This window comes from Oreochromis aureus, linkage group 22, assembly GCF_013358895.1.
Source record: "Oreochromis aureus strain Israel breed Guangdong linkage group 22, ZZ_aureus, whole genome shotgun sequence".
In the NCBI taxonomy this organism is placed as follows: domain Eukaryota; kingdom Metazoa; phylum Chordata; class Actinopteri; order Cichliformes; family Cichlidae; genus Oreochromis; species Oreochromis aureus.
This window is the reverse complement of record NC_052962.1, coordinates 18476454-18729308: the sequence shown is the minus strand read 5'-3', so window position 1 is coordinate 18729308 and position 252855 is coordinate 18476454. Positions and strand designations below refer to the sequence as shown.

The following is a 252855-nucleotide window of genomic DNA, read 5'->3' as shown; positions in this document are numbered from 1 at the left end:
GGTTTGGTAAGGTTTGGGTGTTGTCACTGTCACCCACTAAAAAATAAATGACTTCAGAAAAAGTGCCTCAGCTGTAAAACTGGCACCTGATATTGGACGAGACCATAGATCGTTAACAGTCCTCAATTTAGCTGACTTTTCTCACAAATGTTTCGTTCTTTGTGAATTCTAAGCGGGATTATTTCAACATTACCTGCATGAGGACATGTAGCAATCAAGTTTAATCACAAACAAAATAAATTACACTTATTTTGAGAGAGTGTAGCTGATGCCATTTTAGTGTTGGGGTGGAACTGAGTGAGTGTGTGTAAGCCTTACAGACCTGTGGTGACTCATTGGTGTTTACTTAAAAGGTGTATTATTCTTGCTAAAAGAAAGCAAATGTTACAGCTGTTGCCTCACAGCAGGGGAAATACTGAGTGGTGTTTGTGTGCGTGTGTACTTTTTAGTGAGTCTGACTGCATTAAAGAGCAAAAGAAAAAGAGAGAGGAACATATAAAGTCAGACGGATAGACAGCCAGAGGGACTCCGCGGGTTTTAGCTCAGCTTGCTTTAATGGACGAATCCATCACACAGTCTTTTCATGCAGCTCCTCACTACCCGCATGTCAGCTGCCTGGAGAGAAACTTATTATCACAGGTAGAGGAAAAGGGATAGGAGGAAGTGATTAAAATAAAAATAGAGTGAGTGCTGTGGCTGACTGTGAAATTAGGGTATAATAAAGATAATAAAAAGCAAGACGAGACATCAACACACACGAATAGGTTGCCTTTTTTAGTATAACAGTAGCCAGTAGGAGTCTGTCAACCTTTTGTGACGTAATACGGTTATTAAGAGATCATAAACTCATCTCTGTCCACTCAGATCTCTAGCTCCTACATCCGTGTCCAGACATCTTGACTGGCCAATGAAACCATCATCTGCCTCTCTACCAGATGAAAAGTATTAACTCTAATCTGAGAGCTCGCCTCTACCGGGGCCAAAAATACACAGTCCCATTTTTTAATATGGAAAATGTGCTTATGGTGCCATAATCACAATTTATGGTAATGAAATCATAACATAGGTTGTGTAATCAAAGCCTAAAATTAAACTTTGTAGAGGTTTAGTAGAGGTTGTTTTATAGGCCTCAGACTGATCCGATACCGGTGGATGAATGAGTAGGTGGCTTCTTTCTTTCTTTCTTTCTTTCTTTCTTTCTTTCTTTCTTTCTTTCTTTCTTTCTTTCTTTCTTTCTTTCTTTCTTTCTTTCTTTCTTTCTTTCAACAATGCAGAAGGATTCCAGCAGTTTTCCTTCTATGGATGCAAAACCAGCTGCCTGCTGCACTACTAACAAACATAACTGCAGCAGCACTCCTTCACACTCACATCCCATTGAACACAGACGACAGCAGCACCGGGCCCCAGACACACAATCAGCTCTCAGTGGGTTGCACCTTGGCCATTATGCCTTACAGCCTGCTCTTGAACACCCTGCCGAGACATTAACTTCACAGCCAACATCCGCTCCCTTTACTGATCTGCTGCTCCATGCCATACTGCTGCACTGCCTCCACAGGACCAGAAAGCCTTGCAGGGACCTAACATATCCTGTCTGGGGCTGCAACAGCCACAGATGCATCTTAAGCAAGAGGCCAAATTGAAAGCTTTGTCTGAACTTTTAATTTGTGCTCACTAGATTGTCGTGGAGGTATGCTGACCCAGACAGATGGTGCTTATGCTGCAGCTCCCTCTCAGCCCGCTCACCTTTTGTCTGCCCACTCGAGCTGGAGAGACATTGCTCCCACAGGGCAGCTTGCACAGGTCTTGTGGTGTAGGAGTGCCAGCCTTTAGATGTGCAATACTTTGACTGGATTTAAAGCCCACAGATTACTGTTAACCACCTGGTCAAATACCATGAGGTCTCTGAACAGGCCTGTCGTAATTCTTTTTTTTATAATAGGTGAAAAAAAGAAAATTCAGATCCCTGAAAATGCATGGCATGTTCAAGTGGGCCAGTCATATCTGTACTGTTACAGGGTCAGTCTTTTAAATAATGTGATCAGTGTGTGTGTGTAAGTATTCCCTGCAACACCCCTAAATCTCTTGTTTTACTCTTGGCACTCCATGATGTCATAGAGAAGGGCAGCTAACAAACCCTCTGAGTGGAGAGGCCACACTCACCTGCTGTTTAAATCTTCTGACTGAGAGGGGCAGCCAATCAGATGAAAACTGTGGCCTTAAAGTGAGAAGAACTTAAAAAGTTTTGTTTCACATAGCAGGTGAATGAGGTGTGTGCATCGAGAGCTTTTACAACACAAATTAGGATGTTTGTTTTTTTTGATCAAAGTTTCTCTGGTTGAATGCAAGAATAGAAATACAGTGCTGGAAACGAGCGCAACAGGTCCACTTTCATGTAGACCAGGGGTGTCGAACTCCAGGCCTCGAGGGCCGGTGTCCTGCAGGTTTTAGATATCACCCTAGGTCAACACACCTGAATCAAGTGATCAGTTCATTACCAGGCTTCTGGAGAACTTCAAGACACATTGAGGAGGTAATTTAGCCATTTAAATCAGCTGTGTTGGATCAAGGAAACATCTAAAACCTGCAGGCCTGGAGTTCGACACCTGTGATGTAGACTATGCGGTTGGTTTTGTTACACAAATAAATCCTTGTGTCTCTAAACCTCACTAATTAGCACATTTGTTGGTCTCAGTTGTTTAATGAGTTGCAAAAACTCAAGCGTCAAAACTGCACTTTGTTTAATAGGTGTTGTGTGCAAGGTGTTTTTTTGTTGCCAAGTGAGAAATTTCCCTCCACAGAGTCCTGATAAACATCCACAATAACCCCATAAAATGGTGAATTGTGTGATGGAGTCACAATAAAACTGCTGGTAGGGAGTTTTTTTGTTACATTTCTTGTACAGAGCTATACTGGCACCTCCATACAGAGATGAGAGTCTTCTTCTATGATTCAAAGGCTATGAAGCAAATCAGTGAATTTACCAAGGTATGCTTCTCTTCTTTCAACAAACTCTGATCTAATACAATAATAAGAAAAACATAAGTATTTTAAGCTTGAATGGTGATTCCTGTCGCTCATACTCATTGTATACACAACCTCCTTTGTTCTTACTTATTTGAACTGAGTTGAAATGTGTCAAAAGGTTGCGTTCACACGCCAAGAGCTTATTATAGCCTTTTTATGAACGTGAACAGCAAGCAGCCCTCACATGGCATGCATAGCTCTGCATTGTACTTTTGTAGTCGTTCCAGGTAGCACAGAATAAAAAATTCCGTGGATGCCAAGTCAGGCTTTTGTATTGTTGACATATGTTTATGTGTGCACGTGCACCTGCCAGAAAGCTGGTGGAGAAAGTAGACGTGAACATGTGAGATAACCAAAGAAAGATGACAAAAGGTGAAGGAGAAAAGGCAGTGAAGGCTGGCCAGGGAGTGAGCCAGGCAGTTAGGGGGCCAGTGGAGGTCTGAATTCCAATAGCGTGTGGAGAATTGAGCATCCCCCACACAGATGTTCACAGTCATCACCCAGGCAATTTATAATAATATTAACTGCCTTGACAATGGGAAGAATCAGGAAGCAGTGACATATTGGATGATAACTCTCCGAACTGGCCGGTAAGGTTATTTGCTTTGGAGCGACTTCAGGAGACAGAAGTAAAACATCTAACAATTTAATCGAGTTTGGTGTCTGATGAAAGAAAAAACAAGAAAATATGATGAGGGGTCAGGAAAAGTTGACAAAGCAGCAGCACACACGAACGATCTTTTTTAAGAAGCAAGTATAGACGGCCATCACTCACCTAACATCAGTGTGGAATGTCACCAGCAATCACACACATATTGTACTCTTGCAGCACACACACACACACACACACACTGTATCCATACTAAGTGCACCAAACTGACCACATTGCTTGCAGCTGCAGTGTAGTAAACCTTATCAGAAAGACAGACAATAACAACAGACAGAACATTCCTGCACTGATTTATCTCGGAGATTGAAGCTGGAGGATATGTGGAGGGGCCTTCGGAGACATCCTGCCATGGATGTGTCCTTTTTACCTGAAACAAAAAAAGAGAACCTAGGAAAAATGTTCTGTGTGCTGCTAAGTATCAAAGGAGATTAACTGAGCTTAAGTCGTAGTCAGATACTGAGATTTATGATCTGGAGAGGAGGCGACGCCTGGCTGCGTCAACAATTCCGGCACATACACGTAGACACGTACACAAGGAGTTGAAATGAGAAAGTCAAATGTTTATTTCTTGGGTACGCTCTCATCTTTTTGATGCTTAAATTTCCATCCGACAAAGACATGAGCACAGCATGAACTTGAATCATTATTGCACTTATTTATTTGACAAATTGCACATTTTTGGAGCATTTTCAACAATAACCTCGTGAGGATGCATTAACCCTCAGACAGAAAGAAAAGTAGGAACATTGTGCAATCGATGTGAAAGTCCCCAGCAATTTTTTTAAAATTGGAAAATAATAGTTAAGCATGCTCTGAATAGCATTCATGTGCACATACAAACACACACAGCTATATTCATCATGGAAGTTTGCTATTCTGCATCTTTTGTTATATATATATATATATATATATATATATATATATATATATATATATATATACATATATATATATATATATATATACATATATATATATATATATATATATATATATATATATATATATATATCTCGAGAGAGAGGAATTTCTTTAATGCGTCACAGATTATTAGCAAAAGTGCTACAAAATAGAGCAAAAACTTGCACTTCTGTGATGAATACGTGTGTCCACGCACCCGGTAGCATTCACACACTCTCTCACATTTCAAAATACTCTGTCTTCGCCCATCTGCTACCTCAATCTGACCCACTCTTGTGGTTTTAACCGCAGCAAATGTCTGGTCCGTGACACCCGTGGTGTCTGTTGGCATGTGAAGTACAAAGGGCACTGGCTTATATCACATCTTGTTCGGGCCTCATGTCTGCTTTTAGCTGTAGTTCAGAAGCGATAGAGACATCGGCCAGGTCAGTAGGGGGAAAACAGAACAGACGTGTGTGTTGAGCAGATGGGTCCGGGTGCCGGATGAAGCAGGGCCTGGGGGAGGGATTGACTGTGAAACAGGGCGGGGTTCGAGTTTGATGCAGGCGGGAGAGGGAACGGGGGCAAAGACGCCATGGCAGCAGCAGCGGCGGCAGCAACAGAGAGCTGACGCTGGAGGACACAAGACGCCAGAGGCTTGGTCAGATCTTGGTTCTTTCGTAAAGTCAGCCTTATCTGAGGATGAAACACAGGGAGACAAAGTAGTATCAAGGTGAGTGTTTTCCTGGGAAATTAAAGTAGGAAACTAGAAAACTAGAGGTACAAGCTGTTCCATTTATCACCAGGCATTCTTATTAATAATCCACTCTCTGTTCCAGTGAAATCCTGCCCTTTTGTCCAACTCATTATGTCAAGAGGTTAGAATTCAGAAAATTTATTATTCTTGAGCTATCGCTGACTATTTGTTTCACTGGCAGTAGGGAGTGGAGCTTCCTGGAAGAAGCCCACGAGGATCAACTCATGTACACAAACACAATGATGAGGGGGTGAAAGTAAGTCAAGCAATAGCGTGGTACTCACTGCCTGGAAACTCTGGTGACGTTGGGTGGGAGTGTAGGGGCTGAATTTAGGCTTGGCTGGTTTACCTGCCGCTCTGTCCTTGTGTCTCCTGCTGCTGATGTGCTGGAGTCGAGGAAAGAGACACGTAGATAAGCACACAGCAAAAGAGACCCACACAGACACAGGCTGCAGCAAAAAGATGGTATGGGCGAAAAAAGAAGGTGATGCTTGGTAATCTGAATAATGTGAAAAGGAAATTAAAGGCAAGCAGCAATCAAAGCTCCTATTTTTGGCAATTCAGGCAGACTGTTTGTATTTTGTTGACTCTGACTTTGAGACTCCAAATATTTATAAGGGGCGGGTTAGGAAATCTTTTAAAATTTGACTGACAAGCACAAACAGATGGCTGTGGCCAGCGCGCCACACAATCAGCAGCAAGCTGCTAAATATTCATGAGCACCTGGCCAAAGTTAACTTTTAAACAGTCAGACCAATGCTATGCATTCACATCACGAACAGAGATGCTAACATCATATTCAAATGCTCAGTGAAATAGCAAAGGCTTAGTAGCTTTGTGCTCATTATCTTGAGGGATCTGTGATTTTAACTCACCTGCAGCGACAGGTGTGAGCCGTTCACACTGTGATTGGGAATAAAATTTGCATGGTCCTGAGTTTCCCGTCTTTAATGCATGATGGATAAAGTGATGATGAATCGCGGTGGCTTTGTACTTCCTGAACTCTTTGAATAGCAAATCTGTGTGACAGCTGACCTTTTAATAACTTTACATGCACAAGAGGAAGTAACCAGTAAGTTAGTGCAAGAGTCAGTTTTCTTATGTTGCCTTCCATTGGTCACTCCATGAGGGCAGGAACAACACAACTACTGGCAATCAGTGTGCAATAAAATAAGGTCACTGCATGGTGTGACTGCAGAAAGCAAGGGATCACTTCTTGGATGAATCTAATTAAATAAATTTGCTTTCTTCCTCAAACCATAAAATTGAAGTTTTGCTGTACATTATATCCTGTGATTCCTGTAATGACCACCAGACACTTGTGCATCCCAATGTGCAAAGATAAATATCTAATCAGCCAATCACATGGCAGCAACTGAGTGCATTTAGGTATGCGGGAGCAGAATGCCCGGAACACACAATCTCACAAAGCTCAAATTATCTCAAACTGGTTTCTCGAACATGACAATGAGTTCAGTGTACTCAAACGACCTCCACAGTCACCAGATCGAAATCTAAAAGCACACTTTTGGGATGTGGTAGAAAGAAAAATTAGCATCATGGGTGTGCAGCTGAAAAATCTGCAGCAACTGTGCACCCAACCAAAATGCTTCCTGCAGCTTTATGAATCTATGCCATGAAGATTCAATTCAGGTCCAAGCACAAAGCGAGTCTAATCTGGTACTAGCAAGGTGTACCTAGCAAAGTGCATGTATATTTCCCACCATGTGAGTAATTTTTCATGAAGCATCTCTGGTTTTTGGGGGGTAAAAGCAGATGTAGCGGAATATTAACACGTATATACAAAGGTTTTTGTATTAATAATGTTGTAATTGTAATTAATTGATGTTTGTATTAAAAATCTATAAACCACTTTTCATGGTAAATACATTTTAAGATGCTATATAATGTCAAACATCTTATTATCTAAGATTTCGAGGTTTGGATGCCGTATCATATTATATCCAAAACTATTAAAAAGTGATGAACTCCTAGAAGTTAAAACATATTAAAACACATCTACAATTGTCAGAGTTCATTTTTGAGCTTATCATACTGCAGGGATCACCTGTTTGAGCTGAGTCTCAGAGTTGACGTGCACGTCGCAGATCTCACAGTGGAAAGTTTTATTCTGGAGTCCTGTCGATGACTCAGACGGTGCAGCCATCTTGCCTTTGACCCCCATCCTGGGGAAGGATTTGATGGCTCCATCGCCACTTCTGGCCTCGAGCATGGTCTTGTGCTTAGTGCCTGAGCAGATATAAAGTCAGATCAACAAATTATAGAAACACGCTTCATCTGAGCAAAGTCTGGCCGTGGCAGCGACTGCCTCTCACCACTGTTGTGGGCCTGAAGCTGGGAGGCTGAGTTGACAGCCACCTTGCAGAGAGAGCAGTACAGAAGACGTATAGCTTTTGCTTCTTCGGTCTCCTCTCCTGGAGCCTCCACCTCTCCATCTTTTGGTGCCTCTTTCTCTGTTGTCCTTGAAATGGGTGACAAGGAAGGGTCAGAAGGTGCTTTCACAGTTTCAGTGGAGCCACTGGTTGATGGTGCCATTTCTGAGGTAGAGTTCAGCGATGAAGGCTCTAAAACAAAGGGGGGGAAAAGTAAGGTTATACTTTAATATTTGACTGTTTGGATATTCATCGTCTGGGTATATATTCAGTTCTTAATTGTGATATTTAAATGTGCTTGCTTGAATGTGTATTTTTTTCTGTAGACTGGAGAAATAAATGCAGTCTCAACTTGGATTCGTGGTGATTTAGTTTAATTTCAAGACACTGTAGCCAGCTTAGCAACATAATTTCTAGATTTAGTACACATTTATCAACTTTTATGGCCAGTGAAGAATCTCACTCTACGAGGTCTTGCTCTCCACGGCTCTCTCTCCCTCTCTCTCTGCTCTGTTCACAGAGCGGCACAGCGCAGCACCACTTTAAAGCTTTTAAACTTATGCATGTGGTGATTTTGTCAGACAGCATTGGAGTATTAAATTCAGATGGGAAGCTTTGAATTTTTTCTGTTGATTACTGCTGAAGCTTCAGAGCCCCCCAAAAAATGCATTAGGGAAAGTCCTGTTGGCAAGAACGAGCACTAAGGAAGACAAACGTGAACATTTTTCCACTTCTATGAAATTTCTGAATTCTTTATGATAAGAGAAAGATAAAAGCTCAGCAGGCTACACATGATTATGAGCTCCATCAACCTCACTAATCACACTAATAATCAATGATTTCTCCTGGGTTTCTGCCTTGCGGCACTTAAACGGACACTTTTGTATAGAGATGATTTGACTCTGTTATCTTTTGTGGGGCCGACTTTTCCCCCGGAGGAGCGCGTGCAGATTTAAGGATTCATTCTCTGTTAATAACAATGATTAGCTCTGCCTCACTGAGTGGGTGTCTGTTTGTTACCACTGATTCCCCGCTCTCTCACTAAAGTAATCTTCAGAGAGCGCTCCTGCTTCTCATCCACTTCCCCAAAACTCTTGAAATGATCATTCACCCTCTCACTCTCTCAAAAACAAACTCTCCTGTCGGCGTTGTCAAGAATATTTCTTCAACCTCTTTCTTCTTTAACTGTGGCGAAATGCATTATTTTCAATCCTTAAACGCCCACGAGTGTGCAAAAGTAGCACATCAGCACTGGCACAAATATAAACACACACTGGAAAGCAGTCAGTGCTTTGACACACCGCCACACTTGCATGCCTGCAGACGCACATGTGCCTGAGGCCCTTGAGCAAGCGCACACTCATACATAGTGGAGGAGAGCTACCCACAGATCATATTCAAAGCATTTTCAATGCTCTTTTGATCTCAGGAGACCTGAATGAGGTCAGAAAATGTAGACACGAAAAAGAAGCAGAGGATAATGCCCAACCTTTAATCACTTCACCGTGCAACCCAAAGCAGCAGGAGGTTTATCACATCAAAGAGTTAAGGTCGTGACTAGGAAAAGAAGGTCTGAGCTGCGCGTTCATATGTCTAACGGTGTCATGTGCGTGATGTCCGTGCACACGTGTGCATGCATGGTTGCAGAAATGCACTCACCTCCTGATGTTGTGTCAGAGCTGGAGGGCCGTGAGCACGACGACAACAGGACTGCAGTTTCCTTGGAGACCGGTTCGCAGGTCCTGATCTTTGAATCTGGGGCGTCCAGAGCTAACAGCTTTTTCGCATGCTTCGTGCCGCTATAATGGGAGGAAGCCTGAGCCTTGATGTCCAACAGGAAAAGAAAAAAAAAAGATTTTGCTTCATGCAGTAAAGTGGCTATCTTTACTTTACACAACAATGCATGACTTGAATATGAATGGAAAAACTGCAGAAAGCTATCGTTCTCTGACTTGCTTACAGTTGCCAGTGTAGTAAGTAATCAAGTGGTAAGTCGTTAAAGTAAATAAGTAAAGCACTATGTGCACTTTTTCCACATTTTTACAAAAATATCCGTACAATATGTGACAGTACTTTGCAGTTGTTGAGTTGCTTTCTTATGAGTCGTGCTATGGCACAAATATTACAAAATGAATTTTCTACCAAGATCAAATATCAGGTGAGTTCACATTTGACCCAGTAATTAAGTAAGAAAGCTTTAAACCTTCAAAACCAGTAAGACAGCCATGTGTAAGGGCAGGTCTTCTCTGTGGTTCAACTGTCATGTAAGGGCGTGTGTGAGAAAAACAAGCGCACCTTGAAAGACAAAAAACAACTGACAAAGCATGTGTTTCCCACACAGCATCGCCCACCTCAGAGTTGAATCTAAGACGACAGACACCGCAGGAACTGGGCTTTCTTATTAAGGGTGAGGTTAGCCCAAAGCCTGGGCCAGTCAGAGCTTTATGTATATGATCCATCTGCAACAAGGAAAAGGGAAATGTTAATGTCTGAACTGGTTGTGGATTATGCTCTAACAGACCAGACTGAGTTAGGTAGTGAAAGTGATCTCCTCTTTAAATTGCATGCTATCAGCAGATAATTTTAGCTTTTCAGGACCTACTAAGGTGGGCTGGTGCCCATAAACAATATTGATGTTCACACATCTGTCAGTGAAATCAACAAAACAGCAAACCACGTGCTCTCTGCTGCCTCAGCCTGCCCGAGACAAATACCAACATATCATCTTGACTGACATGATGTAACGTGACTTAGAAAAGCTTTCACAGTGCAGTCTGTTTGGTCATTTCAGCTTGGATTAATTACACTGACACTGAACTGTTTTCATGGTATAGAACAGGATTCAAAATGTTTATATGAAACCTGTCACACCACTCTGCAGCATAACCCACTTCTCTGCTGGCCACCGGTTTTCTCCATATGTTCCAAATGCTCACGTGTGGTAAAGCTTTTTGCCCTTGTGGCCATAAGCACTCTGAAGAGCAAAGCCAATTCTGAAAAATTCAGTGCGCTGTGTTTAAAGTATTTTATTCACAGCACAACATAGAAAACATATCAAATGAGACATTTGGTATTTCATGAAAAATATAGCAACAGATCTCCAAAAAGTTGGCACAGGGGCAAGAAAAGGCTGGAAAAGTAGGTGGTGCTAAAATGAAACAGCTGGAGGAACTTTTTGCTAGTAATTGGGTTAACTGGCAATAAGCCAGTAACATGAGATATCTTAGTGATGCAAAGTTTCTAATCTCTAAAACTGGGCTTCGGTGCACCAGCCTGCTGAAAGATGTGTCTACAAATTGAGGAGTAATTTCAGAACAATGTTACTCAACATAAAATTGTGAAGGCTTTGAATACCAGATTATCTACATTGCACAATATCATCAAAAGATTCAGAGAATCTGAAGAAATCTCTGTACAATGTCTGAAGTGGAGGGAGGGAGGATGGATGGATGGATGGATGGATGGATGGATGGATGGATGGATGGATGGATGGATGGATGGATGGATGGATGGATGGATGGATGGAAAACACTGAGGACTGTTGAACAGCAGCTACTCTCCTCAGTTCCCAGACGTTTACAGACTGTTAAAATAAAAGGGGATGCTGCACAGTGGTAAAATGGCCCTGCCCTTCTTTCTGCGCATCACTGTTGGAGTCCACTCAGACCACCTTGAAGCCATGCTGACCACAACCTTTGCTATCCATAACAGAGAAAACACAAAACTTTTTACAGGCACCTTTAAAACCTGCAGGGGTGAGAGTTTTACTCACACAGCCCTGTTCCAGGAAGACTTCATAACACCAAACGTGCAAATGGTCTTTCCAACCAAACAGCGAGAAACTATTACCATATTAAGAAAACTAAGTAAAATAGCTTGAAATTGCGTGCAGCATAATCATGTTTGTGTTGCCTCGTATTGCGGATCAGCTAATGAAGTTTCAGACCCCCCCCCAGAGTACTTTTATTTATGCGTGTAAGAAAGAGGCAGTAAACCTGTCCATGCCTTTGCATATACGCGTGTACACAATACCATTATCTGACCACACAACACTGTGCACCGCTGGACATTACTGGAAATTGTAATGAGCACAACTACTCAGTGTAATAAAACCCAACTGGCCTTTGTGGAGCAAAACAAGACTATTACCTGAGATGAAATGTAGGAGGCCATATAAGCAGCCAAGGCGGGCGGGGAGTGGGGAGTGAGGAGTGGGGGTTTTATGGAAATCTGGTTAGTGGTAAAAAAAAAAATTTATGCATTCTTATGGGTCAGCCAGCTAGTCCTCTAACCCCAGAGAACCCTCGGTATAGCACTGCAGTGGAGATGTACCTTGTTTCTTTAGTGCCAAACCTGAACACGCTCTTCAAAAGTGAAAAACTCAACAGTGGGTGTGCGTGTCTGTGTGTGTGTGTTCTCACTACTCTTCTTTGATCATCACTCTGGGCTGCTACACTGGAATGTATCTGTGCAGTCGCAGGTCTCTTATCTCCCTGTTTCCCTGCAGCTGTTTGTGTATAGAAAACTCCAGCAACCTTCCATAAAAACAAACACATCATGTGTATCGTGTGAAATGCAAAACGTCGTAGAAATTTAAGAAACAAAGCAAAGGACTAAATCTGTCACGTAACGTGTGACAAACATCTTTATGTGAGAGTATTTATGAGACCTTTTTTATGCTTCTGTGAATGAGATTGAACAGTTTAACATCAGCTAACAGCCCGCTCGCTCCCTCCTCGCTCCTCAGCCCCAAGGCTCCTGTATCTCCACCTGACCTTCCATCACACATTCCTCACTTCACCCCTCCATCTGCTTACCTCTGAACCCTTTCCCTTCGCCTGCGTCTGATCAAAGTCACCTTCCCGGCTCCCCGTGGAGTCACTCTTACCCTCCACTCCCACTCGGCACTACGATGGACTAGCACCTGCAGCAAAGTCAGTTTGCCCTTCTTACTCATTGCCTCTTCGGTTTTGTTTTGCACACACACACTCGCACAAATATATATATCACATGCAGAAACAAATCTGCCACTGTGAGCTCATGAAGAGAAATGAAAGCAGTACATTCAGTGGATTGTACACTAAATAAAGGCATCACATCCACCACACAGCATCAATTATATCCAGCATATTCCCTCCAGAAACCTCCTCGCACACAGGGTGTCAGCATGTCAGACATGCTCTGCTCCAGGGAGTCAGTTATGGCTGAAACATATGGCAAAGTGAAGTAAAGCAGACTTCTACCTGGATCACAGTCAAAAACTTTATAATGATGAATACTCCTGGATTTACACTGTGTACCAGCATGACAGCTATGTGTGAATGTCTGACGTCAAACACCTAAAAGGAGTGAGTTATGATGAATGAGCTGCTGCTTTTGGGCTCTTTGTCATTTCAATTATTTTATTCTTGGAAACAATATCACTTTTTTTTGTTTCTAAAAAGAAAAAGAAAAAGAATACGAGCCAACCGAGCTTCTGAAGTCCAAGTTTTAAAAGCGGGGGTCCCTGAATCACGACAAGCATCCACACACATGCCTGCAACCCTGTAGTCATGACAACGCACATGTGGGCACCAAACAAACTCCTGTGCAGAGTTTTATGGAGGCCAAAGCACACAAGCGAATGCACTGCTTTACCACAAATACACACACACGAAGAACCCACACATAAAGAGACACATTTCAGAAGAAAACACAGGCCGTCAGAGTTCAGCTGCGTGCCCACTTACTTCACACCCACAGGTTCGATTCAGAGGAGCAAGACGATTCTCTGACAAAATACGTTCTAGACAATATTTTATTTTCGTTCAGCTCTTTCCAAACACTCAAAAGCAACTGAAGGATATGGGGACCTCAGAGGTGGAATTTATTTAATAAAGACAGCAAAACTGGAAGAGTTCAGCGATTCACAAATGAGTGTATGTCTGCATAACCCAAAGGGAATACAGCAGGATGAGGTCAACTAAAATGACAAAAGAGAAATTAAAATGATCTGAATTTTTTTTTAAGTGCATCTGAACAGATTTGAGAAAAAAAACTAAAAGTAACACATAAGTATTAGAAAAAGACATCCAAACTTAATTTATAAATTATGTTGGTTTGTTTCTGCCACTGAAGAAAATTTCTATTTGTTCTCCAAAGTCAAAATTTAAGGTTTGTACCTTCAAATTTCAACTTAATATCTCAATTTTTTTGTTACATTTTGAGATAGTGAGCAAGTTGAAATTTTGAGATAACCTGAAATTTCAAATTATCTCTGTATGTCAATTATTTTTTCCCCAGTGGCAGAAACAAGCTTCCATAATAAATGATAATAGATTGTAGAGGTAGCTAAAATTAAAGCTAAAATTTTCCAATCCAAACTTGCCGTGTAGCGTACACACACAATTCAGCCTCAAAAAACACGGAGTGAAAAAAATGAACTGACCATCAAGCAATGATGAGTTTCTAAACAAGGAAAGTAAGAAACTGAGATTCTGGGTTCATCTAATTCTCACGAAAAGACAGCAGCAGGGAGAATTTCATGGATTGATCCAGGAGTTGAAGCTTTATCACGACCGCTTTTGTACATATTTCAGGATGTCAGTGGGGCAGTTTGAGCTCTTGTTGGCAGAGTTGGAGCAGAGTTTGAGGAGGCAGAGAAATAATTTCAGAGAATCGATTGACCCGGAGAAGCATCTAGCAGTGTGTCTGTGGTGTAATAGAATATTTTACTATTTCCATCTCGCATACATTCAGTACTGGTATTGATTTGAGTTACAAGCGCACATATTGCCAAATGCAGTGATTGGTCAGATTTGGAAAAATAAATGCTCCAAAACATCCAGTGAAATTACATGGTCGGTGTGAACAGTTAAGAATAAGTGAGTCTGAAAAATATTTCTAACGAACAAAACATTTGCACAAATTTTAGTGTTTAAAGGACCTAACTCTGGAAACTGTTAGCGCAAAATATGGATAAACTATTGAAGCTACTAACTACAGTCCCTCAACTTCTACTCACTTTTAATGTTTCTAGTAACTTAACAGTACAGATAAAAATTGCATAACATAATAAACTGTTAGTGGAATAAACAAGATGGAAAGTTAAATAGTCAAGGAGCTAGCTAACATTATGAATTGAAAGTTATCAATTATAAGCTAAAAAATGGCAAAACTGTTGAAATTATTAGTGAAACAGGGAAGAAGAAACAAGCAAGAGTTTTATCAAAACATCACTAAGCACTATTAATATCTGTTAAATAGATTAGCTATTAAAAACATTGGCTGAAAGGTTAAAGTAATTGGCTGAAAGGTTATGACTGAACAGTTGACACAATGGCAAGCTAATTAGCTAATGTAAATGCTAAAATGTAATGGTAAGCTAATATTTTAACCACATATCAAATTCCCTTATCATCAGTGAGGGCATTCACTGCTTTCCTTGTCATTTCTGACAGTAAAATTAGTATATGTGGGTTTTTGACACTGTCACTATTTTCTAAAACTTTACAGAGATAATGATTAGCAATTAACTGAGATAATAGCCTGTAGCTAATTGCAGATTTCAAGTCTATAGAGGTGGCAAAGAGGGCTTTTAGTGTGGAGATATGCTGGATTTTAAGTTTTTAGCCGATACTCTTTCTCTAACCTTGCTGTCCAAAAAAGGAGTTAAGTCTACAACATTACTCATTCAGCATTAGCAGTAGTGAACATTGTAGCGCTCAGTCACTTTTTACAGGTGTTACACTATTTCTGTGGCTGCCGACTGGGAGATGTGTTGAACATGGAGTAAAATCAAAGAAATGACAGAAAGAGACAAACAGGGAAAAGACAGCAGGGAGAGTGCGAGTGAGATATTTAAAAACATTTTTCTGTCCGTGCTATATTAAGCTCACCCAGCAACAGCAACAAATATCGTAATATTAAGTTTCTTATTATGTGCAGTACATTTAGAAGTGAACAGAGGAGTTCAAAGGAAGGTGAAGAGGATCTGAAAGCTCCAAAAGGGAGAAAAAGCGCACAAGAGGATGAGGGAGAGGAAAGATGACAGCAGGGGACAAAGTGGAAAATACATATGAAGAGAGAGCTGAAGTGAAGAGGGCGTTGGAGCACAAGCAACACAGAAAGTGGAAGGGGTGGATGAAAGCGAGGTGAAATGGAAGGCAAGAGGGCCGAGACCTAGAGCAGTGTCTCCCTGTGTGGCAGATGGGCTTTTTGACAAAGAGACGGACCTGACACACAATCCCTCACACACGCACACATGCAAAATAACTGCTACACTGTGAGAGGCCACAAAAGGCAGACAAATACACTCAGTACTCTTTCTGAACCCTCACGTGTCTCTTCGGAGACATCTTCTAAACATCTGACAGCATGTCATGGGAAAGAAGAGTAAAGAGGACGGAGGAACAAAAGCACAATTGTCAGTTCTGCTTCCGAGCAGTTATTTGGTCAGACTCAATGGCGTTATGAGCATACTCTGACACAGCCAAGGCATTTAACACCTTGGATTATACGAAGAGATATCACACGATTTCCGTGTAAACCATACATCAACCCTCAGCCTGACACATCTACAGTCCTCTGGGCTTAGACTTGGCCAGCCTTAGTTCTCTCCACCTTCACCTTTCACAAACACCGGGGCAGACAGCTCTAAGAAAAGCTCTGCAGGAGGAATACCAAGGATTCAGCTCCACCCCCCCCCCCCCACCCCCCAGGTTGTGTGGAAATGTCACAGCTCTCTGCATTAGGCATGATATATTTGGAAAGGTGTAGGCAGCGTGCTCATACATCTGTGCATTGAATTTTTACTTCATGCAGGCAGACTATTCCACGAAATTAACTCCTCCGCTTGAGGCAAAAAATTGGTATGGTAAAATGAACAATTTTGCTTTTGATAATAATAATAATAAAAGGCATGAGAGTGCAGGTGGTGAGAGCTTTGTTGCCATGACAGCTACGATGATTGACAGTACTCACGTCAGTGAATCCAGGCAGCAGGTGGAGGGGGAGGAGGGCTTTCGGGTCAGGGGAGGGCTGGGTCCTGCCCAGCGTGGGACGAGCCAGCGGCGGCAGAGTGCTGTGGCACACATTACCTGAGAGACATCACAGGAGGAAGGAGACAGGCAGATAGATAAACATATGGAGCAATGACTCGATGGAGATGAGGTGGTTCCTTTGAGATGATGATGATGATGATGATGATAAAAGCTAATAGACCAGAGCGAACCAGATGAACACATTCTGTGCTCAAAAACTTCAGTGTTTTGATACATTTTTGATGCTTTCTTACATCTTTGTCTTGTCTTATTTTAATTTAAACTTTATTATGTAAAATGCTCTTCATCATTTGTGTTACTGTTTTCAATTCAAATAAGATGTTGAGCCAGTTTGAGTGCATTTGGGATGAGTCCTGCTATATTGTACCCCAAAACATGAAATTTGCTTTCATGGGCTTTCTAACAGGAAAAAATATACCAATATTTAATCCTAGTGGTCTTCTCTCACTCAAAGATCCTGGAAATTACTTTAATAGGCACAAACCCACTTTGCTGTAAACTGTGATCAAGTACAACTTCCTAAGAACTTAGAGTGGCTCAGTGGTCAGTATCTCCATTCTGGTAACAGCAGATGGCCGCCCCTCCCTGAGCCTGGTTCTGCCGGAGGTTTCTTCCTGTTAAAAGGGAGTTTTTCCTTCCCACTGTTACCAAGTGCTTGCTCACAGAGGGTCGTCTGATTACTGAGGTTTTCTCTGTATTACTGTAGGGTCCTGACAATAAAATGTGCTTTGAGGCAACTGTTGTTGTGATTTAGTGCTAGATTGAATTGAAATGGATGTCAAAGTGTCCTTGTGTAAAATACTGAACCCTGAATTGCCTCCATTACAGTGAATGTGTTAATATTGGGTTAAAACTGCTTCTGCATTATAAAAGTGCTTGTACATGGTTTGTTTTTGTCATCCATAAGTGAAAAATTTAGCTCATTTAGCTCAAATTTTCAAGAACTAAGTTAACCGTCTGAAGAAAATAACTCAAAACTGAGAAACCTTATCTAACTTATTCAAAATTCTGAGATACTAGCCTTAAATTTGGTTTGCAAAAATAAATTTAAAAAAAGAGAGAGAAAAAACTGAAGAATTTGAGTCAAACTGTACTTTTCATACTTTTGTTCTTTGACTAAATAAAGGCTCTGCAGGATTCTGCTACCTCCGAGGGGGGGAAATGCATTTTATGCTGTAATTATGCTGGGTACAAATGCGGCCTATTATTTCCTTGACAACCTTCCCAGTTTCATTTTTCTTTGTCATTTTTTTGCTTTTAAAATTATTTACTCAAATAAATCATTTTAGAGGTTTTTTTTGTTTTTTGTTTTTTTACACACACAACCAAGCAATCAGACCCTTCACAAAACACTTTTTGGTGAGGGGGGGTTCTAATCAAAAACAAACTCAAATATGCCAAGCACGTACATAAGTGCACATGCAACCTGAAAAACAGTGCACGAGTACGTTGAGGCCATGGCTGATAAGGGTCTTGTTTGTTGTGCTGATTATAGAGCCTTATTTTCTATAGTTTGCATGTTCTCTCAGCTTGATTACAGTTTGATTTAGGACCGTGTGTAATCATCGCACTCACAATCATAACACACCCATCCGCTCTGCCATTACTCTGATTGCCGTTAACTGACTAAAGTCTTGTAGGGTGCACGTGTGGGTGCGCGCACGTAACGTTGCGTGATTGATCTGATTTGCTTTTGGGATGGATTACTTTAAAGAAGTTATTATGCCTTTGAGAAACACGTGACAGACTGCAGTCGGTTAAGAGCAGCGGAGTGACAATCAACTTGCAGGCAACGATCAAAAGCAATAAAACAGCCCAATCGTGAAACCCGTTTAAAATGTAAGGTATGAAATAATCTAAGAAACGCAGTAAAGTAGCTTTTGTGTTCTCTCAGCATGCTGTTACTATATTTTTGCATCTCTTTTATGCATAGACTAATATTTTCAATACTTATTTTTGCGTAAACAGACTTTAAAGTCAAAAATACCGTGATATAACCTGTGCGCTGAGTCCCTCTGTCTATACCGCTGTGCAGGTGACTGACTTCACGAAGCTCACGTCCAATCCAACATAGCAACAAGTGACTCCGCTGCGTTATTACCAGCCTATTAAAAAACTAATGTAAGAGCAACAATATTAATAAAAAAGCTTCGTTTACATACCAAAATACATTGCGGCACCAAGTGAGATCCGATTGTTCAGTGTGTGATAAAAGTGTCTTTCATCTCCGAGCAGAGATGAGGCTTCGTGTCTTCTCCTCCAGTCTCTCTCCCTCTCTCTCCTTCTTTCCTGCGGCGCCGATGCTGCTCCTTCCCATCTGGATTCCCTCCTCCTCCTCCTCCTCCTCCTCAACTACTCACCCCTCCTCCTCATCTTTACACAATCCGTGTAGAAATCTGCCCGTGTATCTACATCTCCCAGAAGTCTGGTTTTAATTTGGCAAATACCCGGAAATTACCTTAATTGGTACACACTACCACCCAGGATTTGTGTAGCCCCCACACACACCACTGCACCCTCAGTGCCAGCATCCACAAGCCAACAGGCACATTTCTAACTCGTTGGAACAACAGAAATTATTTAGGTTTAATTTGAACTTCTAGTTGACACATCCACAATAAAAGTGCATGGGAAAGGTGCTGCACGGGAAAGGAAAGGAGAGAACTGTGTTCCAATTATTGCTTTGGTAAGTGCTTTCCCATCCTCCTTTTCCTCTTGGGCCCATGGTATTTTTAGATGCATCCTTTCGCTCCATAGAGAGGAAACTGCACACGGACACATACAGTAGGTGAAAACATCACAGTCTGCCACACATACGTGCAAGCACACTTTAATGTGAGCTTGCAAATTCTATAATCACTCAGCCTTAAAAAGAACATGGCTCGCTCCTGTCTGTCTTTCTGACTTGCACGCACCCGCAAATGCTTGGAGAGCTCAGATGTACTGTATCTTTTGGCAGACTGACTTTCTTGTCCTCGAGCCCAAACATGTTTTCTCCCTGTGCCAATAAAGTGGACAACAACATGTGTTTTCCCACAATCCAAAAACTCTAGGGAGACTTATCTCAGGAAGGCTGTCAGTTCAACAAGTGCTGTCCTGAAACTACACACACACACAGAGAGAGAGAGAGCTTTTGTGTGCTCACAGGCTATTTTAATTGGTAATAAACAGACACGCATGCACAAATGTGTGATTAACAAGTGAAGCAAGAAGAAGCCACACAAACCAGGCATTCAGTGAACATAAATAATACAAAAGCGTGGCACGCAACAGGCCTCATTCGGAGTCATTCAGTAGTGTTTATTCAGTGGAACAAAATAGTATGTGATGTGCTTGTTCGCAAATAAATGCGGTGTCTTCACACTCAGGGCATATCTCCAGCCTGAGCCATTTCATGTGGACTGCGCCTCCATTCATGAGCCACATGGAACAAAAGCTGAGGAGGAGGAAAATACAGACATGGAAACATCTACTCATAAACTCAATTTCACGCCCCTTTTGTCACTCGCCGCGCTGCCAGGCGTTTTGTGTTCCCCTGAGCAAGAGGGGAGGGCTTTTAGGGGGCTGTGTGCATTAGCTGTTATTGCCTGTCCCACTCTTTTGCTGGAGATGGCTGAAAAGTTTTGCTTCGTCTCAGTGTCACACATTGGGAAGCCCGTGGTTTCATATTCTAGTTTTAGCCACGTGGCTTCTTCTCCTCCAGTGTAGGAGTGGTGCCAGGGTGAGAAATCACCTCTGAAATATTGGCGCCAAACTTTTGTCAGGCCACCTTGAAGAAAATGGATCAGTGGAGCTGTGGTCAGAGCAGCAAAACTAGGCAAAAGTCAGGTGTTATAACCGAGGATAGAAGACTTTATTGTGCTAATGTGCCAGAAAAACCTTGCCTAAAACACCAGCCTGCTTCCCACTCTCCAGATGTGATCACTTAAAGCAAAAACTCAAACTTGAGAGCAGGCAGAAAGCTCACCTGTGACAGCAGAGCTAATGTGTTAATGGCACTCTTACTTTACTGTGTTTCTGGACTCAGCTCGAAGCAGCCCACAAATAGCAGATCGATAAATAATTAATAATAGAAATAATAGCTTTACACCTGCAGCCGTTTAGCATCACTGACTCACAGACAAACACTGAGGCTGTCATGGCAACTGAGGTATGTAATATTATGTTAAGTGGACCGATGCTGAGGCTTTCAGCCTCGTTTGTGGCTGTCAACCTGTTTAATTGCATGCTGGAAAGGAATCTTGTGACCCCAGCTGGGCCTTGAGCACAGACAGCCAAGCACAACGGGCACCGTTATGAAATTAGAGGCTTTTAAAGGAGTTAATTGACTCGAGTATATGGGGAGGCGATACAGCCAAGCACGAGGGGGCAGACAAATGTGCAAACACTAATCTAGAGAACTGAATTATAGGACGTTTTAATTCCACGATAAGCCGAGCCGAGACTAAAACACCTCCGGTCTTCAAGAGAGATCGATGAAAGCACTCTTTAACAGTTTGCTCGCGATGAACTCGAGGCAGTAACCCACCTCTCTGCCCATTTTCAGCTTTCTTTTTCTCCACTGCGCCTTTTTATTTTTTTGGGAACACACACAGGCACCCATCAGCTCACCTCTCTTTTTGATTGGTCGCCATAACAACATCACCATGGCAATCAGCGTGCATTGACTTGGATTCTATTTATGCGATGATGTCAGCTGATGTGGACATATCAATGTGTGCTCTTTGCTGACAGATGCGGGATGATGCAGGAATGTAGGCCGTCACACACTCACGCCCAGACGTTGTTTTCACTTCGTGCACGTTTGTAGCTGTGAAACCACACAGTAAGGTGCGGGAAAAAAAACTCACAAATTGTCAGCAACAGGTGCAAGTTATGTATTTAATACGTTTCTAAGCATGCCCACATGATGCTGCTATCCAATGAAAAGCAGGTAAGTGGGAGACATGCATTCAAACCACTTTACCTCTTCTCATTTGCTCATTCAGGTTCAGTCTTGCTGAATTGCACTTGGACATGTGGAGGCACTAAAGGGCTAAACCTCTGATTAGTGCATGACCTTGCCTGCCACCTGCACAACAGCAAACTAGCATGGATATCTGAATTTGGATCTTTTCCCCCCAAAGATAACTAAAAGTCTTCCTTAATGAGTCTAAACATCCTGCTGAATAAACATTAAAAATAAAAACTGCTGTCACTCTACAGCAAGCATTGCTGCTTTTCTTGATTCAAAAGCTGACAATTTATTTTTCAAGTCATGTGCATGTGTGTGTGTGTGTTTGGCAGTGTTGGTCAAGTTACTTGAAAAAAGTAATCAGTTACTAATTACTGATTACTTCCCCCAAAAAGTAATCCCGTTACTTTACTGATTACTTATTTTCAAAAGTAATCAATTACTTAGTTACTTAGTTACTTAGTTACTTTTTAAAAACACGATTTACAACCTGAATAGGTAATAAAGCGATAGATCTTTCAGCCCAATTCTACTTTTTCTGCATAATTCATCATACAAAATGTAATCAAATGGAAAAGTCTCTTTTTAAAACTTGTTTTATTAGTTTTAATCTTGTAACTTTATGCATCAAGCAAAAATTAAATTATATGCAACATTCTCTGACTGGAAGAAATTTGTTTAACATTTAAACCTATTTTCTGCACATTCCAGCACATAAAATAAAATATTTTTTGTGTTTACACTCACTCTTTCAAATAGATGCAAGTAAAACACAGCAGAAAATAAATAAAATCAAAGACTAGCGGTCCTGTTGCTCTATTTTCACCTGTAAAGCAGGACTGGGGTAGGCGGAGGAGGTTTACCCTGGTGCAGGTGTGCCGCAGCGGTCAGTGGAAGAATCATGAGTTTCTCTGTGAATTTCACATTACGTCGTAGTACACTCGGTGCTTGCTTGGAAGTTTAGGGTTTTTTCGCTGTAAAAAGAAGTTTTCTTCCCACGCACAACGGACACTAATGTTTTTGTCACTTTTATGGAATCAAACTCAAAATAAGGTCAGTACTTCCACGCTTTAAACGCTGCATGCTACACTCTGTCCCGCACTCGATATATTATGATCTGCAGACAGCTGTTGTCACGAACGTCGCACTTGCTTACGTCACTGTCATGAGACGTTCTCGCAAAAAATCACGGTTTTAGTAACGCAGTAACGCAGCGTTCCTACGTGAAAGTAACGGTAATCTAATTACCGTTTTTGCAATAGTAATCCCTTACATTACTCGTTACTTGAAAAAAGTAATCAGATTACAGTAACGCGTTACAAGTAACGCGTTACTGCCCATCTCTGGTGTTTGGAGTACTTTAGATGTAAGGAAGTGAAAAAAATCCATTTTTAAAAATGGCTACAGAGGACAGCTGGGATTTTTGTTCTGTTTTGTTTTCTCTTTAGATGAAATGTAAATATGAGCGGAATTGTGTTATGATTGTAGGACTTATATCACTGCTGATCATTCATATAAACAAACAAATACAGGAAGCGGATATAAACAAGTGAAAATGAGCTCTGGACAGGCAGAAACCAAGTGAGAGACACAATTTGCGAAAGCGGGATTTGGAGAGCAGAAGAGAAACTGCGATGCAACAGAAATGAGAGTCAAAGGTCATAAGAAAAACATAGTTTACAACCCAAACTGTACAGATTTGATGCTCTTAAAACTCCAAGAAGATAAGATTTCCCAGCGAGACAAAGTGCTGCAGGGATGGGGAGGGGGGCATCGTAAATTGGAGATAAACAGATCCATGTTGGGGTCAGAGGTGCCATTGCACTTATCACTTTAGCATATATACGAGTCCTGGTTTCAGACACACTTTTTACAACTTACACATGTCTAGTAGCATGCGAGTAATAGCCACCACATGTTTGTGCTAAATCCATTTCTTTCCAACCACGATGAGAGCCTTACTTTCAAGGTTGGGTCAGAAACACACTGACACACTAGGAAAAAATTGGAACAATCAGCAGAAGGAAATGCTGCTTCACTGTTCAGCCCTCTTCATCTCAGAATAAATAAAGGAGCCTGTATTTTTTTGATTTATTTCTTTTTTAAGAGAGATTTAGTAAGTATAAGCCTTCCTTATAGGCATGGGATGAAGCAAAATTTACAGGTTTGGTGACCAGGCTTTCAACCTGTGCAGCTTGCTCAGCCTGTGTGGATTATTACACCAGATGTCTTTCCTCAGCCTATAAAATATCCCTATTCACAAGGTATAATTAAACATTTACTGCCTGGTGCAGAGCCTTCCTATCATATTTTCGTGAGAGAAGCTTAATAAAAGCATTTGTGGTCATTTCACTGTAGCAAAATCATCTCCGGCAGAGAAGTCTTGCTTGGGGACACAGCATGCACGCAGCACACACGCACGCTCATTCCACAGCAAAGGCTCCTCATGCACATCTGTGAACCAGAGATAGAGCACTATCTGTCCAGAATGTCATTAACTACCACCGCTGTAGATTTATATTCACTCAGTTGTGCCATATGAGCTTGTACAATTACATCCATAGTCTGGAGATCTTCTGCGAGTGGACACGTTGACATAAAATTACCAAGTCTGGGGAAAATGTAAATTAATATCCCACATCATAGGCAGCAAAGGTTGCTAACTTAATATTATGAACGTAAATGTGATGCATAGTAAGAGATGAGACAGGAGTATGAGACATGTAGGCGTTACTAAATGAATGAGAGGGGGAACAAATGTATTTCACTATAGTACCCTGGGGCTGTGGTTTCAACTTGTAACATCGGCAGTGCCATCTACAGGTTGAGAGGAGACATAGCACCTTCAAAGACCATCTCAGGACTCTATCATTGGGCAAGATCTGAAAACCAATCATGCTGGTGTGATGCCATTGCTCTGCCACTTGGGGAAAAACTACTACTTGACCTATACCTCAAACCTGGAGTTTTGTATATTCATCTTAATCTCGCCAAGCACTCCAGGTTCCTCCCACAGTCCAAAGACATCCATGGGTTTAGGTTAACTGGGGGTCCTAAATTAACCGTAGAACGTGAGTGTGAATGTTTATCTATATCTCTGTGTTACCCTGGGACAGGCTGGCAGATTGTCCAAGGTGTACCCTGCCTCTTGCCTCGTGACAACTAATAAAATCTAGAGCACCTCACAACCCTGAAATGATAAGAAAATCAATGGACATAATCCATACTGGTCTATTACCGAAAAAGCTGATCTACTGGATTTTTAAACACAACCATTTCCAGGATTCACAGAAAATGGAATTACAATGAGAAAATATCCAGTGAGCAGCAGGTCTCTGGGTGCATGCCTTGTTGATGGCAGAGTAGAATGGCCAGACTGCTTCAAGCTGATAGGATGTAATAGTAACTCAAATAACCACTCATTACAACCAAGCAGAAATGCATAAAACATTGAAGCAGACTTGCCTGGTCTGACAAGTCTTGATTTCTGCTGCGTCAGTCAGATGGTAGGATCAAATTTCGCATGGCTCCATCCTGCAATGGTGTGGTGCAAGGTTATTAACGTTAACTAAAAATGGGCTAAAAACTCAAACTAGATGTAAAAAATAATTTTAGTCCACTAAAATAAAAAACTGAAACAATTTGTGACCTTGGAAAACTAACTAACTAAAATAACACATATATAAAGAGAAAGGAAATGTTCTTACCTTTGGTATCTGTTAATTAAGCAAAAATGTATTATTAACCTGCCTGATGACACATGATAAATGTGTTTATTGAGACTTGTGAGATGTTTACAAGACTGTTAGTCAACCGCTTTCAAAGCATTTTGTTTTTGGAATACCAATATCTTGCCTGTGACATATTACCTCCACACAATAATAATTAAAAAGACTAAAACTAACACTGAAACTAATGAAAACTAAACTAAAACTAAACCTTTTCCAACAATAAAAACTAAACTGAAACAAGAAAATACACTCTGTAACCTAGCTGAAACTAACATAAACAACAAAAGAATGAAATAAAACTACTTAGAAAAAAAAACTATAACTCTGGTCTTGGCACACTTTAAGAAATCCTTATCAGCAACTGAGCATTGTTTAAACACCACAGCCTGCAGGAGTACTGTTGCTGACCATGCCCATCCCTTTATGACCACAGCTTACCCATCATCTGACTGCTTCCTCCAGCAGGATACTGCACCATGTCACAAAACTCTAATCATCTCCCACCAGTTTCTTGAACAAATCAACAGCGACTTTTGGTTTCAAGTAGGACAACCTGCTCCTTACATTGATTTTGATGCTCTTTTTATTACTTTACTTCTACTTCAGTGTTTGTCAGAAAGCCGTAAAGACAAACTTACCCCACTTCAGTCCCCCAAAAGTCACAAATCTGACAACACAACAATGTGATTGGTTCTAAAATAGCATTAACTATGATGAAGTAGGAATACCATCGGTCTCACTGATCCCTCATTTAACTCCACCAATACAAATTTTTAAAGATTAACTTCTCTAAGAGCGTATGAATTGATTAAAACTGGACCAGTCTCTTTCAGCTAGTGTGTTAACACAATTTATTTATTTATTTAACCTCCTTCTATCTCCTATTTGCACATAGTTTGAGTCTCATGGAGATGTTTCATGACTTTTTGTTGCAAGTACAAGCAAATAGAAGAAGCATAAATAACTTATTCCAAGACGTTCCCTCTGGATTCCTTTATAAAAGCAATAAAACATTACAAAGTATTTCTAGAAACATAAAGAAAAAAATGTCATCTAATGCAGAAATTGCCCATCAGCCATCAAAAGAAATATGTATAAAATGTGAAAGTGAATTACCATTTGCAACACTTATTCAGTAAATTATATACTGTACAGATGGTATACTGAAAGAGGCCTGAACACTGAGAGCTCAGTGTCAAGCAGAAGCCTCACTCCTACAATAATGTATGAGCTCATGCTTGAGCTTGAATGACAGTCAAGCATGGTGATGCTTCAGTATGTACACAGCAGATCTTTCTGGGGGGGTGTCGCAGTCTGTTATTAGCTCCTGCAGCAGCCTTTGCGCTCCTCCTGTGCCTCGCTGCTTGGCCCAATGGGGCTGGAGAGGGTCACAGCACTGATGGAGCCACGGGTCACCTCTCTGCTGGCCACCTTCGTATGGATCGCTGGAGAAAACGGAGACAAAGAAGATTGGCAATCAACACGGACACAAGTCAAAGTGAGGGTGTGAATGCTCTTTCTGGGCACCTTTACCTGTGAGAACTTCACTGAAAGCTGCTTCAACATTGGTGGAGCCCAACGCTGATGTCTCCATGAACATCAGACCTTTCTTTTCTGAATCAGACCGGGGTTTGAAAAACAAAAACACATTAATACAGAGCAAAATTTATTTAGCAGTGAAAACACCATTTATGAGAATTTTTGCAAGACATAGAAATAAAATTTGTCTCATATATTAGAAATATTCCAAAACAACATTAGAGAAATAACTATACAATACTACTTAACTTACCTGCAAAGTCTCTGGCCTCATCTGTGGGTACGGTCCTAAGATTCTCCAGATCGCTTTTGTTTCCCACCAGCATGACCACGATGTGAGGGTCTGCGTGGTCGTACAGCTCCTTCAGCCATCTCTCTGCGCTCTCATAGGTTAAGTGCTTGCTAATGTCATAGACCAGCAGCGCTCCAACTGCTCCCCTGTAATACCTGAGGAGGAACACACATGGGCTGGGTGTTACGTTCAAACAGGAAACAATGCCTTTAAGTAGGTGTTGTGCATGAAAGAGGTGTGACCGTTAACTAAACACAGTGCAATCAGTGTTACTTAAACTGGCAAACATGTGTGAGCCAACACTGATAATCTCATAATTCCCACCTAAATTGTGTCTGTTACTCATTCGTAAATGGTGTGTGTGTTATGTGTGTGTACCCACGCTGAGGTGATAGCTCTGTAGCGCTCCAGGCCCGCCGTGTCCCAGATTTGAGCTTTGATGGTGAGGTTATCAATCCGCACGGTCCGTGTGCTGAACTCGACACCGATGGTGGTACGGCTGTCATGGGCGAACTCATTCTTGGTGAAGCGAGACAGAAGGTTGCTCTTTCCTACGCCAGACTCTCCGATCAAAACCACTAAACAAACACACACAACAGGTATTGAAATGGCTCTTAATCCTTTATTTGATTAAAAAAACTAGATACAAATAACACTGAGTATTAAAACAAATCAAGGATAAACCTATCTCATGGTAACTTCCTGAAACATATTCTTTTATATCCAGACTTTGTGTCACCCTCAAAAGATACTAGACACTATGACATCACACAGACGTGGCACATCTCCCCAGGGGCTGATTTCACTTTGGAATGAATGGAAGTTTATTTTAATAAGGAATATGCACATGCTCATGAGGCTCTTTGTAAAGTATGACGTGTAGATTATATGTTACTATAATAGGTCAAAGGTTAAATGGTTTACAGCCGAATGGATACAGAGCGATCACTTCCTCCTTTCCCTGCTCTGTTCACTTCCTTGGAAATAGCAGCAGGCAGCTACAGCCGGAGTTGTACCTGACAGCTTCAGTGTCTACAAATACGCAATAATACACAGAGAAAAAGACATTCATGTCTTCCTACACAATCACAGCTTAAGCAAACATGACTCACCTTTAAAGACAAAATTGTACGAATCATCAGACCCCATGCTGCACTCAGAGGCGAAGGGTTCCTGCTTCGCTAAGTAAATATCCTGAAGGCACTTTAAATATTAGCTCCCAAAGTAGAGTTTAAAAAAGAAAGAAAAACAGAAAGAAAGAAAAAAAATCCAGCCTCAGTCCTCAGTCTCTCTCTCCGATGTGGAGAGAGAGCAAAGGTGAAGAATGGAAAGAAAAAAGGGAACTGGTTGAGCCGCTTGGTTCTTTATCTACGCATAGTGGGTAGCTTCAGATTGAGGGCAGGCAGTCCTGAGCTCTCATCAGCTGACACCCAAAGGAGGGCTGGAGGGAGGAGAGCAGGTGGAACAGGTAGAACCACTGGCAGGTAGTCATGAAGAGTCTCCACCCTCTGCTGCTCTATTCACGCACTGATTCTGATCATTTGTGGTGTGACCTCACCTAAAAGGTGGTTTCTGTGTGCAAACACACGTCATCATTCACCACCTTTCTGATCGTTAAACTTGGAGTTAAGAGTGCTTTATTGCCCCCAGTGTACTAACTATTATGTAATGCACTGCTCAAAACAATTTAATAAGCATATAGCAACAAGTCAGTTAAACTTCTGGGATATTTAACTGATTAGTTAAGTTGCAGAGGGGGTTGTTATTCAGTTTCAGCTGCTTTAGTGTTGATGAGATTAACAAGAGGTGCATTAGACAGGCAACAGTGACAGTTGTCCCTCATCTAGTTTTGCATTTGACAAGGGTCAGCTGTGGAGCCCAGCTGGCATTTACCGTAAAATACCAGAATTGGCAGGTCCACCACTTGTGAATTGTGCTTATCACAGATCAGAGCAGGTTCACCCTGACAGACCAGCTGGAGAAGCTGTGGCAACCTGTTTCCTGTAACAATGTTCAGCATGACCAGTTTGGTGGTGGGTCAGTGATGGTCTGGGGAGGCATATCCATGGAGGGACAAAGGCAACGACACCCTGACTGCCATTAGGTATCAGGAGGAAACCCTTGGACCTGCCATCTGACCCTACAGTGATGCAGTGGGTCCTGGACTTCTCCTGGCGCACAACACTTGGCCTCTTGTGGCGAGAGTATGCAGGCAGGTCCTCTAGGATGTATGAACTGGTATCAGTGACCCCACCCACATTTTCTTGACCCACATCCAATAAAACACCTCTGGGACATTAGGTTTCAGTCTATCTGACGCCATTAGGTTGCACCTCATTCTCCAGGAAATCATCAATGCCCAGATCCAGATCTGAAAGATCTCCCAGGAGACCATCCATAATCTCATTAGGAGCCTACCCTGACATTATCAGGTATGCATACTGCAAACGCAAACTGAAGTTTTGGTCAAATGGACTAGTCTGCCACATCTTTTTTTTTTTTCACGTTTGTCTTTAAATTTAGCCCCCTCTAGGCTAATAATTGCCATTTCCTTTAAAATATCTGGCATCCTTTCATTCCTAACCAATTACCCAGTCTATATCAATGTGAATATCAAGCATGATTTTTTTATTTTTTCTTTAGATCTGATGTGCTCAAAATGTTCCTGTTTTTAAACTGTGTATTTTAATTATTGTGATTAGCAGAACACAGCTACAATCGAGCCAATATGAATACAAACCAGCAAACTCACAGTTCAGGCTCATACAGTAACTCATAACTCAGATAGTGCGTCATTGTTATAGTGACATGTTTGTCTTACAGACTATTTGTGACTGGATAAAATCAGAATTATGTTATTTTTGTAAGAAATACAATATTTGAATCAATAGAAAAGATGAAAACAATATTCAGTAAGTTCATTTTTGACGAGACATTTCCTTACAAATAGTCAAAGTATTGATTTTAATTGACTAAATTAATATCAGAGATGAAAACACTTCCTGGAACTTTTAAGCATCATTAATTTTCACTTTCAGCTTCCAAGGCATTTAAAATTCAAATATTTAAAATATCATCCCGTTAGTGGTACCAAACTAAAACTAACACACCTTGAAGGATGGCCAACTGTGTTTAAAAGCAAAAAATTAAAAATTAAAAATTCCAAAAGTAGATTTAATCTTACAGATTTCAACATTTCACATTTAACAAAAAACAGAAACAAAGTTAAATGACTTCATACAAATCAACTTTCATAATCAACTGACACATGCGTGGGCTGTTTTTAAATCATGTTTTATTTTTTTAGTACAGTACTGTTAAAAGTTAGTTCCAACATGTTCAATTCGGAGATGGATTTTCATTTTTTTTTTTTTTTTTTCTTTCAGCTGAGGTCAACAGACAAAGCAAAGCTATAGCAGCAGTTGCCAAGGTTACCACAACTACATTGCTGAGAATTTCAAAAGGAAAAAAAAAAAAAAATAATAAAATAAAACAACCTAGGCTTGATTTGAGAAATTTATGATGCCACTGTACCAGAGTTGTTTGTAAAGCCGTTCCATCGTTCATTTTTCGTTACTCATTTGATTTCCATTTTATTTTGATGAGACAAATCACCTCTAGGTACTAACTGCACCTCAAAAGAGAAATTAAAATGAAGAATAAGATGAAAACGAAAGGAAAACTTGTTTCATTCTTATTCATTCTAACTGCGCCCTCTGCTTCAGAGACGCTGCAATGTGATATCTGATTATGGCTAAAGTTCTGGATGGTGCGTGAAATTTGCTTAGTTGGGGCAGGGTCCTCAATAACCCGCTGAGTGAGGCAATTCACTGATGACAGGGCAGTGGAAGACAGCAGGCACAGCAACGGTGCCTCAGAGGGAAAAAGCCACTGCACCTGTGAGTGGGCACTTTTATCTCGAATGACGTATTACGTCATGTTATTAAGAGCTTGCAATAAATAGTGAAAGCTGTTGGGAAACTACAGCCATTTAAGTAGAATCTTTAGAACAAGGAAAGGAGGAGGAAATAAGGTGGATCATCTGCGTGGACAATATACCTTCCTGCTAACACTCAGGTTTGCCGCCTTTAATCAGAAAATCTTCATTTATCAATTTGCTAGTTGAATACCAGCAAACCTCACAGTAGCCATGGAGGAAAAAGAGCCAGATGCCAATCACATCACGTGGGTTCAATTTGTATCATGAAAATGTTAACCTGTAGCACTCTACTCCAGTTTTACATGAAGAAAATAATATGTGGCGAAAATGGTAGGGAATCCCTTTCCAGGAGAGATTTTCACTCCTATTCTCTGCACCAGAATAGCCTTTACGGTAAGAGTGGTTCAGTCCAACTCTACGGCAGCACTCTTGACAGAGATCTGGTTGGATGGTGGCAAAGAGTGAAAGTATGGGAAATGGGGGATGATCTGAGAACAGATGTAGAGTGAAGGTCTTACAGATCCTGCCCACGTTCGTTCCGTTAAGTTGGGGACAATACACTGAAATTTATTTTGGTTCTCTGTAGATGCTGGGTGTTTTTGTGAGTTAGGTATGTATGCGCATGTCTGTGAATCACTAGGTACTGTATGTCTTTACGAGGGCTGTGAGCCCAGAAGTCTCTCGATTGCGGCGTTGATGTCTCCTCCAGTAGCTATGAGCGCCTGCAGGTTGGCCTCGCGGTTGATGAAGCCCATAGCATTAAGCTGGTCCAGCTGGGACTGGAACCGAACCTCTGGGGTCTGGGTCTACAACAACAAAGTGAGATGTGAGACGAATTATACTAGTACCATACTGTGACCATGTCCAATTTTTTTCCCCTTTTTCTGTAAAGCAGTCACTTCATCTGAGAGCACACATGTTCACAAATTGTACAGTACTGTGCAAAAGTCTTGAGCCACCCCTGACTCCTTTATATTTTGCTTAGCCAGACTTTTCTGTCCTTAAGTGGCCTTAAGAAGGCTTTCTGGAGGCCTTTCAACGTTTTTCTTTGGCTGATTTTCCACTCATTTCAGTCCAGTCCTTTTACCTGACGATTTTCACAAGAATGTTATTTGACCACTTAAAACAGGCCTATAAATCATCCACCTAAAAATAACAACCTAACTCAATTAAGTGTTCCACCTAATTATGTTTATGTATGTGACTAGAGAGCTAGAGAAATGAATGAAACAGCAGCACTTGATGACGGAAAAGTTCAGGATATCCTCAACAACTCACCTGACTATTGCTGTTATTCGACAGAAGTAAGCTTCAGCGACTCATCAACTCGCTGTGGACTTCTTTTACAAAGTTTATTCCTCATTCATTGCTAAGTGTTGACATTATTCAAATATTTTAAAGTGTAGTGTGTACTCCAGTGGTCACTGTAGCTATGATTACACAGTTGAATTAAGAGGGGTAAGAAAAGTTGAATTCAGTTACCTGCAATTTGCAATCTACTGACATCTAGTGGTGAGATTTTACAGACTTTACCTTTAAGAAAAAGGAAAAACTCCAGCAAAGACCCAACACAGGACCAGAGAGGTACATCTGGTCCTTCAGTGGATCGCTCACTGAAGTCTCATCAGATATGGTCTAAATGGACTAAATGGAAGGCGGCTGTTAAGAAGCCATTTCATAAGGAGGACAAACAGTGAGAAAAGGCTGAGGCATGTCAAAATCCACTGTGAGATCATCTTGACAGAATGGAACAAAAGGCAGCAAACATCCATAGAAGAGCTTTAAATGTCCTTCAAGAAGCCTAGAGATCTATTCCCGAAGACATGACAAGAAAGCTGCCTAAGAGAGTTCAGGCTATGTTGAAGAATAAAGATAGTTGAACCAAATATTGACTTTAAACCTTGGTAACAGTGGGTAACAGTGGGGAAACCCCCCCCGAAATTTTTATACTTTTTTTCCATGTTTCAATAAAACACTGGAACTATGTCCTATTTTAGAACCAAAATATAAAAAGAAATGTGGCTCAAGACACAGTGCTGTAATTCCTATGCATGTGTACCGTTGCGCTTCCTCCTCCGCCGCCTCCTCCTCCAGCAAACATCTGGAGCATCTGTTGCATCAGCTGCTGCTGGGCAGTGTTTGTTCCAGCACTGCTGGGTGAGGATGCAGGGTTCTCTGTGGGCATGGCCCCTCCTGTGGGTATTCCAGGAATTCCGCCTGACATCAAACTAGGATGAAGGAAAAATTAACAGCTGAAAGTATATCCACCTCAAAAATTAACTATGTTTATATGTGTGTTAGCATACCTGGGCATGAGGCCTGGTGCTTCTGTCTGCAGTGTCTGTAGGCCCTGCTGGATCTGCATCAGAGCTTGCATGGCCCGTGGATTGGTCATCACGGACAGGGCTTCTGGGTTCTGCATCTGCAACCCAACAGAAACACGATCAATGAATTTATCAATCAAAGGATTAGCAGTCTATGTTGTGAGTGTTACAGCTGTTTTCACACATGCACTGCAGGTTTGTTCAGCTGACAGAGGTGCATTAGAGAACCTAAATGTCAGACGCAATTACATCAGACATTTTCCAGCTACCTAGTACAGAGTCCATGCTATGTCAAATGGTGCTGCTGTGTGAGCACCGCAGGTAATATTCTGCTACATTTACTGTTAGCAAATATTTCCTGCATGCTAGGTCCAGTAGTTCCCTCAAGTGAACCATGTGGAGTATTTCCAGTAGTTTGAAAGCGACACTTTGCTGCAAATTTGTGACATGTTGTGTGGTACATGTGAGAAAGAAGAACAGTAGAAAATGTATTGATGCAATTATCCAAAAACTGACCAAAACTCAAGCGGGAAAGCAACTCAACCGACATATAACAAATATTCAGGAGATTCTTCTAATATTCAGATTTTAGCTTTATTTAAAGAACCTGGGACATTTGCCAGCACTGCTCTGAGTGAGCGCAGCAGCACCTGTGAGGGAGCCGTTTGTGTGTTGTTGTCTTGTGGTTTGGTTGCCCAGATGGAGTCTGTTAACTATGAAACCGACAGACACTTCCACCCTTCTGGGTGATCATTTGATATACAACTGCCAAATTCACTTCTAATTAAAAAAGAAACACTTCATTTCCTCATCTTTCAATATGTTTAATGTATTTTAACTTCTAAATCAGGTATTAAATACATATTATTTAATGATATAATTCATCACGTACCCTTAGCAGATACATACTGACTGAGGCTCATTATGTCACACTGCAGATCTAATCGCCTCCATTCTTTGTTACAGTCTTTTATAGAAAACATGCAAATCTAGAACAGCGGTACTAAACTAAACAAATTTGCTGTACCTGCTGCAGAAAGATAGGCAGCTGAGCTCTGAACTGTTCCTGCAGTTGTTGGTTTCCAGCAAACAAGGGGTTATTCATCAAAACCTGGAAGAGAAAAAGAGAAATACAGTCAAGTAAAATTATCATTCCACATCAGGCTATGCTGCTTAGACACTAAAATTAACATTTAAGTAAATTCGTTTTAGCACCTCACCAGAACTTTTAAACTGATGCTGTACCCGAATCAATATGTCTTAACTATCACTCAGCAGCACTTTATCATGAAGCTGTTCTGGTCTGGCACACAATCTTTTTTATTCAAAGTAAAACACTCAAACCTTGTTGTTTACTCAATACTACCTTCTGTAAATGTGAGCTTAAAAGACAATCTCTTTATTGTCTTAATGCCATTAGCTAACAAGATATTGACAGTACATTTAAACTAGTGGTTCATTATGATCCACTTGTCTATGTATAAACATGTGCACCTGTCTGATGCACATTCTGAACAGGAAAAGATTTTAATCTAATTGTTTTCTGCATGGCTGTGCATTACATGCATGTTTAAATGTGTGTATGTATCCATCTTTAAGCTTACCTGGGAGGCCAACTCTGGGTTTTGAGCCAGTGACTGCATCATGCTGCGCATGTAGGGAGCAGACAGCATGTTCTGCATCAGCTGAGGGTTTTCAGAGATCTGCTGCAGTAGACTCTGCATGCCTGGGCTGTTAAACATGCCTACAATACAAAGAAAACAATAGACAATATATGACAAGAAAGTAATGCATATATAATTCACTATATCAAAATATTACATTACAATATAACATTAGATTAGATAGTTACATAATATTAAATTTAAGGAATTCAGGCTCGCTCTGGCTTACCATTTCCCAAGCTGCCAGGATTGATGCCCAGAGGGTTCGACACACTTGGGGTGGTGCCTGCGGTGGTACTACTGCTCCCCGTGCTGCCCCCTCCGCTCTCAGAAGGGTTAGAAGAAGCTGGTGGCCCCCATGGATTTGGTAGGGGCTCTCGGTTCTCTGTCCGTGATGGCTGGGCACCAGACTCGGAGCTCCCTCCCAGAGCTGAGAACGGGTTGCTACCAAACTACAAGGAGGCACATTTGGAAACACAACTGTCAGAATACTGCTGGCTATGCAATACTGACAACAAAGAGAGAACAAATATTACAGAATGAGTGAGAAGTTCAACGAGTACCAACAGTGCACAAAAACAAAGCATTCATCAGCAAGCATTCCTCACAGATACCTGTTCTCTGGCAGCGCTAAACATGGGCTCCTGGATGTCTGTGTACATCCTCCGCAAAGCATTGTAACCTCCTGGGATGCTCTCCAAGTTGCTCAAAGCCCGGTCCTGGTTGCGCATCATTTCTTGCATCATGGCTGGGTTCCTGGCCAGCTCCATGGTCTGTGAGGTGTTATAAGAACAGGAAAGGAAGCAACTGAATCAAGTTTTACTTTTAAACAGAGCTAGTAAAAATCCTTAAAAAAAGGGGAAGAAAATAGAGTGGGAATTTAATGTTGTGCCACCTGAATGACACATTCAGCCCTTCTTAGTTCTGTTTACCTGTCTCATAAGCTCAGGGTTGTTGAGCATGTGGGAGATCTCAGGGTTGCGTTCCATCAACTGTTGCATCTGAGGATTAGCCATAATCATCTGTCTCATCAAGTCTGGGTTTGACATCATGTTCTGCACCAGCGGGTTCTCCATAATTTGAGAAAGCATCTCTGGGTTGGACATGAGCTGCCTCTGCATCTGCTGCTGCAGCTCCATAAAGTTAGCCGAGCCCATGCCCAGTCCAGCTAGACCAGCCAGGTCACCGAAGCCAGCTGAAGGAGGAAAGATTGGGGAGTGCTGGTTAAACACACCGCATTGCTCAAACAGTAAAAGGTTTTTGCCCGTATACAATGACACATAGTTGCACTTACTCAGTATGTTGGGCGTCTGTGTGGGTGGTGGGGCTGAACCAGTAGAGCCTGTTGTGGTTGAGGGGCTGGTGCCTGGATTTGAAGTGGAGGTACTGCCTGCTTGAGTGGATGTTGAGCTAGAGGCTGATGTGCTACCACCATCTGCCGCCCTAAAGAGATGATTTTTGGGGGGTAAAAGATAAACTTAGTAATGCTGTGAGTGCATTGTGCTTTGAAGAGAAACATGAATCCAAATGCACAAAAAACACTGAACTGTAAAGCTAATGAATCCTTTTTGAAGACAGAAATGAAGCATTTGGTTGAATCAGCATGGTATGTTGACTTACTTGTGTGCTGTTTTTATGACCAAGTGGACTGTCAGGCCATCTTTGATGCCATGTTGGCTGAGGCTGTCGCCATCTTTTAAGATTTTCCCTGCAAAAATCAGAACCAGCTGGTCCTGTTTGGCTTTGAACCGCCTCGAGATCTCTTCTTTAAACTAAAAGACAAGAAAAAAAGTAACAAACATGAGAAGTGAAGCAGAAAATGTCTTACAAAAAGAGAAGAGATGGAGACAGAAACTGGAAATGAAAATTACAATATAAAGGAAGAGCTGATTAAACTCACGTGACTGGTTCTGTTTTGATGGAAACCTCTGGCATTACAGATGCCATTTCTAAATATCCTACTATCTGGGACCATGCACTTTAAATCTATTAGATAACCACTAGTGTTTCAACACTTCGTGAAAATTACTTAAAAAGAAAACAGTTTTTCCCTCTGGCACAAACTGGCGGCCTGTAATGGGTGTACTCCTCTCGCCCTTATTTCCTAACATTAGCATATGGTTTGTTCTACCATTCGTATCCCATTGATAAAGCACACCTTTGATGAGTATTTTAAAGACAAAGGAAAAAGAAATCACTAGCACCCTATAATTGGCCTTCCTGACTGCAATCAGCCCATTAGAAAATCAGAGCACCTGTGGGTAGTGGTCAGTGTTTACCTGTTACTTTTCATTAACTTTACTCTGTTTGATAAAACATGAAAAGCTTTAAGACTGCTTTCTGTAAAAGAAGGATTTAAAAAAAAAAAAAAAAGGTATCAAGTATCAGTATTATGGTTTAATAATGACCCAGAATTGTTGAGTACTATCGTTGTGGGCCTAGCAACCTCTGTGTAAAAGCTGCACAGAATCTACACAAGTAAATACGCATGATTATACAATGCAACTTAAACAATTTAATACTTATACATGTAACCTGGTCACCGCACTAAATGTTATGTACATCAAACAAACACAGGTCCATGTGCATGAACAGATTAAAGAACATGGCTAACATGTATGAACAGTGAAACCACAAACATTCAGTGGCAACGCAGCCATAACAAACACAGCTGAAGAGATTATCCTTTTATTGTGATTAAAAAGACTGCGTTATGCTTTCACTGTCCCACGTCGCCAAGCCAACAGTAACACTGAGAAACTGTATATTCCCAAGAAAGCCCAATGACTCAGGGGCAGCACTGAGAATGTTCTAGAGGGAAAGCAAAGTTTAGCTTTCGCTAAAGCCGTCGGACTGAAACAGAAAATTAAAGTATGTTGTAAATCCGAAACCCCTGTCGTGGTTACATCAGCTATCGGTTATATCGGTTCTTACTTGTGGCAGTGGCATAACTAAAGCGTCAGCTGACACTTGTTTGGCTACATAGTTAGCTAATGGCTCTGCTAGCAAGTTGGGTATGCTAACTTGCTAATTGCTAACAGTTAGCAGGCTAACCGGTTCGCAATTTCATCTATTGATGTGTGGTCATATTCCTCGATTTCGTGTCACCAACGTTAATATCACCGAACATTTGTTACCCTAAGCGGCAACACTTCCGCTACACACAGCCCCTTTAATTTCACAAAGCCTCTGGTTGCCGGTAAGAGTGACGACAAATGCTAACAGGGCTAACTCGTTAGCTTCCTAGCTGAACTTGTGGGCAGAGGCATGACGTTAGAGGCGCAGCAGCTAGCTCCCCACCAGCGAAACCCAACCAACCTGAGTAACAGAGGCATCTTCTGCGATGGCGATTTCTTCTTTGTCTTTAGGGGTTTTCACTGTGACCTTTATAATAGTTCCCTCGGAGGCTTCAGGTTTATTATTGTTGTTATTACCAGGATCTGCGGCGCCTTGGTCAGCCATCTTTACTCCGCCGATGGAACAGCTCGGGTCTTGGCGTCGGCTTCCGGATCATGAGAGGTCAAACCTCTTTCCAGAACGAATTTCACAAGCTCCCGTATGTACGCTGTCTCTGCCTGGTCATCATTGGTCATCACATGTATCACCAGAGGAAACGGATGTTCTAAAACATCACATATTACGTGTGATTAACACCCCCAACCCCCCAAAAAACAAACTCGGAAATGACTTTCTAAAACATGTCTGCACTATAATTAGGCTTTTGGCAGCAAATCGGGTATCCTACATACATTCTTTATTTTAGACCGGCTTATTCTTATTTATTTATTTAGGTATTAGGTGAGAGATAAGCCACCCAAGCTTTCATACATTTATCGATTTTCTCTATTCAAACTTTACAAAACCAACAAACTAAGTTTATTTAAACTTAAAGCATGTAAAAACGTTCTGTTTTAAAAGTACAGTGCTGAGCCATATTCTCCCATGGAAATACAATATATACGGAAAAAAAACAACTTTGTGAATAGGAAATGTAATAGTAAATAGATTAAGTGAAGGTCCAGATGCATCTCTCGGGTTCTGTATCAGGGCTTTACTGGATTTTTTCCTGTTCCTTAAGGACGTGACTTTCATCCATCATCTGCTGTGTTTTCAGCAGTTTAGCTCTTTGGTAATCATCTTTTTATTGCAAAACTGCTGTCTTATGCCGATCAAATTGTGTCATCTTTGGCCTTTTTCACAGATTCAGCTACAGAAATGTAAAACAATGATGTGTTTTTGTGATTAGTCTGTGCCTAAAAATAACATGTAAATTGGTTCTTTGCTAAGGTATCTATTAAGCGTAGACAAAACAGCGATTACTCTCGTGAGTTTAGGTGCCTCTTTAAGCTTGAATGATTAATAGGTCAGTGTTAGGTGGCTTGAAAAAGATGGTCAGGCACTATGACTGGACTGAAAATGAGAGAAAAAGAAGTCAATGTTCAAAGAATAAGTTAGAAGGGCCTCCAGAAAGCCTGCAGAACTATTGGTCAAGACCACTTGTAAATTTACAGGAAAGACACGATGGAAAGACACGATAGGGTGATCAATACTTTTGCACAGTACTATAGGCTTTTGTTAATTAATTAACCCTTGTGATGAACCTTTATGCAGTGTTTTTTATTTATTTATTTTATTTATTTTAGTTAAAGTCTTTTAACATTTCCTTTTATCTGTTGGTTTAGTGTTTTGTCTATTAAGGATATGAACTCTGTCAGCAGTATTGTTAACACCTGCTTCAAAGTCACAGGGGCCAAGCAGAGACATCTGTGCTCACTCTTTGGAAAATCAGGTAATGAAGCAGGTAATAAACATTATTAACCATCCTGAACATGTTTTTTCATCTGATTTCAGGAAGTTGCTCCTAGGTCACCATTTCTGTGTACCCCAGAGTGGATCAAATGTATACTTTAAATCCTTCATTCCCTCGGCTATTAGATTACTCAACACTGACAGGGTTCATTTAGATTAATTTTTCTATGATTGTTCATTTTTAGACACTTGTCCTGTTTATTTATTTTATGTTTAATGTATTTATTTTAATTCTTTTCCCATGACCTCATTCTTTGTTGATCTCTGCCTTGACATGCAACAGTGTTTGTGTTTAAGGACTAGGTTGTGTGAGAAGGTTGTGTCAGTAAGATGCAAACAAATCGTCCTTTTTTGGCATTAATAAAGTGATCTGAATCTTAATCGACTAAATATAGATAATTTTCATGTATATACCCCTTTTCCAAGACACATGTAATTGTATCTTGGATACAAGATACAGTTACATGTGTCTTGGAAAAAGTGGACAGATTTGCTAAAAAGCATCATAGGTTCATCATAGGTAGGTTTAGGATAAGGGTGTGATAAGGTTTATAGTCAGGGTACAGAAATTCCCCACGTCAGTGAGTATTCTCACAGTGACCAAACATCCGAGTGTGAGGTGTGTTTTTTCCTATTTCACTTTGTGAATCATATAAGTTGTTTTTAAAATGTTTCATACTAGTTAAAAATCTCCTTTATAACGTAGTCTGCAGGGTAGAGCTCGTGATTTTAACATATACTGTATCAGGTTTAAATTGTGGCGTTCCTATTGTAGACAGAGATACGGCTTGTATAGAGCGCTGCCTCTATATGTGTCTGTATATGCTGCCACAGGGGGACAGAGCTGAAAGAAAAGTGTTTGCTTCAGCATGTTGCATTGACACTGACAGTCCTGCATACCTATGCACATCCCCAGTTCCAGAGCAAGCCATTTACAAACAAACAAAAAACCCCAAAAGGAACAACCCTTCTCTAAGGGCACACAAATGCCAGAGACTGCACACACACACACACACACACACACACACACACACACACACACACACACACACACACACACACACACACACACACACACACTTGTGTCATTTGCACCGTGGCCCCTGTGGTGTCTCATTCAAGTGTATCTCACTGAGCGAGACTCATGGCAGCAAAAGATTTTGCTTTCCTCAACAAAAAATCAGAGGGGACAACTTTACAGTTGTAGTATTGTCTCTGACTCTCTCGCTCTCTTTCCAGCCTGCTCTCTCTTCTCCCCTTCTGCCTGTTCATATTTACTCTATCTACCTCTGGAAGGCGGGCAGTAGAGAAAGGTGCATTTCCAGAAACGAGGTAAGGGATCAGATTTCACTGCTGTTTTTGAGTGTTTATCCTCCAGTGTCACGTTTGCGTTCATGGTCACTTACTGCTGAAGAAGAACCGGCGTGACATGAGAATTTGGAGTGAGAGCTATAACAAACTGCGGCATCACACAGAGTAGCTGTTACACAGATTTTGCTTGTTCAAGTCACAGTAATGTTTCCTCTAAAGAACAGGTAAATATGTTTGGGCAATGTTAACTGCTAATCAAATGTTGGATTTCTGTAAAAGACAGCTAAAAATGTGATTGTTCTAAGATTGTATATAGAGTAATATTTTCAATCTGCTTCATGTTCTTCCAGTGTACTTGTTGTGGATTGGTTGGCTTTATGTGCTATTTTCAAACAGGGCTAAAAATCCATATTTAGCTCCCTTTCCCCTTTTTTTCCTTTGCCTTTGTGTAGTTTTGGGATAATTTGAATGATCACGAACATTTAAATTTATGTTTAACGTATTTTGGGTTCTACTATTACATATGCAGAGAAAAGGCAGAAACACACTGCAGGTGTTTGTGTCAGCTGTGACATATTTAACCTTTTCTTTGCAGGTTTTGATCAAACAGGGGCTTTTACAGTGTTAGAAATATGTCTAACGTCTTCTGTTTTTACAGGTGCTCTACAGCGGCCCCATTATCTCTGCTCAAAATGTACAGCTTCATGGGAGGGGGCCTGTTCTGTGCCATAGTGGGTAATATCCTGTTAGTGGTCTCCACTGCCACGGACTACTGGATGCAGTATCGACTCTCTGGAAATTATGCCCACCAGGGTCTCTGGAGGTACTGCATGTCCAACAAGTGCTACATGCAGACCGACAGCATAGGTAAGAGATCCAGGGTGTCTTCAGCCCATTGGACCGCCACAGTATTCGTAACAAATCAAAGGAGTCTGTACATTTATGTGTTTCTTTTTCATTTTTGGATATTGACATGGCTGTGAAATAAAATCAATGAATTCATTTAATTTCTTTGGACCAACAATCAAAACAATCCTTCATACATCTCTTATTTGTTCATTTCTGTCTGTTTTCACCCAGCTTACTGGAATGCCACCAGGGCCTTCATGATCCTTTCAGGGATGTCATGCTTTGCAGGCATCATTGCTGGCATCATGTCCTTTGCGCACTTTTCTTCTTTTGAAAGGTTCAACCGCTCCTTTGCTGCAGGAATCATGTTTTTTGTCTCAAGTGAGTTGTCTTTCTTTTGACTCGACAAAAGCACACCAACAGAAACAGTAATGATGACACTAGAATCACTGACATCACTGACACGTGCGTCCCAATCTCCCTCTCAGCTTTCTTTGTTCTCCTGGCGATGGCCATCTACACTGGGGTGACAATCAACTTCCTGGGAAAGCGGTTCGGTGACTGGCGCTTCTCTTGGTCGTACATACTCGGCTGGGTGGCGATGCTCATGACCTTCTTTGCAGGTGCAAAAGTCAATAACTGCTTAAGTTACCATTAAATACCTAAAATCCGACCATTCGAATATTTGATGATCAAAGCCTCATCTCGGCCTGTTGCAGGTATTTTCTACATATGTGCCTACAGAATGTGTGAATGCAGGAGAGGAACCGGACCACGCTAGAGCGAGACAGGCAGCATGTATAAGAAAATAAAGACACGCTGCCTCTTCGAATACACGAAAGGCAGAACCCATCAAAGTAGCCTTGACTGATCTACTGAAGAGATGACGTCTTATACCGATGCTGGAGGTCTTTGATGGTCTGTTTAGCATGTTTTTAAAAAGTCACTGCAGTACAGTTCTTTTTTTTAGTCACAGTAACAATATAGAGGACAAACAAAACTAATAAAGCTATAACATGACTGATACTGTTTTTACTAGTGTAATTTGTTACTAGCTTAAGTTTTTGTGGAAATCTCACCAGGAGATGGCAGCACTAAAACACCACAGAAGTCCTAAGGTAGTCAGATTTGATGAGGAATGTAGGGCCACTGTATTAAATATCAAATCGGGGATTAAATACCTGGTAAGGTTGTAGTTTTTGTAGATCAGATTTTTATACAGTCACTCCTTTAACTTTCAGCACCACAAACTAATGGAGCCACATTTCCCATCTGGAAATACTTTTTATTAATAGGCAAACTCTACTCCAGGAATGTATGTAATGCAAAAATATTAGTCCACAAAGCAAAGAACAGCACATCAAACCTCTGTGGTAAATATTCTTGTCTCAGGGTTCCCCCTAAAGCTATCTGATTCAATACATCTGACAAAGATTTCCCCAAAGTAATAGAAAAATATGTTCTTTATTGGGCTGTTGTTTAAAGGCAGAGCTTAGCCTTTGATTTTTGACATCCCCTTAAGGCTTGACAGCTCATGGAAAACTAGAGGGAGATTGTTTGTGTTTGTGTGTGCAACAGGCTACAAACAGCAGAATAGATTTAGAGAAGAACGCCAAGCTCCCGGACCGGGGCACACACCAGGGCAGGGTCCACAGCCAGCGATTGTTTTACTGCCTTTGTCTTTACTAACTGCTTCCGTCTTTTTCTTGGTACTCATCCACTTCTCGAATCAGCTGAAAGGAAGAGAGCAGGAGCTGTTCAGGTAATGAATGCTTGGCTACTCAATGACGCAGAAACAATGAGAGCAATGTAAACAGTCGGTGGACAGATCCCTTGGTCCAAGTTTCCATACTTGGTCACCCGTGGCTGCTGTAGAGAGAGAAGCTTTGTAATATTGTATGCTTTTCTCCAGATTCTTTCATAACCCTCTGTGAAGCTTTCACCCGAGTCAGGGTTTACAGTCTGTGGTATGACTTGGAAATTTTTTTTTGTTTTTATTTTAAGGACTTGCAATGTTTATTTAATACAGTCCTGCAATGAGACTTTTTTATAGCAGCAGAGTGAAACAAAGTAAGAGAGTAAAGGGTACTGACATATTTTTATTCATCTATCTGTACACACATTTAAGATTTAAGGTTAACATTTGTAACCAGAATCAAGAGAGGTTTATTATCAAATGAAAAGGTTATTAAACTGGTAACTACACATGGTGGAAACACAAAAATGCAGGGGAGGTCGCCCCTCTAAGGTGTCTGCTCGTAAAATGTTTGCTGCTGTCACTGAGAGCACCTGGAAGGTTTTAGGTTTCACTGACACAACCTGATGATTTATGTGACAACATCTCTAGTAAATCTGACTTTGCAGACGTGTTATTTCTCTCACATCAAACACACCATCCTTTTGCTCTCAGTCTGTTGGGGGATTTTGAAGATGTTTTTTTTTTTGTTTTTGGCACAAAGAGGCATCAAAAACAAGGCAAGGGGGTCCAACAGGTAATCAGAATATTTGATAAAAAAAAATAATAAAAGCAGTGCAGAAAAGTGGCATGCAAAACACTGAGTACATTTTAGATTAATGTCTATCCACATTACATGAAAAGTGACACTACACAAGAGCCTGAAACGTCTATCTGCACTGAATCATCATTTTTTAAGTGGTGAAAGAAGCATTCAGACCCTCTACTTAAGTAAAAGTCATAATACTATCAAAAGAAAAATAGCATGAAGGTCGAGATCAAAATGTACTTTACATGTACCCAAAATGTATGTAGGTTTCATGCAAAATCTTATACGTTAGATTATTGGATCAGAAATATTGATTCATTAATGTTCATGTCTCTTTAATGATGGCGATTGTCTAACTAACAGTCCAACTTTATATTAACATGTGAAACAAATATAGTATAAACAGACATTCTGGTTTGAAATTATTGGGCCATTTTACAAAAAAGCTTTTTAGATAACAAAAAAATTAAAATACACATTCATATATTATTCTGAATATCTTTTTATAAATGTTCTGTGGATTTTGGCTTCAAATTAAACAAGATGGAGCACATGAGCAAGAGCCAAACCTCTCTTTGACCGGATCGTCCACCGACTGATAGTTATTGCCCTCAGAGATGGAAGAGTACGCTGACACAGCGCGACCTTATAAAAACTGTCCTCGTCCCACCCCGCCACATCGTGCGGAGATTCATCCTAAACACCCTGTGCCAGGTTCCTGCTATTGCTGCTCACTCATTACTCTCACCGTCAGCTTACAGTCATGCGTGCACAGTAAGTATGAAACGAGATGCGTTTTTGATCGCTTCTCGGTCCCTGAATGCATCTATTTTTGTTACACTGTCATATTTCAGGGGCAAGTTACATGGACGTGGTTTTAGAAAGACTTTATTATGCAAGTGAACACTAATGCGGCATTTCACTTAGCAGACAACACGAGACAAAGAAATAATGAAACATTTCACAGGCAAATAAAGAAGAAAAAACTATATAATTTAAACAACTTGTATAAATAAAAGTCTACACAGCAGTGAATATGAAATGGTTGATTTTACACTAAATACACATTTTCTGAGTGAAAGCCTGCTGCTCGTGTAATCGGAGAAAGCATTTTGGTTAAAGGTAAGATCAATTTCTGTGGCACATATTTGGAGTTTGCAGTGAACCTTCTGCAACTGTAATTGGTCCCATATGAACCTTGATAATATATCAATAAAATCACAACGTTAACTTTTTGAACATCTCCATGTGATAAGAGAGTTTTTAATATTTTATGTTTTCTATATATTCAGTGTCATCTATTGCATTTTGGTTAAAGCTAACAACTAATCCAAAGAACCACTAAGTGAACGTAATGCAGGAAAACGAGCATGATGATAGGAGGTTTCTGGTCAACAGAAAAATAAAAATAAATCCAGCTTTGGTCAAATCCCACTGCTCTCTCTGCTTTTTATGTTCGTTTGTTTTTTTGTTTAAATCAAGCCACTGATATGCACCTTTTCACACAGACCTGTTACTGACAGGTAGCCAGGACTGCAACACACCTATATATAACAATTTAGCAGCTAGCGGCTTTTATTAAATCAATCCTTCCTTCCGTGTAAAGGATTTGTCCACAAGCAAAAATGTAGACTTGATTGATCCTTCTTTGTGTTAATGACATAATCATTTCCACTCCAGGACAAGAAGTCCAGTTCCATACTGTTTTTGGTGTATTTTTATTTACTGTCAACCTTCTGTGCACCTCATGTCTCTTGATCCTTTCTGCAAAGCAACGATTCTTTCTTTTTTTTGTTTTTTACAATGAATGACGAACATGCAATCGACTGCTAATCTCTACCCTCTCCACCACATTGCACATTGCTTGAGCATCCAGACATTTCTCTTTGCTTTTATATTCATCCGCCAGTTCACGCCTGAAGGAATCAATGGAAAGGCCTTAAAGATCACAAGACGTGACGATGTAAAAATGAAAAATCCTTTTGAAATTGTTACTGAAGCAAACCAGGGTGTAATTTCAGGCATGCGGTAATAACACGCTGTGCTTTGCTTTTCAAGTGAGCCTATGATAACAATGAAACTGAAAAGAAAAGCATATATTTCAAATGGAGCTATCTCAGTTTGATCTTACAGTTCCAGCAGAAAACGATAAAAAAAAAAAAAAAAAGTCACAAAAAATAATGAGAACATAAAGTCATACAGCTCATCTGTTGAATCTGTGTTACAGTGTTACTCTGAAGTGGCTTTATATGTTTATTACCTATCAGATGCATGAAGCTAAACACAAACAGCGCAGCTCAGACCGGCCTTTAGCAGCATTATCGCACGTCGCTCAAGCTCCTCGCCGTGTTCAGTTTCAAGAATGCAGAAGAAGAAAAGCAACAGAGTCATGAGTGGGTTAAGAGAATTTCTACATACAGTACATTGTAAAACAAGTAGTTAAAGAAAAAATGTAAATGTAACTGCAGCAAAAGAAGAAAAACATCTTTAGCTCAAATTGTAACAGTGTACACAGAACAGAGTACATTAAGAACATTATACATACTTCCTATTTTCTTCTGCAGCGATCAACTCAGAATTTTTGTGTCTGTTTTTTTTAAGGTAATACAATCTTTAAACTCAGCAGACATCAGTTTTTAATTTAGTAAAATATTAGGACTGGGGAAAGCAGCATGGCTTTTTAAATCTTAATAACTGTCACAGAGACTTAACCTAATTTTATCTCTGCCACAAAAAAACCCCCCAAAAAACAAATTATCCACAAAGTTTGACTTAGTAGCTCAAAAACTTGGAATTTTGGTCACGCTTTTTAATAATGTCACACTATTAAGGATTAGGAAGGTATTAGAAAGTGCTTGATTCACCATTTATATAGTAGATATAATAGATATATTATGATATGATCATGAGTATGATTATGATTATTATTAGCAGTGATATCTGTGCATGGTGTTAACACATCTGTATTTATAAATGACATAATAAGGAGGAGTAAGAATATATAAATGATGAATTAAGCACTTGATAGTAGCGTACTAAAGGGCCAGGATTGTGCCTGTTTCATTGATATTTCTTTAAAATATCTCATAGTTTTAGGAGTAACTGTGACTTTCCTTGTAATCTTACACTTTTAAGTCACCTTGTGTTTCCAGTGTCAGATTCTACCTTTTTACTGGAATGTGTGAGAAACCCTATAGCCTCCAGCTACTAACTCTTTACAAGTGCCCTCTCTGAAAACAAGAGAACGGGTCAAGCTACGCCTCTGTTTAGCTGACAGGTAAATGTCAGGAAGGTCATCAGTGATATATTATTGAGTTACATGGTTTAGAAGGGTGTGTCTTTCTAAAGGTGTCTGACGTCTGATATTTTAGCTCTCAGATTCCCTCTTTTCCAAGCCTGTCTGGTTATTACAGGTTTTGAGTTATAAAAAACTGAAGAAAAACAAGATCACATCCTTCGTCACCCATCTATAACATGATAATGCTTCACCAGATATTATACTGAGGATTCTGGGATGTGTGGTCTTTGGAGCAGTAGGTACCTGAGTTGCCTGATTGCAAGGCAAAGTAAAAGAACTTTAGCTTAGTTTGTCTTAGTTTTTGGTGCCATGAATCTTGAGATACACAGTCGTTCTATTAAAAGGCTACAGAGGGTGGAGAACAAGGTTCTGTATCGATCCCCAGAGTAAACTAAGGTGTAAAAAAAAAAAAAGAGGACTCTAAGGCTCACTTTATGGCCAGTAAAGGGGATGCGATGGCCCGCGACGCAGCTGCATAGAAAGACCAACTGTAGTTCGGACAATAATACAGGTTTTAATAGGGTTTTAAGATCTGCAGTGTCTTTAAATGTGCCTGCGGTGATGGTGGTGATGGTGGTTGTGCATGTCTTCCATTGAGATTCTGCCCCACACGCCGATCACGAATGTTTCAATCTCACACTCGTTTTCCCCACGAGCAATCCGGAAGTAGCCGTTTTCACCCCAGTTCTTTCCCCAGGAGTTGGCGGCAATCTGGGGGAAATAAGATCACACTAACTGTAAAATACAATAAAACTTTTAAAGATGACAAAAGGTTTTATTTACTAATCCCTACACCTCACCAATGAGGGGAAAAAACAGCTTTTTACAACAGACTTTTTAATTTAATATCGAATAACCACTTATAGTAATTAAGATACTGTTTGTAAACTTTAATCATATTAAAAAGAAGTTTTAACTGTTTAATCATTAAAACATATTGCCTGTGCTACAGCAGAAGGGTTTTTCAGTCAATCTTTTTAAAAGGGACCTATTACACTTTTCCTTATTTCCTGCTGCTCAGTTTGAAACTCATTTTCTACTCTTGTGTCGAGCTGACATCAGCCTGAAACAGACATCCTTATAGGATCATTTCAAGCTGGGATGAGGACTTGCAAACACTATAAAAACTCAATTTGTGGAAGCCAGGAGAGGAGCAGCCAATCAGAAAACAGTGGCCTTTTAGAGTGGGAGGATAGAGAGTAGATTTAAAAGTACTCATTTTTATTTTAAGTCTAAAAAACAAAAGTAAGGAGCTGGAAATGAGCACTATAGGCTACCTTGAACTACTGGTAAAGAAGGTGTAAAGTGAAAACTTACCCAATATTTTCTTGATGTTCCATCAACATTTCTGTCTTCTCCCCACCTAGTGCACAGATCAGAGATGATAGTGAATTAAAGCGCATTAAAATGAAAGTATAGCTACGTCTTATTAGAGCTGTAAAAAATAATTTAAGATTTAAGACGAGTCATGCTTTACTTTGCCTCAGATATGCTCAGTGAAAAGCAGATATGCAGGGTTCAAAAGTTGGAAAAAATAAACTTTCCCCTTGTTAACAACATCCTGAGTATTTATAGCTGGACATCATTTTGTTGCACTTCTACATCATTCCAATACAAAGAAACACGGAGTTCCCCTCTTCCTCGGGCATAGGTCACAGGGAAGAGGAACAGCACCTCAGCTTCGTCAGAGCACCGACACAGCAAAACACGAGCAGCCCACAGGCACACTGAACTTTATCTTTACCTTCTCCGGTGGCTGTGGCTTTGTTCTCAGGAAACCCTGGCAAAGGTCCATAAATTCCCATCATGCCATACACTTTGGTCTTAGCATAGCTGCTGCCAACCCCTGCCGTTTCTGCTTGTCATGATCAAAACAGTCCTAAAGTCGATTCCCATCCTGTTTTTCCACACCCGGCCTTTCATTTCCCAATAGACTCCCGGACCCCAATCGGTTGTTATCTTTTATAAAGTAAAGGAATGCTGGGAAATACACTGGACGGCCTCAGGCCCTGCCAACTCAGTAGCCTGCCACCAAAACACTGGCAAACTGTGCGAGGCTTCATTCAGCGAGTGACTTTATTAGGCCACTACTCTCCCAAGTGGATTATAACGTCACATTGACCAGGAGCAGACACATTAAAATCAGCTGTGTAAATACAACGTGCCAGCCAGCGTCTAAAATAGACCCTGGCTGGTGTTTGTGAGCATTGTTCACACCTGTATACAAGTGTGTGACCCCGTATGTTTACTTGTGTGCATACTTATTGGTATAGAGAGAGGCAGACAGAATCAGACCACTGCTGATCTCTTATCGGTCTTCCAATCAACTCACTTGCTCACTTGGGGACAATGATGGGCATACCGCTGTGCCCATGTACCCCCGCCCTTGCCCAGCGCCCCTCATCCCAGCCCTGACCTCTCCTCTCGGGCACTGATCCCCCTCTCTCTGTCCAGTGCAGTCAGGATCAGCACCCCAGACAATGCTCTTTCCGCCACAGTGGACCTCAATGCTATCTCCACAAACTTTCCCAGGCCCTGGGCTTAAATGAATACACAGCTATGGGATTTAGCCTATGTAAACATACTGAAGCTGGCAGGTTTGGAGCTCAAAACACTGTGCCTTCCACAGCCTCCATCCATCCCTAAACCTGCGCCGCAGCTACAGCCACATCCAGCCAAACCACATCCAAAGCAGTCAGAAATCACAGCAGTTGTAGAAGGAGGCTGAATCCTCATCCTCACCATCATCTCACACTGTGCATACCTCCACAGTTTACTGACAATGAAGCTGCAGAGATGTAATTACACTCCAGAGGGTGTGGTTCTAACACGAGCGTGATAAGAAAACGCGAATGCACTTGAAGGCTTGAAGAAAACTGAGAAAACTGTATAGGATTTAAATAAGCTAAGTACAGGTTGGAGGATGACAGAATTTGTTTTTTTTTTTTTTTTTTTGGGGGGTATCCTACATGTGCTTATGCTTATGCATGAAAGAAAAACTACAGACAGTGAAAGCTTTGAGTAAATAGTTTTGTTTTATCCTTATCAGAGAAGTTGCTTCTGTCATAATGCAGAACTTGCATGTTTGCTGTTTTTTTGACACTCAGGTAAATGTTTACCTACAGTATGATACACACCCACACATCATTGGATGAATTAGCCGGTAATTGGGGTTTTATTATCTCACATAGAAACTGGATTAGCCGGGGATCGATCTGACAACGTTCCAATTACTGCCCATCTCTGACAGTCAAATGTTAACAAACACCAATTACTCAGAACCACTGTCACAGTTTAAAAATGTAAACTGAGCCTTGAGAGTGCCAAATATATCAGTGACATATGTCAAAGGCAGCTGGATAAACTACAGCCTGTAAAATATTCAAAAGCAAAGAGCAGTTTATTCATCTTAAAGGTCAGAATATTTAATAAAACAAACCATAAAATAGTATCAGTCTGTCTGGAGTCTAAACTGATAAGAGGAATATTTTTGGCTTAAGTGTTAAGAGGAGTAAAAGAAAGGAAGTGGGACAGTCTGATGGCCAGATGAAGAGTGATGATGGAGACATCACAGAGCCAGAGAAATGCACGGCAGTGGGTGTGGGCAGGCAATCCAGGTGCGTCAGCCGTCTACCTGCCTGCATATTTGCGGTTGTTAAAGTGACTAGATGGGGGGGCAGGGGGGACTGTCTGGGGCAGATGAAGGAGTGGAGCCAAGGTGTGTCTCCGAGAGCAATAGTCTGGAAGGGAGGGAACGCTTATTCACAAGCAGACAGCTGGCTGTGTGCAAACACACGTGCAAGTGGAGCTTTGAATCAAACCCAGTACCAACAAGGACTCAATTAAAACCCTGATTCATCCTTATTAAACAACTTCTGAAGAGATAGGGCCACTGCTAAGCATGTAGCAACAGTTAAACCAGACACACTCTGGTTAAAGATGTAGAAAAGGTGAAAGCTTTTGTCTAGACAGGAGTCAGGTAAAGAAAAAAAAATAGATAATTAAAATTAAAACCTGGTGAGTTTATTTTAAGCCCAATCAGGTCTGTATAAGCATGTCTCAGAGCCACATTGTGACAAAGCATGATGGTTCACTAAACGGGGGCAAAAATATGAAATGTTTTGGATTGTCTCGGTATTCTGGCAACTTACCCGGTGATCCTGACTGAGTGTGTGCCATGTTTGCGGTATTGCGGTGGTTTAGTGAAACTGACATCTGTGTGTTTGTAGATCCCAGTCTTATAGACAAAGAAGTCCTCGTGGACCTCCATAATAGCTGCAAGAACAAACAAGCACGGAGAATTAGAAGGCGGAAATAACCTGCATGAGTGCACACACACATTTTGATTAGCCATTTCCCAAAACTATTAAGCAATTTCGCCAAACAAATTCTGATTTCCCCCCTGAGTCACACACCCAAACATCAGAGCTGGTTTGTGTGCGTGTGTCAGTGTAAGCTGCACATGGAAGCTATGTGTGACTTTCTTATTCCAGCAGCTGTTTATGGATAAAAGAAGAAAGTTTTTAAAGCTTTATCGGCACTAGATGCAGTGTCCCCTGGTTGAGAATATAATGTAGACTTTCACTCTTTTCAGCAGACACACACAAAGGACCAAACACACTCATGCAGCTCTTCACGACTTTCTCAAAACTCTTCCTGCCTGGACTGTTGAACAATAAGCTGGCACATGCTCCCATACACACATGCACACATCCTACGACACGTGACTCCTTTATTCAAGTGTACTTGACAGAGGTCCAGATGGGCTCCAGGCAGCTAGCCGCGCTAATATAGCAAAGTCAGATCAACCCTAGCAAGCCGCGGAGGCCGCTCGTTTCTGACGGGGTGACTGGGGTCAGAGTTAAAACTCTGGTCAAAATTAAGATGAAAGGGTTAAATATGACATCAGCCTAGGTCAGATACTTCAAGCTGTGTGTGTTTTAATTTGTGAAAAGTCACACCCACGTGGGAGCAATGTTGACAGTAAAATACAAGCATATTTGAGGAAGACGTACACACACAGAAAGGCATCGCGTTACCTTGCACGGGGCCATTATCCATAATCTCCTTCATAATCTCCTTTTCCTAAGTGAGACGATAGAGAGAACGATTTATAGGCAAAGGAGAGTGAGACAGACACAATGATCATTACATGTCAGTGAAACGGAGAGGATAAAAACAACCCCCTGGAAGTTAAAAGTCAGATAACAAGATTGAGTTCAGCAGGGCCCCTTGGTCTTAATGCTTGGCTTATTGACTTCACAGGCTATCAAGAGACAGGAACAACAGGCTGTAATGATTTTGAGAAGCATTAGCCGTCACTTAGCCCTGACGGATAGCTTCTGGTGGAAACCACATGTTGGCTGCTGCTCAGCGGTTGTCTGAATTGGAGAAGATCCATGCAGCAGCGTGGAGACACTGCTTCGGGAGGCAGTTTGTGCAAATGTTACATGATACTAGTGCATGGGATGCAGAGAGGGCAGGGATAATGTCTCCATGAAGTGATTTAGATTCATCCACCCATATTAGCAACCAAAATAGAGATATTTTACTGTTTTTATTATTCGACTGAAGGATGGGGGCTTATGTAACTCACTTCTGTCTCTGAGCATAAACAGATGACAAGTAGAAACACTAATATGAAGAGGAAATCTCATTTCGGATTAACCTGCTGGTCCTGAAATGATAGCAGATAATGAGTGTTGTCTTTAAATTGGTGTAATTCACTCACTGCGGTGTTTCTCAAGGACAGCCTTTCTAAGTCATCGTACTAGAATAGTTTATAATTTAGTTTTATACACAAAGCTAACTCTTCAGTCCTGAATCCTACCTCCTGAAATATGGAAAACAAGCAGGTACAAAAAAAAAAAAAAAAAAAAAAGCACACCCCACTGCCCTTCTACAATCTCAGACTCATTCCCAGGTGAGCCAGGCACACCATGGCTGATCAGTGTAGTTTTGTGAATGAGAGTGGATGTTTTTGTGTACACTTTCTTTCGCTTACATTGGATGAGAGCCTGTAGGGTGGCGTGGACTGGTAGATGTCGTTGTGGTAGTTTTGCGTGTTGGGGCATCGCTGCGTGGCTTGCCTCTTCCCTCGTCCAACTGAGCGGCTCTGCATCATGCAGCGACCCACCTCTGCCGGCGTTTGGTGGGGAGGTTGATATGGGTAACAGTCTTCTGTCACAACTCTGAGGGAGGGATGGGAAGATGCAAGTCACTCATCATTCATTCACGAGCAGTAATAACTTTGTCTGGGATGAAGGAGGGCTTACCCCCTACGCCGAAGATACCACCAGGCTCCATCTATGCGTCCTCCGGCACAGCCTCCCTGGTTGCGTGTGTCACAGGAAATAAGATTTTGGGGAGATAGCCGAGGAGTCATGTGGCCCATGGACTGGATGGAGATTCTGTCTGATGCCACAGCTGGTGGCAACAGAAGCAAACGCATAAACATGAAAATAAAATTATACAGTTTCATGGTGGAAACTTCACTTCACAAGAAGAAACTTGAGAACTAAAGAACTTCTATTTCCTAGTTTTCATGCACGCTTGCATGTGACACATTTTAAGGATATTTCTCTACAGTTCCCCCATTAACCCTACAGATGTCATTTTCCCTAAGACAGCACCTGCTGTTGAGAAGGCCCAGGAAGCAGCGCAGTTGCCCTGATCGAGCGGTTCGTGAATCTTCCCCGGCCACTTCTCTGCTGAATTGAAGTAGGGCGGCAGATTGTCGGTCTGAGGATCCATGTTCATCTGCGAGAAAGAAAGAAGTTTGTTCGTTCTTGCTTCAGCTCCATTTTTTTTGCATCAAGTTTAATGACTGTTACTCTTTCACAGGAGAGCAACCCACAAAGAAAACATTTATATTTCTCAGTAAAAGCAGTCATTATTACCAACTGACAGTCCAAGATGTCTGACATGAAGTTATAGGGAAAAGAAAGGAAACGGTATTTAAAAACAGCCTAACATTTACGTGCAGCAGCACGGGTTGTTTGAATGTGGTGTCAGGTAGTGTAGTGTAACTGGCCACAGCAGAACACAAACTGAAGGCTGCAATTAAAATACTTGTGGGCAGCTTTGTAATACAAGCTTGGATCATGGGCAGATTACATAAGTCTGCTAATCAAACGCCACATAAAAAGATTTCTTTACAACCATTTGAACCAGAATCCATTTCTGACGTTGCAGAATAGACAGGACCCTCTGAAGCCAATCCTCTTTGCGAAACAACGAGTCTCTTTGGTTATATTAGGGTTTCATCATGATGATAAACTTCTGTTATAGAGTGTAACTGTCTCCCTGATAGAGCGCTTTCACTCAAAGATGCTCCATCATTTAATCGCCACCTATTGTCGGATGCTCTCTTCATATCTCCTGGTATTATGTGATGAACATACACTACAGCTAGCTTCATCTCTTTCTCTCTGACAAAGACTCTGGCTGCCCGTGGTGCATTCCACTGCTTAATGGTGAAGTATTCAGAGCACAGACGGCCACCTGATACATCACTAAGGAATGTGCTGCTGCTCAGAGATTTGGAGCTCTGGCAGGTCAAAGTGCAAAAAGCACCTGATCCGAAGCCATCAAAATGCTGCATTGCGTGCGTTTGACACCAGTACGCAGAAACAACAGGAAAGGGGAGAGAGTGAGAGTTTTGTGAATGGGCTGTGATCTGACACGCTGACAGCGGAAGGAGTAGGGGGTGTTACAAAATTTCAAGGAGGGATGGATGCACGCAGGGCAAAGTAGGGAGGCGCAGACCCAAGAGGAAGTCTTGGGTCTGCGCCTCCCCACTTTGCCCTGCGCCTCCCCATGCAGGGCAAAGTGGGGAGGCGCAGACCCAAGAGGAAGTCTTGTCTTTATTCTCGAGGCAGCCACCATCCTTTCCATCTTCTCTATGTGATGTTTTGGTTGCGTCTTATGTAATCTTTCTGGGTAAAATGTAAACAAAGACAGAGCAGGCTGAGGTCTCCAAACAGAGAGGCCGTTACATACCAGCAGGCCACCACAGTTAAGTGAAGCAGGTTTTGATCAGTGCTCACTTGTTTGTAATAAGTTTCAAGCGTGCAAGAGCTTGTAAAAAAAAGAAGAAAAAAAGAAAAGTAAAGATATGAGTAACTTTTTCTTTTTATTCTCACCTGTCTGTAAAACTTCCTGCTTCCACCCACATCCCAGCTCTTTATGTCATACACTCACACAAGTGGGAAACGGAGTTTGTGACTAATTCAGCATATGTTCCTATCATGACTACAGAATAGAAACGATAGTTCTTTAAATTCAGCGTTGATCAAATTTCATACACTCTGATTTTAAAAACTATTTCTATGTAATATTTCAAATGTCTGTGTTTAAATACAAAAATTAGCAAACAATGTATAAAATACCAATCTTTTCTGTTGCCAAATATTAGGAATATTCTTTCCCATGAACGTAAATCTCTATTTTACTTTTTTCCTGGTATTCATGAGTGAATAAAGACATGGAATATATGGTCCAGCCAACCGGTAATCCAACGATTCACTGCTCAGGGAACCTGAGTATGCACGCTAACCACTTGGTTATCAAATCACTCCACCGTACAATTCTGAAAATATCTAAAGACATCATTTTGGTTTTCTCTCCATAGTTATAGTGTTAGTGGAATCAGGAGATTAATGATATGTTATCCGTATGTTATGCCTTTTGTCGTTTTTAAGTGGAAAGTCAGAGTTTAAGAAGTTACAGTTATATTCTTAAAATTCCTGTAGGGATATATCAAGGACACCTAAGTGAATTTAATTTAATTTTATGTAAAACTCAGCCAACAGCTCAATGTGTTTTATATTGCAAAGTAAAGATCCTACAATATTAGAAAGAAATCCCAGCAATCACACAACCTTCTATGAGCAAGCATCTGGTGAAAGTGGGAAGGAAAAACTCCCTTTTAACAGGAAGAAACCTCTGGCAGAACCAGGCTCAGGGAGGGGCGGAAATCTGCTGCAACTAATTGGAGGAGAGAGGAAAAAGAAGAAAGGGCAGAGAGAGGCAGGACAAGAGCCAGACTACAGGTGAGAGATTTAAATAAGGAGTCCAATCAGTGAAGTTTTGTATCTGAGCCTTTAGAAAGTTCACCCATATATTTATTTTTCTAACGATGATTTGATGATTTAATGATTTAATGAACGAAGAGTCCTGTACCTGAATCTCATTCATGTTCATGACTGTTCTTGATGGTCTTTGTGTGCCCAGTCGGTAGCGGATGCCTTCGTTCAAAGTCATGCCATACAACTCACTGTAGTTAGCTGCCTTCCACCTGAAAACAATATGAAAGAGGCAGAAATCACATGTGTTTTTAACTACAAACAACGTGTCCATATTTATTTGTTTCTTACCCATAGTTTCCTCTGTTGACGGCTTGGATAATGTCCGGCTCAATCAGACAGGCGTTCTGCTCACACTCCCAACGTCCAGAAGTCCCACATGTACTACAGGAGACAAAAACAGTTAGTAGGGGACATTCAAAGAAACTACAAGTGCCTGTAAAAATGTGTATTTTTATGCTACAGTCACTAAAGTCTATTAAACAAAGGCAAGTGAGCAGAGGCTGGGTCGATTTCCCAAATAAGACATAAATTGAAAGAAGAATGTTAGCAGCCGGAAAAGGCTGGAGAAATTATGGAGTGGGATGGTTAAAAATGAAAAGCTTAGATTATTCGACCTTTTAAGGCTGCAGAATGCAGATCCATTTTTATTCGGCAAAATGGAAAATAAGTGAGCAGGATATTAAAGATGACACACAGATGTTTACTTTGGAGATGCTCAGAAACAGAGGATTTACTTTCTGATGACTCACTGCCGAGAAGTGTGCCTTTGTGTGTTTGTGTGTGGTAATACAACATCAGAATGGAAAGGCTTTAAAAAAAAAAAAAAAAACCCAAACATATACAAGCAGTTCCCATCGCTATCACGCGTATTATAGTTGACAATTTCCAATGCACAGGTAGCCCTCCTGTATGTGTGCTCCCCTCCACCCCAATCATACCTCAGTCAGCAGTATCCGTCACTGGGTTATCGCTTCAATCACTTGCCTCAAAGCTGAGATAATGCAGAGTGGATCTGTTCAGTGTTATCTTTTTACTTGTACATCCAGTATGCACCAGTGGATGTTTTAGCTATTTCTAATATATTTTCATGCACATGACATGTTTCAGATTATTATTTTAAACAGAACCCCCCCCCCACACACACACAAATCCTGCATAAATGAAATGGAAAAAACAACTTCATATTTCCCTATGAAACATAGAAAAGCACGAAAAAGAAATGCATTCTCAAATGTATAGCAGATTTTCACTGATAAATGTATTATTGCAAATTATTAATATTAAACACACTTTACATGTCTTTAAACCATTGCCTGCTTTGTGCAAACCTTGTTTTTAAACATGCTATAAATAGCTGTGTATCATACGACACATTGAGCTTGCTTGTATTTTTGTTCTTGTGACAAACTCAGTTTTAAAAATACATCAAATGTGCTAAAACTATAAACTGTCTGCGCAATTTTAAACAGACGGATCCACATGAGTAGACGGTAAAATCTAGACACTTAATTTAAACCTAGGTGACATATACATAAAAACAAAACCAGGAACATAAAGATAAAGCAGCTAAAGTTCAACTGCTGAGAGCTCAAATACAGTCTGGCAGGGAACAGCGGAAGCGTATGAGACAGACAGGTAATTAGGTGATAAGACACGGTGAAACAAGACAGAGGGCTGTAAGTAAAGTCAACAGAAGTGAAACATTGTGATCTTAAAGTCAAATTGAAACAGAAAGAAGAATGAGTGTGTGTGTAAAGTGACTATATTTTTGTCTTTAACAGTCACATGATCAGCAGCAGTGTTGAGGATGTGAGCCAAACAATAACAGGGGTGTTTCTCAGATAATTATGTAGCTAGCATGAATTGTGCATGAAATGTTTTACTACCCAGGACCATTACTAAACAAATGCGATGTGTGTGACTGAAGAGGAATTTGACCTCTTCAGTCACACAGAAACCTGCAGACGGTATTCCCCTCTCAAATGGCTCACTTTCCTGCTGGGACACATGTGCCACGTTCATGTTACATTAAAAGGTTACGCCAGTGTGTTTCTGCTCAGCATCCTACAGGGACCATCTGATGGCTTTTGATTGGTTCAAAGCAACTGCGACCTTTCACCTCTTCCACCCTCCAGCAGGAATAGAGGCATGCAGCAGCACAGTGCCAGTAGGTCTGCGATAAACACACAGGGATAGGCTTGATTTATGGAGATTGAGGGACAGAGTGGGACTGAATATAAAATATGAGGAATCTGAGGACATATTTAACATTCCCCGTCACACTCCCCATTTAAGATCTACTCGCCTGAGAGAGCATGGATAACAGCTAGACAACACAACGTGTAGTATCTCACCATATCTGGCCATTGATGCTTCCAGATCAGTCGGAGCAGAGCCATGTTTGTGTGTGTGTGTCTGCAGATACGATGCATCTACGCCATCTGAGCAAATAAATAAACTTAGAAAGTCTATGCTGGCATTGGCTGTTGTCCCATCTGACATAATGAGCCAACAGACGAAAGCAGCTGCCAAATCAAATTAGAGATCAACTGCTCCTTCAGGCTGCTACCCCAGAGACCATCTTTGAAAGGAGAGGTCGCCGAGGTTCAGATCTTTCGGGACAGATAACAAGTTATCGGGATGCCAGCAGATCTGTAAATAACCAGATTAGCTAGAAATCCCATAGAAAAGCTGACACATACTGTATTATACGTTAACACTCACAACAGTAAATATAAGCGCAGGCTGAATACACGACACTTTTTAAAAAGCAATCTGCGGATGATTAATTTTGTGCTGCACAGACAGATGATGTTTATACTGATTGTGGTGCTGATGTCAAAGCAAAAGTGCATTACGTGCAGCTGTTAAACCAGTTAGTAATTAGAACAGTTTCCCTTTTCTGTTCAAATCAGCAAAGAAACACAGGCGGTACAGATAAGAGAATGCAGGGGCGCTGCTAATGAGAGCCTCGGGAGGGGGAAAAGGGCGAGAGCCGTTTTCTGAAAGAGCTGGAAGGACACGCATTTTAATAAGTGGAGGGAGTGGGAGTAGGAGAAGCATGTCCGCGCGTATCCGTCCCAGCCAAAGTTGTGGCGTAAATTTTCAAACTCTTGTGTGTATTGGTTTGATAAGCACGTGTGAGAGCACATGATACCGAGACTCGCTTGTTTTCACAGTGAACGGGGGAGTTAGCACATTAATGCTGGTTTTTGGGAACTGGAACACCAGAGGCTATTTTTAAACAACCGTGCAATGTGGGTTTGCTCAACCTCCACAAGTCTTTCCTCAAGATAAAAATGGGACCCCCGCCCTTTATCAACTTCCATCAACTGTATTCCTTCCTAATTGCTGCCGTGATAAGATTGATACACAAGCACACACACACACACACACACACACACACACACACACACACACACACACACACACACACACACAGACTTTAAAGAGCAACAACTGACACAGACGTGAGAAACCGGCGTGGAGGACAGGTGCGGAATTCAATTTCCGCTGCTCCTGCCTTCACTCACTTAACCTCCCTCCACACTCTTGGGAACTACTACACAGCTCCTTGACTGCAGCTTCTATCATGCAGAAAAATGGCAGCCGTCACACACAGACTCTGTTCCCCTCAGGGTGCTGAAGATCACTCAGACAGAGATACTTTGCTGTCACTTAGAGTTAATCCACAATGCTCTTTGTAGAAGCTCCTGACTTCATGTCAGGGTAGTAAAGTGAATTAGAAACACAGTGAATTGGAAAAATAATACAGGACTGTCAAGGAGATTTACTCAAGGAGTCAATTACAGAGAGCTGTATTACAGTGTACAGAGTTTATTATAATGTATTAAAGCAGAGTGGTTTTCTATCTCTATTAAAGTAGACTCAAAAACTTAACTGGAAAACTGTTTCAGTCTATCAGGTCACTTAGAAAGGCAAATGCAAACTTCTCTTCTTCCCAAGGGAGAAAAATAATTTGCATAAGGGCTGTCTAAGCTTACCACTAGGCTATCCTATAATTTATAATAACAGAAAAGCCTTTGGAGGACAGGCAGTAGTAAGTTTGAAAACAAGGATCTACTCCTCAAAAAATCTTTGTCCTCATAGACATGAAGCAATGATTTTGAGTAAAATGCAACTCAAATATATAAAATCAAAGGTTTATTTATTCAAATAATTAATCATTAAGGGAAAAAATGCTTGGTATACACTCAGCTATAGCAATCAAGCTAATTATCTTCTGTGCATCATGTAACAAAGTTACATGGGAAATTTACACGTTATCAAATTATTTAAAGTCAGCATTTTGGGCATAAGTAATTTTTGAGTGTGTAACGGAGTGCTTAGCAGGTGTGGTTTGTAGACTGTATACAAAAGATGAACACCATGACATCCTTTAGTTTGATTGAGAGGTGTCAATAGACCAAGTAGCCTAAAAATACCCTGCTTTTTCTTCTATTTTCCTCCAGAGGGGACTAAAATTTACAAAATAAACTGCATTTGGTATCAAGTAACACTTTAAGCGAGGGATTGAGAGTAAAATCTGAAGTTAAACAACAAGACAGACATCTCTACAACTGGGGTTCTATTTGCAGCCAGAGCAGTCACCCCCTGCTGGCCATTAGACAGAATGCAGCGTTAAAACACGGATTCACATTTCAGCCGCAGAGGCTACATCCATCTTTTATATACAGTTTATGATGGAGGTGTGATGGAGAATCACCAGAAGTTATTACAAGGAATCCTAAGGTGGAAATGATCTCTAAACAAAAAATCATAATGAGCTGAGATATTTCATTTTTTAGGCCTAAAGTCATTTCTCTTATTTGGACCAGAGCCCTAAAACTAACACGGCTTACCTTTCATCTTATCTTATCTATACCGGCGCATTTCATACGGGCATTTAAAAAAACTCAACAAAATGATGCACACAGAGCTGGGCAGGAGGAGGCAGACAGAGTTTCAGGTGCAGGTGACTAAAGCTCATATGTGAGTAAGGATCATGTGATCAGCGAAAGATTTTCACTCAAAACAAGGATATAAAAATGAATAATGAACATTACTCCACAAAGCCACCAGCATAGTTAGAAACACATGCTGTGCAAAGGCACATTTTGCAACCTACAGCTTCATTTTAAACTGTGCAAATCCCCACAGCTTTTAGGAATACCAAGCGCTGCACGTCAGAGAGGGACTCAGAGAAACTTGATGGTAAAGACAGATTTTGCAGCTTTTGTAAAGCCAAATCCATAAAAAAAAAAAAAAAAATTCCCCTCCAAATGATAAAAAAAATATTACATGCATATTTTATATAATGTGTAGTGTTTACACAGGTTAAAAAAAACTGGGAACCTGAAAATGTTCAAACTTAAAGATACTTTAGGGGGCAATTAAAGGGAAAACCCTTGATTTAAAAGGCAGAAAGAATGCATGGAAAAGGCGGGGTGTACATACCATAAATTGCAATTTTCTTTGTATGTTTGCCCCGTCAAGAACGTGTTTCCATTTCTTTCACAGGTGCCTGAGAAAAGACAAAGAGTGGCAATTTAATATACGCAGGTTTGATGTGGCTAAACAATAAAGATCCTACCGCTAATCTCAACAAAACTACGCACAGTCTCAATCACAGAGACACAAATGAGACACATACTGTACATGGAGGCTTAAAAGCACACATACACACTTGATATTAATAACACAGTAACCACATTCCTTCACTTGCAACCGCAGTAAAAGTTAACAGCAACTAGTCTTAGCAGTAACACACAGAATATGTGAGGTCTAAGGAGCTCTAAGCCAGTAATCCAGTGTAGGAATGTGGCGTTAGCTTCTTTCCTGCCTTCCCAGGCTTCCCGGGCTCTCGTCATGCTTTAACCAGCTTACGCGCCACTGCACCAACTCTTCTGAGATAGCGTGGAAACCCCCCACTTCCATCTATAATTAAACATCAAAAATTTTACGAAATTTGGGAGTTGCATACCCTGCGCTGTCACAACCCCAAAAGTGGCCCATCTTACTCGACTGTTAGAACGTTGGTGTTTTGGTGACAAGCTTACCTAAAGTGGAAGATGCTGTCAGTGGGGACTCCATGTGGAATTTAAGGCATAATCTGGCTGAGAATTTACAGTGTGAGCAAGTTTTCCCGGCCTCTGGTGCGAGGCCCCGAGCCGACAGTGTGATCTATGACTGATGCTCTCACAGCTGTCTCACCCGGTCTATCGTAATTCAAATTACTGCAGAGCTTCAGCAAATGGCAAGTTACACATTAATACAGAAGGAATGTGTGCAGACTGAACATATGTAATGGTTACCGTGACATTTTTCGTATAGCATTCCTTCAGCGCAGACCGAGTGAAAAACACAGTAGCAGTTAAGAGGAAAGACCGATCGTAACAGTGTGTCTTTCAGTGGCTTCCCTCCACGCTGACTGTGTGATCAAACATGCTTGCGTGCACATGCTTGTACGTCGGACCTCCTGAGTGCCAAACCTTATCGAGCACGGCCCACATACCTGCATCGACCTCTCTAACTTTGTAGTCCTGTACCCATTGTGTGGCCGCATACCCCACATTCTTTCTCCTGACCTCCATTCATCCCTCTACACACCCCTCCTCCCACCGTCGTGGTTAATAAGAAGCCTACTGTTCCCTACGCTGCTCTCAGGTAGCCCTTTGCCTTTGCTGGCACATTTCACACTTCGGCAGAGAGGATGGTGCTAGAACTGTGAGGGGAGTCCAAATGTAGTCAGCCAACCAGTAACACAGGTGAATGAACAGGAGTTTAATCTGCAATACAATTAGATGCTATGTGTAGATGATTTAAGGGACAGGGAACGTACAGATAATTATTATGTTTGATGAAATATAATTTGACTTTCCTCTATTATCATTATTATTATTATTATTATTATTATCATTATTATCATCATCATTATTATTGTTACATCTGTTATATTAATACTGTTGTTTACCCTCCCACTCTGTGATTAATCACACAGAGAAGAGACATTAGAAAGATCAAAAGTTTCTTAAGAAACATTGGTATGATCACTTCATACAAATGCAGTAACAAGCTGAAGCTTTTAAAAGAAGGTTAACATGAAAGCAGGTATGCAATTCTAATCCATTTTCAGCATATTAGGGGTGTCACGCTGCTTTCCATTGTGGCCCAGCGTGGTGCTTGTCAGAGGGGTTTCCTGCAGCTCTCTGACAGAGTTTAACTAACAAAGACATGCCCACACACTCACACACATGGCTGCAACACTTTCTGATGCCCCCATAAACGCATTTGCACCTTCACATACCAATGAAAGGTGGCTGCACGCCAAGACAGTGACCCCAGAAGTCGGGGCAGCAGTCGGACACAGTGCGGTTGCAGAACAGGTCACAGTAGCAGATTGTGTCCAGGTACGGCACGGTGCACAGATCGTCTCTGCCAGGACAGCAGCCTCCTCTTCTCTGGCAGTAGGAGCCAAACGGGTCTCTGATGCCGCCAACATGGAGTGGACTGGCAAGGTCCCTCTTGGTCCTTCTGGAAAGGATTCTGTCTGCAGTGCCTTCTCCCACCACCAGGAGTAGCACAGTCACAGTAGTCACAGTCAAGAGGATGAGCTTCATGATAAACCTGCAACAGGGAGTGGGCAGAAATTTAAAATTTAAGAGTTGTGGATAAAGGCAGTGTTATCCAAGGCATACCTCTGCATGATGCTCGTTATAACAGACAATCACAGGCCTGTGATAGCCACTTTTCTCAAGAAGACACACTTCAAATGCTCCACTCTGCAGGGGGAAGAGCAGCAGAGTGCAGCAGAGTAATTGGGCATTACTGCTGCCAACTTCTGAGCAGTTCATATAAACAATGATGCACACACACATGCACGCACACACACACACACACACACACACAGACACACGCACAGGAGAAAAGTTTAAATGGACTTGGCAGCACATGGTTTAAATAGAAACCCATGAGATCCTTGGAGATTGTCTATTTATTTCCTCAACTTTCCTTTTAAACCGCCAAGACAAACAGCAGCTAAATATGAAAATACACACAGCGTGATGGAAAACATCATCTCAGTGGCAAAGATTATGTTATCAAATATGTTGAACGGTGCATGATGGGCAGGTTCTCTGACATGTGTATATGCACATGTAATACCTTCAATGCCCACGTTTAGTCTGTTTGTCCCTGCTCAAGGTCTCGGGATTATTAAAGGTCAAACAATCCCGTGCATTGTTTTTTGTTTGTGTTGGTCTCAGGTCACTGGATAGGGGAGTCTCTGCAGGGTCGAACCAAGAGGAGGGCTTGCCCCCGCTGCTTACATAAACAGCATCATTAATTATCCAATCAGATCTCTGGGCACAATGGACCCTGTGCACATAAAGCACAGCTCTGGAAAAGGCCTTTGCTCTGCTGTTTTCTGCATGACTGTGCCTTTACTTGGTGCATACACACACACACACACACACCACACCCACATATACACAGTAACATATGGCAGCGTGGGATGGGCAGGTCTTGTCCTTTACACAAGTGTTTTGTTGTGGTAGACTTTGAGCAGCAATGCAATAAAACACCAGCCAGTCTGCTCGTCATGCTGGTGACATCTTTAGGTCAAGCTAAAGCTAAAAAACTTCTGCAGAGAGCATAATGCAGCTGCCTTCAGAAGCTCTTCTTTATTATCTGTAGCTTCTTTACACAAATTAGATTAGATTGTTAAGCTATAAGAAAATATTTTGCTCAATTGCTTACTTAAATGAGACAGTATTTATAGATTTAGTCCATATTACTGTGTAAAATATCCTGTTAACGCCCAATATTTCAATCATACGATCCTGAGAAAAAGATCTTAAAGCTTTCAGTAATGTCACAGATGGCATATGGTCCATCAGGGCTCCAGACAGCTGTAGCCAAGCTACTGATCCTCCACTTCAGCTACAGGACAGATGAACCCTCAGTAAGGGTTACCCGCTCACTTTCTAACACACACACACTATAGTGCATGGACACATAACACAGTGGCAGATGAGACATGCAGGTCAGTGTCAGCAGCTTCAGGACCACATTCGAGTTCATAAATCTGAGCACTAATTTCATTCCACAGCAGCACTTTTTTTTTTCTTTTTTTTTATGCAAACAATATAAACCATAAATACATTAATGCATCAACATATTTTTCATTTTTATGCTTCACTGCTAATGAACAAGAAATTAAAACCTATCATCCAGTGATTTGTGGTGGAAGTAACTCATACAAACTTTTCAGCAACGAAGCAAAAGAACCTCCAAGGCTAGGGATATTTTAAAACAACAACAACAACAACAACAACAAACATAAAAACAAGGGCCAAATCTTGAACTGTAATTAAGGTGAAACAAACTTTCAGCTGCCTACACACGTGACTCGATCACTTCTTTCCCAAGGTTGAACTTTGACATATTGCTGCAACACCCAGCAGATAATTCATTCTTCAGTGTGTCGCTATAAAAGCCCTCTCAGCACCATTTTTCCTGTGTTACACAGTCCTCGACTATTCTCTGCTCAACTGTTTGAAAAAACTAAAAACTGAAAAACACCAAGCTCGATTTTTAAGGGGGAGTGGGTTGGATCGTGTATAACACCTTACAGGTGTCCAGTGAGGACTGCACCTCAACAGGTGAGTGAAGAGATTACTGGTGTCTGGAGCGGCCACTCCACCTGAACCCAACAACCCTCCATTAAAAAAAAAAAAGAGAGACAAAACAGCCTTCCGTTGATATTAATGTAGCTCTAATGTGCCCAACACACCCTGAAGATAAATATGTCGTAACAGCAAAGGCTTGACTTACCAATGCTCTGCAATAAATCTAAGTAATTATACACAGAAAGACTAAGAACATGGAAAGTGATGACAATCCTCTGAAAGAGAGCTTAAAAGTTTCCTCTTCTTCTGTTTAAAGTAACTTGATAATAGTGTAAGCCAGACTGTGACGCTCAGGCTGCACCTGCCTGGGGTCTAACAGAGAGCTGCTGCTGAAAAATGCAGAGAAACAGAAACTGCTGTTACCTTGAGTTTAGAGAGAAATCCTGGTTTTTTTAATCCAGTAAGAAACAGCTTTTTTACTGCTGGTGTGCTGCTCAGGAAGTCCCTCACAGGTAGAGAGAGTTTAGGTAAAGGTCAGCCTCCTTTTCTCTGTTCCTCACTCTCTCACAGGATCTGCTCTGACAGTCTCGGTCTTCTCTATATACAGGCAACAAGCAAGCGTAACCACTCCCCCCTCCAGCCTCTGGCTTGTCCCCTGCTTCACTGCCTCTCCCTCAGCAGCTCACACGCACTTTTGCCTTTCCCTTTGACTCCCACAGGTTGACTATCTCTGCATGCTTTTCCTCTTCTTATCAGACTGGAGCCTGCACAGTGAACTGGCTTGCACTCGGGCACATCTCTGTTCACGTCACTGCTTCTCTCAAATTTTCTTCCCACTGTCGCTATCAGTAGCCATGACTTCCCCCTTCTTTATCTGCGACTTTTCCCCACACAGGGCCAAATCCACTTGAGGTGGACGCCATTGCACGTCCCCTAGCGGCCGCAGGTTGAGTAGCTCCACCTATCAGCCACGAAATTATGGAGCCAGAGGGAAACCTCCCTCCTTCTAGAAAGTTACAGATGAGTCTCCGGAGGTCAGGTTTTGGTACGCATTGTCGGAATGTGAGAAATATTGCGGATGTTTTTTTGTTTAGTTTTTTTGTAAGATGATGAATCTGTTTGCATCATCAGCCTCTTGTTTTGTAACATCTCCCTCTTTCCAAACAAAATAATTTCAGTGAAGGAATTTGATTTATTAAACAAATGAAGTTCATGTCTATAAAAAAACAAGTTTGACTTTATTTTCTTAAATCTCAATATTGTGTGGTTTCCTGAGCAGTGAACACAAACAGGACACATTACACAGCTACAGTGAGTGAATGACAGAGAATATCAGCTGGAACCAAATGTTTAACCCTCTTCTAAATTTGGTAACCAATGTGCTGAAAGTCAGCTTTCCTTAAGTTTATGAAAGTACATAAATGACATAAATGCTTCTGCAGAAGAAAGCTGAATAAGGTTTTACTGAAGTGTGGCGGTGGCCCAGAAAGACCCAGCTGACCAGTTTTGGGCTGATCAATAAGCTAAAAGCTGAATCAATAACTGACACCACATGGTGTTGGACAGGGTGGGTGAGGCTGCCTCAGAAAATGAAAGAAAACACTGAACACACAAAGGCACTGCTTTGCTTTTCATTCATCAACTTGTAGAATATTTAGAAAAACAAATGAAAAAAAATGCTTTATTACTGAAAAATATCCATAAAACAAACAATTGTTTCCCATTTAATAAGTAAAAGAAAAGAAAAATCAAAGAACCTTCTATTACTACAATAACAACTCCTACTAATAATAATGATGATGATAATAATGATTACCTGTTAGCTACAGAGTCGCTGCTTGCTGCCAGATTTGGCAGGTAACTACTTAGGGCTCCGGGCCATTTTTGAAGGGTTTGGGGCTGATATAATTAAAACTACAGCAGTGGCATGTGCAAAGTTTTCTGTGATAATAGGAGAGCCCTGACCTCCCTAAGGAGGTCAGTACATCTGCAAGTGGCATGTGTGATTCTGTTTACACAAACCCAATGACAAAAACAAAAGATATTCAGTGAAAATGAAGAGGAGTTATCCATCTGGGAGTTAGAAAGAAAGAGGATCAACAGAGGAAGAGGAGAAAAAAAGCAAGACAGAGGTGAGCAAAGGAGACAATAATGATTAAATGTAAGGCTGGATAACTAAATGCTGCTAGTTTAGCCTTTACTGTGGAGGAGAGACGCTCGTGTGTACGGAGGAGTGTTGGAATGAATGTGAGGCCGTATGTGTGTCTGCAGGCTGCAACATGTTAAATCTGTGGTCTTATTCAAACTGTGAAACACAGTGACTATATGATTTTTAATAGTGCCATACAAATGAAGTTATTATCATTATTATTACCAAAATAAAGAATAAACGGTCTCTGCGATTTATAGTGTACTTTTTACATGTTTTTTCATAAGACTTGTTGTTGGTAATGTTTGCGTCAGGTTACTTACTAAATAAATGTGGTGAATGCTGGTCCGAGGGGCCCCCTATAAACTTTTGCCTAGGGCCCAAAAAGGCTCTAGACTCGCCACTGGTTAGCTGTTGAGCTGCAACAGTTAACTTAGTCAAATAATCAGTCCAAAGGGAAACTTCAGCATAATTAAATAACTGTTTCATAAGAAAAATAAGCTAATCCTCTCACAATATAAATATTTACTGGTGTACTAAAACAAATTATTATTATTATTATTATTATCATTATTATTATTACATTAGACTGCAGAGAAAAGTGAATTACTGTCTAATTTTGTAATATCTTGGATGGAGCCAACAATTTAATTGAAAAAAATGATTCGGGGAAGCCTCAGCAGAAAGCCCACTGGGATGTTTTCTTTATTAGATAATATGCTGTAGGATTAACTCACTTGGCAAATTAATATTTATAGTCATAAGAAAAATTAAGAATTTAGAAAGCAATAAAACACAAAATTGATCACCACTAAAACAAAGCACTTTATATTTGCATTTTGAAAAATAGCTTGGGGCATCTTTGAATGTAAGTAAGTAAGTAAGTAAAGTTTATTTATACAGCACCTTTCACAGACATGTGTCACAAATTGCTTTACAAGGTAAAAACACAATACAGTCATAAATACATCATAAAAAATGTGAATGCGAGCCAAACGTGGCGTTTACAGCTTCTCGTGCAAGTCCTCTCTCTGAAAAACATTTTTCACTGACTTCAGAGATTTTTGTCAGCCTTTACTTCCTGATTGGAGCGTGTCTATGCACACGCCTTAGTCTTTTGTCCAGCCTGTGCCAGTCATCCCCAAGATTCAAAGCAGCGTCTCTAAATTACACATCATATCTGAAAAGCTTTCAGACGGCTTCTGTCACTGATGTGAGCAAAGACGAGGCCGTTCTGCTTCTGCTTTTCATACAACTCGGTAATTATAGCTATAACATCTCTTACACAACCTCATACCTTCTGGAGAAAGGTGCTCGAAGCGATGTATACCTCTCAGTCATCGCCTTCTTAGTCATTATCATACCTCTTTACTGTACATGCTGTTTACCTTTTAGTGATGATTGACTCATTGGCGCTAACATGCAAGGAATGCTGTTTTGCACACATATTGGTAGCTGCAGAGTAGCGTAGCTCTGACGCTTCACTGACCATAAACATACAAAAGCTTGACTGTAGCAATCTGCAAGAGAAGACGTGTGTGTGTGTGTGTGTGTGTGTGTGTGTGTGTGTGTGTGTGTGTGTGTGTGTGTGTGTGTGTGTGTGTGTGTGTGGACCTCCCTGAAAATAAGACCCCTGAGTCAGACGTCACCAGACGAGGAAGCTTGTGTGTGATTCATCAGTGAAGGCGAGGATACTAAATCATCTTGGATGGTTGTTGGAAATGTATTTCACAAGATCTGTAGGTGGTGTGTTGCAAGCCTCGTGTACATTTAACACAAAGCTCTGACCCACACTGTAGTGACTCAGGCCTTAAGAAGCCCTCTACATGTTTAACCGTGACACATAATCTGTCAGAGGAAGAAGCAGAAAAAAGCAACCCTAAACCGATCAGCAGTGCTTCTGTTTGTGAGGTCATTTCCCGAAAATAGACTGAACTGTGGAGGCTGAGGCCACACGTGTTAACAATAGAGGCCATACATACGGAGCTGTCAGAGCGCGCAATCAAGGGAAAAGCAGCACGTTTGCACACTGGCTGACACACACAATCAAACACGCACACACAAAAAGGAGTTGTGTGTGCATTTTGAGCGATTTGCTCTGTATGTTCCTGATAAGAACCTTCAGGAAGAATCAATGATGCTGGAGCTGACAGGCGCATGACAGCAGCCAGTCAGACAAGCATGCAACATGCTCATCCTGAGGAACAATCCCCCTCTTGAGTTTTGCCTCATAATCCTCCCATGACACTACGCAGCAAGGCCAGATATACCAGCTGCACTGTGTCGGGGTGGAGGTCTGCACTTCTGACCCTGCGAAGGAGTGGACATGTATCCATCTCCATTTCTCTGGAGCATTTCCTGTTCCAGGAACAAGCAGGACATGTGGTTGATAGTAAACAAGAATGGGCGTGCTGGCAGCACACATCAGCATCAAGTACAGAGTGTGTCAGCAGTGTCTCTGGGTGTTTTTGAGGCAGTTAGTCGTAGGTGTATGGAAAAATCGTCCACATGTCATGTTGATGAGAAGCACAGACGTTTGGGAGAATTTCACTGTACTGTTTGTTCTTCTCTGCAGCTGCACAGGGAGCAGTGGACGTATCTTTGTTTGGTGGATACGTATCTGACAGAGCTTGAAGATTATGATTTTCTCTATCATCTACTGGTTCAGGTCACTTTCAGGCTCAGATTCCTACTCGTGTAAAATAGATCTGGGGGGATCTATATCTCCATTTGCACTAAAACACTGGCTCACAGTCGGCTGGTGTTGGAGCAACAAGGGTGGAAAAGGAAGACATTTACTGGCATTTATTGACATTTAAGTTTTTAACTGTGGAAACTGTGGAAAGAGGATGTGAAAATGATTGACTTTAAATAAACAGCAACTATCGTCTATGTTCCCATTACTGGATTGATTTGCATGACTCAAATAAGCCCTGTAAAAAAAACCTCGTATAAAGAGTTACCTGAGGAGCTCTTTCCAGAGATTTTTAAAATTAGAATAATTTCTCCACAAATGGAGGTAAATATAAGTTTTACAATCAGCTCAAAAATTTCTCCTGAGGGAAATGAGAGACTTCCCAATAAAATTTGTTCACTGTGCTAAATTTCTTGGTAATATATCTGATAGCTACCAAGAAATATCTCCAAATTTGGAGAACTACAGATATCTGGAAAAAACAAATCATATCAAATCAAACAGCTGTTCAGACTCACAGTCAGGAAAAATGGAGCGACCCCCCGCTGGCACGACAGAAGGATGTAAAGTTCAGCCTGTCTGTCACCCTCACGTGTCTGTCACCTCTGATTCATATTGATTGTGAAAACGCCGACTTCCATATTGATTGTTGCTGACTGAGATCGAGAGATTCTGAATCATTCAGTTATACTAAAAACTAAACTGCTGAAAATCTAGAAGCTCTTTTAATGTCAGCAGAGTAACTTCTGCTTAATACGATTCAGCAGTGACTGTATATGTCTTTATGTCCTGGAATAAGCAAGTCTAGCAGAATTTCAGCAGTGATAATCACTTTTCTATAGAACAAAGTGCAAGAAAATGTGTGGATCATGCATAGTCATGAAACTGTTTACATGCAAACAAAAAAGATTATTGAGTCAAACATTTCCTGCTTAAATATGGGACAGATCTGGACCTGCAGTCACTTTAAATGCATTCAGGGCCAACAGTTAGTTACATATTATGGAACAAAGTCGTAGCCTCAAGGCGTTTCTGTATAATCAAATAAAAATCTCCTTCATTTTTCCTGCCACATGAAAAGGTGGAGGTGACTGCATGTTGCATGCAGGGGCTTGTCGTTTTATTTCCTTTTTATTCGTCCTGATGCATGAGAAGTGTTTTCATGGAGCTTTTCAGATATCATGGATTAATTGGTTACATTGTGTCGCAAGCCCTACATTTTATGTAATAAAAATTGATTTATTTTTTTTGCCTATCAAAGTAAGGAAAGAAACAGGGGCTAGTGAAGGAGGAGCTGGATAGATCTGTGTCCACTGTGAGTAGAGAGGAAACGCACCCTCGAATACACACCCTTTTGCCTTGTTGATGATGTCATCTTTGGTCTTTAAAAAGAAAAAGGGAGGCCTCAGGTGGACCTTTATACACCCTTCTCCTCCAAACCCTCCCCCAGCCATATTCCATCCATGCATCTCCACAGGGACTGACCCTCGCTCAATACCTGTCACCCATCCCTGTGTTCATCCATCTGAAGGCAATCATCTCTACTAATGGAGAATACATGCTAGGGCTGCTCTTTGGACCTCCTTGAAAATTCCAGCTTTTAAACAATATTCCTTTTGAATTACTTCAGTCTGTAGCTTCACTCACCGGCCCAAAGTAAATTTTTACTTTGACACTTAGATTCACACTATCACAAACCAAACTGAAAGCACACAAAGAAGAAGTGTTTAGAGGTACTTAAGCCTACCTACAGCGGCAGCTGTCACTGAAAAGCACTTTAAAACTCACCCCACCCCATTTAATGCTGCCTGTTATTTACCCAAGAGCCTCTACAGCACCAGTGTCAAACATAAGGCCTGTAAAGAAAGTCATCTGTATTACTTAATCATATAAAGATGAGTGATTTTAATATTTATATCAAAGGAAAAGGGCACTCATACAAAACTTTGTGGTTTTTTTGTTTTTGTTTTTTTGCTTATTTGGCTATAGGTTTTCCTTGTGGGCAGTCTTCCAGCTGGTACTGTTTAATGTCTGCCTAGGAAAGAAAATTTCCATTAGTACGAAAAGTTTGGTTAAGTTGGTAGAAGCCAACACTTTAACACTTACCTTTTAAATAAGATTATCTTACCTGTGTTTGCTCTTAATGGTGAGGAAGGGATTGAATAGCTACGTTAGTTTATTGTAGATTGTACAATAAACTAACTACTAAACTAAGATTGTAGATTGTTGTTGTTAGGCCAAGTGGGAAATATTTAATGAATATAATCATGGTTGTCTGGAGTATTGATTCGATGTTAATATAGTTTATTAGATAAGCAATATGTGTGTAGTTTAGTTTAGTATATAACCCCAGATAGTGGTATGGCTTGAGGGCCAGTTAGCAGCAGTCTATAAAGGGCTGCTAGTTAACATCAGAGGCTGTTGCTGGAAACAAGTCCCACCACTGGGCTACATTGTTTTATTTTGTGTTATGTTTCTGAAATTTTAATGTTGGTGATTAAACAGGTGGCTGGTCAGCACCTCATCACCTCACCTCTGCCTCAAGCCTCCTGTTTGTGTCACAATACGGCTGTGTGCAGGCAAGAGTAGGACCCAAACGCAAACTCGCAGAGACAAAAAGTAAACTCAAAAAACACAGCTTTATTGCTGGCGTGGAGTGGGACACAAAAAACAATACAAAACTAAACTAAACTGGTAAAACTAAAGCACAAGGAGCCACAGGGGAAAATCACACAGCTATGAGGGTAATTACACAGGACGAGACAAGGTAAGCAAAACTAGAAACATTAACATAGGACATAGACTGTGAAAGTAAAACAGGAAACACACAGACTGACTCAAGACATGTAAACTTAACAGACTGGGGAGACAGAACATAGGGACCTGAAACATGGGACAGAAAGGCACAGTAGACACAACATGAACATAACAACGTCACAGGGGAAGAGTAAACAAAATGCAGGAACACAGGACCTCTTTCAAAATAAAATGGGAAGTATAATGAAACGCAAACATGACAACATAAGAAACACAGACATGAAACACATGAAGGACAAGGGAGACTTAACAGGGGTTGGATACACAAGGGGAATCTAATAAACAAATGAACTTAGATAACCTAATGAACAAAATAAACTCAAACTTAAAACACTGGGTCAAAAGACCCAGGATCATGACAGTTTCAACCCAGCTGCTACAGGCTATCCTAACAGGCCCAGGGCCACAATGGGCCCACCAAAGACTCTAATCCGCCCCACTGGAAAATGTGAGATTTTGGACTTGTAACTGTATTTCATAGGTTCACAGCTTTTCCTGCTTATAAAGACCTCCCCCATAGCCACTCATAGTGCAGTAAAGTAACTAACACTAGATTAAAAAATAGAAAAAAACATTTTTTTTACTTTAGAGATTTCTGTTTTTAGTGGATCCACAGTAAAAAAAAATTCTGTGAATTAACCAAAACTTTGCTACCAGCATTGGTTCTGTGTGTTTACACTTCCTCTAATTTTAAGATTACCCTTTAAAACTTTTGTTTTTGATAAAGCCAATAGTTAGAGCTATATCAGGTGACCCTGACAGCTGCGGGATTTCCTCTGATTCACTGCGATGCATCGAGCATCTCGTCCCCACTCACCTCTTGTCACTCCCCACATGTTTATATACCAATGTAGCAATCATTAACTTTTCCTCTTCTTCCCTTAGTCAGTGTGTTGTCTGTCCTTTTCTATGCTCTTCTTTTCTTGTCTTGTGTTTCTTCTTTTCTCCCTCCCCTCACCCCCAACTGGTTGCGGCACATGGCTGTCCATCCCTGAGCTTGGTTCTGCCGGAGGTTTCCTCCTGTTAAAAGAGAGTTTTTCCTTCCCACCGTCACAAAGTACCTGCTCATACATGGTTGCTTGATTCTTGGGGTTTTCTCTCAAATACTATAGGGTACAAAACAAAGTCCTTTGGAATGACCGTTGCTGTGATTTGTTGCTTTGTTAATGACAGTCTTGGAAACAAAGTAACAGTCTATGAAAATAAACCCTGGAAGGAGCAGGAAGCACAAGTTTGTGAGTAGTGCTAAGAGGATGTTTCTTGATTACTAAATGTAGCCCTACAAATTGTCAAAAAGTCAGAAATGACCTTTTACAAGGACAAAAATTTTAGTGAAAAGCTTTCGAATAGCAAGACTCCTCACAGAATGACACGTATGCAGCACAAATATTTGTTCCATCGAGAGCGGGTAGGTTGGTCCAAAGGAAGATTTTTATTGTGTTTGGAGCAGAGAAGAGTTCAAGGGGCCAACAATGCGGGCAGCAGCATCAGCAGTGCTCCTCAGCTCTCTTATGTTTGTTATCTGTTCAGCTGATCTTGTTCCCGTAAGTGTAACACAAGCCTTTCACAGGTCTCAACAGGGATTTGAGACTGAGGAAAGAGTTCATGGTTCAGGATAATTTGGTGTCTTTGTCAGTATTATTTTAGACCATTATTAGACATTCTCTGGTAATTTTATCTCTGCACATGTCTCCCACTCCTTTCTGAGAGTTTAGCAAGTTTTTCATATTTCGTATCAAAGAACAACAGGAGGGCATGGAGCTTCACGTCCAGGAAGTGAGCATGTTGGCATTTAAAATAATCACACAACATCAACATATGCCAGGCAGGCAGCAGTACAGTACGAGCTTGTCATTAGTTGTCAGTGTCACAGAAGCAAGATTGTCTCCGTCAGAGGCTACAACAAGCTGGCAAAGACTCGAGGTTACATTCCTGGAACATTCAGCTTCATGTTCTGTGTCAGGCGACTGCACATGGGGCATAAACACGGAGATGCGGGTGCAAACAGGCCAAACAGTGGAGAACTGGGATAAGGAGGGAGTCTCACAAATGTCAAGAGAGAGGAGGAACAAGTTCAGTCATCAGCTTGAAACTCAAATGATGTAAATGGAAAATGATATCAGCTTGGTATTCAAATGTTTGCCATCAAGGGTTATAATATTGACCTGAAGTACAGTAAAAAAAAAATAAAAATAAAAAAAAAGACAGGAGGTTGAGCTGAAGATTAAGATTTTCATTGTGAGGTACAAGATTAGAAATTAATATATCAGAGGAACACCTCTGGTTGTGCGGTTTCAAGACAAAGTCAGAGAGATGAGGCTGAGATGGTTTGGGCATGTGCAGAGGAGGGATGGGGGATATATTTGGACAAAGGGTGTTGAAGGAGGAGAAGAGGAAGACCACAAAGGAGGTTCATGGAACCTAGGGAAGGAGGACATGCAGAGAGTTGGTGTGACAGAAGAGGATGCTAGGGATCAGGTGAGATAAAAGCTGGAAGAAGAAGAAGTCACTAAGGGTATCACATACTGGAGATTTCCTGAAATTAAGAGGAATTTCAGCAGTGAAAGTGGCCAAACACAGAAGAAAGCTGATGTGAGGTGGATGGCAGAGAGAAACAGAGTAAACTCCTGAGCCAGAGTAACAAGTGAAGACCAGACACTTCTAGGAGGACTGTGCCGAAACCAGCAGAGGTGTATTAGCAGATTATTACCTTTGTGATACTGAGGTGAAAGCAAATTATACTTTCAGAACCTCAGAATGGGAATCACTGATAATTATCTCTGCAGGTTCACAGAGCTGCATGGTTCACTTATGCTACATCTAATAATTGTGACTTCTGACCCTTGCACAGCTGAAACCTCATTGTCTGCCAAACCAACACGTTAATCCTGTAAAGAGACCATAGCCACTGCTCCCCAGGGACCATCCCTATCTGATGACTCCACCTGTTATCCATCAGTAGGTTTTGAGTTGCTGACAGCACTGAGTTAAAGCGAGTGTGGTGAGGAGCCTCAGAACAGACAGTCCACAGATATGATCAGACACACGTTAAAGGGCAGGCACACTGGTGAAGGTCTTATCTTAGCAGGATTTTTATGTCTGTAGCCCCCCACCCCTCCTCCATCCCTCTTGTGTCTTCTCTGATTTAGTCCTCCACCTCGGCATGCCCCTACAAGGCTCCTTTAGGAATCCCAGAATCTCTTAAATGCACAATCACTCAGTGAAGAAGGAAAGTAAAAGAAGAGAGTGTTCTCCCAGGAAGATGGTCGGAAGTAGTTCAGGTTTCTGGTTTTGTCCGATGAGGCAAGAGCAATAAAAATAAAAGTTCTGCTCGCATGTTTCTTTCCATAATTGCACAGAGCTGTGTAAAAACCAGGTGGTAAATAGATTCATAGTGGTGAGAAAACAAGTCTATGGGGTCATGATGTGATTACATTATGTTGATGTGTTTTCTTTCTAAGTCAGGCATTTCTCTTTTTTTATTTATTTTCCTTCGTCTTTCTAAAACTTTAATTGAAATGACTTAAAATTAATTTTAGGAGAACAAACTTTTGCCACTAAAGAATGAGCCAGACACAAATGTTAAATCTATGACGACTGAACTAACAGTGATAAATCACGGCGTTTGGGTATAGTTCCTGTATATAATGTTGACATGTGTGATGCTGCTCCACAGCATCACAGTATGCCATGCACACACACAGCAGCTGGGTGCTGAGTGACTGAGAATAACTAAGATCCCTTTGGGACTCCCAACTTGTGCTGACTGACCCTGAACAGAATCAAAAGAGCTCAGTTACGCCATGACATCATCAGGAAAAGCTTCAGATAGTGATTCATTCATTATCAAAATACTCCAGCAGCATTTTTCCATTGTTCTCCAAGTCTGGGCACAGCCCTTTCTTTCGATTCCTTTGTTTCAACAGCGCCGTTTCGTCAATACGAGTGTTCTGTAACTAAAGCAAATGTTCATGCCTTTCTTTGTGAGCTGGAGTTTTTTTTCCATTTGAAGTATGTTTCGGGAATAGGAAACATGGCCATCACTGAGTCAGCAGCACGAACCAACATACGGTCACGACGTGGAGACTGAGCACGCTGCTGCCACAGAGGCTTCACACAACGCTGGCTTTCAAAATGTTTTTAGCATTTCAAGCACTTGATCTTGAACTTTTTGTATCTGTCTTCGTTTGCTTCGTGTCACTGTTCAAAACTGCTCCTACTCCACAACACTTTCATATTCCCAGGCACAGTGAGCATGGAGCATGGTGAATAACTATGTGTTACAGTAGCCTCTTGCTCAGTTGTGAAGGCACAGGTAAGAAAGAGTCCCTCGATGCTTTTCAGGGATTCTTCTATTACTGTTATGCTTTTGATGTGGAAACAGATTAAATTGGACCTATTGTGATTTTTTACTGCCTTGTGTATGCAGCATCATGCAAAGGTTTTAGCCACTCCTATGCTTATGTAACACTTTATTACTGTTACATAAGCATGCATATGCTTTTACTGCATCGGCAGTGTGTTTTGACAAGCTCTCCCCTGATGAAAATGCAGTGCCCAGACCATGATAGAGCCTCCACCATGTTTCACACATGGCTGTAAACTTATTATTATCATTTTGTTCTGGTAGATTTAAAAAAAAAAAATTACATTTGGATTGATCACTCCATAAATCCAGTTCTTGTATAATTTGACATACCAAACTGAGAGGATGCGTCTCTCAGGTCTTGTGTCCGATCTTTGCTGGATTTTTATTTTCAGGTCATGACTTTCAGATACTGTTTATCCGCTGTAAATAGTTTTCTTTTCTCCTCTACTTGTCCAGTTTCCTCTTTTGTTTTTATTTTTTCAGGTTAAGACCATTAAGTTTTGGGATAATGGCTCCTTGAGAATAACTTCACTGGTGGAAAAATAAAATGTTATGCTTGTCAAACTTTGTTTTCTGGAGCATTTTTTGTACATTCAACTAAAGGGAACAAATTATGTGTTGTTTTTTCCCAACAGGCTGTGACTAACAAAGTGCCTAAAGATCCACTTTAAAATTGAATGGGCACTTTGCTAATTTGTGTGTTATATGTGGATTCAACACTGATTCATCTCTTGAGTGAATGATTCATAGGTCAATGTTAAAGGGCTTGATTTTGAGTCAAAGACAGGGCTTATCTGAAGGACACAGGACTGCCTGTGAGCACATGAACCCCACATAACTAGTTTTTAAACCTGACTGCAAGAGACAACCAATCAGAAGAGAGAAGAATGGGTGATCTGATCTAAAGGGAAACACTGTGCTGAGATATAAAATCACAATAAGCTGCACAGGGATTTAGTGTTACTGATGAGATTTTCTCCAGTATAAACTACTTCCTCCTTAAGCAACTTATCAGGGAAACCAAAAGTCAAAAGAAAATGTATAAAATATATAGATAATTGTATTTTTCTTATGATTTATTCACTAACGGTAGGTATCAACATGCAAAATGCATGCTACAATTTAATACTATTATATAATGCTCAGTATATTGAAAGCAGATTGTCTTCATTATATCCTGACATGGGTGTAAGTGAAGAAGAAGAAAAGGCAAAAAGCAGGAAATACGTATTCGTTTATTCATTCACTGTGCTGTGGTGTCACTATGTATGTACATATTAATATGATTATTGATTTTTAATGAAGCTTCAGTTTATTTAATGAGCTCACTTTCCATTGTTTAGCCACTGTATGGCCACAAAAGCAGTGAAAATAGTATATGAAAAATAATTTCTTACACAATTACATAAACATTTTAGAGTATCTGTCATGGATAAAGAGAAAGATCAAGGTATAATAGATGCAAATGATGATTTTAGTGGGTAAAATCATCATTGAATATTAACAACAGTGTTAAAAACTGACTTCAGAGTATCAGCCTTGTCCTTACTGAGAGGAACTACAGTGAGCGATCTCCTCATATCCTTCATATCTGCCCCTGAATCTGCTTGGAAAGACTGAACTCGCCTCCCAACATTTCTCAGCTCTTACATCGTCTCACCTGCCTGGGCCTCCTGTTTGCCAGGCTGCAGTGTTTTGATCCTGATAGATCTAATGAGCAGGAATCAGGCATAATTACTACAAAGCAATCAGCTGAAAATGAGAATAATTCTTTTATTTTAGTAACCTGAATCAGTTATGTTATGTTATTCCCTGGCTGTACGGTGTCAAAACAGCAATTTGGCATAATTTTCTGTCTCCTCCAATCCATTCATTGGGATGTAATTTGGCCCCATTTTGGTCCCATCCTGCATCCTGTGCTCTGAGCTTGTCACTGTCTAGACACACCGAATTATCCCCCGGCTGTGTGTTTTCATTATGACAACATGATATTTAACTATGGCTCAGTTTAATGCTCCATTTATCATCATTATTTTTAAGGATGGTCTAATGCTAAACCTGTATGGCTAATGAGGTTTCATAGAGTGGTCAGGCTCACAGGACTAGTTTTTAACCACTGTGTCACCAAATGAAACTAATTAAAAAATACCATAATTTTTTAAAAATATTAACCCTTAGGATATGTTGAAGTGTTTTCTTTAAAATGGTCTGATATTATTCATTTCCTTCCTCATTTATCAGCCGGTTCCCTGTATGCTTCGTGAGACCGAGGCAAATAAAAAATAAAGACACAACATTATATTATCCTGTCTCCAGGAAGGGTGTCCCCATATCCTCTCTTAGAGGGATACGGTGTCCTGCACTGGAATGTGGACCAAAAGGATCGCACATCCTGGAATGTTGGGAATGTTAGGAACGAAATAAGTATTGGTGCCAGAAAGAAGTTTGTAGGGTTCTTAGTAAGACCTTCCTGGGATTCTTTTCCTTTTTTTTCCTAGAAGATTCTTTGAATGTGACGTCCAAAAGTGGCATGTAGGGTAAATGTTAAATGGCGCCTCGCCTTTGTGGTGCCCCAGGTGTTCCTGCCAGATTGTGAAATTTACAGGGAACATTTTGAAAGGTTGTTTTTTGGAATTAACCGAGTATGAAGAAAGAAAAAAAGAAAAGTTGAGGTTCAGTACAAAGAAAAATGACAGAATGAGGAATTAGTTAACAAAACCAGGAAAGAGGAATTTACATTTTGTGTTGACAGATGTCATGAAAATAAAGTCTGCTTTCTCTTTGGACGGCATCACATCGTCCTCATCAGCAAATCCCATTAAACAGCCGACAGCAGGAGTTCATCCTCATACTGATAGATTCATTTCAGTGTCACTGGTGTTTATTATCATTTGAAACCCATTACAAAAGTACCAGACTTTAAATTTAAATTCTGTTATCAACAGCGGTTTCCACACTCAGTAATAAACTGTTAGATCTGGACTGTGATCTCATTGCAGTGTAACAGGAGTTTATTACCCTGAAAAACTAACAGTTCCATGTTTGCCTTGTAGATAAAGAAGGAGGAAACCAGAAGCATAAATAAGACAGTCGTGGAGATGGTAACACACGATCACTGAAGTTGGAACACGATTGAAGCACAACAAAGCAGTAGGCTATCCATCGAGCTGTGGAGCGTGTTTCTGAATCCGGATAATGTCGCCCTCTTGTGGCTGACAGCAGAGGGTCGCCTGCCGAGTGAGTTGATAAACAAAATATGACAAAAATATGGTTTACGACATTTTTTTTTTTTTACACAATTATGTGTGGGATTTATAATATATTTTATATACATACGTTTTTATTCTTTAAAAGTTTAATTTTAAATTTAGAAATTTAAAAGTACAAATAACTATTTCGATTATTAGCGTGAACTGTTACGCATTTGATGTGGAACATGATCATCTTTTCCAATACCCCAACATAATGACCACATTTTTGCTGTGCTCTTTTTTATTAACTGCGTGAATTTTACCCTCTACGCTAAAAATAAAAAATAAAAGAAAGAAAGAAAGAAAATAAATATGAATCAGTAATTTTGAGTAAATACAAACACACACACACACACACACACACACACACATATATATATATATATATATATATATATATATACACACACACACACATATAATTTAAATTGAATGTATACATATCACGTTACATTTCTTTTAACCAGATTCTATAAAATTTAATACTGTAATTTTAGATTGATCTTGTGTTTCAAAATTAGATGGAAAATTTACAAGTAATTAAATTACTTAGAGTCGGAATTTGGGACATATTTTTTATTTTACTTGAGATTATTTTATTGTGTTTTATTGGGCCTTTTTGAGTGTGTTTCAAAAACTAGCATATAACACAAATGTTTTTTTTAATGTAATTTTATTAACTTATTTTTAATTATTTATTGCCAATAATGCACAGTATTTGGCTTTTCGGCATTTGAAAAAGAAGCTTCCAGTCCAATTTGGGACGTCACCGGAGTCCGTTGCCAAAGCAACAAGTAAACGAAACAAACCTTGTAGTGGCTGGTCGTGAGGACACCTGTAGCTGATTGACCTGTGAACCGCCTGCACTCGCTTATGGGCAAGAAGCGAGTCCTCATGTTTCCCTTAACGATCAATTAGAGGAGAAAACATGGACGAAGAAAAATACGCGTTTGAGCAGACTTTTTCTTTTAACGCTCTTCACACTAAGACGTTTTCTTTCCTACAGGACAAAGACACCTTGGCATGGTTGATGAAATGGTGACGTAAGAAGTTAAGCCTAAAAAACAAAAGAAAAATCATCTTCCTTCGTTTATCTGCGGTGTTGCTACCTGTTGGATGCGCTCTGATGGTTGTTTGTTACATTCAGGTCCATGCTGGGGAGGATTTCCGCTCAGTCGTTCAGTTTTGACCACAGTTTCTCCCCTTACAGTAGTGAAAGGTTTGCTCTGGTACGTCTCTACGATTAAAATATAAATGTAACGCTGCTTTGTCAAACCCAATGTGACTGATTAAAACGACGAAAAGGCGTCTTGGTGTGTTTGGTCACTTTTGAACCCCCCTCCATGTGTGCTCAGTGTTTCTTCAGAGACCCTGAGGTGCTGTCTAGCCTGAGAAAGATGGAGGCTGGAGTCTGGATGCCTCTTGGTATGTCACGTACCTTCATCACTGATATCAGGAAATTGCTCTCATCTGCTCCTGTTTTTGCAGTCCGATCTCTGTGGATGTTTAGTGGATGTGTGTGTGTGTTGCAGACAAGCCGGTGGTGTCTGTCAGTGTGGAGCCCACGCCTTGCACTAAGGTCTCCATGGAGCTGTTTGATCCAATTTATTCTTGCGGCATCTTGAGGCCCACAGGGCATGTAGTTAAATGCTTTCATGATGTCTACCCTGACTATGATGAACTCCGACAGGTGATTCTCTCATCGCTTGTCTGGCAGGCTTTTTTTTTTTTCTTTTTTACTTTATTTTATTTTGTTGTTTTTATTAACTTGGAGTCAGTTCATGACCTCTTCGGTTGTTCCAGATGTTGCAGGACGAGGAGTCTGAGCACTACTATATGGTTGGGAGGAAGGAGAGGGGAGAGTTTCTGTTTAGCCTCTTCAAGCACCTGTGTCTTGGGGGTGAGCTCTGTCAGTATGAAGACACCATTGATCCTTACATCAACACCACAAAGCAAATATACAAAGATCTGATCAGGTGAGAAGCATCTAGCTCCATGTTTATTTATATGCATAAATGAGTCATGACCTAATAGTGAGATTTTGATAAATTTGTTTCGCAGTGTGCAGAAGGACCCAGAGACGAAAAAGATCAGCGTTGTCTCCAAAGTGATCAAAGTTTGTGCCTTTGTAAGTCCCTGGTTCAACCTGTTCCCCTGTGAAATATAGAGAAAATGTTGTGCTGCTCATAAATCTAGTCTAGATAAGAAGCTAGAGTCATTTTAGAAAAGCGAGTGTCAGGGGGAGGATTAACATACAATGTAAACGTGCATGTACTGACAGTACATAGACTTATCACTTACAGCTATATTTTATGATGTAATTTAATATTTAGCTCATTTGAAATTTATCAAAAATGTATCATGTCAGTATTGCTTTGAAGATACTCTGTTTAATGACCCTATCTAACCTCAAAAGATTTACACACACAGGCCACTTTATTAAGTACACCTTTTTAGGCATATCTGAAACATTCCTCTGAGATTTTTGTCTGTATTGACCTGATAGCACATCCCAAAGGTGCTCTACTGGATTGAGATCTGGTGATATTTGAGTACGGTGAACATTAACAGATAGACATGCTTGGTAACAATACTCAGGTAGGCTGTGGCATTTATAAACGATGCTCAGTTGGTACTGGGGGGCCGCAAAGTAAGAAAAGAAAATATCCCCCTCACCATTACCCCACCAACAGCATGAAGTGTTGATACAAGGCTGGACGGATCCATGCTCTCATGTTGTTAATGCCAGATTCTGACCTGACCATTTGAGTGTAGCAGCAGAAATCCAGAGCAGTCTGGCCACGCTATGCTACGTTCAAAGTCTCTTAATTCACCTTTCTTCTCCATTCTGATGCTCAGTTTGAACTTCAGTACATATAGTTCATTTCTACATGTCTAATTGTATTTTCTGCCATGTGATTGGCTGATTACACTTATCCGCTAACGAGCGGATGAACAGGCATGCCTAATAAAGTGGCCAGTGAGTGTATTCTTGAGACAGATTGAGACAAATCAGAGACATATGTGTTGTTTCCACATGTGTTAACCACATCATAATTTTATCGTCTGTAGGACGAGTCTGGCCGATGTTTCCCTGGGACGCAAGAGGAGGAGCAGACATTTGCCTATTTGATTGTCGACCCTTATAAACGTCACGTGACTTTGTTCTGTCACTTCTACGGTGTGGGCAACTTCACAGTGTGACAGCAAAGAACTGGAAATAGAAAACCTGCTGATTTCCTGCTGCTCACCATGTATGCATAATAGACTGTATATAAAAGATGGGCATCTCCTATGGGTCTGGAAAGTAAAGCAAATGTTAAAGTGCCTTGACCCTGCATTCTCGGCCAGGAGGGGGCAATTGTATAGAAGCCAGTGACCAAGCAAATACTACTGTTGCATTCATTTATGACCTCACGAAAATCTTCCATGGTGACTTTATAGTAACAATTTCTACTTTTAAGCTTTATTGAATACAGCATGATTTCCATTTTGTAAATTAAGGTCCTATTTAAAAAAAAAAAAAAAAAAGACTATATATTTTTAGGTAAAGTCTCCAACAGCAAGATGGTGACAGTCAAAATGCTCAAAACAGGAGTCCACAAATCAGTGGATGACATCACTGGAGGCTACAGCCATCTTTTATATACAGGCTATCATACATTTTCAGTTTTCTTCCTATGAGGAAAGCAGCTGAAGACCAGTTCCCTGTTTTGAGTGTAAACTGTGCAATAAAATGTTTTAATCCTGTCACATATAAATTACTAAAAGCGTGTCATTGACTGCAGCTGAATGTTTGGAGATAAACATTTAAATAAAGATGTCAATATTTTAAATAAATTCTGCATTTTTGGTCAAATATTCACCTTTAAACAATCTTGTTTCACAAAGTCTTGAATAAATTGACTTATTTCTTGTATTTATTATTCTTTATTAGTTCTATTTCATTTCTACCTAAGGTATGATATGTTGCGGTTGTCATGCGCCACCTACTGGAAGGCTGAATTAATTAGAAGTTTGAGTGTGGATGATGTACATCGGAGCCGTCAGGGAGTTGAGTAGCAGCTCTTTTTCCACGTTCGTCGGCAGACCTTGAGTATCATTTTATCTTGAAACAGAATTTTTAAGTATTTTTATAGTTCCTTTTTAAATGTTATATTATTACCAGATAAAAGACACCCAACAGCAAACAGTCCAAAGAGCTTTAATAAATTAATAATTAGTCAAGTGATCCAATTTCTTCTCCAGCAGATACACTTTTTTGTTGTTGTTGCATCTCCTATAGGATCAAATGGAGGTGCTCATTAGATTAGAAAATAAATGAGTGCCATGTTTCATTCAACCAGTAGCCACATCAATTAGAGTTGGAAGACTTTGTTCAGTTTTCTTATTGCTTGATCAGTTTGAGTTTCACTTTAACGACAGTTCAGACAAATAAGAGAGACGCTACAGAGCGATGAGCTGGAATGTCGGATGGCAGCAAGTCAGTGAAAGATGGGCGTCATGAAGAAGACATGAAAAAAGAACGTGCAGATTGAGTCATGCATAGCATTCAGTCAGACGGTTAAAGTTTCTCATACTCGGGTTTCTAGACTAGCGCCCCCTAGTGGCCTCAGAGGTAGTTGTGTGGAAGCCATTCTGAGCTACGTGACATGCTTATGACGAGACATGACAGCAGAGATTCCTGCGACGACACAAATGTCCATGCCTCCAGCCTCCACATCTAATACAGAAAGGGTGTCGATGCAATAAGGACCTGGTAGGTACAATGATATCCCGAACATACAGCAAAATTCTCCATATACCAATATACCAAAGTTTACAGCAGTCAAAACAAATCTTTAGAACAATCTTGTGACCATCCTCACGTGATTTCAGTTAAACACGTCTCTTCGAAGCGGGCTTACGATAAACGAGGGAGTAGAAGGCACAGGTAATTTCCTTTCCTGTCTTAACTCTAGGTTTTACATCCTTAAAGTTGGTCTTCTAATACTGGGGCTACCACGAAACAAACAACATGCAATACAGAGATCTCGCATACATTTTCATAATGCTCGACATTCCAGGTGACAATAAAGTGACGGCGGGACTGTTCAGTTTAATAATGCCTCTAACAAATAGGCACCTCTTCTATAATCTAGGCCACGTAATAAAGCTACCGAGCGCCTCTCCGTGAAGTAAATGAGAGCAAAACTGTAAGCTCATAGTGCCATTTTATTCCTCATGGCAGCGAGAGCAACAGACCATAAACAGATCTAAAAGGACCGTGCGAGGAAGTACATTCACTGTTTAAAAGTCTAAAGTGGAGCACCTGAGTCAACGGGCGTGACTGGACCAAATGAATGAATGATTTACAGGGACAGAAGACGTGTTTTTACTGGCCAAATACAGCAAGATGGATGTTTTCTCAGTCAATTATTCGAAGACATTTTTAAAAAAAATGTATATATATATATATAATACATATGAGCTCTGCAATTCGTGTGTGTGAACCATGATTTAACTTGAAAATAAAATGCTACATTAATTGAACAATCATATCTAGCTTAATTAAATATATTAACTTAAATCCTGCATTCACAACCAAAATCGCTAAAAAAACATCCTCTCCTCTAGGTTACATGAAATCGAGTGCATGAACACAATTACAGTAAAGAAATCAAAACAAAAGATTCATCAAGTGCCAGAGTATTTAAGTAAAAAGGACTCGCTTTCATTGTTAATATATATATATGTGTGTGTGTGTATGTGTGTGCATTTGTGCACTCTCCAGTTTTTTCCATCAGCAGAGAGCATTTAGAGCGCAAAAGGGCAACGAGAAAGAAACTGGAAAAGACAAAAAGAGAGCAAAGTGCGCCGGCTGCACGCTGAGGCTGTAAGGCTGCAACCGTTTCCCAGTGCACGAGCATTCATCTGGGTAATGAAATTCATGCATTTGACCTGGATGCCTTTCAGGATATTCAATGTTTAACAAAACTGCGCCAAACTGGGGCAAAACGTCCCAGTGAGAGTAAGAGCGGGCGCTGCAGACTGCCTGAACCGGCTGACCTGAGGGTAAGGGTGAGTGACGAGAAGCTCCGGAGAAAGTGACGCGTTTGTGTCCATAAAATTCTCATTTTTTTCCTATCTGGTCTGAGGAGCATGCGTGCCGGGAACGTGGGCTGCAAGACAGCGAGTTTTAAAGGGCGGGTTTAAATTTAAATACAGGTTACTGAGATAAGTGGCATTTGAAAGCCTGTTAAAGAACATTTTGGCTCTATTAAATCCTAAACAAGTACGAGCATTCCTTATTTCAGTCAAACAGGGATGTGTGTGGGTTGTTTTCTTTCTTTCTTTGTTGTGTTTTTTTGCACGTGGGCTTTTGGAGACCAAACTTCTAAGCAAAAATGTACTGTATGCACACCAGTCCGACACATTCTCCTAACTCTGTTTCATGTGTGTAGTTTGGGCAATTAAAGCAGGATTTACACGTTTAACCCCTTCCTTTTGTTCAGATGATACCACTGAAGTCTGGTGGCTGTCAGCCGAGCCTGAGAGATCCTTCCCCTTTCCACGGGAGCACCTTGTCTCAGCTCCTTTGGTGCTACTCAAGAGCTGTGATGCCATCCTAAATTATCAAAGTACTCACAGACAAATCAGTGTCTGATGAAAACTGATGGTGTGGACAAAAGATTTCTCTAAAACTTTAAAAAACTTCAGTGAACCGCACCGATTATCTACAGCTGGAGCTTTAAAGTAGGCATCGATGTATATATAGCATGAAGTGAGCGGCTGAGAGTGGTTCAGTAGTCAAGTATTAGTCGTTCACGTGTCCTTTCTTCATCTCCATCCTCCTGTACAGTAGTGGGTTCAGAGGTGTGTGCGGTGAGCAGCTTTGGCTGTGGCTCCCTGTCAGGTGGAGCCATCTGGTGGCCTCGGGCTGGAAACGTTCACTCGAGGGGGAAAGTAAAGGAGGGACGCGGAGTGAAGACTGAAATGAAAGGAAGTGATGAGAAGTCATTTAGGCTGAGTGAGGACACAGCCTTAGGAAGACATACTGTAAAGGGTTCGTGTCTTTGTTCGAACAGTCAGCTCATTGTCATTCCAAGTTGCCGCTCTCAGACTGAGAGATGTTGAGTGTGTTAGCAGAGGGGAAGAGGTCTCTTTGGTCCGTGGGGCTGTGGTAGTCAGAAGTCAGGTCGGGGTCGAGGAGGGAGGACAGGGTAAAGTTGGACGAGCCTTTCTTCAGGCACTGGGAGTAAAAGTTGAGCAGGAGGTCCAGCTTGTTTTCTATGGACTGAACCTGAACAAACACACACAGACATGAATGGCACTCAAAAGCCAAGCTACATCTCATCACTTCCTAACCGCACATGAGAGCTACAGAACACTGGAACAGCTCCATTGTTCAGAAATCAAACTCTACTCCATTACCTGTTTCTCCACCTTGACTACACGGCCCATCATGCTTAGCTCATCCAGTGAGTCCAGTTCTGGCGGTGTCTTCTCTCCCTTTTCAGGACGTGCCTTCTTATCTGGCTGAACAGCTCCTCGTCCAATTATCTGGTCCACCCTTTTACACAAAAAACCCCATAAAAAGAGTAAGTACCCGAAAACTGCGAGATTGTTTTTTTGGCTCAGCATGATTGTTGGGAGGGAAATGGAAGAAGTGAATAGTTTCACAACTGAGTTCAGGTACTTTTATTTAACAAGCTCAGTTCAGCTGCACAAACAAGCAGTCGTTGCTGCTCATCAATCTGGGAATGGTTACAGGGCCATCCAAACAATCTGAAGTCCATGTTTCAACAGCGAGGAAGATTATTCAGAAGTAGAAAACATCCAAGACAAGAAATCTCCCCAGGAATGGACATCCCAGCATATGCACACAAAAAAAGAGCTATGACTCTACAGGCCTCAGTTAGCATGCTAAAGGTTAAAGTTCATGACAGTACATGTTTGGCGAAAACCAAATAGCTTATCAGGCAACAGATTCTGTGAAGTGCTGCCTCTGACGTTCACAGATAGGACATCTTTATGGTCTGATACCAAACCATTTTGGTCAGGATCAGAGTCATATTTTGGGTTTTTGTGTTCAGAGTATCTTTGGCTTCATGCAGTTAAACCATCTTTGCAGAGAGCAAAAGAGTAATGCAACTTTTTATTTTTATTAGCTTTTTTTGGCCTAAGTTCATCTGCATTCACAGTCAGACTGAAAACACTCAAAAAAAATGTTTTCCATAATCCAGACCTGACTGAAGTCCCTAAACACTGATTATTACCCTAAAAGGATAAAACACGACACAAAAAGCCAGTGAGTTTCTAGACTGTCCTCATAGAGCCACAAGTCACTTCTTCTACTGATTTTTCTTTTTTTTTGTTAAATAAACAAGAGATAACATGTTGTTTGTTGAGCTTTAAAGAGTGCTTCAGAGCAGATTCACAAAAATATCTTCCTATGAAAGACACAATTAAGAAAGGCTACCTGGTCTGCAGGCTCTTGATGCGGCCCAGCATGTCCAAGTGTCCAGCAGAATACTGCTCTATGACATCCTTCACATCATACGGGCGTAGCGTCTCCTTAAACTTCCTCTTGGCCACAAGGAACTTCAAGATCCTACACACAGACAACACACAAAAAACTCACTGTTAATGCTCGTCCGTCCACCTTTAAATGGCTTCAAAGCGCACACTCACACAAACGGGGGTTGAGTGAACTTTTGGAAGAACGCAGGGGCGGGAGGCTATCACATGATGCACCTTGACAATAACAAGATTAATTAAAGTCAGCGTCACCTTATCGTTCACAAACAGCCGCATAAAGGGAGCAGTCACAAACCTGCTAAACCATGTGGATATATTGTGACGATGAGAGCATCTCCCAGAGACATTTCCTTATCAGTATTTGCTGTTTCAGCTTTTCTTCGGACAGAAACGGGTAACTCACGCACACATGCCTCTAGCCCCCCCCTCCCCCTTCCTCTTTTGTCAGTGTGACAGCCACACTGGAGCCACTGGTGGACCACAGCTGCTCCGGCTCCCAGTGGATGCAGCTCATCATCACCATCCACATCCCAGTGTGGGGGGAGTCACAAACCGAGGATTGTCGAGCCAGCACTACTGTACCCAGCAAACACATCACTGACAACATCCGCTGCCAGAGCTGTTCTGGTCGGACGTTTCGCTGGAAGGAGCAGAGCGAGTGCAAGAGATAACGGGAAGAGAGTAGAGGAAAGTTTGAGGATGGGTGCGAGTGCGCGCCAGGCTTTCTGTGCTGGATGGGTCATTCAATTTCCTTTTTATCACTTAGTCAGCTTAGATATGCTGGACACAGATACACATTCAAGCTTTCTCCACACCCTGTGATAGATTGTCCTTCACATCATGTCAAGAGAGTTTGGGGAGAATGAGGGAAGGAAAGGCAAGGAAGCAGAAGGACGGAAGATGGGATTTTTTTTTAAAAATGAGACAATCCTATCTCTCTAACCCCAGACGACTGAGTCCGCTGTAATAAGCTGGAAATCAGAAATGCTCAGCCGTTTTGGGAAATAAAAACCACACATGCATAGGTAACTGTGTGCACAAACACAATAATGTAATGGCACAAATGCATACATGAATGTACCTGCTGCTCGCTGATGTACACACCAACACAAGTGCACATGTGGGCGATGCACGAGCAGTGAAATCTCAACTCGCGAGGGGGGTCATTTTCTGTAATAACCACTGTAACCTTTGTTGAGGTCTGCAGCTCTTGCATTTCCAGTGACCGCGTGTTGTATAGTGAGCGTCCTGCAAAGAAAGGGAGAAGGTGCAAGCGAAGGAGAAGAGGAGCGCGAGGAGGAGGAGGAGGAGTGGAGGTCTGCAGCTGGTGCCGAAGCAGCCGTCAGCACACTCCTCCTCCTCCTCCTCTCGCAGCACTCTATTTCTTGATGACTTCTGCGTTTGGGGGTATTTTTGCAGGCGATCTTTTCTTATTTTGCAGGTAGGTGCAGATTTTTTGCCAGGGTGGGTCTCAGGTGTGGGTAAAAGAAAAGGTTGAGACAGGACGGGAGGGGGGGCGGGCTTAGATTTGGATCCTCCAAGGATTTCTCCAAAATGCTGACTCTCCTTCCTGGCCACTGATATGGTTTTCATAATACACAGTCAGGTAAGAGCAGGGCTCCCCTCTCCCTCCAGTTAACTTCCTGTCAGTCGCAGTTCTACACTACAGCTGGCACTGCTCACAGGAAGATACCATCACCACCACCCCTCCCCCCCCGACTTCTCGGAAGCTGAGACGTAAAAACACAGTAATGACTGAAGAGATAGAAGTGTCAATTGTGCCCTAAAATGCTTGCTTAGCCAATGCAAATATTTGCAAGTCAGCAAAGTTGGATCTCTGATAGTCTCAAATGGCAAGGTTTTATCTGGGAATTAAAAACGACTGTTGTGCTGACACAAATTCTACGTGGGCCATGTAGGGTGAGCCCCTGGAGGTCTGATCCTTCACTAGATTATTAGTCTGCCTGCCAAATGAATGAACCCTATAAGCTACAGTATGTGGCTAGGTATGCTTATGGACAATTTGAAGTGTAAATCTGATAAGTTTAAAAATATTCCGCTGAAACCCTACAAAATCTGATGATTCAAGATTAAACACTATAAATAGTGGCCGTGCCCAAGCTATTTTTGTCACTTCATCAGAGCCCATCGTTTCTTTTTGTTTTGCTTCCCACGAGTCAGACTTCAAAGTGGGCTTGAGCAATAGTTCTCCAGGCTTCCTGAAGTTCTTTATGAGGAGAGTTATTTGTTGGACATTGGCTGCTTTTTCACTCATTTTCAGTTCAATCCTTGTACCTGATCATTTTCAGAGGAATATTTGTTTTGTTTGTTTGTTAAGCCACTTAACGCAGACCTATGAATCATTCAAATTACAAGAAAGCTTTCCTAAGAGAGTTCAGGCTGCGTTAAAGAATAAAGGCCATAACAAAAATTCACTTTGACGCTTAGATTTGTACAAACTCAGTTTTTGCCTCATATACTGTATTTCCACGTATGTTTGTGCACATTTCAATAACTCTCTGCACCTATTTCCCATTTTTCTAGCAAAATATAAACACATCAGCAGTGGCTCAAGACATTTGCACAGTACTGTAGATTATTGGATTTGTTTTGAGGAGACTTACAATAGAGGAAATACAGAAAAACACCAGACCTAATTTCCCCACACCCTCCTCCTTTCTCCCTCTACCAATCCCTTCACACATACGCAAACAGAATGGGCATTTACGCATTTATCCAGTCAGCCGGGCACTGATTAATAACGTGCACCGAAAGTGAAAGATCAGCACTAAGACCTGCTGCAAAATGTGGTGTTTTCACTTGCATCAATCAAATACCTTTCTGAGAAGCTGCATGCATGTGTGTGTTAACACAGTGATGCACCTGCTGTTTACACACCTGCACTATATATAGGAAGCTCCTCACTTCTATTGTCTGCAGCACTGAGCAGCTGAGGTCAGAGCTATCTGCTGAGTCAAGTGAAAACCAGAGGAGAGATCATATAATGGCCTATCAGTGGCATTACACTATCAAACCATTATACATCATCCCTGCAATGGTAAACATCCATCTGCTGTGCACCCAATGAGGAGAAAGCATCACTCTATGTGTTAACAAGCACTGTGTTCAGACAGCTCATTAGTAAGTGGACAAGAGTAAAGTCTGATCGGTTTAAACAGCATCAAACTTAGAAAACCTGAGAGACGGGACAGAGATGTCCTGTTGACCTTGTGGGTCAGGAGATAAATGTGCTGCATTTCATAACTGCCTGTCTTTATAACGGATGCAGCTTTTTCCATTTCTGATATGATACTGATACCAATATGATACCAGTGATAAATTAACAAGCTGTATCCACAGATACAGACACCTAAAAAACACCATGCGACAAATCCAAGACTGGTGTTTTTATTAGTGAAATAATAAATGCGGGCAGGGCTCAGATAAATACAATAAAGAATCAAAGCTGTAATATAATCTTCCATTTTTCCAGTTTATTTCACTAGTTTAATTTCAGCATATTATCATATTAAGAGTCAATGAGTTGCAGCGGTGTGGCTATTTACACTCACACCAGCTGACAACATCTTTTGCCAACATGCATGGAGGAAAGCAACAAGTGTGGTATGAAGAACAACTTCATCAATGCATTTTGGTCTGTGGCCTTTGTCCAGGTAATCAAAACCATGTTATGTTACCATAAGTGTAATAAATATTCCAACACAATCAAGCTTTTCGGGTCCAGATCAGACTGACAGCATAAGCTGTTCCCTTGTTAAGTGTCTGCATATGTACTGATAACTATTCGATCATAATACTCTTTCAACCTTAGAAAATATACAACTGATTGTTGTTTCTCCAAGCTATGAAGTCACCATGGTAACCTGCACACACCTTACCTGCTCCAGAGCAGGTCATGTTTGAGGTAGGAGATCAGAGATAAGAGATAAACAAAAATACCACCTACTCAGATCTCCGAAAAATATTGGTGGATTCTTTCTCTAGCTTGCCTCTGATGCAGCTAAAAAGTTAGAGGTAAAGATGATGGCTTATAAACACATAGGAGGTGTACGGTACATGAGACAGCAGCTACTCTGTACCTAATGGAAATGCTCCAAAAGGTCGTAATTATTTATGTCATACAACTTTTTGTATTCAAAGTGTAGTCACCCTCAGTGTTCAGGGTTAGGGTTAGCTCGCTGTAGTAAAGCGTTCCCTATGCAGTATGGAATGATTTTCTTCACAGGAAAATATCTACAGTGTTCTATGTGAGATTATAAGAAGAGGGAAAAAACATTTCTAAAAAAGGGTGTTGATGTATAATACACAATATAAACCAAAAGAAGAGGTTTTACAAGAGAGAGGTGAGCATATATGGTAACTTACCCACTAAGCAAGAGATGAGAGAGAGTTTAGCAGCTTTACTCTCCTGTAAACCTTCATACAGTAAAATAATCCTGAAGCATCAAGGCTTGAACTTGTAGTATAAAATTTACTTATCTAGTTTTGCACACACTAAGTTTACTGACTGACACAGTCTGCATTTTTTCCTTCTTGGCTTTAAATGGACTTTATTTATTCAGTGCTTTTACACTGCAGGCTTTTTCACTTAGCGTACACATTCGTACCTTAGTTTTAAATAGATTACTATGGGCTGTACATCTCCTCAGACACACTGAGTGGCTACACCAAGAGTGTTGCTTTTAGGCCGTGTTACCGCTATAACCTCTTTGGCTTTTTCAGCTCACGGTTTACAGCCTCAGCTGACAATAGAAATGTTTACAATTAGTCACATGTTGTCAACACCGCTTGTTTTGTAGCTGGAGTCCGGTACCTTGAGTTGACTTACCAACTGCCTTTGTGTGATTGCAGCAGGGAAAGTGAAGTTATTCTGGATATTATGAACTTACAGGGCAGAAATCGGTCTAAAACAAGTTACTGTTGAATGACAGCTGAATTTCAAAATCCCTGATGTCGTGATATATAGATTTTTATTTTATGCATATGACGGCTATTTTTCAAAGTGCATATGGAACCACACAGACGCTGTCACGCTATCAAGAGAAATGCTCTGAGGGTACAGTGCTGACATCAGGGACCAGAAACACAGTCATTTTAATGTGCTCTCATCGTCACCCCACCCCCCACCCCCCACCCCAACCTGCACCCCAGGAGACCAGCTAGACCCTAACACCAGATGTTTGCTAGCAATTGTAGTTTTTCTGCCACAATGAGGAAAAAACTGTGACTCTGTACATGAGGTGGAAGGACACTGGGCCAGTGTCCACATGTCTCTCCACTTTTCTTCTAGTCTAAAGAGAGGACAGCGTGATAGGAATTAACATCAATCTCAGCACAGGTATAAACAAATTCTTATTTTTGGTGTCATTGTTGAAATGACACAGCATCATCTGGATGTGTGTGTATTCCCTAATACATTTTTCCAGTCACGCCACCTCACACATGAATGAGTCGGGCCTGCTGAGACACAAGGTCACATGGAGGGAGCTAACCCTGCCTGCAGGAGGGCTCAGTTACCTCTCCTAAGAGGACATTTCTCCTCAGTCAGCTGAATCTGCGCACGCCAGCTCTTAAATGGAGGAGAGCCATGTTCACCTATTAATGAAGGCTGTGTACAATAGGAACCACCACTGGTGGGTGAGTGATCTTATCCAGTCCATAACAAGACGGACAGCAGCTCCGGCTTGTAGCTGAAAATTATGATTTAATAGAGAAACTACACTCATGTAGAAAAGAAAGCACAACCTTGTTCAGTTCAAAGATTTTACATCTCAAAATATAAAAAAGTCGCTTTCTGCTTGGCGCGTTACAACCATGTATGAACAGCAACATATTACACCGTGTCACTATTTACTCAACAAAGGCTAAGCCAAATACAGAAGCAGTGTTTGTAAAACTAAACAAATCCATGATTCAGTAGCTTGGAGCGTCACCTTTGCCAACAATAAGTTGAAGTAATGGTTTTATCACTCTCTCACATCACTGTGGAGGATTTCTGACCTGTTCTTCTTTACAGCGTTGCTTCAGTTCATTAATGTTTGAGTCCTTCGTTTAAGCAAAACTCTGTTAAGGTTCCTCCACAGCTTTTCAATCAGGTTGAGGTCTGAGCTTTGACTCGACCAATGCCACATCTTGATTCTTTTCTTTTTCAGTCATTCTGTTGTATATTTGCTGCTGTGTTTGGGGATCATTGTCTTGTTGGATGAGCCAATTTGGGCCCAGATTCAGCTGTTGGACAAATGCCTTCACATTTGACTCTAGAATGCTTTGGTGTACAGAGGAGTTCATGGTCAACTCAATGCAAGGTGTTCATGTCCTATGGCTGCAAAACAAGCCCAAGTCACCACTATGCTTGACAGTTTGTATGAGGTGTTGGTGCTGATATGCTGCATGTGGTTTTTGTGCATTATAGCCAAACATCTCCACTTAAGTCTCATCTGTCCAAAGGACATTTTCCAGAAGACTTCTTTTGTGTTCAGATACAGCTTTTCAAAAATAACCCATGCTGCCATTTTCTTTTCAGAGAGATGAGGATTTTGTCCCAACAAGTTATATTAGTTTTCCACTTGTGAATATTCACAAGGTTAATCTGCAAACATGCAAACTGCCAAAACCTCTGCATCCACAGAGGTCTTCACAGTTGCTGATGGTCAGTTAAGTCCATTCTTGCTACTACTGGAAGCAGTAAGGGTGTTTCTGCATTCAGGTTAGGTTTTTTGCTAAATAAGTAACGAGACAGTGTAAATACAGATGAACTAGTGTTTAAGTTTTTGATGTCAAGTACAGAAATACAATTTTAAAAATTAAGGAAGGACCTCCAAATGTTTATTTCACACTCACACAAAAAGAAAAAAACCTCAATTTCAGGAAGTACAGCTGATGGCAGGACTCACCTGACAGCTCGTATAAGCGTCTTCACTGCTGGGATCACCTCCTCCATGCTTACGTCACAGTATGGTTTGTCTTCCACGCTGTCCTCCCCGAGTCCCTCTATTGGGCCAGAGCAGAGGTGAGTTAGTCAGACACATTTAAATGCAAAGAGAATAGAAAGTGTGTGTGGGCTGCTCACCGTCAACAGGGGGACGCGGTTTGAGGCGCAGGGAGGTGCGGAAGCGTGTGCGGTCATTGAAGCTCCAGCTCTTTTGGACCTTTCCCGGGCTCGTGGCCTCGGGGACGTTCTCCTGGCTGGGAGAGCGGCGGACGCCGGAGCTAGGGGGCAACGGCGAAGCCTTGTTCCGAATGGTTTGAGATGAACGGGAATTGTTCATCCTGATCCGATCCCGAAAGCCTATTTTACCGCTGACAGCGAAGTAGAAAGAGTTAAACATATGCAGGCACTGGTATTCACTTTGGATAAATGCAGTTTTGTCACTGATCGCAATGTCCATGCCTTTGACTTTACAGGTCACTACACCGTGTTATCCTGCGAGCTTAGGGAAGCGGGAGAAGGGCAGCCTGAGCTTGTTAGAAAGGAGTCTGTTAGTAATTGTGGAAGAACACCAAAAATGTGGCCTGTCTTTCTAAACAGTCATCACATATACAAACAGACAAAGCAAGGAGACGGACAGACATTTATATTTTGTCTCAACGAAGGACAGACTAGCTGACTTATCACGGAGGCAGTGTCCAAATGCAGCACTCTGAATTGCTAGAAACTCATTCTGCCCTGAGGATTTGTTCATTTAATGTGACTATCACAGCACCTGAATCAGCAAAATCAAAACCTGAAACCTGATTCAAGACTTGCACTAGTGCTGGGACGGCGGAAAAATGCTCCACCTACCATCAGAAAAGCTCTCTTAATCCGTTCAACAGAGTGTATAAGCATCAAAATATTGGCTTCAAAGTGCAGCCACATAAAAGGTGTCTCATTAAGTACTCTATACCACTCACCACTAAGTCAGCCCCATACGTGAGGTCATCTCTTTACAGTACAAAAGCTATTTGGCAGCCTTTCTCTACGGATGATTGACTCCTAACGCTGTTCTTATGGCATGCACTTGTAGTCCAACCCAACACTATGGCCACTCACATGTTCCTGTCACGGATCCATAAGGCAACGCAAACATGCACCACGGAGCAATTTCAGCCAAGTCATTCGCTCAAGAATTTTGTTTTTTACGATGATATACTCTTTGTTTTGCGTGTGTTACAAGGTAGCCGGCCATTTAAATGAAAATATAAACAGCTTGGGAGTGTTGTTGGGAACCGCATTTCATCCAAGCAATGAGAAATGCTTTGGTTAGAGTAGAAGAAATGGGGGAGGTAGAGTGAAAGGAGTGTGCATGCTGCTGGGAAAGGACATAAAATGATTTGGATCCACTGAGGACCACGAACTTTAATGAATCTTTCCACAGCCATGCAGCAATACTGCATGCAATCAAAAGTATTTGAGCACTAAATAATACACTGTATGCAAACTAATATGGCTAATATGAACAGGAAAGTGAAAAGCATGCTTAATCATTTAAGCAGTTTCTCCAAGAAGAGACTAAAAACTGAACCGAATAACTGAAATGAAAGCAGGAAGACTAGAGCATGACATTTATCAGACTTTTCAAAGAGTAAAAAGTCACTGATTTTTGAGGGAATACTCAATGTCCTCAAAATCCTCAAAATCCATGTGTTTAACTTGTCAGAGCCGTAAATCAGCCACGACTTTTGTAGTGATTTAACACATGGTTTCGTCGCTTCTTTGCCGAAACAAAAACATTCAGCTCTACATTCTCCAGCAATACAATAAAGATGAACTTGGAGAAATTTCCTCATAATAAAACATAGGAGAGCATGTCTTTATATTAAAGGATTCACACAAGCATTTGTGGACCAGAACGTAGTGACTGTTTGAAGTTTCACATGGTAGCTTGTTGATTGTTTAAAACAAAATGAAATGCTTTAGCATCAGCTAAGTCGTGCTACTTTAATTTAAGTGATTATTGTTAAAAGACTTTCTTTTTCCATGAACAAAACATTTAAATCACTGCACTGGCCCACAATTTTTTGGGTGTTTCAGGCAAGATAAGGAGGATGTGCCATTAAAGGAGGATGCTAGGTATTGATCTGTGATGTTTTAGCGTGCCCCGTGCACAGGCTTGTTGCCGTGGATACCTCTGCTTGCGGCCAGCGTGTATCCGGAAGAGACCCCGCTTTTTAGAGAGGAGTTGACTGGGGAGACACACAAGGCAGAGGGAGAGAGGAAGTGAGGGGAAGAGAGGAGTGGAAGAAGTGGGGGAGGGTGGTGGAGAAGTTCTGGGACACAACCTGAGTACGTGTTGTTACCCGTGAGGATAAAACGCAGCAGAAGCAAGAAACGGAGAGAGGAGGGGTGAGGTGTAACATCTCAGTGGTCCAAACAGCCTCTTCCCTTACCTTCAACTGGAAAATATATTTCTAAGAGGCAAGTTTGGATTACTGAGACACACTCAGTTAGAGGTTAGGAGGTGGGTTGGATCAGTCTGTGGGGAAGGGTCATGCCAGGGTAGAAGGTAATGCTTCACCTGAGTATATTCATCAAGACAGTCCATTAAACATCATGGTGGGACAGCAGCTCCTCAAAAACGAGACAATCCTACCAACAAAACTTAATATTCAAAAACCTTAATGTGCTTCGCTCTCATGCATAACTCCACTGTTTACAAATTAGATAAACAGCCCTGTGTTACTTTGGTTTGAGTTTATGCTAATGAATCTATCCCAGCTATGAATGCCCTTTACTCAACAAGCACATCTCATGACTTGGAGAACAAACCTGCATGGAACTTCTGCCTTCCTGAGAACAGATGGAGGATGGAGGATGGATGGCATGGAAAAGATACGATGGAAATAATAGGGGAAGAAAGATGAAGACAGGAAGAGGAAACTGGTGAGTGAACAGCAAGAGGTGATGGAAATGGCAGGAGTATGCGCTAAAGCAGACAAAGATGCAGAGAAGCAGGAGGGCCTGCAACACAGTGGTCTCAGATCACATTAGTGAGGAACTGTTAGATAAAAGGCGCCCATGCAGAAAGCTCTGGAAGCAGCGCGTCTTTTGCACGTGTACACCTGCTGAGTGTATTGTTCTGTGTCTTATTGACTTTTTACACCCTGCCTGAATGTACTGTGAGGCTGTTGCGTACCTGTCCCCCGACAGGTAGGGGGAGCTGTAGGGCCGCAGCCCAGACAGCAGCGTGTGGTAGGAGTTGTGGAGAACCTTCTTGGTGTTACGCTGTCTCTGGAGGTGACTGAACAGTAGCGTCAGTTCTCTGACACCCACGTGCACAAATAAACAAAAAACACATGAACAAATGAACAAAAAGGCAACAAATGGAGGAAAAACTCACAAAAAGGCCAAATCGATGGTCCGAACGCTCAAAAGAAGAGGGTTACATGAGAGATCTAAGATGTAGAGTACTGCGCAAATGTCTTGAGCCAAAGCTGATTTGTTTATATTTTGCTATGAAAATGTGAAATAGGTGCACAGAGATATTAAAAACACGTGAAAGCGTACATGGAAACACAGCATACTAGGGACAAGGCAAGCTTTCTTATCGTGTCTTTCAGCAGTCTTCAGGAATATTTCTTGAGACTCCTTGAAGGACATTCAAAGCTCTTCTGCTGGCTGCCTTTTGTTCTGTTCTCTGTCAAGATGATCACACTGTTTCAATAGTGTTGATGTCCGGGCTCTGGAGAGGCCAAGCCATGACTGATAGTCTTTCCTTGTGTGTTTTTTATGCAGGTTTGCTTTTACTCGATTGGCAATGTGTTTGTGATCACTGCAATGCTGAAAATTGAAGCCGTTACAAATCAGATGATTTCCATATGGTACTAAATTAGTGAATCAAAAATTAATGGTACTTTTTCTGTGTTCATAATTCCATCAGTTTTGACAGTTTTTGATCCCTCTGGCTTAAATGTAGCCCCAAACAAGACAGAGGCTGTTGACACTCACTGTTCTACCTCTCTCCTGACCTCCTCCATGCATTCTGAAGATTCGACCAAAAATGCAAAATCTGAATTCATCCCTCCATCAGACCTGTTGCCACTATTTTTCAGTACAGTTCTGGTGCAGTTTGGCATACCTCAGCCTTTTCTTCAGGTTTCCATTCCTTAATAATGGCTTCTTGGCAGCCACCCTTCCACTGAGACCATTTCTCATGAGGATTTAGTGAACAGGAGATGAATCGACTAAAGGGCCAGATGCATCTCTTAAGTCTTATGTCAGGTCTTTGCTGGATTTCTTCCCTATTTTAACAGCCATAGCTTTCAGATACTGCTCATCTGCTACAGATAGTTTTATTAGATCTGCCACTTGTCCACATGTTCTTTAAACTGATACAATTTAACCTTGGTTCTTTGTCGTCTGTTACGCACAGAAGCAGAACCGGTTCAGCGCTTTATTTTTTTTTTTGCTTGAATGATTCATAGGAAAATGTTAAGTGGCTTAACAAATGAAATAAATGAACAAACAAAACATTCCTCTAATAATTGCCAGGTAACAAAACATAAAGAAATGGGGAGTAGTTCAAGACTTTTGCACAGTACTGTACATGTGTGAAGAGTAAGAATCGGGCAATGCAAGCCTGACTTAATTTAAATGTAAACAGATGCATGTGTCTCTTCATGTTTCTCAGGTTCCCCTCCTTTTAAGCAAATCAAAAATAGTCAAATTAATACATGAATGCAAAATGTAAGAAACCACTGCGTAGAAGAAAAATATGAAAAAATTAACGAGGTGACAGAAATCTGAAATAATAAATGGAGAGCAAATCAAAACCATTTCTGTCACTACAACCCTCAGTTTAACTGAGAGAGAGTTACAGGTAGCAGACATGATGTGTGCAGTTTTTACACAGCGATATGAACGCATGAGCAGAAACTAAACTACAAACTTCTCTACGTGTTTCAGGATTTGCTTTTTGGGAAATGTTCCGATGCAACTCTCAAATCTCTGTCTGCCTTTACACTCCAACCAAACACTGCCAAAGGTGCCCGCAGATTTCTGATGGCTGAATCCACTCAGTGCTCAGCCTGGTGGGAGCGCCTACCTGAAAGAAGGCAACATGCTGTCGTAGAAGTACCAAGTAGCTGTTAGATAGGAGTGTTTGGCATCTGTAGAGTAGAGACGCCACGCAGCCTGAAGAAAAAAAACACAAGGCAATAAAAACAGAGTGAAAGTTAGCAGCCTGTGTGGTTTCCTGCTTGAGTGCGAATGAAACAGCTTTTGTGACTCTGTGGCCGTCACCTGTATCAGGTTTGCTGCAGGCATCCTCCTCTTCTCAAAGTGTTTCTGCCTGTGTTGCTCTTGAACCTTTAAGGCAAAGCCCGACCCCAAAATTCCCTGAGGGTCAAAGATCAAATTAAAGTCAGGAGTGCAACTCGTGACTTTGGGCTATGCCGAAGGAGTCGCGAACTGTGAGTAAATATAGGAGACTTACAGCAGGCAGGGCAAAGAAAGAGACTCCCAGAAGAGCAAAGCCGGCAGCTAGGAGCCGTCCCTGCCACGTATGAGGGGTCTTGTCACCGTAGCCAATCGTAGTTAAAGTTATCTGAGTAGAGGAAGAAACACAGATCTCAAGCTTAAAACAGGAGAGGCCTAATAAATTACCAGTTTTCACAAACTGCACTGACATGTTGCACTTTCTTTTAAAAAGAGCAAATTATTTCAAGCATTATTCACAAAAGCTGAAGTTACTCCCACACTCTACAAAAGATCTGATACGAAAGTGCACTCACTTCCACCCGTGATTCGTGTCATTAAAAAACCACAGCAATCTTTCATGACATGTTTTGCAGTGACTAGAGGTCATACGTTTTATTAATTATGAAATCACTGTGAATTATCTCACGCTGAACCCTCCTCTAAGACTAAGAGTGAGAAGTTTAATAAAAGCTCTGTGGATCCACGCCAAAACTTAATGGGCTCTTCTTCTGCTCTTGCTCCATCGCGGAAGATTTTTTGCAGTCTTGCTGACAATCAGACGGACAAAATGCACAGCTCACATGCCTAAAGGTTTGTGAAACGCACATTCAGATAACACAACGCAACAATCAGTCACCTACAGCTGAGTCTTCTTTAAACAAGCTGGCCAAAAACAAGACATTTACCACCTCCTGAATCTTAATTTATAGATCCCAGAGGTCCTGTGATATTTGCAAGCCCTCGATTATGTTTGTGTCATCTGGGTATACTCGAGCATTTAAATCACCGATGATAAGATGATAAAGAGATGTTTGCATAAAAGAAGGGAGTCCATATATGGGCACAGTTAGCAATACTCACAGTCCCCCACCAGAGGGAGTCTGCATAAGTGTTGAAGTCTGAGTTGATGTCTTTCTCTGCCAGGTAGACGAGGAAGGAGGCAAAGATCAGGACCAGGAAACCTATGTACCAGGCTGTGATCAACTCCTGTGAGACAGACAGTGGTATCAGTCACACCTGTCAGCAGCATCACAATCCACCACAGTCTCTGCTGTATCTCTATTATCATTGTGGGCTAAAATCTCATCATAATCACATTTGGCTTCCACTTTGGCTGCTTAGACAGCTGATGCATCAATTCATCACCGTCATCATCATGACAGCTGTATATATGTGTTCTCCAACCGAATGCTGGGTGACAGGCGATGAAGTCAGCACAACAAAGTAACAGCTAATTTGCCAGAAATGAGCAGCGAGTTTGATGTTTGAGGGCTGTGAATGTAATCAAACAACGGCTGGTCATCCATTAGAGTTACAAGATATTCCTTAACGCTGAAAGCTATTGAGATATTTATCCCATTAGCTCCCATCATGTCATCGCGGGCCTTTTAATGGCAGCCCTCAGCCTCCTCTCTGCTCTTATAATAATCCATAATGCTGCGAGTGGCTACTGTGTATTAGCTTACTTTTCATTTTCAGTGTACAACTTAATCAATGAAATGTTATTGCTTAAACATAAACTAGATAAACAGTGTTTACATGGCAGAACATGTGTATGAGTTTGGACAACGTACACCACCACAGTGGGTTTTAAATCAAACAATCACGATGCCACCGAAGTGCAAACTTTCACCTTTACTTGAAAGTTTTTCAGAAACTACAGACGTTGTTATACACAGCTACCCATTTTTAGAGGTTTAAAATAACTGCCAAGCTTTTAATATGTAGATGAAATTTTGCATTTAGTGACTGAAGTGTAGATCCCAGGGGCATCACTGAAAGCCATGTTTCCTCCTTGCTTGTTTGTGGGTCTCTCCACCTCCAGTTTTGACTTCAGTAACTGAAAAGCTGCTCTGTTGTGCTAAAATTAAGTAACTGATTTGGCCATTGTTTGATGTGAAAAACTCTTATTTAAGCTACTTTTGAAACTCTTACTTTGTGTCACCGCCCAAAAACATAGGGACCTAACTGCATATTTATCAGCCTCTCATTCCCACCTTGCTGTGAGCATACACCACGGAGCCCAGAAGTTTCCAGGTGCCTCCTCGTCGGTCCATGCGTACCATACGCAAAATCTGAAGAAAACGCATGCTGCGCAGGGCGGACGTGGCAAAGATGTTGCCCTGCGTGCCTGCTGCAATCACTCCCAGTGACGCCACGAACACTATGAAGTCTAGAGAGAAGATGTTCACATCATGACAAAGAAAGAAACAGCATCTGAAGGATACTTTTATATGAATACATTAATAGTTTCACCTATTTTCCAGCGACGTGGCGCAGGCTTATTCTAGTGTTACATAATGTAGCTATTATAAAGGCAATTCCCATAAGAGGAGAAACGTCCCTTACAGGCTCCTTCTGTGAATTATGAAATTTCACCCCCTCTTAACGCCATAAATGTCAGTGGTTCCAACTTTAAGCTGCTTTTTCAGCACCACATCAGTAGAAAACAGGTGGAAAACACAAATAAACACACTCTAACCTATGACACAAAAAGGCTTCCTGGCAAATTTCAGTCGTCCTTTCCATCCTCGGTATCTGCAGCAACATCCGGCTGCCCAAATCCTGATGAAGTACTCCAAGCCAAACACCACGATCATGACAAATTCCTGCAAGCGACAGACACAGAGAGCGAGAGAGGGGTCAGTTATGTTTGTTCAACTAATCATCATTTTACAGGGTTCCCATTGAATTGTTAAACCAGTGTCACGCTCACCGACTGCCTCCCAAACAGAGCTGTCTATTTTATTCAAAGTAGCAATCTGGTGTTTATATTGGAAACATACTTATGACCTTATGTGCCCAACATCTATCAAGTTGCCAGTGATCCATTTTGGATCATGGTTATGTTTAGCTTGTGTTGTAGCCACACGCTAAATACCATTTTCGGAAAAAGGACCATGTTACCTTTCAAGTGAACTCAACACAGCCTCTATGTTGAGCGACCACAAAGAAAAACAAAAGGAAAAATATCAGTCCTGTGGAAAGGATCATGGTAACATGAAAAGTACACAATATGTCACACTGCATGTGATGAACATCTAGCTGGGAAGTATATTTTCCATTTTTTTACAGCAACACATGAACTAAAGTGAATCTTCATAACATGATTTACATTCCCTGCACTCTGTTTATTAAACCTTTCCCATGATATCATTTTAAAGGTCTTTGCTGTGAGAAAAAAAACGTAGCCTGGGACATTCGTGTCATATGTTCAGCTTCTAAAAATTCAAGAGCTTTAGAGTTCTGACTTAAGTCAAACCATTTTCCACGCGTCTTTCCTGCTTTCAGGTTTCTGGACCGCACAGACAGTTTAAAACGCGCCGAACCAATCTGTCATTAGAGCAAATGTTCGTGTAAGTAAAATCCACTAATGGGTGATTGTCTGCTAATGGCCAGGTGATTGATCGAAAGAGTGAAGGGAGGGAATGTGGAAGTGAAGAGTACTACCATTAAATAACACGTTATGAAGCGCAAGGTGGGAAGAGAGAGGGGAAAAAGGTGGCTGAGAGAGGACGAGTCAGGTTAGGAAGGAGGAAAAGGGTGTCCATTACCTTTCACTAAAGCAGCTGAAGTACAGAGGAAGAGAGGAGATTAAGGGATAGCTATTAGGATTAGTGCATCATGTCTGTGATTTCCTGCGCAGTCAACAACACCTGAATCCTCCCACCTGCTTACATGGCTATCTGCGCCGCGAACGGTAAAGAAAAGCACATACGCAAGCACGCATGGATGCACTGCAGTAAGTGAGACGGCATGCATGCAAGGACAGCGTGTGACGATGTGCACTGGAGCTGCCATAAATGTGTTTGTATAAGTATAAACAAGCGGGCAAACTAGAGGGAAGAAAGGGGTCCTACCAGGATGAAGAGACCTTGGTTTGCGGCTTTCTGGTGGTCGGGGATGGTGGAGAACACGGACAGCACTAAGCAGCTGAACACCAGAAGAAAACTGAAACACACACAAAAACACACCAGTTACACACACAGTTCATTACATATGTTGTTTACTCTCTGCATGGCTAACCGCTAACACAAAAAATTACTGCACACAAAGCAAGAAAACATTTGCTGATCCGTAACACAATGCAAACGGTCATATTCAGTGAGTGGGACAAAAATCACTCTAATGGAACCAAGTTTGTTTGTTTTTTGCATAAATTGCCAGGCCATTCAACTGCCACTTTATTAGGTACCCTGATTTAACTGTTCATTATTGCAAATATCTAATGAGCAGCAATGGCAGCAACTCTGTGCACAATCATCTGTACGGTTTACTGAGAATAGTTTGAAGAAGAGAAAATATCCAATGAGCAGCAGTTCTCTGAGTGGCAGACTGCTTTGATAGGAAGGCAACAGTAACTAAAGATATGCAGAAGAACGTCTCTAAATACACAGATTAGCTATAGCAGCAGAAGACCGCACCCAGTCCCAGTCCTGGGAGCTAAGAACAGGAAACTGAGGTTACAATTTGCATGGACTCACCAAAATATCCCCCTAGCAACTGAATATATAAAAGGTATAAATAAATTGTATTGTAAAATTGTATTTCATTTTCAGATTTAATTGTATTTTTATTTTTATTATCAAAAAATAAAAATGTGGTTCATATACAAGCCAGAAATTATTTCATTCTGTTGTGAAACATCCTGAATAAACTCTGCGAATGATCAATGAAATCAATAAAACAGTTAAAGATGCATCAGAAGACAAGAAAAACGGCACCAATCACTTGATATTCTGAGTGTGGTTTATGTATCCGAAGTACTGCCTATTCCAGCCATAAACCTTTATTGTGACATGCTAATGATATTTTAGTCTCGCTCTCCACTCGCAGCACAAAACAAGCCAATTTTATACAACACCTTTCCTACCACACACGATTCAAACACCAGGTAAAGTTTTTAGGGTTGAGTATCTCGGTCAAGGACAAGTTGACATGAGGAATGCAGGAACCACAGATTGAACCACCAATCTTCCAATTAGTGAAAAAACAACTCTGCTTCCTGCCACCAATGAGCCATTAAGTTTTACTGGGTGACTCAGACGCAAGAGGCAGTAAGTTTCCACATATAACATCACAGTTATATATATAATCATCAGGTAGTAAATATATAATTATAAAATTATATGATATAATAAAAATTCAGCAGGGTTGGTCTCATGGCACATGGATAATGTAATTATTATTATTATTATTATTATTATTATGGATAAAATAACTCAGAAACACCACAGATTAATAGTATAGCATAGTATAGTATACTATAGCACAGCATAGCATTGTCTTAATCTTTTAGTTGAATGTTAAAATTAGAAATGTCCCTTTGTTAAGCAAATGGAAACCTGCGGTTCAGCTAGGAAAAAAACTTCACCCCACAGAAGTAATGGCCACTTGAGCTGAAGAACTCCCCTGAAATTAAACACAACATAAATTCTGACTGATTCTGTCTCATGCTTAAGCCGCTCTCATGTTAATATAAACACTTAATTTTTTTCAGTGTCTCTGCAGATGTGGGAAGTCAGAATTTCCATCATTAAGTTCAGGACAACTGTTAGGGAACATTTTAAAATGCCAAATCTATTATCGCGGTAAAGTTCTCACACGCAGACATAAGCTGTTAACAACAAAACATTTGATCCTATTCAACAATATTTTCCTCACTGTGCACAGGGCATCAACTCTAATTTCATGTTAGTGTGTTTCTGGAATTGTGTGGGGCTAAAAAGAGAAAAACGCTGGCACTACTGTACCTCGCTGTCCCACTTAACAGGCGGAAAAAGTTATTGTTAGATTTGGTGTAAGTGTTGACAGTGCGATTAAAGGAGGCTCAATATTACCCGACAGCATGCTGATTATGTTAGAAAATAATGTTTCTTTTTATTTTCATTATCCGTTAATGATGTTATTGTTTTTATATATATATAATTGGTTCCTCAAGAGAGCTACAATGAATTTATTTAATCGCATATTCTCGGTGAGAGGAGGATTAAAAACTAACTGTCAGACAACCACAAAAACTTCATTACCCACACCGAGATTACCTCAACAATGGTAAGATTATCACAGATCACCCCAATAGCGTGATGGAGCCCAGCTGCTTTGCTTGTGGCTTTAACCACATACTGCAACTCTGCAGCTCCACAACATGATGCACAGCACAATAACAGTGAACATGGAAGGACCATTTGAGAACAAAGTGGGTAAAAGACACAGCAAAAAAGAGCTGAGAGAAATGAACAAACACACAACCACTCCCTGGCTGCCCTTTATGCCATTTGAAATCTAGAACAGCAAGGCAGGATTATCCAGGTGGCAGCTGCTGGTCCAGCTGGTCTACATGTCACAGCCCAAAGTTAGAGAACACTTGCTGGACCCCAAACCAGTTCTCAAAGCCTCGCACAATGGTGCCCTTTATCTTCGATCGGTAATACGATCAACAAGTCTCTAACCAGGCTAATGTGTGAGAAATGAAATGCATTTTAAGCGTTTGCATTAAAAAGCTGCTTTGCAAAAATGCAGCAGGTCAGACGACAACAGCTGAACCGAGAAGCACACAAAGCCTGATCTGTATACCGTTTCCACTGAGAAATTTTCCACTGGGACAGAGGACAACAGCCAAATGTGAAACAAAAACAAGAAGAAATTGGGAACCTATTTATTAATAAATGTTCAGCAGAAGAAGAAATGATAAGAAAGACCTGATTCGTCTTTCTTATCACCATCTCTTGGGTTCACATGAAGTGTAAGAAAACATCAAAAATAACAGGCAGGAGCAAGAATAAATGAGGAGATCTTTTTTGTGACCTCTTGACTGATTGATCAGGAAAAACCAACAAATGTCCAGGGAAGGCAGCACAGATAGACAGGAGGCAATATGTGGATTTATTTCTTTAGTCATGATGTGAAGAAATAGATCTACATGTTTGTTTTTAGGGGGAAAATAATAATTCAAACAGCATCGTCCATTTCTGTGTGACGCCAGGCTGTAAAGTTACAATTACAAATGAGCTGCTTTACGATGTGGCTGACGAGAATATACAGCTGCACATAGCCATTCATTGCTACATTAAAAAGCTGTAGCAAGTCGACGTAGATAAGGCTACACTGACATGTGCATGGGTATATTTTTAAATGGGGGCTTTCTGCTTTCACTCTTTAAATCCCGTGCACACAAACACCATCTAAAACACATCTCCCTCCACACGAAAACTTAAAAATCTACATCAAGCGCTGCCAAGACCACGCCAAAGCGACTGTATGTATATAACTGTAGGCCAATCAGAAGCCTGGGAGGAAATCAATTATTAGGTGAGCTACTCCCCTCTGAGGCCTTTCCCCAAAACCGCAGCCTCAATTCACGCTCACGCCTCTTACAAATGCGGATGTGGCCCCAGCTACTGAAAAGTTATTTAAGACAAGTGAAATGACCACATTTGGAACATGACGACTGAGGAAGAGGAACTCAGACAAAAAGGGCGGCTAAGTAATGCTCTAAAGGGCTACTATAACCTGCTAAAATGTATAGTAACACTAACCAGTATATCATTAATATCAAAAATATATTTAAAAAAATTTATAATTGTTAATAAATTATAGAGACTGATTGATTTTTAGGAATTTTAAATGATTAAAATGGAATGATTTAAAACTCTGATATTCCAATATATCGGCTGATTTTCTTTCTTTTTTTTATACACATGAAACAATCAGATTTGTTTGAGTTTAGTTTTTTATTTAGTTGTTCACACTCTGCCTGACTTTTCTTTAACTGTGTCTCACAGGAAAGTTGGAAAGTGCTCTCTGGTGGTCAAACTATGCAACCCCAACACACGTAACACGGTTTATGGGTGTTTCTCTCATTTCTTCTTTTATTTTTTTCATTTTCACTTATTGGCCGTTAGAAATTTCAATATAAAAACAGCTAATATCAGCCGATAATATTAACCTTAATTATCAATTTAGCTGATTAAAATCCAGCAGTAAAGATTTAGTTGATCTGAATGGTCTAACTCGTGCTCTCGTAAAAAAAAAAAAAGAAGCAGCAATTCATCAACACTTCTCACTTTCACTCTTCTCGACTGAATGTGAGTCAGTGAGCGACTTCTCAGACTGTTTTTGTTTTGTCTGCCTGCCCAGCCGCAGTTTCCCAATAGTGAGACGCTACAAATAGAAAGACAGAGCAGATCTTAGACAGCTAGAAAGACACCGGACACCACGCGTGAATAAACAGACACCTCCTAATTACCATTGTATATTTTTTTAGCCCACTGATGCGTAAACAGTGCTCCAGCCACAGAAGGGATAGTTTGAAAAATACACTGAGATGACTCTCGGCAAACAATGCATTTTGGTCATTCATCAGCTGAGCAATGTGCTGACTAAACCCTCTCCTTCCTCTCCAATTAACTCAAAGCGTTGTGTGTAATACAGTGAGGAGGCGATTCGTTGGGGCAGCATTTCAGGGGGGTTCATTGACTTGTGCTTTATGACAGGAAACAAGTTAGAGCACAGACAGCGGGATCGACAGCTTGACTTTTACAAAATGCAGACACAACAATCCCGTAGAAACACAACTCTGCATTTACCTGAATACAATACTATCCCTTGCATACAGCAATTTCTATACACTTCAATGAGTTACCGCCAACACAGTCATCGTATCCGTTTATGCAACCAGACTGCATATTTATAAAATCTACTTCTGCTATGTTGTAACAAACCCTTCAAAACTCATCTCATCCTGTTCACAAGCCACAGATGAGCATGAATATCATCCAAACGCACATGTAGCATTAAAAGACCACAGCAGATTTTTAATCAGACAGTCGTTTGATTTGAAGCACAAAGTGCAGAATTTGAGCTTTAATTCCACATGTTTGATAAAACTATTTCATTAACTATTCAGGAAATACAGGCTCCAAATTGTTTGATTCAAAATCCACGGTGGTGCTGCAGAGAGGTAAAGTTACATAAATGGTGTGGACATTATCACATTTTCTCCACTGTGTTGGATATGTACCCTTATCAGTCACAACATTAAAACAAAATGTCAAGGAGGTCCCCCTTGTGCCGCCAAAAATAGCTCTGACCAATCAGGGCCTGGGTGTAGAGCCTCCGTAGGTCAAGATCGCATCAACATCTGGGGTGAACACCTCAAGTGCTCCTCAATAATACTCCTGAGTATTTTTGTTCTAATGGGGGAGGCTGCTGCCTTCGGGGAGTGCTGTTGCCATGCAGAACTCTGCTCTGCTTCTAAAATATACATTAACCCTATGACCCCAGGTTTCCCAGCAGAGCATTGTAATGAGTGAATAAATGTTAATTATTCACTTCACCTATCAGGAGTGTGCCTGATTGGTGCAAATGTCAGAGGAAAATAAAACACTAAAATCACTAAACACAAAGTGTTACTCCCCCTTTCAGCTTCCCTCCATTTTTTCTGACCACCAACCCCACTTAGCTCCTTGGCTCAAATAATGACAAAAATCCTTTGAAACAATTTACTGATATATTGTTATATACAGATAACAAAGCTGTTTGGATGGCAATGCTGATTAATGCTTGTTTTGGTGTGGTCATATGTGGAAGCTAGGGAAAATACAATATGCCGAAATTCAGTCAAAGAGTCCACTGATACTGCATAATATCCAGATTTTTAAAGTTATCTGACATGTATGATGTCCTTTTTCATTGCCTTCACTTTTACGTTCTGTTACGGCTCTTCTATATATTTAAGACGCCTGTTAAGATCCACCAAGTAGACGCATTTGCTTCTTTCTGCTTATCATACATTAAGATATAAATGCATAATTAAGCAAAACAGACGAGCAGACAGTTAGGCCATGCATGATGAATATCGAGAGGGAGTCACATTTCTGCTGAAGGCACATTTTCTCCATCCACCCCAGTATCACCGCACACCATCACGCCCTCCCTTTCAGGGAAATGTCAATTAAGAGCAAAGCATCAGATGAAATCCACCAATTCAGCATGGTTGGCCTCATGGGACAATGAAAGAAAATTGACTCAGCTTTGACTTTAACCTGCCTCAATAAAATACCCTTATATTGAAGTTATTTTTTAAAGATATTCAAAATGGATTGAGATGTAAGAATTTTGAGAAGAAAGAATAGAAATATTAGAGTAAAAACGCTCTTTTGAGGTAGGCATTAAAGATATAATGTTTTTTATGAGGTAGAGATCAAAGTGCCGTTGCTTTACATATTCAGCACAGGATGATGACAGGCCCGGGTGACCTCAGAGGAAAAGGAGGTTAAAAGCACATTATAAATAAACATACATCCAGTCCTGTAAAAAAGAAAGTTTTCACAGCACTCTGTGCAGTCCTATGAGGACCTAAGTACAGCCCATGATTCAGTAGCTTATAAAACCACCTTTGGCAGCGCTAACTTGAAGTAATCATTTTTTGTTTGACTCTCACATCGTTGTGGAGGAATTTTGGCCCAGCCTTATTTACAAACCTTCAGTTCATTGAGGATTGCAGGCATTTGATTATGCACAGCTCTCTTAAGCTCCCACTACAGCTTTTCAATCAGGTTGAGGTATGGAGGTTTACTGGGCCTTTGCAGCACTTTGATTATTGTATTTTTCAGACATCCAGCTGGAGATTTGCTGCTCTGCTTGAGAGCGTTTTCCTCTAGCATGACCCACATTTGACTTGTGTTCTTCGAGGTCTTGGTCGACTCGGGTCATGTGGCTACATCTATCCACCATCATCATGACACTTGATGTGTGGTGTTTGTGCTAATATGCGGTGTTCTCCTAACTTGGTGCTGTACATTATGGCCAAACATCTCCACTTTGTTCCAGAAGTCTTGTGGCTTGTTCAGATGCAGCTTTGCAAACCTAAGCTGAGCTGCTATATTCTCTTTAGAAATAAAAGGTTTCCTTATATGTTTCTGCTTGTGGATGATCAAAGTGTTTGGATGGCCTTGTAACCCTTGATGAGCAGCAACACTTGTCTATCTGAGATCGCTGCTGATGTCATTCCTGCTTGGCACTGTGTTAACACACACGTGAATGCTCCAGACTAGAAGCGTACCAAAACATCCGCTTTTATAGCGGTGCTCACACTTATTATTTATCAGTTAATCAAGTGGATTTGATTAGCAACACATGGTTGTTACTTAATTCCTATAGTGAGTGTGTACTTAATTTTTCACAGGACTACAAATGTGTCCTGTGAAAACTGTAGTGTAGATGTTTCACATCAAAAAGATTGCCACGATGTAATGAATACAATACATTATGTAAGTGAGCCACTCAATAAGTTTACTGAAAGGCTGTCTACTCAAAGGCTTAGTAATTGCCCCAGAAGTTTATAAAAAGAATAATGCATGGTCTGCTTTGTGCAGAGAATATCTGACTTTTCTCCAAAATCCAAGAGTGTAATTTGTCTCGTGGACACGGTGGAGAATCAAGAAAAATGCAAGCACAGTAAGAGAGGGAGAGACAGAGAGACCAAGAAAGAAAGAGAAGCATCTCTATGCTGAAACTCTAAAGATCTGTAATACAGACCACAAGCCTCTGTATGTATAAAGTGCACAGAATTTGGCTCTGGGCCTTTAGACCTCCAGAGGGTCATTGGTCTGCTGGCGGGGCAGACAACAAATGAATGTTCGGCAGCTCGCAGAGCAGGAAGATTGCTTTTAATGGAAGCTAGGCAAGGTGCTTTTACTGCTGTTTTCCTGTAAGCATACATAAGTGAAAAAGGAGTTCTCACATTACTTCGGCCGGCCTGTGAGTACGCTGAAGGGAGATAAAAAGGTGTTACCAGCTCTAATAAACATACATGAAATTGTGTATTGTTTCATTACACTGTGTGTGCATGTTAGCACTCTATGCGTACACCAGCCAGTATACCAGGTCGAGAGAAACAGAGCTGGATTGTGGGAAAATGCAGGTTAAATTCAATCATGACTTGGTGATAAAGCAGCTATCAGTTACAGAAAACAGAGGATGGGGAGGACGAGGAGGCGGCAGTACAGAAGACAGAGAAAGAAAATGAGATAATGTATTCTTTATTTTCACCATATATTTATAAGAATTAGGTATCAAGTACCTAAAGTGAAAGTAAAAAAATAGTTCCACAATTTCAGTCAGTGAAGGGAAAGAAGTTAAAGAGAAGCAGGAAAATAAGAGCAGGTGAATATGAACATAAACTGAAAGGGCCATGGGGTCACATCATAGTACCTATTACTGTACATGTGTGTGTCTGCGTGTTTGTGTGGACGGCGCCGGCCTGGATCCCTGAGGCTCTGACGACGACTCTCAGGCATTGACCTGCAATCTGTGCACATACTCCAGGTGCACAAACACAAATAACAGCACGGTCTGATTATTGAACACACACTTGCAGTGACACCTTCTGCAAGGGCACGCACTGGCAAACATATAGACCGGCTTGAACAAATGCTCAGAAAAGCTCGGTTGGAACGTGAGATTTATTTATAGAGTCTGACAAACACATCAGAATCTATGTCAAATGCCACTGTGGCAATTTAGCATATCACAGTTACACGTAATGGGGACACAAAAAGAAAACTACAATAAACACAGTTCTAGACTTTCATTGGACTAACGAGCTGTGCCTGGAGAGGGAAAAAGGGAGGAAAACGGTGAAGTAGCAGGGAGTGAAAAGGAGGAGGAAGCGTGTCGTCAGCAGAGAAAAAGAAGAGGGAGAGACCGGAGAAAGGTGGAAACGGTAGAAAGATATTAATAGCATTTCACTCTCCTTAAATAGCGACTGCAGGGAAAATGTGCGCAGGTTGGCTGCACGGCACCAAGCAGGCCAGCCTCTGGGCCTATTGGTTACCCCACTCCTTCCCCCTACTCCTACTCCTTCTGGGACAGCAAACTTTTTAAGGCAAAAAAAATGCAAACAAATGAGATGAAATGTGCTTTTTCACAAGAAAAGAAGCTGACTGAGCGATTCATAGGTTCTTGTACTGGCACACCAGGAAAGGCGGGAGCTGATGTGTGTGGTGGCAGCAGTGGGTGTGTGTGTGGAGGGAGGGGGGGGCATAAGTGTCTTGTGCAGGAACAAGAGGAACACGTTTGTTTTCCTCTGAATGCTACAACCTACAGGAATATTAGACTAGATAAATTATTTACATCTTGAGAGGTCAAGAGAGAAGCGGTGCTGTGCAACCTTGGCAGTTTGCATCACGAGATGTGGCGCTACCTGACACTTGTGCCCAAACAGTTTGTTTTACATACGCAGGCTCCTGCCGCACGTTCTCTCTCAGTCGCAGGCCAAGCCTGCTGCAAAGCCAGACGATCGAACGTAGTCACAAAACAGCCACTGACTGCCACGCTGTTCCACTGTCTGTCCACAGATGATGAATTTTAAACAGAGTGCCAATTAGACTGATACATTTTCCCTGCTGGGGAATGTCACTCCCAGTCACAGCAGCCTTAAAAGTATCTGCCAGCCACACATATATACACACACACACACACAACTAATGTGACATCACAGTGTAATCGAGTCCTTTGTTCCTTGCTTTTGATTCATTGAAACTATTAGTTTAGGTGCAGGAAGAACAGAAAGCTTCTTCCGTTCCCTGGATGTTTGCTCCAGCCTCTCACTGACTGTGAACATGAAATTTAGCTTAAAGGATTATTGCAAATAACAGTGAACTTTTAAAAGGCCCAATTTCTTTAATGGTTTTACTGTGTGTCTGAATATCAGTAACATAATGTTTCAGTGACTCTCCACCAGAGTATCAGGTCTAATTTCGTTTTGTTTTTTTTAATCCACAAATTCATTTCCAATATTTATTATGTTAGTTTTCCAACAATTTATACTTCCAAGACATATTTTCAAACCTTATCATTTTGAAAACACTTGACTTCAAACTCCCTTGTCTAATTTTCTCCACTTTTTTTCCACTGCTGTCAGGATTAAAGTTGAAATATGAGCTCAAGACTGTGCACCTCTTAAAACCACAGCAGATATCCATCCCAGCAACAGTCGGTTTATAATGTTTTAACCTTTAGCAGGCAAATTTTCCCTTTTTGTTTTCAACCTCAGTCCAAAACCTTGAGTTAAAGAACTCATAAAGGTACTAATAAACATGTCAGTTTTAAGAAAGGCCTAAGTAAACAGGTGAATGCGGTCTTACAGCGGATCCAGAGATGCTGGAGTTGCACACAAGCTGTCCTTTGGCTGCACAGCTTGAAGGTCCAGTTTATGGCATTAGCGAGACAGGTCTCTCACTCTAATTTGTCATTTTTCAACATGCACGGTTACTTGTGTGAAGGGGCAACTTTGATCCTAAACCTGAACCTTTTGCTAAAATGACCAAAGTATGTTTTAGTACCTACATCTAACCAGTCAGTGAAAGTAAAACTGAAACAAATTAGCAAGTGACAAAATAAAAGCACACAATATGTAAAAACACACAGTCCCACTTTAATCTCATTGGTGACATTTAAAAAATATTTTTTCCTTTGTTACTTTGACCAGCGAGCAACACTTTGATTAACTGATCATTTCATGGACATTGAATAAAAATCTAGCAATCTTCACATAAATTATCGAGGACATGACCCTTGTGGTGTCAGTGGCTGCTCTGACCTTGACATGTGAAGACCTTACTGAAACATGTAACAGTTACATTTGAATGAACTGGAATGGCTTGGTTTCAATTTAATGCTCCTAGTTTTTTCCATTCCTGTTATTATTCTACTATGCTGGGTATTATTTCTTGTTGCATATGAGTTGATGGAGTTTGTTTAGTTCCCTCAGATTTTCCTCTTCGTCTTTCTGTGCAGAAGCTTTTTTTCTGTATTCTCGTAGTTACTGTTCTTGCTGTTCTACAGTTTTAACTTTTCGTGTGTCTGAGTATTTTGGTTGTTATCTTTTAGGTTATTTCATATTTTATTTGACAGTTGGTGGTCTCCTGTGCCTTACTTCGATCTTTGCCCTCTGTGATTGTCCTGATTGTCTGCTCCTGGTTCGTTTTCCTCAGATGTCTCTGCTCTCCTGGGAGTCTATACTTCCTTGGAGCCTTTGTTGGGTTGGTCTGTATGCTTCCTTGTGTTCCTTGTGTGAGTGTCTTACACCTAGTTTGTTTTCTGGAGTTATGTTTACTCTTTGGTTTATTCACCTATTGTTGCCTTTATCATGGACCTATCATTCAGCTTTTAATAGAGCTACTTTTTCTGTGTTTTTACACCATGGCCTGGTCTGCAATCAGGTCTCCCTTCAAACCAAATAATGACATAAGAAGGTTTTCATCTTTGTCTTTCTCTGCAGAAGAGTTTTTTCTGTCAAAAATTAGTATTTGATTCTTGTGATCTTGGGGCCCACAGGCAGGCAATACACTAAAAACAGGCATGATTCTGTCATAGTAATCAATGTGGATGAACACAACATCTTCTCTTCAAGGTGAAAACTGACTCAGATCAGTCGAATCAAAATCTGAATTTTTGGGGGGTATAATATGGACACTACATTATCCAATCTAAAGAGGAGAGGAACAGTTTAGCTTGTTATCAGCACACAATTCAAAGGCCTGCATCTCTGATTGTATAGGGGTGCACTAGTGCCTATTAAATTGGCAGCTTTTATCTGGAAAGACAGATGCTGAAAAGTCACATGCAAGTATATACAACACATGCTCCCATCCAGATGATGTCTTTTTTAGGGAAGGCCTTGCATATTTCAGCAAGACAATGCTAAACTGCATGCTGCATCTATTACGCCAGCATGGCTTTTGGTTTTCCCTTTTCAAATGTGAATAAAATAAAGTTTAATGAGATTTGCACATCATTGCTTCTGTTTTTATTTACATTTTATACAGCATCCACACATTTCTAGAATTGGGCTTGTATCTCGGTGACATTTAAAGAAATTTCAGTGTACTCAGAAGAATCCAGCGATGTGAACAGAAAGTAAATAAAGCCTCCCTTAAACAGCACCAGGGCTGTCACCAGTTACTCCACTCTTGCACCCGAGAGAGATACTGAGCTGAAGAGCGAGGGAGGGCAGAAAGTGAAAAAAGAGCTGTGAGAGTGAAAAAAGAGGCAGCAAACACAAAGGTAGGGCACATAACACTGCTTACTGTTTGTGTTGCTGCTTTTATCTACTCTTTATACTTATTTGCATTATCAGCAGTGATTCACTAAACAAATTGATTTAAGAACTATAACTAAGACCCACCGCAATCTCTCTTGATGCAGTCATCTTACACTTTTATATCTGTGCAGATGCATTAACTCATCCTGGAAGTCTGAGGGTTTTTTGTTTTTTTGTTTTTTTACCTCTCATGCGCTACGCACACACATTTTATGCGCTAATGTAGAGTCAGCGTATTCTGATGGTTTCCTGTGGCTCAGTGTTATGACGATTCATATACAGTATACAGTACGGATGGTTAGAGACTAAAGAAATATGTCTGATGTGGTCAGCTTTTTAAATAGTAAATGGAGTGAAATAATAGTATAACCACAGACAGAGGGTCATTTTATGATGACAGAGTGGTTTCATGGGGGCTGCAAAAGCCTGCGTGTGTATTTTATAACCAGAGTTGGATTGATAGAAATTACACATGATTTTCTTGGTGATTGTTGAGATGTTTTCACATCAAAGAAATCAGTTCAGTGTGTTTTTGTTTGTTTGTTTGTTTGTTTTTACATCTGGACAATTCAGCATAAAATTGTTTGCATGCGTTATATAAGATTTATGTTCCTGTAAACAAAGAAGCTGGAAAATTGAAACTGTGAGATTTATATAAACAATATTAGCATAAAGTATCCACTAAGCTGGAAAATAGTGACCTGAATGAGCTTATAATCAGGCTTACACACTAACCCACACTCACACAACCTCCCACTCCAGCCCAACTCACGGGGTCTATTGTCTCCTGAGTGGGTGTTTTTCTAATCAATGAAGAGTATTATACAGAACTGAGAAGCAACCAGCATGGAGAAAAGTGCTGAGGGAGCCCTGACATTTAGCTGCTGTATTGTTACCAGGAGCAGGCCAATTAGCACAGTGCCTACAAACCCTTTAGTAGGTGTATGGGCAGCCACTTCACACACCAGTGTGCTTCCATAACGCTGACATTTCACCAACACGAGCTCAGCTTTCACACAGCTTCCATCGGAGGGGCTGGAGTTTGATTAAGGGTGCTCGCTGAAACCTTGTTTTTGAACAAACATTTAAATTTTTTCCTGGATATCTTGAAAACTTCTCCTAGAAGAGAAATTAGTCTTGCTCAGAAAACCACCTGACTTCACAAGAGTTTATTGGGCATAGTCCCCGTGACTCAAAACACATGTTCACACTACTCTACAGATACCTCTGCCCCCCCTTGACCGAGGCTATGACTGAATTTCAGGCCAATCATCATTATTCTGTGACACGTTTAATTTGGTTACTACGGCAGCGGGGATCTCCAGTGATGGATTACAAAGGGTCAGGGGCAGCTCTCAAGGATTGAGAAACAACACAAAGAAAGCTGTGACTGTAACATTTGAACTCGGTGTAATGGGATTGAGGCAAAGAGTGTGAGAAAGTGAAGACAGGTGGGACACAACTGAGGTGGTCAGCGGATCTCAAGAAGGAGCTGATGGGATTTACACAGAAGTAAAGCTGGGGCCACCATTACCAAGGTTTGAGTGCATTTAAAGAACTGCAATATGAGCAATGACCTCACCTAAAGTCACACAGGTTTGTTAATAATACTTTGTTGGTCTGACCCTAAATTAGTGCCAATGTCATTATATCTATTAAATTATATATTTGTCAGCATATCAGTCAGGCTCATCAAGATAACTACCATTTATTTCACATTTCCTCATCTGTAAGTGCTTTGACCTGACAGCCACACAAACATGACCTAAAGTAGACTACTCCCATTAAGCAAAAAAAAAAATACAAACATGAATTCTTTGAATAAACAGGAACTTTAAAAAAAACTGCATATATCCACTGCTTTGTTTATTTTTTATTTTTTAATGGAAAAGGGAGTTATAGAAACATGAAGTGAGGAAAAACAAGAGCAATGGCGTGCAGTAAAACCATCCCGCAGGAGCTAAACTGGGTAGTGACACATTATGTGTCTTAATCACGACTGACTGCAGGAAAGGCCCGCACTCCAACTGCTTCCAGCAACTTGGAATCACTGAGAAGCAGCATAATATTTTGGCCTTCTATTAAACTGACACAAAAAGACAGCTACAGGTTTTCCATGTCAAATGAAGGACGCGCTGTCTCAATGCTGCTGCATGCTTTGCACTCATACTTACTATTTTAAAGGCAAATACGGCTCCATGCAGCGCACCTAGTAGCTGGATGGCGTTCATATACCAGTAAAAATATGGCTGAAATACTTTACACTCCTCATTCTCAACTATCACCATCTTGGCTACACAGCAGACACCACCATCGCCACAAAATTCCCACTCAATGGTCATTTCTAATAAGCACCCAAATGGACATGGGTGATTTAAACAAATGCACTGTCAAAGCCAACACAGCGCTAGAGGTGGGCTGACTATCACATCTATTTTATTTCTAGCCTATACCACATTTAAACACAGAAGTCAACCCAAAGCGCTTTAGCAACCGGCACATTTACATTCCACCACCCATCACACAGCGCTACACAGTGCACTACTGAAGCCTATCTAAGGTGTCATGGGGCAAGAAGCAGGGTACATCCTGCACAGGTTAACAGTCTAGACCAACACATAGAGGCATTCACACTTGCATTCATACCTATGGTCGATTTAGAACCACCAATTAACATAACATCCATGTGTTTCGACTGTGGGAGGAAGCCAAAGTGCCTGAGGAGAGTCCACACAGGCACAGGTAGATAAAGCAAGCAAGCAACACACAGAGGAGGTGCATTCGATCCCGAGACCTTGCTGTGAGGCGATATTGCTAAATACAGTATCACCACCACTAATTATATATGAAAATAATGCACATAATTGGGACACATCAACTTTTTCTTTAAGCTGTGGGAATGTAATGTCTCTGTAATGAGTTTAGATCATTCTGCTAGTTTAGTCTGAACGAACTAAAAATGATTTCAAATGCATTAAATTGTATCACAATTAAAAATGCAGAATGAAGTCTCTTTGATGGTGGCCTCTGAGTTGAAACGGGACAGACGGGTAGCAGCTATAGGTGTGATGAGTTCTCTAATGAAAAACTAGAGTCTGTCTCACTATTCATTTATTAATGTCGGTTCTATTGTTTTTATGGGTAAACTCATGTATCCAGGTCGCATCACACGGAGGGGCTGCGCTGTGTTACTCCTCAGCTATCGCTTGCTGTCACACCGAATGTTTCTTTGTGTGCCTCTGCGTGGCTTTGTGTAACTGTCAGTGTCTCTATGTGTAATTTTAGGACAGAGTCCAGAGCCATTTGAAAAAGGCTTATAGTACATCACCCTCCAGTGAAGCTATTTTCCACACAGACATACCACACATATGCAGGGACTTTGCCATTTTCCATAACGACTTCCTGAGTTGCGCCACTAGCTACAAACATCTTTGGCAACACTGAGAGTTTAACACTGGGCTGGTTATAATTTTTCATTGTACACTGAGCAATATCACAATCTGAGACAGTGGGTAAAAGAGCACAGTCAGAGCAGGCTTTATACTTGTAGGGCGAAGGGCACCGCTCCTCACTGTACTATTTCGAGTAAACAGATGCTGATTAAATAAACACCAAAACCACTCTGTGAAAACTTTTGACCTTTGTTGAACGAATATAGCGAAGGAAGCATGTGTGCACTACTTTAAAAAAAGGGCCTTTTTTTCTTTTAATTTCTCTTACATTTATCTAAACTATGAGCGGTGTAGTGTTGTTTTTTCCCTCTGACACACATCCCCCTACAGACTAACAAAAACATGAAGCAGGATGGAAAGCAGTCATCAAGCTCCCACTGTGGGTCCAACACACAGAGTCCCTCCTTCATGTTGCTGGGCTGGAAATGCAAACACAAGTAAAAATCCCCAAAACTCAACATTTCCCTTCACGTTAATACAGAGGACTGATTATGTGATGCTGCTGAAACAGAAATACGAGAAAGTTATGTTTGAGTAACTTTATCCATAGCTGCTCTGTGACTTTCAATTTTGATCTTTTTCTCTCTTGTTCACTCTCCCCTGCTCTTGAGAATGGACCACTTTCAGGCCTCTTAGTTACACGTGCTCCCCCTCTTTAACTCATTACAGCCAATTAGATGATAGCAGAGTAGATAACACTCGTCTGCATTATTCATTCCTATACTGAACCTCAGCATACCTCCACATTACTCCAGCTCTCCTGCCACCCAGACGTGGTAGGTTGCTCTTCTTTCTCTGTTGTCCCTTCAGATTCTTCCTCAAACTGCCGACACTGCAAGTCTCTGTACTGGGACCAGTAACTGTGTGCAGTGCCAGTTTTGCTAAGCATGGCACAGTCAGTGAAGAGGCTGCATAGTAAGCTGTGAAGCTTATGTTACATTGTAGCGCTTAATTTGTGCTGAATCAAATTTGAATGAAATTAGAACAGGGTTCATTACATTAATGTTTAGAAATAATTTCAGGTTATGAAAATTGCCCTGAGCTTAACGACTTAACCTCTGCAGCTTCTGGGAACACATACTGGCACTGTAGGGTGTGCATATAACTATAAGTGCATATTATTTATGGGCGCTCGAATAACTTGATTCTCCAACACATCAATGTAAAGCTCTATACTTTAGTTTGAGATGGTTGGGTGTTCTCAGCTGGGAATGACGACGCCGCTGCAGCACGTTCATGGCTAGAGCCTGGTCACTGTTCCACGTGCGGATCATTGAGCGAGCCACAAATTCTGCACACGGGCAGCACAAAGTTTTACAGTTTTACTACTGTTTACATGCACTGCTGCCATCTTGGATTGTGAAGATGGGTCTGGTGTTTCTTCTCCTACTCTCCAAGTTGGGAATCTGACTTGAGGTTCTATCCCAGTTGAATATTCGCACACCAATAAGGTAGAAAACCACCTGCTTAATATTTACAGTTCTCTAGTGCTACCAAACACAACTTTGAACCACTTGAACCAAACTGGAAAGTGGATTTCTGGGGGAGTCCTGTGGTGTATGGCAGCTCCTTTGGCTCCTCTGACTCTTTGTTGTGTTTCTCGAGCTTGGCTGGCACTGTTTTTTGTAGTGTGACAGGGCACACTGTCCTGCAGGGGAAGCGGTTGTCCTTACAATAAGAAGGTGTGCTCGGTCTCCAACAATGATGGGTGGCAGATGTCAAAGCAACATCCAGATAGATGCCAGGACCCAAAGCTTCCCAGCAGAACGCTACAGTGTAACAAACCGATTACTGTTACTGACGTCACGCATCAGCGGTTTTAATGTTTCTTTCTTTCTTTACAATTTTATTTTATCAGAACATAAAACTTTCAGTAAAATGGTGCTTTTGCTGGTCCTGTGAACGAGTCATTAAAAAAATCTTGTACCACAAAATTATAAATGTGACTATAGAGCAAAAATGGAAAATCTTTATATACATTCATTTACAGATTTGACAGCTTAGTGTGGATTTCTGATCACACGGCTTCATGTCGTATTCATCCTGCTCCCCCCAGTAATGTTAACTCTGGCGCACTGCTTGCACATCACAGGAAACCACAAGGTCTGGCAGTCGGAGGGCAAAATGATTGAGTGTGCAAGAGACAGCGAGAGCGCTAAGAAGAGACGGAGGATGGGAGAGGGAGAATAGATATAGTACAGTAATATATATTAAGATAGGAGGAACTGCAGTGACCACAAGGAGTTAGTATCAGTCAGACAGCGAGAAAGATAATGAGAAAAAAATAGTAGACAAGAGACAGAAAGAGGTGGCTGAATAATGGATTGGACAGACGAGAGACAGCGAGACAAGGAGAGCCAGAATGGAAAAGAGCTAGCCATCGTCTGTGAGGTCTCATCACACACTTGCTGACATTGCTTTAATCTCGGGGCCAAGACAAGACCAGAGAGTCCGCACACACTCTCACACACGCATGCATGCATGTAGAGACAGATTTACTTTTTCCCTGTGTGTGTGTGTATGCATGTGTGTGTACAGCAGTAGTTCTGAAAGCTGTTTTTTGCAAAGGAAGTGTGAAAAAAAACTTCAGTCAGTCCTGCATGACATCAAAACATGCAAAAATGAGGACAGTTTGATTTGGCAGCTTTATGTTTATGTTTGCATTTAACCTTTCGCAAGAAAACATGTCTTGACATCTTGCGTCATCAATAATCTTTCATTACCTTCAACTGCTGAAAAGAAGGGGAAGGTGAATTAGGGGGCGAAAGAAGCCATGCAGAAGAGCATCTATAGCTTGTGGGGTGGTGGAGTGGGGGCAAAGAGCTTGAAAACAGGGGCAAACTGACTAACGAAAATTCTCCCCTCCTCCTCAGCTTGCAGTGGGACTTGTTGACACAGAATCACTTCACGTAGCGCGTAACAAGCAGAAAGAGGTTAAAAAAACAGATAATATGGAACTGAGAAGAGGCGCAAATGACAAAACGGAAGCAAAACTTGCTGATGAAGACACGAAGATAAGAAAAGCAAATATATCACAACAGGAACTGAAAAAGTAACGTCGAACAGGAAACGAAAAAAATGGTGCTGTGATCAAAGGAAGCAGTTGCAAATAAGATATTTGAGAGCAGTGGCAGGGTGTAATGGAGGAAAAGAAAACAATCTCACCAGAGTGACAGCCAGCATGGCGTAATTATGGTTTCCTCGTTAACATTTGATTATTGTTTATGGTGTGCCCACAGCACAACTAACCAATCCTTCACACACACACACACGTGCAGGCAAACCCACACACACACGCTCGATAAACACACACTTGCATGAATGCACACGTCTTGCAAAAGTGCCAATCAAGACTTCTTCTGACAGCACGCGCTTTCAACCATATGAGCAATGACACACACACACACACACAGCTGTACCCGGCTTTTTGCACACAAGGCAGGCCTTATAAATACTGTCTTACATTGTGATTTTGTTTGAGCTCCATCTCCATGGTGCTGCTTCCTCACATGTTTATAGTGACTGCCATTATAAATTAAGATGATCTTAACAACTCTTAAGCTGGGCTGTGCATGCGGGTGCAGCCAGGCAGGGTCAACAGGAGGAAGAAAGAGAGAGAGAGAGAGAGAGACACGGGCTATCCCGGCCTTTACAAGAGACAGAGCAGAATGAGAAGAGAGGGGAGAGAAAAAGAAAGGCCAAGGTTCATCCCAAACAGCAACAGCACCTTTATAATCATGCATACAAATCAGGCATGACTGCACAGTCACACCGCCTCCGCATCCCGAAAACTACAGGTTATGAAAAGTGCTCACGTGCCTGATTGGTTCAAGTTACAAACACGTGGAGAGAGGCTAAAATCTAACACCAGCAGCCAGCGAGACATGGCGTGATATCCCGAAGATGCTTGTGACCGAATCGCATCCATGAGATATCCATCCATCTCTTCTGTGCAGGGATGCACATCATGAACGAGAGCGCGTTAATGAGGACTACTTTAATATATTTTATGATTTTGAACTGACGTGATAATTCACTTATAAATCATTTGCCAATTTTTTATTTATTTTTATTTTCTGCTTAATCTCGTGTTTTTGATTATTTCAGTCATTAGCAGATTACATAAATCTGAAAATTCTGACTTTAAATATGAAATAAAATATATTAAATTTGTGAAGCACAGTGAAGAGAGCACTGCTGGCTCACAAGAAGACAAAGCGGCCGGCTGGCCTTTCTGTGGGGAGTTTCCATGTTCTCCCTGTGCCAGCGTGGGTCCTCACAGTGCAAACACATGCATGCTGGTTTAATTGATCACTCTAAATCAGCCACAGGTAATCTAATTAATTGGAGTTGTATAACAAGAAGTTTTTGCTGTACATTTTCATTTCACTTCCTTTGGTCCAGTCTCATGGCAAATTGACAAATCAATTTAACAGGACGTACATTTCATGTGTACAGTTTCCTTAACTGGCCGTTGTATCTGAACCTAAAGCAAGTTTAATCACATCATTTTGATGCCTGGCCCTAACAAAGCATTTTTTGAGTAATAATTAACAATATTTTCAAAATAAAATGATCCAAATGTAAAACACAACAGTCTCCAGTGTGAACCTTGAAAGCTTTCACGCCACCAACAAATGCAATGAGCCTCTAAATGCAGACTCATTCATCCTTCAAAAATGGAAATATTCATTTTGTGTACATGGACACAAACCAGGAGACCGGTCAGATATAAATATATGTTATGGGCCACAGAAATAAGGAGGGGAAATTTGTGCCCAGCAAAAAGAAATAAACTGGGAAGTTCACGTCCAGAAATATGAAACAACAGATTTAAAGTCTATTTCACAAACCTCTATGAGGCTGGGTTGCTCCCTCGCCAGCAGTTAAAGTCCTCACCCCTATCCCCCTTCACTTATCCACCAATGCCTCAGTGCTGTTGAAATTAATTCAGTAAATAAGATAAGGAGACACGGGCTATTCCACATTTCATATAAATTAACATGTTAATCTCTTATCAGCGGTTAGCTACAGTTAGTTTCCACATTATTCAGCATCTGCTGATCATCTGTGGTGCGCTGGTACAGCCACCCATTAGGCTGAGGCTTTAAGTGTGCTGCCGAGAGATAATGGCTAAAGCTATTGATTTATTTTCGACTTGCTTTATGGTCTTCGCCGCTGCTGGCGACACACAGACCCTGCTTCCTAAGCACTCTAAACACTCGCACTGAATACCTTTATGGACACATTCAACCTGCTCACTGCATTCACTGAAATCGCCAGGACTTGCAGTCGCAAGAGAAAATCACCCCGAACTCGGGTCCGCGTTCACACACTGAGCAAGCTGGGTCTGTCGCTGCGTAGAAGGTGCACGGTGCTTTTGTGCACAATCATATTTAAAGTAAGTATATTCAGTGGATAACAGCAAGTGATTTTAGAGAGCAGCTTTCACATGGCTGGTTGAATTGAAAAAATTGGTCTGTTTCACCTACAGAAACTGGTGGCGTGCAGCTTTAATTAAAATCAGGGCAAAATGAGAATGAGGCTCAGAGAACATGGAGGTGTTGGGTGAAAGAGAAAAAACTATGTTTAAATCTAATGCAAATCAGAATTAAATTATTAAAGTCTCGTAATGACTTTGTCTGTTGACGTGTTTGTTGAAGTGTGGCTTCAGCTTTTTCCACATATTCATACGCCCTTCAAGTGAGTTATCTGACATCTAATTAACTTATCATACATGTGATGGAATGTGGAAATCAAACTGAAGCTACCCCACTTAACTTCAATGTGTGCACAGAAATGTATCTGCACATAAAGAAAGAGGAACACTGTTATTTATTAGGCACCAACATTTATTTTAACAGAAGACTTGCTCTTAGCAGTAATCTAATATTCATGTTTCAATTAAAATAGTTACATTTACACTGACGATCATCCTAAGAAGTAGGAGTGTTGTGTTTTGAATTCAGTGACTACAGATATAAGTATCCCCCTACACAGGGGGGATACTTTGGCAACAATCCCAGACAACTGCTCAACCCCGCCCCCTCCGCCCCCACCACCTACTGCATTTTGGTTTGAATAACAGCTACAGTAAAATGACATATCAATTTGTCAGTATTTGCAGCTCCGGTAATATGTCTACTTGAGCAGATTCACCACCTCTGCAGAAATTTCTGTAACTATACAGCGCGTTGTGTACTGAGACATACAGCAAACTGGAGCTAGGAGGCCGTCTTTGGATTTTCCTGGCTGTCAAAGCAGAACTGGAGTGTTTAGAGGGTCTTGAATAATCAAAATAAACTCTTGGCATTCCCCTCAGAATCCTCCTGTCTAAATGTTACAGTATTCCTGGCACGCTTCCGCGGCAATAACATTACATAAACACAGATTACAGCAGATTAGATGGTGTCAACACCCCTACTAGTCAGTTATCTCCAAGAGAATAAAACAAAATCAGTGTCGGTGGCTCAAGGTCTCTGCTGCGTGTGTGTGTGTGTGTGTGTGTGTGTGTGAGTGTGCGTGTGTGTGTGTGTGTGCTGGATTTCACCTTCAGTATTTTGACATGTTTTGCACTGCTGAGTAAATAAACAGCAGTAGTTTGTTTTCCCCCTGACCATAATGGTATGTGTGTGTGTGTGTGTGTGTGTGTGTGTGTGTGTGTATTTGCACTTGTCCTGCTCCTTGGTGGAAGTGAGCACAGGGAGCAGTTCTGGTTATTGGAGGGAAATCTGATTCCTGATCGGCCATCCCAGGACAGACAGTCCCCTCCCCAGGGAGACACATTTTGCCCCGAAAGGAGAAATTAATACAGCAACTAACCTCCACTTTCCTCTCTCTCCAGCTCACTGCCTTCCACTTTTTTCCTATTTCCACCTCCACACAGACACTAATCACATGTCCTGATACAAGCTCTTTCTTCCTCTGAAGGGCGATCGGGCTATGAACACCAACGTCTTTCTCTGACTCTCCAAAGCATGGGTGGGTTGTTTTTTTTATTCATTTCAGCTGTTTTTGGGGTATGCACTGTGTGTCCTCTCATATTTTTCAAGCCAACCTTTAGCATATCAGTCACCAACAGCAAGCATCTGCCAAACTGGCATTGTCCTTGAGCAACATTTTATACCTCAGCCAGCTGTAGCTGTTGAAGTAGGGGACAAGGGGAAACAGAATTTTCCTACAGGGATCAATAGAGTATCACATTATCATTATTATCATTCATTCTTAGCAACCAGAATGAATCTCTCTCCTGCTTCTTCCTCCTTCTTGCCCTCTGTCGCACGCTGCTGCTGTCAGTGGGTACCCAGCCGCTCGGTGGAAAAATAAACCCAAGGAGGTTAAAGCAGTGGCTCCGGAATGTGGCAGGCCTTTGAAAGAGACGTCAGGACACATGACATGAGAACTTCAGAGAAGCCGAGGTGCACGTGGGCTAGGTGTAAAAGGGCAGGGGAAGACCTCGTAACCTTTAAAGCATGAAAGGTCAACATCGGGTAACGCGGCAGCATGTTCTTAAAGTGTCACGTGGATTGTTCCATCTCAATTCATCAAAATAAAAATTTTAAATATGGCCATGGAGGATTCGCCTGAAAAAAATAAAAACATGCATTATTCCTTTACAGGAATTCACATCTGAGAGGAAGCTTTGACAATTTGAGTCTGTCTGTTAGCTTTCTATGTATTTCAAGGGAAGAATGAAGGGCTGTTTTTAGATGTTTTTCTAGCATCGTTTTTGAGGGGCCAATTTAAAAATCCACTATCCAGAAAATTGCGTGAGCTAAGCCCTTTAATTTTTTCTATGGTAAATATCTGGTGCTATGTTATTCTGTAGCTATGGACAAAAAAAACAGGAAGCTTGAATTCAATAAAATATTTGGATGGTTTACCTCTCACAGCAGATTTGGAGGCCTGCAGAAACGACAACTTTGCAAATGCAGGACTGATGTTTTGATTACAGCTTCTCATGTATAAGGCACAATATCTTCTTTAAACAGTCCAGATGACAAACTGTTGTTCTTACAGGAAGCCAGGCCACACCAGATCAGACTGATCTCCAGTTGAAATGACCACTTGCATTTCCCCAAAACAGCCTTAAAAATATCAAGAACACAAAGCAGACAAAATCATGTTCTCCGAGTTCCTGCCCAATGAAGTTACTCTGGGCTTAATCTGATTAGCAGCTCAGATGGCTTTTGGTTCCTCCTTCAATCAAATCAGAGGAAATGCAAAAGATGCTCTTTCAGAGAAGCACAGCAGAAGCCGCGTTTTAGGGGGGCTAGAGTCTAAACACAAGACAGAAAACAATAGAAGAAGAAAGCCTCACCTTCATACATCATCGATGAAGGTTATTTCAAAATCTTCCATGTTTTGCTAAAAGGTGACAAATTTCACCGTTCATCGAATGATTCGAGTGGCAATCAGATTATGATTGTTTGTAAAATGTCAGAAAATAGAGAAAATCATCATTTCTGGCCAAAATCCAAAAGATAATCACTTTTACTTTATCGTGTTAAAGAAAAACATTAAGCTGTCACATGAGACAGGAAGTCAGTTATAAACACAAGAAGTTTGATTAATTAACTGACAAATGTCTTGAATTATTGACTCGTATTTATGTATTTACATATGTATCCTTCCCATTTAAGCAAACACAGAAAGGAGGAAAAGAGATGATGAAGACGTGAGGGAGGGGAAGTCATTTAGCAGACAGGCCAGTGCTGCAAATAAGATGTTGTTGGCACAGGAATAAAGAGAAGCATGAAAGGAGACACGGACAGAGCGAAGAAGGAGACATTCTTATATTAGATCCTTATACAGATATTCCTAATGGAGCAGAATTTGCACAACATGCTGAGGTGAACAGATTGAAACAAAAGCAGCACTAAATGAACACCAAGCATCTAATCTGCAGCCCCGAGCAGGTTAAAAGTGCATCGTAGCTCTCTCCCCACACCATTTCACGATGGCACTTCGCTCTGGTGAGACTTCCCTCTCACCTTTCTTTCTCTCTTCCTTAGTCATCAATAAAAAACACTTTTGTGTGCAAGCTAAAAACGCAAACAACCAACAAAAAGCTATTTTCCAGCATTACTCAAACTATTAATAATAAAAAAAGGTCCAGCATCAAACGCGTCAGTGGTTCTTTGGAGGGCGGCGATTTTAGCGGATTTTGTGTCGCGTGGTTGAAAACTTGGGGGAAAAAAGGACCACGCGGTTTCCCTGAGCCAGGTGAGAAAGTAGATTAGCTGGCTCAAAGTGGCTTCAGAAGGAGGCAAAACTGCAAGAGTCGACGGGATAGAGGGAGCACATTCAATCAACAAGCTGTCTGGGCTAAATGAGTTTAATAATGTCACAAAGGCAATTCACCTTTAGCTGAAAAAGCTTGCGAGATGCATTCGGTGTGGAGCTGCTCTGTTTATAGAAAAGATGTGTGAAAAATTAACTAAAGCCACACAGGCGCTCTGGGTAAACATCGGTGGAGAGGTTATGGAGAGCATTAGGCCGTATCTCCCTTAACATCTATAAATAATGTGGCTTTAGGCTCAAGCTTTCATAAACACACACCATCACTGATGCTTGTGCCATAAAAGGTTGAAGTAAAGATATTCATACATGGCGTGGAGTCTCAGTGGTTCATCTGACAGAGATTAAGCTTGCTTTGGAAATGATTGTTTACAGATCTGATAGATTAACGATCATTTCTTTAGAAACATTAACATTTGCAAGAGTAAAGTGAGCTCCCTTCAGATGTAATGTAATGTGGGTTAGAAGAAAGTCATCTTAAAAGGGTTACATTGTTTTTTAAAAAGGAACGGTAAAGCAGGAGAGGCCTTTGAAAGGCCTACGAATACTTCTCCATAATTTCTCTCACCCGTCTTTCCTTGTTAGTGAAGTCCACACCTTCACTTTTTGTGCTTGACTGGATATTTTGTAAGCTAGTGTGGAAATTTGACATCTTTGCATGTTTACAAATAAAAAAAGCTTTCAAGCAGTTATTGTAATTAGGTTGGGAGCAAAGAAGAAAGGCAGGTGGACTTAAATATGAGTTACATATTTAGAGGTCATTTTTATCCTGCAGATGACTGCTAAAATAAGCCTGGTGATTCCCCTTTGACTTCATCAGGTTTTGTTTTGTTTCTATGACTTGACAAAGCTGCAGAGCAACAAAAGGTATTGTATTACTGTTTTCACAGAGTGCACTTGAGCAAAGCCAGAAAAGAGAGGAGAAAGTGTCTTTTAACCTGCTAATAGTCCTACATGGAGCGTTTGCAAAGAGGTCTTCATAGAAGCAACTACTTGTAGAGGCATTTCTCTCAATTCCACTTGGTGATGACACTGCACAAGCTCAAACCAAAACCTCCATGTGATATTTTTCCTGCACATCTCTGCTCCTTCACTATAGGACATCAATAATACATGACCGGTATATTTTTGCCCTCCTTCGAGCCAATCAATCACTCTGGCTGGCCAATGCTCAGTCTCTTTTTCCCGTCCATCCTCACGCACTCTTTCTGTATATTAAGAATGAAGTCCGAATGCTGCACCAAACCATAGACTTAAGATTGAGCACAGACTGTGCAAAAGTCTTGAGCCACCTTCCATTTATGTATATTTTGCTAGAAAAATAAAAAACACATGTGAAAAAGTGCAAACGGGCCTTGTATGGCATGCTTACATATTACGTAAGGCAAAAACAGAGTTTGTACAATTCAAATGAAAGTCATTTTGCCCTAATGAGTCATATGTCAGCGATAAGTGCCTTAATCCCCAAGAAGAAAATCACATATATAATCACATATATGTATATGTAACACTGGGCTGCCGCAGCACTAACAGACCTCATGTGTTGGCGCTGGCTAAAATATCTCCCTGTTTTCTGGGAAACTGTGATGGGACATTTACACAATTTTAGCAAAATAAGCAATTTTTTGAAAATCTTACAGGCTAATTATTAACAAAAACAATCATTAGTGACAGTATTAACAAATAGGCTTCTTGTCAGGCAGCTGGTCTTTAACAGAGTTAAACACCATAACAGCTGCCACTATAGATTTATTGCAGCTGAAATAAAGCTGTGGGACTCAAGGTGTCAAAGAGGTCTTGAGCTTTGACAGTGAGTAAGGGAAAGACTATCAAAGGGCACGCCAAACTTAACACGGTTCAAAGGCTCCACTCACCATTTGAACCAGAGCCTCTGCAAGAACCTGTCTGCCGTCTACACAACCGACCAAGTTTACGAGCAAAGGAACTCTCTCTGTGTTTATTACAGAACTTTCCATGAATGCTATCATCCCTTTTAACAAATTCCTGCCTTCACGCCCTTTTTTATTTAATTAGTAAACACACAAAAAAGAGATCTGATGAGATGATAGAAGAGGCGAGCAAAGGATGGAGAGTAGAAGAGAACTTTTTGTCAGCTCTGAATCAGCTGCTGTTACATCTGCAGGAGAGAGTGTGTGAGAAATGTTTTCTCCATCCCACACACTCAAGATCCAGACATGTACAACACTAACCAAAACCAAAGATTTAAAGGGCAAAATCTCTCTGTGTGTGTTTGCAGGTTTGACAAAACAGAGGACGACTTCATTGGACGTCCGTGAGGAGTCATTACAGTGGAGACCTGCTTCAATGCTTTTCCATGCACACTCCAACAGCTGCAAAGAGAGGCCCTCTAAGCAACACATCTGTTCCAGGGTCCCCTGTTACAACACAGGATTAATTAAAGGATCAAGGGAAAGTTAGCACAGTACCCTACACAGCAGTGTATAGCTCAATTTAATTACAACAGATCAACACGGCCTTAATTGAGCTTCATTGTACAAAGAGTTTTCTTCACACACTTCTCCTCTTGGAGAGCAACACACATGTAATTAATCAAAATAAATGCCCAGCTGAGACGGATGAAGTACCGTGGGAATGACGCACTCAGGTAGACATATGTGCAGCAAATATATTTCACGTCTTAGTGCAAGGCTTCTTGAAAAGCTTTGCACATTTTATTCTCAGGTACATTCTGCAGTCAACGTAAAATAGGCCGCCACGGGAGCAACTCGCTTCCAAAATCAGCTATGAGGCCGTGACATCTGAAACTCGATCTGGGCACCTCCGAGTGCCTGCTTTGCCTCTCTAACAGAGAAATAACAACAATGGCAGAGCCACGATTCGCTCCAACACCCCAGTAATGTCAAGGAGAATGTCACAGGCTGCCACCCTGTAAAGGCCATCGCTCTTAATGAGTAACACATCAGGTGGAAGAGGTGCATGACACGTAGTCCCGTGTGTGCTGGAAATGCATGCTCGCAGTCCTGTAGCAATGGCATAAGAAGAAACAACTGGAGAGAAGTGGAGTGGGTTAAAGTAGGGCTGTAGCATTTACTGACGTGCTCTTGTTAATATACTGACACTATAGGATGAGGACATGTGAGAATCACTGCCCTGAAGTGGGATTTCCCTCTGTTATAAACACATGATGGCACCGGCAGGCAGACAGCTGCACTTGTCTAAACAACGACGCAGAAAGCACGACCCGGTCCGAGGAGCTCCCAAACATGAAGCTCTGTCCACTACGTGCCAGCCGCAGACACAGCTGGGAGACAGGTGCCGGTGCACAGCTGCCCTATGCTTGACTTTAAAAGACGCTGAAATATAGTGAGACATTTAGGCCAACATATATATGCAGCTTTGAATTCTAATGAGATACAATTCAAACGGTATATTAATTGAAGAGACGTGAAGAGGGTAAAAACCCGACTGTGTTGGGTTTTATGTCCTGATATAATGAGTGACTTATGTCTCACATACTACTCTTAAGTTGCTGGTGTGTCAGAGGGGACCGGCACCACCAGCAGTGACCTCATACTTTCCCCGTGTTTACATGTTGTATATACATTCTTGAACATATGGCCATACAGGCTCCTTTAAAAGCCCTGACTTAATACTTTCTGCAGCAGGGGAGTTGCTTTAGTTTCACATCTATGTTTAGTACACGCTTTTAATTGTAGAACTCATCTTTAGGCTTCCGGTGTTAGGGTTCAGAATAAGTTCTTACTTCACCTGTGAGGAGAGTTTCTATTGCTTAATAGGGCTTTTTTTTAAAATTTATTAATCATTATCATTATAATTCACACTTTTACTTTTCAACGCCTTGAGTGAAGCATGTAAACCTACAAAACACAAACTTAAGACAGACATCAAAGTGTTTACAAACTTACTACGATTTAAAATAAAATAAAATAAAATAAAAACTCCCCCATGTGGATTTGAGCAAATTAAATTTAACATCATAAGTCCCCCTGATGATTTAATGAGACAGAGACAAGGGGAAATTGAACAGCAGACCCCATGTTGAGATGATGTATGGCATATGACCAGGCTAATTGCCGCATAAGCAATTCTGTTGGCTAATTGGGAAATTTATCTAATAACTGTTGGCACGCAGAGATCAAAAGGTTGGACTGGGAAGTCCAACATTTCCTTCTTTTTCCAAACTTTTTGAGACTTGTATAAAGTTATTGTTTAATGTGTCACACTCACACAAAATTAAAGCGATGACACACTTACATGAATGCATGGTAGATGAATGCCCATCCTCTTGGTCTTTCTAGCACGTTGTACAGGCAGTTTTGCAACTTTCTGTAGCGCTTGCTTGAAGCGGACATGTTGGCCCGAGGTCCGGGCGGTCCAGGCAGCGGGGTGCCCAGCAGACCCGTGCGGTGAGACGGGTGTCCGCGCTCCGGAGTGGACGGCTCGCTTCTCTCCGTCTGGACGGCGGTGAGAGCCACAAACTCTACCCGCCTCTCGTCGTTTGGAGCCGGAGGCGCCAGCATCCTGATGCCGCCGTTGTTTGATGGACTTCCTAACATCTGGAGGCTGTCGCGATTAAACTACAGACAACTTGACACGTTTCACTGGATCATCCGCAGGAGCGCAGAGCAAAGTTTGGACCAAGTCATAGTCCGACTGAAACTAGTCCACAGCCTCGGTTTGAGTTCAGATTCAAAAGTTATCTGCAAATAAAGTCGCGGCCGCAAAAGACGAGATGCACATGCACAGTAGATGATGTGTAAGCCAGTCGCGCTGAAACGGGACCTCCGGCGATCATTGTTAACAGTCAGGTGTAAGAAGTAATCAGAGGGGTGCAGAGAGTAATCACACACACACGCACACACACCAACTCCGAGAAAACTGAAAGCAAGCTGCTAACGACCTGCCATCACTTTGCAAAAAAAATCATCAGGGCTCAATCAAGTGAAGCATCTGTTCCTGCGCACACTTCACAAAACAAGTAACCCGCGAGGACAGCGGCCGTGCAGCGGATCCATGGTCTCTAAACCGAGCCCAGCGGCCACAGTTGTTCATTAAACGAGTCTTAGCTGTTTCTTTAGTTTTAAACTGGCAGGCAGAGCCTCACCACAGCCGCTAACATCAGCCTGCTCTCCCCTGCTTGTGCGTCTCTCTGGTCCAGCGCTCCTCTGCTGACTGGGTGGAGAGCTCAGAAGTGAAGAACATCAGCGTGATGTCAAGAACTGCAGACGAGGAACCCTCCCCAAAAAAATTATAATAATAAAATTAAGAAGAAAAAAAGCTGGAAGAAATACCAGATATCTGCATTTGATTTGGAAACGCGCACGAAGGTGAGAAGCCCGCTCTCCGCTGAGCTGACGTGCACAAACAGAAACGCTAGCGAGCAGGACTCTGCGCACGGGATGGGTACGAGCGTGGGATGCTCTCAGCGACTAGAGGTGCACTTTTTCTGTTTTGTTTTCTTAATGACGCTTTCCGGGAACCGTGAGCGATCTCTGACAGAGCAGCAAAGTTAGCTGGTGAATGATACATGCTGCTAACAGTTTGCAAGTACCAGAAGTGAACCGGACACCATCTGTGAGGCTTCCAAAAAATATACATGGAGTCTAGGGTGGGAGTGATCAGTCAGTCTGGGGATGAAGTGTAAGTTGTCTAGGGTCTTTTTGTGTCCGTTCTAATATATTTAAAATGTATTCAAATTATTTTTCAAATGTTTGTTGTTTATTTTAGAAAAATGTCCAGCAGTGTGTTTTATTATTGTTTTATTCTAATTCACTCATCACTTTTAGCTCTTTCCCCCACTAACCTCTATGCCTCCTATATATATGTATTTATAATCCTTCCCTGTCATCATCACTGCGCGCTCTACCTCTCTCTACACTCTGAAGTCATCGCAATGATCACGACACGATATTATCAGTAATTGTTATCAGTAAAGAGGTAGTTTTGGTAACGGCATGACTCATTTTTTCTGACTTCAGTGTCCATGGTCATCCTGTCAGTATTTTAACCAGTGTGTAATCATCTGTTTCCTCGTTTTCTCACAGCTCTCAACTTCATTTTTTCTTTTTTCTCATTAAACATACCTTCATCTCTTGGTATCTATATGCATGTATATACGGTAAACTATATGATCAGTGCAATTCACAATTCAATATCATTTTTAAAAGTGTTATATTTATACTTTTTTCTTCTTTTGGAACTTGTTCACTAAAACTTTCACCCAGAATTAGTTGGTTTTTAGACCTGAGTGTGCATTTTTTACATGCAACGTTCATGAAAATTTGACCTTTTCACCAAAAAAACATTTGCTTCCACCCCTGATGATTACCAACACTTTGATCCAGCATTACACTCCCAGCAAAAACGAATCTCCCCTCCTGCACACATTTTGATTACGTTGTTTCTTTCCAATGATAAAGTGTTCAAACAACAAAAGTTTAATTTGACTTTCCTTGAAGTGAAAATGCCACTTGTGTTTATTGTGGGAGGAGGTTTAAATCCATGGCTACAGGAGTTTTGGACAGCAGAGACAGGTGCTCTGCGACACAGCAACACTGATCACCACAGACCGCTACAGCTCCATGGACACAGCTTTCTAAATCTATGACTGTGAAGCACAGAGGGGCTTGTGGTTATGACACAAATATAGGGTTATGGAGACTGTGCCCTATAGAGACATCACCTGTCGGAGGACCTCTGAGGAATGCAATGTGAGGTAGTCCCCAAACTCCTGCTGGCCTGACTGTATCATCTGGCGGCCAAAAAAATGACATCAGGGAATAATGATATAATTCACAATGATGAGTTTTTTCTTTAAACCTAAACAAGCACCGGGTCAAATGTTCACAAGGAGAAAAAGAAGAACAACAAACCTGCTTTTTGTTTCTTCCCTCCACTACCTCATCACTTCCACCTCTGACATCTACTTCTGTCCTGTGCTGTTGAATGCGAGTGAAGTATATAATCATTCATCTTGAATAAAAGCAAACCGCACTCTCAACAACAGAAACTGACTGCCTGCCCTAAACATACATTCGGCATGGTGTAAGTTTTACGTTGTCCTACAACAATAGCAGAGGCAGGTTACTCATGCTAACTATGTGCATTCCTGTCAATTGTCATGCAGCAGTTTATGGAACATGCAGGTCGGTGGTATGAAACGTGGGAATGCAGCTGCAGTCTTTCACAAGTCAAAAATCTCAACATTATTCCCTTGGCTCGCTCCCATTACATAACATAATATCACATAATCCTTAACTCTTTACTAGCATCTCATATAGAGACCAGCTGACAGCTGATCTTACAGTGATGACTGGTGAACTCTTCCCAATGGATGTTCTGCTTTTAAGGTTCAAACAGTTATTTTGTATTGTTTGTTTGTTTGCTTTAGTATTGGCATTTAAATAGACCTTTGGGCTGCAATATGTAATCTGGTTATTAATTGATAAACTTTATTGATACCTGCAGGGGAAGTCAAGGTGATATAACAGAGTGAAAAATTAACATGGCGGTCAGCATTTTCGCATAGAAAAGCTGATTGCTAGAACCAAGTTTGACAAAGTTGTGATTGGAAGTTTTACAAATAACTGATTTAAAGACATACTGATTGTTAGAAATCACAGTGTTTATTAGAAGGGGTAAGGACGGGTTTTATTTGAAATTACAATCATCTGAGAGGCACGCAAACTACTCAAAACTATGCAAGTTAATTTAGGGATAACATTTAGGGTGCAAAGTTACAGCACAGCCCCTTTTAAAAACAGGCAAATGTATGATATGTATTTCTGACTTCAAAGGGGAGACTGAGAGAAAGATAAAGGACAATCAGTGGGGGAAGATGGTTACATAACAGTAGGGTATTGTGGATCCTAACGCTCCCACCCCACAATGACATCCTGTAGGAGGAATCCCCACTACACTCCAACCCTCTCTTTTAGTCCGGTCTCCTCTCCGCCCCTCAGCAGTCCTAATGAGGCCCAGCAGCAACCCAAGAAAAAGCTGTTGACAGACATGTCAGCTTTACTTGTACCCTCAGGGATTAAAAATCAAAGTTTCGCTGTGGCAAAGCTACTCCCACCCCCCGTCTCTTTCTATTACAGTACCCTTCTTCAGCGTTGCTTTCATCTAGTAATCAACACTAAGAGCTGGGCAGTGGCCTCTGAGCTGAAGGCGGCCCCGTGACAACAAACAACAGCTGAGCGAGGACAGCGGGTGGTCGAAGGCGCAAATGTATAAACCTGACCACGACGAAGAGCTCTCGCACTCATATGCACAGATTTGGTGGCACTCATAAACAACTCTGGTGTGAAGCTGGAATTACCCTTGGAGATGACCCAGAGTGGACTACAGGGGCCTCAGTGTTAGGAGGCTACTGCCCTTCATGCTGTTTTTCCACCACACTTCCACCCCTCAAAGCATACACTCACGCTCCACAGAGCCCACTGAGCTCCAGGAGCCGACAGTCACTCAGGGAATCTATGGGAACGTAAAAATACTCGCATCAGCAAATGCGCGGCACACATAGTACAGCGCAAACTTGCTCCGCTCGACCCCCATCAACCTTTTATTTCCGCTGCCGACGTTTACTTACACCACTTAATGGCTTTCCCAGACAGCACGCTTGTTTGTCTTTATTTAATCTTGTTTCTCTGCTGCTTTTCATGTATTGTCTCCTCTTTAACACAGATCCCTTCTTGAAGGGAAGACCTCAGAGGGCAAGGGAAAGAGGGCAGTCGAATTGTTGATATAGCGTCTGTTGTGCTGGGTTAATGTTGTTGTGATAAGTCTGGTTATAGTCTTCGGAGAGTTGAAATGACATTGTCAAACAGCGCTGTGTTTGGAGCAAGAGCCCCCGGTGAGCTGCACACTCCAACCATCACGTAGACACTGAAAAAAGACCAGCAGGCGGATTTCCCCGTTCCAATCAATGTAACAGCTCGCCATTCAACCGTATGAATATGCCAAAGTGTCAACCACAACACCTTGTGACTAAGTCAGGAAATGACAGCATGGTGGGTAGAGGCATCACTCAGTGGTCCATTCATAACCAGTCAAAAGCTCCTTTGTAACTTACTGCAACTTTTAGTGCCATTATAGAGGTGAGTGAGCAGGCTCCTCAAAGGACCCTGCAGCATTTTACTAACACTCACAGGGGGTAGAGGGGGGCACACAGTAGACACTACCTCACTTCCATCAGTCAAAAACAATCCTGAACCATAAATCCTCGAGCTAAAAAAAAAGACTACACACACACACACACAAAGTAACACAAATGTTAACACTGTGTCTGATTTCTAAAAATAATGAGAACACGTACTGCCTCGTTTTATTTAACAAACAGTTAAGGGCTTAAAGGAGAGATCGGTCCTTTATTATAAACACCTATATGAGTTTGAAGTTGTATCATTTTTGCTACATTTGACATTTTTGTGCAGTTTCAGTCAGAGTAGCAGTGCAACTGTCAGATCGTATGGATCACGTTTTTCAGGGGGAAAAAATCACAATGGTGACGTAGAGGTCTCAAAAACTCAAATATGATAGACTGGACGCTACAGAGTAAATATAGTTATCTCAGCCTGACTGTGAGCAGCCCCGCCCACCTGCTGCTCAAATGTGTTTGTGAGAGGCAGCCAATCAAAAGAAAGAGAGAAAACAGCATTTCTCCAGCTGTGGATCATACTGAGAAGTTGGAATAATATTTTTCTTTAAAAAATAAACAAGACTTACAATCTTTCACCTTTCATCATATTTTAATTTTTATTTTAACATTTTGTTTTGCTTTTTTTTTGTATTTTTGATAAAAATCCGTAGAGTATGAGCTTTTTTTTTCAGCTTCTGAATTTGCATATGCCAATAGGGACTTTTTAAAACTGTGAATCATACTAATCTACTGTTGTGGAGTCAAAAAAAATTAAAGGGACATAATAGGCTCCAATTAAAAGATCCAGGAGGTCTCACGTGAAGAGAGGCTCATGAACTGCAACATTCCTGATTCAACCAGAAGTGAATCCGGAACACAGTTGTACCCTGTAACCAGCTTCATTAAGGAAACTACAGAATCACTTCTTCTTCTTTTTTGCTGAATAAATATTAACTAATAGAAGAGAATACATTAAATCCCAGGTACATAGTTGGAATGAAATAAATTTGTTAATTGAGATGGGAATTATTTTATACCTTCATAACTTAGAAGATCAATCACTGCAAGCATGAAGTCTTTGTCGAGGTTTACTGCCTCAAATTTTCAGAAGTGACGTTGGTTAGCACCAGAATTAAATGAATCCCTTCTTTGCCCCTGATGGTAGCTTTTGCACCATGTTGCATACAAACAAACTGATCATGTATCTCTGCCTCAGTGCTCACAAAGTTCAGGCTCTTTGATGCAACTTTCCTGAGTGTTAATGCGCAGAATAGCTCAGCTGCTTAACCCTACAGTATAAGCTTATTATGAACAGACATAAGCAATAAGAAAATTACTCTATATGGATCATTGAACTGTCACATTATTCTTATACAACGCTGACATGCCAAGACCTGGGAAGAGCTCACACTGAAGCCTGACAATGATTAAAGGAAAACATCCTGACACTTAAGGAGGAGGGAAAAGAAGATCAAACACGAAAGCCCAGTGAAAGATGATGCTCGGCCTCCAGCCGAACTCTTGACGCGGGTTTGTCACAAAGTTGGTGAGGGCATTTGGTGCTGTGGCCAAATCACAAGGTCTAGACCACAGCCAGAGCAGTGAGCCCGAGTTCATATGCTCAAAGCTGATCTTTGATCTGACCAGACGAGGCAGCCAAGAAAAATACCACCGGACAATCCTTTTCACGCTCGACTTAAGCTCAAACATTCTCACAATCCTCGTTCCTCTCATTAGAAAGAGCCGAGCATGAGTCTGCATTCATTAATGCAGTTATTGTTCACTGATTAAGTCGATTAAGAAAGGACCCCCCGGTCAGAGTAATGTTTACTTGTGCCTCTGCTACCATGGCTCAAGCAGGGAATTGCAGAGTGAGTGATACACATAAGTGCAATTTTTTAAAAACACAATTTAATTGGCCAGAATTTCAAAGTGCTTCCACTTTTGAACTTTGACATTCAGCTCTAAGATAGAATGAAATGTGAAATGTTATTTTCACTATTAGTATTATTAGTAGTAGTAGTATTTTCACTTCCACCACAATTACTTCTCCTTCGCTTTTAAGATTCAATTCAATTCAGGTTTATTTATATAGTGCCAAATCACAAAAACAGTCACCTCAAGGTGTTTTATACTAAAAGGTAAAGACCTACAGCATACAGTAGGAAACCCAAATAATCAAATGACCCCCATGTGACCCCATATGACCAAGCACTTAGGTTGGAGAAGGAATGCAGTCTGATCTCGCAGGAGCTGAGCGGCCTCTAGCCAAATAACTCGTGACTCTATTGTTAACCGCTGACCCTTTGTGGCACACAAAGCTTTTCCAGGACAGCAGCACTGCTCACGTAGTCTTGTTTGGGTGTAGCGTGGATAGATACTGATGGTGCGGTCGTGAGAGCCCGTTAAAGATAGATTTGTTGCTAAATGTCTGCTATTACTGAAAAATAATGAACCTCTGTTTGGACATAAATCAGGTGCCCAATTACAGTATATCAGTAGTGTTTAAAATGTGTTAGATCAGTGCTGCCCTCCTATGGCCATTTGGGAAAACAACAACAGGTTCCAATCTGACATAGTAAGCACATGATTGTTTGAACTGAGTTTTTTGTCTTTTTAAAGTTGTAAATGTTAATTGGATTGTTCTTTTCTATTCTGTCTACCTGAGCACTCAAAGCGCTATATACAACTTGCCTTATTCACCCATTCATACAAGCACCTTTTTTCTATGCATAATTGCTTACTATTTAACATTCACGCACATTCATACTCCGATGAATGCATTGGAGAGCAACTTTGGGTTACTATGTTGCCAAAGGATATTTGGCACATAGACTGGAGCAGCCCAGGACTCATACCACCAACCTTCCAATTAGTAGATGACCTGTTCTACCTCCTGAGTTACAGCCACCCAAGCTCGTCAGGCTACCTGAAGCCTGCCTTTATCACTCATTTTCAGAAGAATGCCTTTTTGTTTCTTAAACCACCTACTACTGACCATGAATCATTAAGTATATAAAAAAAGAAGTTTAAATTGTATCTTTAGTCACTTTGTTACCAGCAGGCTGTTACAAAAGCACATCATTTATTCCAATTTCTTAAGCTGAACTTATAAAGAGACACAGATGACCCAGTTTGACCTATAATATAATATTGTCGCACAAACAAGGTGACTGCCAGAGATATTAGCTGAAAACGTGGGATATCTCGGTGTGGTGTGGAGTGTTTCATTAAAAATATAACAGATGAAACAAGTGGAGCGCAAAAGAACAAGGATCAGGCCTGAAAAACTATCTACAGCAAGTGAGCAGAATCTGAAAGTCATCCATCTACTGTTCACTGAAGCCTCTTCAGAAATGGTCACAGTGGAAGGTTAGCTGCCAAGAAGCCATTCTTAAAGAAGGGAAACAGGCAGAAAAGACTGAGGTGTGCCAAATTACACAAGAACTGAAATGAAAATCAGTGGCAACAGGTCTGAAGGAGTGAAGAACCCAAATTTGACATTTTTGGTTCAAATCGTTATCAATGTGTACAGAGGTCAGCAGTGAGCATCTACAGCCATCTGTAAAACATGACGGAGGCTCTGTCATGGTTTGGGGTTGCATATCAGCTAAGGATATTGGGGATCTTGTCAAAATTGATGAAATTACAGACACAGAAAAGGATTTTGATCCACCACGTAATACCATCAAGAAAGCATCTGATTGTTAACACCCTGCCAATTCAGTAAAAGCACACTGGGATAGAAACACAAACACTGGAATACCATCAGTCATGGATTGGCCTCCTCAGAAGTACTAAAGCAGTGAGGAATAATCTTGACAAAAAGCAGAGTAAAAGGCAGCCAACATCCGAGCTTTGAATGTGTTGGAGAACTATTCCTGATAACGACTTAAAGAAAAGACAAGAAAGAGATATTGCCATTGAAGCTCATTAGAATCGTACAAATTGTTTTTGTCTTATATACTGTATTTCCAATCATATGGTGTATTGTATTTTGTAAATCACTGGACCCATTTTCCTGCCAAACAGCACTATATGGCAAAGGCCTCTTGTGGTGGGACGTGTCTACCTGTAAATATAGCATATGGTGATGCCTAGGTTGGTTCAGTCCTATCTCGCGGTCCTGGTGAATTTCTCTCCTGTCTCCCTGTATACTAGCAAGGTGCTTAACTGCCCTAAAACAATAAACAATGGAGACGTAGATTAGCTCTTAATAACACAAACTCAAAAATAACCAAACAGACCTTGTTGAGAAGGTATGGCTTTTAATTTTTTTTCGTCACAAAGTTTGTTTACAAAAAAAAAAAACAGGAACATCAAAAATAAAATTGTACCCATCTATTGCATGTCATGCTGGCAGTTTGAACTACATGCAAAAACAACAATAATAATAACATTGATAATACTCATTACTGTACAAAAAAAAATAAAATAATGGGCAATATATCGGGCCAAACATCATTTTAAGCCAAAAGAAAAACACAAAGGAGAGTTCTATAAAAAGGGTGCTTTTTCCCCTCCAGACGGAGTCATGTGTTTGTACATGAGACTTAAACCGGGGCACAAGACTCGAGACTCGAAAACCACCCAAGCCGAGAGGGCTGTGTGAAACTGCATAGAGGCAGAAAAAAGTTTCCCCACTAAGGACAAAGGGATGGGGGGTGAAATAATCAGAAGAGTAAGGATGAATGTGCGTGTGCTTCCAACGCAAACACACCCAGCCTTTCATCACATTCACAAATAGCCTGTACAGTTTGAAGCCCTTACAACGTAAAGTCATGCGTCATCATCATTATGGAAAACACAACAAACTACATGAAAATATCCTTAAACCTCAACCTCTTCACTATCCCTTAGATTGACTTGGTGTATAAAGTGATATCTGAGGTATATGGTTTAATTTTATCCAACTACATGAAAAACAATGAGTAAAGGTAGGGTTTTTTTTTAATTATTAAAAAAACAAAAAACAAAAACAAAACTTCCCATGGCTACCCTAAACCTAGAGCAGCTTCTGTAGACAAAGACGGACATTTTCCAAATTCATTTCCAAATGAAGAGCAGAAAGTAAGGTGTCGGGGGGAAAAAAATCAACACTTTATAGTCTAAAAATCTGTAAAAGGTTGGAAATGACAGGAAGAAGAATAAATTTAGTCTGTGCAAAGACTGTTGTCAGGGACTGTGGAAGTGGATGCACAACGTAAAGTCATCCATTCAATAAGGGTGACACAAGTACAAAAGGGTACACCATGTCTAAGATTGGATGATTATAACGTATGATTGTGAAAGAGTCAATCAGCGTCCCTTTGGTTTTTGATCCAGTGTAGTAAATTTATTACAAAACATGAGTGTTACAAGATTTCAGGTCCCTCGTTGCAATGAGCCGTGCTTAAAATGAATTATTGAGAGTCCTTTTTGTCAAAGTTGATGGCATCCGTCTGCATCGCGCAGGCTGGTGTGCGTGCTGCATGTGTGAGAGGAGAAAGTCTCCTGGCAGGGCTCATTCAGTGCTGACCTGCGTGACCTGTGTGTCAGTTGTCTGGTTGGTAGACTGGATGAACATTGGCTGGGTCAGCTCCTGTCCTGCTGGCATCGTCACCTGCTGTATCTGATACAATTGCTGAGAAAAAGGAGGAAAGATGGCGAGGTTTAAGGTTGTGTGTTCAGTTTTCTGTGGGCTTTTTTATTAGATCTTAGTGGATTATAGACCTTTCACTGTTACAAGATGACATTAAAAATGCTCAATAAGAAATTTAATTTATGATCTTCTGATAACAATTCCCTCTACTGTTTGAATTAACAGGATTTTGAAGTGCAAATGTCCACTGGTTATCAGGCAGTTGTTTAAGTAGTTAAAATGAGACAATCCAAGAAAGATAGAAAAGCATAAATAAGAACAATGTATCATTTGTCACCTGAAAACAAATAAAACACTAAAATTTCAAAATTGTATTTATTTGTCGCATGTGTTACCTGGCCATCAGTAAACTGGCCGAATTGCTGCTGTCCTTGTTGTACTTCTGTCTGTGTGATCTAAAGAGAGAGCAAGTTATTCACTCACTGGGATTCACAAGCAGCTTCATACCATAACTGACAAGTGTAAACAGATCCAGTCATAGGTTATTACAGCTAAGTGCTTGGACATCAGGTGGATTTCTTGCTGTTGTAGGGTTACCTGCTGGGTGTTTGCAAGAGTCTGAATCTGCCCCTGGACCACTTGTGCTCCAGAGACGGGCTGGGCTAGGCGGATGTATTGCAGCTGTCCCGTATTTAGTTGTACCTACAGCCGATCGACACAAGGGGGAGACAAAGTTCGGTTTAGAGAAAAGGTCATTTGAGCACAGAGGTCACAGCCATTTTCCTGCTCTGGACTACAGGAATGAGAAACCTTAACGTTCCTCTAGTGAATTTTTAACCTTTTCGAACTTAACAGCTCTCATCAAACACTGATGGATGTAAAATTCACATGTTTGTCCGGCACCACAATATCAAACAACCTCATGCAGCAAACACATTACACTGTCCATCATCTCTCTTTAAAAAACAAAAAAACAAACAAACAAACAAAAAAAAACACTAACACCACTTTCTCCCACCCCTGATGCCTGATAATTTCCTTTTCCATCCTGTCATTTCTTACTGGGATTTGCTGGATCTCTCCAGTGTTGGTGATGATCTGCTGCATGACCTGCATGGTCTGGCCTTGGGCTTGAGCTGTCTGAGCCTGACCCTGGGCTGTGGCAGCCTGGACAATCTGCACCTGCTGGCCTTCACCCACCTGCATGGCAACAGGCGCACTCTAATGCAGAGAAGAGCAGAAAAGAGAAGAAAAACACAGATAAACATTAAACAGATGCAACCGGTTGTTTATGTAGCAGAAGCATGTAGTTAAGCAAGGAAGCAGTGAATCATTATCTTTTCTGGAGTACAATCAATCTTAAACCAGGAGTTGGAAGCCTAGGTATCCTTAAATTTTAAGTCTGCGAGTAGCTTATTAAGCAGGCACAATAAGATTCAGGGACATAACGTGAAAATGCAGGTTTCACGTCCTCTCTCTCTGTTCCGTCTGCAGAGTGAGATCAGGTGGCTTTTTTTAGGATCATGTGACAATCACCCCTAAAGTCCTCAGTCACCTGAGCAGGACAGAGTTTGTAGGCGGCCATCACCTGAGAGGCTGTGGCACAAAGCAGTGGCCTCTTTCTCTGTGTGTCGTTAGCAAACATATGAAAGCATGTGTGTTTACCGTGATGGGCGTGCCCTGTGATTGCACCTGCACCTGCTGTAACTGCTGCATGGTGGCACCTTGCAACATCTGATGGCCGACAGAAAAGAAATGGGAAAATGAGAGAAAGACACATAGTGAGAAAGCAGCGAGTGCACAAACTCAACACAAAAACGTAAGCTTAACTGGCGCGTATGCAGAGAAAGATTGAAATGTAGGAGCAGCAAACGGTGGCATATAGGCAGCTGATGACATTTACAAGCATGTTTATGAAATATGCAAGTAAAACGGGAGGAGGGTGATAAAAAGGATGATGTGATAAAAATTAAAACGTGGTGGTAGTTGAACAGGTTTTTAAAAATGTATAAAATACATCAGAGTTGCATCAAGCTCAACAAAGGCCAACTGCAGATTTTAAGTACTTTGAGGGTTGTTGACCTGAGAGAAAAGTGACAGAATCGGTACAGCACTGACAGTTAGTGACACTGAAAGCGCCACACACAGACGCACAAATAAAGGATGTGAAATGGGAACTCGCCTCATTTTAATCTCTGCACTGACTTATACTTCTTCATCCTGCAGGACTACTGCTAACACCTTAATGCTTGTACCAAACATGACATCTGTCTGATGAGTTAGAAGTAATCCAATCAGCTCCGTCTTTCACATGGGAATTATGTCATTTGAACAGACAACTACATAACCTTTAGTCCTGACATTACTAAGTGGATAAACAATCAGAGAAATGTTGCAAAGCTTCAAAATTTCACAGATTTTACTTTAAAACTGAGTTCACATCCCACCTTTTTAAAGTGCCACCTTGTAAACAGTCAAAGATTGAGTCTACATAAGGTTAGTGTCAAAGTGTGACTTGGGACTGCAGCAAGAGCAGGAGTGTGAATCACACCAGGTCTAAACAAGTATGACAGCTCAGCTACAGGCAGTGTGCTGAAGCAGCATGAAGCATCACACCAGCCCAGCAGCAAGGCTACATGACATGCAGAGAGCAAACCGGAGAGGAGGAGTGCTCAGCAAAAAAAGTAGTAGGAATGAAATAATTAGAGAGATGAACTGAATGGTTCCCCTACATATGCGTGCTTGTTATCTCGATGGGTGGTGAAAATGCAGAACCCTCAGGAGAAAAGCCTCATCCTAGGACTCTGAGAGTGTGTATTTGTTTGTGTATAAATGGGGACGTTGTTTCATTAAGAGGTTATTGACTCACATTTTCTCCTGTCTTTTAGCTCAAACAGGAAGTATTTATGAAGTTGAGGGCAAGTTTCTAGGGCAGCGTATACCACTCTCTCACTAATATGATATGCCCGCTATGCAGCTATACAACGCCTCTATTTTGGACTAAATATTACAGTAACTGTGTAAATTACTTTGTTTTGCTTCCATAATAAGACGTATTTAAAGTTGAGTAAATAAGAGTTCAGGGAACGTTCTGTTCCCTGTGTGCAAGGTGTCCATGTATGTGTAAAGCTGGATTTGCTGGGTGTGTTTCAATGTCCTATTAATCCTGCTGGCAGGAGAGTGGTCAGCTCCTACATGTTAGCTACGAATAATATCAATAAATCCAGTGAGTCAATCCAAGAAATATGAGACTCCTAGGACTTCTAGGAAGAGGTCATCTTTCAGGTGTTACTCCAACACACAGTGAAACCAAAGTACCATACATGAGTCTAACTGGGAATTTGCAGAATTTGTTTTTGCAGTTGGTTTCACTCTGAGCGTTTCCTTGCGATGTGCACTATAAAGCACATTGCTAACCGTACCTGTCCCTGTTGCGGCTGTGCGATGATGATCTGTCCGGGCTGGATGGTCGCCGCTGTCTGTGCAGCAGGTTGCTGGCCCTGCTGTGCGCCCTGCACCTGCACGGCTCCGGGCTGCTGGGCCAAGGTGAAGTAGTACTGCACCGGCTCTGCTGGAGCTACCGACTGACGCATCTCCTCCTGAGAAACATGACAAACGTACGTGCAAACATACACACATTGGACGCCTATCAGTCCGTTGCATCTCCATGAATTATTTTTACCGGTGTAACGGTAGACCAAGTCTGATAAATAACTGATGGGATGTGACTGGGGAAGAGTAACGTAATCTGGGTACAAGATCCATCCATACTGGTTGATAACATGCAATGCAAGTCCGGAGGCATGCTGAGGTGATGTGTTGGTGCTAATCAGCCTTAAAATTTCAATATTACAACTTGTAATGCTAAAGGGGTAACTTACAAATCGAATGAAACTTAATAACGTGATAACCGCTGGCATGCTTTCCCTGGTCCAGCAACAGAAATGTAACATCAGGGTCGTCAGATAAATCAGGGCAGTTCAGCACCTTAAATGCTGAGCTGGTATACCGGTGTTAAACTTAAAACCCAATAAACTGTCCATAAACACCGACCCATATCATTTTGTTTTGTAATTCACTAATGAGCAGGCTTCGTCTTGATGAGGTTTCTCCATCACCAGAAGCGTAAACACCCCTCTCCCAGCTCCATGACAACACAGCTGAGAGTGTAGGATGTTTACATGTCTGGAGAGAGTCTACGTGACAGCAAATTTAAATATCTCACTCCTCAGTCTTTGAAAGTTCCTTATTCATCAATTTAATGTAACTGATATTGTCCATTAATCGCCTGCCATAACATTTTAAGCAGTTTTCTTTCAGCACCTTCACTGAGTTATGTCCTGACTGGAGCCATGGTTTTAACACTTTATTATAGCAGTAACTGTATGGTACCAGCTTCCACAAACTAGTTTAATCACTGAGGTTACTGTTGGCGGTCTGAGGCAATAAGACGCTGCAAACATCCGACTGAAAGCCCTCTCTGTCAAAACCTCAGCTTCCAGTCAAGGATGTTTACAGCACCTCCAGGTTGCCAACAATGGAAAGTACCTGAGATGAATACCCAAATCATCAGCTCTTTATCCTGTGGTAACTTTAATGAGATACCAGCTGTTTCCCTGTCACAGTGTAGGTAATAAATACTATAATGAGGCCGCTTTCCTACCTGTCGTTTGGGAGGCTTCAGGTCGTCCCGGGGCACGATGTCAATCAGGAAGTCAAACTGGTCGAACTTTGTTATTGCCATGGCGATGTCATTCCTCTGTGAATATAAAATATAAAGAGAAAGTCAAGCAAAGAGGTCAGAGCTTAATTATGCTAATTCTATATGCGCAGCCACCTATTTATAAACATGCCTCTAGGTCTGAGGTCATCACTCCCAAAACAAGCACACAAGGGAGATTTGAATACAGTTCCTAGTAGTACTTAGACGGGTGTTTGCTTTAATATTTGAGTTTAAAGGATATGTTTAGAGCTTAATCAGTTAGTCTGCTCAAAACTAGCAACACATGCAGTATACAAAAGGACTGTGTTGCTAGACCAACACATCTTCATGAGGATTATCATATAATAGGTATTAATCAGGGAACCAAAAACACCCTAACACATTCATCCACATGCAAATTGACTTCTAGAGCACACAAGCCAAAACATGCTGGTCTACCCATAAACGTCTTTGTTCTACACGAGTTTTGACTTCTAGCAGATCAAATTGATGATTAATTGTGTGATTCAAGTAACACTGTCTCCAAACAAAACATTACTAAAGGCAAATGGAATAATAAACCCACAACCACAGGACCACAGTGAGAAACGCACGTGTGTGTGAGATAAGTGTAAATGAACAGGAATGACATTTTCCTGCCCTCATGAGCACATGCTCTGCTTCTATACCCCTTCCTATATCCACACCAGTGTGCTGTCTCTGTGGAATTTTCCACAGGATATTGGCTGTCAGGACCCCCCACCCCCCTCCATTGTGACCCTCCCCTTCACTAGAGGCTATATTTAGTACCTTGATTAATATCTGGTAACATCAGGTCACATCCACACTTGTTCTATTGATGAGTGTTGCTATGGTGACCCCAATTGGCGTGCCCTCTTCACAAAAGGATCAGGCTCTACATGTGTATGCGTGTGGAAATGGAGGGCACCACTTTCCCTCACTTAGGCAAATGAAAAAAAAAATCCTGTATTCATGAAGTGAAGCATCACATGCAACTAATGCGTCATCTGTAGTGTACAAGGCAATTAACGTGTGCACAGTCAGTAGATGAAGTTTCTATTTTAAAGTGTGCACTGCAGAGCTCTACAAAACAGTTTCTTGTCCAATAAAAAAAAAGGACTACCATTAGGGACAGAGCTATATTAACAGCAAAATGAGTGTACTTCCAAAGCAGGCCTTCAGTGTAAGACAAACTGTGATAAGATAGATTTTCTCCAAACTCTTTCTACCCGCGTTGGCATACACAAACATATCCATGGACTGCTAATCTCTCAGAGGTATGTGAATGGATAAAGTGGACTTAAGGGCTTTCATGTTCTGCTCCACAGTTTTTCTCCACTTGACATCCAGGTGAGACATACTCCAGACTGATTTTTCTCAACTGCTCCCGTCAGTGCTTTCATGTTCTCCAATTCCTTTTTCATCTGTATCTTTCCAGGCCCCACCTTTATTCAACTCTGGTACAGCAGAGGATGCTAAATGGCACCGGGGGAAAAGTGGGTCACCGGCACCCGCCTGGATTTGCTTTTAAAGTGAATGGAGGGAGAAGGAACTTAACAGAGAGACAGTCCTCAAGGGGATGCTGGTATGGGGTCTCTGCTTGTACATGCACACTGACACAGGCACTTAGTAAATAAGAAGCACGAAACCAAAAAGATCGCCAATTGATGTCAGAGTGTGGGAAAAGGGATGAATTTGGGAGGCAGAAAGAAGAAAGGTCAAGTAAGTATTACAACTGTGGCTGTGTGTGTATCGGGAGGTCCAATCCACTTAAAGTAGGATTTGCTAAGGATTACAAAAAAAGCATGTCGTATGGAGGAGTTTAAATATAAAGAAAAAGAAAGAAATGTCTATAACCTGTAGAGTGCGTCGCTTGTTGTCCTCAGTGTGGATCCACGCCCTGAGGGTGAGCTCTGTGATGAAGATCTGAGCTGCTTTGGCAAACAGGACCGGAGCTTCTGCGCTGATCATCTGTACAGTAGAGATAGTGTTACACCTGGTTAAACACACCCACAGCCCATCAATCAAACATCAGCAATTACATGAATTGCTCAGGACCTCAGTCACAGACGCCCACATCAAAGTCACAACTGCTGCAAAAATAACCAACAGATACATTCACTTGTTAAATAAAGACTGTGTAGTTACTAGCATAGATGCTTACTCAGTGGGTGGGTACCTTTAATCTATTTCTTTCTGCTCATAAGCACTGAACTCTAAAATCAATTCCCATAAAAATGTATTTCTTATATGTTCATAAAAGCAATGCTTAAATGAACAGTTGTACTGACGCTATAACACTCACACATGCTTGCACAGATGCAGTGCAAGCTGCTGTGTCAGCACCGACAGAAGGGTCTTTCCTTCAGATATGTTAGTGATCTCCTGATCTCTTTACCGCTGTAAGCTGCTGCTTAACTAAGGGGATAGCATTCTTGACACGACATACTCGAGCCACACACAAACACAGTGCAGAGCCTTTCTTTTTAGAGGCTATGAACAATCCTGGCTGACAATCAGGTGTAATGGGGAGGAAAAAAAAAAAAAAAAAAAAAAAATATCACTCCTCCGTGAGTCATAACTGCCTGGTGGAGTGGTTCCTTCCGACACATCGAAAAAAGCCACGTTAACCTGAGCAGTAGCAGTGGTATTACAATATGGCCAAAATCAATGCTTTTATCTGTAATAACTTGTAATATTCTTCTGGTTCTTTTTAGCCATTAACATGAAGTGCAATTCCCAGCAAAGTGGGTTATATTTTAAAAAGCCCACAAGTGGAAAAAGAGAAATCTTAAAACCAAAAAGCAGTTCACTGCTACAAATGTCTGCATTAGCAGCTTTTTACATAAGTCACATTAACTAGCTACTTGCTACACTGCAGGTCTTGCAGTTTCACAAAATGATGCCCAATTATTCCTTCACGTATCGATAATGTTTTAACGTAAACCCATTTCATACAAAGAAAAGAGCTACTATCACCAGTGGCTGCTGAATGCAAAGAGTTGATACAACTTTTTAATTGAAAAATTATCTTTAATTATGAAGTAATAATTGCATCTTCGAGTCCATTTATTGAGTGGTCTGAGCACAAAAAGCCACAGACCAAGAACTTGATAAGAACCAAGCTTCAAATGAATCAACAATTTCCAACACGGCAGTACGTTTTTGTCAGAAAATGAAGTTAAACTAAAAATATGAAACGGGTAACCAATTAAATGAAAACAACAGAACTACATTTTGCCATAATTTGTCCTGTCCCAGACTGGAGTAGACTCTTTCTGGAGTAGTCTCTTCCATATAGATGGATCACGAGAGGTCACCGTGTGGTCTGGTATGTGAATTATATGTTATGTAACTTCACAGTTACCAGACACAACCCAAATCACCAGCTATGGAACGTTTTGACCCAACACGCTGGACAGAGCTCTTTATTGCACGTCTGTTAAAAAACACCACGAGAAAATCTATCTGCAGGGAAGTGGAGTATCACCTCACAAGATACTTTTTTAATTTTGGGGGCCTAGGATTAAGCTATACATTTCCCGCTTTTGATAGCATGTTCTTTAAAACAAGTATGGCACACCCTTCATGAAAGGCATAGTAATAAAGATATCTAGTTCTTTTTATTACACACCCTCTCTCTCAGTTTCATTATTCCGGTTCTCCTCTTACCTTCACATCCTCATCCAACTTCATGATTTTCTTGATTCGGGCTAAAGGCAACTCCTGCACACGGAAATCCTTCTGAGGACAACAGATTATTACAGTTAAGTACAGAATAAAGCTGAAACTGCGACTTTTTCCTTTTTTCTGTATTATTTGTCTGTTTGCATGAGTGTTACGTACCACAGTCAAGTTCCTGATCTCCTCCATGACACGAGGCCAGAAGGACTGCAGTGTTTGTTGGGCATCGCTGCCCGTGGCTCCAAAACCATCTCCAGACATCTTCTAATCTGCTCAAAGGAAGAAGAGAAAGAAGATGAGATGGATACAAGAAAACGATCGATCATTACAAAGCAAAACACAAGCGATATGGAGATTCAGAGACAGATCAAGAATGTAACACCATTGCAAAACAAGGCCTTACTGCACAGAGCTCTTCCTGTGTGTCAGAACCACATATCCTATCAAAGTCTATAATTATAATACAGTGAAATTGAAAATAGAACCCCGGCAGGCTTCTATTATTGTCCCTGTGGGATGTTGACAAGCCTAAGAACCCACCAATAGACCGGCTGCGCACTCCATGATTATGAATGGGTCCCTCACCTTTGGCACATAGCTGCAGCTCCTCTACAAACACACGCACATCATGTGCAAGTCAACTGCTTTTGGTGAGCCCGCAAGTGAACAGTGTTGAAGCAACAGATGCAAGAGACACAGGTGTGTTTGTGCCATAAAGAAACAACCTAATTGCAAACTGACAAATTGTGAAGACACGCAGAGATACAAACCATGCAAATAAATTGAAATAAATTACTGCTAACACAGCCAGAGCTCGTACAGAGGGTCCGACGGTTGAAAGAGGATCCAGCAGGTTACTATGGCATGCCAGGAATCTGCTGGAGGAATATTAGCCGGCCTGTCTGAGCATGTAGAGCTTCAAGTGCCCTAATCGTTCCAACTCACTCTCCCCCTTTTCTCCCTACCTCGATGAAAAGATTGAGCAGGAGGGGGAAGAAGGAGAAACGTGAAGGGACAGAACAAGAGATGAGTGTGTAAAGCTACTCAAGAGAGACCGGATGTGTTTGTGTGTGTTGCTGTGGGAGGGCTAGTGGCTTGTCCAGTTCAGCATTAATCCAGCGCTAAGACAAAGTGCCAAAGGCTTTAGATAGATACTTTAGGGGAAGTAAGAGACAGACTGGGCCACAGCAACACTGCTATGCAAACCAGCTATGTGGGTCAAACAAGACAGAAAAAGGGAGACACAGAGTGGAAGAAAAGGAGATATGTCACTATAAAGAAAATGTTAGAAGAATGAAGGGAGGGAGGGGGGCTTCTATCTTTTTCTTTTCTCACCCTGGGCCAACAAGCATGAATAGCTCCATGTCTGGTTCAGCTGACAGACCAATACAATACAAGACACAGCCTTTCAAACACGCCATCCAGTCTCTCTCCTTCTAGATTCAGTCACTGCTTTGTTGTAAGGGACTGTTTGACTTTGGGGCCACATCAGCTCCTTTAACTGCACCGCTTAAGTGCAGTTATAAATATTTTAAACCGATGAACGACTGATTCTGGATGCAGGCTCGTTACCTGATTGATTTTTGACAGGAAAGACTGACTCTTCTGCAAGTTGCATCAGTAGAATAATATAGAAGAAGCACTGCTGCATCCTGTTCTGTTGTTCAGTTTTCGACAGACAGTAGCCTAAATCGATAAGACAGAATGCCGGGTGAGTGAGGGGGGAGAGGGGGCTTTATATAAATCAATCAGGCCGCTTGTAGCTATGGCATGCCAGGCTAGTGATTGACCTTGACAGTGTCTCTCCTTCCCTGTCTGACGCTCCAGTGTCCAGTTGCATTTCAAGGTTGATTGAAAACCTGCAGTCTCCAGAACAATCCCAGCATCCCACAGGGCAGGAATGACTGATGGGAATTGTAGTTTTTTTTTTTTCCTCCATTCTTCCCACATAAGACAGGTGGACTGACCTCTGCCAGTTCTTTTGCTGCCTCCAAGTACTTTGCAACAGCATGAACCCAAAGACGGGATGAAAAATAAGCATCATCCACATAGCACATCATCTTGTAAACATCAACTGTAAACAAGACAACCTTTGGTATCAATGAATGTGCAGTGTATGTCAGACTGTGTGGTTCAAACTGCCGAAATAGTTTGATTAGAAACAAATAATTAGGCTTAAGATTACAGAAGCCCTATCAGTGATAAAACGGCAACTATAAAACACATAAACCTCCCAAGTTCCTCCTTCTACGCCCTTATACACTTCACTTCTCATAAACTAAAGCTGTTAGAGGAGTGTGCTAATATCAAACCACACACAAACCCCCAACCCCCTCTTTCTGACCCTGTGACCTTCAATGTAAATATACGCAACTACATTAACCACAGCGGCAAAAGGAGGGAGGGGAAGTGCAGGGGAAGTCGATATGTGAGAAGAAATGAGAGGAGAGGCATGCTAAAGCATGAGAGAGGAAAAAAGCAACAGAACAATATAAGCGAGAGAGAAGAGAAGGCTAAGTGTCAACATGCCCTTGAGCATTGCTCCTCCAGCTTGGTAGCATATTCTACCGAGTATATAACTGCATAACCAAATTGCCCAAGGCTCTGCATCAATGGAAAGTTTGCGTGGGAGCCTATTCCGCTGACTTTGTGCAACACCTTCTATGGTCTGGGCCTACCCTTGTCAAATAAACACCGTGACTGGGGCTACCCTCTGCACGACAAAAAAAAAAGAAGTTGAATCTCCTCAAAAGCTAATAAATGTCAACACTGTAAGACACGAAAAGGTCTGGAGATTGATGCAAAGTCAAGACGGCTTATTTTATCTGCAGGGATAAGCACCATTTACCTCCATATTTCAGTTCAGTAAGCTTTAAAGCACTACTTAAATGGAAACTTGTACTAGTACTAAAGAATTTTCTTGCTAGTCCAGTTCACTTCTTACTACTTATGGGGAGCGTTATCAGTCACTCAAGATAAAGTCTCTGTAAATTTTGTGCTTGTGTTTGCTTTGAAGCAGACTCACTATTGCTAAAAATTCCAAATTATTCTGTTGAATCACGCAATGAACTTGACAAGCTCATTCCTGCTGCGTTGTTCTAATCTGCTGCTGTTGCTATATTAGGGTACATGGTGTTGTTCTCTGCTGTGCTTCTCTCTTCTCCTCTTCCCTGCAGCTCTGTTGTCCTTCATCAGGTCATCGAGACAGAATCGCTGGTGTTGGGTTTCCTTCAGCTCTTTTCTATGTGTGCATCTTTGAGGACAAACGTCTCGACCTCGACGACTTCGTTCCAACACAGCAACTTGCTCTTCCTCCTTCAGCAGCTCTACAGTCTCTTCTCCTAGCGCTTCCCTTCTCCCTTTATCACTCACGAGTATGCTTTTCTTGCATTTTCTGTCTTGTCTTACTTTCACCTGATCTCTTTGAGAAAGTCAACGTTGCTCCGCTTCCAGCAGCTGAATCAGCGCTAATGCTGTTCTGCCAGCCGGGCCCCGCATCTCTATCTCATCCTCACCTCCCTCCCCACTCTTTCTGGCACGTCACATTAAGTGGCCATTCACAGCAGCACTGGCGTCTCGCTCGAACTCTGACATCAGACCGCTTTACATGAGCTTTCAATTCCTGTCCAAATAAACCCGATAGGACCCCGGCTAGATGGCAGGCAGAAATGCAGCAAACTGGAAACAAGGAGATAGTATCGCTTGGCTGATCCGTTTTTGCTTTTTGCAAAGATAAGTGAAAGAGAAAAGAAGAAGCAGCAATGTGATTCTTTCTGCACAGTGACAATGTGCGAGATAACAGAGTTGGAATTAATTAACTGGTCTCTAGTTAAAGTGAAATGTTCTGCTTTTAATTGCCCTCTTAATGACCTGACAATCTGCGTAAACTGAGCCCAATTCTGAGGAGCATATTTGAAAGTGAACAAGTCGAGGCAGTGCGGGAGGACCTGAAGCCCTACTCGAGGCTGCCGAGTGAACTTTTCACTGAGGTGTTTCAGTATCGCTATCACCGTCATGGATGATGAAGAAGCAGGCAGCTCACCTATCCTCTGTCACGTCACGTGTAAGCAAATGTAAAGCTAAGATAAAGTGAATCATATACTGAACCTTTATATACTTATACTGAATCTTCAAAGCTGGATGACCATTTTTAAAATAATATTAAATATGAACATAAAGAGTTATCGCTACTTCACCATTTTTTCAGATTAGTGTACAACTGCATGACAGCTACTACAGCAGCTGACTTAATTTTAAAGAGTGACTTCTTGTTTTACAACTCTCCTTTCAATTCCCAAGGTTATCATATCTTTGCACATATAAAGACAACTGAGTTGACAGAAGAAATAGATTACTTTCGGTTTCTGTGCATATTATAACCTCAGAGTAACCTTCTGCATTGTACTCCTCACACTTTCAAACGTCAGCCTGGACAAAGAGCAAATACATACCCACATGGACTAGTTACCACCAAGAAGAAAGGTGGGAATTTATTCTAAAATATAATACCAGCTATTGGATAGTCACTGGTCCACTGAGAGGTCTTAGGCAAGAAGTTAAATTTCCACATGCTGCTTTGTCACAAAACTGATGCAGAGTGGGCATTTCTGGAGGAAGGTCACCTAAGGTTGAAATCTGCTAGATTTAAACTAGATCACTAAGCAGAAAACCCAGCATAGTGCTCACATAAACCAAGCTATATCATTTGGACATTTGAGAATCTAACCAATGTTTAATGATGACTGTTTAATAAGACAGCTTTATCCTGATTTAGTGCACTCAGTCTGTTGGAACAAATACAGCCTAAGTAACAAACGTCACACTAACAAACTCTGATGTTAAATCGTGGTCATAAATCCAATGAGTGTGTGCACAAATTCTCAAATATTAAAGCACTAACCGTGCTGAACCCGATCACAAATACCAGTCAGAAATAAACTGGCAAGGATACAGCATACAGGGTAAATGATCTACTCAGGAAAAAACAAAAAACAAGAAGTTCGCAGCCAGGAATTACAGATTAACTACTCAAATGCACGCAGTTTCACAGATGGTGGTACAATTAAATATGAACAGATAGGATTTTAATGACACACATGCTCACTTTGACCTACAGTGTAACATCCTTTTGGCATGGCTGGACCGATCTAGCCGACCCAACGGCCCTGTAAACTTTGCCCTTGGTTCTGCTTCAAGCCAACTCCAGGAAGTGCTAGTCACTGATCTCCCAAGGTCATTCAACAGAGGAGAGAAACCAGAGAGGGGGGAGGGAGAGAGAGAGAGATGAAAGAGAGAAGGGGAGGGAGGATAGAAAAGAGCAGGTTTTCCAACTTTCACTGCAGCACTTAAGTGACCACAGTGGTTCAGGCTGTGTACTTTCTAAGAAGCCTAATGAAAACACCACATAATGTACATACTAGCTGTGCTCTGCATCCCGCTTTTAATTTCACTTCTTCTTGGGCCTCTCCTTCCCTCTGCATGTTTCCCTCTCGGTGCGGTTGGAGAGACTGCAGGAGTCAATCTCACATTCCTGTGACCTTCATCCAATGCTAGGCCCAGTCTCTGGCGTCAAAGTAGGCAGGGCTAAAGGCACCTGCATATTACAAGCTGGGATAAGGCCGACTCCCCCTGGGTGCAGACACACACTGTCTTTAGTGAAAGTGTACACATGTAAGAGCACAGTGGGGGCTTGAACAAAAGAGTAAACCTACAGTTGCTGTGGTCACCTTAGTGATGAGCGCAAAGGCCTAGCTATGTGCAAGAGGTTTGCGTGTTCCGTTTACTTTTTCCTGCCCTGGTGTGCCTATGGTTCGGCGTAGGGTACAAATGATATTCAAATCTCATGCAGACAGCAGCCAACCCTGGGATTTGGCAGCGAGGGCTTCAACTTAAGAGTTATTTTTAGTCTCCCTCTCTCAATCTCCCTCGCTCGCTCGCTCTCTTTCCCCAACGGGACTTTGTTTTGTCAAAGGCACCAATGGAAACTTTCAATTAGGGAGAAAAGGAGGAGAGAGGAATGGAGTCAGAGGCACAGTGAGAGAAGAGGCACCCTACACAGATTCCATCAGAAGAGATCAGATCAAACTATTAGCCTCCTCTGCCCCTGAAGCTGACAGGCTGACAGTCTGTCCCATCTGGGTGTCTGGCACTGTCATGGTGAGGGGCCTGGGGGGTCCTGAGGTCACTGCAACCAGCTGCACCTCCACCCCTGGGGACTACTGACGCCAACAGTGACAACAACTCAGAGATATCCTCTCCACATATACAGCAAATCTTCTTTTAACATGGATGTCTTCTTTGCTGCTGAACTCTGCGCCACCATCTGCCACGAAAATGTTAATTGGGACATTAGGAGAAAAAGTGGGGTCTTGGCCAGCAACCCCAAGACTCTGTGGCCACAGGCCCCAAGGACACCACTGAAACAGCAGAGTGCATCTAAGCACAAAGTCAGTATCTGGCTGCCGTGCACTTCTATGCAGTCGATAACGGGGCACTGAGTGCGTGCTGAAGCGTGTTTGTGTGTGCACACTGGTCCAAAGTCAAAACAAGTGACATCCAAAGACAGTGTAATAATGCAAAGTGAAATTCAACGATGAAAACATAATGCAAAACAGCTGTATTATTTTATGAACACCATTCTGTAAAACCATATAGCACTGAAATGACAAATGAAGGACGTAGATGACAGCCGTGCACGTAAATACACAAATTGCACAACACCAATCTCCCAAGGTGAGAACTACAGGACAGGTGAGGGGAGGGGGAAGGAATGGGAGGGGGAGGGGTGAGGATGGCGGTAAAGGACAGACATCTCATCGTTGCAGAGTGATGGAGAAACATCCAAAAGTGGACATTTTTTTTAAAAACAAAAAAACAAAAACCAAAGACAACTTAAGGTCTTCTCGCTGTGTATGTGTTCAGCTGTCAGACTTACCCCTGTGCCCTTCATGGTGAACGGCCTGGAGCACAGCAGAATAGAGAGAAACAGATAGCCCTGTCCAAGTCTCCTTGAAAGCAGCAGCAGAGGCAGCACAGAGGTTGACAGAAAAACTCTCGTGCTCCTTCACTTCCTTCAGTCCCCCTGATCGTATCAACAGACAAAAGGCACTCTGGCTGGCTTTAAAAAGGCTTTAAGCCCGGACACAGAGCGAAGAGCGAGCCCCCCCTTCTTCCACCCCTCCCTCTTTTCTCTCTCTCCCCCACTCTGCCTTTACACATTGCCCCGTCTCCTTCAACAGCCTCCCAATGTCCTCTTCCAACCTAGACATACAACCCCGTCTCTGCTGTTTCTCTTCAGCCCAAGTCCCTTCAACTCGCTGACCTTCTCTCTCTTTCTCCTCCTTTCTGCTCCCTAACCCTCCTCCTCCTCCTCCTCTCTAGCCGGCGACCCATGTGTTTGTCTTTGAGGTGACCCCTGGCCTGGTGCAGAGAAGAAGGTGAGAAGGAATAGAAGGACCAGCACAGCGGCAGGCAACAGCGCAACAGCAGGCAAACAGTACAGCGGCACTCCCGACTCACAGACAAAAATTTCTAGCCTCCTTCCCCTTTAACATTCAAGAGTAATCAATCTAGCATGCTACATGATACTCAAACCCCGCCTCGCAGCCAGCTCCCACCTCACTCCGATACTCGAAACCAATGAGACGACTGTGTCCTCATACACTATTGGTAGCCACACACACCAATCAGCTCTGACAAATCCCCTGCTCCTCCTCTTTCCTCTGCCCAACCCCCTTTTACCGACAGCCAACTTCCTGCTCTAAGTTACCTTGAGCTGCAGGATAGGGGTCAGGGAAAAGAAAAGAGGAAGAGAGTAGACATGAGAATAGGTGAAAAAGAGCAGATAAAGTTGTGGAAAGCTCTGCAGGGAGTGCGTGAGGGTGTGCTGGTTGTGGCTTGCCTTGCCATTGTCTGTCCTCAAGCGGTCTCTACTTCTCCTGCTGCTGGACGGATGAGAAAGCTTCCACGGGCTGCTCTCTGACAACTGGTCTCTGCTTATTTACAATGTCAAACTAAATGTCTCCCTAAGCCCCGCCTGCGCTCTGCTTGTACAGGCTGACGGCAATGTGATGCAGGCAGCTATGCGGGCACCTTATTGGCTGAACCAAGTGCCAGAATTGATGCCGCATGTTGCATCCACATGATTTAAAGTACAAAAGCATACTAAGCAGACTCCCTGTCTCATACCTGTGCACGGTCTTACATGCACACCCACACACATGCACATTTTGTCCTTGCATTCTCAGTTATCCTTGCTCACAGTCACAGGTACACACCGAAAACATCTAGCCTCCAGCCAGCCTACCTACCTCTAACAATGAGATTCACATCACTCTTAATATTATTCTAACAGAGGAACAAATATATCTAGATGCTTGGTCATGCATTATGTATTCAGAATATTAATTAGCTAGACAAACTCCATTCAACAAATTTTTTGACTCATGTGAACATTTAGTGAGGCAACTTAATGCAGCCACTATAAATCCCATGACACCCTACACAGTGTCAATCAAATATACACAAACTATTCTGTGCAAAACAAATCAATAGAGAGCCTTTGTACAAAATGGAACAATCAGCTGACTAGATAGCAGTTGTGGAAGAAGGCAGAGAGAAAAAAAGAAAAGAAAAAAAGAAAGAGTTCATTTGACTCTCATCCTATTTGTGGATAAACAAGACTTAAGAGATATGGGTGAAAACCCATAAACAAAGACAATGTTGTCTTGACCCCAAAAACTGCTCACAGCAACTTCCACAATGGAAACGTCATCAAAAAAACCACGTCAGCAATGTCACACAATGTCCTTCTTGTTAATTCTCCATTGCTTAAATGTGCATACTTTCGACACAAAAACCTTTAGTGTGCAACTCAAGAGAGTGATTTTAGTACTCATGTGCACATCTCATGATGTTTAATGCACCACCTACGACGTGAATGCTTCTACTTCTAATGGGCAAACCTGTTAAAAGCTTAGAGAGTAAACTGCTGAGATACGACCAAGTGGCGGTGCAGCCCGAAGGTTAAGCTTTAATAAAAAATAAAAAATACAGACTGTAGAGAGGAACACATCCAGCTACACAAGAGTCAAGGAAAGATAATAAACTGCCCTATCAATGAAAAACCGGGGTGGGGGGTGGAGTGGGGACCGGAAGGATGGAGAAGGACAGAGAGGAGAGCTGCTACAGGAAGGGAGGGGTAGAACAAGTGGAGGGAGGGCGAGAGCACAAGATAGACTCAAGAGAAACAAAGCTAAATGTTCCCTTTACTATTTTTGTGAGGAGCATGGGGACTAGAGCAGGTACTACAGACATCCAGTTAATGATTAGAGCAGAGCTGCACAAAGACTAATCTCTCCACTGCTGTTGCCATGCTCGAACAGCTCTCTGTAGCTGCATTCAGTCTACCCAAAATGCCTCAGTAATGACACCTGGCAAGGTCACCACAGAAATGAGACCTTCCCATGACCTGTACTGCCCATAGCAGGAACATGTTTGCTTTCTCTGACGCTGTTTAGAGATAAACATGCACCAACCAGACGTTGGGTTTCATAAACACAGCAGCTACCCTGAGGGTAGCCAGGCCAAGCCATGCATTCACCTGCAAACATGAAAAAACACATGAACACCTGCAAAACGACATGGTAAGCTGGGCGACTTGCACACAGCTTACTTAAGCTGTCTAAGGTGCTCTAATATCCCAGGCTTTTTAAATATGACCTCAACTGCTCAATTAAACCTACACACAAATGATGACGTAAAGCATACCTCCTCTAGAGAGATAAAGTATACTAAGTTGCACACCGTTTTTGTCCCGCTGATAAGAGCTGATTAAGCTCTCCTATTCTTTATTAAGTTCTTATATTCGTGGGAACACAACAAAGAGACTGTATTGTTTTCTGCACACAGGTCGTAGTAAGAATGGGGTGAATATCTGTTAGGTTTAAAGCATAACTAAACTAAATATTAACTTGGTGCATCTTCGTGTTGTGTGACTTTGGTTAGTATAGTTGAAAATACAACTGTATTCATTAATTAAACATTGTGTGGAAGATTTTTTTTTTCAAAGTAATAAATAGTTTAAACAAAGGCATGATATAGTCATCACAGGGAATTCACACGAGGAGTAGAGCAGCTTTGCGCTTTAACACCCCAGCATTTAGCACGGAGGTTGACTTTAAATAGTCGCTACATTATAAGGTGTTTGGGTTCAACACAGCGGCTAAAAGGAGCCAGGGAATTCAATGCTATATTCAACGCTAGCATACGGAAGCCGGTATATATTCGTCACACAAAGGATGCTAAATAAACTACAAAATACTGAGATGCACTGTAGTGCTGTGGTACCCACTGTGAAATGCTTAACGGAGCAGGCGTAGGAAGACACATACAGCATACTAGCTAATAGGATGGTCACTGCTGACCGTGACTTTATGCTAACGTTAGTGGAGTTAATGTTAGCTGGCTGGGGATGCAGACTGATGAGAGCTGTACAGCTCAGCGTGTGTAATTTTAATTACCAGCTGACAGCGAGCCCTGCCAACATATGAAAGTTTGCAAAGGTTTGCAATGCTAGGAAGAAACAGTCTAACCAATAAAGACAACGTTTGGATCTGTCCTTCAGACCAATCAAACCTCGGACTAGATTCCACCAATCAAGGTTTTTAGGGCTAAGTTCGTTCTGCAACTGGCGCCATTCGGGGTCAGGCGCAAATAGCCAGTGTGTCTGACAGTCGCTCAGATATGAGCCAAAATGGTGGACACAAAACATCAGTTTCCTGAGCGTCCGTGATCCTTTCAGCGGGCCACCAATAAGCGCCTCAGAGAGCGGGGAGGGAAATGGCGCCTATGTTCATCTTCCAAAACAATCGTCTATTGGTCAAGAACAGCAAATGAAAAGAAGCGAAGTAATTACAGCTACCTCCAGCCAACACGGGCAACTTTCATGTAAACACTCCACAGATAAATGAATTTTAATTTCTTACTCACTTTCTTTATCGGGTTCGAAGTGAAGTCCAGCTCAGCGTATTATTTATTTTATTTAGCCTGCAAGGGGAAACAAGATGGCTGCTATTCGAACCGGAAAGAGTCCAACGCGATGACGTAGAGGTTACGTTCCCCGAGAAAGCGTCAGTGTGAGGTTCTTTGTTTGTTTTTTTTAATTATTATTTGATTCACTAAACAGTTAATTGCTCAGATAGTCTATATATCTCCAAGTCCTCATTTATAGTAAAATTAGCAAAGTGACTTGGAAAAAACAAATACATTTTATATATACATACACAGATATATACAGCATATATGCATTATATATGAACCGCTGAAGTTCAAACTGAGCACTGGAATGGGGAAAAAGGTGATTTCATTGACTTTGAATGAGGCATGGTTGCTGGTCTGAGTATTTCAGAAACTGCTGATCAACTGAGATCTTCACAGTCAACCAAAAAATATATAGATCCAGTGAGTTCTCTGAGAGAAAATGCCTTGTTGATGTCAGTGGTCAGAGAACAGACTGTTTCAAGCTTAGAGGAAGGCATCAGTCACTCAAATAACCACTCATTAAACACAAATTATGCAGCAGCGTATTTCTTAATGCACAACACGTCCAACCTTGAAGTAGATGAGCTTTAGCTGCAGAAGATCACATTGGGTGCCACTTGTCTCAGCTAAGAACAGGAAACTGAGGCTACAATTTGCCCAGGCTAAGCAAAATTGGGCAACAGAAGATTGTAGACCAGTCAGTGTTTTCCTCAGAGTCTCATTTTCTGCTGCAACATTCAGATGGTAGGTTCAGAATTTGGCATAAATATGAAAGCCCTTCCCTTTATAACCAGTGTTCCCATCTTCTAATGGCTGCAGCCAGCATGACAAAGCACCACGAAGCTCAAATCATTGCAAATTAATTCAGTTAATTCAAAATAAATTCACTGAAAATATGAAATACAATGATGGCAATAAGAGTATTACTTTTCTGGCTGCTGGTCAGTAAGGAATTTGAAAAAATGAAATGATTACAACTGCAGTAGACAAGTGTTTTAATTCTTACACCAGACGTCAACATTTGATCAACCAAGGTCTTTGCAAATATCCAACACAAACAACAACAACAAAAAACAGAAAGAAAGAAAAATGAAGGGAAAGAAATTTAAACCCAAATCACATTTTAAAATCTAAGCTTTACCCTTAAAACACTGCATTATAATACATGACTATTATGGAGATTGCAGTGATGACATTTATTTCCTTGCCACAAGTTCCAGGAGGGCGGAGGTGATTTTGTCCAGGTTGTTAGAGTACCGGGGTCCTCTGGGCATCCTGGATTCTTGTTCCATGTGGTGGGGAGGTGCAGAAGAGTGAGAGTCGAAAAACTCTCCAACAGGAGGCTGGTAGTCACGAGACGGCAGGGATTCTGGAAACCTTTCAGGATAATAGGGCGGCTCATCTAAGCAGTTTGTATGAGGAGCTCCAGATTCCTCTGAAAAAACAAAAAACAAAAACAAAAAGAGGAATGAAATTGAATTACATGAAAGAAAGTGGAATCAGGCACACTTCCTCTGACACAGGGAAGCTGAATATACAACTTATTGTTTATTATCTTATTTAACGATGCAATCAAATTCATTTATTACATAAAATCAAAAGGTGAATTTGGACACCTTCGCAAACTATGCCTCATTATACATAAATTGAACTAAACTATCCTAAAAGATACCACAACAAAACTCAAAATACATTCAAAGAAGAAAATCCCATCAAATTTCATTTAAACCTCAAAGTTCATAAGGTTATTTTATTAATACATCAATAAATTGGCATTCGATCCATACAACAACACATACACCACAATTCCAGACAAAAGGCGTGATTATACCCCTCCCTCTCCTGTTTATCAGACCTGAACCATGCCTGTTGTTAATGTGATGAACTATACCTGTGGTTATTCTGCTACAGACACATGTTCATGTGGAACTGACTTGAAAGCACAGAGCTGGGAACATCACAGCCTGCAACTGAGCAGATAAATTTGTTTTTAACTGATGAGATATAGAAAGGATTTTGAAATGAAAAAAGCAGCCAAATGATGATTTAAGCCACAGAAGAGGATCTTTCAGCAGGACAATAATTCACAGCCTACCAGCTGCCTGCTGAAAGAATATTTTCTAATAGAGGGGCCCTCCCAGAGCCCTGACCCAAATCCCACAGATCACCCGAGGGATACCATGGAGAAAATTACGTCAGCTGGTCGAAGCTCTGGTTTGGATGAACTGAGAGGCTTGCTGAGTTGAACATTAGGGAAAACTTTGCAGGTATTATAGAAACTGATCTACCCTACCTTTCTGGTACAAGCAGCTCTACTAATGGATGAAAGGGTCTTTAAAGAAGCAACTACTGAGTGGCCTTCTACTGTCTGCCTTTATTTTGAGCTGTATATTGATTTAAAACCTACCATACTTTTCTTGAAAAATATTAGGCAAAGATAATTATGCTTGTGTTATTTTTATTGATATCTCTAACTTTTATATAAGACTATTGAACCCTAATGGGTTTAAATAAACTGCACTGTGATGTACTATACCTTCAAAGCGGCCTCTTTTTGAGTATCTGGAATCTTCGTGTGCAGGGGGGGGATAAACATTGTGCCGCTCCTCTGGAAGATGCTCACGCTGCCTCCAGTCTCTGAAGTCGAGGTCTTCTGACTGTCTGTGGTGCGAATCATCTCTCATGGTCCTCTCGAACGGCGGCTGTCGAGGGTCCAGCTCCATGTTGCTGTAGTTTCTGGGGATCCCTTCTCGACCGTGGCTGTTCTGCTACCATGACAAAACCAAACGTTTTGTTAATATAAGCAAAGTCTTTGTGTTCTTTTACTAATATTATATTAAAAAGACAGGCGGTGTGCAGAATGACTCATACCACAGCTTTCTCCATCTTTTTCGTTTTGAATTCTTTAAGCAGGTTGCAAAGTTTACTTTTCAAGAAGTCAGCCTCTTCAGCATTCTCAATTTCAATGTTGCTCTAAGAAAATGTGAAAGGGGGAAAAAAAAACAACACACTGAGAACTGAGTGAATAGTTGCATAACAAAAACATGACTCACAACATGTGCAAGTCGCCAATAACGACTAATTATCTTACCAGCATATCAAAGACGCCCTCCGACTCAGAGCCTCCTCTTTGGTTCATTTCAGGATGATGTGGACCCTAAAAAAGCAAAAGGTCTTGCGTCAATAAAGATTTGTTTTACTGGACATTACTCTACTGTGATGTTAAAATAAACTACCTGTGGTTCTCTGTAGAGGTCTGAAAATTGTCCTCCACTCATTGGTGCACTACCTGGCCTTGCGTCACCTCCAAACTTTGGATTTGGAGATCCATAATTATCCCCATACCTGAAAGCAGCAATCACACATGTAAAAAAAAAAAAAAAAAGCAGCCCACAACACTTTCCAAAAAAAAAAAAACCAACTACAATTTTTACACTTACATCTCCCTTGTCCCTTCCACTTCCTCTGGAGTGGCATCGGAGAAGCGGCTCTTTCTTTTCCTTTTACCGTGAACATCATCTTCGGCGCCTCCTTTCAGGAACCGCCTGAATGGCTCTGGGATGTTAGAAATGGTTCTGCCAACATCCATGTGTCTCTGTGAGGCTGGGCCTCCTGCTCTCCTATCAACTGCCTCATCTTGATGCGCCTCTCTCATCTCATGACGATAATCTTGAATTATATTGAACAAATTGTCACGTGATCGGTCCCCCTCCATAGATGGAGAGAAGTTCCTCCTCCTGGCTTCTGGTTCACTTGATCCCTGTCTACCTGCTTTGTTCATACCGTCGTGCCTATCAGCTTCCCTCTCCAGGGACCACCGCAGTTTATCACCTTCAGGGTACATGGCCTGGGAGGGTGAATACTCAGAACGACCGTTCCCACCCCTGACATCCTCAGAGTGGAAATCCTGAACAGACTCTCTTTCTGGATAGGCTCTTCTATAAGGAGGCACCCCCTCAGGGTAATAGTCAGACTGACCAAGGCCACGAGGCAACTCCTCCCTAAAATCATACTTGGGAGCATCACCTCGCTCAAGTGCCAAACTTCTTTGTGAATCTCCACCATATCCCTCTTCATACTGAAGACGATAATCAGAGTCCATGTAGCCTTCTCTGTACGCATGGCCTTCCCTGAAATCCGACCTTCGCGGTTCATCTCTGGTGCGCTCATTGCTAAGCCTGTTCTCCCGCTGGCTGCGCCTGTCTACGTTCATGTTAGGTTCATTCGGAGGAAATGCAGATGCGTTTGGGTAACTTGAGGCATGCTTCCTTCGGTGATAGTCCTTGAGTTCGGGTAGGAGTGGTGGCAAATCTTGTGGGTTCGTCTGCTCCCTGTTTTGCCTCTGCCTTTGGAAAGCTAATAATCAAGTAATAATTAGAGAAAAATACAACCAAACGTTTTCCCTATGTGTCTGTAACCTTTCCTTGTATTTTAAAATTACTTTTTAACCATGTTTAATATCAATCAAGGTACCTCTTGAGCTGTTTGATCTACTCTCGTTCCCCTTTTTGAACAATGACTGAAAAAAAACAAAAAAAACAAAACAAGAATAATAAACATTTACTGTATGTAACAAAATGTATAGAATTTTAGAAGAACGTAAAATATGGTGTGTAATTTGGGCAATTCATCTGGCATACCTTTGGAGTCCCTCTACCATCCTGTCTCTCTATTATTTCTGCTTTAGCGCGCATGATCTTCCCCCCGAGGGTTTGTACAGAGGGTCTATCCCAGGTCACCAAGTCAGGCCGCTTCAATTCCTACATAAACAGAAAGGGAATGTGATCTCTCTTTGCTTTAACATCTAATTATAAAGGAAAACAGAATAACAAAGAAGTATTTAAGTAATGCTCTGAATGCTTTACCACATATTTCTGCCTGTGTTTGCGTCCAATCACATGACAGACCATTTCTGCAAGGACAGCTGACTGATTACAGAGCTTACATAAGTATTTGGGGCCTATTTGTCGGTCACTAGGAGGCCCCTCTTCCAAAAAGTTCAAACCTGGAAATTAAGAACAAACAAAAAGTTAAAAACAATCAAATAATCTGGTATTTAAAAAAAACATCTGCTTAAAACTTTCTGCAAAGTTATTCACCAATGATAGGCTCATCCAGATTCAGGTAATCCAGGTACTCTATAATATCCTTAAACTCCGGTACGTGTCTTCTGACAGACCGTCCTGGGAAGCCACATGCTGATAGTTAGCAAAAAGAAAAAAACTACACAGTGTTTTTAAAAGTCATCATCACAGTATAGCAATAAGACAGAGCAATACTAACTGGTGGTGACTAACTGCTTCAATTTAAACTCCTTATTAGAGGGTGAGTCTTTATTAAGGGTTAACAGGGGTAAGGGAAGATTATAAGTGATTATAAGACAAGGCCTGGTGTACTGTAGCTGCAGCTGAATGGTATAAAATCTTCAGCTTAGATCTTAACTATCTTAGATTTCTGATATACTATCATCTAATGTATGAGCTCCAGTAGAACTTCCAGTCCAGACATTTTATTTTTTTCATGTTGCTTTTTGAATGTCATCAGACAAGGAAAAAAAAATTGTTCCCATGATTTTCTGAAACATGTACCTTGTGTGGCATAATGGATTTATTGGCAAAAAACATCTGAACTCTAATGGTACCTATATTACCAAATAAGAATTTTTTTATTTTTTTTTTTTTACAATATCCCAATATTATTGTATAAAAAAAAATCCCAATAATAGTGTAAATGTTTAATTTACTTGTGCAAAGGGCATAAATAAAACCAAGTTATTAAAGTGCATACTTGTACAACATGTTCCTTTATAAAAGACAGTTACACCAAACTCTGGACAGATCTGCAGAGATGTTTACTTATGCCTTTCATCATCTGAGTGTGGAGTATTAGTGCACCCACAGATGTCCTGCCACTAGAATAACTGAATACATATGTATAGTTGCTAAATTTAGTCAGAGTGGATTTTGAGGGAGTCATACAGGCACAGGCTGACCAGTGCCATCTAATTTTGTGCAAACAGCTCGTTTGACTGACATTTTTAGAAGTTGTGAAGATTTCCAACAAGCTGCAGCTGTTGCTTGAAGAGCAACACTGGAAAAGCTGCATTTTAGTAGCCGTGTGTGGTTTAAGAGCAGTACAGTATTTTTTCTGATCTTGATACGAAAATGCTACACATCCATTTCAGCAGCTGATCATGTAACACCATAATTAAATCACAAAAAGGCTTTTAATGCAGCCAAATTTGCCCAAAAGTGCAAAGATCCAGAAAGGAAAAGAAAAACTTAAATGAGCGGAGAAAATGCAGATGCTTCTACAAGTGCACTTCATGGTAAATAGCATCCAGTCACGCTCGGCGGCACGTATACAAACGCAGGCCCAGTTGGTTCTGGTTTTGAATCACGATGGCAAGTGCAAAACATCAAAGTGGCTTTGAAACAGGGTTCATTCTTGGGACACGAGTGGCAGGAGCTTTAATCGCTTGAGGCACCAACACGCTCTGCGGCAGTGATCTAATAAGCATGGGTAGGACATCAAGTTTGATGCATGAAGGCTGTACGATAATACCTACTGACTCAAGCGCAACAATGTACAGCTGCAAAATCTTCATTGTTTGTTTCCTTGCTACATCCACCTTGTCACGGGTCCTGTTAACAGATGTAGACACATTGCAGCTGCCACAGCTCAGATATATTTTCCTCTGTGTTGGAAACAGGTAACACTTCCATTTATTCCGTTTTTTTCCCCCACATATGCTGATGTCTCTCTTGCATTCCCACTGGCTGGGTAGTAGACAGAGGTCATGGCTGAAGTTTCACTGTGAGCTGTCCTAAACTTCTGACCCTGTCAGAAATTTTCCCCAGCTTCTGTTTTGGTAGAAAAGCTGTAAGAACAGCCAGCTTTGATCCTCTCTCGCTGTAAGATGTTGGCTCACCGCTTTGGAGCCACAATCAAAGATGGCACCACTGCCATCCATACCCAGCTCCCCTAATATGGGATTTTTGGGGCAGATGCTGATACTTATTTTCCATCCTTCCATTCATTTAACATTTTTTTGTCACTTATCCAATTCAAGGTGGTGGGGGGTCTGGAGTCTATCCCAGGTGGCTTAGTGGAAGAGGCAAGGTAAACCCTGGACAGGTCATCAATCCGCGATAGGGTTAACATGGACAGACAACCATTCACACCTATGGGCAATTTAGAATCACCAATTACTTTAACCCCAATAACTGGATGTCTTTGGACTGTGGGAGGAAGCTTGAGTACCCAAAGAGAACTCATGCAGACACAGGGAGAACATGTAAACTCCACACAGAAAGGGCCCGGGTCAAACAGTAGATTCAAATGATATGTGTATTATGCATCTGTGAAAGGCCGATATCTGCCGATTTTAATCAGCCAACCAATCAGTCAATTCCAATCCTTTTGGGTCAAAGGACTTTTATGGGTTCACCTATGGAAGAGTTTGGGAAAATTTGTTACATAGGTGTAACAATAGCTCCATATTGCAGTGGTTCTAACAGCGAAACATCCAGTTTAAACACAGGAGGAGACAAACATCCCTTTTGGCTTGCCTCGGGAAGGATATCCAGAGTTTAAAAAAAACTGCCAAATCATCTACCCACTGTGGCGACTCCTGGTGAATAAAAGAGCAGCTGATAGTAGCTTTTTACACAGGTGTAATCATTTTCACCATTCCAACTATGGAAGGGTTCAAACTGGGTCCACGTGATGGAAATTTGATCATCAGATGGTTAGAGCGACGCTCTGACATACATCCACATCCCTCCAAGTTTTCTGTGACCCTGTGGACCCATTTACAGAGATGAGTCCACCGGGTAGAAGTCAAAAAAGTATGCCAAGACTTCTTCTCCGGCTGCAGCTGTCCCAGTATAATCTTCTACTTACGGCTTTTCCAAGGTTTTAAATTGGTAGTTTGCAGAGTTTACCACCAGCTCTGCAGACCACTGTTACATGGTGTAGCTGTTTACTGTCAGCAGGGGGCTGACAGTAAACAACCAGTGCCCAGGCTTGCTTGGGCTGCTGTTGGTTGGTCCTTCAGGCACCCGTGGAGAGGCTTTTTTTTTTCTCCCGTTCATATTAGACTCTGCTGTCGGTCCCTTTCCTCTTCCAGACAACTTTTCAACCAGTCCACACTGGACTTGCATCATCCACATTGAGCTATGTGCTGTTGGGGTTTTGGAGAACCGCACGCAAGCACATTTGCGTAGGTTGCCTCTGTGTGGGCAAATACCTACGCAAACACAGTACTGTAATTCCCACATTAGACTGCACTTTTGACCACCACCAAAACCAAAAGATGGCGTATCTTTTGGAAGAAATGTATTAAATCCCCCCAGTTGAAATCCAGACACTTGTTGAATTAATATCCACTTCACTTCTTGGAGACTGTTTACCCACTGAGGTGATTACATACCTTCTGAGCCTTGTTTCCCATTTGCACTCACATCATTAATAGGAACTCTGAAGTCATGTAGTAGCTTTCCTGACACGTCACCCCTGTTGACATCTTACGTTTTCCTATAATTGTGTTTCATGTTGTTCACTTTCTGTTTGCATTTCTTCATTGCGTGACAGATGCCATGCACCGCAATGAGGGGATTTATTTCAATACAATGTTTACGCTTCTGGTGCTGCATTCCTTTGTTTGACCAGTGTACACTTATATCTGGACCATTCACGGTACACCTTCATCACGAAAAGTTTCTCTTTCCCTGCTGGGAAAGTACCTACCCTAAAAACCTTGTGAAGAACTGTGATGATTCTGAGTTCCAGAGTGTGGATACAGAAAAATGGGGGTACTACGTCCAACAGTCAGTAAACCTAAGAAAAAGTTCCTGCAGTCCAATAGGACGAAATACCAAGGTGCTCTGAAGATGGTCTGGCCCGACGCCATAATGAAAAATAATAACTTGTCTGAATATCAACTTGGAAACATCGAAGTCATGTGACCATTTTAAAGTCCATATTTGTTGGAGCAGAAAGCTGAGTCGACGTGAATCCTCATACAGACTTCCATTTCATTTTCAAAAATAAACATGAAATCACTGCACTGTGCTAAAGAAAAAATATCAATCTCCTCAATAAACTTCAAATTTCTAACTCTCCATATCCAAATTAAGAAAACAAAATGACTGAACACACACTTGCAGAACTAAAAGCCACAACAGCATCAGTGAGATCACACACTGATGTTCAAAAACAAGTCCTGACTTGCAGCCGAAGTTAACCAATTTGATCACTGATGTTAGGTTTGGGGCTTTGTGTCAGTGGTCCAGATATAACCTGAGATGCATCTAAGGAGCCTAAGCGAAACCACTAAAGAAAAAACAATAAAATCTGGACAAACTGTTTGTCCTTACACGTTGACTTCTGGGTATCTTTATACATTTACTTCTAAACTAAACTGCTGCCCATTAAAACCGGAATGGGTACTATTCACATGTATATTTAATTACCCATCAGAACAGACACGTGGCCAGGGAAGGAATAAAAAAATAAAAAATAATAAAAGAGGGAAGATGAATTCTACTTACCAGAAGTTACTAAGCCACCCTCTTTCTGCCAGGAACGAAAGGAGAACAATAAAAATAAAGTCAATCAGTGCTGGATAAACAACACTGGATGTAGTTCACCTCTGCTACAAACAGAAAAGGAGTTATTTTATGGAATCAAACGCATATTAAAACCAAAACCACAGCCCAAATGAGGTGGAGTAAAGGTGCCTGTCCCCACCTGTCTTCTTAGTGTGCGTTAGATCATAAAGAGATAAAGCAGTTAAGGACTAAGGAGTTTGTACTCCAGTCACTTTTCACACAACTGTATAAACTGAACCCCCACCGCAGGAGGCGGGAGTTATATCTGCATGTGAATATATGAATGCAGAGAAACAGGATGCAGCTTTCTTCAGGGTGACCAAAAGTTCTATTGAAACATCTGGAGGGATCCTTCTAGGAACTGTTTATAGGAATGAAATGCACCAGCACACTGCTGTGGCTAAACCAGGGTCCAAATAAAACTTTACCAGTACAAAAAGTGTTTTCCATATGAGACAACAGAGCTTCAGTATGGATGTGAAACTGAAGCTGTAGTGGTCTGCAGAGTAGCCTCCATGCACCTGTTGTCGTCGTCGTTGTTGGTGGTGGTAGCGCTGCTAGGAAACTATAAATGTATACCTACGTATACATCGTTCTGGCTCATAGAAAATAAAACCAGTTTTAAGTAGGTCTGCGACTCAGCAGAACTCCAAACCAGCACCATCCAAGAATTAGCAGCTGGTTTGCCACAGTGGTTAGAAGATAGCCAAAAGACACGAACTCAGGAGCTTATGTGCTACACAGATTCTGTATTTGGCAAGAAGATCTGCCAAAAAATAGCTACCCAAATAACCAAACAGTGGCTGACTTCCTCTAGTGTAAAGACAGGAAGAGAAGGGCGCCAGTTTAGTTCAGCGGGATGAGCAGGCGACCATATGCCATATGACCGGAGAGCAGTAGGCCCGGGTTTGAGTCCCACCCGCGGCCCTTTGCTGCATGTCTTCCTCTATCTCGCTCTCTCCCTGCTTTCCTGTCTCTCTACACTGTCACTATCAACAAAAAAGAGAGAGGAAGAGAAAGTAAGACGCTGATGAAATGTTGCCATGGCTACACAGTCCACTGTTTTTGTTTTTTTAAATTCGGTTTGTCTTCCAAGCTGGACTGTACAACAAGTAACTTGTTAAATCCACACGTGTGTCTTGGAAGGCACACTTCCCAACATAATGAACAAGAACAACCAAGAAAGCTCACATGACGGAACAGACCCGAACCTGGCTCAAAGGCACAGCAAACAACTTCCTGAAATTTTCTTGGGCATTAACAGGAAGAAGTTCAAAGACATATGAAGCTGACACATCATACATGACATGGTTCAAGACCATTTCCTTTATGAAACTCCACTGTCTCCACTGTGTCAGCATAGTCTGTGGCCACTATCACGCTTTATAGTTAAAAAGAAAAACAAGTTTGTTTTCCTTCCTTTAAAACAAACACAACTGTCCATTATTGGCGCCAAGTTCAGGATGCATTGATGTGAAGGGGCCCCTAAAAAAGGCAGATGGTGGTAGGGGCCTGATTTTAGTAGAACATCTGCATCTGGGGAGGTGAGCAAAGTGTTGAGAAGAAATGTCTGGCTTTTCTTTGCAGAAATCCTTAAAACCATTCACCCATAGAACCAACCAAGCCTGCCTTTTTCAAGACTTCTTCAGAACTTGCCGTTTTCAGGTTGTCAGTTGCTCGCTCCAAGAGTAATTGTAGTTGTTTCCCAGAAGAAGAATGCTGTGTGAAATACACAGCCAGGCAGGCTTACACACTCTGTTATAGATCATCGAACTAAATATTACCCTGTCATCCTTGCATAAACTTACTGCAATGGCGAGAGACACAGTACTCTTCTGAAATGGCCAATCCAGCTTCTTCATAGCAGTCAAACACAAAGGTGGAAAGCATCCAGCTTTCCTGGTTGATTCTGTAGCTCAAAACTCACTGAACACTCGACGGCGATGGCTGAACAGAGGCAAACCATGTCACCTTTTGTTGTCACTACTCTTGTACTTACTGTAACACGATTTTTTTTTTTTTTTTTTTAAATCTTCACAAGAAACAATGTATTCGACTGGCAAGACTGAAATAAGAAGAGTTGTCAGATGCAAAACCAGGCATTAAACCAGGAGGGGAAAAACTGTAGGTGGGCTTCAAACAAAAAATTTTTTTTAAAAAGTGAGCGGCTTGGAAAACTTGTTTCTCGCAGACCTCTGGTACCTGTGAAGATCTGAGACTAAAGAGAAAGTACATGGAATAATGCAAAAATGATGATGACATCACTTTGTAATAGATTTTAAATGACTGCATTACTAGTAATGTTTAGCTTTCTACACAAGTAGATTTCTTGAGTACCTTTATATGTCCTGGGGTGGTCAGGTGTATCTTGTACAGGGTATCACCCCTTAAGGATTTTTCACAGATCTTGATTGAAAAAGAGCAAAAAACAGACGAATTAGTAACAATCAGCTGACAGACACAAATAGACACACTAAATTAAGCCTTATTCTGTATTTTAGTTGCGAATGGTAACTTAACTCTAAACTATATGACCACTTATAACCCTTATATACTATTCATTTTATATGCTTTCATAGTATAGTCGGTGTCAAAATTGAACTGGGCCAAGAATTCCTTCACATCAAGTGTATAAAACAAATTCTAATATACATATATCTTTATAAAGTATAAATAGTCTATCTGACATTAATAAAATGATGAATAGTCTTTAATTGGTGTTTCAGAGAACAGGATGAGTGTTTTTTAGATTTTACAATACTCGTTTTTGGAGAAAAACATTAGATATCACAAAATATGATGACCTGTTTTACCTAAGGTGAAAATGTAGCACCTGTAATGATTAAAAGATATTATAATGAGATGGAAAGAATGTTACAACCATTAAAACACTCAACTCTTCATTCTGGATCATATAAAAATGCTTATGACTTCCATATATCAATTCAAATTTAATAAACACTTAGAGCAGGTACTTAGCATGTGTGGGACACATTTTAGCTTTTCGTGTACAACTGGGATTTTTGGAGACCTGCAATGTAAATGTGTCTGTCTTAAAAGCACTTTGAGTTAACTTCTGTTTAAATGTGCTATTGGCTATAAATAAAACAGATTTGATGGTCAACACAAAAAGGTTCAGACATTTTTCATAGTGTTCATGAAAAAAGGTTGTTTTTTTTTAATGAAAACCCTTAGTAGCCTCATTTGGCTAGTTACTGAACTTAGAAGAGAAACAAAGTATCAATCCTAGCGCACTAGTATCTGGTATATCAATACAGCGTTGTTATCGATACTACAGATATTTGGATCGATCCGCCCACCTCTACAACAAAGACAATTTTCGTGACTGAACAAGGGTTCCTCTGTCACCTTTGTCCCATAAAAAAATACGCAGAACTTGGTATGTACAGTTTTAGTTTCAGGGTTGACTAAAATCAACGTTTCTTTGATTTGCCCCACACTGGATCCAAAATCCTTCTGAATAGATACGCGACCCAGATCCATTCAAATTTTAATTTTATTTTTGGCTCACTTCATGAAAAGTCATGACATTTTCAAGCTAAAAGAATCACATGCAAGATATTCTTACTGCAGTCAAACGTAAAAACGGATGGAATTTGACCCGAACAGTATGCAATGGTTAACAGCAGGACCAATTCACGTCCAATGTAATAGACTTTCAGAGGCTAGCTAAGACGTTAGCTTTGCTTGCGGCGGCACGCTTCTTTTCCGTGAACGTCCCTTTCGCCAAATTATTACATGTCTCTCAGTTAACGTTATCATGCTTACCTCGCATTCAATAAACGCGATATCCTCCTCCTCGTATGGCGTTTCGAAGTTATCCATCATGAACCTTAGTTAGTGGCCGTACCCTCCAGAGGTAAAGCTACCTGCTTAGCGACTGTTTACTAGCTAAATCGCCTGAACCAAGCTAATTAACTGTTGTGATCAGATGGTAGCAAGCGTTATTGTTGTAGCACTAGCGAATTGGCGTGTTTTGTTTCTATATTAAATACTCTGTATCCTATCCAACAAATGTTTACACAGCTCTTGTATTATTAAGAAACTAGAGAAAAAATAGCTACGTCTTCCTGGTTGATAGGCGGACCCTCGCTCTAAGAAACCCACGTGACCGGAGCTGTCACCACAGCCGCGGTGACACACCGACGTAAAAAGGGACTCCCCCTGGTGTTCACATGTTTAATTGCATTGAATAGCACATGCTGCAGACAAGACTATAAAACATTTGTGCACTTTGTTTATTTGGTTCTAAGAAGCATTTGCTTCATATTTACAAAAACAGCTTGTTTTTTCCTTTTCCTTTTTAAGTCTGGCTTTGGAAACCGGGGCACTTCTCAAGCTGTGTGAGGCATCTGCACAGCATTCAGGAGACTTCCAAGATAAAACTATGGAGCGATACAGTAAACAAGATAACAAAACCCATTATCTCACCCTTTCAGTACTGCGGATATCTGACATAGCTCATTAATTTGAATGAGCAACATTTTCTTCACCATGTTGACACAATTACAAACCAAAAGCACTTATGACAAGGAGCAGGTACAACTCCATATTTACATGCAAACTACAATATGTACACTGACCAATGATTTACATTCCCCTTTCACAAACAGTAAATCATAAATACACACTTGGGCTTGCTTTAAGGAACATGGCTTCCTACTCAGTTTCAGACATTTGAGGCTATTATTACAAACAAACAAGGATCTATAACCCATAACTTAAGACAGTTAAAGGGAACGCAATGCCAGCAGAATACTGCAAATTATTATGAATGACCACACTAGAGGGATGTACTCTGATGCATTATGTTAATCAGTATAAATACAAAAATATCACACCAGATTCATCCATACAACTGTAAAGCCAGAAAGTTAGGGAGCTAGAGCCAAAGCACAACAGGCCTGCATTGGGATGATTTTAGATCTTCTAAATGATAATAAGATGTTTATGTTCAAATAACCCACGTGGATAAATAATTGGCTGTAGACAGAATGAGAACCACAGATTACCGCACAGAGACACAAAGATACACCCCAAAGTCAGGAACAGAGGACTATGGCAAGGTCACAGATCAAATATTAAACAGGCGACTGATCAGACGCGTCAGTAGCACGGGAGGTGAAGTCAGTTCGAAGAGTTGTAGAGTCCTTCCGGGAGATTGTTCAGACGTGATCGCAGCTCCTTTCGAACCTGGGTGACCCTCGCCAGTTTGCGTTTGTATTCCTGAAAAAATCCACAATGACAGACAGCCATCAGACGCCAAAGATCCTGCAGTCTGAATCACACTGATTTATAGTGTTGGGGTTTTTTTGTCCTAGTCTCAGTAGCAATATTACATGAGATAAATACACACATATTGTAATTTTAAATTATAATTTAATATAAGACAAGCTGAAGTGTTGAATGTGCGCGTCATATATTACAGACCAACAGCAGCTTAAAGTTCCAGTTAAAGTTTAGATTTACATTCAAGGATTTCCAATAAACGTGTTTTATCTATTTTCATTAGTGGCCACAACTAAACAGTGTGTCAGGGTGTTTTCGTTTTATCCAAACACCCAAATCATTCAGCAAAAACGCCACTCTCTTTCACTTCATGTTTATGAATGACCACATTTTTGGTGCCACACTAAAGGGCACCAAAAAGCATTTACCTTTGCAACAGCTTTTTTTTTTTTTTTAACTAATAAAAGACTGACCACACAAACTGCATGCAAAGTACAGTGTAAGGGACTGAAAACAAGTCTGCAACAGAGGACTGCATGTGGACAAAATGATTTCACCTGATCCATGTATTCAATGGTTTTTTTCCCCCTTAATCTTGTCACAGTTTCTGTGCCATGTTTCTCAAATGTGTTCCGTGAATATATCTGCCAGCCAATGCATGCAGTGTGTGTAGGTCATCAGTACTTTTTCAGCATAGATAACAGAAATGTCCAAATGAGGGGAGGGGAGGGGAAAGGGGAAAAAAAAAAAGCTTTTGTTCTCTTGGTGTCTCATCATGTTACAAAATGACAAATCTCTTCAGCAAGCATTAACCAAAAGTACCAAGAAAGATAAATGAACAAGATTTTAATCAAATTTGAATCTCATTAATTTATGTTTATTAATCATAACAATGATTATGATTAATATCTGATCTACATCTCCCACTAATCAGAAAATCTTAAAGTGTATAACTACCATTTACTGTCAACTCCACAACCAAAAGTAAGTTTCATAAACCACCTTTAAATCTGAATATTCATAAGAGGGTAAACTGTAGGTGTTAGAGCAAAAAAAAGGACTCACAAAATCATTTTCACTTTTTATTTTCAGACTTTTTTCTTTTCTTTTTTTAAAACACAAAGGTATCGACTGAGTGAAGATACAAAGATGAGACGTGGGATCCTTGTGGTGCCCTGTGGATAAGATCTGAACAATTACAGTCAACGTGAAAAGCACAGCTATGAGCAAACAAGAAAACTCAGTGGTTACATTTTTAACTCTAGCAGGTTCATTTTGATTAGTACTTACCTCATGGGCAGGACACACTGAGTGAAGTGAGTAGAAAGAAAAAGGCTCAAAGAGAAAGCCAGTGATGAGGGAAAAGCTCACTTAGATGTTAAGTCTGTATCTAATCGAGAGGCTTCCCTCAGTTTGCACATCAGCAGGGCTAACACTGAAAACATGCAGGCTAGTTTTTTGGGGTTTTTTAAAAAAAAAAGCATGACAGAAAGCGTGCAGCGTGCTGAGAAACCTCTAAATATACTTCTGGAAATTTGTGCTCAAACGTAATTTGTCCACACAGCACAAAAAGATGAACACCAAGGAGAGGTGAGGCAGACAGGGCGCACACAGACGTGTAACAGAGAAAAACTTATTCACGCACTTCAAGTTTCTGCTCATTCTGGGCCAGGCCGTCCTTCTGGCTCTGCAGGAAGACCGTTAGTGTGCGTGTGAGCTGCCTCCTGTCGTCAATCTCTGCCGCCAAGCGGCCGCTGTAGTCTGCTAGCAGCATGCAGGCCTCCTCCACCAGCCGGGAAAGTCGCTCTCCTGATTCTTTATCTAAAGCACAGAAAGCACAGAGAGAGCAGAGAACAAAGCCTAAATACGCCTCACTCAGTTATGCATCAATCCTGGAACAATGTAAACAGCATCTGTGCAATCAGTGCCAAATCAAACCTTCAATTTGTTTCTGCGTCTCTTTCTGCTGAGGTAAAGGCAAGGGCATTGTCGGACAGATACGAGGGAGACTCAGCGCACAAACAATCATGTATCATGTAATCAAATCTGTAGACGAATACTGAGTACTGTGTGCTACACATTCATGTAAATGGTCTCTCTTTGTCATAAGGTCAATATCTTTCAGAGCCATCCCATCTCTCCCATAAAGAGCATTATAAGCCTGCAGGTGTCCTTCAGAGCGAAAGAACGTCAGTTGCAGAAGTGAGTGTGTTTGTTTCCCCCAGCAAGGGTGTCCAGGCGACTGCATATCCGATGTTTTGGTCTCGGCTCTCCCTTGTTTGTACACACCTTATTTCCTCTGAAATACAGTCATGACAAAACTAAATACACCTCGTGATTCAACAGTTTATATCAACAAAGATGTGGTTTTGATGAGCATTAGAACATTTTTCAGGTTATTCCAAGGGTAGCTGCAGAGACAGAGTCCACCCTCACTAACTTCTGATGCACACCCGGTCATTTTGTTGTGTAAGTGGGTCTGAAGTATGACAGAAACCACTCAGCTCAGAAAAGAGCCTCAAAGCTTACTCCTGAGAGGCTTTCAATGGGTAAAGAGTAAAGTAATCATTTCTTTTAAGACTTTATCAGTCTCTTGCTTTGTCTGGACGTATATTGGCCCAATCGTCTTTACATTGTTGTTTTAGTTCATTAAGACTTTGAGGCAATTGTTTATACACAGCTCTCTGAACGTCCCAGCGCAGCAGTTCAGTCAGGTTCATGTCTGGACTTTGGACTGCAACACCTTGAATCTTATTCAGCCTCTCGGTTTTAAAATTTGCTGCAGTGTTTGAAATCATCATCCTCTTGCATGATCCGATTTTAGGCAGGCTTTAGCTGGTGTCTCCTGAACTTCTCTCAGCAGAAAAAGAACACGACAACTTCAAACAGGAAACATTCTTATAACAATTCCCAGATTGTTGGCCAGGAACATTTGCTTAGAACAACTGCTCTAAGATCATTGTTGATGTTTTTCCTCCTTTCCTTCTGCTTTTATAGAGGTCCTCACGCTTGCTAATGATCAGTTAATTCCTGTGGAACACTAAGAGTATACTTCATTTTTCACAGGAATCTAGATGTTAAGTGTTTTACTGTAATGTGCAGTATATCAGAGTGGTTCAACAACATTTTCTCAGTCTTAAGACAACACGGGTTCTGTTTAAAGTTTGGTATAAAGTGCGCAGAGCTTCCTTACCTGTGATCCTGTGAAGCAGTGACGTGTCCTGCACCTCAGCAGGAAGAGAGGAGATGCGCTGACGTAGCACTGAGTCGCCAGAAGCAGCGTTCTCCAGCTCCTGCAGAGCTCGGATTAACTCTGCCGTCTGAGGTATAGAGAGCATGATAAAGGCAAGAGGTGAGGGGGGAGCAGAAGAAGGTACTTAAGTCATAAAGAACACTCAGGAGGAGAGACACAAAGACAAACATGAAAATACAGACAGCTGTAAATCATTATTAACTAGCATCTGTGTGGATCAAAGTGTTATATGATTAGCACTCTGTATTTATAACTGCTCTGTATAACAAGGACAGCACCTGTGGGGGCTCGGTCGGAGAGCTCTGGGAGGCAAAGCCTTCATCATCTGGCTGGATCTCCTCATATGACCTCTTCTTTGTCTTCTTTTCTCCATCTGAGATTTATACAAACCAAGAAAAAAAAAATGTCAAAGTCCAGTTTTGAAGGTGTGCGTTTTATGTATTAAACTACATCTTTAACCACTTTAAAGCAAACTCACTCCTCCTGCCACAAGCCTGATTAACTGCATGTTTAGAAATGAAGCAAACATTTGCAAAACAATGCAAGTAATTAATATAACTACGCTTATCAAGTTTAAACCTGCAGGCACACAGTACACTTGGTATAATTGAATGGTAAGCGCAACTGACGAGCCGGTACAGGTTTTGGCTCGTTGAACTTACACAGGACTTGCGAAAGCTGATCGAGCAGGTTATTCTCATACACGGCTCTCTCCTGCCAGATGGATAAAACCCGACCCAGCTGTTTCTTACAGCCCTCCTCACCATCTCTGCACGGGAACACACAGGAAAAAAAAAAAAAAGCACACACACTTTAAACAGCTTTGCAAACCTGAAGTCAGGACTGGGCAAAATTTGGAACAAAAAAAAAAAAAAAAAAAAATCAGTTCTTTGATAGAAATTCTTTAAATGGGAAAATATCAGGGATGCACCTCATTTACTTCCACGGGTCAACTGGCCACTTCTGTCACATTCTTTTTTTTAATGGAAATAATTTCAAAGATAGAGAGCTGATGGCCAATTTGTCATTTTAAACATTGCAATCAGCTCATAATATATCAATGTGTGCATCCCTAGAACATACAGTATGTGTGTGTTTATACAAGTCTTCTCATCAAACCCACTTATGAGTGCCACCCTTAACCAGTTCTAAAATTTTACTGAAATTTCTTACATTACCTTAAAAAAAAAATTGATGACAAAATCAGAAAGCTGAAATCAGGACAACTATCCATGCTGTTGTCCAATAAAAACTGACCTGTACACATGTTTGAATGCATCAACGATGACTGGAGCAAAGTCCTGGGTGAACTCTGGTCCTTTCCTCTTGCTGTTTTGGATGACGTCATTGGCCAAATACAGGAAGGTCAGCTTGCGCGATACCTGAGCTGCACATGTTTGAATAAACAAAGAAACACACATAATATCCAATTATGATTTACAAAAAAGGTACAACACAACAATGCCTATTAATTGGCAAGTGCATTTTAACCACTGAAGAACTAAAAATGAGTCCATAAAAATCATGAGATACAAAAAATGAAATAGAGCTGATTTAAATCTTCAACAGAAACGTTTAAAAGTAACAGATACTGAATTTTAATACGCAAAGCCACGTTTAAAGCACTCAAGTTACTCGTTATGCTTCACTATAAGCAGGGTTATGACCTTTACTAACTTAATATGAGCAGTGCACCAGATGCACAGGCAAACTGTGCAGTCACATCAGCTGCATGATGCAGAACAAGGTGGCCCTCCAGAAAGAATAATAATAATGAAAAAAAAACATTTTAAAAAATTAATTACTCTGTGGATATTATTTCACAAATTTAGTCCACGATATAAGGAAGCAATCTGACAAAAATGCATGTTCAGATTTGTATGCCTCGGGATTTTGAAGGCATCAAAAAGATCAAAAACAAAAGCTAATTCTTACTATTTTTAACAATAGAGCACTGGCTCTTGCCTGACTTTGTTCTGGAGAAGCTGAGTACCCGATTGAGTTCCAGTGAAGGATACGTGCACCCCCCCCCCTCTCTGTTTGTTGTTTTTATTATAATCCAACTGGTGCATAAGCCTTTGTTGTTGTTGGACGAGGCACAGTCGACACTGAGGTGAGTGTAAAGCTCCGTGGAGAGCCATGTCTATCCCCACTTGCCATTAACACTGGTCTCAGTCACCACCCAAAATACCTCACCCACAAGAGGTATCATTAGGTTGTTGACTAGCACCCCGAGGAAAACAGCACCATTATTAGCTACAATTAAAGCAATGACTGACGTCCCTACAACCAAACTCACTGAATAAATTCAACAACTCCATTATGTACCGTCTACTTAATAAACTTCAAAAAAAATCATTGACAGTGATCAGATACTATGAAAATCAGAAAAAAGCTAGATACAAAAGTCATTGCTTATATTTTATCACACAACAATGTTAAATAAAGTCTTTCTCCAGTGAAATGATTGACACAGCTAAATGAGCCAAAAAAGCAATGCAATTAAAGAATAAATATGCGCTTACTCTTAAAACTGTTACATGTTTTTAATTAAAACAATGTCATGTGATTGTTTAACATTTACTTATTATGCTTCTCCTTATATAATATATGCACCGTTGCAATTATGTATTATTATTTAGGGCTTTTCACTTTTATTAGGTAGTGCAGTGATGATTAGAGAGGAAAGTGGGGAGAGTGAGTGCGTCTTGTAGGTGGTCATCTCAAGCAAACGGCTCTGGCTGTGAGCACTATCTCCACCCACGTGCTAGTCAAACCTTCCGTTTGTGCGGAGTAGCCTATCAGAAGAAAGCTGGCTTAAAACAAAGTTGGACTGTGTATGAATTGCGGTGCTTCACCAAGGGCTACTATATGATTATTTTTGATTCGTTAATCATGCAAAGCTACTGTAGCAGAGCAAAGAAATGAGCATAAGTGGGTTCCTTTATGTTTTATAGTAAAGCTCATTGTAACTGTTGATGGAGGGTAATTTAAAGCTATCCACTCAGGTGTTATAAAGTTTAATTTAACTGATCGAGACTTACTATAAGCAAAGAGGGATCGACTTCTTAAGCCTTTATGGAGGAGTTAGCAGTTAAGGGAACAAACTGCTAACTTGTCGTCACTTTTCGACATTGCTAGTTAGACAAAGCAGTGCAAACTCTTGGCTAGTGATCGAAAGTTGCCGGCCGTTAGCGGCCACGGTGCTAACAGCGACTCTGTGTTTTAACTTTAACAGCAGTTTGGTCTGGCAGCTTTAGCCAGAGCTAGCCTGCAGCTACATGTTACTCACTCTCTGAAGCATGCTCGCTGTGTTTGTTTGGAGGAACTCCGGCGGCTCACACTAGCCTTACCTTTTTTCAGTTCGTTGAACCAAACGTTGACAATGGTCTTCGAGTGCTTTCTGTGGTGGATGAGCCACAGCGACAGTGTCTGTACACTTTGCTGAGAGTTGCTAAGCTCGGACAGTTTCTTCTCTAAAGCCGCCTCGGAGAAAGCTGACATCTCGGCGAGATTAGGGGAGGGAGTGCGAGGCTAGACGCTGGGAGAGGCTGCTGTAAGGTTTCCCCCAAATGTGTGGACTACAGCACGCTAGCCGGTCACAGGGTCTTTGCAGGAGTTTCAGCCATCCAAACTAAATGTCGCAACCTGACTCTGCTACACAAAAGGATGGCTGGTAATACTGACTAGCTATCTCCGTCCTCTCTGTGACTGCTGGGTTGCCTGTGCTTGGGACTGCTTCTTCCTCTTTATCTTAATGGCAGCTGGGGATAAAACTTTTGGTTACCTTAGCGCCACCTTCCGGACTGGAGTGCGGCTCGCATTGATTATTATGCTAACCAATGTTAATATGCTTAAAATCTGAAGTTAAATACAAAATATCTACAACGTTCATCTACCATCAAATGGTAATTCATTTTTCTGAAATGCTAATTTCATTCAGCTCATTGTTGACTTCAGGAGACACAGCACTGACTTGGCCCCCCTCTACATCAACGGGGAGTGTGTGGAGAGGGTCCACACCTTCCGGTTCCTTGGTGTCCTCATCTCTGCTGACATCTCCTGGACGGAAAACATCTCAGCGGTCATCAAGAAGGCCCAACAGCGGCTGCACTTCCTGAGAGTCCTCAGGAAGTACAAGCTGAACTCCAACCTGCTGCTGACCTTCTACCGCTCGTCCATTGAGAGCCTGCTAACCTACTGCATCACGGTATGGTACGGCAGCTGCACCAAGGCAGATAGAGTGAGGCTTCAGAGTGTGGTCAAGACAGCACAAAAGATCATCGGCTGCCCTCTCCCCTCCCTGATGGACATTTATTCCTCCCGCTGCCTCAGCAGAGCAGCAAACATCATCATGGACAGCTCCCACCCTGGCTTCAACATATTCAGCCTGCTTCCCTCAGGGAAGCGCTACAGGTGCATCAACACTAAAACCCACAGACTCAAAAACAGTTTCTTCCCCAAAGTGATAACCACCCTGAACTCACACATGCACCGATAACACAGCCCCCCACTTCCCACTTCCTCTATGGACCACCACTATTTATACCAATTCTATGTGCAATAACTGTATATACATAAACACTATTTATACCAATTCCATGTGCAATAACTCAACTGTACATACATAACACTATTTATTACATATTGTTTACGGTTTGTAAATTGTACATTTTATATATATATACATCTTCTTCCCTATGTTAATACTGTCCATATGTATATAGTGCTGCAGAACTGTACCCCCCCCCAACATGTTTACACTGAGTAGGAGATGCTCTGTATCTCATTGTACAGCTGTATAATGACAATAAAGGCATTCTATTCTATTCTATTCTAATTTAAATATCAATCTCTATTGTTAATATATTGGGCATCAGAAACATGTCATTCCACAAATTTCTTTACTATCCAGACTGATGAGTCTTGCATATATTTATACAGTCTAAGATTCATGATGTCCACCTCCTCTCAACTTTTACTTCTGCCTCTCATTCCTCCTACATATCTTAGGAGGCCACTGCAGTAATATCAACCTGTGTTTATTTTCTTTGTGACCACCTCTGTTGTACAATCATTCTTGCAGTCTCACAGTTTGACTTCTATTCCTGCCCTCGCATTTATGAATTTTGTGCTGTCAGTCATATGCACATAATTTAAAGTTGTTAGTTCAATACTGGGAAGTACATGATATGTGTTGTTCCTGTTCCAATCTATTGCCCAGAGTTTGCATGCATCTGGATAAACATTAACATAATGTATTTTTTTAAGAATTCATTGTTCATAATAAATATTCTGTGCATATAGAAATTAGTTACTATCTAGCATTACCTGGATTTACTGGAATTGTGATTCACATTCACAGATAGCTCACACTTACAGTCCTGTGAAAACTTTTTTTCACAGGACTGTAAGACAAATTCAGTACATGCTGTTTCCATAGGAGCCAGGTGCTGCTAACCAAATGCACTCGATTAACTGATCTTTAGCAAGTGTGAGCACCTCTATATAAGCAGAAGTTTTGGCAATTTACTGGTAGGCAACTGATCTGTGTTAACAGAATGCCACAATCAACTGAAACGATGAGCTTGCACAGAAAGCCACTACATTATTGCTGGTAAACGTGGTTCTGCAAGGTATTGAATAATGGGCATACTTCGTTTTTCACAGCACTACAGAGTCAAATTTACTCCAAAGCAAACACAGAACCATTAACATGTTTTTAATATTTACAGTAAGACTGGCTCTTTACAGTGATCTGGATTAATCGTTAAGTGGAAAAAGTTTGTGTTTCCTCGCTGAATTTGAGCGAGCTTGTGAGTATTACACCACAGGACATTACATAACTTACAGTGACTGCTTGAAAGGAAAAATAACAATAAACTCTTTTGTTTGAACCTGCAAGGAAAACAATATTTGGTCACATATTTGGTTAAAGTTCAAACTCTACTGGTGCAAAAAAAAAAAAAAAAAAAAAAATCAGCCGCACGGGTCAGAACCGTTTTAAAAACTGACTGGTTTTATAAAATTAAAAAGCACAAACATATCTCAATATTTCTCCTAAAAAAAATACAGTAAATCCACTTAAACCTAATGTGATGTTTCACACATTTCTCTTGTTTTCTGGAGTTAAAAAGGCATAAATGTAGATTTAAAAAAAAAAAAAAAAAACACTGCTGTAACGGTCAAAAACAGAAAACAAATAGCCAGTCTGAACAACTTCATAACAAAACATAACGAAACACAATAAAAGAATAGTGGATAAGGAGTGCTGTTTCACCTCATTGGTGCTCTTTGACTTTCAGTCTCCACAAAGTTTAAACCAAAAAGTCCCAGCAGACAAAAAAAAAAAAAAAAAAAATTACTGACACTGCTTATATAACTGCACCTCCATCAGCAGGCTCCCATTCATTACAGAAATCAGCAGAATTATAATAAAAAAATGTCACATTGCAAGTAAATCCCCCACTGGACCATCCAAATGTGATTTGATTCAGCTGAAATACAGATCAGTGTGGGATGCAGCACACTGAGGTTTATAAGGTTGGCTGAAGGCATAAGAGTGTGTTAGACTCCAGGCCGTACCACTGCTGCAGACCGGAGGGAGAAAGTGCTGGCCAGGGTTTGCCAGAGGGCCAGTGTTGTAGCTGGGGTAATATATCCACCCACGCTGTCCTTGGCTGGCTTCATAAGCTGTAGTCGGTATCCCATAATTGTGTGAAGCTGCCTGTGTACAGTCATTGGTGAGCGCTGTGTACTGTGCAATGCTGCTGCTGTACACACAGGGATCTACTGGTTGAGTTAGCATGTTCACACCAGCACTATTTATATAAGGACCCAGATGACCACACACATCATGATACCCACTTACACTGCCTGTCTGAAGACTTGCATTAACGCACGGCATGTGCGGATTCTGAAAGTGTTGTTGGTAATAATGTGGACCAGCGTCTATGCCGAGGTCTTTGTGTGCCTCTTCTCTCAAACCCTGCTCTCTTGTTCCATTATCCTCTGCAGCTGGCTTATACCCCTGCTCAGTCCAACACTCCCCATGTCCGTAGGAAGAGTTAGAGGAAGATGGCACAGCAGGAAACACTGCTTCATTATGCATCTCTTCATTTTCCCACTTTTTATAAGATATCTCGGCTGACTTTTCTTGGCCGACATGATGCCCGTTCTCCCTTATTTTCCAGTAAATATAGTCGTTTCTCCCTGTTATGTCTTCAGACTGACTGAAGTGCACACCGTCACGGACACAACCATCTCTGTTTTGAAAATGGGGGATTGTAAAGTTTCCTTCTGGCGTGTACCCACCAGTCTCTGCACCTCCATCACAGGGGTTGTGCTGTAGTGGTGAGGTTTCTGCATGGTTAAATTCAGATGATATACCATCACAGTCTAACTCCACAATCTCTGACCCTGGGGAGGATGTGAGATCTAAATTAAAGGGAGGTGATGTAGCTGACGGAGGGAGGCCGTCCCTGCTGAAAGACGTCCTCTTCAGCAGTAATAAACCTTCGGCAATAGGCAGGCTGACATTAAAACCAGTCCTCCTCTTTGCTTTTACTCTTTTCTTCCTCTTTGACTTCATTAAAGTGCATTTCTCTGGCATGCCTTCAGCGGATGTCTGGTTCATGCTCAGCCCTTAAAAATAAAGAAAAGGAATAAGTTAAAAGCAGTCTGCTAAGAAAGTGTGAACTCTAGCTTGCAAAGATACACACCTTTGGCAGCTATTCCCTTTTTTTTAATGTCAGCACCTTTCCATCCACATTGCAGCATCTTTATGCCTGGAAAATATCCAAAACAATACAGTGGCATACAAAAAAAAGAAAATGCAAGGAACACTGGGTGGAAAGAAATGTATTCAAGTGGGCATTAATGAATACAAGCAAATCTAGAGAGACGCTGCACAAAACTGTGCATAGCTGACATCCCTGACAAGTGGGAAACGGCACTGAACAAAGGACACACTCCAGCTAAAGTGAGAAATTTGACCGTGTATGGTGAGTGCCAAAGATACACTGACAAAATGTGATTCAGGCAAAATTCAGAAGGCATAAAAGTTACACTTCTCTGTAAAAATCCAGTTATAGCATAACTGTACACATAAGTATACAGTTGTATAAATATACATACACTCGCTTAATTTTTTAATTAAGTGGCGTTAAAGGTTCCACGACGTCTTTTAACATTTTTAAATTGGTTGGGATGTTCAGGAATGACCCAGGAATACCAGAGTCACGGTCCACAGATTTATACTGCAAGAAAGAAGCCTGTGCTCCAAAAATTGACACCTTCAAGCTGAACATAAAACCATAAAGTTTTATGGTCAGAAAGATTGAGCCGTTTGCAGCTATAAAGTTGAGGTTTTCGAACCTGAGAGCACGGCACCAACTTTCAAGTATTGTGGTGGTAGCAAATATTTCAACTTCACCTCAAATTAACAGCTAGACGGTTCAAATTGAACACAGTTAGATGTGCCAATAATATAATGGTTCAAAAATTAAATAAAAATTGGTTTTGGGGATGGATAAAGCAGGCTAGTATTAAGCTGCTGGAATGGCCTTCCCGAAGTCCCGACCTCAACCAATTTGAAAATTTGTGGACTACACTTAAAAGTCTGTGCCAGGAAACAAACCGATTTAAATGAACTCAAAGAATCAATCACTCCATCATTCCACCCTGGAAAAAGAACAGCTCAAAGAAATCATTAAAAGCCCAGAATTGCCATGATATTCATGCCCAGGATGAGTGGATGTAAACTCCTTTTTTTTTTTTTTTTTTTTCCTTAAAAGATTTCTGACCACAACAAATCACTGAATGGGCACCTGTGTCTGTGCCTGTAGAACAACTCTATGGCATTTCTATTTTGTCCTGCCTTTTTAACTGAATGTTTCAATAATGACACGTCAGAAAAAAAGCCTGTTTTTTGCAGTGATTTGATTTATCACAGACCTGCTATCAAAAAAAAAAGGAGACAGGTAAATGTTATACATACAAGAGCAGAGATGCAGAAAATGAAGTGAATGGTTTATGGCCAAGCAAAAGAAAAATAACCTATACTTACACCAGTGGTAACTTTTGCCAGTGAGTAGCACACAAAGGTTTTCTGGAACATGTACTACCTGAGAACATGAGAGGTTTATAAACTACAGGACAGACAAGTACAGGTGAAACCAAGACTGTTTGGGGGAAAAGACACTGAGAAACACGTCACATGCGGCACAATCCCAGCAGGAAATTCTGTGCTGCAAAGAAAAAAAGGATACCTTCAACTCTCCTCGGCCCGTTTCTCGCTCCACTTTCTTTGCCAGAGAATGAAGAAGGTGAGGTTTGTCTTTAAGCTCCGCAATCACCTCCTCCACCTCCTCAGGATGAGTTTCCATCTATAAAAATGTATATTCACTAACTTTAATCTATACTTACCTCGCTTTTTGCATGCATAATACTAAAGAACGTTTGCTATAGTCCATTCTGATAACTGATCCAGAACAAACAGACCAGGTAGTTGATGAGATGTGAGGGGCTGGTCAGGTGTTCAGTGATGTCCTTCTTGTTGGATTTGATGCGGCAGCAGTGGCATAAGAAACAGTATGAGCAGCCATCTTCACTTCTATACTCGGCCACACAGTCGAGACCTGTTGAAAACATGAAGAAGCAGCTTTTTAAATCAACAGTTAGACATTTTAGAAAATAAATCTCTTTTCTGGCACGTTTTAGAAGATGGATGAGTAGCTGGAGACGGGAGTACACTCAGTAGCTTGTGTAATCCATACACAAAAAATAAAGAACATTTCCATTTCATGGGAAAAAGACAGTTCATGTTTGTTTCAAAGCAGAACAAGGACTATGATCACCAGCTGCGGTTCGAGACTGGAGTTGGACTGTGAGACGAGAAACTTTACTGGAGAGGCACATGAACGAGTTTGCAGTCCGCCACAACTGTGCAACTTCAATTATTCACTTATTTTTTGTTTTTTAACTCTGTTGATGCCATTCTTTGTGTGTACTCACCGATGAGAGTCTTGGTTCCTGTGTAGTCATCAGGAAAGCTGCTGATGTGCTCTGAAAACACAAAGGGTTCGGGAGAATCCAACTGGGGTGTGAACGGGTTGACTAAGTAGACCTCTGACTTAACAGAAGGATCAAAGTTTGCATGTATCAGCTGCGGTGCTTGCTTGTTAGTGTGCGCTGAGATCTTGCCTGAGTTTGTGTCAGCCTTGAAGGATTTCTTGGACCATGTGGGCTGGTTCTGTGCAAACACTACAGTCCTCTGGGATTCGGTGGGATAATGCAAAGCTATAGTCTCTGGATAACTCTCAGTTTCACCCTGTGCATCTCTTAAGGAACCTATGAGAGTTACTGCTGCAGTATCAGAGAGATAAAAAGATACTTATGAAGGCAAAAATAATCACGTGCATGCAGAAAAATGGCCAAAAACATAAAAATAATGAGATGGGGAAAGAACAGTCAAACATTCACTGACCGTCATTTTCACTGGATGTTTCCATCCTCCGGTATACACCATCTTCAACCTCTAACAACTTCGTATGAAGGTGCAAAAATATATGAGCATCCACAATAATTTGCAGTTTATGACTACAAAGCATACACAATAAAAGCAACAGACCTGGATGTCTCCCGGTCCCTCTTTTTCCTCAAGCTTCTTGGCCATCTCCATCAGCGGCCACGCCAGCTTGGACAGGTCGGAGCTGTCCTGCCATTTAGATACCAACTGAGGGTGCCAGGTTTTCTGTTAAAAAACAAAACAACAACAACAAACAAACAAAACATAATCTGTTAGTAAAATCCAACGCAGCACATGATCTGCTGTCACCAATCCTTCTCCAGTACTACTTACAATGTAGTTGAATCTGTGGAGACTTCCCAGTATGTGGTTACGCATGTCAGCCTTACTGAGGCAACACATGCACGCCCCACAGACGTACAGCGCTTCTGTGCTCCATGCACCAGCCTTCACACATTCTGTAATGCAGCCCAAGCCTAAGTGCACATTAAAAACACATATTACTTCAACACACATTGAATAAAGAACCGTTTACACACTAAAAGTGGGATTTGCTGCAGCACACCTATTATGGGTTGTAGCCTCCCCTTGTTGCTCAGGTACGCCTTCAGAGAATCCAGCAGCTGGCTTCTTCTTAAAACACCTACAAATGGAGGAATTACAGAAAAAGAATGGGCAAATGCAGCAGGTTTACATACAGTTAGTAGAAGACATGACTTACCTTCCTGCATGCTGCAACTGTAGAAAAACACCACCTGAAAACCCAAGATGGAGTTTAAGTTTCAAGGCAATGCTGGTTTGTCCACCTCATGCAGAGTTATGGTGGAGACACGGGAGATGTCTCCTGGTAGGGAGGGGGATCCCCACACTCTCTCTCTGTGTGTGTGTGTGTGTGTGTGTGTGTGTGTGTGTGTGTGTGTGTGTGTGTGTGTTGGCTAATCAATCTTTGGGAATCTCCTTGTTGGTACAAAAATACTATTTTTGCCAATCGAGGTGCGTCATCGTTGGCATTTTTATAGATTCAACTAAGGGAACGGGAACAAATTATAAACCCAATTCAAAAAACTCTGCATGCTGTACATACACACAAGTTCTTAAGCATAACAAGTTTTTTTTATTAGTAAAATATAAATAAAAATGCAATGATTTGCCAATGTTATATACCTATATTTTCTTCACAACTGAAATTAGAGCATGAAAGTGTTGGAGTCAAATTGTTAAATGTTGCCATTATTGTACTTAAATTTGTAAGTCTTAGTTCATCAAAGACATTCCTTTGTTTCTCCCTCCCTCCCCAGTCTGTTGAATGGTGGGGGAGGCTGTAGTGTTTTATTATAGGCACATCCTAGGTGAAGGTTCTGTTTTCTTGTTTAGTAAACTTCCTGCCTTTATGACCCTTTTGGTGAGCAGGAGATCACACAAATGCACCCCCAAACACAAACAATGGGTGTTTGTGTAACCTATGTGTCACAGAAATAAAAGGCTGCAGGGGAAGCTAGTTCTTCGAAGTGGTCTGAGACCGAGGGCAGAAGGGCTGCTCTGAGATCCTCCGAGAGGTTTTCAAAAGAAGAAGGGAACAAGGCAAGTGTCAGACCGACTGTCCCTCCCCGATTCTTGGATTCTGACCTGGTAAAAGACACAACTTGAGACAGAACGCTTCAATCCAACCTTTATTCACCATGTACATGGGAGATGTGCACAGCGCGAAGCCTCCTGCAGATCCAAGGGGTGCTCCCTCAGTCTGTTACTTATATAGTATTTCTTACCAGATTTCTTCTTTCACACCTGCTTTTCCTGTATGCTTAGTACTCTGTGTTGTTGCCCCATTATTCATGCGAAGTTTCACTAAAAACACCTCCTTGCATGGTTATCCTCCCCAACTTCTGTTTCCCTGCACATGCCCTCATTTTATATCTATGCAGGTGGCTTTTAAATGAACTCTTTAGGCACATTAAGCGTCGCTACCTAGTTCTGCTTTCCACTCTATACTTATCTTTATCTATACTTATCCAGATGTGTTAGACAGCCGGTAGTGCTGCTTTTTCTGCACCATTTCCTGTAAATGCGGTTCTCTCTCTCTGACCATTTTCCTCCTACAGCTACACACAGAAGGCTGTCTGTGCACAAAGGCCTGACCCTAAGATAATACGCTCATACTACAATGTAGCTAGATAATATTATTAATCTATTTAATGCAGCAAGCTAATACAATCACACTATAACATAACTCCACACAAGTCAACTGATCTCAACCAGTAACTGGAGGTGGCTGCAGTAAAGACCAAGCAGAACATCTCAAGAAACTGAACACAGCACCTGATGATGCCCATGGGTTAAAAACATCAAACACAAGATTTTCATCCAAGTATTAAAAACAATCCTTATTTGTAGAAATATATTAGTTTCAGAATTCAGAAGTTTTGTAAAACTCCTTGAAATAAAGCTGAAAGAAAGCTGGGGAAAAATCCAGCTGCAATTACACTGTCATCATTAGGTGGCGCTGCATGTCAGTCTGTTAAAGCAACCCCCGGGCCTCGGACCGGTACCGGTCCATGAGTCGTTTGGTACTGGGCCGCGAGAGTTGAGGCTCAGGTGTGAAATGTATGGTTTTCAGGGTTTTTATCGGTTTTCAGCGTTATTTTGTTATCGTTTTTATCGTTAATTCGGTTTTCCTGGGTCTTTTCACCTGTGTTATGAATAAATCTTCTTTTTTTCGGTACCGGTACTAGTTTTATTTTGTTGTATTTATCCGCGACACCTTAAAGGCCGGTCCGTGAAAATATTGTCGGGCATAAACCGGTCCGTGGCGCAAAAAAGGTTGGGGACCGCTGTGTTAAAGCAGCACCCTGCGGTCCTGGACAGGACACAAAACAAAGGTCCACATATTGAACAAAATATCAGAGGATTTGTTGCTGTGACTTGTCTCAGAGTTGACTAAAAAAATTCAGTTTTAACTAATGAACTAATTTAACTTTGGGAGCAATGTGAGCAGGAACATTAAACAAACCAAGGAGCGGCTACTTACTGGATAACAAAGTTTGTCCGTGGTGTCTAATACCGCAGTATGCTGAAGCAGGTAGGTTGGGTGCTTACCTGTGGAGCTGGAGGGTCTCACAGCTGCAGTGAGCTTTAACCGTGGATTCAAACGACGCTGGTAGCAGTAAGAGAGCGTAGCATCACATATTTATTGTTCCGTCCGCTATTAGGCTGGGTGGTAACGTGGTCTATGCCACACCCACCTTTATAATTAACGCCAAGCAATCGCATCTAACCTGCTTCGCCTCCATGCTTTGTCTAATCTGTTCATTCTTTAAAGGTAAAAAAGTGAAAGACACGCGGATCCTGCTGCCGGCTGTTAATGTCAGAAAGTTAGGGCTCTCCTGCTTGTTTCCTCGTTGAGGTATCGTGAAGTTTGTGACTTCACAGCATTGTTTCAAACACCCTTGCCTCCAGAGAGCTGGCCAAGAGCTATGCTTCAAGATCTATGGAAGACCAGGTGTGCCACAACTCTCCTGATTTCATTATTGTCGATCCACCTATGTGCATCAGCAGTTTGTAATGCATTTACCCCTTCAGACTGAATTCAACTCATCTTCCAGTCATAATCTTTTATCACAAGTCCGACACGTCCTGTTTGTCCTGTCTGTTCCCAGCACACAGAAAGAAACAGCAGTGAAAGGATGATTTTTCAAGCTGCTTGAGGAAATAAAACATTTCATTATCCCAAACTGAAGACTAATGTACAATTTGTTCAATATGAGTCTTTGAGAAATCTTTATTTGTAACTTATATTAGCTTTCTTGTTTTTATCCTTTGAGCCTACATACATTAATACGCCGTTTTCAGTAGGCTATTGTTTTATTTACATGCTTTCCATTATTTCATCCACCTGAAACTTGAAATATTAGTAGTCAATCAGCATGCACTGTGATGTGTAATATGTAGAGTTACTGCATCTGTGAGGATGTAGAGAAACTGCTAACATATCGTTAAAAACAAAGCCAGAAGTAGCCTTGCACATACTTTAGTGTTATCTCATGAGAAGGATGACCTTGTGTCTTCCACAAACACTAGTGGAGACGAAGCAAACAGGAGGGGGGCTGTTTAGACCAGCTGGTACCAGTCTAAGGACACAGCCTGAGGGATGGTAAAAAATGTGATACAAATGTATTCCTACCACATCTGATTTGTGATATAAGGGATACAGTACAAGTTTCTGTCCATGCTTGTAAACAATAAAGATACTATGACTCTATATGCACTATGATACTATATAACTAAAGAACTGGATTTCCTATCTTGCCTGTGGGAAACTGTTCATTTCCCGAACAGCACACACATACAATTTAGCTCTCATTTTTATGGCAAGTGAATTACTCAGCCTAATTTCTGTAAAATGAAAATCCTGATCTCGTCCCTTGCTGGAGTTTAGCTATGAAAAAACAGCACTTTCCAGGCATCTGTTTACCATCATCAGTGGGTCGCTCTGACCTGTAAGACTCCACTATCTCACTCCTGAGTCATAGCATCGTCCATCAGAGGAGCACAGGCACCGTCCGCCTTCCACCGAATTCAAAATGTGGCCCTGAAAACTCTGATATTTATGCAATGCTCAGCATCATGCATAGTGAGACATAAGGGGAAAAATCAGCTTTGATATCATAACAGACATTTAGCAGGTTTTTTTTCCAAGTTGCTATAACTGTGCATGATTTATGAGGAAGTAGGTACTGTGAAGTTCTCCAAGGTCTGGCCTTGTTTGACCTGAAAATTCCAACAAATACCTCACATGTGGGGGAGGCCAGTCACAAGCTGAAGAAAAAAAAACCCAATATGCCTCAGACATGCGGACCTTCCCTCTTTCCCACGCTGTGGGATCTACCACGCAGAAATAACTCACATTTTCAATATAAACAAAACCACAGGGGGACAAGTGGATAAACCTGAATGTATTAAGCACAGTTGTCACAGTCCTGTTCATCTGCTTAAAGTATGCACAAGAAAGAAATTCAACCTTCAGTTTAATTCCACATTCTGGGTCGCCATCTACAGCGTTAGCTTTAGTGTTACTGTAGCGGAAAGAAAATGCAGTTTCAGAATGGTCTCAAAGTGCTTTGACGCTTGTGAGGAAATGAGGTGTTATTTTTCCTGCCATTTTTATCAGTTCATTTTACTATTTCCAATTTCATTATTTTGTTATTGCTATTGCATCATAATCACATAACAAGCATTTGCATTGATGCATTTATTGATATTACCTTAAAGTTTGCATTCATTTCAGGTTAACTTTTATTTACTTTATTTACAGGTGCCAGTATAATTATATGATGATTTGTCATTGCAAGTGCACCTATGATTATTTTACACATATTGCATTTTTGTGTCTTTAAAGGAGTTGTGACTCAAGAAGTCGTCTCTTGAGGGTTACAAGCTTTTGGTTAGCCAATCTACTGTGAGGATGACCTGAGTTATTGAAGGATTGCACACGCTTACAATACATTTGTATTCTGTTCTTTTTATTATTTTTATCTATGTATACCTTATTAAGTTCTAAGTAGTGGTATTAGATTGAAACATTTGTTTAATACATTTTTATACATTTTACATATAAGTTAAGATCATCACACACAGGATGGCCTCAGGCTGGTTGCATAAGCAGAGAGGTCAAATAAGGTGCAAGGCGAGAGTAACACATGCACAGACATACACACACCTACACGTACACAGATATAGTAGTGAGTTCATTTTTGTAGGTGAAAGTTTAAACATGTTTTGCTAGGGTTGCAGTTTTTCTGTGGGTGTATGTGACGGTTTGATGAAAGTACAGGATGTCTAACAGCTATGTTAGGGCTGTGGTTGCGGGGACTGCACCTGGAGGAAGATAGAAGCTAATGTTCTTTTAAAATGGGTCAAAAAGTTAACTGGGGGTCTGTGGTTTTGATTTGACGTATGCAAGTATTGTATCTGCTTAATGCATGAAGGGGTGATGTATTAACCCGACCCTATAAAAACCTTTGGTTTGTTCATTGTCTGAGAGATCCACCTTTGATGTTCTGCAGGGTGTGTCTCCCACACGTGCGTTTTTCATTAAAATCATCGCTTGAACTCATCTTTTGGACCAGTGTGGTTACTTGCATTCCTCCTGTATTTTCTTCCCAATATTTTGAACCCAACACGCTCTCTACTCTAAAAAATTAAACAGAAATATTAAGGGAACATTTAAATTACACAGAACCAAAATCATAACCCATGTGAATGCTGGATTCAAAGTAACATCAAAACCAAAAGGTAAGTTAATGTCTTCTATTGATTTGTTTTTTAATATATTTATTTTTTAACGGTGTATGTTCCCCTAACATTTCCAACCTGTCATGTAGGTATAAAGTTTTAATATCTGGCGTTTGTACACTTTCCAGGGAAAAAAAAAAAAAAAGGTGTCTTTTCACAAGTCCCTACACAGTTTACATGATCTATGTCAACGTCTGTGGGTACACCCAACATCACCAGTCAAAAACCTGCCTGCTCTACCTCAGATACAGAATGCTTACTTCCTGACATACTCATTAGGCACCAACGCTGTTAATAGCAGGGCAATAGAGCAAAAGCTTTGTTACATGGTGTGTTATCATACTGGAAGCAGACTTCAGAAGATCAGTACACTGTGGTCAATGGTCTCCGTTTCCTGTTCTGAACTGACAGGCATGACATCCAGTGAGATCTTTAGCTCCTGTAGCGCATCTGTTTTTAAATCTCCACATGTCGTGCCTTCAGAGATGCTCTTCTACATACCTTGGTTAAAACCAGGGTTATGCAAGTTACTGTTGGCATTCACTTATGACCTTTATGTCCCAACAAGGCATTTTCTCCCAGAGATCTGCCACTTTTAAGAATGGAATAGCCTTTTAAAAGTTTAAAGTGCATAATTAAAATCTGTGATGACTACAAAACTAAAACTACTGCTGCAGAGATAACTGAGGCAGCTTTCCTTTGATATAGCTCTCAGACTTCTTTCTGCTATGGCTCAGTCTGGAAGCCAAAACAAGTTGGTAAGAACCTGAACTGGACACTATTTAACAAAAAAAAAAGTTCCTCAACTTTATGTCCACCAAATCACAAGAGTTACCTCAAGGCGGTTTATATTCTAAGGTTAAGACCCTACAATAATACTGGGAAAATATCTCAGATGACCCCTTATGAGCAAGTGCTTTGGCAAAAGTAGGAAGGAAAAACTCCCTCTCAACAGGAAGAAACCTGTGGCAGACCCAGGTTCAGGAAGGGGCAGCCACCTGCTGCATACTGTTGGGAGTGAAGGGAGGAAGAGAGGACAAAGGCACACCGTGGACAAGAGTGTGAATGAATAAATGCAGAATGGGTTTTTTTTTTTGTTTTTTTTTTTTAAAGTGAGTGAAGAAGAAACGGTGCAATCTGGGAGACATGCAGATAAGCAGGCTAGACCTACTGCAGCATGCCTATGGGAGGATTCACAGTCATCTGATCCAGGACTCACTCTAAACTCCATCAAAAAGGAAAGTTTAAAGCTTAATATTAAAAATAGAGAAGGCGTCTCTCTCCCTTCCCTCTAAACTTTGTGCCCAATCATACCCAGATCTCCCCTTAGTGTACAAGTTTCCCTCCCTTTTATTCATCAGACAAATGAAATCTATTATCCATCCATCCATCCAACTGGTAAAAAATAAAAATACAAACAAACACATTTTTTTTTTTTTTTAATCAAAATCAGACAACATAAAAACCTACAAATTTATATAAAAACTGCTATTATCAGATTAAAAACAAGCTACAAATAAATGGGATTTCCCAAGATTTTGACACTCCCTTCATACTGAATACAAACAGTTTTAAACATAACTTTTTGCTACTTGCACAGAAAATCTGTGCGCTTTACTCAAAATGAACCACAGAACAAAAAACAAAACAAGAATTTCAACAGGCTAAATCTAGCTTCTTAAAATGTGATCAGGACATGTGCTGTACAGCAGTGCAAGTGAGAACACAAATACTGAGAAAAAGGCAGTGAAAGTGTCAATTTGCACCGCAGGTTTTCCAAATGCTAATGATAGCTAGCGCCCAACTATAAAGTATAAGATAATGATTTTTTTTTATTTTTAAATGCATGTTAAACTATCCATTTAAACATTACTTTGAAAGAATAAAAGTAATTTATAATATGTCATTAATTCTTTTTTTATTACCAAACCAAAAAAAGTATGACAAAAATCAAATGTCAAAACGCACAGCAACATTTTTTTGTACAAAAACCAAAAACCAGTCACTTATCTCCTCGTCACTGACGGGTAGTATTGCATCATCACCGCAGCTTGCCCAAATAACTGCAAACTTGAATGGCTGATGGCCAGCTGTGGACAAAAATTTGCCGGGTAGATTGTCGCTGCAGTGTATCCTTCACTTGGGTTTAAAGCTCCAGTATAAACTTGAGGGTTTTCTCCTGTTGTGTAACCTAATACGGCCTGAGGCGGTGCGTACCCTGGATGTGAACTTGCGACATAAGCCAATTGGCTGTATGAGTCGTATCCGGCTGAAGGCACCAAAAACGCAGTGGGGCTGTCACCAGAAATTGTAGGGAAACTGCCCTGATGGCTGTTGTTCACCTCGGTGTGGTGCTGTTCTGTATAGTGTCCCATAAACTTCGGCCTCTCGGTTACAATGGTATTGATGGGCAACTGGTCAACTCCAGAGCTCTCAGCCTCTGAGTCAGCATGTGGCTGAGGGATCTGTCCTGGGTTAAGGCTGGTGTCTGTAAAGAAAACAGGGCTGAACTTTTCAGAGGCATTTTGATCAGTGACAGCTTGTGGATGCTGTGGGTCTTTGGTCTCAACAGTGGCGGTAGTAGGCCTTGCACCAGATGCAGCTTCAACTTGAAAAGGATTTCCAGTCATCAAATGGTCCAGAGAAGTCGAAGTGCCTTCTGAGCTTCCACTCAGACTGACAGGTTGGTTTTCACTACCTGCATTAGCAGGGTTTCCTGTCAGAGGCATGCTTTTAAATGAGGCAGAGGAAGTTGGAGTTTTTGTCACTGTATGCAAATTCAATCTATTTTCCACACTTTCAGATGAACTGGCAGCACCGGAGTCAAAAGTCTCAACAGCATCTAGAGCTTTCATTCTAGCATTTCTCAGTTCACTAATCAGGTGTACACAGAGATTCCAGTCTATATCATTTTTGTATAGCAAAGTGTCGTCAAGCGGGTTATCGGTGCAAGTTTTAACAGATGTATCAGCTGGCCTTTTCCTGGATGGAAGACACTGATCTCTGGGAGGCACTGACAGCGTTTGGCTGACAGTAGGATGAGCAGCTGAAGAGCATGGTGGTTCCAAGTGCACCTCTTCCTGTTTCACATGCAAGCAGAGGGCAGGCTGCTGATAGTCAGAGACTGGTGGCGTGAGCTTTGTTTGCATGGGAGGCTTATAGCAGGTCTCTTTAGGGCTGAAACATGAGCCAGGACGGGGCAACAGCGAGGCAACAGGATCATCCTTCGAGCTGGAGCCGCTCACATTAAGAGGACTCCAGAGTTGTCTTTCTTTGAACCCATCCAAGTCACCAACTGTTTGAGTTTTGTCTAACTGAGGCTCCTGTGTGAGTTGAGCTGAAAGAAATAGAATAGCACAAGAAACACACAATTAGAGCCTGCAGAAACAAAATAAATCCCTTTTTCAGTCTTCGAAAAATCTCCATCTCCAAACCCATGGAGAAGTTTCTGAATTTCAATTTTACAAATGTATAAACACATTAGTATAATGTAGATGCCATGCTGATTTGGAAAAACACCAAACAAAAAAACCCCCACATAGAACAAACAAAAGTACAGCTCCAGTTGTGTTTTTCATGTTTCATGTCAAGAGCAAATCCTCTGATATTAAAGTGAGAAAAACTTGGCTGATTTCATCATACACTCGCAAACACACGGTTAAACTGTCACTGTTCATGCAGTTCACAGCATAGGGGAGGTCAGTAAACCAATCAGATTACAGCACTAATATACTAATACTAAATATATACATTTATATCTGCCAATGGTGTTTAATGCAAAATGGAAACATGCAGAGCCGGTTTAGCAAACTTCATCTCACTTTTATTTTGAGCCTCCTCTCCCCTCCTGTCCATCACCCAGAGATTGAGCAAGGAGGAGGGAGAAGGTCTTTATCCTTTGTAAAAGCCTATGGACCTGCGATGAAAAGACAATGCATCAGTTATTTATAGCCCCCTACGCTGTAAAATAAAAATGTGCTCATGTGACCGAAATAAAAGTGAACATCCGGAGCCTATCCCAGCTACCATAGGGCCAGAGTCAAAAGAACCAATCAGTCAAAACTGGAAACCTACAGCCAATTTTGTGACACTGATGCAGGCATGCCTCTTACATCATTATTGTAACAAAGATGCACAAAGGCAAAGCAAACTAACAGTGTGAAGCTCAATGCAAGAGAAAGCCAAATGCAGAGTTAGCTCACCTGACTGACAAACCATTACACTTCAGATTACTGCAACGAGTGAAGCACAAAAACAAAATTGCAGGCTTTGTTGTCATTAGTTGCTTGTATTGCTCAAACTCAAATTAAAACTAGTTACTCAATAGAGGATGAGTCTTTGTCCCATCAGCCACTTTAAATAGCACAAAAATCTAATTTATATTGGCACGTTCAAATTTAAAACTCAGAACAGAAATGTACAAGAAATTCATACATGGTTCTGCTTTGAGCTTCAGTCAAAGTTTACAGAGTTGGGATTAATACTATTATTTATTATTATTACTATTACTATTACTACTACTACAACAGTTTATTATTTACGACTACCACTGAATTTGTAAGCTTGTTCACTTACAAAGAAATAAATATTAGCTAACATTTATAGTAGTTTCATTTTATGGAGAGACAGAATATCAACCAAAAATCCATAAAAACACCTTTAATAAAAGTTAGATATTGATGTGTTTGCTATGAGTGAAACAGGTATTTGATCCCCGTCAGGAGAATTATTCTAAAACACTTCTTCAGTTGAGAATCAGAGAGGAGAAACACAGTTTTACTTGTATACAAGGGCAGCACAGAGCAAGGCTCTGTGACACGCGCTCTGAGACTGCCCTGGTCTTTATTTATACATCAGTGGGTGTTTGTTCTTTACATTGGAATGTGGATGTGTGTGTGACCCCATAAACGACTTCCCTAAACCTGCTGGTCTGGAAAATCCAACAGTTCATCTATATGTAAAAAAGGCACTTAGACTAAAACAGGCATAGATACGTTTATCCTACCGTAAAACAATAAAAGAAGGTACGACCTTTCCCATGCTCCTAGGATGTGGGGGGTGAATACCAGAACACTCTGGAATCACACAAAGCCTACTAAAGATCACACATCCTATCACTACACAATTGATTATACACCTCTAAGCATATATGGAAACTTATATCATTAAAAGATTATACTGACTACTAAGTACAATTTTCCATTGACAATCCCCACACAAACAAATGACTTAGTACTTAGAAACCCTTGTTCAGTAACACAGTGGTAAGACATTTCTTGTAGTTGGTCCCCAGGTCTGAACTCAAGAGTGATTTTGGACCACCGCTCTTTACAGAAACTAAAACAGTAAAGTTGAAATAAAGCTTTCGAGTTGCCAAGCAGCAGCCAAGAAACAAACCTCCCTGCACAGATTGTTTTTTTGTTGTTGTTGTTTTTAAATAGGATTGAGGTCTAAAGACTGGCTAGGCAGTACATGGCCCTGACTATTGGCCCCTCAATGCAGTAAGGTCATCCTGTACCCTTAGCAGAAAAACTGGCCCAAAACATAATCTTTTCTACCTCCATGTTTGACAAGGAGGATGGTGTTCATACATTTCTCTTCCTCCAAACATGGCAGGTCGAGTTACCAAAGAGCACAATTTTGATTTCCATCTGTCCACAGCACTTTCTTCCAAGTCTTCCCTGATGTTCACTCCCAAACTTAAGATGGGCCTGCACATCTGTCTTCCTGAGCAAGGGGATCTTTGTCAACTTTCAGTCCATCACAGTATAGCATGCTACCAATCTTGGCAACAACCTCCTAGCGTTTACTTTTGGGCTAATCCACCACCTCTCTCATGTCCACAAGGCAAGATCTTGAATAGAGCTCAAGACTGAGGGCGACTGAAGGTCATTTTATATTTCTTTAAATATTTATTTCACTGAATGACATGCAAATCAACTGCAACTTTTATGTCATGTAATTTTTTGGGAAGTTTGGTTGACATTCAGTCTCCCACCATCAATGTAAAACTACATAAAAATTAGAGAAGTAAAAAACTCAGCTGGGCATCAAATAATTAACACCCCTCTATATTTTAGTGAAGACCTCAGCCTATGGAAAAAGTTCCATTTTGGAAAAGCGATCAGTCTCACCATTGTCACTTCTGTGGTATCGCTCAGGTCTATAAGCTGATTGCATTTCTGTGGTAAGAGACTCATTTGGAATTGGCCGCTCATCAGACTGCTGACCTGTGCAACAAAAAGCAGAGGTCACACGTCATACTCCTCCTCTAGTTAACATAAAGAAGATGAAACATCGATTTAGCCGTGTGGACTCACTCTTGTGCTGTGGTTCCAAGACACTGTGTTTATCGATGTCCTGCGCCATGCCCAGTTTATTTGATTTGTCCGTATGCATATTTTGCACCATTTTTACAGCTGCAAGAACAAACAGCACAGTTACTGTGTATTCACTTCACCTAAACTGTGTGGACAGTTATAACTTGATCTTAGTATTACCTTCACTGAATGGAGCTGTCTGAACACGTTCATGCAACTCCTTTGTCAGCGTTGTAACCTGTGTACAAGACGGAGGGGGGGGGGGGGATATTATTACTATTGTCACTGATGTCAAAGCAGAAGAATACATTTAAATACATAACTGTGCACATCTTGAGTGAATTCAGCCAATCTTTCTATTATATGGACTTAACAGTCTACCTTTGGTTTTTCATCCTGCTCCCGCTCTGAAATCTTCCAGGAAACTTTCTTTAAGAGTCCCAGTCTCTTGTCCAGAGGCAGGTCTTCATCCCAGAACTTGTGGAGAAACTCAGGGTGTTCTTTCCGCTGAAAGACATCATATTTTAAAAGTGTAGGAACATATGCTGACCGCTTTTATTATTCAAACATTTGAAAAACCATTATTAGGACAATACACACCATGTATTCGAACTGGTGGTCAGAGCTGACCATGTGCTGACAGACGTCACGGTGAGAGAGCACCTTCTCGCAGCACGTGCATAAGAAAATGGTTTCCAAAGAAATCCCGCGGCACTCCAACACATAACCCTGACCTGATGGAGAAACACCGGGGGGGGGGGGCACACAAAGTGAGATAAAGTAATGACAGTGGAAAGGAGTTTCGGTGTAGGATGGAGACACCTACCAACAATTGGTTCTGCATCCAGTCCCTTTGTTTTCAAGAATAGGATCAAATGGCTGTCAGAACTAGAGCGCTGATTTCTTCCCTCTGTGGTAGCACAGACACAATAACAAAATTTTACTTTCAATCATAAAATGAACAACACAGTCAACACCACCACCACCAACCTGTTGGAGTTCTTAAGAATGCCTGTGATGCGCTGTGCTCTTCAGATACTGGATTGCCTCTAGACACGTGGTCCATCTTCTGCCTTGGTCTCAGCTGGTTCTGCCCTTCTGTATAAGCTGAAGGAGCTACAGAGAACGGCTCTGAGCAGCTGAATTTTACAGGCAAAGCTGTTTGTGGGCATGCTGGCAATGTCCAGTTGTCCTGAAATTCTTCGCTCTTCAACTGCTTTGGTCTGTGGTCGCTAGAGCCTCCACCAGGGGATTCAGCAAAGATGTCCGAGTCAGTGCCACGAAGTTCTGCAAAAACAAAGTTTATACATTATGACTTCTGCTAAATTAGTGGAAATGAGTTAAAGCAGGAAGAGAACATTAAATGTTACAGAAGCAGAATATGTAAAAAAGCTCTATATTTACCAGGACTCTGTATTTCAGACATAACTTCAGTGCAAGTCTGAACCTCTACATCTTCCTCTAAATCCTCAATTTCTAAATTATGTAGAGGAGATCTGTTACTTCAACCTTAAACATTTATTTTATGTGTGATTCTATAAAAAAAGCCAGTGACAAGCATGGATGCATTACCTGCCATTTCCTCGTCTTGAAGCTCATCTAGAATCATGTCATCAGATTGTATGTCTTCACCTTCCGAGCTCTGTCCGATTGGCTCCCATGCAGTCAGGTCCGCTTCCACTTTTGAGTTAGAGCTCATTTCTGAGTTAACAGAAATATAAATGGGGTTTGAATATGATTTTTTTTTCTTAAAGATATATTCATTTGTATTTTGGGGTCTCACCTTCCTTCTGGATCAACAGTGCCTGGTGCTGGTTTTTGTTCTCCACCGTTGAACATTCGTAAGTAGAAAGTTCTGACATTTTATTTATCCCTAAGAGACAATAAATGCATTATTGAAATCAGCTGCTGGTATCCACAAACTAGGACCTGTTTGGAGCTTTTAATAATGTCTGATTTACCATCATCTGAGCTTGAAACGTCGCATGGACTGGCAGAGGCAGAATCAGCTGGGGAGGTTGATGAGAGCCGCAAGCTTCTCTTACTCATTGACTTCACATATTTCACAGCTGAGAATCAAAAAATGGACAGGAAAATTGTTCAAATCAGTGACTGCTGTGTCTATAAACTATACATACAGTACACTCATCAGGTACATGGCTAATTAGTTACTGTGCATCTTTCTGAGATGGCTAAGGTCTTTTAATGTCTGTTGTACAATGTGTCTTTTGTGGCCATCCTCTATGCTTTTACATCTAGGACAGCAGGTTGACGGTTGCAGATGCCGACAGATTCAATAAACTGATCAGCAAAGCCAGTAATGTTTTGGGGAGTGAGCTGGACTCTTAAGGTGGTGTCGGGGACTGGTTGTTGTCCAAGATAAGGACAATGCTTGACACTACCTTCCACCCACTCCATAACATGCTGGCCAGTCACAAGAACACATCTGGTGAGACTGATTACCCAACTGCACCACTGCATAACAGCAAATCACTCCTGCCTGTGGCCATCTCTCTGTACAACTCCTCCATGTAAAGTGCAAGTACACACTGCAATATCAATTAGAGCTATTTTGTTCCATTTAGTAACTTTGTAATATAATGTATTATTTACTGTTCTTATTGTGTTGAAGCAACTGAACAACATTTCCTCAGGGATTAATAAAGTATTTTGATTCTGATTGCCAACTCTGGATTCTTCATGGCAAACTCAACTCACAGTCAAGTCACAGTATACTCAATGACAACATATTTTTTTGTTGTTGTTGTTTTTTTTTAAATCATACATGAAGTCAGATTCTCTGAATGTTTGCTAAGTCATTCTGACCAAGCAGTAAAGTCTCCCCTCCCCCCCTCAGACAAGGTCTGGGCTATGTACCAGGTTTACAGTCTCAAGCATTAAAAGACTGGATTCTCCATTTTAGGAAAAAATGAATCAATCTTTCTTTACCTTCATCTTCTCGAAGATGTGCCAGCTTTTCATACACGTCCTTCTTCACTTTCAGAATCTAGCAGAATAAATATAAACAATTGTAGTTGAAAGCTTTACCTTATGAGCTGTCACTTTAATGTTGTACTCTCATGTGTATTCGTTTTACCACAAATAATGTTAAAAATGCAAAAATCTGCTAATTGTGGTCTAAATTGTCTGTTGGTAGACTTGTGAGGGCCACCTGTGGTCTGCGATGTCCGAGACTCCTCTCAGCCTCGGTCAAGGGAATCGCTATCTCGTTCAGTTTTTTCTCCATCTCTGATGGCTTTGCGGTCCATTCAGGATACTTCGTTTTCTAATCAGGGAAAAACGAAAACAAACAAACAACAAACAACAAAGATCCAATTAACATCTGTATTACTGAACTGCTTCACAAGCTACACTGCAAAGAGGCTTAAAAGCACGCACCACATATTTTTTCCAGTGGTCTAAGCTGATTAGATGATAGTCACTGGAACTGGTTAGCTTCACTGAACACAGCTTACAGTAGACTTGCTGCTTCTCCTCGCAAAATACCACAATCAGCTCATTTAAGCCTAAAAAGTAACAATAAAAACACAGGCTTCTGGTTAAAAATGATAAAATGAAATAGTGGAAAGAAATTCACTTTTTACAAATAGAAATAATAACTTTAATACTTGCCTATTTTAGGAAGACCTTCACTTGGCTTTGTCTTATTACTCATAGAGGTTGGGGGTGGCTCTGTGGGTGGCTTCTTGTGTTCAGGCCTGACAAATGCGTCCTTGGCCTGATGAGGAGCGTCAGGTTTGTTACTTTTATGACAATGTGGTGCATTTGGCCCCACTGAATTCTTCACATGTACGGCCTTTGCACGAGTCTCCACACTTTCAGATCTAACTGAGGTTCTGGGCTTTTTAGCCACAGGTGCCATTTGAGGGGTGGCTTTGGTTTTTAACTGATGAGATGGAAACTTTTCACTTCTGGAGGAAGGTGCAGTTTTGCAAGTAGCCTCTCGCACCACTGTGGATTCAGTCTGAGGAGGTGTACCGTTTAAAGAAGTAGCCCTCACTCTCGATGCAGCTCCAGTTCTGCACACTGGTGGAGATTCTGCAGTTGACTTGACATTTGAGGCAGATACCTTAGAGGTGGAGGCAGTTCCTATCCGTTGGGAAGAAGTTGCAGGATTTTTAGCAGTGGCTGCAGTGCACATGGACGTAACCGGTCTCACTTCTTCCATGTCAGGCTTGGAAGCAATTTTTATTGATTCCACACTTGTGTTTGGAGTAATACCAGCTTTGGAGGCAGTCTTTGTGCCACTTGCATTTGACACACACGGGCTTACGTTTTCTCCACTTCTGGGAGTAATTGGACAAGTGACAAATTTGCTAGCTGGCTTGGGTGCTTTGGTACTCTTTTTGTCCTCTTCAGTTGATTGGAATAACTCAAGTCCTGCCTCAGAGGTGCCTTTAAATAACGCAGACTCCTCCTGATTGTCATCAATCTCCATCTTCACCACCTTCACAATGAAACAATAGCATTTAGTAGCAGTGGTTAGGTTTTTTAAAGCAGTCACAAGTATGCAGTGTTCAGGTTGTGGATTTCAACCATGCACATCAATGCAGGAAGGTTTGGTACCAGCGTTATTTGTTTGAATCCGTGCAAATATCTCTGTTTGAAAAGTCTAAAAAGTCTGTTTGGATGGAGCCGGGAAGGAGACTCGGCCAGCTCTAACATGAATATACTTTCATTCATGTCTTCAGTTTGTGCTTTTACTTCAACAGAATTTTCCATTATCTCAAATCTCACATGAATATCACACGTAAACTCGATTCATAACACTTCACTTACCTTCATGCTGCCCTTTGTACTGTCATCATGTTGGTCGACTGAAGTGTCCACAGGTTTTACGCAGGTAGGAGCTGAGGATGAAGTCTGAAATGCCTTCACTGTCTCTATAGCTGTAATGATAGTGGGAACCAATGAGGAAATGCTGCACTTTGGTAGTTCTGTCTCTTCAGTTATTCATACCAAATTAGCTTCACTGACGTGAAGTAACAACAAAACAACCCAAAAACAGAAAGAAAGGTGCATCCTTACCCGATTGAAAGCTTTGTTTTGAGACCTTACTGTAAACTTCTTCATTTACATAAACATCCTGCAGTCAAGACAAAAAAAATATAAATATTAGTACCTCAAATTAGGAATTTAACTTTAGATCTTAGTGTGCAAATATAATATAATTATATTTGAAGTTTCAATAATTGAATGAAACTTCAATTATTGCTCCCGACCATATGATCTCAGAAATTAGGCAGCATATCAGCTTCTTAGACCCTTCTGTTAAATCGAGCCTTAGAAACCTCTGTGTTAGAGTGAATTGTTAAATGTTGTCATTTCTATGCTTGCCAACTCTCATGAAAGGGATTCCACTGTCCTTCCCCCCCAGATTCTCGAGGTTCTGGTTGGGGGCTGTAATGTTTTATTGCAGATACATCCTATCTGGAAGATCTGCTTCTTTTGATGTAAGCTTCCTGCCCAGCAGGAGGTCTCACACACACACACACACACATATATAGAAGTTCACACATATACATACAATGCCTTAGAACCATGTGGGCATTGCTTAGCTGCGTTTTGTGTGAACTGTCTCTCAATAAAAGGCAGCGAGAGGAGGCCATCGTCGGGGTCATTTGTGATGAGCTAAGATACCAACGAGGCCTCCCTTGCGCAAGTAATCAATCGAACGCTGTTGCCTTGTTTTTCTTTCATGGGAATAAGTCCTGGATACAGCGGGGTCTGAGTTGAGACCCAACACTCTGTGTTATATTTGACAGCTCGACATCACTTGAGCAACATGCCAAACAGCTGATCCACAACTGTTTTTAATCATCTAAGGAATATCTCAAAACTTAGACTAATGGTGTCAAAGGCTGAACTTGAGATGATTATTCATGCTTTTATTTCTTCCCGTTTGGATTATTGGAATGGTCTTTTTACTCATTTTAACAAATCAGCTTTAAATCATCTTCAGACTGCAGAATGCTGCAGCACAACTCTTAACAGGCACCAACAGAAGATCTCATATCGCTCCAGTTTTAGCCTACCTTCACTGGTTGCCTGTAAGTTTTAGGTTTCACTTTAAAATTTTAGTTCTAAGGTCATCAGGTCAGAGACTGCTGGTGGCCCCACGCACCATTTAAAACTTGTGGTGATCAGGCCTTTCAGGCAGTGGCTCCACAGTTGTGGATTTCTCTTCCACTGTTTTTAACGCTGTAGTGAATCCACTGATTCTTTTAAAAAGCAGCTGAAGTGTATTATAAATATAACATACAAGCATTGCACTGAGATAAAAAGAAGCCCAACTTAAAACTGAACATTTACTCACCACCGGCTGGAGCTTGTGATGATCAAATCCAGTCAGATGCCTGACGATGTCCTTCTCTGAGATCTTCAAAGAGCAGGACTCGCAGAGGTAGACCGGCTCATGCTGAGGACAGCAGCATTTAAGCAGGGCGCTAAAACCTGTGGGACACATTTGTTTACCATTAACAGGGCTCTAGACTAACTTTTTGCCATGGGCGCACCGGTGCGCCTAACCTTAAAAAGTTAGGCAAACCGGCACATAAGTTAGGCGCACTCAAATTTTTCAACCGCATCGCTTAACACCGCAGTTTTACATGTGCACTTTTTTTTTTTTTTTTGGGAGAATTGCAGTCCATACAGACAATATTCATTTCTAAATTATTAACTAACAAACTTGTGCTTAAAGTGCTTTGGCAATACTGCAGACAATGTTAAACTTAAACATCATCTCGGCCTCCTCTGACGACCTGTTTGCTGCTGCCTGCCGCTGAAAGGCAGTGGGGAGAGGGGACACTTGGGCAGTGCATTTATTGCAGCATATAATGTGTTTTCAGGATACACTGTGCTTTTTCAGCATTCAAAGATTGATGGCACCGTGTCAGAGCTGGCTATGAATTTCAGATGGATCAGGCCTTAACTTAACAAAAAAGTTATCAATAGTTCTTTTCATCTTTTCTTATTACCCACAGCTACATCCACTTCTGTCGGGTCTAGGCTACTCACTAGGGCTGGGTATCATCACTGATTTCTATAATCCATTCGATTCCGGTTCTCAAAGTCCTGATTCGATTCAATTTAGCCTCAGACAGTTAGAAATATTATAATTCTGATCATTTATCAGTACTGATACATGTGAGACTTCATCAGAATTGTGAACATCACAGCAGATGCCTTTGAGTGAAAGTGACTGAGAATAAAACACAGAAAAACATGAAGGAGCGACAGCGCTGTAAACAACGGTAGACTGGCCATAATTAAAAAAAGTCTATTACACATTATTGAAAACTAAGAGGAGAAAACCAACTCTCTTGACATATCAAAACAAAAACAGTAAGATATAGTCATCAAAACTTTCCAAACCTTTGTCAATTGCTGCTTTGCAGGCTTCATCTTCATTTTTTTCCTTCTTTATTCTAATATCAGACATTTTTGGGGCTTCATCACACGAGTCTTCTCTGGAGGTCAGACGCTGTCTTTTAGGGCCCATTTCTCTCCCCACACACTCAGCAGGACATGAGTCCTCTTGCGATGTTTCAGACACACCGTGCTGTCTTTTTCTTTCCATTTCTTTGTAATTCTTCAGCTGTGCTGGGACATCTTTGCTACTTCTGCCATCTTCTATCCCAGCATCTGCACCATTATCTTTGTTGGTGTTGTGGCAGCCTTGCTTCGCCCCAGTTGATCCTTTTATTTTAGCCTCTTCTGGCTCCTGCTTTATCGCCCGACACACCTCACCTGGATTCTCCATCACTTCTGAAGTAGTTTTGGAAGCCACCTCACTTCTCAACGCCGAGTCATTTTCACTTTGTGTCGGTGTTTCCTCGTCACGCTCTTTTTTGATTTCTTCTACACCGGCTATGCTGGTGCTGCTGTTTTTCTGACAGACAACTCTCACACATTGCTCGTCTTTTACAGTTATCCTCGGAACTGAGAAAAAAAAAAAAAGGATATACAAGTCAGTCTGAGTACACTTATCATATTAGGCATCCATTCTGTAAACAAAACAGCAAGTCAGTTTTCCAAATAAAGACAATGCAATGCCACCCTGGGAACCCAAGCTACAAGAGAAAAAAAAAAAGAAAGGAGCCACACATGCATATTTACTGCTTGGACAATACTGAACATTTAATATGATTCTTAAAACGTTTTAGTGTACTTACCCAGTTTTCTATTACGTTTTATTTGGGGTTTAAGCTTTTTGTTCCCAGTTTTCCTATTTACACATTCCAAGATTCTTGTTGCTGGAACAAAACACATGAGAAGTGTCCAACCCAATGTATCTGCAGATGCCACTGAAAACAAACATTAACTGCAACATAAATACTCACCTTGGGAGTAGGAGTATGGCTCCTTAATCGGACGCTGCAAATATATTACCTTAGGAAGAAGACGGATTCAAAAGCACAAATGTGTGAAAAGAGCAAAAGTTTAAATTAAATCAACCATCTTTATCAACTGTTAAAAGAAAATTGTACATAATGTGATCAGCTACATGAAATGTGCTCTTTTATGGATCACTAAGCAAACCACATGTTTACGTGACTTTTCATCTAATAAATTTTGTGATGGTACACTTATTTACCAACTAACAGCTTCCTCTATTGTGGAACATACAGACTTAGAGCTGCGGGGTGATTTAAAGAAATCCCCTGTCATCAACCTAGTAGAGAATACCTGTATGTGAGATTTATTGTGAATTGTTGCTGCCTGTTTTGCCAAGTCCAGTAGTGTCTCTGCATCAGCGTTGGAATCCAGTGAGCCTGGGTGGAAACAGTCCTATGCACACAGAGATGAACACAAGCTTTATTGACATGTCTTCAGCTCAGTTCTTGGGGATTCATTTCCCTACATTATTTGCATTTACGGGACACTTCAGACAGTAGGAATTAAATCTGATACAAAATTTCCAACTTGCCTTTCATGACTCAATAAGCTTCATTTTTCCTGCAGTTGCGCATATGACTCCAATCTGCAAGCTTTTACATCGTCTTCAGCTAACATTTCCTAATAAAAGTTTCTAAACTTTGTTACTTTTGTTACTGATTCTTTAAGTGAAAGACTCAGCATTAGTTCTTTTTAGTTTTGATCTGCAAGTTAGGAACATCACTTACAGTTACAGAAGGAGGAAGAAAAAAAAAAACATTATCAAAATGTTTGAATAAAATGTTTTATGTAGTCTCAGATTTGATTTGAAAACAGAAATGCAGGAGGAAGAATACACTTCTGGTACCTCTTGTCACAATTTTCTTCAAATTTACTGCAAATGATGAAAGTTAACAACAAACAAAAAAAAAAAAAAAAAAAAAAAAAAAAAAAAAAAAAGTATTTATGAATAGTGTGTGAGTGTATGTACCAGTATCGTACCAAGAGTTCTCCACATACAGCTCTAACTGAAGTGAGAGTGAGACCACATGCACTCTCACGTTTCTCTCATAGTAGGCAGATGGGCTAATTGGCTTGGGATACACAGGGCCAAGGGGCCTCATAGGAGAGAGTTGGAACCATATAGGGATGGGAAGTAGGGAGAGCTGGAAAGTACTAGATTTTCTGAATTTCTGGCAGGGTAAGGGAGTCACTGATTCAGCGACCTTGGTAGAGCTTCAATAATTTGGAGTTGCTTTTTGTCTACCCTTTTCAGTTTAGTGTCACTATGTTGTGTGAGTACAAGAAAATAATGATTAGAATAAAATGTGCTCAAGTCTGTTTAGATGATAGGGTGCAGCTGTAGATTAGAGAAATAGGAAAGGATTTGGGTGTGTGTGTTTTAGGTTGGTTTAGCTATAGGCCTAGGTGTGTGTAATTGTAGAGAGAGAGGAATTTATTGAGAGTGGGGGTCTGCCTATCATAAAAGGAAACAGGAAGAATAATATGCACAGAATAGGGTAAAAGCAGACAGATGTCATGAGCTTACAATGTTTCAGTAAGATGTTGGTTACACAAATGTTTTTTCTCATTACTGATCATGCGCCCAACATCCACTCTGCACATGCTTACGTAACACATACATACACACAAGTATCAGTACAGGCTGGTACCGCGCGCACACACACACACACACACACCCACTCTGGCCATGAGTTGCTTTTGTTGCCATCTAAGGGAATCCCCAGGGTTTTATATGTTCTCATGTTTTAAAGCTTCTGGGGATCCTCCCCCAAAGTGTGAGGCTGAACGTATACGTGTAGGACTGAGGGATTCCCCTCAGATCTGCTGGTTACAATTGCATGATCTCCCTCTGCGCAGAGGCTCGGTTTAAATAAAAGCATTACAAGTGTTTGTGATTTCAGAATGTTTCTTTTCAGCTAGGTGACAAACGGACCAGAGGTATAGAGTGATTTGTAACGATTGCCAGAAAAAAAAAAAAAAAAAAAAAAAAAAAATCCCATCTGCAATTTGAAGCTCCAGTGGGATTTTTTGCCCATTTTAAAATAAAGCGGCGATAATTTTGACAAGTGTAGTTTAAACAAATTATCAGTTCTCTACCTTCAAGTTTGGGGTTTCTAAAGCTCTAAATCTGCTGACATTGACCATGAAAACATATTAGGGATGACTTTAAGGACTTTAGGAGCCATTTAAAAAAAATAAATAAATTATAAATAAATAAATAAATGAATAAATAAATAAATAAGGGGGGGGGGGGGCTGTTCTGAAGAGAAGATTGTTTCCACTGATAAAATGACATTACTAAGCCAATATTTACAAGTTAAAAATAAATGTAAAACAGAAAAACAAAATTACAAAATATTAAATTACTTTTACCCTATATCCAGTTCACTGAAACAAGTAATGCGATACAGCTGTCCCATTATCTTTTTAAAATCCTACAGCAGTATTGAGTATCATTAGCTAGCATTAATTTAGTTTGCTAATAGCAGAAAACCATTAGAGCCACAGTGTTAGCCCACAAGCTATCACAACCAACATTCACACAGCTAATTTTAACTAGGGGAACAAAAGAGCCAACATTTAGACTCGTTTTGCCAAGGAGCTTCATAATTACATAGTCACTTTCTCATGTTTTTTTTTTTATTTCCCCTCCCCCATTTGTTCAATTAATAACTACTGACTAGCTTAGCATGACAATGTTACTGTGGCTAACCTTATATTCCTGGTTGCTAACAAGTTAAAATAAAGATGGTTTTACACTCACCTGGACAAAAAAAAAAACTGTTGCTGGCACTTATTTTAATAAACCATTTGTTAGTTTTGTCTTTTTGGCAGTTGTTTAAGTCTTTAAATATAAGTTAAATAGAAATAAAACGTAAAGTTACTAAATAAAGTTGCCATGGCGTCATGACTTTTCCCCAGGGTCCTATGTTCACCAGTTTTTAAATTTGGAGTTTACCAAAAATATACAAGTAACTCTTCCACAGTAACACACTTTACTCCTTTGTATCTAATATCTAAATCAGAATCATGCATCCATGCATGCCGGCATGGATAAGCGGGCCTGCTTCAACAGAGTTCAAACAGAGCATGTGAATGGGGAGGAAAGGTGATTAAAGCTGGTTACTGGTACCAGATGGGCTCTGAGTATTTCAGAAACTGCTGATCTACTTGGGATTTTTACAAAAACCAACTTGGATGTTAAAAATAAAAAGAAGATATTCACCAGGAATTTTGCCACGTGTTCACGGCTGAATATATGGTCGTGGCATTCGTGCTCTGACAGCCTCCTCTCACAGAGCAAACACAGAAAATGTGCTTCTGGGGAATTGGGTTCTTTGACAAATAAATCATACATCACGATGAACTCGATGCCTGCAAAGAAGAGATTAAAAGGAAGAATGTAAACAGCAGTTACAATCTAAGTGAGTAAAATTTTATGTCTATAGCACCTTTGGAGAGAAACATCCCAAAGTGTTTCAGAACAAAATACCCAAGCACAAAAACAAAACATTAACCAAACCCAAGTCTTAAAAAATATATATATATATATTTTTTTTTTTTAGCCATTTCTGTTATAGTGCCAGCATGTGTGGGGGAGTGTGGGAATAAAGAAAATATTTTACTGCTACATATAGCTTTCATCATTAGCATTGTATTAAAATGTTTATTAAAACCACTGGCATTAGATTAAAACTTTTATTAAAGGTGCAGCATTAAGGTCTTAAGCTTCGTTTGGCGTGACGTCCCGACGATCTATTGTGTAAGTGACTTGGAGCAGCAGAAGGTCAATGCATGCACGCTTACAAACACAGGATTATAGAGGATAGTTAGGCCAAAGGCCTGGAATTCATTTAGCTTGTAACTGCATTTGAGTTTGCCTAGCAACCAGTGACAGAAGAAGAATCAAGAAAACTGTAAGTCAACAGGGACCATCTGGAGGGTGAAATAAATTGCCATGTATGGAAGAATGTTGCTGAAAAGAGGAACTTCTGTCTGTTTTTAGCTTGTTTCGTGCAGCATTAACTGTAATTGATGCATGAAGGGGCGGAACCCTGATATATTAAAAGCATTCTTAAGTGTAAGTTTGGGTGGAGACCTATGCTGATTGTATTGCAGTATACATCTCCCTGTGCATGTCGTTTGATCAAACTCTTCTGGACCATTGTTGTTTAGTTCTCATCCTCAATATTTGGAATTCGGGACAGGAGGCAGAGGCCATCACATCCGCTCTTTAGGGCAAACACATGCGGGTATCAATATGAATACAAGTATGGATGGGAGCAAGTAAATCTTTTGTTGCACTGTAGAATGGGAGACGTTCATGTGTGAAATAAATATCTAAAACCATCTTGGCATTACTCTCTTCATTGTCTCCTTCCTCAACTCAACCAGCATCATTACAGTGGGATACAGAATTGGTGATATTCAGTCTCTTCTGAGTCATAATAGGAAGATTTTATAGAGACCTTGACACACAATCTTATTTTAGTAGTACTTACCAAGTAGAGGAAATGATTCATTTCCTTGGAGTTTGCTATATGTTTGACAAGGTGGAACTGCAGAGGCATAAAACAAAAAAACAAAACAAAACAAAAAAAAAAAAAAAGAAGAAGTTGAATTTAGTAACCCTTTCAATTAAAAAAACAAAACAAAAAACAAACACTTATCACCAACCTTCATTCTTCAAGACCTTGCGCTGCTGTTCAAGTCCCTCCAGTACTGCAGTCAAAGAACAGAATTTTTTTAATCTTGTGTTTTTATTTCTTTTTTCCCCCCTGTAATAGCAGATGTTCACTACAGGGTGCATACAGAATTTTATCAAACACATTTATACATGTTGAAGTTTCAGATTCATCTTAAAAAATGCATTAATGTTTCCCTCCTCATCAACAAGCACAAAATATCTGGCAAATATAAAACAAAAATAGTTAAAAGTGTGCAGGCACAGGAGCAGGGTACACAAAAGCCCCCACTTGTTTGCTTCTAATAGACAACACACCATGTGCAGTATTTTTGATATTAGCAGAACAGACTGCTCAGCATGTCTGGTCTCTTCCTGTTATTCAATCACTATAGCCAAGTACAGCTTGGCAACTCAGTTTAAAAGGTATTGCTCAATTTTTAATTACCACAGACCAACATCAGGACACGAAAACAGGATGTTAACCATGACAAGAAACAGTGCAATATCAGTATGTAGTGGTTAGCACATTCGCCTTATGCACGAAAGGTCACCCTGGGGTGAGACTGGGCAGAGACAAACAAACCCAGCCAGTGTGGGCCATGAGCTCCTAGCTTGGATAAATGGGAGGGTTTTGTCAGGATGCCAGCATATCAAATCAAATATATGGATCCATCCCACTCCCATGGAGGAGCTAAAAGCACCTCTTTCTATAAGTGTTGAATTACATACTTATGTAGGAAGGACACTCATACTCCATAACTGTTTGGTGTATTTTGCATGATTTACAAAATTTTAAACCCAATGTAAAATTTACATATTTATTCAGTACTTATTCACTTCATACTTGAGTCAAATTTATCTGGCAGCATCGAGCCTTGTTGAGAACGATCTACCAAATTTGGCACACCTTTGTTCTGTTTGCCCCATTCTCTATGGCAAGTTTTTTTGCTGAAGCATTTAACTGCTCAGGCCGAGATCCTGAGCAGAAAAAGGTTTTCATTAAGAACTGCCAAAGCTATGCACATCTGTAGCAGATTTGATTGCAGGGATGACGCGCCAAAGCAATCCTCAATGCACGTTTTCCCACTTTGGCCAAATACTTTTTCTTCTCATGCTCTATGAAATATTTAGGTAGTTTTTGGCAAACTTGGAGTGGGTGCTTTGGCAAAAGTGTTCTTTTATCAAAAAGTCTCTTACAGAAATGAACTCTTCAGTGCCCACCCCAGTGTACAAATAAACACTCCTGCTTTTTTGCCACCATTATAGTCAGATCTTATTTGGCATTGTTTCCATCATGTTTTCACCCAGTTTTCTGTCATAAAATCTCCTTCTTGAGTCTTACGTTAAAACACAAGTTTTGCAATCTTCATATAAGGAGTTGTTTATGAGAGTAGAGTACTCATTTTTGGTCAAGCCCATTTTTTTTCCCCCTTCAACTTTACAGATATGGTCTTGCCCAAATCATTTAGCTAACATACTTCTTAACACATGGATTACACAACATCAGAATAAGTAATGAATAAGATTAACTGTGAAAGAATGTGCAACAGGCAGTCAGTTTGGCTGGACAGCCGTGTCTTAAAAGACTGCTGCTGGTTTCAAACCCTTTTCATTGGTACTACTGCATTCTTCGACACCTTCATACCATATAAACATTACTTTAGTCTTTTATCTCGCCGACGACAGTCTCATTTTTCAAGTCTGAGAACAATTGTTTGACAGTTTGGTTTTCACTTCGACATCATTGAGACCTCACATGAATACTTTTGTGCCTTTCCTAATTTAATTCCCACATCATTTTCTTAAGATGATTTTTCCTTTCACCTACTACACTAGCCAAACACATCCCTCTGTACACATACAACTTCATACAGGCATGAGCACACAGACACACAGCATAGGCACAGGCCTGAACACACATACTGACGGCCATATAAAGAACTTCCAGCTTTGGGCACGTTTGCATGCTTAATATATGGTTCTGGTTCAGACCCACGTGTGAATAAATATTTTTAAAAATTGGAAGTCTATTTTTCATTGTCTGGAGATGGATTTGCAAATTTTGATTTGGCACACCAGATGGTCTTCCTGACTGGGAAGGACAAACCAAGGATCTTCTGTGTTAAACAGAATGTGTTAACCACTACACTATGGAGCCACTGCCTTGTTTCTGACCCCTAAAAATGCCATTTAATATAGTTTTGTTAACATGCTCATTCCGGAATAGATAATTTTTGTTTGTTTTAATCAAAGAACCTGAAAAAAATGGTTTAAATAATCCAACAGAACACAAAACTGCACAGTGGTCATAGCGTTGCTCTGAGCTTCAGTATTGTTTGCGTGAAGAGAATCTTTTTCTACTTTATTATAATGTCTTGCATTAAACTAAAGCTGTCTATATACAAAAATATATTAGTTCTCTTATATATAGTTCTTACCTTTTTCAAAAGTAGGAGGGGTGAGCCTGCAAAATACTGACCATGGCATATCAAGAACCTGGGAAAGAAAGATTACATTGTAATACAAAATATTTAAAAAAAAAAAAAATAAATAAAATATCAAAAGAGAAAAATAATGATAGAATGAGCAGGAAATGATTCCCCTTACATTACAACTACATTAACAGGTGTTTTTAAAAATTTGGGATTTTCCTGCTTTAATTTTGAAACATATCTCCATTCACATAAAGTGAATGTTAGTTCAGTTTTACTTTCTGGATTTATAAAAAGAGCTGAGCCCCCTTGGTTCATTAATTTGCATTTTACCTTCAGAACCACCTCCTTTGGTCTTCTCTCCATCTCCTCCTCCCACGCCTTTGACTTTAGTGTTTGATCATCCTGCAGATTCTCCCAGCCGAAAGGCAGCCGCCAGGGATTCTCAAACAGCTAAGAGTAGAAGACAAGAGTCGCTCATTACAAACGATATGTTTCACCAGAGCCCGTCTATGTAATATAGAGTACTGTGCAATTAGGGGCTTGAGCTGCCCCTAATTTCTCGATTTTGTAAGGAAAGTGTCAATGGAAAATTGTACTTAGTAGTCAGTATAAGCTTTTAATGATATAAGTTTCCATATATGCTTAGAGGTGTATAATCGATTGTGTAGTGATAGGATGTGTGATCTGTAGAAGGCTGCAAGGACTTATGTGCATTCCAGAGTGTTCTGGCTTTCACACCCACATTTTGGGAGCATGGGAGAGGCCGTGCCTCGTCTTATTGTTTTATGGTAGGATAAACGTATCTATATCTGTTTTAGGCTAAGTGCCTTTTGTTTAGATGAACTGCTGGACTTCCAGGCCAGCAGGTTTAGGGAAGTCATTTATGGGGTCATGCTTTGACCCCACACACACACACACACACACCCCTATGTAAGATGTTATATGTTAATGAACCTATGCATATTCATGTAACCACAATAAAAGAGCAGCGTTACGGGAGAGCGGAGAGAACAACTGGGGTCAAGCGAAGGAACGGCGCCTGTCCGGTTCTCTCCCGTGCACGTAAAACATAAAGAACTTTGCCTACTCGTGTCTTGCTTGCTGTGTAATTACATTGCCTTCAACGTTCCAGCGAATAGGGTTAAACTACAAACCTATCAGAAAGCTATGAACTAACTGTAGGAATTAATACGATACTTGTGATATCAGTACACTGGAGCAACAGCACAAAAATATAATTTCAGCTACATCACTGTCGATTATACTAATCAATGCAGTAAATAATAACTTAAAACCTTACCAGCGTGTGTACAACATGTTTTCGGGAGTTTAAGTGTGGCTCGATCAAGGACTGACAGACACACTCCTGACAAGCAAAGCATATGTAAAAAGGCTCTGCCTTAGCTTCTGTGGTAATGCAGGACACAATCAAGGATGTACCTAAAAGAAAAACAGAAACCAAAAAACAAAATTATAGCAAACATTTTTCAAACCTACTGTATCAAAACACAGCAAGCAAACTTACCAATGACTGGCTGTTTTTTCTTGAAGCACTCCATGACATACAAGTGTAAGTGAAGGAAAAACTGAGCTGTGATAAAGAGAATGAATTGAGCAACAGCAGAAGGCCATCTGTGACTTTTCTAAAATACAACTATACAAATATGTGAAAATAATGAGTTCTGTGATATCAAATCAAATACTTGTGTGTACCTTTTTTCTCATAGCCTTCAAATCCTTCTGTTGTAAGAAGAAAAAAAAAAGTTGATCATCTAATTTGAACTCTTATTACACAAAACATGAAAAAGAAAAGAAGTGTACCTTCAAAGAGTTTCCACAAGATCTGGAGAAGATCAAAACAAAGAGTTTTTACTACATGTTTAATTAGCAAATCTCGGAAAAAAAAAAAAAAAAAAAAAAAAAAAAACCACACACCCCAAAAAACCAAACAACAAGAAAAAAAAAAAAAAAAAACCACTAAGGAAATCAAAAAAACAAAAACACAAAACAGTCACTGTACCTCCTTGTGTATTGGTTTTGACAGATGATTGAGATATTGAGATATGCTGTTCAACGTCACACAGCAGTCCTGTTGCAAAAGAGACAGATGTGAAACAAAAGACTGTCCAGACGGTCGGTGCATTGGAAATTTAAATGTTTTTATTATTATTTTTTTTTTAAAAAGCAACTAGTGGTACAGCAGCAACATCAAGGCTATTAAAGACAAATTATCACCTGACACAGCAGTTTACATCTTGGGTAGTATGTGAGCAGCTTTGAAGGTTCGCTTGCAGGTGCTGACTGATTTTTGACAGCATGATACTCTGAAAAGAGAAAGTATTGTAATGAAATTAAAAAAAACTGTTTTGAAGGTTTTAAAGGACAAAAACATGTATTTTCTGTCAACTGTGATTTCTTTAATGAACTTATCCAACAGCCAAACACCAACTGAAGTTTTGGTGAATTTTTGGCAGGTCCTAAATTTTGTCTTCTTTAGACAGTGTGTCAGTTTATTATACCAACTTATTACACTGGCCTGCCATTTTACATGCGTGTCCACCTTAGTGTGTGTCTGTGGCCCGCATTTAAGTGAAGCGGTGTCTATGTGTTCTCCATGAGCCAACTGTGTGGTTTATGTGCTTAACTATAACCAGTTTTCACTCAATTAGAAGTACAGATGCACTTTTATCAAATTCAGGTGGTTTCAGTTGCATTGCCACAGCTGTATGAGATCAACTGATTAGCCATGCAATCAAACATACGAACACTTGTGAACAAATGGGTCGCTCTCTGGAGCTCACTGGATTTGAACGTGGTACTGGAATAAGGGGAACTTGTTACAGAATGTCTGCTCGGGAAAAGTCTTCCCTGCTAGATATTCAGTTGTAAATTGTGTTGTTGCAAAGTGAAAGCATTTAGGATTCACAGCAACTCAGAAGACCACGTAAAGTTACAGAGCAAGGTTCGGCAAGTGCTGAGTCGCCGACAGTCTTCTGACTCAGTGGCTCAGAGCTCCAAACCACCTCTGACTTCAGCACAAAAACTGCCCCAGGAGTTTCATGCTTGTCTGATGTGTAGGTGGTCCAGGACTTTTGTCCTTATAGGATACCAAGCAAAATTTAAATATAAATTGAAGTTGGATAGAAAATGAAGCACCAATTCATCTACTTTACTCAAGTAAAAGAAAAGGACCTGAAATGTACTGAAATTATACATAGTAGCTCTTTGAAGCACATTTTACCAGCTACTTTTGTGGCACGCTAACTGACCATTGTCTTCATTTTCTGCCAACCATTATTGGTAAAAATACTTTTCTGTCACAGATAAGTCTTTGCACTCATTCTCCTACTGATACCGAGTATACAGCATTCAGATAGAATATATAGAGTAAAAGTACAAATAGTCATATTGGCTACAGGTAGCTGAAAACTCTACACATGTACAGTAACAAAATATATTTGTACTTCAATTTGAGCATCTCCCAGTTTGATATAGCTGTGCTGAACACAGCAGTTACTCAAGTCTGATAACATAAGACTCCCCGATACATTACCCAGCTTCTTCCCTGGTTTGATGGCTGGTTTCAAGCTGCACTTCTTGATCGAGTTCAGAGTCGTCAAAGCTACAAGATTAATTGGCACAACATTACTCTACACTGCACTAAAAAGCCAGTTTGTGCAGATGAATAAATCCTAAACCAGGGTTTAAAATTAGACACCCACCTTTTGAGTAGCTATTAAAGTTTATGGACTTGAATTCAGCAGGCTCCAGGCTCACTTGCTGTAGCAAAAAGATAAATACATAAAATTATTTTTTGACATTAAGAAAAATGAATGTCTTCAATCATTTTAAAAGCCTGAATAGAAACCTCACATATACATACTTTCAAATCATTTTCTCCATGAATCTTCTCCGTCTGCTTTGCCAAGTCAAGCATCATGGATTCAAAGGAGGGCGTGTAGTCTCTGTAGCACTCTTTTGACATCAATGTAGAGGGATGCCACTCTTTCTGCATAGAAAGAAATTCAAAGTAATTTACATATTACTTCCCACCTTTCTACAGTGAAGGCCAAACATGGCTGTTCTTAAAGTCGCAGGAATGACAGAGCACCACAGGTACATTCACATGGGGTACAAAAAACAAACAAACAAACAAACAAAAAAAAAAAAAAAAAAAAAAAAAAAAAAACACCAAGTACACTCAATCGAAATGGAAATAACTTTCCCATTTTATCTGCACAAGAAAATACTGGCTGTTCTGTGAAAATCACATTAACCTAGATGCGGTAATTCAAACAAGTTAACTGAAGTCATTTTAATGACAACGAAAGGTCAGTCATATATACACACATACATTTGACACACCTTAAAATCTCTGAGGATAGGCAGATTATTTAAAAAAAAACAAAAAAAAAAAAAAACAACAACTACTAAGGAGCAAGTATTAGAGCATCTGATGTTCTCAAGAGCTCCCAGATACATTAAGGAAGAATCTAGGGGGTTTAAAAAAAAAAAAAAAAAAAAAAAGATTTCTGAGAGTGTGGAGACAGGGTGGAGCCTGTTCCAGCTGTTCCAGGTCATGAGCCCAGCACAAAGCTGATATACTCAAACTGTCAAATAATAAATAACCAAACAAGCATGTTGCTGGACAGTGCACGCAGGCACAGAAAAAAGGAAACTCCCTACCACCCAGCCAACCAGTGATTCAAACCAATGAGCTTTTTGTTACGCAGCACTCACTTCCCCACCACTCTGTCTTGTAAATCTTTCTACTGACAGCAAAGTCATTCAGATTGGCCTGAGGCTTTTAACCCACTTTTCATCAACTGGCTGCCACAGGAGCAGATCAACCGATACAAAACCTCCAAATTTCATTGCTAAAAGCAACTCAAAGAGACAACTGCACATTTGATTTGTAAAGGAAATGTGCTGGGAAAAGCCTTCCTTTTAAAAAGCAAGTACACTTTAAGTATAAACTATAGTTTACCAATGAACACAAGCAAAATAGACAAATCAAAGACAGGGTTGGTTAGCCATCATAGTAATAACAGTAAGTCATTTAAAGCTGAGGCGCCTCATGAACTATAGAACTAAAAACGTGGTAGAAATACAATGCACTGCCTCTGCCTCAGGGCTGGGCATGTGGCAGATGTAAACGCTCTAAGAAGTGTCTCAAAGACAAATAAGAGACTGTTGTGGAACGATCTGGTGGGTTGAGTGCAGCTGGGCTGAGAGGCAGAGCTGGAAGGCAAAGACGAATCCTCTGGACACAGGGCAGGCAAATGCTTGAAATCAGAACGCTGCATGAAGATGCTCCTCTGAACGGAGGTCACGGACCATATCACCCTCTGGAGCCAGAAGGCGGCTGGCCATGTGAAATGACACCTGCCGTCGGTTTTGTTCCAACGATGCTGGGGACAGGTGAAAGTTGGAAGGGACACAAAGGAGGGGAGGATTTAGGAAGAGATGAGAGAGTTGAGAGCCAAAGGGACAGAATCTTTTTGGAAGGTTTGGTGCAAATAGTAGTGGAAGCAATCCCCATATAGGTGATTCCTGGGAATTATGAAGGGAAGCTGAAAGGTTCTTTGCAAGTCTTTGAACAAAGGAAGCTAGCAGGCTGGAACCAACAAACTGGAGGCTCAGGGCTTGACTGGAAAGGACACCATTGTTGGCTTCAAAAGTCACTGGAGTAATCCAAAATGAGCACAAAGGCACCGATCTGTCACATGTGGGTATTCTAAAAACCTGAGCTTAGAAACAAAATTACCAATACAGTGGGCTTCAGTTTGTGTTGAATCTCTTCAGGGGTGTTAATGCTGGAGAGGAGACTTCTCCTTGAAGACCGCACCTTCTTGGCTCTCTGCAGGAGCATTCTACCGTCCGCTGTATCCATTGTATGCTAGATTGAACTGAGCTGGTCACAGAACAAACAGACGATCCACATGCAATTCCAAAAGGAACTTAAACAAAAAGCGAGCTTCTCTTTCAGAAAGCTGATACAAAAACCACTTGGTCAAGTAAAACATAGCGAGAGAGCCAAAAGGGAAAACAAAACACAAGAACAGGTAAAAACAAGTAATCCCCAAAGAAAACCAACACCAAACAGGAACACACATGGAAAAAAAATCTGAACCAGGAATGGCTGGAAAGTTTGAGTACTGAATCATACACAGACAATCTAGCAAATGAGCAGCACAAATCAAGAAACTTATACACAGGGCGGACTGATTGGATAATCAACCACATGTGTGAAAGATACAAAAGCAGGAGTAACCATATGTAGACACAAAGGGTAGGGAATTTACAAAATAAAACAGGAAGTTGTTTGAAGTGATGTCACAGAGGGACACAGAGTGACTCTGGTGGGTGGAGGGAGTGAACCAAACATAAATAAAATCCGAAATCAAAGCTTAGATTTCAATCCCAAGCAAACTGGTGCCATAGTGGTTGGCACTTCCGCGAAACAGTCGCAAGAAGTTCTTTCTGATAAAGAGGGTATTACTGACTTCTGAGGTGGAAAAAGTGTGCTTAATTTCTTGCGACTGTTTAAATTCATATCTATTGATCATTTTGCTGACTGACTGAAAGAGTCTAGCAGTGATGTTCAAGCGTACCACAATTAGGTCCAGGAGCGGAATCAAAGAGGAGAATCATAATTATGCAAATTCTCATGACCACTGATCAACAACCACTGATCAAGGCCCACTGATCAATGGCCATGAGTACCATTCACAAACCAAGTGTGTTTCCTTTTGGAACTGCGTCTTTATTCCACCTACTTCACATACAAGGGTCAGTTCTACAGGCAGAAACATGGGTGTGCCATGGGTTCCCCAGTTTCACCCATCGTGGCCAATTTGTACATGGAAGAAGTGGAAAAGAGGGCTTTTCCCAGCTGGACTTTTGTCAAAGCTGGGAAGGCGCCAAAAGAAAGCTCCAGCCGATCCAGGAGAGAAGGACAACTGCTGCCTAAGCGAAAACCTGTAGTGATCCCATATGTGTCAGGAGTATCGGAGCAGTTGAGACGAATTTTTTCTAAACACCGCGTCTCTGTGGCTTTTAAAACCCAAAACACGCTGTGCCAAAAATTGGTCCATCCCAAGGATCGGGTCCCCCGACACAAACAGAGTAACATAGTGTACGCTGTTAAGTGCAGGAGGATTGCCAGGATTTATACATCGGGGAAACCAAACAACCTCTGGCGAAGCGGATGGCACAACACAGAAGAGCTGCCTCGTCAGGCCAGGACTCTGCAGTCTATTTACACCTACAGGTCAGTGGATACTCTTTCAATGATGAGGATGTACACATCATGGACAGGCGCTGGTTTGAGCGCAGAGTCAAGGAGGCCATTTACGTGAAAAGGGAAAGACCATCTCTGAATTGAGGAGGGGGCCTAAGGGTACATCTTTCACCATCTTACAATGCTGTGACTGCAGCCATTCTCCAACACTCTGTGAATGGTACTCATGGCCATTGATCAGTGAGCTTTGATCAATGGTCATGAGAATTTGCATAATCATGATGAAGGAACTGACCTCACAGCCCATTGTTCCTTCAGTGGTGCTAGTTTCAGTAATTATGCAAATGTACTATTTATAAGGTTGGGGAAACCTGCAGTCAGCGGAGAAGACGTCACTTGGATGAGTGACGAAACGTTTCTCCCACTGAAGACGCTACGTCCAGACGAACAGAATCAACTTTTGGACACAAATTCAATTACATTATTATAATAGAAACTAACATCCATGTTCAAAGCCATGGTGATAATGTTATAATATATCCCAAACTAAAGACTCCCTGCACATCAGACACTGGGTAACTGGGTTTTATTCATTAAGTTTTAGTTTCAAAACATTACCCACACTCTGAAGGACAAACAGACATGCTGGTGTTGTTTTTGAACAGAGTGAAAAAAATGTTTGATGTTAATAATTATTCAGAAACATTTTACAAGAGTTATGTGGTTTCTCTTGGAGAAACCACATAACTCTCTCTGTCAGTCTTGTAGTTTCATTTGAAGATAAAGAGTTTGAAAGTCTGCATGATGACACATCCACTCATATCTCAAATCTTAACTTCCCATTAGATTAGCCCGACTACCTCAAATCATCTGATTGCCTTCTAAACAACTCATCTCAAGCAATTAACTTAATTACTTACAAAATACCAAAAGATGTGGTCAAAGCTCAGGATGTGTTTGATGATCACGTGGGCGGCCACTGTAAGGCCACAGAGCGTGCAGAGGTAATACTTCTCCTCCTCTGCTCCGACACAAATGCACTCGACGAGGTGCTGCATGCCTGTAAGATCACGATGACACGGATAGTTTAAACTCTGCCTCGCTGGTATGTCAAGGACGAAAAAAAGGATTGCTGATCACGTTGTTGAAGTGATCCAATACAAGCATTCTTTTACTTGAGCAAATGAATGAATGAGTTTATTTAAAAACAAATATGGCTTTGTTATTTTGGCGGATGTTACTGACCAAGAAGCGGATGCTTCCTGTTGCTGTCTTTTTGGTAAGCCAGGATCGTCTTCCTCTCTGGCTTGAAAGCTAAGGAGGAAAATGATTAGATTGCAGTGATTAAACACTGACTGAAAGACATTAATAAAGAGCAAATGTGAACAGATATATATTTGGTAAATTGAGGTGTCACAACAAGATAAATGACAGAGCTTTGAGTCATAATATGAAAACAAACCACGTAATGTGGCTGAAACATCATATGTGCGATACCACCAAGAGTGTCAGACTAGCCACAAAACAGACTTTGTGGTGAAGTTGCCATTTCTATTGAGAAAAACAACCTCTGAAAACAGCAGATGGTGGCAGTTTTGATGCCAATTAAGCAGATGTGAAAACACTGAATTCACAACTTGACTGATCAGTGAGAAATAAAATGTGCACAAACCTTGAATCAGCTTGAGAAGCTTCTCATTTTCACCTAGAGTGAGCATCACTGCAAAGAAGATTCAGATCATTTTCAGCAGCACAATCTAAATAAAACTGTCACACAAACACTACTTGGATAAATCTTATACCTTCTGAGTAGGTGCAGGTTATTAGCTTTTCCATAAGATGATCAGGTAAATGCAGCATCTGCAGAGAGAAAATGCAGAATATTACTGTAGAACTGAACTGTAGCTATAAAAAATAAAAACCCTTTTGTGATCAGCCTGCATTTCTCAAGATATTTTTGTATACCAGATAAAAACAAAGCGATCCACCTGATAGACAAACACACAATTTCCCTAAAAATATTTACTAGAAATCAGAAGGATTATGTGCTGGATATACAGAAACTGGACACTTTATTAGGTATATCTTGTTAGTATCAACTTGCCCCCTGCCACTGCAAATCTCTTGGACAAGTCTGTATAAAGCCTAGAGATGGTCATGTGGGAAAAACCCAGCAGATCAGCAGCTTTTAAAACACCTGAACTAGCCAGTTTGGCACCAGCAACCACACCATATGTTCTGTCACTTAAATCATCTTTCCTCCTCATTCAGATGCTCAGTTTGAACTTCAGCAGGTCATCTTAACCATGTCTACATGCATAAATGAACCGAGTTACTGCCATGTGATTGGCTGATGAAATACTTGTGCTAACCAGTGGGTGAACGGGTGTACCTAACAAAGTGTCTCATGAGTGTAGCTCATGATACGTTTACTTCCACGCTTAAAATCGCCCAACTCTAATCTGGTACGTGGATCCTCCCACATCACACACACACACACACACACACACACACACACACACACACACACACACACACACACACACACACACACACACACACACACACACACACACACACACACACACACACACACACACACACACACACACACACACACACACACACACACACACACACACACACACACACACACCTGCAAGTCCATAGGCCCTTCTTCTTTTACTCTGTTTTTGAGTTCAGTCTCTTTCATTTTCTTGCTGGGGATCCAGGAGAAACTCATTGCATTGGGATCCATGCAATTCTTATCAAAAAGCAAACAAATTTAATTAATCTTACAAATAAACATTAAATTTTCCTGCTTTATATTTTATGTTGTTCAATACTCACAATGTAGTTGCTGTAATGGTCCATAGAAAAGATGTGCCTTAAAACATCACTAGGTAAATGCTTCTCGGCACAGATGTGACACAAGTAAAACGAAGACCATGACTGTGGACTGAAACACAGAGTCAGCGCAGACAAGCCTGAAAGAAAGTCAAAGAAAGTCAATTAGGATTACTTCAAACATCAAACAAGCCGTTTTGTTTTAAACAGGCTGATCTAATACAATTCCACATTCATCTACATTTGGACTCCGTTACATCCAGCTGATAAATCCTGTGTCAGTGTATGTTTAAGTGTGTTGTTAAACAGTGTGCTATGGTCTAGAATACAGCCTATGTTTGTCCAGTAGCATAAAACTTAAAATTTAAGTTCCCAAACTCGCTTAAATGCTGCTACAGTAACGTGAAAGGCAAACAAGTGTAGAAATCAATGACGATTTACTTTTAATACTCATATAGGGGCTAAAAATGCTTCATCACAGACAGTAACAGCCTAGATTAATCTATATTGTGCTGCACATATAAGCACACAAGTGTGTCTTGGTCATCAGCTGATTCTGCTAAGATGTCTCCCAACTAAAATCCTTCCCAGAGAACACTACTATATCTGTCCCATGAATTAAAATACATTAATAAAAGGTGCCTTCAGTTCTTATGCAAGCTCGCAACACTTACACATATTTGCATGAACTTTCATACAAAAATCCTTCTAAAAATGGCAAACAAAACCCATATGGGGACCCAGTCATGGAATACACATTTTTCCCTAAAGGCCAGCTGTTTCTGCTCACAAGCACAACCACATTACAAAGTATTGAAGACCAGAGATATGAAGCTTATGAGCAAACATTGAGCTACGGCTATTTTTTGGTAAACTACCAACATAAACTTTGATTCATTATTTAAAACTTTTCTTTACCTCCAAACCTGTAGAGCAGGGTAGGTGCACTTTGAGAAAATGTACTCACCCACAATGGGATGTTTGAAGCAATTCTTTTTTTCTGGATCCGCAAAAATGATATGGGGTACACCTTTGGCTTTAAAAAGCAAAAACACATGTCAAAGAGAAAGAAGAACAGACTACCTTAAGCTTACAATAAGGGGAGCCTTCTACACCCCACTTTTTAAACCTTATTTAAAGAAAAAACTTCAGACAACCATCTCCTCAGGACCACCCTAAGCCTTTAGTTGCTAGTTCCAGTGCAAAAACTCTACGCATTGCACAGCAATAAATACAAAATAGAAACACTGAACACCAAAACGAAAGAAAAAAAACAAACAAACTTACCAGTATTCTGAAACTTATCTGAAAAGAGGTAAACATTGAAATGAAAAACAGAGAAAAGATGAAAATGTATAATAGATCAGAGTTAACATGAACAACAGAATTACTGTCAAGTAAAAACTGAGCATTACCATTTGGGAAAAGGGTTTTCAGTTTCTGTGGGTAAAGAACACAGGAAACATGCACAGATGGTTTATTAATACTTAGGCAAATGTGGGGACTGTCTTAATACACTGTACCATAGTTAACTAATCTTCTCACTCAAATTAATTCTCCTTCTCCTCCTACCACATAACAGAGATAAATTAACGGGTGCATTTAGCCTTTGGCTGGTGTGAAGAATATATCATTAAGGAGTATTGCAGCAAAGGCCATATTAACCCAGCAGCTAATTAAATGTGTTAGATCATAGGGGATTACCAGAAGTGTTTTGCTTGTAACGGTAGTAAGTGTAGAAGATCACCAACAAAGGAATCACATCTAGCTGTCACTAACTGAACTGATGCATGTTATGTTATCTGCTTACACACAAAGCCGGACAAATAAAACTGTATCAGAGTGCTTCCCCTTTGAGATCTATGCGGAAGGTGGTAGTGTGTACATCTCCCATGCATGCTAAATAATTGTTGATTAACTGGACCTGCTCTGAGTATTGGTTGTTTGTTCTCAGCCCAACATCAAAAAATTCGGGACACTGGTTAGCACCTTTCTGTACTGGTTTGGTGTGTTTACATGCAACTTTGGGTAAAAACAAAACACAACAACAACAACAACAACGGGAAAACAGCCCGAGACAACAGTCAATGCAAGGTTACCTTATATTCAGGGGTGCACATAAGTGGTCTGCAGGTGCGCATTCGCTGTCAAAATAAAAGACGCGCACCAGATAAGAAGTTGCAACGCACGTTTGCATACATAGGATTTTCTGGAGGAGGACAGACATTTGTTTAGAACTCTTAAAGATGTCGAAGAAGCAATTACTTTGGTGTTCCTCCACCTCCAAAGACATGTCAGAAGGAGTCCGAACCGCAAAAGAAGCGCGTATTCTCGGAAAAGTGGTTGCAGGAGGTGAGCTGGCTTCAAACAAGTGATGAACGCACAGAGATGTGGTGCAGAATATGCCGTGAAAATCCCACTCTAGCGGACAAAAACAGTGCCTTTTATATGTACGCAAACAAGCATTGCAACTTCTTATGTGGTGCGCGTCTTTTATTTTGACAGCGAATGCGCAACTGTGGACCACTTATGTGCACCCCTGCTTACAGATAAAGCTGTTTTTTTTCCCATTACTGAAGAAAGAATGTCATGCCAAAAAAATAAATAGATTTAAAAAAAAATGTATATTAAGTCTAATGCCCACCTGGTGATGTACATCTGATAATATGTGCCTCTTGTAATAGCCCAGCCTTCTAAATGTGTAGAGGCAGAGCTGTGGGGGGGAAAAAAAAAAAAAAGATGCATTAGTCACAAAGGTTTTTGCTACACAGCTGAGAGTTTGGCAGATGTTATGGAAATTTAGTGCTTTACACTGTTGCCAGGCAGAAAGCCAGTCATTTTAAACAGTCTTGTACAGAGACAGGAAGCAAGATACTGCCTTAATTGTGAAGATCCTGCAAGCCAGAACTCAAGGGATTAAACACAGGTGCGGGACAAAGAAAGCTGCATCTTAGTATATAACAAAATTATCTTCTACACAGGTTATTTAGGATTTAACAAACATAAGGCCCATGACCAAATCCATATCAGCACACATTCAAAGTTCTCTCGGTTCTCTCTTTTCCCCCAATGTGCAATCTGGGTTCAGTATAATGATTTAAAATGATATTGCCACTTAAAATTGTAGCCATGCCACTGTGGAGCAATGTCTGCTACCCTTATACCCTGAACCATGCAGGCAATTTAAAATGAAAAAAGACCCAGGGAAACTGCTATGTAGACTCTCTAAACAACAAACTGATTCATCCATTAAGATGTGTATTTAAATGCCATGATACATTTTTGATCAGCAGTTTATTCACTTTTTACAGAGGTAGTGTCGAGATGACACCAGTGTCAGAGTTTCACCCCTGATACTGCTGGATAAACGGAAATCTACTCAGGAAGGAGATCACACAGAGTTTTCACTCGCGAGACGGATGTAGTTGCCTCCAACCCACTTCAACTTCCTTCCCTCTGCAAGCTGCTTTTATTGTTTACACTCATGAACGTTCATAACAATTGCTGCCATGTTAGCTAAGGCAGATTACTATGAATAGTAACAAAACATGGAGTGAGTGCAGCCCTCCCACGGTGTTCGTCGTTATCTTATCACGCCAGGTGGTTTTCTTCATCGAGTGCAGTTTCCTCTTGTTCCCTTTATGAAGGTCGTGCATGTGCTCACATGCGTGGGTTACATAGGGAGCAAGCCAAGCCATTTTAGCTTTTTAAATGGCAACCTATAAGATATTAACTCTAACAACCAGTCTCTCCGATCCTTTTGTCTTGGTAGAGATCACGCAGAGACGTTTCCAGGTTTCATACAGTCCTTTTATTTCCCATTTTCCTTACAAATGCATCTCGAGATCAGCATACTGCATCCTATGCAGTCCTATTCTAAAGGCTGATCTGAAGTATTGTTGCACAGTAGTTACATTAATGGTCTAATGTCTCCGACCCTCCGGGAGTGGACACTACCCACAATGGAAAAGTACTAGTAAAGTGATTACACAACACACAGAGTTATGACTGTGCTATGGCAAAACACATAAATTTGCTACGTTGCCATGAACATGCCCTTCACATATTCAATCTGGGAGTTTCTCTTGTTATCCTAGTTAGAGTTTATATTCATCCTCAGACCAAAGTGAGCCAAATGTTGTTAAACCAGAATCCTAAGCTCCTTTTCCATTAGTACCTACTTGGATCGACTCACCATTAGTTCCCTTTCAGTCGATTCATTTGGTACAACATAAGTATGGGATATCACGCCCTCGCGTGTCCTGACTGAAGAAACCTTTATTCGTAAACACTACTGTCGGCATCGAAGCAGCAATGATAAGGAGATAACGGCGCTATTGCAGAAAAGAGCAATATGAGGTGTCCCCGAGTCGTCCCATCCTCGACCTGCAAGTCCTGAACAAGTATATACAAACGTACAAGTTCAAGATGCTAACACTCAGACAGCTCTTGAATGCAGTCAGCCCAAGAGATTGGGCGATCTAACAGATGCTTATTTTCAAGTGGCTATGCACAGGTAGTTTCTGAGGTTTGCATTTGAGGGTGTAGCCTACAAAGACCTGGTGGTAAATGGACTGGTTCTTTTCTACTCTGAGCACTCGAGGCACTTTACACAACTCGTTCATTCACCCAATCACACCCATTCACACAAGCACTTTTCTACGTTTTTAGTGCTGTCTAACTAACATTCATACACACATTCACACTCCGATGCATGCATCGGAGAGCAACCTGGGGTTAGGATATTTGAGATGCAGACTGGAGCAGACTAGGATCACCAACCTTCCGGTTAGTAGGTGACCTGTTCTACCACCTTAGCTACAGCCACCGTTCAGCTTGTCACTCGCTCCTTTGCAAAATGTGCAGAGGCAGTGCTAATGCCCCTCAAAGAGAGAGCCGTCCGCATCTTAGCCTACCTAGACGACTGGGCTTTCATAGCTTGCTCCAGAGAGCAGGCGGAGACACAGCTGTCACTGGTTTTGTCACACATTTAGACACTGGGGTTCTCTGTTAACTTTCAAAAGAGCTCAGCAGATTTCTTTCCTCGGTTTGGAAATATGCTCGCTTCCCAGCCACGCGCGTTTGTCGGAGCACAGACTGGCTGCATTTCCTCGCTCAGTTTCAGCTGGGACGCAGACTGTGTTTCCAGACAATATTACGTTTGTTGGGCATGATGGCGTCTATGATCACCGTAGTGCCACTTGGACTGTTAAAGATGCGAGCGTTTCAATGCTGGACTCTCTCTCACTGCCTGTGTGCATCGCGTCACCTCTGTGGGAGGCTGACGGTAACCGCGTCTTGCATGCTAGCTCTCAGTCCCTGGAGGGAGCCCGGGCTGCTGCATCAGGGCTCTTGGATCGGGAGGGTGTTTTTTCGCAAGGTGGTGTCCACAGATGCTTCCCTAAAGGGGTGGGGAGCGCTGTGCAAGGGTGCATCAGTGAGAGGGATTTGGTCTGCAGCCCAGCACGAGCTGCACATCAACAGCTTAGAGCTGTTAGCAGTGTTCTTAACTCTCAAACATTTCCATCCAGTCCTGGAGGGCCAGCATGTCTTAATCAGGACGGACAATTCAACAGTGGTCTCTTACATAAACAGGCAGGGAGGAACACGTTCCCTTCCCCTGTTGAAGCTGTCTCACTCTCTGCTGTTATGGTGCACTGTTCATTTTCTGTGTCTAAGAACCACTCATGTTCCAGGCCACCTGAACCTGGGGCCATACCTTCACTCAAGGGGGGTCCTCTGGTGAGTGAATGGAGGTTACACCCTTTGATAGGGACTCAAATTTAGGATCTATTTGGCAAGTCAATCTTTTCGCCTCCAGGGTAAATACTTACTGCCCCCTGTTCTTCTCCATAATCGACCACGATGCACCCTTGGGCATGGACGCGCTAGCGCACCAATGGCCAGACGTGCTCCTGTATGCATTTCCCCCAGTGGAAATGATATCTCCAGTTCTAGAGAGAGTGTGGCGGCAGTCTCCCTCTCTGATTCTAGTGGCCCCTTTGGTGGCCCACAAGGTCGTGGTATGCAGAGATAATCCACCTGCTAGCAGCGAGTCCTTGGCAGCTTTCTTGCTGCAGGGACCTCCTCTCTCAGGCGGGAGAAGTGGTTCATCCGCACCCAGATCTGTGGCGCCTTCATGCTTACCTGCTGAGAGGTCAAACTTGATTGCTAAGGATTTGCCACCTAGTGTGATAGCGACAAGTCCGAGCCTCATCCACTAGAGGCTTGTACACTTACAAATGGCGAGCCTTCAAGCAATGGTGCCAGGACTGCCACACTCTCCCATTTCAGTGCTCTATTTTGGATGTTTTGACATTCCTCCAGGAGCTGCTGGACAAGGGCCTTTTGTTTTCAACAATTAAGGTTTATTTAGCAGCTATATCTGCTTGTCATATCGGCTTTGATGGGGTGACACCAGGTGCACATCCCCTCGCCATACCGAAAGGGGTTTGCTGGCTCAGACCCGTGCTTAGGTCCAGTGTCCCTGCTTGGGACTTATCTTTGGTGCTTGAGGCCCCTTTCCCAAGATCATGCCGGCATCTTATAGCTCAATGGAGTTTGGGTTTCTGAGCTTTTGTTCCCCTCTCTTTGCATCTGAAGAGCAGAGGAGGATGATTCTCTTTGTTCAGTGCGTGTCATTTTTTTTCTTAGGTGCACCAGCACAAAAGTTAGGTGCACCCAAATTTTTCAACCACATCGCTTAACACTGCAGCTTTATATGTTCACTTTTCTTTCTTTTTTTTTTGCTGTACATACAGACAATATTGATTTGTAAATGATTAACCAAAAATCTTGTCAACACAAAGTTTTATTTGGAGCACATTTCTACAAGAAAGATACGTTTTTTGGACCATAAGGCGCACCGGATTATAAGGCACATGAAGCGAAACCAAACAGTTAGATAAGTCAAATTTTACTCAACTCATTCTTTTTACTTCCTCCACTTCTGTACCATTGATTCATTAATGCTGAATTCTCTCGCAGCTGCTCTATTCCCATGTTCTACTGCGTGACTGATAGAGTTTGAAATCTGCTTCGTAAGTATGTCTCTTAACAGGTGCCATTTTGAGATCCTTATACACACACAATACGGAAATATTATGTTGAAGCGCAGTATTATGTTGAAGTTGAAGTACAGTACTCCGCGAGGCTCCTGACTACAGGAGCTGTAATGCTCCAACAGTCCATTAAGCGGTGCGGCTTCGTAGCCACCAAAAAGTGCTTTGGTGGCTGAAGCCCAGAGTGGGTATGCATATCATTGTGACAGATGCACCTCTCTGAAGGTTTTGCAATTTATGACTTTGCCCATATTAGGAGAGCTAAATTTGCGTACATATATTTGGCTGTGCTACGCCTAGACATATTTAGAAGTTGTTTGTGCAGATCAAAGTGGAGATTGACTTCCCCCCCCCCCCCCTTTGTTTGTCTCTGTACCCAGAGTGCAGAAAAAAAAGAGAAGCATGCCCAAAAGTCTGGGGCCAGCCTGTGAGTTGTGAGTCAAGTCTAAACCATAACCTCGCCCCAGTTTTGACCAATTACACAGAAGCACAATTGCTTATATTAAAATATATTATCTTGTGTAACGCCAAATTAGGGTCATTCTTTTTCAGGAAATTGGCTACAGCTAACTGCTTGCAGACTGTAACCTTGTCACAGACAATTTCATTTATACCACTGATAAGGCACATGAGGCTGCCGCAGTATTCTCCTGAACAGTGTTGGGAAGGTTACTTTTAAAATGTATTCCACTACAGATTACAGAATACATGCCCCAAAATGTATTTTGTAACGTATTCCGTTACGTTACTCAGAGTAACATATTCTGAATACTTTGAATTACTTGATATACTATCATGCTTTTTACAACTACATGAATGTACTATTGCTGTGCAATTTATTACTATTACTGAAGGTTATTAGCCATACCAATACCAACTAGATTTTTAAATCTTAATATAAAATGAGTAACAGTAGGGTGGACATTAGGTAAGGCTGCACTTTTTGCAGCGATCTCATATAGAAAACTATTCCGCACGTATATAAAACATATACATATAGGAAAACACGAACACAGTGTACAGTCGAGTCTTAATAGCTTACTTATGTAAGATGTTGGCTTTCTCACCCAACGGCACGTACACGTCGTCGGGGCTGAAAGCCGACAGCTCACCGATTCTGATGCGTCGGTGGGTCCATGCTCTGTGTTTACGTCTTTTTTGCGCTAGATTCTGAAGCTGCATGTTTCAACACTCTCCAACCAAAATTGACCGAACCAGCAGCAAAAGAAGATCCAAACTATGCTTCATATAAACATTGTCATGAATTACTTAAATGACTTCCAACAAGAAAGCCTCATTTCTGGTGTTCAATACTGAAGAAATTTAAACTTTTTAAAATTATGAAAATTTGCAAAATGCTTAGCTGTGTCTCTAATAAAACCTCTTTAACTTTACCTGATGAAGTGAAGCAGAGCAATGTTCGTATTTTGATCCATGTTTTTGGTTCTATTGCAGAATATTTTTAAGGTTATCTGGCATAAAAAGCCAGGCCAGGAAAATCTCCTCCACGTTTTTCTGCGTTTTATCCTCAGTTACTTTGACACAAAGGTATCTGCTGTGATGCTCACACCTTTGATAAAGTCTCACAAGTCTCAGCTTTCTTTTTAAAGATATCAGTACATATCCATATTTTTATAAGTTATCAGAATTATAATATTTCTGACAGTCTGAGGCAAAAATTCCCCGGTTCAAATTGAATCAAATCATGGATCGAATTGAATCGGGACCTTTTGAGTCGGAATCAAATCGATTCTAGAAATCAGTGACGATAACCAACCCTAATCCCTACTATGCAAGTTTATTCCCTACTATACTTGCACCTTGGCTTATGGACTTTATGTACGCCTCTTACTACCATCCTCCACCTCATCCTCAATGGAAAATATATTATGTAGCAGTATTTCAGCAAGTGTCATAGTAATCCAGAAGCTAATAAATGTGCAAATCATAGGGCATTAAAAGAAGTGGTCTGCTTGTACATGCCTGCATATGGTGAAGTTAGAACAGAATGCATGTCAGCGTGTGCCACATAATATGATCATAATGTGATCATGGGGCCTCACAATGAGAAACAGGAAACAGCTGGGGGTGAAAGAGCGTTGAAACCGTCAGTGAGGTATAAACACCAATACCATAAAAGGGGTTGCAGTTAACTCTCACTGATGCATGATAATATACTCTGCTTACACATACAGGGCGTGTACAGCCCTTTAAATAGTGAAGCTTGTGTATTTCTTTATTGAGATCTACCGGACTGCGCTCTGAGTGGTATCGTGTACATCTCCCACATATGTGCTTAATAAAAGATTGTTATTGATTGAACATGATCGACTCTTGCTTGTTTGTTCTCAGCCCAACATCAAAGAATCGGGACACCTAACCCCAGCCTGGTGGCCCCTCTCTCCAATCCTGTTCCTGATTCAATCTACCAAGTTAAGTTGCCATGTGCCTTTTAAATCGATCATCATCCAGGTCAATTGCTATGTCTTCTGGACCAAAGTTGGCAGTTTCTTTCTGGCTCTTGTGCCTATTCTGGGTGAAGAATGCTATAAAGTCAACAAGAGAAAAATGGTCTTCCTGTGGCAGCTGAAGTGTCTGCCGGTTCACTTTCCTGAAATTTGTCCTGTGCTAGCTGAGGTCTTTCTGCTCCTGAATTTGTTGGGCATGGTAGTCTGTAGGTGCTACGCAGACTTGCGTCCACATGTCCCCGTCTTTGGTACTTTATGATGTAGGTCTTCTCTTCAGCAGGGGCAAAACTAAAGAACCCTGTATTGGGTTGAAACAAATCCAAAAAAAAATCCAAATACGGCCTTCTCTTCTTGTGCATTTCTTTGATCACTGTTGGTTTTTCCACTTCTTCGTTTTTAAATGGTAAACTCTATGGTTCCCCTTCTTTTTCAATCAATATTTAAACATAGCATTACCACCATAAGGCAACTAACTGTTTGCTTTTTAGGTGAATCGATTCCAGTTCATAGCTTCAGCTTCCATAATGCTTCACTCAAAGGAGAGACTGAGGATGCAAATATCCAGCTCAGATGAGCTGAAGTATCCCTTGTGTAAGGTCACATCTATAGATATCAACTGTACAGATGCACATTTGTGAGCAGATATTCCCCTGTTCTCAAGGGATGATCTAATATCGTTGTGTTGGTGTTGTTCCCAGATCATCATGAAAATGTTGTTCCAGGTTTGTTAAAAGAAAATTGTACATAGTGTGATAAACTTATTTACCAATTAGCAGCTTCCTCTTTTCTGGAACATACAGACTTAGAAAAGGGGAACCTCAGTTCTGAGTTCTTAGAATAACTTTGTTATCTTTGTACACACATAAGCTGCTTGTCACTTGCAATGTTGATCCTGGAACAACATTTAGTATGATGATCTGGGAACAACACCAACACAACGATATCAGATCGTGCGTTCTCAAGGCTGTTCCTGATTCTGCAGATATCTCCAGCTCCTTATTCAGAGATGACTTATATCTTACCTGTTCTTTCAGAAATGGCTTTTTCCGAAATTAGAATCCTATCTGCTTAGTGATCTGACAGCTCTCCTGCCAGACAGTTTTTCCCTTTAATACCAAGCCTACAAAGAGTCAACTGCAGCCTAAAGAACCTCTGTTCCACTGCTGCACCTTGCCACCTTCTCAACCACATGATGGTTAACATGCCTCCTGCAGGGCCCTTGAAAAGTTTCAACCTTTGGCCTTTCTTCGGGGCGATCGTCAGTTGCTGAGTCTGTCTGATTTGCCCTAGAGCTCCCAGCTGACAATTTCCTATTCCTTAACCTAGAGCTGTCCATCTAAGGCAGCTGTTCCCAAACTTCTTTTGCTAGGCCCTCCTTTGTTTTTACAATAAAATCTTCACCCCCCACTACCACAAACATCCTCCATCCACACACACTCAGATTCCATTGCAGTTATTTCACACCTGAAAAAAAAAAAAAAAAAAAAAAAAAAAAATCCCCAAAAGATGCCATTGTGCAAAATTGCTTTAAAAACAAACAACTGTGGGATACTGTTTGTTCATGATTTGGACAGCCCAACACGTGCTCCCGATGCAGGGGAAACAAATCCTGTCGGGGAAACCTACCATGGCATCACTGTTGTGCAGGTGAAGCCAAAGGCAAGATATGCTTAATCTTATTTTCTAGTCTTTGGCTTGGAAAGAAGTTGGTTTGGAAGCATATTTGGCAATGCTTCATTCTGTTTTGCATTTGTGTGGGAGCCCCGGCAAAAACTTGACCATTATGCTAACAGTGTCCAAGCATTTTTTTTTTTTCCTCAATTCATACTGCACTCCACCTGCAATGGCTCTGCCCCCCCTTTGGGAACCACGGATCTAAGGTTTTGACTTCCTGTGTTCTCAATCTTTTAATATGTTCATCCAGATCCTTGATATCTAACCAATAGGCCAACCATCTGGTTATCCAGCACTCCTGTCCTCATGCCACCTGGCCATCTTTGTGAGACATTTAACTCATATCCACTCTAATTCCCATATCATCTGTCCCTTCTATTGCTATCAGCTAACAGACAATTATTAATCACACAGGCACAGTATGTGTTTCGTTGTAATATAGTAGTTCTTGTAGCCGTTAGTAGTAGCTCTGATGGGTTAGATCTTGATAAATCTGTCTTTAGCACAGTTGTTACTTACTCTACAGCAAGATCTATTACAAAATAAAACTACCTCAAACGCCAGTCTTAGCCACATGGTTTGGAATTTCCCTAGTCTAAACCATGTGCTTCTCTTCTCCCTGCATCTTCCCCATCGCTCAACCCCCCCTCCCCACCCCATCGGTGTCATATAAATCTGCATTACTGGGACCCGAGGCACGATAAGTCCTAAAACAGAGACTCCTTTTGGTTTCTCTTGCAAGGGGTTTTCTAAAGGACTGAAACAATTGCCAGTATCTTCAAAAGAAAGATAACTACTTAGAAGGTGAAGAGCAGTTGCTGTAAGGATCAGAGGGTGACAGCTTGAGGGTATTGGTGTCCTGTGCCCCGAGTCATGTCAGAGCAGCTTTGCTGAGAGTGAAGGAAGCTGTGTGAACACGAAGAATCAAAATTTTCATGGTGCTGCCATTCACCCACTGTCATCTTTCAGTCCATCATGGTGGGTAGCTGGATAGCAGAACAGCAGGTTTTTCCACAGGTGGCACAAACAAAGCAGTTTCAGAAACTTCAGGATGGAAACAATAAAAGCAGATCGATTACTTTACACGGAACAATTTGAAAAAGAAAATCAAAAAAAAAAAAAAAAAAAAAAAAAAAAAAAAAAAAAAAAAAAGGAGAAGTAAAATAAATATAAAAAGAAAATTTAAAAAAAAAAAAAAAAAAGTAATAAAATAGGAGGACACTGAGCCACTTGCACTCACTGGCCACTTTTTTAGCCAGACCTTGCTAGTATTAGGCTGGACACCCTTTTGCCTTCAGAGCTTCCTTAAATTGTCATGCCATAGATTCAATAAGGTACTGGAAAAATTCCTAAGAGATTTTGGTCCACATTGACATGACAGCATCACACAGGTACCGCAGACTCATCGGCTGCACATCGAGGATGGGAATCTCCAATCCCGCTACATCGAAAATAAGCTCTGTTTGATTGAGACTGTGACTGTGGGCCAATTTGAGTACAGGGAACTCATTGTCATGTTCAAGAAATCAGCTTGAGATGATTTCAGCTTCGTGACACAGTGCGTTATCCTGCTGGAAGCAGCCGTCAGAACACAGGTGCACATGGACAGCAGCAATACTCAGGTAGGCTGTGGTGGTTAAATCATGCCGAGTTGGTACTAATAAGTCCAAAGTATGCCAAGAAAATGTCCCCACCCCATTACATCACCAGCAGCAGGCTGAGCTGTGGCAACATAGTCAAGAGTCATGAGACTAGGCAATGAGTTCACAATCTTCTATTGTCCAATTTTGATGAGCTGACAGGAGTGGCACCCGATGTGGTCTTCTGCAACCCACCTGCTTCAAGGTTCAAAATGTTATATATTCAGAGATGCTCTTCTGAAAACCTGGGTTATAACAACTGGCTATTTGAGCCACTGTAACATTCTGGAGCATTGTAACGCTCGGTGTGAACTTCAGCAAGTCATCTTGACCATGCCTGCATACCGCACAGCACTGACTTGTCATGAGATTGGCTAAATAAGATAGTTGCACTAACAACATTACAGTTTGGTACGGAAGCTACTCTGCCAGAAGCCATAAATCACTACAGAGGGTGGTGAAAGCAGCAGACCACATCACTGGCATGAGGCTTCCTACCACTAAGGACATTTATCTTCAACGATGCCTCAGAAAAGCACACAGCATCATCAGGGACCACAGCCACCCAGCACGTCAGCTGTTCTCCTTGTTACCATCTGGCAGCTGTTACAGGAGTCTGTATGCTCGGACAACAACACTCAAAAATAGTTTTTACCATCAAGCCATTCAACACCTCAACTACAACACTTTAACACGCACACACTTCACAGAATGCACACAGAAGCGGTCCTACAGTTTCACAAGCAGTAATTAAATAAAAATAAAAACCCTTACTCCGTGCAACACTGTACTAACTGCCACTCTAAAATCTTGTACTGCTCAGTTTGTACTGCTGCTCACTCCTGCCACTCCCCCCATGTCCAATATCCTATTTGCTGATTGACTTTTCTTCTGCTCGTCAAACACATTTCATTGCAATGTTGACCCTGTGCTAACTGTGGCAGATAAAAAATAAATAAAACTGAACATGACTGTCTGGAACAGAAAACGCGTTGTGTAGTACTATTAGATGTACTTGTATGACCTGTGTGTGTAAATGATTCAAAGTGGTCCTTGGACACTTCGATTTTTTATTCTAGCAGCTGCAGCGCCCCTAGTGTTTGAGAGTCGCCTAAAGATTTAATATACACATTTAATTCAACGGCACATGGAAAGCTGTTACAAGGGCCACAAGTATAACAATATGATTGAAAAAACAAAACAAAAACAAAAACAGGGCACCCTTTGAGGCTAACAGAACATATCAATTGTTCTTGCAGCCATACTTTTAAAAAAAGTATCCTTGAATCTATTTTTGCTGTTGGTGGCCATCAAAGACAGACAATGACTTCACACCATTAAAAAAAGCCTTAGACAGTTCAACTATCTGCACACACGGAGCTCCAGGGCTCTAATAGATATTGGTCAGCAGGCGGTGAGTTCATACGCGTTTTTCTCAGAAAATAACCTGCTCCGGAGCAAATTACCTTCTAACGTTTAAATCTGAGTGCAAAACACTTCTTTAGGCTACGTCTACTCTAAGTTTCATTTTCGTCAAAAAACGCTCCGCGTCCACACTATCGTTTTCCAACATTTCCGAAGAGTTGTTCATCCACACTGAAACGACTGAAAACGCTTACGTTCCTGTACTGCGCATGCGTGAAATGTAAGATGATTCAATCTGCGTCATTTCTGTCTGCCGTTTATTTCCAATGCTTTGAAACATCGTGGCATAATGTCGAGGAAAAGCACAGAGCTTTTTTTAAATGAGAGGTGGAGTTGTTGCTGCGAGTAACACAAGAGTACAAAGTTGCAAAAGCGAGGGAGAATCGAAGAATAGCCATCTGGAAAAAGTACAAACTGATGTTAATCTTTAATAGGGCTGCCAAAATTGAAGCAAATGAAACAATTGCTGTACAATGCCGTCCACCATCTTAGTTGAATTGGTCACATGACTGCATCATAATTAAAATGCGTCATCGTTTTCAAAAGCCTTTGTTTTTTCAGTCCACACTGCGATGAAAAAAAACAAAACAAAACAGTGTTTTCAAATTTATCCACTTTGGAGAGCGTTTTCAAAAAGCTCAGTTTTCATTAACCAAAAACACCATCTCAGTGCGGACGGAAGGCCAAAACCGAGAGAAAAAGATGTGTTTTCAAACAAAAACGTATTAGTGTTGACATGGCCTTAATCTAGCCTCCAAGTGTCCAGACCTGCGTCAGCCACTCATTTGTAGTTCAGGTAGTATTTGTATTCAAGTGGATTATTTATACTTCACTGCTGTTGCAACAAAAAAGAAACAGGTGTGTTGGATACACATCTGTACCATGAACTAGTGATGGGTCGGTTGTGAACGAAGCGGCTCTCAGGGACGGCTCTTTGAAGTGAACGACAGGAGCCGGCTCCTTGTTGGGAGTAGTGGGAGGTGTTCTCCCTCCTTCTCTCACCCTCTCTCTCGCCGCATGTGAGCCTTGTGTTACGCTGAGCAGAGGGGGGGGGAGGGTGCAAAAAGCCTTGTGTTTGTGCTGAGCAAAGGGGGAAGGGGCTGAGGGAAGAAGAGGAGGTTACACTTGCAGCAGCAGTTGCACATGAACAGAGCAGGAAGGTGAGAGAGAAAGTGAGCAGGGGACAACAACAAGAGACAAAATCAACACAGTCATCTCTACCCTGGCAGTTAAAATGCACCGGTTGACCCTCTGAGCCAAGAGGAATGGGAGGTACTACAGGAGAACTGTCCAGTTCCGCAGAATGGAATATAACACCGTTTTCTCTGAAACCACCATTCTTGATCCAAGATTCAAGAAGCTGGTCTTTTAACAGAGCGGTGGATGAAGCTCTTAAGAGAATAACTGCAGCAGAAAGATCCAGCCAACCAACTCCACTGCCAGGGGACCAAGATTGAGAAGAGCCAGAAGAGGGTGAACAAAAGGAGCAACAAGCATCTGCTGTTTGGAGGTTCTTTGAGCAAGTAGAGACACTATCAGAAGGAATCCCTCACCAGATGTAGTACTGGAAGTGAGATACTACATTGACGAGCCCCTTTGCCAGAGAAGTGCAGACCCACTGAGCTGGTAGGAGACCAAGGCTTCAATTTATCCACGTCTTACATTGTGGCAACATCAGTCCCCTCTGAGAGAATCTGATCTGGTTTCTTCCTGATAGAAGAAACCGGATCAGCTCCTCAAAGCTGAGGCACTTGGTATTTCTAAATGCCAAACTTTACCTAAATTAAAGAGCTGGGTGTTCATTTTTACTTTTTATTTATATAATAAACGTATATAATTTTTTTTTTTTTTTAAACACATCTTTTTACATTACTAATTCATCTTGTGCATAATTTTATATTGTTGTTGATAATAAATTAATTAAAGCAACAAAACAACCTGAAGAGCCGCTCTGGAGTCGAAAGTGCTAGCTCTTTTTAGTGAATCGAGCCAATAAAGCCGGTTCTCTAAAAAGAGCCTGAATTCCCTCATCACTACTAGAAACCTAGGACAGCCGCGAGAGAAGCCTGGTCACGACGCTCGTTACCGCCGCGATACCCTGATATTGATACACGAATCAATGCACCCACCTGGCATTTAAAGCTGCACTCCATGCTCAGTTTACTGGCGCTGTAAACCAACTATAAACTCTTCTCTCCAGGCAGGAAATGTTAAAAAAAAAACACACAAAAAGGAAAAAATAAGTCGTCGTATAAGGGATCAGCAGGCAGCTCCAATCCAAACACCAGTACACAGAGCGAAGTGTTTCGCTCTAACCTGGGCTCTCAGCTGGCGGGAGATCGCTTTTTAAAGCAGCAGCGGTCTGACTCCTCCCTCCTCTGACGCTCAGTTCGTACCACCAGGAAGTTGTGTGTAAAAGGCGGGCATGGAGAGAGAGTGTTGTTGTCGTTCTACCGCTTTTTGTCGGAGAATTTATTAGTACTGAAGGAAAATAAAGTATTTTAAATAATGTGTCGCTCCTGTACTGAAACGAAGAAGGTGACGCACTGTGAAACGCACCACAGTTCCGTCTCACAGTGTTGTTTTATGCAGGTTACATAAACGAGGAAAATATCCGTTCACTAAAAGGTAGAATATGAAAAGAAGGTTGGAAAGCTGTGGGGGTATTTTTGCAGTGTCGCGATCCTCTCTCGATTGCTCCCGATTCTTTTAATTCTGGCACACTTTACTGCAGTACAAAATCCCTTTATTACCAATGCGCATTGGGAGATCAAACACAGTGCAGAGACTCGTGCAGATGTGAGGATTCGTTCCTCAGCTGCTACTTTGTATACTTTCTGGCTCAGTCTTAAAGACCTCACTCTTCCCAAAACACGTCAATCACGTTTCCTCCTGAATGGCTAATCATGAACATAAAACGTCTTGATGCATGCTCAATCATCCAGGTAAGTAAATCCCCAACACTCTGTGAATGGTACTCACGGCCATTGATCAGTGAGCTTTGATCAGTGATTGTTGATCAATGGTCATGAGAATTTGCATATTAATGATCAAGGAACTGACCTCCCAGCCCATTGTTCATTCAGTGGTACTAGTTTCAGTCATTATGAAAATGTACTATTTATAAGGAAACCTGCAGTCAGCTGAGACTGAAGAAGTCATTTGGATGAGTGACGAAACGTTTCTCCCACTGAAAACGTTATGTCCAGATAAACAGAATCAGCTTTTTGGCATAAACATAAAATAATAGCAATCTTACAAAAACAACCTCCTATGCCTGCTGCAAATGTCATGACACCCTGATCTGAAACCACCCGCTCCCTATCTTTCTTGTTATGCAGAAACTGCCATGTACCCCCTCCTCCTAACCTCACAGACAAACTCCCATCCTGTCACATCTCTACTCTACATCCTTATGTGCTGTCGCGAAATCAATCAAAATGCAGAGCAGTGAAACAAACCACGGAGGCCCCAGAAGACTGCAATCAAACGGTGAGTTTATTACACACAGGAGAAGAGATATCAGCATATATCTCCCAACAAAAATACACTGGACGCTGATTTTATAGCATTTGGGGATCACGCCCCCACGTACGTCAATTACAGATTAAAAATACATTGTTTGCAGTCAGTGGTACATCTTGTACATCTTTAATGGCTATAAACAGACATAAAACTTCTCTTTTCTATAACACCTTCCATACAAGGCAATAAATTTCAAGCTTCAGGGTCTCTGAGGGCTAATTATTGACCCTCGTCATCAGTCACCAAGTAGACTAAAATGCAACAGGTTACAAAAGAAGCAGAATACATTTGGGCCTTCGCTCAGGCCTATTACTAGATTTATGTGTATTGTAAGCATGCATGCAGTCAACCTTCTATGTTCTCATCTTCCCTCAGTATATATCACCTGGACAGTCGCACCAGTGAAACTTAAGACCCTTTTGGATGGAACATCAACTCCAAATAAGCACAAATATGCAAAGTGTATAGATTGATCATAACTAAACCTGTAAATAGAAAAGGTCAATGTGATGACAAACATCTTCAATACAATATGAACCCTGTAAGAAATATTACTAATAGAATAATGCTGTAAAATATGTTATTAATGCAATTATAATAATGCAGGTTATATGGCAGCAATAAAAGAATTTCTGTATCTCCACAGTCCCTATTATTCTACTCTATGTGAGAACAAAGTAACGGTGCTCGATCTAATACTTTATCTGACTCCTACATGCTTCCCTTTACATTGTTTGTTTGTGTGTGTGTGTGCGTGTGTGTGAATCTCCACATAAACAAAATGAAGAGTAAGTTGTCATGAGAGTGAGTCATGCTGAGAGTCACTGCTCACCTAATGCGGAGTTTTTAATGGTCAAATGCAGATCGTATTATCTCCCCAGAGAACTCACTTCGATCATACTCACTGCCGTGTATATACCCCCTGACGCTAATGCTAGGTTGGCCATGAATAGAATAGAATAGAATAGCTTTTTATTGTCACTGTTACAAGAACAGTGAAAGGCAGTTTGGCATCTCTCCATGTGTGTGAAGTACACAATAGCGTAAGTATTTACACAATGACAAATTTACATTTACACAAGAAAGATATGTACAAGTTATACATACACCTGCAAACATACACGCACATACATACATATATGTATATATACATATTTGCATCCGTACATGCATACACACACATATTTCCACATACACGCTTACATCTATATACATACACATACATGCCATCTAACTAGCAGGTGCATTGAGAGGTGCAGTGTGATCAGTGATATTGCACATTGAGTGTGTGGGGGATGATATTGCACATTGAGTGAGGGTGGGGTGGGGGTGCTGTTGGAACTATACTAAATAATGTTATAATAAATACAGTTTAAAGAGGTAGGGGTGTTGTTTGCATTGAAGTATAAACAGAAATACGATTTATAAATAAGGTGTAATGTCCATGAGTGTTGGCAGTGCAGTTATCCTCCAATCAGGGTGGAGGTAGGGCATGTTTGACAGCCTGTGGGTAAAAACTTCTGTTGAGTCTGTTTGTCTTCGACCTGATGGACCTGTAGCGTTTACCAGAGGGAAGGGGGAAAAAGTGAGTGTCCAGGGTGCGAGGGGTCTTTAATGATGATGCTGGCTTTCTGCTGAAGTCTGCCAGTATAGATGTCTCTGAGGGAGTTAGTGAAGTGCCGATTGCCCGCTCTGCTGCCCTCACCACCCGCTGCAGTTTCCTCTTGTCCTCCGCAGTGCAGCAGTTGAACCAGAGTGTGCAGCAGTAAGTCAGAAGGCTCTCAATGGTGGAGCGGTAGAAGTTTACTAGCAGTCTTTGGGGTAATTGAGCCTGATGTAGTTTCCTGAGGAAGTACAGCCTTTGTTGTGCTTTCCCTACCTGGTGGGAGATGTTTGTGGACCAGGTAAGGTCGGCCGAGATGTGGACTCCGAGAAACTTGAAGCTTTCTACCCTTTCTACCTCCTCCCCATCAATGTAGAGGGTAGAGTGCTCAGATCGCTTTGTTCTTCTGAAGTCGATTACCATGTCCTTGGTCTTGGCTGTGTTCAGATGCAGGTTGTTGTCGTCACACCATTGCTTCAGATGCTGAACCTCCTCTCTGTAGGCTGAATCATTGTTGTTGTCGATCAGTCCTATGACAGTGGTGTCATCAGCAAATTTTATAATGGTGTTACTGGTGTGGATAGGTGAACAGTCATGGGTGAA

At 41.1% G+C, this 252855-nt stretch overlaps 12 protein-coding genes and 1 long non-coding RNA gene across 37 annotated transcripts; 3 read left to right on the top strand and 10 right to left on the bottom strand.

Moving 5' to 3' along the window:
- Nucleotides 1–4236: 4236 nt before the first annotated feature.
- LOC116312046 (zinc finger protein 385D-like) lies at nucleotides 4237–19104 on the bottom strand. 2 transcript variants are annotated; one of them, XM_031729380.2, is made up of 8 exons: nucleotides 18951–19103; nucleotides 16709–16824; nucleotides 10099–10206; nucleotides 9407–9569; nucleotides 7691–7939; nucleotides 7423–7604; nucleotides 5639–5740; nucleotides 4237–5293 (listed from the first exon to the last, which is right to left on the bottom strand). In XM_031729380.2, exons 1-8 carry the CDS (start codon nucleotides 18958–18960, stop codon nucleotides 5045–5047), a joined length of 1179 nt encoding a protein of 392 aa, XP_031585240.1. In that variant the 5' UTR covers nucleotides 18961–19103; the 3' UTR covers nucleotides 4237–5044. The 2 variants fall into 2 exon arrangements, with proteins under 2 accessions (XP_031585240.1, XP_039461918.1); XM_039605984.1 differs by lacking the exon at nucleotides 10099–10206 and having other exon boundaries at nucleotides 18951–19104.
- A 6934-nt stretch (nucleotides 19105–26038) lies between these two features.
- Nucleotides 26039–28701, bottom strand: LOC116312045 (ras-related protein Rab-25-like). The gene is made up of 5 exons (XM_031729379.2): nucleotides 28417–28701; nucleotides 27687–27882; nucleotides 27266–27459; nucleotides 27007–27087; nucleotides 26039–26918 (listed from the first exon to the last, which is right to left on the bottom strand). Exons 1-5 carry the CDS (start codon nucleotides 28451–28453, stop codon nucleotides 26794–26796), a joined length of 633 nt encoding a protein of 210 aa, XP_031585239.1. The 5' UTR covers nucleotides 28454–28701; the 3' UTR covers nucleotides 26039–26793.
- A 3196-nt stretch (nucleotides 28702–31897) lies between these two features.
- Nucleotides 31898–38898, bottom strand: ubqln4 (ubiquilin 4). Its single transcript, XM_031729378.2, has 11 exons — nucleotides 38551–38898; nucleotides 36853–37004; nucleotides 36527–36675; nucleotides 36165–36427; nucleotides 35847–36005; nucleotides 35462–35684; nucleotides 35173–35312; nucleotides 34596–34679; nucleotides 33551–33666; nucleotides 33304–33472; nucleotides 31898–32050 (listed from the first exon to the last, which is right to left on the bottom strand). The coding sequence occupies exons 1-11, from the start codon at nucleotides 38692–38694 to the stop codon at nucleotides 31898–31900; spliced, it is 1752 nt and encodes a 583-aa protein (XP_031585238.1). The 5' UTR covers nucleotides 38695–38898.
- Nucleotides 38899–39491: 593 nt separating this feature from the next.
- On the top strand, nucleotides 39492–43216 carry LOC116311944 (lens fiber membrane intrinsic protein-like). 3 transcript variants are annotated; one of them, XM_039605721.1, is made up of 6 exons: nucleotides 39492–40021; nucleotides 41281–41373; nucleotides 42011–42219; nucleotides 42433–42582; nucleotides 42690–42824; nucleotides 42921–43216. In XM_039605721.1, the coding sequence occupies exons 3-6, from the start codon at nucleotides 42045–42047 to the stop codon at nucleotides 42980–42982; spliced, it is 522 nt and encodes a 173-aa protein (XP_039461655.1). In that variant the 5' UTR covers nucleotides 39492–40021; nucleotides 41281–41373; nucleotides 42011–42044; the 3' UTR covers nucleotides 42983–43216. The 3 variants fall into 3 exon arrangements, with proteins under 3 accessions (XP_039461655.1, XP_039461657.1, XP_031585042.2); XM_039605723.1 differs by lacking the exon at nucleotides 39492–40021 and having other exon boundaries at nucleotides 41200–41373; XM_031729182.2 differs by lacking the exons at nucleotides 39492–40021; nucleotides 41281–41373 and having other exon boundaries at nucleotides 41780–42219.
- A 2360-nt stretch (nucleotides 43217–45576) lies between these two features.
- On the bottom strand, nucleotides 45577–67674 carry tinagl1 (tubulointerstitial nephritis antigen-like 1). Its single transcript, XM_031729377.2, has 12 exons — nucleotides 67145–67674; nucleotides 64399–64718; nucleotides 62550–62616; nucleotides 57381–57473; nucleotides 57187–57301; nucleotides 54636–54762; nucleotides 54279–54429; nucleotides 54008–54194; nucleotides 53043–53088; nucleotides 52155–52278; nucleotides 49321–49366; nucleotides 45577–48714 (listed from the first exon to the last, which is right to left on the bottom strand). Exons 2-12 carry the CDS (start codon nucleotides 64709–64711, stop codon nucleotides 48547–48549), a joined length of 1437 nt encoding a protein of 478 aa, XP_031585237.1. The 5' UTR covers nucleotides 64712–64718; nucleotides 67145–67674; the 3' UTR covers nucleotides 45577–48546.
- A 15099-nt stretch (nucleotides 67675–82773) lies between these two features.
- cfap300 (cilia and flagella associated protein 300) lies at nucleotides 82774–85838 on the top strand. Of its 3 annotated transcripts, none has more exons than XM_031729453.2 (7): nucleotides 82774–83040; nucleotides 83150–83231; nucleotides 83358–83427; nucleotides 83535–83692; nucleotides 83806–83978; nucleotides 84064–84130; nucleotides 85075–85838. In XM_031729453.2, the coding sequence occupies exons 1-7, from the start codon at nucleotides 82931–82933 to the stop codon at nucleotides 85204–85206; spliced, it is 792 nt and encodes a 263-aa protein (XP_031585313.1). In that variant the 5' UTR covers nucleotides 82774–82930; the 3' UTR covers nucleotides 85207–85838. The 3 variants fall into 3 exon arrangements, with proteins under 3 accessions (XP_031585313.1, XP_031585314.1, XP_039461588.1); XM_031729454.2 differs by having other exon boundaries at nucleotides 82775–83045; XM_039605654.1 differs by having other exon boundaries at nucleotides 82775–83053.
- Nucleotides 85839–86189: 351 nt separating this feature from the next.
- LOC116311963 (potassium voltage-gated channel subfamily KQT member 4) lies at nucleotides 86190–138013 on the bottom strand. The gene is made up of 14 exons (XM_031729204.2): nucleotides 136058–138013; nucleotides 106801–106891; nucleotides 105423–105549; nucleotides 104938–105113; nucleotides 103802–103927; nucleotides 102957–103067; nucleotides 102764–102859; nucleotides 102567–102655; nucleotides 100659–100784; nucleotides 97613–97842; nucleotides 97437–97533; nucleotides 90464–90595; nucleotides 89416–89554; nucleotides 86190–89284 (listed from the first exon to the last, which is right to left on the bottom strand). Exons 1-14 carry the CDS (start codon nucleotides 136357–136359, stop codon nucleotides 89081–89083), a joined length of 2046 nt encoding a protein of 681 aa, XP_031585064.1. The 5' UTR covers nucleotides 136360–138013; the 3' UTR covers nucleotides 86190–89080.
- A 7175-nt stretch (nucleotides 138014–145188) lies between these two features.
- Nucleotides 145189–166017, bottom strand: nfyc (nuclear transcription factor Y, gamma). Of its 11 annotated transcripts, none has more exons than XM_031729370.2 (11): nucleotides 165920–166017; nucleotides 155093–155199; nucleotides 154919–154990; nucleotides 153104–153217; nucleotides 151187–151282; nucleotides 149946–150122; nucleotides 148189–148257; nucleotides 147586–147744; nucleotides 147121–147225; nucleotides 146919–146978; nucleotides 145189–146565 (listed from the first exon to the last, which is right to left on the bottom strand). In XM_031729370.2, exons 2-11 carry the CDS (start codon nucleotides 155189–155191, stop codon nucleotides 146446–146448), a joined length of 1071 nt encoding a protein of 356 aa, XP_031585230.1. In that variant the 5' UTR covers nucleotides 155192–155199; nucleotides 165920–166017; the 3' UTR covers nucleotides 145189–146445. The 11 variants fall into 11 exon arrangements, with proteins under 11 accessions (XP_031585230.1, XP_031585233.1, XP_039461584.1 ...); XM_031729373.2 differs by having other exon boundaries at nucleotides 154919–154987; XM_039605650.1 differs by lacking the exon at nucleotides 165920–166017 and adding an exon at nucleotides 162831–162938 and having other exon boundaries at nucleotides 154919–154987.
- Nucleotides 166018–166948: 931 nt separating this feature from the next.
- si:ch211-13c6.2 (uncharacterized protein LOC100000125 homolog) lies at nucleotides 166949–179714 on the bottom strand. 4 transcript variants are annotated; one of them, XM_031729368.2, is made up of 14 exons: nucleotides 179374–179714; nucleotides 177922–177990; nucleotides 175525–175549; nucleotides 171070–171153; nucleotides 170836–170975; nucleotides 170611–170730; nucleotides 170444–170489; nucleotides 169411–170326; nucleotides 169207–169315; nucleotides 169062–169127; nucleotides 168842–168943; nucleotides 168507–168738; nucleotides 167862–167940; nucleotides 167270–167405 (listed from the first exon to the last, which is right to left on the bottom strand). In XM_031729368.2, exons 1-13 carry the CDS (start codon nucleotides 179431–179433, stop codon nucleotides 167876–167878), a joined length of 2034 nt encoding a protein of 677 aa, XP_031585228.1. In that variant the 5' UTR covers nucleotides 179434–179714; the 3' UTR covers nucleotides 167270–167405; nucleotides 167862–167875. The 4 variants fall into 4 exon arrangements, with proteins under 4 accessions (XP_031585225.1, XP_031585227.1, XP_039461036.1 ...); XM_031729365.2 differs by lacking the exon at nucleotides 167862–167940 and having other exon boundaries at nucleotides 166949–167405; XM_031729367.2 differs by lacking the exon at nucleotides 167862–167940 and having other exon boundaries at nucleotides 166949–167405; nucleotides 168507–168735.
- A 110-nt stretch (nucleotides 179715–179824) lies between these two features.
- LOC116312041 (regulation of nuclear pre-mRNA domain-containing protein 1A) lies at nucleotides 179825–187850 on the bottom strand. The gene is made up of 7 exons (XM_031729369.2): nucleotides 187441–187850; nucleotides 185345–185474; nucleotides 184750–184856; nucleotides 184366–184460; nucleotides 184028–184154; nucleotides 182480–182655; nucleotides 179825–180831 (listed from the first exon to the last, which is right to left on the bottom strand). Exons 1-7 carry the CDS (start codon nucleotides 187589–187591, stop codon nucleotides 180733–180735), a joined length of 885 nt encoding a protein of 294 aa, XP_031585229.1. The 5' UTR covers nucleotides 187592–187850; the 3' UTR covers nucleotides 179825–180732.
- A 1944-nt stretch (nucleotides 187851–189794) lies between these two features.
- On the bottom strand, nucleotides 189795–198053 carry LOC116312039. Of its 2 annotated transcripts, XM_031729363.2 has the most exons (13): nucleotides 197709–198053; nucleotides 195337–195370; nucleotides 195181–195258; nucleotides 194949–195091; nucleotides 194718–194840; nucleotides 194574–194631; nucleotides 194291–194452; nucleotides 194102–194152; nucleotides 193589–193725; nucleotides 193357–193473; nucleotides 193155–193212; nucleotides 191809–191874; nucleotides 189795–191731 (listed from the first exon to the last, which is right to left on the bottom strand). In XM_031729363.2, exons 2-13 carry the CDS (start codon nucleotides 195344–195346, stop codon nucleotides 190581–190583), a joined length of 2154 nt encoding a protein of 717 aa, XP_031585223.1. In that variant the 5' UTR covers nucleotides 195347–195370; nucleotides 197709–198053; the 3' UTR covers nucleotides 189795–190580. The 2 variants fall into 2 exon arrangements, with proteins under 2 accessions (XP_031585223.1, XP_039461586.1); XM_039605652.1 differs by lacking the exon at nucleotides 197709–198053 and having other exon boundaries at nucleotides 195337–197261.
- A 4685-nt stretch (nucleotides 198054–202738) lies between these two features.
- On the bottom strand, nucleotides 202739–249453 carry LOC116312038. Of its 6 annotated transcripts, XR_005610038.1 has the most exons (50): nucleotides 249254–249453; nucleotides 235501–235569; nucleotides 234272–234296; nucleotides 234144–234161; nucleotides 233824–233892; nucleotides 232860–232996; nucleotides 232666–232773; nucleotides 231812–231869; nucleotides 231682–231729; nucleotides 231255–231323; nucleotides 230930–231069; nucleotides 226650–226775; nucleotides 226489–226546; nucleotides 226320–226388; nucleotides 225002–225090; nucleotides 224787–224855; nucleotides 224588–224609; nucleotides 224480–224506; nucleotides 224292–224357; nucleotides 224067–224206; nucleotides 223097–223216; nucleotides 222770–222827; nucleotides 220322–220366; nucleotides 220147–220203; nucleotides 218871–219019; nucleotides 215933–216034; nucleotides 215587–215635; nucleotides 215419–215499; nucleotides 214619–215185; nucleotides 213561–213697; nucleotides 212273–212330; nucleotides 212024–212133; nucleotides 210857–211691; nucleotides 210623–210750; nucleotides 210396–210509; nucleotides 210173–210230; nucleotides 209185–209292; nucleotides 209007–209096; nucleotides 208796–208924; nucleotides 208628–208699; nucleotides 208214–208510; nucleotides 208050–208133; nucleotides 207824–207957; nucleotides 207605–207730; nucleotides 207404–207461; nucleotides 207224–207322; nucleotides 207038–207133; nucleotides 205106–205135; nucleotides 204725–204819; nucleotides 204103–204240 (listed from the first exon to the last, which is right to left on the bottom strand). XR_005610038.1 is itself a non-coding variant. In XM_031729362.2 (49 exons), the coding sequence occupies exons 1-48, from the start codon at nucleotides 249275–249277 to the stop codon at nucleotides 205128–205130; spliced, it is 5400 nt and encodes a 1799-aa protein (XP_031585222.1). In that variant the 5' UTR covers nucleotides 249278–249453; the 3' UTR covers nucleotides 204107–204240; nucleotides 205106–205127. The 6 variants fall into 6 exon arrangements, 4 of the variants coding, with proteins under 4 accessions (XP_031585220.1, XP_031585221.1, XP_039462128.1 ...); XR_004198851.2 differs by lacking the exon at nucleotides 205106–205135; XM_031729362.2 differs by lacking the exon at nucleotides 204725–204819 and having other exon boundaries at nucleotides 204107–204240.
- LOC120435955 lies at nucleotides 247963–251573 on the top strand. The gene is made up of 3 exons (XR_005610039.1): nucleotides 247963–248750; nucleotides 250466–250616; nucleotides 251025–251573. It is a non-coding gene; the product is annotated as an uncharacterized LOC120435955 (long non-coding RNA).
- Nucleotides 251574–252855: the final 1282 nt, after the last annotated feature.

Excerpts from the sequence above, each read along its gene's own strand:
- LOC116312046 (XM_031729380.2), bottom strand. Across the intron at positions 7,940-9,406 it reads CTCTGACACAACATCAGGAG|AGCCTTCATCGCTGAACTCT; the intron begins GTGAGTGCATTT and ends CCTTTGTTTTAG. Across the intron at positions 7,605-7,690 it reads GCTTCAGGCCCACAACAGTG|GCACTAAGCACAAGACCATG; the intron begins GTGAGAGGCAGT and ends ATATCTGCTCAG.
- LOC116312045 (XM_031729379.2), bottom strand. The coding sequence starts at position 28,453 with ATGGGGTCTGATGATTCGTACAATTTTGTCTTTAAAG. Across the intron at positions 27,883-28,416 it reads GTACAATTTTGTCTTTAAAG|TGGTTTTGATCGGAGAGTCT; the intron begins GTGAGTCATGTT and ends GTGTTTGTTTAG. Across the intron at positions 26,919-27,006 it reads TTTCAGTGAAGTTCTCACAG|CGATCCATACGAAGGTGGCC; the intron begins GTAAAGGTGCCC and ends CGTTTTCTCCAG.
- ubqln4 (XM_031729378.2), bottom strand. The coding sequence starts at position 38,694 with ATGGCTGACCAAGGCGCCGCAGATCCTGGTAATAACAACAATAATAAA. Across the intron at positions 37,005-38,550 it reads AAGATGCCTCTGTTACTCAG|TTTAAAGAAGAGATCTCGAG; the intron begins GTTGGTTGGGTT and ends CTTGTCTTTTAG. Across the intron at positions 33,473-33,550 it reads GCACCAGGCCTCATGCCCAG|TTTGATGTCAGGCGGAATTC; the intron begins GTATGCTAACAC and ends CCTTCATCCTAG.
- LOC116311944 (XM_031729182.2), top strand. The coding sequence starts at position 41,985 with ATGTCTAACGTCTTCTGTTTTTACAGGTGCTCTACAGCGGCCCCATTA. Across the intron at positions 42,220-42,432 it reads CATGCAGACCGACAGCATAG|CTTACTGGAATGCCACCAGG; the intron begins GTAAGAGATCCA and ends GTTTTCACCCAG. Across the intron at positions 42,583-42,689 it reads AATCATGTTTTTTGTCTCAA|CTTTCTTTGTTCTCCTGGCG; the intron begins GTGAGTTGTCTT and ends TCTCCCTCTCAG.
- tinagl1 (XM_031729377.2), bottom strand. The coding sequence starts at position 64,711 with ATGAAGCTCATCCTCTTGACTGTGACTACTGTGACTGTGCTACTCCTG. Across the intron at positions 54,763-57,186 it reads TGAACATGAATGAGATTCAG|ATGAACATGGATCCTCAGAC; the intron begins GTACAGGACTCT and ends TCTTTCTCGCAG. Across the intron at positions 52,279-53,042 it reads GGATAATGGCCCCGTGCAAG|CTATTATGGAGGTCCACGAG; the intron begins GTAACGCGATGC and ends TTGTTCTTGCAG.
- cfap300 (XM_031729453.2), top strand. The coding sequence starts at position 82,931 with ATGGACGAAGAAAAATACGCGTTTGAGCAGACTTTTTCTTTTAACGCT. Across the intron at positions 83,041-83,149 it reads TTGGCATGGTTGATGAAATG|GTCCATGCTGGGGAGGATTT; the intron begins GTGACGTAAGAA and ends TGTTACATTCAG. Across the intron at positions 83,693-83,805 it reads ACTATGATGAACTCCGACAG|ATGTTGCAGGACGAGGAGTC; the intron begins GTGATTCTCTCA and ends CGGTTGTTCCAG.
- LOC116311963 (XM_031729204.2), bottom strand. The coding sequence starts at position 136,359 with ATGTTAGGAAGTCCATCAAACAACGGCGGCATCAGGATGCTGGCGCCT. Across the intron at positions 97,534-97,612 it reads ACCGCGTCCCCCTGTTGACG|AGGGACTCGGGGAGGACAGC; the intron begins GTGAGCAGCCCA and ends CTGGCCCAATAG. Across the intron at positions 89,285-89,415 it reads TAGTCAAGGTGGAGAAACAG|GTTCAGTCCATAGAAAACAA; the intron begins GTAATGGAGTAG and ends GTGTTTGTTCAG.
- nfyc (XM_031729370.2), bottom strand. The coding sequence starts at position 155,191 with ATGTCTGGAGATGGTTTTGGAGCCACGGGCAGCGATGCCCAACAAACA. Across the intron at positions 150,123-151,186 it reads TGAAGCCTCCCAAACGACAG|GAGGAGATGCGTCAGTCGGT; the intron begins GTAGGAAAGCGG and ends CATGTTTCTCAG. Across the intron at positions 147,226-147,585 it reads GAGAGATCCAGCAAATCCCA|GTACAACTAAATACGGGACA; the intron begins GTAAGAAATGAC and ends GATCGGCTGTAG.
- si:ch211-13c6.2 (XM_031729365.2), bottom strand. The coding sequence starts at position 179,433 with ATGATGGATAACTTCGAAACGCCATACGAGGAGGAGGATATCGCGTTT. Across the intron at positions 175,550-177,921 it reads CCACCCCAGGACATATAAAG|AAAGAGGGTGGCTTAGTAAC; the intron begins GTACTCAAGAAA and ends CGTTCCTGGCAG. Across the intron at positions 171,154-175,524 it reads GGGTGGCTTAGTAACTTCTG|GACGGTCTGTCAGAAGACAC; the intron begins GTAAGTAGAATT and ends GTGGCTTCCCAG.
- LOC116312041 (XM_031729369.2), bottom strand. The coding sequence starts at position 187,591 with ATGTCAGCTTTCTCCGAGGCGGCTTTAGAGAAGAAACTGTCCGAGCTT. Across the intron at positions 185,475-187,440 it reads GTTCAACGAACTGAAAAAAG|CTCAGGTATCGCGCAAGCTG; the intron begins GTAAGGCTAGTG and ends AAACATGTGCAG. Across the intron at positions 184,155-184,365 it reads CTCCGACCGAGCCCCCACAG|ACGGCAGAGTTAATCCGAGC; the intron begins GTGCTGTCCTTG and ends TCTATACCTCAG.
- LOC116312039 (XM_031729363.2), bottom strand. Across the intron at positions 194,632-194,717 it reads AGGGACCGGGAGACATCCAG|TTGTTAGAGGTTGAAGATGG; the intron begins GTCTGTTGCTTT and ends CTTCATACGAAG. Across the intron at positions 194,453-194,573 it reads AACATCCAGTGAAAATGACG|CAGTAACTCTCATAGGTTCC; the intron begins GTCAGTGAATGT and ends CTGATACTGCAG.
- LOC116312038 (XM_031729360.2), bottom strand. The coding sequence starts at position 249,277 with ATGGAGTGCAGCTTTAAATGCCAG. Across the intron at positions 219,020-220,146 it reads TGAATCATTTCCTCTACTTG|GCATCGAGTTCATCGTGATG; the intron begins GTAAGTACTACT and ends TCTTCTTTGCAG. Across the intron at positions 213,698-214,618 it reads CAAAGCAGCAATTGACAAAG|GTTTTAGCGCCCTGCTTAAA; the intron begins GTTTGGAAAGTT and ends TGTGTCCCACAG.